General features: G+C 43.4%; 7 protein-coding genes across 12 annotated transcripts; 5 read left to right on the plus strand and 2 right to left on the minus strand.

The window, feature by feature from the left end:
- Positions 1-16,156: 16,156 nt before the first annotated feature.
- Positions 16,157-17,492, minus strand: HELT (helt bHLH transcription factor). 2 transcript variants are annotated; one of them, XM_005149038.1, is made up of 4 exons: positions 17,466-17,492; positions 17,004-17,108; positions 16,749-16,845; positions 16,157-16,650 (listed from the first exon to the last, which is right to left on the minus strand). In XM_005149038.1, exons 1-4 carry the CDS (start codon positions 17,490-17,492, stop codon positions 16,157-16,159), a joined length of 723 nt encoding a protein of 240 aa, XP_005149095.1. The 2 variants fall into 2 exon arrangements, with proteins under 2 accessions (XP_005149095.1, XP_012984527.1); XM_013129073.1 differs by having other exon boundaries at positions 16,157-16,653.
- A 50,144-nt stretch (positions 17,493-67,636) lies between these two features.
- On the plus strand, positions 67,637-109,446 carry ACSL1 (acyl-CoA synthetase long chain family member 1). The gene is made up of 21 exons (XM_034064623.1): positions 67,637-67,746; positions 76,856-77,083; positions 82,203-82,317; positions 82,752-82,816; positions 84,075-84,176; positions 87,113-87,212; positions 87,374-87,552; positions 90,307-90,339; positions 90,488-90,539; positions 91,320-91,393; positions 92,388-92,465; positions 94,720-94,854; positions 100,166-100,300; positions 101,036-101,131; positions 102,104-102,176; positions 102,845-102,933; positions 106,165-106,281; positions 106,638-106,781; positions 107,360-107,461; positions 107,538-107,609; positions 107,799-109,446. Exons 2-21 carry the CDS (start codon positions 76,889-76,891, stop codon positions 107,937-107,939), a joined length of 2,097 nt encoding a protein of 698 aa, XP_033920514.1. The 5' UTR covers positions 67,637-67,746; positions 76,856-76,888; the 3' UTR covers positions 107,940-109,446.
- A 1,590-nt stretch (positions 109,447-111,036) lies between these two features.
- Positions 111,037-124,122, plus strand: CENPU (centromere protein U). The gene is made up of 12 exons (XM_031048938.2): positions 111,037-111,274; positions 111,427-111,565; positions 112,601-112,715; positions 114,081-114,186; positions 115,007-115,097; positions 116,199-116,271; positions 117,316-117,433; positions 117,823-117,901; positions 119,364-119,411; positions 121,188-121,249; positions 122,488-122,644; positions 123,335-124,122. Exons 2-12 carry the CDS (start codon positions 111,515-111,517, stop codon positions 123,470-123,472), a joined length of 1,038 nt encoding a protein of 345 aa, XP_030904798.2. The 5' UTR covers positions 111,037-111,274; positions 111,427-111,514; the 3' UTR covers positions 123,473-124,122.
- Positions 123,469-139,324, minus strand: PRIMPOL (primase and DNA directed polymerase). Its single transcript, XM_005149035.3, has 13 exons — positions 139,276-139,324; positions 135,219-135,403; positions 134,112-134,203; positions 133,037-133,178; positions 132,180-132,327; positions 130,506-130,793; positions 128,720-128,882; positions 127,499-127,596; positions 127,013-127,099; positions 126,821-126,929; positions 125,654-125,736; positions 125,510-125,556; positions 123,469-124,469 (listed from the first exon to the last, which is right to left on the minus strand). The coding sequence occupies exons 1-13, from the start codon at positions 139,316-139,318 to the stop codon at positions 124,182-124,184; spliced, it is 1,773 nt and encodes a 590-aa protein (XP_005149092.3). The 5' UTR covers positions 139,319-139,324; the 3' UTR covers positions 123,469-124,181.
- Positions 139,325-139,357: 33 nt separating this feature from the next.
- CASP3 (caspase 3) lies at positions 139,358-152,027 on the plus strand. 3 transcript variants are annotated; one of them, XM_031049000.2, is made up of 9 exons: positions 139,394-139,429; positions 140,460-140,617; positions 142,325-142,462; positions 143,558-143,653; positions 146,281-146,405; positions 146,894-147,022; positions 148,948-149,123; positions 149,596-149,713; positions 150,598-150,948. In XM_031049000.2, exons 4-9 carry the CDS (start codon positions 143,577-143,579, stop codon positions 150,822-150,824), a joined length of 852 nt encoding a protein of 283 aa, XP_030904860.1. In that variant the 5' UTR covers positions 139,394-139,429; positions 140,460-140,617; positions 142,325-142,462; positions 143,558-143,576; the 3' UTR covers positions 150,825-150,948. The 3 variants fall into 3 exon arrangements, with proteins under 3 accessions (XP_030904859.1, XP_005149203.1, XP_030904860.1); XM_031048999.2 differs by lacking the exon at positions 140,460-140,617 and having other exon boundaries at positions 139,358-139,429; XM_005149146.3 differs by lacking the exon at positions 140,460-140,617 and having other exon boundaries at positions 139,366-139,471; positions 150,598-152,027.
- Positions 152,028-170,356: 18,329 nt separating this feature from the next.
- IRF2 (interferon regulatory factor 2) lies at positions 170,357-212,546 on the plus strand. Of its 3 annotated transcripts, none has more exons than XM_005149034.3 (10): positions 170,357-170,595; positions 188,313-188,442; positions 189,859-189,962; positions 195,293-195,392; positions 195,994-196,170; positions 197,306-197,352; positions 201,079-201,190; positions 204,696-204,860; positions 209,816-209,862; positions 211,197-212,546. In XM_005149034.3, the coding sequence occupies exons 3-10, from the start codon at positions 189,876-189,878 to the stop codon at positions 211,506-211,508; spliced, it is 1,047 nt and encodes a 348-aa protein (XP_005149091.1). In that variant the 5' UTR covers positions 170,357-170,595; positions 188,313-188,442; positions 189,859-189,875; the 3' UTR covers positions 211,509-212,546. The 3 variants fall into 3 exon arrangements, with proteins under 3 accessions (XP_005149091.1, XP_030904796.1, XP_030904795.1); XM_031048936.2 differs by having other exon boundaries at positions 204,702-204,860; XM_031048935.2 differs by lacking the exon at positions 170,357-170,595 and adding an exon at positions 172,632-172,653.
- A 38,709-nt stretch (positions 212,547-251,255) lies between these two features.
- ENPP6 (ectonucleotide pyrophosphatase/phosphodiesterase 6) lies at positions 251,256-285,207 on the plus strand. Its single transcript, XM_005149145.3, has 8 exons — positions 251,256-251,777; positions 261,588-261,767; positions 269,352-269,463; positions 274,086-274,227; positions 275,187-275,366; positions 277,700-277,837; positions 281,650-281,773; positions 282,566-285,207. The coding sequence occupies exons 1-8, from the start codon at positions 251,522-251,524 to the stop codon at positions 282,787-282,789; spliced, it is 1,356 nt and encodes a 451-aa protein (XP_005149202.1). The 5' UTR covers positions 251,256-251,521; the 3' UTR covers positions 282,790-285,207.
- The last annotated feature ends 1,417 nt before the right edge of the window (positions 285,208-286,624 follow it).

Genomic DNA, 286,624 nt, shown 5'->3' on the forward strand with positions numbered 1-286,624 from the left:
ACAGCAGATGAAACGCTATCCCATTCTGCCAGCTTCAAGTATGGGAACTCTGGTAGAAGTCCAGCACTTGCGGCAGCAGCGCTTTCCCCTGCCAAATTTCCTGACATTGACATTACCAGTGTTCAGACCTCAACTAGCTCATGACCAAGGACAACCTTAAACAAGATGACATTTCCCTGTCCATTCAGCATGTTTACATTTAACCTTAAATTTCCTGCTATTTATTCATGTGAAATTTCTTCCCCACCTTAGCTGTTCTGTCTTACAATTGGGTATATCTTAAAAAATTACTTATATATCTGGAAAGCCACTCAAGTTTGCATCTGGATAGCCCCTCTCTGCAGAGAAATCTTTAGGGGTCAAAGTACTTGTGCTGATGCATCTCTTTGCTGTACACTGCAGAGCAGAGGGAGGAGGGGCTTGGGCTCTAGTGAGCCTTGGTCTAGAGTGACCTGGTGAGGCAGGGGACTGAAAATGTAGAAGGAAGAGCTCTTCTAGCCAATGAAACTTTAAGACAGACTTAAGGCTGCTGTAGGATATTTTAAACCAAACTGTCCAATCTTAACAGGAATTTAAGGAGCAAACAGAAGGGTCCATCCTCAGCTACATGAGATGCCCAGGCAGCATGAGCTAAACTGGAAATAAGTGCACAAAAGCAATCTCATTCCAGCTTGTAGCACAGCTTCTGCTAGAGCTGTCTGGCACAGCCTCAGGAGCTGACGTCCTGCTTGAACTGTCCTGTCCCACTTGCATTCCTGAGCCATCAGACGACAGCATGTGGATGTGCAGGCAGCGGTCAGCAGCACATGCCAAGCAAGTTTCTTACAAAAATAGAAACACAATAGATCTTTCAGTTTTCCAGTGCGTCTTCCCCAGTCCTTACCCGTTTTACTTACAGTGGAATGTAGAGACACGTGAGGTGCTGTGTCCTAGTTGCACTTGATCTGTGCACATCTCAGGGTGTTCTGATCTAGTTTTAATCCAGGCAAAAGCAAGTAGTTTTGATTTGAGTCTGGCCAAAGTTTGAAGCAGTCATATTGTAAATGGAATGTTGGTTTGTGCCTTTTTCATAATGCGGCTATTCAGGTTTTGCTCCATCTTATTCTCGTATAAATCAAACTGAATAAACTTGAAGGTCTGATGCAATTACAGACCAAGGAATCTTAAAAGTGCTAGTCCATGGGAAGATATGCCTGCCATATCCCTTTACTTGGTGTACCAGCCGTCTTTCTATTGCTCTCATTGCCATTAGTGACCTGGTGCCTCAGGCACAGACAGTTGCACTTGGGTGCCTGACTCCTCTAATTTCAGCTGCTGGGGCAGCTGAAGCATGACTGCTCAAATCATTCCAGGCCAGGAGTACATAATGTACATCCCATGCATAATGCCATTGCTACCTTCAGATGGCTTCACCTACTCATACAGTTTAGAATTAGCTATTTAGGTATTGCTTCCATTTCTCTGTGACAACCAGGTTATTATAAATGGACAGTTCTTTAAAAATAATAATCAATTTCCACCACAACCTTTCATTTAAGGTGCCACAAACATAAAAATAAACAAGTTACATTCTGTTTCTGGTTTTCAGACACTAGTACATGGATTGCCAATAGACCAAGAGCGGTTAAGGCCTACAGAATATTTTTGTCATTTTTATTTCATAATTTCATGCTAGTTTTCTAACATGGCTTTGCATTACCACTGTGACTTCCTGTATTTCTGTAAAGAAGAAGAAAGAAATGTTCTCCATCCCAGGGATATATGATGCCATACTTGCTACATTTTTTTTTCTTTTGTTCTTGATTTTCTAGATGGGATGGCTCATGAAAAAAAAACAGTCAAAAGTGATAACAGTTCTAGGCAAAACTCTTGCATCATTTAGTCCATGTTTCTGAATTGGGCAATACAGCTTGCTATGTTATTTACACTTCTATGATTGTATGATTCTAAGTACTTTCAATTCTGAAGGGGGCCTTCAGGGATGCTGGTGAGGGACTCTTCATTAGGGATTGTAGTGATAGAACAAGAGGTAACAGATTGAAACTTAAACAGCAGAGGTTTAGATTAGATATAAGGAAGAAATTTTTTACTGTGAGGGTGGTGAGGTACTGGAATGGGTTGCCCAGGGAGGTAGTGAATGCTCCATCCCTGGCAGTGTTCAAGACCAGGTTGGATGAAGCCTTGGGTGATATGGTTTAGTGTGAGGTGTCCCTGCCCATGGCAGGGGGGTTGGAACTAGATGATCTTAAGGTCCTTTCCAACCCTAACTATTCTATGATTCTATGTTTGCAACAACATTATCTCAGCAGTCAGAGAGACTTTGTGAAGCTGTTCCCTTCATTTAGTAGCCTACCATAAGATCTGAAATTTGATCTATAAATTTTGCGGGTTTATTTTTCCCTGGCAGCTTCTAGTCAATATGAAATGTGAAAATGCCCTTTCTCTTAATTGATAGCGTGTTTGATTGTATATAAATTGTATTTTCATATGTTAATCCCAGATAAAAGTGTAAGAAACAACATGTATGTTGTCTCTGGAAGGGACAGAGTCTTTATAGAATGATATTACTTCAGTAGACTTTTTAAGGGGCTCTGTTCTGGTGGTATTCAGCAATATAATTTCTGCTTCCATCTGTTTTTTCCCTCTATGTCTTCCCTTTATAGTAAACCAAACCAAATTATGTAGGACCACTAAGAAATTCTTTGAGAGGAAGGCTGCAATATGCATCTGTTCCAGTCAAACAACTTTCTAATTCCCAGTTTATTTCCTGAAGACACCTAAATAGGCCTGAGCTGCTGGGTGTCTGAACTTCTTCCTGCTCTCTGTATTTTATCTGTTATCTCAAACACTGTTCAGAAGATCTATACTGTATAAAAGAGCATACAGAAATTGTGACCAACCACACAGTGAGTATATTAAAGGTTCATCCTCCCTCCTGCAAAATGTATTTAAGGTTGTTTCATATTATAATATTTGAAAAAAATAAGTCCAGAAATGTGGGTTTTTTTCCTTTTTTTCATATCTGAGCAGAGCATTCCCATTCAGGGAGCAGGTAGTTCAGAACACTCTGGTGTTTCAGACCCTCTGAGTTTTGAAGCTGGGCACTAACTCAGTAGTGCTTGCACATTTTGAGTGGGAGTGAAAGTAAAGTGTGCTTGAAAACACTTGTGTGCTAGAAACCACCACCATGGACCAGACCCCAAAGGGCAGATTTACACTGCACTTTCCACCTCTGTGTTTGTCTTGCTGAGTGTCTGATCAGCTAAGCCAAACTTCCTTTACTCTAAGGAGGGTTCTTTGGGCCATTTAATTATGTATTTATTAGCGCAAACTATCTGTTCAGCTTCAACAAGAATTTTTTCTTAACATTTTTCTTAACATTGTTCTGCTTTTGCATGTCTTTTTATGATCTGCATTTTTGTCCCCCTTTACCTTTAGTTTTTCTGCTGAAAACTGTAACAACAATAGTGATCATCTGTTTACATGGGCTTTGCTTTTTCTTAAGAATAGATCTTTGTGTTTCAGTACAATCTGTGGATCTGTTTTGAAATATCTGTTGTGAAAAAGACAACAGTTTCATTTGAGAGGTAGCATAATTTTCTGGTTTGTCTCATCACTTACTCTGACTTTTAATTGCTGTAATTTTTTTCTCCCTGCAGGAGGTGTAGACATCCATGCACTGAATAGAGAAATAGCACATGAATTTCACAGTGACTTTATACAGTGAAGGCTGTTTTTTGTAAAATGCAAGCATCCCAGAAGTCTGTAATGACTAGTTATAGCTGCTGCACCTTGAACATGGTGACAGGACTTCCCCAGAGCCTACTTGGACTGCCTCCCTCTGGCTCAGACAGAAGTTTGGTTTCCTCATGTTACTTCATAGCTGCTGAAGTACTACCTTCCTTTTCTAATTTTCCTTTTTGACATATTTCTAATATCTGTGGGTTTTTACTTACAAACAGGTATCCTCACGTATGACTTCCACTGCCTCTTTATTGAAGGCTAGCTGAGAAAATCTCTGGCACCATCCTTTGCCTTCTGCATTGTGAAAATGCAAGGGATTTCAACAGCTTGGCTGCCTGAGCTGTGGGGTGCTGAGAAGCTCTACGCAGAATGGCTCTGTGAAGACAAATCTTAAACCAACGGCAGTATTAGAATTCAGAAAATTAATAAGGGAAATTAATAATTATAAGTTGTCATACATCTTAAATACAAAGTAACAGATGCTCTGATCTCTGATTTACATACATGAAAACAGAGGCAGAAACTGTGCCTGCATGCATCCTTAAGTGCTATGGCAGAGATGTAAATAGAGCACAGCCTTAGCATTCTACGTACCTGTCCACAAAGTCTCTGAAGTTAAAGAGTTATTTTAATAACAGGACACTGAAACAAACACAAAATGTTAGAGAAGTTGTATACTGATAATAAGTATTTCTCTTGTGAGCTGACTGTATCCCTTTGAAATTATGAGCAAGAAGAAGTCTGGTCTGTGATGCTTGTTCCTGAGATGACTGAGCTGTGCTGTATAACTCTGCTTTTGGGTCCAGCCTTTTTAAAATGCATCCTTACAGCCCATGGAGTGAGACCATAGCTCTACAGGCTCCCTGGTTACTATATGCCACAGGCTGTGGAAGGTAACTCATAGCATTTTAGTGACATGCTGGCATTTGTATTGGACAAATTCATCCTCGCACATCAGTGTTCAAGGGAAAAAGGTCTTTCTGGCCCCAGGGAGGAAGCAGACTTTCAACGTGGCCTGTGTTTGTTTTTTTTGCATGGCCTGGGAAACTCACTCACTGAACTTTCAATCTGAATTAATGTTTTAAATATAGTATTACCTACCACATTTGTTCTTTAAAATGCCATCTATTTTTCACTTGAGTAGCTCTTACTCCAAAATAACATGAAGAAGGCTGGTTTTGAGAAGAAGACCTAGGATTGGCCAAGAGGAGGGAAATAGCATGTTTGAAGCAGAAGCCTGTGAGGTAGCATTCTGCATAAACTTGCCAGTCTGATTTCAAGATGTGTATCATGGGGCAGTTTTGTTATCACCAGCACAGCTACTGATGCTTGTCCTGGAGAAAGAGAATCCATTATGATCTGTCCTGGCCAAATATGTACAGTCATTTTCTGGATTTAATGAAAAATCCTCCTTACCAGCCAACCTGCAAGTGTATCTCTGCAAAAGGACCCAGCAGGACTCCCTTATCACATGGCATTAACTGACATGACACTGACATTTTAGATATGTGTGACTTCTTGCCTCCAACCCCCATGCTGAGATCTCATGTTCCTTTTTTCCACAGGGTCATGTTGTACACAGAGTCCCCACTGTGGCTTTGCTCTGCTGGGTCAAGAGAAACATGAGATAACAATTTTTACCCTTTCCTATTAATGGTTAAATTTGGAGAAGGAAAAACAAGAGGTGTTTGTGGATATCATCTTTGAGATTGATTTTATAAATCAGTGCAAAATGGAAAGATGGACCCTTTCCAGGGCCTTTGACCTCCTGTACCTTTAAGAGAGGGGTAGTGGGATGGCATCTAACAGGCTCTGTAGCTGTCCCAGATTTTAACTGTTTTCTTCTGAATAGCAAGTGTGTGATTCAAAGAGGGCCTGGCAAAAGCTTGGTGTATTTTTGCAGTATCAGCACTGGAAATATTTAATGGATATATGAGATCCAGCATCCATGTAGATTGTTGTTGTTTTCTGCAACTTTCTGTAAGTTTGGGGGAAACTTAATAAGTACTGATACTCTTTCTTTCTTTAAAAGAGACAGGGAGAGAAAGCCTGCATTTTCTGCCATTTCCCAAGAGGCTTTTTATCTGTTTAAACCAACTAGGGATTTTTCACATATTGACATAAGCATTCATTTGCTAATTTGCTGGACATTAAACTGCACAGCATTCTTGAATGAGGCTGGAATATTTGGGTACTTAGTGCTGTGCAGAGCCCACATCATTCCCAGTACACATATGGTTTTCCTCCTCTATCTCCTAGATAAAAGTCACTGTTTGATCGCCTTAAGGAAAAGAATGAGTTAAATGGACCAATATTCTAGCCTTGGCTCTAAAACTGGGCCTTTTCAGAAACTCCTCAGCACCTGCAGCAGCTAGGTCATTTGCACATACATAAATAAATAAATTAACAATGAATAAATAATTTAATCCCACCACACAATGCCACCTTGCAGATCTGATCCTTTGCTCCCAGTGAATTTGTCCATTCCTAATTCTTTTTGATAAAGTCCTCAGATACTTGCTGACTGTCAGTCTAATTTTCTTATTGTTTTCGCTTGATTAGTTCTGTATGACCTAAGGTCGCCCTTAAAATCCACATCTCTCGTGAAGACTCCGAAAGGCCTTCTTTTTTTCAAAGGGATGGAAAGTGCCTGCCATTTCTCCGGACAAAAGCCTGGAAGGTTTTCAGTTATTAGCCTCCCGAAGCAGCCCTTTCGCTCACCCAAGCGCAAAAAAAACTCATTAGGGGGCACCTTTCTTTCTGGCTTCTTTATCTGACGCATGTAGGGTTTACGTGTTTCAAGATTTGCAGGTCTTGGATGAATTTGGACAGCCTCCCTTTTAACCCTGCCGGCCCGTGGTTATGCCCACCGCAGACATTCACCGTAGCTCCATGCCCTTAACCACCTGGAGATGCTCTGTTTTCTTAAAAGCTGCTTTACACCCCACTCTGTGGTGAATATATGACACTTCAGTGTGCTGCTGCGCTTTAAAGCCACACTCCCGTGGGGTGCAGTGGAAAGGCAGGCAAGCCTGCCAGCTGCCAACAAGCTCCACATTTTGAGCTCTGTGATTAAAATACAAAATCAATGTTAGTGTCTCACTCATGCAACCCTTATTATCATCAGAGGGATTTACAAGACTAAGGCGGTACAGCCCTGAGAGCCTGCTACATTATGCCCAGGCCTGCTTATTCTTTTTCAAGCAGCAAGGTAAATAATCTCATATTGGCTGAGTTGCCTTCTTGAGACATGCCAGGTGAGCTAGAAAGAGTCCCTAAAGATATGTCCTCATACACATTATATCTGGGCATCTCACCTTTCAGAGGGAATGGGCAAAGTTGCTGTCCATTCACTTGGTCTGGCAGAGGTTATAATTCAGGACAGCATCTGATCTGCCGTACTTAAACAGTGCTGCCCAGCAATGCTATAGATATGGTTACCTTTTAAAAAGAAAAACAGCCTGAAATTTTGCCAGCAGCAAAGGGATGTTTCTCATTTACCCGGGCTCTGGTATATTTGTTAAGGAGAGACATTGTGTGATAGAAAAGAGAGGTAGGAGAAACCAATTATGTTTCTCTTTCAGAAAAGGGCTGCTTAGTCTCTTTGATGAGAAACCTCAGCTCAGGCTGCTCTCTGAGCCTAAAGAGGAGAAAGAAGCAGAGAAAGAGAAGGAAAATAAGCAGATCAGAAATGCATAGGTGGAAGATGTTCTGGGCAGGTATAGAAAAACAGGTGCCTCAATACTACTTCTTTTTGTCCTGAAGAGCAGCTTGTCTTCCACTGGAGTAGAACTGTGATCCCTCTGGATTAACATTTGGTATGAAAGCTCAGGGCTGCAGCTGAGGTCCTGCTTCCAAGCAAGCAGGTGACAGTTTTGTGGGAACTAATTTTGGTCCTGGCCATTTTCAGGGATATTGTCCTTGTTAGGTTGAAGGAATGCACCATTATGACCACTATTTTCTTTTTTCCTAACAGGGGAGTTCCTCCCCTGATACCACAACTTTACCTCAGTCTGGTTTTCCTCTTAAATCTGCTTCCTCTGAAATCTGTGTGAATCCTTATTCAGAGGATTTCCTATCTGAGCAAGCATCATTTTATCAATCTGATGGCTGTTGCCATAAAGCTGTGATCCTTAGAAAAATTTCCAAAGACAGTCATCAGTTTGCTGGTTAAAGTCCACAGTTATTTAGTTAATAATTCGAATCAATTTCTATTTTTCTTCAGAATAGTGACTATCTATTGATGTTGCTCGTTTTAGTACCATTACATTTCATCTTTGTAGTACTGAGGGAAGGTTTGACATCCAGTCCGAAATAGCCCATGAAGTCTGCAAGCCTGATAAACTTATTCTATGATTCTATGGCACACTGTGTTTTCAGGAGTTTGTGAGACATTTGGCTGCTCCTCGAGCTCTGCATGTTCTCCTATTGCCAAGCATTTTCCACCCTGAAAAGGAACTGGTATCTTAAGATTAGGAAAAAGCTCAGCTGTGATTCTGCCATCCTTCCTGGTGGTCAGGGTGTGGGCAAATCTGATTTATTTCAGTAGGAAAAAATGGTGGTTGTGAAACTGTTTATAACATGATGTACTGTTCCAAAAATGTAACAAAACTGGATGAGTAGGGGGTTCAGCACCAAAATAGCATCTAAGGATAAGCTTTCTGTTATGCACAGAGCAGATCCTTCAGCAGCAAAACTAGCTGATGATAAAGCCTTTTTAAAAAAGTATTATTTTTCTAAATAAGGGATTAAATATTGTCTATCCTGTAATGTATTGATGTGTGATGAAATGCCAGTTCTTAAGTACATTACTATTATGTAGGCATCTTGGAGCTAAGCCAGTGCCATGGAGGGGCTCAAGCTTCTGAGCTTGATATTTTGACAACCAGAGAAAGAACACTGGCTTTCTGTGGATGGCTAATGGTTTTGTCTGGAATGGTACTTGCTGGAGAGAAATAGTAAACAGCCGTTTTTCCCGCCCAGAATTCTTTCCACCTCTTCTAGCAGTACATGCAACTAATACTTTAGAAGTATCTGTCACCTGGGATAACCAGCCACTGAGCCCCTTAAACACTCACTGGCTGTTTCAGCTCAGTGGCTGGACTTCCTACACCTTCAGTCTGCATAGCAGGCACACAAAAAGTTGGATCTTCTTTTGAAATGAGCAACAGGTCTTGCAGATGAGATGGAAGAAGTTTCTATTTGGCCGAGTCAGTGGAGGCTGAACTTCTCTTAATTAGATGTGATTTTTAGGCATGGAGATGTAGAGCCCCTCTGAAGTATCTGAGCAGATAAATTCAGCTACTTTTACCACACAGCAATGAGGGTGGGATTCAGCCGCCCTGATTTTTCCTCTGCATGTATATCTGAATCTGACCTCTTGATCCTTTATCCCCTTCTGACTCAAAAGGGGAAAGATATATTTCAAGGAAAATCAATTAATTTTTAAGGGAGAAGCTAAATCAGTCTGATAAACTGTCCTCTAAGAGGTGCCTGTTTGTCGCTTTCAACAAGAAGTATTGCTTAGAATGGTTAATTCAGTCTTGGACCTCTACCTTTGAGGTATCTAATAGTTTTGAAAGTCAGATGCTCATAAATTTCAGCATGTCCTTCCTTCTATTATCACACCACTGAAAATATTTTACCTTTATGGTATGATGTTGCTTTAGTACAAAATATTTTTTCCAAATATATGAGCAAAATAAATCTCATTGGTCCCATCCCATTCTTGTATTTTTGTCCGGTAAGGAGCAAAACTTGCCAGCATCCTGCCTGTGTGTTTGTGTACCTACAGGCTCTAAAGCACACTATGTCCTCACCTTATATGACCTGGCCAGCTGCAGTGAGATTTTCATGGGGGTTTTGTGCCCTACTAAATGGTTATAATTCTCCTGAAATAACTTATCAGTTTGATTTTTTCAGTCAAAACAAATCACAGTGCCTGAGAAGACTCAGTCACAGTGCCTGCAAGACTCAGAAAGGCCTTCAGGAAGCTGGATGCTGGCAGCAGATGCTACCTCTCTATTACAGAACTCTAGTCCCAAAGTCTTCTGCTGGAAGAAGGCGAAGTTTATCATTCTCTCTCTAAATTGGATCCTAATCTGAAAAGGCAAATCGATTACAAATCTTTTTTGAAAGAAGCTCATTAAAAAAAGCTAGCCAAGTACAGCCAAAAAAATCCCCTTGGCAAACCTGCTATAAATTAACATAGAGTATTCTCATTACTAGAACAGCATTTCACTTCTCCCAGTTACCTATGCTTCTAGCTCTGTCATATACTTCTTGTAGGGATGCTTGTTTTACCTACCTGTTGCTTGCCATATTCAGTACTGAAAGTTGCTTTAAGTGGTGGTAGATGTTCCTTCTGAGAGCATAAAGCAAGCTGAATGTAGCACAGTTTCTACCTGCATGTAACATACAAAAGACCAAAAACATTAATGCTACTAAGAAGATTAATTTTCAGAAAAGGAGAGGCAAAGGTGCAGCACAGAAAATTGCAAATAGCTTTGGAGAAGATGAAATATTAAGTGAAAAACAGCATGCTATTTTGCTGCTTGGAAGCTCCTCACCATGGAAAGGAGATCCTTTGACCTCATGGAGTTGGATTAGCTCCTGTGTGTGCACACAGATGGAGTTTGGCCTTTCATTGAAGCACAGATTGTTCTGTCTAGTTGTGATTTTGTTGTTTGTGGGGTTTTGCCTTGGGGGAGTATTTTATTCACTGAGTACCAGAGGCAGTAGGATCTGTTTTGTAGCTGTTCTGCCAGTTTCATAATCAGACTAATTGTGTGTTTAGGACCAGGTTAGGTTGTTTGCTTTCCATATATCTTTATAAACATGTGGCTGCATAGCTGAATCAATAAAATGAGTGTGAGGAGCCACTGAAATATGTACTGTTTGGTAAGCTCTCTGCTGATGCAACACTATCGTGTCTCCATGTGGAAGCAACTGTAGCTTCAGACATCTCCAGGAAGCTTTGCCCACATCCATATATATATATATATATGCATATAGTTAACAAACATGTAGGAATCTCTTGTTTGCTTTGACATACTGCCTTTCCTGCAGATGGTGATTTGTAATGTGCTGTAAACAGGGTTCTTTAATAATCATTTTATCGGTTTTCATAGGTCTTTGCTATCTAACAGGTTTGGCATTATGCAGCAAAGGATATATATACTTTTGCACTTTTGCTCTTTTGCCAATTGCTTTCTCTCCTTCCCCAGACATCAGAGATAATTTACAGTACTTTCAGTAATAAAACTCCCAAACCATGTTTTTTCATCGTTAAGAGTGGAGAAAGCACTGTATGAAAAAAGTCTGTCTCATTGAAAAATTGTTGTTATTACATCCTATGATAAAAAGGGGATTTATAGTGGAATATGCAGGAGTCAGGTTATATTGATTCCCTTAGAACACTCCAGTATATAGTTGTGCTGTATGTAATCTATGTTGTCTCAGTTTCCTGAGGTTCTTGAAATCTTGTAATCTGCACGTGGTGAGTGTCATTGGTCCCTGTTACACTTTTCTAATTTTGAAACTGAAGCTGTGTGGGGTTTGTTCTATAGGTGGTGGTGTTACTGTTCCTTCTACAGATCCCAATCCTGAAAACCTAGCAGTTAGTTTGATAGTAAGGGTAAATTGTTTCCATCCTAGCACCTCTGGCAGAAAAACTCTGCACCCTAACTTTTACTCACAGCTATAGTGGCATCACATGGGGTAGCGACTAAGATTGTACAGCTGTATCAAATCCCTGTATCAAACCATGATACACAAAGCATATAGTATACAGGCCACGTATACCTCCAGAAGAAGAGGATGGAGGTGCGAAAGCTATAATCCTCACTCCTCCCTGGCATGGAGAAAGCACTGAAATGCTGTCACAGCTTCACGCCTGCCATCTAAATTGGATGTCTCCTTCAATATGATACCCCGAGATCAAACCCTCTCTGGGAAAACTACCATCTAATCTCTTCTTTCACAGGACTAACCATGGGCACAGTTTCCTTCAAAGACAATGCAAGTTGCTTTGTAGGGGCAGAATGGTTATAAGCGGGTGCTCCCAAAGAGGGACACCCAGTTTTTAGCCTCAAAGACTTCAACCTTAAGACTCCAGCTTCCTAGAAGAATGTCTGAGTCTCAGGCTAGGAACAGAAGGCTGAGAGATAGAAGCAGGTAAAACTACCTTCATAAATGTTCACCAAAAGCATAACAACTGGGTCATGAATTCCATGTCACCTTGCAGGACTCAGTTGTTCAGAGAGCCTAATTATTTACCTATACAGTCTTTACATAGACTAGGACTGCACTTGGATGTGTTCTTCCAGTAATTAAAAATTACATTGCCTTTAAGCTTTTCAGAGCACATGTGCAAAAGTTTAGATTTCTTGATAGCAAAAGCATTTTTACAGCTGAACTGTATTACTGCTGATGAAACATGATGCTCATTTCAGTTGCTGTAGCTTGAAGATGAATGTTAAACAATTAATTTCCTAAGTTGATCTGGATTTAGTATTCTGAGGTTGAATCTTCCCAACTACTCCTCTTTCCTCACATTTCATGTTCCATCCAATTATTCTCAGTATTGCTCACCTTTCTAAATTAGTTTTGTTTGGTTTAACATGTCACTCTATACCAGTAGTATGGTATGTGAGTAAGTATCAGAGCTTTAACTTCATATACGTACTAAGATTCCTTTCTTATACATCTTATCATAATTGCATCTTCTCTTAAAGAGAATCCACCATTCTTTTCTTAAAACAGCCTTTATGCAATCTGTGGGCAAGTCTGGTACAAGTAAACATGATAGTGTGAGAGGGGATGGGCTCACCCAAGGCAGGAAGCAAAATGTGGGATCAGATGCTGCATTTCAGCAAATATTAAACTGTCAGATTCTTTCTGAAGGACTGCCTTTGCAAAGGAATTGTTGGACAAGTGCACAGCTGTCCCAGGAGCCACAGACAAACAGGTCTCCACCTTATGCCTCATTACTTCATGAAGAGAAAACATCCACCTGGGCTTCTAGGCACTACTTAACTCTCTCTGAGAACATAGTAGCAGAGCAAGAAGCTGATTTGGGACAGGGTGGGCATTGTACCCTGGCACCTGAGACCATCAGCTCTCCTAAGCGTTTCTGGCATAACCCTAGTCAAGTTGTGCAGGCTGCCCTGGAGTACCTCTGAGCCTGAGAAACAGCAGCAGCATCTGACAGAGCCGTGCCACAGCCAGACTTACAAACTGGCAGGACTTTTGGTACTGTGGGAAAGGGATCGTACCCGTACCACTAGGAAGCCAGCTATCATGTGTGCCACCATCAGAATAGATCTGTGATTAAGAGCCTTCAGCAGTGCTGTTCCTCCTTCTTCCCTCAGCTGCCTCTTCCCACCGCATGGTTCAGCTCTATAGATGTACTGATGCAAGTGTTTGTGGTCCAATGCCACAGCAGGGTCACTGACCCAAAGTAAAATAAAATGCTCTTTTCTCATTAGCTAGTGACCTGATTGATAAGTTGTCCTCAGAATGACTGTGTTGGCATGAGTATGGGGACTGTGCTTTGTGCTGTGGGCTCTGTTTCCAAGGCTGGAAACTCCACAGGGTGTCACTGCCACCAAATGCCCCAGATCTTTGAATGATGCCCTCTTTGAACCATGGGAAGAAAGAAGAGTTCTGATCTGTGTTATATATTCTCAAAATTCATAAACATTTATTACTTACTTAAATAACAAGAGTGGCACAGTAACACCTCCTTCCAGGGTTCACCTGTTGCCTGTCTGAAGTGTAAATGTTTAATGTGGAGGGTTTGTGCACAGGCTACTTCTGCCTCTTTGATCTAATCAATGATGTTGTACTTCCCTGAGAGTGCAGATAAATCCATATGATAAATTAGGGAGTTGGAGATGTTTTCAGTAAGGCAACATTAAAAAGATCGACATAAACTTACTTCCTGAGTAAATGACAAGTGAGATACTGTATCAGATTCAGAACTGTAAACTCCCATTCTGCTGTTCTTTGATCCCAAAATGATTCATTGCCTTCAACATAAAGAAATTACTAAGATGTGACTATGCTGTACAATAGTTTTCTGAGTTGAGAAGAATTGCAGTATATATAGGGCTTGGAAAGCTTGAGGAAAAGAGAGGCGTTCAGATAACAGGGAGAAGAAAAGGTGGGAAATAGGACTTGAAAAGCACAGGAAAGGAGGGCAAGGCAAAATGAGGCAGATTTGAAGGCTAAGGAGAAAGCTGCTAGCTGAACGAAAGGAATAGGAAAGGATACAGCAAGTCATTCATCATCAAGATTTTTAGCCAAGCAGGTGCGTAACAGAGAAGCTACTATTTGGGGTGCTTTAGGAGTTGAAGTAGTTTATTTTCAGGAACAAAACCCCTCTGTTTTTTCCCATGCTAGCTGCTGCCAGGCACCAGTAAATGGCATTGCTGTGTTGGAAGATGAGCATCGCCAGTGCAGTCACCCCACCTGGGATCAGCTATGGCTTTTAACTGGCCCAGCATAGGTGATGTCCGGATCCTGCGGGCTCCCACCAGGCATGGCATCAGCTCATGGCAGAGCTAAAACAAGCCCGTAGGGGGGGAACCTAAAAACATCTGTCCTGCAGGCACAGAAATGTAAAATGAAATAAACCCAAGTGAGCTGGACCTCTGTGAAAACACAGAGAATGCCTGTCCTGGGTAAACTCCACTGCCCCAAGGATCTACCCCATGCTGCTCAGCCCCCATCCCTCTGTACCACTGGCTTTACCGGGTGCCAAAATAATTTTGAGAGCAAAACCCAGGGTCTCTGGAGCTGGGGGGATGAGCTCAGAGCCCTTCATGGGCAGAGGGGGGAGACTTTTATCCTAAAGTCATTGTAAAGCCAAAGAGGGGTTTATCCTCCACAGCTAAATAAGAAAGAAAAGGGCAAAGAAAAACAATCCAGAATAGCAACATTGGGGATACAAAGACTGTCATGGACCAGTGCGAGTTTGCAGAATTATATGTAAATGACCCCATTTTTGACCGTGGTGGCCCTCTGCTAATCCCAGAGAGAAAATCTACTTAGCAAGGGAAAGTTTTGTTTAATTTGGTTAACAGGGACCGAAATGCTGAACACATTAATAACTTCTATTTACAAGAACAAGCCGTATCTTTAATGCCTCGGTGCCAAAGGGGGTTCACAAGAGCTTAGTGCTTACAAAATAAAAATTGTATAGCAGTTTCTCCACATCCTGCACCCAGTGCTGGTGAGTGCAGGATTTGTGTTTGCGTAACAGGCATCAGCCATTCTGCTGCTGCTGAATGCTTTTGGCTGATCCCATCTTGCACTATGTCCACGGAGCAGGAAAGAGATTCCCGATGGATTCACCATCCTGAAGGTGTCCTGAGGAAATGAGGGTTTTTTCTCCCCTCTGTATGACCCATTTCGTTACCCCGCTTGTGACCTCTTCCCCACTAATCTGAAATAGCAGCTTTTCCTGTATTTACAGGTTAAATGGAAGATACACATTCAACTTTCTACTCATTGTAATGAAGATCTTTTTGTCTGTCTCCGCATAAAGGGCCGGGCTGGTTTACAAATTGCGGGTCAGCCCATTCCGTGGCTAGGCAAACAACCCGGGTCAAACCTCCTCAAAGTCTCTCCACCCAACTGGAATAAGTTAATTTACCCCTGGGCGGCTCCGGCCCCGCCGGGCTGTCCCGGGGGCGGATGGGGTGCCCCTGCCCTCCTGCCAAGGGTGCGGGAACACCGGGGACGCCCGGTGCGAGTGGCACCGAAATGGCCCCGGTAGGCACGGCAGGCGAGTCTCGAAGGACTCGCTCTCAAGAGCTTTCATTTGCTTTACTCTCGGTGCTCTGCACCTCCGTCCCCGCCGCCCGCCCTCCCAGCCCCGTTTTGCGCCTTCCCCGTTGTTCCTCCTCTGCGCCGCCGAGAAATTCGCTGGCAAAACCCACGGGAGAACCCGGGGCCTCTCGGACGCCTGTGTCTGGGAGCATCCCCCCACAGGAAGACAGCACCAGTGGGGGTTCTGAGGGTGTCCCCATGCCGTGGGCATCCCCGGCACTACGTCCCTCCGGCGGCTCTCCCAGCCCGCACGTTTCGCTTGTAGGTTTTTACCGCTGGGGGTGTGCGTGAGGGAGACTCCCTCGGCCCCCGAGGGGGGCCCTCCAGGAAACAAGAAGGGGTGGCGGGTATAAACATTTATTCCAAGGCATCGCTTGTACAGGCACCGCACCCGGAGGTGGGAAGGAGAGCGGGAAAGGCCGGTGCAGACCCCAGGGAGGGAGGGAGGGAGGCCGGGAGCTCCCAGCCCTCCGCGATCCCCGCGCATCTCCGTGGCCCCGGCAGCCTCCCTGTGCGCCCGGGCGTAACTCTCAGTGTCCGTGGTCATAAATACGGTTTTCGGGGGGGGGTCGAGTCTCTATAGCACGGAGGGGTGCTGACCAGGGGGCAGCCCGAAGGCGTTGGGATGGGAATGGCCGAGGAGGTTGAGGTAGTGACGGTCCAGCCCTTGCACGGAGGAGAGGAAGGTGCTGCGCTGCTGGCCGGGGCCGGCGAGGGGCACTGCGGCGCTGGGGAGGTGGTAGGGCAGGGGTGGGCTGCGGGCTGCGCCGTGCCACGGGAAGGGACCCCCCGAGGGTGGTTGGAGCCCGGCCTCGCCAGGGCTGTGGCCGTGCCCGGGGCACTCTGGCCCTGGGTGCAGCTGGTAGGAAAAGTCCGTCTCTGGGAGGGAACCCAGGGAGGCGAAGAAGGGTTCTGTGACGAAGTGCGCTTTGGACTGGAGGAAGGCCAGGATGCGGGCGTATTTGGTGTCTTTGGTCTCCATCCTCTCCACCGTCGTTAGGTAGTGGACCAGGTTCTTCATGCACTCGTGGTAGCCGTAGTGGAAATAGTTGGCGAACTCGGAGAGCAGCTCTGCTGGAAAAGAAAGCGCAGCGGAGCCGAGCTCCTCAGGGTCCGGCCGGGAGTGGGGGGTTAGAGGGTGTGTGTCCCGGTATCCCCTGCCTACCTACCCTTCTCCCGGCCGCGGGGGAAGTCCGCCGAGTGCAGAGCCCGCAGGTACTGCACCGTCATCTCCAGGATCTCCGCTTTCTCCAGCTTTCCCGAGCTCTGCAGCGGGCGGGGAGAGGGGGATCACATCTCCCCTGCGGCAGCGCTCCCCCGAGCCACGGCCCCAAAACCCCCGCATCGGGGTGGGGAGTGGTGGTGGTGTTGCTCCACACCGGGCAGAAGGGCCTGGGTGCTGACACCCCCTACCCCCCTCCTACCTGCTTGGCCAGAGCCATGGGCACCGTCTTTCCCAGCTCGGTGAGGCAGCGATTGATGCGGTCCCTCCTCCTCTTCTCTATCACTTTGTGGGAAACCGGCGTCCTCTGCAAAACAGACGGAGCGCTTTAGAGAGGGGAGAAAGCGGCCGGATCCGGCCTCGTCGGGGTAGCCGGCCCCGGTCCCGACCCGTCCAGGGCATCCCGTCTCGACCCCACGCCAAGCAGAGGCATTGGGAGCGACGCGGCCCCGGGAAGGATGCTCCGGCGGCCGGTCCTCTCCGCGCTGTCCGGAAGCGCCCCATCTGCACGGGCGGCCCCGGCAGGGCAGCCTTATTCTGGGGACGGGTGGGTTGGGGTTTTTTTGGGGGGACGTGCTTTATGAAGGAAAAGAGGTGAGGGGGCAATGCTGCATTCTCCCGGCGGCTCCGCAGAGCAGTGCGCGCAAGGCGGGTTGCGGCTCACCCTCCGCTCCTTGAGCTTGGAGGCCATGGTTGGGCACTGCATCCCCGCTCCCTCCGAGCCCCTTTATAAAGCCATCACTTCTTGGGGGGGACCCCGGGGGGGGCCTCCACGGGCCCGCTGATCCCATAGGATTAGGGGCGAGCGGCGACGGGGGAATGTATGCATTAAAGATCAGGGTGGAAGGGGGCGAGAGAGGGATGAGGGGTGGGTTGGTTTTCTTCTCTCTTCTTCTTCTTTCCCCCCCCCCCTCCCCTTCCATGCAGTCGGGGGCAGCCCAGCTGTGTGACCCCACGTGGACCCCGCGGACACACGTGATGGTCCCACAATAGGGGCAGGGACGGGGATGCGGCGAGCGGGGCGCAGGGCGCGATCGCGCCCTGCGCCCCGCTCGCCGCATCCCTGTCCCCGCCGCCTGCCTGCAAATCCCTGTGCCCCCCCAATCCCCCTCCCCTTATCCTCGGCGCTGACTGCATTTTAAAGCCTGTCCAGAGTCATTAAAGTAATTAAGTAAGCCCTTAATAGGCTGTTCCGCCCAGTTCAAGGGAGAACCCTTGGAGACGGAGTGGCCCCGTTTGTTCTCAGGCTTTTCTCACACGACTTGGTGACACGTCCATCTTTATGAGAGATGGCAGCGAGGCTTTTTTTGTTTACACCGCTTTATGCGCCGGGGACACCCCGGCAGGTGTGGGACCGGGGGGCTGGCACACGATATTCCCCCCCCCCCTTAAGCCCCCCTCTTTCTTTCCCGCCGGCCCAGGGAGGCTCTCGCCAGCCTTTGGCACACGACGCTCCTTTTTTGTGTGGTGTGCGCGTCTGTGCGTTGTTGTTTTACCCCCCCTGCTTCCCCCCCTCTCCTTTGGAGAGGCTCAATTTGTAGCCTATTATCCTATAGGAAAATGTCCCATTGAAAAGTATGAATAGTTTCATTGGGCCTAAATTTTAATAATGCGGGTCAAAGAAAAGAGGGGCAAATAAAAAGGGGATCGCAGCTGGCCCGAGAGTGCATTATTCGGTGTCACCTGCGAGCGGGATCGCCGACAGACCCCCTATTCATTTGCCTAATTTTGGTCAATTTAACAAACTTCAGGAGAAATTATTGTGGCATTGTTAAGGAGGGTAAAGCTTTCTGATCGAATTAACAGCATGTTTTGATCCGGTAAATGTCATTAAAAAGAAAGAAACAATCGCGTTTAAAGGGGGGCTCCGAGTTAAACGCGCCAAGTGGAGACGCTGGAGCGCAAAGCTCACAAAGGGAGCAAGTAACTGCCACAGGGGAACTTTTGTACGCTCACATTGCTGAGGTTTTTTACACAAAAAGGCATTATTTCATACTTGAATACGTTTAATCCAACAATTGTCTATTTTCTGCAAACATATTTTCACAGCATTGTTAGCTTTCCTCTCCGCGGCCCTCCGCCCGGGCAGCCGCGCTCCGAGCCCGCCGAGCGCGCCGAGCCCCCGGCCCGCCCCGCACCGCCCCGCACCGCCCCGGCCCGCCCCGCCGGGGCCGCCCCGCCGCGCCGCTCCCCCCGGGGGGGCCCCCCGCCGCCGCCGCCTCTCTCCCCCCCTCCAGCGCGGCGGCGGGCGAGGCCCCCCCAGGCCCTCTCCACGGCGGCCGGTGCGCCAACGGGGCCCGCACCGGGCCGACCGCCCGCCGCCCCCCCCGGGCCCGGCTCTGCCGCCCCCGGCCCCGGGGCTGCCGCAGGAGCGCCGCGACCCCGGGGGAGGGAGGGGTCGGAGGGAAACCCCGAGGGCGGCGGAAGGGCTGCCCGGTGACGGATCCTGTCCGCCCCGGCGCGCCGCCTTGCCCCGGGCAGCGCCGTGCAAACGGCGTTTGATCCAGCAGCGTTAGCTCGGGGGGGCTTTTTCTCGGACGTCTCCGCGTCTCCTCCCGTGCCCCCCATTTTCCCACCCCTTTCCCCCCTGTGATTTACACGGGGAGCACCACACACCCCAAACCCTTCCCCCGATGTGCACAGCGGGCGGAACCGCCGCTCCTGCCCGGGCACCTCACCAGAAGCGGCCGGGATATGGGTATGGTGCCGGCCCTCACCCCGCCGCCCCGGTCGCACCCGCAGCCACACCGTGAGGGCCAAGAGCGCTAAGTGGCCCCGCGGGAGGCGGCCGCCCCGGGACGCGTCTTCCCCGGCAGGCGGGGTGGGCCGGGCCGGCTACCCGCCCGGGCGCCCCTGGTGCGGTGCTGTGGGCCGCATTATTCTGCCAAGACCCTTGTAGGTTTCGGTATATTCATTCTCGTACAATGGGATTAAACACTAACCGTTATCATCCAAATTAACTAAACTCTGAATAGCAAATGCAGGGGCTTTTATTTCCCGCACCCTCCTCTTTTGCTCCACTGCCGGAGATGGAGTTGATCCTCTTACTGTCTGTGTTAACCGCCAGCTGCAGGCACCTGCAAGGCAACTTTTTACACCAGGAAAGTTGTTTATCTTCCCTCTGGCAGGTCTCGCGTTGTGTCCCCCCGGGCCGGGCCGCCCGGGGCAGCAGTGGGGGCGCGGGACACCCTCGCTGTTCCGCTGGGCTCGCCGCGGAGCACTCGACACCACCCTACACTGCCACGGTGGGGCCTTCACCCTGTGCGGAAGCCGGGCAAAGGCTTTTAACATGGTTTTTAGCTTTCAAGCCCCCGTGGGCTCCTCGGGGTCGCCCGGCGGGGACGCGTGCACGGCTCTGTGGCAACCCAAGGAGGACACCCGCTGCCCCGTCTCCCAGCACGGCGGTTCTGCTCCGGCTCAGCTCCCCCGACGGCTGCAGCCCTCTCCCCGACCGCCGCTCGCCCTCTCCAGGGGTCCCTTCCTGGTGGGGCTGCGCCCCGAGGAGCTTCCCGGCCCGGCCCCGCGGTGCGCGGCCGGTGCGCGGCTGCGGCTGGAGCAGTGGCTGCGGCTGGGCAGCTGCTGGTGGCATTTACCCCTTGGCCCGTTGGCACTGGAACCGCTGTCCTCTGCTCAGGCACAGGCTCTGCCGGGGTTCCTATGGGAGGTGTCAGGCGGCTTCAAAGCGGCATCTGGTTTTGTCTTTACTTGAAAACAGATCGTCTTCGTGCCTTTTCTTACCTCCCCTTCGTTTTTGACTCTCATATAATCATGGGCTTATATGTAATTATTCACCTAAAGCAGTGGATACTAGGCTTGCAAGGCACTGGCGTTATCTGTGGCACAAGAAGCCAGCTATTGAATTTCCCGTGGAAAGTATTATCCATGTGGCTGATGGATCCAGTGCAGAAGGTCAATCATGTACCACAGCATGGCAGGGGCAGCAGCTGGCCTGTTGCCTGCCGGTCTGGATCGGAGATTCTGCTGCATAACGGGGCAAGGCTGCCACACTCCTGGCTGATCTCATGGCTGGTAGGGAATGGCAGAATGCAGAAAGTGCAACGGGTCCTGCTTGTAGGAGGAGGCAGCTTTATCAGTGGCAATCCTGACTCTGCAGTGGTCTGGCCCATGAGAGAAGGCATTTCATGCAGTAGTTTAACCCTCAGCTGTACATACAGCAGTTCCTGCCACTCTTGCATCTTTTGCTCTGAGTTTGTTTACTCATGCACTCTCAGTGAGGTGAGGCTGACCTAGCAAGTTTGGAATTTTCCAGTCTTTTCATAGCTTCTAATGGTCTCTGCCTCCAGGTCTGGGGCTGCTTGGTTGCCATCTTGCTCCCCAGCTGCAGAGGCACCTCTGATCTCAGAGCTCCTGCTGCTCTCAGCTACAGTCTTCCTCTATGTCTTCCCCCTCTGTCCCAGAGGAAGGATCTCAGTCCTCTGTTTTGCTCACTTGCCACAAATAGTGGCATCATCAGGGGCCAGGTGATGCCATGATTGGACTTGGGCATCCCAAGGTGGTCCTTCCTAGAAGAAGCCTTGCTTGTCACCATGACTCTGGTTATAGTTGGGTTGATAACAGAGCACTCTTCTCAAAACCCCAGAGTGCTCTAGGCGGTGCTGTTCGTACTTCAGTAGATAATGTTCTTCTCATGCTCTGAGATACAGCAATGTGCATAAGCTAAATGTTGATCCTAAAAACTCTAGAAGTTTGATCCTTATTTTAGGAAGTTGTCAAGTATCTCTTGGTGCTTTTGGTGGCAGAAAGGCCTTCCAGGGCAGCAGTGCTGTTATGTGCTTGTTGTATTTCACCTCTGAGGAGGCACGTCTCACTGTGAGCGTGTTTTGTAGTGTAGTTTCAATGTAACACACTTTGTCCTTCAGGATTAAAAGCCTTTCATAAACGTAAAATCTGATCTGTTTGTTTTGCTTTTGGAGTGCCCTGGTTTGTATGAATGCCAGTTAGAAGGTTGTTGTATTCATAAAGGCTTGCTTTCCCTAATTTTACACCTTTTTGGCCTGACTGATTGGAGCACATGCTGCAATCTGCAGTGCATATGTCAGCCTCAACATCATTACACTGTGGATGACTGTAAAAGACCCCACTTTATTTAAGGACTTGATAGAAGTTTTAGGGGATGCACAGAATACCTCAAAATGCATAAACCCACCTTCTCAGCATCCTGGCTTTGTCATCCCCAAAATGATCCATCCCTAGGATCACACAGATCCCACTGCCTTGCCTCCAGGCTCATTCTTTTGCTGATGAATGGGCTATGAACTTTGTTAACCATCTTTTTGGAGCAGTCTTGCTTGTCAGGTAGTGACAGGACAAGGGGGAATGGCTTTAAACTGACAGAGGGGAGATTTAGATTAGACACAAGGAAGAAATTCTTCACTATGAGGGTGGTGAGGCACTGGCACAGGTTGCCCAGAGAAGCTGTGGCTGCCCCATCCCTGGCAGTGTTCAAGGCCAGGTTGGATGGGGCTTGGAGCAACCTGGTCTAATGGAAGGTGTCCCTGCCTGTGGCAGGGGGGGTGGAACTGGGTGATCTTTAAAGTTCCTTCCAACTCAAACCATGCTATGTTCTATGATGATCCTATGAAATGTTTGAATATATGAGGCTATGTGCTGTGTGTTTGTGCAAGGCGAGTCACCCCGTGTGGTGGGCGGTGTTGGAAATTTTCCTGATGACAGCTGTCTTCTCAGGCACACCACTGTTGAGACAGGTTGCATTGCTCTTTAACTGACAGCCTGTCAGAATCACAGCTGAGTGCTAGAATTGATTTCAGTGGGATTTAACTTGTCTGGAAGCTTTGGTTAGGTGTACCTCAGATTGCTTGTGACTGAGGCGGTCTCAAGAGCTAAATAGCTAAACATAGTGGCCCCCTCATGTGAATAAAGGCTGAAAGATTTTGTTCAGAAGATACCAGGGCTCTTTCTGCAATGATGTGTAATGACAATATGTTCTTTCCCTCCTCTCCAGCCTTAGCAAAAACTGAAACAGTAAAATCTTTCAGCATGGCTTCACAGAGGGCTTTACTGTAGGGATGCTGGGGAGGGACTGTTCATTAGGGACTGCAGTGACAGGACAAGGGGTAATGGGTTGAAACTTAAACAGGGGAAGTTTAGGTTGGATATAAGGAAGAAATTCTTTACTGTTAGGGTGGTGAGGTACTGGAATGGGTTGCCCAGGGAGGCTGTGAATGCTCCATCCCTGGCAGTGTTCAAGACCAGGTTGGACAGAGCCTTGGGTGATAGGGTTTAGTGTGAGGTGTCCCTGCCCATGGCAGGGGGATTGGACTAGATGATCGTAAGGTCCTTTCCAACCCTAACTATTCTATGAGTCTATGGTCCTATAAGTTGTGCTTGGTCTGCCTGATAACCACCTGCAGGGAGGTGACTGGCTTGGTGGATAAGGGAAGAGGAGTGGGTGTTGTCTGCCTGGGTTTTGACATTGCCTCCTGTACCATTCTTGTAGAGAAGCTGATGGATGAGCAATCAGTGAGGTGGATTGAAAACTGCTCAATTGCTGAGTGCAGAGGGATGATCATGATACATCACATCTAGCATCCAGTAACTGGCAGTATATCCTGAGGGTCAATACTGGGTCTAGTCTTGTTCAACATCTTCTTTAATGAGTCCTGTTCAGCATCTTTATTGACGTGGATATGGGCACAGTGTACCCTCAGCACATTCACAGGTGATGCAGAACTGTGAGGAGCAGCAGATGCACCGAGGGTCATGCTGCCATCTAGAGTGATCCCAGCAGGCTGGAGAAGTGGGCTGTCAGGAACATCGTGAAGTTCAGCAAAGGGAAGTGCCAAGTTTCACGCCTGGGGAGGAATAACCCTGGATGTTCCTGGTGGACCCTAAGTTGAAGATTAGCCTTGCAGCAAAGAAGGCTAATGGGATTCTGGGCTGCACTAGGAGTCTTATCAGCAGGTAGAGGGAGGTGATCCTTCCCCTAATGGGTCCAGTTCTGGGCTCCCCAGTGTAAGACAGAGATGGACATACTGAAGAGAGTCCAGCAGAGGGACATGAGAATGATTAAGGGGCAGGAGTGCCTCATGTATGAGGAGAAGCTGAGAGAGCTGTGGCTTTTCAGCCTTGAGAAGAGAAGGCTCAGGGGGAAGCTTATCAATGTGCACAAACACCTGAAGAAAGTGTGTAAAGAGGACACAGCCAGGCTCTTTTCAGTGGTGCCCAGTGACAGGACCAGAGCCAATGGTTATGAACTGAAACACAAGAGTTTCTGGCTAAACAAGGAAAAAACCTTTTCTGCTGTCAGGGTGGCCAGTCAGTGGAACAAGTTGCCCAGCAGTTGTGGAGTCTCCATCCTTGGAGGTATTCAAAAGCTCTCTGGACATTGTCCTGGGCAACCAGTGCATGGTGACCCTGCTTGAGGAGGGGTGTTGATCCAGATGACCTCCAGAGGTGCCTGCCAACCTCAGCCCTTCTGTGAATCTGTAATACTGTGAGCTGTCTGTGTGAACATATGGTTCTTATGTGATTCAGTCCCAGTTTGGCTTGGTATGAAAATAAATGTGTTTTGATTTTCTATTTTTGTTTAAGTTACAGAGCAGATTCTGCTCTTTTACTCTGTTCTCAGTAGGATGATTAATTTAGATTCAGGGCTTCTACACCTGTGCAAAGTAGAATAAAGAGGAGGGAGGCACAGCCTTTTTGTTTATTGTACTTGACCACGTGTTGCATTGTAACTCGACTCATTAGAGACTCATTAACATCCATTATACTTATGACTGCTTTGTAAACAATGCTAATGCAATAAGACTTCAGAGCCTAATTCCCTCTAGAGCCCTTTGTAACTCCTAGCTGCAACTTTCTCTCTAGCTGAAGTGGAAGAGAGTACCCCTGTGAGAGATTTGTGGGCTCTGCAAAGCCGACCGATTTAGTAATGCCATAGTTCAAGCATCCTGTTATTATGAACCCTCAGGAAAGCAATATCCTTTGGGTCAGTCCAGCTTTGTTCTGGCTTCCTAGAGATGAAATGGACCAAGCATTGCTCCCTGTTACATTGGCTTCCAGAGAACTATTTCTGAAGTGCGCCCTTGTTGCTAATTCTGTGTGATTTAAGATGTTGGGACTGCATCATGGACAGGCTGTGCCCAGCTTTGTAAGCTTAAGAACTGGGCTTGTAACAATCATGGCACAAACGCAGAAAAAGAGTCTAGGTGATGGGAACCATCCTTCCATTTCCCTTCCTCTACAGAAACAGTGAGGTGGTAATGGTGATCTTGCACATTGCACCAATGGTTGCCTTTTGTGAGGTTTCAGTTTATGGCAAGCAGAATAAATGCAGGATGACCAAATTTTTTAAGGCAGCCAGTGTAAAGTGACACTGTGAAAGAAAAAAACAGACAGGGACTGATGCCTCAGGGTTCCTGCAAAGTCTGGTGTGTCTCCCAGGCTAAGGCTGCAGCCCTATCCAGTTGCCTTTTGCATATTCGTTATTGTTGGTTGGGTGGATGGCTTTCCTGCTGGCTCTTTTTCTTGGATGCTGAGTGGCTCTTGTCACTGGTGGATGAATTATCACTTGTTTTTTTTTTAATCCTATAGTAGCTTTGAGTAATCTAGTGTCTTGCACATCTCATTTACTCTAAGAGAGGAGATTGATACAATCTGAAGGGGAAGTCTGGGACATGAAACTGGGAGGCATTGTTCTGTTTGATGCTGGGAAAAGATGCGTTGCAGGAGTTAGAGGCTTTCCATTGCTACCTGGGCTTTTTGTCCTGTGAAAGTCTTGCCTTTTCTGGCTGAGCACTGGCAAACATCCTGCTTCTGGAAAGTTTAGGTTGTCCTTCTTCAAGTAAAGGATGCTGCAAAGAAACATCTCCTGTTTGTGAACTCATGGCCCTAAGGCAATGCCAGAGGCTGTGATTACATGTCAACATGCCAGATTTCTCAAAATCAAGTGTGAAATGAGACTGCATGTCCTGATAGTGAAGCAATCACTTCTTGCACATACTTTTCTGCAAAAGGGTCAAAAACGTGACTGTTAAATGCAAAAACCTCCTTTAAAAGCTGACAAAGTATTTTGGGTAAGCATCACTCTCTGCTCACCCTTTTGTTTGCTTATTCCCTAGTGCACCACTATCTAATGTCAGAGAGAGGATAACAGAGACCTGGTCCAACCTCATAGGGCGGTTCTGCTAGAAGCGGGTAGATCTGACACATAGATATCAGTTGGTGACCAAGTATTTCTCTCATGAGTCCTCCTTTATGGGTAAAGTTAAGAGTGTGTTGAAACCCCAGCATTCATAATTCCTCATTCATACCCCAGCATTCATAATTCAAGCCCCCAGACTGTTAAAGTAAGTGAAAAGTCAGGAGCTTTAAATTGTCAGTGATAATAATAAGCCATCAGAAGGTGGGTTATTTCTGTGGTTTTCTAGTTTTGGTGTTTTCATTCTCTAGCCTTTATGGCTCATGTTTTTGAGCATTTCTCGTAACTGTTAGAGTAGAAATGTAATTTCTGATGAAATCCATGGATTCTGAAGCAGAGTTGTAACCCACCAAACAGCATTAGAACTGCTAAGTGAAAACAGTGTGGTTTTAGGAGCACTAGAAAGGGTGTCGAGGAGTGTTCACACTTGTAGCAAACAGGAAGGTTTCTTCATCTTGCACACGTAAGCATCTTCACTGGGGTGAGAGCTCACCCTTTCCTCCTGTGTGAACCTTCAGATTTTGTGTGGCACTGTGGGGAGATTAGGGGTTGGCTACTGCCCTCTAGTGATCTTCACCATGACCTGAGGGCTCTAACGCGCGTTTTCTCTATTCAAGTTGCTAAAAATCAGCTTTGTGTGTGATCGGATGCATGAAATCCTGTATTATGATGCAGTGCCTGACTCAGAAGACCTGAGGACTTACACCAGGTGACACTATGGACTGTCCCTAGAGCAGGCACTAGCTGATACAGCGCTAAAAATATAGTGAACGCAGTCCAAGCATGCTATGTTAGACATTTATATTATCGCCTAAGTTAGTTCTTTACCAAGTCTTTGCAAATTGATATACCTTGCTTTGAATAGATTTTTTTTCCTTTAATAAAAATCTTGCTGCATTTTAAATGCCACTTTTTAATAATAAGCAAGTCACTCTACTTTCAAAATTATAATAATTATTATAATAACAATTCTTGGGAAATGCTGTAGCACAAAATCACTGAAAACTACAGTATTTGGTTCAAAATAATGGTTTAATTGAGAATTCTGTGCTAGAATGAGCAATTGCCTGATGGTTAAGTAGTTGGATATGTGTTTTTTTGCTCAAGTTATGGATGCTAGGTTCCCTGTCTATGTCCTCATCAAGTTTTATACCCAATGCAAGTGTTGTCTGAGCAGCGTTCTGCTGTTGGCATTAGAGGGCAGTCTTGAGGGTTTATTTGATTTTTGCCTATTAGTCTGGCTAGGAACTGATTTAAAGCAGGCTGGCATGTGGCTATTTTGCTCTACTACGCAGGCTAAATGCAGTACCAACAATAAAGGAAAACTGTCTCATTAAGCCAAGGGCCTACCTATGTTGCTCATCAACATGCTTATTGTGGTGAACATCAACAACCACGGCTAGGAACAGTGAGTAGTTCTGCAGGTAGAGTGACTGCAATTACGAGATCCTTAGCTCGACCAGCATGTTGATCTAATTGGCCTATATAATAATCCCACAAGGAGAAAGAGCCACCTTTACTTTTATCCTGGAAAACTAATTGAGTGTCTAACAGCTTTGACTTGTTTTCAGCAACACAACCTAATGAAATGAATGTGCTTAAATTCCCTCCAGTTACACAGACCACTCCAGGTTTTGATTCAGGGACACAAGACCATCACACGTATGAACAGCGTGATGAACAGTGTGATGAACAGAGCTTGTTTGCTCTGTCACACCTTTTGTGCTCTTGCTTCTAGGCCAATGAACATTGCTTGCCATCATCTTCAGGTACAACGTCTTCATATTTCATCACTTTTCCTCTGGAATTATGTAGGGCAAAGGTTACTAAAGTTCTTGGCATCTGCTGTATGATGTAGGAGGAAGTAAGCAGCAGCAGAGTCGCTCATGCAATCTACTGATATTTTTGGACATACGTTTGGGTAATGAAATGTTCACTTTATCTGCTGCTCAGGCTGCTTCCTAGAGAGTGAAAATAGCCTGTTAAAAAAAAAATAAAGAAGTCTTTGAGGCAACTTTATAAAATCAAACCTTACAAAGGTATGAGGATAGTCTGCAAAGCCCCGATTTGTATGACTTATAAGGAAATGTTCTGGAGCAAATAGAAAGCAAATGATTTTTCATGAGCATGAGATTGTCAGAGGATAGTGATTCGTTGTTCAGCTGAAGGAAGAGAAAGGGTAAAAAAAATATGGGTGGAAAAAATGGTGAGCTAAGGGGAGTGTGTTTCAGATCCTGAATCACTTCTGTGTAAGCCATGCTGACAGCTACTCTGTTTTTTTGAGGATTGTTCCAAATTCATCATCACTTGTCTTGAAATGAACTTGAATGGTCCCAAAAATAGCTTGGTACTGGAGATGCCCGTCTTTCCAGTAATTTCCCTAAGATGTCATAAAGATTACTGGCTATGCAAAGCAATCCTCTACCCTCATCTCCATGGGAAGAACTGCATCCTCTCAGTTTCTATGATTTCCAGTCTGTTCTAGCTATCTTTGAAGATAACCCCATTTATGACTGACAGCTGCAGAGGTAGGAAGGTCTCCTGTCCTCTAACCTAATAGGTGAGCCATTCAAAAAGATGAACAGGGATCTCGCCAAGTGCTGTGTCAACAGAGCAGATTTTTCCAGGTGATAGGGTAAGGCAGCAACTTGAGGATCCCTATAACCTGGCTAAATCTCAGAAAGGTCTCCTGACAGCATCTTTCTCCTGCTGCCTATAGATCTGTGCAGAAGGAGCCTGATAAGAGTTTTCCCCGCTCTGATAAGAGTCACACTGATTCTGGCAAAAGCCAGGAATCTGGAGAAACCCAATTTCCACTAAAATCAGCCCACAGTAATGCATTTCATAGTAGATAAAGAGGAATTTCTTAGGTATTTTCATGAGTGCAGCATCTGAAATGCGAAAATCCTGGTCACCTTGGACGAATACGTGCTCCAGGTGCATCAGTCAGCCTGCAGTATGTGTAACAGTTCTGAGGACAACCAGAAGTCCATAGGAGAATTGTTCCAAACCCTTGGAAACCTAATAAATGGCAGCTTAATGAAGCAATAGACTCTGCTAATGCCTGAGCACATCCCACATTGTTGTTTATGTGGAGGCACTTGCAGATGTTTGGCATAGAAGTTGAACATACAAAGAAAACATATTGCACTTCAGCAGAGTGTGTGCTGTCACCTAAAAACACACAGTGGAAGGAGAGAAAGAGTTTATCCCAGGAACAATGTTTTAGCAGGCTTTCTCTAGCGTTATCATGGTTTGCAGAGCTCCATGTTTCTTCATGCTGTCTTCAGACAGTCTTCCTTCTGCCCTGCTCCTGGCTGCCGGTGTGCACTGCCTGGGAAGAGAGAACCTTCACTAATAACAATTAACTGAAAAAAATGAAATTAAATTTTCAAAATAGATAAAAATAAAACTTAACTTATCTGACTTTAATCCTTGCACCTGAATCGCTGCATTATCCTTTCTGCCTCATTTGGCAGCTGGCAATCCCAGGTGAAGAAACCAGTTGAGGAAGGAGTCTTGTTGCGGCAGATGTGATTTACAGGGCTGGGCTGGGTTGCACAAGCTCCTGCTCCACTGGGGAGGCCAATGGGGACACCAGCAGCTTACCCCACTGCTCCAGGAGCAGGCTCTCTTGCTTGAATAATTGAATAACAAGGGAGAAGGGCAATGAGAGATAAAAATTAAAGCTGGGGGAGTAACTGGTGCTTAAACAGTGAAAGTTTTTCTCTTGTGCCTGCTCTGCACAGGGCTGTGTAACAGCTGCTTGTGTGTAGGTGGTGAGCTTGCAGGTCTAGCACCTTGGTAGGTGCCTGCTGCTAGCTCAGTTCTCTTAGCACAGAGCCCCAGTGTGAGGAGACACTGCACATCAGCAGAGAGGAACACTGCATTTTAGGAACAAGGCATCCAGGGAAATTTTGACAACCATTTTATGCTGATGGAGTAAATCATGGTTAGCACCATTAACAGATATGTAGGATACCCCGTGGCAGTTGTAAGTAGTAGGGAAGGGAATATCATCAAGTTCCTCCAAGAAAACTGTTTCCCCAGCATTTTTTTTTTCGTTTTCCATTCCCTTTCTGTCCTCTCTTTTGGAATCCCTCCCTCCACTTCTTCATTCTCCCACATGGAGCCAGGATGTACACAAGCAGTCTTTTGCAGATTGCTGTTCTTTCTGGTTAGTGTTTTTATGGAGGTGGAAGTCACAGCTTCCCCTGTTTGTGTTGGACCTGTGACCAAAAACCCATAACAAACTTGTATTTGCTTGACAATTAGGAAACCAGGCTGTCTAAAGATGGTATTGGTCCTGGGTAGTCTCTTCCAGAGCAAAACTAATTCTATTACACAATCACTGTGCCTTTTGACCCCAAAACAGTCCATCTGAATCTATTGGAGTAATTTAATTAGCACCAGAGGGCATTAAATTATGTCTCTGATGGCGCTGAAAGCCTCTGTTTTCACATGGTGGCAGTTTCAGCCAGTTCAGTGCTTTTATTTAGACCTGCATGTTAGTCTGCTTGATTTTCTAAGCACAGAGTTAAAACACCAAAGTGTCAGTAAAACCTTCTTAATGGCTGTAGTGATTTTTTGCATTGAATGAATATTGATTTCCAGGAAAAAGGCAACTTTATTTTTTAAGGCAGCTACTGTCTGCAGAGGACTGTGGTTTTTCAGACGTGTGGAATCAAAAGGTTAAATTCAGCTCTACTGTATTGCTTCTGAACTTACTGAACTTACATTAGGGATAATTTCGAGCAAAGGTTTTTGGACAGCTGTCAATCTGCTCTGCTCTTTAACCTCGGTGTTACAAAAGCTCTAAGCTAGGTCTTGGGGATCAGTTTGATAACTGAGAGAGATTTCTTCTTTGATCACAGCTACTGAGTACATAAAAGGCTACATGAGCTGCACAAACATCTTCTAATGCTGATGTTCAAGCACGAGCTATTGCCAGACAGGTGTCAGAAGGATCTGTAAGTGATCCAAAAGCCAGGGAATGTGTACCATGCAGTAGGACATGGGGCAGGGAGCCCACAACTAGCACCAGCTGAGATGTACCCTTGGCTGTGCTGTATGGAGGTGCCAGTTGCTGTCTGGGGAGTAGCAGAGCCTGTTAGCCAGGTTGGGCATCTTGGTATCATGCTATATGGCATATCTGGGACATACCTGGGAACATTAATGTGCTACTGCTCAGGAGACCGCGAAAGATCAGCTCGTGATCGTATTACAATATTTGTTACATAATACTCAACTTCTTTTTTGGGTTTTTGTTTTTTGCAAAGCTATGGGATTCCAGAAAAGAAAAAGAAACAGCTTTCATTCATGAGTTTTATACAGACATTCTTCACTGGAAGAAGTTTGTTTACTGCATCATGAAGATACCTTCTCTTTCATTCAAAGCACTTTTTTTATGTGCTGCTGTTGTGTTATGTGCAGCCTGTTGGAGAGGAAGGAAAAATACAGCCTCAGGCAGAAGAGGCAAAGGGAGAAGGAGGGAGACATTAAAAGAAAATTTAGGAAGAAAACCAGACTGAGTTTCTTGATTTGATCTATTATTCTAAGGCATAATTGTTCAAAGAAGCTGCATTAAGAGAGTCACCTTTAAACACCCTGGGCAGAAAGCTCAAGGGAGCACTGTAGGAAATTGTCCAACCCTGGTAAAAGGGAGAAGTACATTGCTTATTGAGCAATTTGCCATTTGTAATCCTTGTTAAATTTCACTCTGATCACTGAGCACTGATTGGATGCGATAGCCAAAGTCCTGCATTTTTCAAGTCAGACAGCTCTCCCTCTTCTTCTGAGAACTATATTTTCCAGTATTATTTTGAGGCTTCAGGTGCCTTTATTTAGCAGTGTATATTTCAGTCTCTGGACACACAGAAGTGTATTTTGTAACATGCTTGCTGAAGGCAAGTTGCCAGTATTCAGTATCCATTAAGATGTATGGTCAGAAAGTTCAGGGTTTTTAGAAGTTTGAACCAGATGAGCTCAGGTACTTGTTTAAATATTTTGCTAAATAAGGCTGCATCAAAGACTGTTTCTTCTCCAGTGGAATTTGTACTCTTAAATCAGTGCGAGATGTTTCTCAGTGAGGTGCTTAACTTCATAAGCAAATAGCCAAACAGCTAAATAAGCTATTCCTGAAGGTTCTTTGTTTTCCTGTGGTTCTCGGAAAACAGCATGCATGGAAGGTGATACAATCTGACCTCTAAATGCTGTCAGGATTGGTAAACAATCCAGGGTATCTCCCACAGAATAGGAAAGCTCTTCCAACAGATACAGGCTTGTTGCAGCAATACTAGGTTTAGAATAAATAGTGGATTTGAGTTTTTCCAGTATCTGACCACTTTTTACTGTTCTTTTGCTAGAAAATCATGTTTTCTCTGTCTGACCTTTTCACTATTTGTGGGTTGTATTTGAAAAGGAGCTTTGAGCCTCAGCCCAGGTGTCCCACTGGAGAAGCAGGGTCCTGACCCTTCACTTAATCACAAGGATGCCTTGCGCAATGCTAGAGGTAATTTACATCCCTCAAAACAGGATCCAAGGTTGAGCCACTTTTGTGCTGCAGCTGGGTTGTTACTCTTGCCAAACACAGAGGAGACAGTGGCTGCCTTTCTTCTTGTCACCAATGCACTGGTGCCTGCATTCCTTTGAGTGGCTTTTCCTACATGGTTTTTCCTTGTTTCTTGATTGGGTACTTTGACTTCTACAGATCCATTTCAGCTTTTCAAGTCCTGTACAGTTGCTGTTCATCCTTTCTAATGCATCATGCTAGGAATTAGGATCCTGGTCCCTCCTGATGAAACCTGTGCTAATCCTGAGCATTCTTCAGATGCATAATAAGGCACTCAGAAATGCTGGATAGATTATGCCGTGCTAGCAGATTTGATGTTTTAATGTGGCGTTTGGTCCAGACTAGCTCATCTGACAGCAGCAGCTCACAGTTCATAAGAGTCCAAACAGCATGTGTTTGACTTGGATTGCAATGTCAGCCAGGTCTGGACTCTGCTCTTCACTGGCCTTTCATTCTGTGTGCTGTACAGGTTTGTAGTCTAAATCACTAATAATCTATTTGAGGATTTATAAGTCAACATTTTCCAAGGGAGCATAGGGAGAGGGAGGCCCTTTCACCAAGAGCTCGGAGTACTAAGAGTACAACAATGCTGACACATGAAATACAGAAGACTTTGGCACTGGCTATCTTTCCAGTGCATTCTCTGATTTCCTGTGGACTTTGGCACTGCTTTCCTTCAAGTCTCTGTGACTGACATCTGCTTTCATCTGCTGCTTCAGATTCTCCTGTGTAAAGTTGTTCTGTGTCAGTGTGATGTGGGTGCGCTTCTTTGGCTGGGAAATTTTCTTTGTCCTAAGTTCATTCTGAATCTCTCTGTAGCATCTTGCTAAATGTTGTCTTGTCTGATATCTGAGTCATGTCTCCTTTTAGAGGTCCACCGAGCTTCTCAAAGGTAGCTCTTCTTGCACTTAAAAGCATACCGCTTACAGGTCTCAATTTTATGAGGCACCTTACTCATAATTCTTTTGTATAACATTGCACAGTTGGCTTCAGCTGCCTTGGTTAACTGGAAGCTCCTTCAAATACTTTTTGAGCTGCCTGCTAGCAGAAATCAGACTAATTTTTGACTGCCATAATTTCTGCTGGACTCAGGGCTTGTAGGTAGAACAGAGGTGACATCCTCTCCAAGGCAATTCTTCTGGTTTCTTTTCTTGGTTCAGTAAACATTAGGAGTCAGGTCTCTGACAGAGATCTGTGTCTTTTGGTGTCTGGGCTCTCCCTGTGCAGCACTAGGACCTATTTTACAGCAGCCTAGTAAAGATCTGTTTCCCTACGAGAGTGTCTTGCTTTTGCCCTCTCACTCAGTACATGGATGTGACAGGCAGTCCAGTGAGGACTGGAGAAAAAAAAGATGGTGTGGTGGCTCAGAAGTGATTGAGCTGTGAAGAAGATGAGGCAGGACGGATGTATTTTGTTTGGTAACAAGGTGAGATGGCCGGTCCCTGGAAGACACTGATGGACAGGTAGATGTTTTTAGTGGGGTGGTGTGTTTTATTAAGGAGGACTTCAAGCAGCAAACCTGGTTTATTTTGACATTTCAGCACTGAAAGATAATATTGATACACCTACAACCATACCTCCTTATTCTGTTTCTCTGGTGCTTTAGGTATTTGTTTTCCCTTTTGAGGTGTAAAAAAGAAGACGAATGCTAACCCAAAATGTAGTGTAAATTTGTAATGTCTTAGGAATTACTTCTTAAGATAATACCTGGTGGGATGCTTGGAAGTATTGCCATTTCTTTTGATCTATGCCTTGCAACTAGAGACTGTCATGGTTAAGAGGTGTGGTGATATTTAGACCAGTTTGTTTACATCATTTGAAAGTAGCCTTTAAGCTAGGGACTTAGCATTTTGCTGTTACTGAAGACAGTGTCATTGAAATCAGGAGTTGTACCTGAATACATATTACCCTGTTTGAGTCAGGCTGCACTTGGCATTTTAGATAAAATAGAAACATTGTAATCTGAAATTTTCACTAAAAGGTCTCTAAATGTAATAAGGGATTTTAAGAACACGTGGGTGTATTTAGACCTTAAATGTGTTTAAGAAAAACATTGTTTAAAAATGCCATCATGTTATGGGGCTACACCAGATTTGGGGCACCACTGCCTGCATTTGTGTGAATCTCTGTTTTATATGGAATTGCAGCGTTGTTTACAGATGTTTTACAACTAATGTGATACAAATAAGCTTTACAAGCAGTAGACATATATGATCTGTTTCAAAAGGATAATAGAGTTAAAACTGTATAAACTGGTGTGACGTGCATGGTTTTCCTCAGCAACACATTGAGAACATTTTGTGGCTTGGGATAAAGACTGTTAGAAGGATTTCAGTGGGACCACGAAGGCGCCTTAACTGCCAGACAGCTGTGCAGGGACTCCTCCAGTCTTTGACTGCGTTGTGTAAACCTAGGCTGATCTGGTTAGCCTTTAGATATATGGGCCCACCTATAAATTACAGTACTAGTAATTATATTTATGTGGGCCCTCAGCCAACAGTGAGAAGCATGGGTGAGTTAGCATGTTGAAATGTGCAGATGTGAACATTAATATGCAAGAATGTTTATGTTTCTGTGTGTTTTCCATCAAAATCTGTGCTTGTCTTACTCCTGGGAGACCTGAGGTTTTTGGTTTGTTAGGCTTTTTTTGAATGCAGAATCAGTTAATGGGCAGCCTATGCAGGTTGTACCATTATTGTGAAAACGAGAGCCAGTTTTTGTAACCTCCTCCCTTCTTTATTAGGTTCTCTCTTGCCTCAGTGATCCTGTCATTATCTGTACCAATGGGAGCAGAGCAATCCTATTTTGTCCCCTCAGGGCACCTCAGCATTTGTGAATGGTTAACTCTGATCTCAGATAACTGGTTGCTTTCTTGCAGAAAGCCCAAACCAATGCCATTATTTTAACCTTTTACCTATATAAATTTCCCCATAACAACTATGGTTCCCTCTGCTCTGTCTCCCTTGCATGCCGAGTAAAAGATTTGCCATGTAATCCCAGCAAATATGTAACATCTGTTATATGCAAAGGACATACACTCACTCCCTGCAAAATACTCTTCTCCCTGACACATTATTCTGGAGTTGTTGCTGCTTAAGAAATGCAGAGATTACCCTTTTAAGCAGTTTTGCAGTTTATGGATGGGTGTCTGTTGCTCCAACATGTAATGTCACAACGAGATTGGCAAAGACAGCCTGAAAGAGAGCATGGGCCTGAATTGCTACAAAAGTCTGATGAAATGCTGTGGAAAAAGCAGTGTTGCAAGGCAGGCAGAGGTGAGCCACAGGCACAGCACTGGGACTGCAGAGAGGACAAGTCCAGGACACAGGAAACTCAATCAGAACGTGTAAAAGTCAGAAAGTCTGACTCAAATGTGAGAAGCTGTGCTGCACCCCTCTTGCTGGTGACCCTGAGAAAGGAGCCCAGCTAAGCCTAGCTGTACAGATCTAATGTGATCTGCAAGGTCAGGATGCATCTTAGATGTCTTTTGTTGATCAGTGTGTTTAAAATATGGCTTGCATCCACAGCAAGCTTCATGGACCTGACCTCATCTGCTCAAAGGAACTTTATAGAGGCTGATGGAATTTTATGGGAAGGGCACCTGGACTGTCTTGGCTGCTCACATAGGGATGTGGCCACAGAGTTTGCAGGGACATGACAGGCTGAGCTTTTATACTGAAAATGTCAAAAGGGAAAAAGAAAATGTCATGGTGAGTAAACAGTGAGGTGGAGAGCTGAAACTGTTAAAACTGATGCAAATTTATGATTAGTTTTACTGAGCTGCAGGAGAAAACACAATGACCTGCAGATCACGGGTTTGAAATTTCTGCCTGCCGAGCCAGGAATTAAAACAGTAATTGTTTAGATACAATTATTTTCAGCATGAAGGCTGTTGCTTTCAAGGAACACTGCTATTCTGCTTATCCATCTTAAGATTCCCGCACAATCTTCTCCCTTCCTCCCACTTAGCTTGAGGGCCAGTAAGACAGTTGAGCAAACCAAATACTTAAAATAGGAAGGAATTATGTTCTTATGTAAAGCAGCCAAGCTGTGAAATGTTCTGCCATAAGTGACTGAAATGTTGTTGTTAATTACTGTAGTGCCGGGAACATTGCTCTTGGACCAGGTGCTAATAGGTTCTGAGCAAATATTCCAACCCCAAGGAGCTCAGTCTGGGACAAAGACTAAAGGCCTTTTGGCAGGGTAGAAGGAAACCGAGAAGCTGTAGTCCAGCTTGATAGGTGGTAGTCCTAGCACACCTTTATTAAAGGCTTTTCTGAAGACCTTCTTAATGCAGTGCATTAAGAAAGCATTGACATGGGAAGAAGTAGGAAAATACAGGAACATCTCAGGAAGGCTGTAAGTAAGCATGGCTGTCAGTATTTGGGAAAGAGTTTTAGGATTGCAGTGGGAGGGGAAAATGGCTAGTTTAGGACCTGGGCAAGGGGAGGTGATGGGAGAAGTTGTGAGCTACATCCATCATCTACATAGGACTCACAAGCGCAAGTGAGGAGTTAGAGGAAAGAGCAGTGCATCAGGGAGCAAAGGCTTTTAAGCATGTAGGGGAGCAGCTGGTCCTGTACAAAGCAGTGAGTCTGGGAGCATGATACCCAGCTGATGTACTGGGCCCCAGCAGAAAAGGAGCAGCTGGGGTTTAAAGCTCCTTTTGGGACTGCTTGCTTGCCCAAGGAAGAGCCCTGTAGAATAGCTGCACTTGTAGCTAGTGGTTCCCCTCTGGATTATTTTGAGGGAAGCACTGATGCTTGCTCTAAAAGTATGCTGAGATATTTTGTCCAGGGATTTGAATACTCTTTTTCCTCTCTTGTTTATGGAATAAGCTCTGGCTGACAGATTTTGTTTGTTTACTTTGTTTTGGGGGTGGTGCTGAGATTGTTGTGATTTTTCTGTTTTGTTCTGTTGTAGTAGTGGTGGCATTTGTTATCCTAGGCTGGAAGCAAGATCTGGCCCTGTGAAGATGAAAAAATTCTGATCTGGAGGATAAACGGAGAGTTGTGGAGAAATTGATATGGTTAAATTTTCTTGGATTAAATCAGCAACATTTTGTGCTAAAAGAACTTGTGGAGAGGCATAGTATTAGAGGAGATGGTGTCTCTTGAAGAGGAAGGAACACTGTTGTGATGAGGAGGACTACCCTTGCTACAGGATTTCTCTCAGAGATGGTCTGTAGCATCAATGCAGGCAACAGGTGTTAGGCGGAAAGAAGTGTACTGGGTTAGGTGGAAAGAAGTTGAAATAGGAGGGAAGGGGAATGGAGTCAAAAGTATAAGAGGACACAGAATGGTGAGAAAGAGCACTATGATAATCGATAAGAGAAGGTGAAGCCAAAAAAGAAGAGCCAATGTGTACTCATTTCTTGCAAATCAGATCTTACAGGATGAAGGAGTGTCTCAGGAAAAGGCTTAGGGAGTTGGTGGCCAAAGAGCATGCATACATTGGATGAGGAATTGGAGACAAACTGTTTGCAAAGGACATCTTAGTTCAACACCCTTCTTTGGAATGGTATATAAAAGGGCTGTGAATTAACTTGTGATAATGGTAAGAAGGATGGGGTGGTTGCTCGAGCAGAAAATGGGACTGCTGTGGATGATTGTGACAAATTGAGAAGACAGAGGAAGAAGAGTTTTGAATCAGAAGGCTGGTGGGAGAGAGTTACATGAAGTTTAGATAACTGCATGGCAGAGAAGAGAATGTACGGGTCTACATGAGGATGATGGAGATAGTGGGGATTGCAAGCAAGAGCAATAGAGCAAAGACTACCTGCCTTCTTAAGTCTGTTCTCCTCCCTTTCTTGGGTTTGATCCAAGCTAAGAAGTGTGAGAAAAACTAGATGCTGTACTGGATTTTCAGGTCAGGTTATATTTGTCTTTGTAAGTTTAGCGGCAGTGCTTGAAGGCAGAAGCCTTGAGTGTGATTAAGCATCCCTTTCTTGACTCATTTTCAAACAGAGTGATCCTCTTTCAGACAAATGGGTTGGGTTTTGGCATCATTTGGGATTAATTTAACTGCAAACAAAACAATGTCTGGTTTCCGTTTTGACCTCATGGTTTTATTCACTCTGAAGTTTTTCCTACTCGCTTGTGATTCCTAAACAGAGCAGGTATTTTCCCTTTGTCTCTCTGAAACCATTTTCTTATGACTGTTTGTGGAGTAAACTAAATGTGTAGATGCCAGATGTGAGATAAAATATACCTGTGATGACATGTAAGAGAGCCCTACAGTTGAGAGCACATACACTGATATGTTTCACTCAGCTTTCTTTAGAACCAAACTAAACAGATAGGACTAAGCAGTGAATTAGAATTAGTTTTGCAAGAATACCCATATAACAATTCCATAAACCAACTTAACAATACAAAAAGATGCAGAGAATGATACTAGCCTAGCACTCCCTTCCCCTTCTCTTTCCCAACCTGTCTTGAGATGAAATCTGATTTAATAAAATGGTATCTGCTAATATATAACAGCTCACAACAGCTGAATTCCTTTGCGTGAATACTCTGCTATTGGTTTATGATGTGATGCCAGCCTATTCTGAAACACTTCTAGTAACAGCCACACAGGAGAGATTTACGGATTTATCAAATGAAACCAATTTGAAAGCTATTTTAGTCTAATAATTTTGATTTCTTTGTGCAGATAAATTTTGAGGTTTCATGCAGTGACATGTCTGCTTGCACCACACTATGTCAAAACGTTGGAGAGTAGTAGGTACAAACACGTGTAAGCATAAAATTAATGTCACACCCAATCCACCACAAAGCCAATAAACGAATCAGGAGAGGTGATCCCTTTTGAAGGCCATAGTAAATACAGGGCATTTCTGTGCACTCTGATAACAGTTTATTGGAGTACCTCATCACTGTTAGGTAGCACCTGCACAGTGGTCTGCAAAGGAGGACTTGGTTGTTACCCAGTTTTAGAAAAGGGGAAGACAGGTACTGTCTTGGTCAGGAGTTCTGAGGTAACTTCAGGTCTCACGCTCATACCCGAATTCTGTTGCTTTATAGTGTGTTAAACTAGTTGCTAGTGTGGCATTAGATGCAAGCAAAGTTGACAGTTTCCCAAGGGTAGACAGGCATGGGCAAAAAGAATGGAAAAACTCCTGAAGAAGGAGTTAGGGAGACACAACACACCAAGCTGTTTTCTCTCCTCTTTTCTCCCCAGGTCAGCAGCACCATGCAAGTGATGAGAAGGGAAACAAGAATAGACTGAATACTGTGGGCACTCATGCATGCAAGGAGCTGAACTAGATCTCTAGCTGTTCCTGGGATCAGGAAACACACTTAGCTTTATTACTGCCAGTCTCTCTGAGGCAGCAGAGAGACTTCTGCCCCGCTGCTCTGTTGAATTTTGACCTCTCCAAAGGGGAGAGCAAAACATGCCATTGTGCTTCATCCTCAGAGCAAGCACAGCTCAGCTGTGCCTAGACTGCTGAGACCGACTGCTCGGGACCAACCCACGTGTGATTGGTACAACAGGGCCTTGCCAGAGCAAGGTCAAATCTCTGGCTGTATGTAAGAAGAGAAACCATTGGACTTGCAACAGTGAACTTCAGCACTGTACTTAGGGGTAATAGTTTGACTACAGACTTAAGCCGGCAGAAAATCTATGACCAAGGCAACCTTGGTTAGTGGAGCTCAGAGGACATAAATCATGCTCTGAAGCATTGCCTTTGGGAATGTTTGTAATGGCTTATTCTGCACCTTTCAGAAGACAGGCAAGGCACTTAAATGGAGTATTTGTTTTCTGAGGATATTCAGGATCAAAAAGAAGTCATGAAGCAATAAAATAACTTAATGAAAAAAGTATAATATAAAAGCATATCACCCTGTGTGACGTAATGTGAAAGTTGTCAATAACTGGTCAGCCTCACAAATTCGCAAAAGAAGGAATCCCTCTCAACACAAATATTTTCAGGACAATGTAGACATGTTTCAGGAGTGCAGTATGTCAGGAATAGACAATTTTCCCTACTACTCTGAGGATGTTATAACAACATCCCAAAAATGCAAAAGTTCACAGCCTTGGAAGTGGTCCATGCCTTATTTTATCTACCATTAGTTGATAAATGTCATCCTTTGATAAATATGTGTCACCCTAATGCAGAACAGATCAGGAGAACCAGATATGCCATGCTAGCTGAGCTCTACTAAACTACAGTGGTGTGGCCACCCCACCATTTTCACTCACTGTTCTGGAGCTGATGGCAGAAGGATTTGGTGACCTCTATGAAGTATAGTATAGGACGTATATGTGTAAAGTCTACAGATTCTGATGATTCCGTAGCAAGAGAGAGTGGCTTATAGATTAAATACATAGCCAAATGAGAAGTGTGCTGGAAGGGTTCCATCAAGAAGTCTGCTCAAAGCCTGTAAGATGTTTTCCACAAGATGAGAGCTGGCTGTAGGTGAGAGTGCCCTGCCTGGGCAGCAGGGGGGGGAGTGCCAAGGGCTTTCAGGTCATGGAGGTGTAGATTGTTTCTTGTTCAACATAAGCCTCTTTCAGAGCTACAGGAGCTGTCTTGTCCTTTCTACAGACTCTCTTCCTCCTGACAGCTGAAAGGGCAGTGTGAGATCAAGCACCTGATGGCTTGCTGTGAGCCAAGGTAGGTAGACTTTGCCTCCCATAGCTTGCCAGGGAGATGCTCAGTGGCTGTGAATCAACTACATGTGGGGTTGTAATTAACCCTTTTCAGTCCTCAAAGCCATGAGGGGCTGTGTGACTGCTTCAGTATTTCTGCAGTAGCTGCAAGCTGGGTAAAACTGTAATGATGAAATTGCTTGTAGGTTTCTAAGTGTAGATGTAGCACAGACAAAAGGCTTTAAAGCAATGCCTAAATGTCTCTCAGTCATGCTGGGCGCTGAGTGAATAAAAACCTTGCCACATCCCTTGCCATATGTACATATGACATTTAGCATGCTCTCCCAAGCTTGGAACAAAAATAACTTGGTGACAAATGGTCTTTATGTGATAATTTGTTGGTCTAAAAGCTGTATTTCAGTGATATAAATTACATCCAGAAATCTCTTAATGAAGTGAATTTTCTAGAACACGTGACTATTCCAACACTTGCGGGGAGGTGGTGAAAGAGTGGCTTACTTGAAATTCAGGGTTAAGATCCAGTTTAAGTTATTGGTGGTTCTGTAGAAGGGAGAAAGGGCAAGACTAAGTGTGAGACAGGCGGGATCACATTTGGATCACAAATCATACAGCAGTTTTGGAGTGCTGGTGGCAGTGCCTGGTGTCAGTGACCACGGCTTTCCATGGTGATATTGGGAAGGCATGTGCACCAGTTCAGCGTGGCTCAGGCACACTAATGCCACCGTGCCAGTAATAGCAGTGCACGGATCAGCTGAGAACATGCAGCTGCGTTTCCATCCAATGCACTAGAGCAGCTGACACAGAGTTTGTGGCATCTAGGCACTCTGATGTCAGTGTGAAAGAGGAGAGGACAGTACCTGAGCTAGCCCAAAGCCTACCACTGCAGTGTTAGCTTGTCACAGCTTCACACAGAAATTTGACCTAGCAAACCTTAGGCTGCCATGGCCTGATGCAAGGTAATTTTTGGTTCGATATCAGGAGTTGTGAAACTAGATTTATTGTTGGGAAACCACAACAATATCCATATCATCTAATATCTAGGGTGGTGACAAGCTGGTGTTATGAAAACCTTTTGAACACTTTGTATAGAAACAAAGATGGAATCAGTGCAGAGCAAGTGTTCATGAAACTGCTGGGGCAGCTTCTTCACTGCACCTAGTCTTTGCTGGGTGCAAGGGTGGATGCCCAGGTACATGCAGGCCTGGGTAGGGATAGAGGGCACTCCTTAGGAGAAGCAAAACTGGCCACTCTGCTTCAGGGAGCATTTCTCAGCTGTGCAGGTTATGCTTTTCAACTGCCTGTGACTGGAACCCTGGACTGTGTTCTAGCTGACTTCAGCGTGAGGGCATGACTACGATAATTCACCGGCAGCAGCAACCTGGAGAGCTCCCTGTATTGCAGTCACAAGAGCAGTACAGTCCTATACATCATCTGCATTTTGAATATGCATCTGTGCTGTACTGACTGCAGAGAAACCAAGGTGTCAGATAAGAGTATGTGATGACTGAAATGCAACTGCAGATCAAGGTTGCAGTGCAGGCAGACAGACAAAAAACAGGTAGAGCCTCTTTGTAATACAAGAACTTACTTTGTCCTTAGGAGCCAGGAGATTTGAATTACATCTATATTATGTGAATGAAGCATAGCTCACTCAAATGGCAAACCAGCAATGTTATTTTGAATTAAATATAGAGCAATTTTGTGGAAAATAAAGTCCAAAAGCATTCAAGAGGCACAGAGCATGTATGGGGTGTGGGGTGTGCTTGTATGCATGGGCATGACTGTGCTGAGGATGGAGAAGGGAGCAAGGAGCAAGGAGGGGCAGAGTTGATTGAATGTGAATAATGGGCTTGATTTCCAAGCTTTTCACCATGAAGCCTCTTCCAGACTGAAAACTTTCCTGTTCTTCCTGTCTAAAAGCAGATTTCATGGCAAAACAATTCCAAGACTTTGGCTGTCATCCAAACATACTTGGAGCTGTAGTATTTTAGCTGATCAGCAGGCTCCTTTAATTTTTCTGTCATGCAGCCAAGATCTTGCTGTATAAAGATAATCCCCGATTCAGCTTTACCATCTGAAATTACTTTTCCTTAGGAAACAGTGCTGTAGAAAAATAGTGTTTGGTCTTAGTGACTTTCTGCAGACTGCTAACTGATAAATCAGTGTGATTTCTATATATATCAGCTATATCTTGTCTCTTGATAGGAGTTTAACAAACTGATACTAAGTTTTGTGTAAAAATAGCAGGTGACAGATATTTATATGAATTTCTGTAGGCAGTAGAGAGGGAGATTCTTCATTGTAAATAGTTAAATAACTTTCAAAAACTCTCACTTATTAAACTGTCTGTTATTATGCATCTTTATTGTAACCAATAATAATGTGGGCTTGTGGGAATACGAAGTTGCAGACGGTACTGTTGCTACTTCACTTTTTGGTCTAGTCTGCATGTGTCTTGAATAATTTTCTGTTTAAGGGCAGGATCCAGACACCCTGATTCATAAAAGTAACCTGACTGCAGGCAACAGGGCTGATCCCTGTTAAACCATTTTGTCTGCAAGGGCAGGATCCACACACCCTGAAATTAACAGCAGTTAAGTTTGATGGTAATTAGAAAGTATTTATTCTGCTCTGTTTGATTTCTTTTTGGATTCATTGAGCTCAGCTTTCTTGTCCTGCATCACTAAAATCTGGGGAGGTGGCTGTGGTGAGCAGAGCCTTGCAGGGCTGAGTACTGGGGGCTGGATCTCTACACACTGTATGAGCTTAGACCAGAAGAGTTGCTTCTGGTGCAACACCCTCATGGTGCTGGGCAGGTGCTCCATGCCTGCGGTGAAAACAGAAGATTTCCAGTCTTTTTATTTTCTTTCTTTGGATGGGTGGTGGCAGGAGGGGAGCTCATGTCACTAAAATGAACAATAGTATAGAAAGGTTTAAGTCACTTTATGCATGACTGTTTGTGGATGTGGATTTTACCCCTTCCTCTGAGGCAATAAACTACATTGCTCAGAATCACAGCCTTTTGTGTCTGTTTTGCTTACTGATTATTCTGCAAGGCCTTGGTCTTTGATTGTCAATGCATGTTGTTTCCAGAAAGCAATAATAATTGAACAGTTGCAGTGGTCTGGATTACAGGCATCTACATTAGCTTGTGTTGACAACTACTTTATTGTGTAAGGTCCTATATAGTGTCTGTCCTTTTCAAGGACTGGCTGCGGGGAGACTGCTTTGCCTTCAATGGGGTGGCATTATTTTCTGCAAAGCAGTGAAGTTGAAATGTGCCTGTGTCCAAAATTCCTTTGGGCTATCATTTTTAGTATGCTTGCACTAATGTCTCCTGATCGATTGTACTAAAATGGCCTTATCAATGACATTCAGGAGATACAGCTTATCATTTTTTCTCTTTCTTTGTTTTCTTTTTCCATCTGGCCATAACTGTGTCACATTCAAAAAAGGATTGCTGGCTTTCCAATGACAACAAGGTTCCCACTGCGCACACTTTACTGGGTGAAATTTCTGTGCTTACTTTTAACCAGCATTGTTACTTCAGATTCTTGTAAACCGTGCATGTTAAGCATGTGAGGAACTGCCAGCAGTTGCATTGTAATAACCTGGAGGGGTTTTACCATGTCCTGAAGGATACAGATTTTCAGTTCATTATCTTCTCTATATTCACGAAGTAGTTTGTGTGGTTTTAGAAAAGTAGTATCTCTGTGCACACTTGAACATGACTGCTATTCTGCTTGTGAGAAAAGCAGCTCCGGAAGCAGCACTGTGTGTATAAACTATGCTTACATTTACTTACTTTTACTTCACATCCTGTGGAGCTGCATTTGGCTTCCTTCTCACTTTCCTGCCTACCCTCCCCCCATACTTACCAGGTAAATCTCAAATCTGACACGTTTTTTTCCCAGAATGCTGTTGTTCCTGTGGTAATCACTGATGTTCTTCCTGTGAGCAGCCTAGAAACTCCTCAAGCCTGTTCCAGCAGTGGGACCACTGTCCAGGGAATGCCATCTAAAAGTCCGGAGGACCTCTCATCATGCAAGTGATGCGCAAGTTTTCACCCAAACCTTGCATCTAGGAGTCCTTTTACTGCTGTTTTCACCTGGGCTTTATATAGTCTCTACTACATCTTCTTGCAGCACTGTCATTTTTAGCGGGTCATTAAAGGAAAGTGATACTGCTTATTTAACGCTGCCTCCTTCTATAATTTACTCCTCCTGAAAGGCCTTAATGCTGACAAAGAGGTTTGTCCATAGTGGATGAGTGTAGGATGGAGGCTTTACCCTGGAAAGAGTCTAATTTGAACACGTTTTCAACATATCTCAGGGTCTTTAAATGAGCTTAAATTCACTTTAAAGAATAAAAATAAAAAATCCAGCATCAGTGACCCCCCCACCCCAAATTCAACAGAAAAAGTAATTTATGAAAGAACAAAAAGTAAATGTCCCCACTGGAACTCCACGTTTCTACTCATCAGTTTAAAGGGAGAGTAATTGCTGGAGCTCAGTGCTGTTATTCTAGGGTTTTGTGGTCACAAGGGGAAATCTGAGTCTGAACTTCAAAATTTGCATCTCATCACTCGATTATCATTAGCTCCAGAGAGCTAATGTGCCAGTGTGTCTGACAGATTCCAACACTAGTTCTTATTTTTACAACTTGAAGGAGCCCCTGATCTTTTCTTCTGCAGTGTGCAAACAGAAAGCAGAAAATGGAGTCCCTCTCCTCCTCAGATAAACTCTGACCCAATTCAGGCTAATCCTGGGAAGGGTAAGTGCCATCAAAATCTGCCGGGGAGCTTTGAGAGGAAGAGGGCACAGAAGAGCTTTGTGTAACATACCGACGTATGTCAAAGCTTAGTCACGTATTAGCTCAGCATAGATGACGTCAGCCACTCTACATCCAGCCTTATCTTCATTCTTTCAGATATTTTAGTGTTATGGAGTTTTTTTTTTGGTTTTTTTTTTTTTTATGGAGAAAGATAAAAGATAAAAAGCCAGCTTCAACACATGATTCTGCTTAAAGTAACCAAAACTCCTCTCCCACCAGTAGCTTTTGCCTAAGCATGGATGTTGTAGACCTTTTTCTTGACAGTTAGAAGAGAGAATCTTTGCTTCCTTTTGTGATGATCACTGTACAGAGGTGAATGAACACGTTTTGTGCTCTGGCTGCAATTACACTGCGGGAATCCTGAAAGACTGTGAAGGGCACAAAGGTCTGAGTATTATTTTAGAAATGAGAGGCCTCAGTGCTGATATATTAGTAGGGAAAGCCCAAGGGTTAAGTTCATGACTTTGCCATGTGTTTGAACGTGAGACTCACTGGCTTTGATTCTGAGTTGACAACGTGATTCAAGTTGGGGTGTGCCTACGTAATTTCTAAGAATGTCTGCAAGAAAAGAAATTCAGGAGTTTGTCAAGCTGTGGGCAACAAGAGAGGGAAAAAAAGTCAGTGCTCCTGTTGCAAAAGGAAGACTTGTTTTTGTTGACCTCCATTGCAATAATCTTAGATATAAAATATATTTTATGAAATTAAAAAAAGTCAATGCTGACAGTTACAAAGTAAACAGGGTACTGGCATTATTCTGCTTTGAAGATTGTTTTGTCACTCTTAGTGGTTATTAAGACAAATACTTCATATTGGGAAAGGTGTAAAAGGGAATGTACAGAGAATGGGTAGGATTGTGGGGTTTTGTATTTTGTGGGGTTTTTTGTTTGTTTGGGGTTTGGGGTTTTTTTTGTAGGCAGTACTCAAGAAGTGACTTTAGCACTAAATGGAATTACAAAAATACCAGCTGCAGCAGTCCATCCTGAGTGAAGAGGCACAGCCAAGGCACAGCTGGGGAAGGAGTGTTTTGCCAGGGCACTTACAAACCACCATGGACATGGCAAGACTCCTTTTATTTCTGGGAAAAATAAACCATGCCAGCTCTTTCGAGTGTCATTGTGTTGACATCAAGGACCCTTGCCAAACTCTGTTGATATGAGATTGTATCTTTTGCCACCTTTCCCTGAGTTACACCAGGGGAGTTTTGCAACACAGATCTGATCTGTTTAAGTTAAAATAGAAGTAAAGATTCTTTTTCAAGCTTATTCTCTAATATTTAGGCACTAGTGTAACAGAGAACAAATACATACTTTTGTCTTGCCACTTTTCATTGGAATCGTAGTAGTAGGCATGCAGGCAGAAACACTCTGGGGTTTTGCTCTGTTCTTGTTACTTATTTTGCTGTGTGGCCAAATCAGTGCACTTCTCTTTGCCCTTCTTTCTCAATCTGTGAAATGGAGATAATGCAGCTCTGAGATTTGGGATGGCCGGGTAGTGCCATTGCAGGCTAAATCCCAGGGCAGTTTCAGAAACCTGAAGGAGTCAGCATCACTGTGGCTTAGTTGGGAACAGTCCTGGTTTGGTCCGGGTATGTGTCAGCAGAAAAATTGACCTCAGGAGGGTATGTCTGAAACTGTGACTTTTCTACTAGTGATTATAATGCCGTGAAATACGAGGAAAGATACACGTTGTTAATGGAGAAGTATTTTTGATGCAATCAGAGATGTGTCTTGTGGCTGGTTCTGTGGTAGCTGTAGATCTGGAAGGAAATTAGGAAATGTGGTTGTGAAAGAAAAAAAGATGTTGATCAGCTCACTAGGAGACAAGTACTCTCTTTTCCATAGGAAACCAGGAATTGACTGCTTTCTTTAGTAATTGAAAATAAGATATATTCAACTTCAAAGGGAGTTCTTGAAAGGCTGGCTCAGTTACAACAGTCTTTCCTCAGTCACATTCCAGCTTGCCCTCTGGGGAGTCCTGTAAAGTCGTCCATGGTTTGTTTATAGCCCTACCACCTCCTGACTAAGACTTCAAAGGACATTCTGGAAAGATAGCTGTACCTGCAGGCAGCACCTGCACTGTGGGAAATTGTCTTTCTGTCAGAGCAGAGGCTCTTAAGCTCCCATATTATTGCTCTCATTCCTCTCTGCTTTGAAGGGAACAGAGTGTATGTGAATGACTCTTTAGGTTTATATGTGGCTTATAGGTATTGTTTTACAAGAAAATGGCAGCAGCAAGAGATCAGACAAAATCTGTGCAGAAGAGATTTAACATACTTGTAAGGCTTTGGTCTAATGTGACATGTTACCTGAAAAGTAAAATCTCAGAGAGCATTTATTGGAGTGACAGGAGGCTGATGTCCTCATAAGTACTTGTTTCTAGCTCTCCATTCCCCTTGTAGGCCCTGCAAGGATTCCATGCCAGAGCTTTGGCTGCATAGCTGATAGCCAGTGTAGCTGATATTCTCTCAGTTTCTTACTGAATGGTGCTTGGGGTAGGAAGGGGTCATCAGAGAACTGGGGCATACAAGGAATAAAATTACAGCTGAAAATTGTCTCTTTTCAGTTTTAAGCCATTAGGATTTGCAGGCTCCCACTGACCACAGCTAGCTCGCTGCACAACCCCCAGGAAGTTTCTTAATATACCAGAGCCTTGTGCTGACGGAGAATGGGTCAGGGCTTCCTCTTCTCTTACTGCATGACACACGTAAGAGGCTGATGATACATTGCACCACACAGTGGAAGCAGGTGGCTTCTTCTGGCAGCTGCTGCCTCAGATCTGTTTCCAGAAGTTAGTCCCAGAGTTACTACCTGGTTGTACCTCTCTGCACGTGAGAACTTGACTTCACGCAGGGCAGTGTGGGCTAGAGCCTATCCTTGTCTCTCTCTCAATAGGGGGTCAGGAGATGCAGCCTCATGGAATGTAGCACAAAGGAGAACTGGGCTGAGCACCATGCTAGTGCTCCCGCTGTGGCTTCTCCCCATGGTGTCCTCAGGGCTCTGCGCTGTGCTTAGCCCCTGAAAAGCGGAGGCCAGAGCTGCTGACAAAGAAGTGCATCACCACCCCTGCTCCCAGAAGCTTGTTGTTCAGATTCTGATCTGGAGTGGGAGTGGAATTCAGTGTCTTTTCTTGGGTGGTTATTCTGCCTGCTGTATGTGCAGATCGCTTCTTAGGACAGGGGAAAAACAGGGTAATGGCAAGTTTGTGGGTTGGCTTCTTGAAGCTGTGCTGATACTGTGCTTGGGAAGAGAGTTGGACATGGGAAGAGAGGGTAGGCTGTGTGCTGGGGTTAGATGACTGGTGTTCCAGGGGGAGACCAAGCAGGAAAACTACTGCCAGGAGAGAGGAATGGGAATAAAGGACAAGGAAGAGGGAATACTTGGCAAGAGAACGAGACTGGAGCAGGGAGTCCTTGGTGTAGAATCAGAATTCGGGACCACTGATCCATTGTAGCACCTGGGAGTAAGGGAGCAAAAAACTGTGCTGACAGAGAGCCTGTTTGGAAAGATGCCTGCAGGCTCAACAGCCGGGAGGTTTGTGCTCACAGGCATGGTGGGGCTGAGGGAAAAGCCGCTCTCTGCTGCTATCTGACCATTGGCCAAACTACATACTTAAACCAAATAACAACTTAGGTCAGTGACCAAGTTTTATAGCCTAGGTTTGTGCAAGGGTCAGGTACTGCTGTGTCTCCTAGATTCCTGCCTGCTTCAGAGGGTATCATTTTTGTTCCTGTTTCAGAACTGTCATCAAGAAGATACAGAGTCAGTGCACTTGGTTTTTAGGTGTGTCCAAACTTTCTGACCTAATTGCAGTGCATAGGTGACTTTTGCTTCCTCCTGTTTGTCCTTCCCTGACAGCATTGAAAGCTTTCTCCCTTCCTCCTGCACTTATGTGAATTAGCTGAGTTTATCTGAGTGCTTGAAGCCTAGTTGTGGCAGTTTGGCCTCAGGATTGCTGTAGCACAACTTAACCTAGTCAGACCTCAGACCCTGGGCTTGCACTACAGGAGCTCCCTGAAGTTAAAAGGAGTTACTCTTTAAAGGCAGCTGCAGTATTAAGATACCTTTGTACTGGAGAGGGCAGCTCAGGACTCCTTGTTTCTGTGACGTGTCCTTGAACAAACATGCCAGTGCGTGGATAAACCTGAACAAATACTAGTTTTGTTGGACTTCCACAGGGAGCACGGGTGAACATATGGCTCAAGCCCTTGCTCTGTCAGACTGCTCTGGCATGAGGTGCTTCCCAGCAGCATGGCTGGAAAGTAGAAAGCTATGAGTGATGGTGAATGCAAAACTCAGCTGCTCTAAGGAGGTGTCAGCTCTGTAAACCAGCCTTTAAGTGCTAAATTTGCTCTCTCCAGTCAGAAAAGGGAGGGAATAGCTCATTTGCAAACAGTTTAATGCTAAACACTTCTCCTCTTCCCAGTTCATTAAAGTACAACATACTTGAACTGACCCCAGAGTAGAGTTTTTGCCCAGAAGAGAGGGCAGGTGCCAGAGGGTCACTGGACTTTTACCACTGTTGCTGAATTTATGCAGAAGATGGTCTGGTTTTGATGGCTGTGATCAGTAGTGCAGAAACATGAGAGAGAGCTGCCTTTGGATGTGGTGGGTTTAGAGCTGGGGGCTAAATCTCTGATGTAGTTCTTACCACTATGTGCAAATGTGTTAAGGACAGAGGAAGCAAAAGGTATGTAATTACCGGACAGGTACAGTGAAAGATGGAAAATAATTTCCAACTCATAACCTTTAAATCACTTTGTAAGCCTTGCAGGTTTCCAACTCTGCTGACTGCAGACACCACACCAGTGTGGTGTGAATGTGAGTGGGTAACCATGCAAATGAAGCATTAGCAATCCACACTAATAAGCTGATATTAGAAACTGGATTGGCTGATAAGGCTAATCCAGAGGAGTAGGAGCTTCTTGAATACCTTCTTTCAGCATGTTACTGCAGCTACCATTTTGTTTGTGTGGTCAGTTTTTCCTCCTAGCTGGGCTAGTCAGGAGGTAAGAGACAGGCAGCTGTCCAGAGCCATGTAAGAGGGTAGGTCAGAGTTGCGGTTGCTACCTATGAAGACTCAGGGCTTGCTTGGAGATGTTGTTACAATTGTCTGGACCGTAGTGCTCACCTCTCTTGTTGTGCTTTGACCAGTTGTGTGAGATGGACCACGTCAGACCTCTTACAGCATTGCTCCCTGTCTCCTTGTGGATATTCCCTTGGGTTTTATGGTTTTGCAGTGCTGTCTCCCTCAAGGGATACTGATCAAATGCCCTGCCACTATTGAAATTAACTGAACATTGTCCTTGCTTTTTATCTTGTCTCACCCAAGCCCCAAGTGCTCTTCTTCCTGTGTGCTTGAGATCTTTGTTTTGCTTAAAGTGAGAAAGCCTTCATAATAAAATCCAGGCTTGCATTTTAACTTGTGAGGGCCTGCCATATAAATGAGGTCCTAAATAGCTGTTAAGATCATTGAGAGTTTGCTTAAAACTGTCAGAACAGCCTTTCCTATCAGTCAGAAGGTATCTTGGGCCATCTGATTCAGGTTCAGCCTAAGCACTCTATTACTCATTCCTGTCTCACTGAGGGTTTATTACTGATGCTTGTAAAGTGTTTTGGTGGTAAAAGATGCAGATGTTTGAGATGCAGATCTCAGTATTATACTTGGAGTTTATCACCTATATGTAGATGATTTGTACTTGATGAAAATGGAAGTGCATTTCCTGGAAAATGGTATAACTAGCAGGGAAGTAGAAAAAGAGTAAGGAAGCGTGCCAATGAAGCCAATGAGTCTTGGGGTTGTCAAGCTTCCCATTGTACAGTGGAAGCTGATGCTGGTTTTGCATGTGTAACCAAACATGACCCTCCACAGAAAGATGTGAAGACCATAAGGCAGCACAATATTAATATTCAGATAAGCTAATACTATAACATTTCCATCAAAACCAACATACAGGTGATGCATGCAAGCAGCACAGCATGCTTGTGCATGTAGGAGGTTTCAAAATTTAAGTGGCTGTTTAAGCTAAGCTGGGTAGGGGGTTAGGGAAGAGTAGCCTGTTATGGCAAAGGATCAGTATGATTTCATACGGTTTTGGAGGCCTGGGGATGCTTGAACTTCACTTTGGTCTCAAATCATTATGTGGAAGAGAGGATTGCTGGAAAGACCGATTATTGATCCTAATTTCTCCCAGAAAGTAGAGGTTAAAGAAGTTTTGTCTGTCTTCACACAAATGAAGCTTGCAAGCTTTTTGAGAAGAAAACTGCATGGTTTCTTGAAGGAACTGGGGAGGAGTCCAGTGCACTGACCTACAGGATTTGGCATGTGACTAGGCCTGAAGGCATTTCAAGGTGTGGGATGCTGCAAAGGGTAGACAATGTTGGGAGAATAACCTGGAGATGGAGACATCTGCTTTTTTTTCTCCTGCAGGACAGTAGGAATAGCACTAACTTACTTCCTGTCTTCTAATGGTCACAAACCATAATGAACAGCCCTCCGCAGTTGCACAGTGGCACTGGCTTGGAACTCAAAGTGAAGGCAAGTCTTTGGTTGTTGCTTATTTGCAGCTGTTCCCTTGCAGATGAACCACACTGAGTTCTGCAGAGCCTGCTGTGAGGAGTCTTGGATCCACTCTGTTGCAGAGAAATAACGCTGAAGCACAGTCTGGGGTACAGGGACTGTCTGAAGAGCTGTACTATGCCGTGTTCTGCTGTGACAAGGAGATAAATGGCCATCAGAGGCTGAGTCTCCTAGTGACTGCAGAGAGGGAGCTGTGCTCGTTGTATTTCTCAGGTCATGCTTGATCTATAATCAGCTATTCAAAGCCATCTACGCTCATTTGTCCATTTAAGTGGAGTGTCAGCTCTGGGCTAATCTTGCCAGTTATCTGACTGTCTTGTACCACCCAGAGCACTAGCACGGATGTCTCTGTAGCATTTATTAATTTGTGTGGTTTTTATTCTGTTTATACCTATGCTTTATTTTGCTGCACCCAGTGAGGATGCATGTGAGCTGCCTGCAGGGCCTGGTTGAGCTGAATCAGAAGGCTTTGAAGGCTTCACCAGGTCAGGGTTTTGCACCCAAGGGCAGGGTGGATGCTTTGTCACAAGAATGATGATTTTATTCCTAGCCTGTGGAAAGGTGCTTGATCATCTTTCCTTATAACCTTGCTTAACCCAGCAGCTGATCTTGAAGGTTTTCATTTTTATTTATCCTAGCTCAAAGCCATGGTCTTGAGAGCCAAACTGGGAGTGATTCCCCGTCCAGATGAGATACTAGCTCTCAGGGGTACCTGTTGCTCTGGAGAGAGAAGCAAAGCCTATGGATGGTTTTAAGTGACCCAGTGATGTCAGTCTCGGAAGTTTTCACTGGCTTGCTCTTTTTATTCCATCTGGGATTTGGATTACCCAGCAGTGCATGTGTCAGCTCAACCCTGTTACCTACAGGGTAACCAAGGTTCCCTACAGCAGCCTCAGATAAATGTTGTTTTAAACACTGGATCTTTCAACTTGGTTCACAGTTTACCAATGTGATATGCAACTTGTGTAAGACTTATAATTTTTAATGCTATAGAATAAAGGTTGATGCCAAGACTGGCCTGATGTCCTGGTGTGAGAGATGTGGAATAAATGTGCTGGGGTAGCAGTGTAGCAGAGGAAAGGGATCCTCCTGGAAAATGCTGCCATGGTGTGACAGCAGCATCCACGCTGTTAATGCACTGGAACAAAAAACAAGTTAGACAGTAATGATTAAGATATTAAAACAAATTTTAATCAAGTTACTCTGTGTTTCTCCTGACAAGATCTTCTTCCTACCCAGAATTCAAAAACTTTGCTGTTGCTATTAACTTTACCGGGAAAACACTCTGGATATTATCAGGGCAAGCAGCCTATTGAAATTTAGGAAGGATATACCATTAGATGCTTTAGTTATGATGCTAACATACTGATAAGGTGTGTAGTCACTACATCCTGTACCACTTATTTGCAAGCCCATTCAGTCAGGGTAAGATCCTGGTTGCATGCTTCTCAGCTGTGCAGAGATCTTTTGGTTAAACATGTCTCCATAATCTTCATGAATTTAATTCACACTGTGTACTTTCAGGTGCTGTACATGTAAATTAGAATATTCCCCATTTTGTCAGTCACACGATGAACCTGGATATTGGTTGAACACTTTCTTTTCTTTCCACTCAACCCAAGTGTTCTTGTTGCTTATGAAATTCATAGCAAGTCTAATATTCTTAAATACATGTAGTTTTCTGGATAAGTCTACTTAAAATGGATGCACACAAACTGGGTATGAATTAGATAAAGGAAACCGGAAGTCTACAAGATAGCATCATGTTGAAAATGGATGTTTCATAACCACCCTGAAATACAGCATATGAGGTCTAGACTTATTTCTAATACTTGGAAACAGGAAAGAGAATTACTAATCCTGACTGACTAACTTATCCCAAGTAAGTGCTTTTCTATGACCCAAAGGACTGAAATAAAATCCATTAGTTTGCTTGGTTTGGAAAAGAATCAATTTTTCTGCTCGGAAGGAAGCAGGATAGGAAAGGGCTTCTGGGGAAAAAAAGGGGAATTTAACAGGGCTGCAAATCCCCCATGACTCTCCCTGCTGAGCACATCTTCTCACTCTTGGCCTTCTTCCCACTTTGCAAGGAAAGAAGGATCCTCATACAAGGTTTCATTAAAACCCCCACACTTTCCCCTGAGAAGCTGGAACGCTTTTGTGCCAGAGAGTTACTGAAAGAAGGAGAAAGTAAACATTTTACTGAGCAAGGGTGCCTGAGGAGGAACAAACTCTCTTTGGTTTTTGTTGTTTGGGCTTTGTTTTTTTAATTTATTAAGGAATTAGGTCTGGATTTGGAGTTTCTGGTTAAAGAGGAAACATTAGGCAAAGTGGAGATAACCTTTTAACCAGACCTTACCATGTGAAAAGCTGGGGGAATCTTGTCCTGAATTTCAGTAGAAGTAGGGCTGAGTCAGACTAACCTGAGTCCCTCAGCACCAGAAGTTGCTGGGAGTCAGTTGTAAGAGTTACGATGATCAAAAATAATTACATAAATCTTAAAATTGTAATGTTATCTGAAAGATACAAATAGCTTCCTATGAGTTTGAAACAATGTGTTTGACCTTGCACTTTGAATTTGTTTCATGTTTTTAGTTCTTAATGGTAATTAACAAATTACTTTTACAGCTGTGGTCTCAAATAAGTAAAACCAAAGACCCTCCCTCAAAAAATATATATATATTTATAGAGTTCTGCTTCCCAAGATTTAGGCTGTTCTTTCTCTAACCAGAGGTGCTTTGCAAGTCCAATTTGGTGAGGAAGGCCTTTTCCATTGGTATTTTTGTACTGTGTTTTGTATTACTCTATCAGTGTAAAAGCTTGGTAATGGTTCTTTCTTGAGAAATATTTTTGATATCATGATGAATTTGTATTCTTGAAGTTTTAAAATTGTCAGAGATACTTTGGTCAAACCCCTTTGCTTTGGTACTGTAAAAGTCTGTGGGAATCACTTATGGATGCTGAAGGGAATTTTTTACTTGCTGGAGAACTTTCCTTTTAAGATATGCTCATTCTAAAGTTCTATGTGCGTTTAAAATCTGATTGTAGCAAGGTTAGATACAAATGTGGCAAACCAATGCCATCCTACTGTAGATAAAGACTCACTAAGCAGCAATAGATCTTCTAGGCAGTACGCTGTACCTGCTGTGAATTATTAATATCCTGATCCATATTCTGTTGAAGCCAAGGGGAAGTTTTTCATCAACTCCAGAAGAAGCTGAAGGAGGCTATTAGCTGGCCTCAGTGTTTGCATGTGCCCTTTGTGCATATGTATTCACACTAAAGTACTGCTAAAAATGGAGTGCTGGCTTATTAGTTACTATAGTGATAAGGAGGAGATTATTGCTGTATATTGCCTGTTTGGGTTGGTTGAAAACACTGAAGAGGATCTCTGCATTCCTGCTCCCCCTGCTTTGTATTTCCATTTCACTGTTCTTATCAAATTAACCCGTCAGAAATGTCCTCGTGGTTTGCACCCTAGGTTACAGTAGGTGATAACAAATTTCAGGAAACAGCTGTTGCCGTGCTTTGGTTGGGTAGATTTTCCTGCAGTTTAGGATGATGTAGCTTTTACTTTGTGTTCTGAATGGCTGTGTGATGCTGCTGGATGCTGATGCATTTCTGTGGCATTCTAGGCGAGCTCGACCTCCTTCTCATGACAGGGAAATCTCCTTCTGCACAGGGCAAAGCCATGCCCTCCACTGCTTTCTGGGAATGTGATAAAGGTCCTTTCATCACTGTGAAAGCCAGATCTCTGATAACTCAGTACAGTTTGTAACTGGCTGCTCCAGGGTTTATGGCCTGGGCTTTGAAAAGGCTTTTTTTTCCTGTGCTTAGTGGGGTAGATAACGGTCAAGAGGAAGCTGCATTTGACAAGACTTTGAAGGCAAAAAGAGAATACTGAGTGTACTGAAGGAAAATGAATGAACTTGTAGTTTTACAAAGCTTCAGCGCTTACCACCAACTGTTCAAGATGAGTCTGTGCTTAGTAAGAGGGATGTGCTACACGATGCACCTGGTGGAACATTGCTTTCTGTCCAAAGAGGGTGCAGGACATGGGGGTCATGCATGCTTATCCCCAGAGTGCCCTGCAGCCCCAGCTGAGGAGAACATAGCCCAGCTGAAGGCAGAGCAGAGCCCTGCCATTATAGAGGGAGGATAAAGCAATTTCCAATGAGGGGAAAAGTATTATCACACTTTCTGTAAAGGTTACTAGCTTTTGGATTATTTTCCTCCCTTATTTTTTGTTAACAGCTAATTTTAAATTTCTTGTTCCCAGCTAATCTCTAAACTGTTACCTAAAGATTACCTGTGCTTTACATTGTCTGTTAAGGTGTGTTAGTTAAAGAGAGCAGAGGGAAGTTTGCATTTGTGCTCGTCATGTGAAAGGGCCTACGCAAGCTGCACATTTATAACTTTTTAATATCAAACTCTGAAGGGAATGTCATGGTTTAAACCACAGCTGTATAGGATGCTGAACGTTTTACCACATTTGAGGTTTGCTAAGCAGTTGTGAAGTTTTTTGTTTCACTCTTAAAACACCATGCGGTTAGTGAAAAGCGCAGCATCTGCATTTAACCCTGTAGATGGGCAGTTAATAATCTAAACACAAAAACAAGTAAGCAAAACCTTATTTGTCTGGGTTTATGAGATAATTTTCAGCTTGTCATTACTCAGTCAAGCCAAACTGGTATGTTGCGTTCCTCAATGATTTGTGCCAAATCGCATGTTTCAACCGTTAGTAATTTTAGCAAGAAGTCTATTTTAATTTTGCTTTCTTTTAAAGAAATGGACTCAGTGTTCCACACTAATCCCATTGCATCCTCCTCCTTCATGGTCACTTCAGAAAAAACCTGCCCTAAATGTGTGGGGTCTTGAAGCTCTGTCAGCAAGCCCTTGAGTAATGGAAACTGCACGTGTAGCTATCGCAGTACCTGCCCCCACGCAGGTGAGATGGGAAAGTGAGTGCAGTTTTGCTCCCTGGCCAAGGTCTCCTTCATGACTTTGGGGTGAGCATTGCCAGCCATTGCCCTTTTTACACAGAAGCAGCCCCTCCAGGGGAAGCCAGCCCAGCCCAGGAAGACAGGGAAGCACCCTGGCAGAGCAATCTGGTTTAGAGTACACAACATCCCTGTGTCCGACACCAGAGCTTCACACATTGTCACCAATGCTGAGAGCCCCTGTCTGCTGGCCTTGCAAGAGTCTCCACCACGACCAGATATCCCAGGCAGTGCTGTCTGCTATTGCAGGGAGAATAGCTTAAAGTTGCCCTTTTAAATGGATTGGTTGATTTCTCTTTAAATGTCTTTGTAATATTGATTGACTTCAAAATACAAATAATGAATGGGGGGTCAAATAGGAAAAGAGACTGTAAAATGTTTATATCTCTTGTAGTAAAATAATTGCTTTTAGTTTAGCTAGTCTAAACTGAAATTTGTCTTAATCCTGGCCAAAATCAGCACATCAATTTAAATAATTTTTTTTAACCTTAAACTTCAAGTCTAAACTTAAAAAGCATTGCTCTTTTTAGTAGTTGTATCAACCTATTGATTTCTTAGCTCCTAACTCTGCTTCTCTCTACAGGTAGGGAGAATATACATATGCTGCTGTCATGGTTTAACCCCAGCTGGCAACTAAGTACCATGCAACTACTCATTCCCTCCCCACTAGTGAGATGGGGAAAAGAATCAAAAAAAAAGGTAAAACCCATGGGTTGAGATAAGAACAGTTCAATAATTTAAATAAATAATACTAACGCTAATGAAATGGAGAGGGAGATAACAAGAATAGAGAGAAGTATAAAACCCAAGACAGAAGAGTGATGCATAATACAATTGCTCACCACTCGCTGACCAATATCCACCCTGACCCGAGCAGTGATCGGTCCCTTCCAGGTAACTCCCCCCAGTCTATGTACTGGGCATGATATGCTGTGGTATGGAATACCCCTTTGGATAGTTTGGGTCAGGTGTCCGGTCTCTGTTTCTTCCCAGCTTCTTCTGCCCCTCCTCACTGGCAGAACATGAGAGACTGAAAAGTCTTTGATGAGAGTAAGCGCTGCTCAGCAACAGCTAAAACATCGGTGCGTTATCAGCACTGTTCCTAGGCTGAAGCTGAAACACAGCACTGCCCCAGCTACTAGGAAGAAAATCAACTCTATCTCAGCTGAAACCAGGACAGCTGCCATGCTTTTTGCCCTGTGGGAAAAAAAGGAATTATGTAAATAGTGACCCAACCACTGGGGTGTTTTGCCTGTATATCAAAATTCAGGCTGCTCACTTGTTTTTGAAAGTACTATATGCTTTTGTTGAGAACAGGTCCTAGCCACTGAGAAGCAATGATTGTGCTGGGTTGTTTAGTGGCATATGGGACTCACTAGCCCATTCTGGAGGCTCTAGTTCTGTTTCCTAAGTTGATATCTTCAGTTTGAAAGAGGCAAAGTCCATCATCCTTATTGATGCTTACAACAAAATTGGGTATTATAAAGGCAATGAAAAACATACTACGGTGAGAGCCTGGTTAGGATTTTGAGTTACAAGCTCACGTGTTGCTCAGGTCAGAACTGGCTGGTGTTTGTCTGCCTGGTCTGCTGGCAGACTGCACAGCACTTGCAGCTAGTGGAAACCTGTCTCTGTATTCTGTAACATGCTGTAGGAGCCATCATAATTCATGTACTTTATGGATTCCACATTTATGGTAGTGATTAAGAGACTCAGATCTCTTAATCTGGTAGAGATTGAAGCCTCAGAAGTACGTAAGAGATGTAGTTATATGAAGTTTTATTATCACACAGAGGTTAAACAACCTTGGAATAAGATCTGCCACTGTTCCACTATTTCATAGAAGAAAATATAAGGAAGGAACTTAATACAGTTATTTTTGAGATACAGAAAATTAGAGGGTTTTGGGTCTAGTAAAAGTTTGTTGCTGATGATAGATATTTCTAGACAGAGATTTTGGGAAATCAGTTTTCTAAAGTACCAACATGTGAGTGTCTGTGAATTTTACATAAAAATAAAGCCAAGCACTTCAAATAATAATGTTTAAAATTATCAAGCAGTTTGTTACATGAGGTAGTACTCAAATATTCCTCCAGGCCCATCCCTATATTAGAAATTGGAATTTCATTACCAGGGTGCATAGTAAAAGATATCTTTCCAAAGATAAATGCCTACCCATCACTTTAAAAAGTGTTGGATGTAGCTGACTCTAGGAGGTTTGCATCTTTAAATAAAAGAAAAGAAAGTAGAGAATAAACTTGGACCATTATCCCTAGGCATGTTCATGAGCCACTCCCACAAGACAAGAAGTTGCACATCATCTTTTTGTTGAGTCACTCCTCAGTAGTGACCGCTGATGTGCTACCTCCTGTCTTGTGCAGGGCAGGAGAAAGGAAGCAACCTCAAGCAATGTCTGCATGTGCCCCTGGGCAACAGCTTGAACACTGGCTAGCGGAGAGCAGCCTGCAAAGACGAATATGCTCCTGTATGGGGCAAAGGGTCCTGCATCCCGTGCCAGGGGGATCCCTCTGCTCCAGCTGAGCTGCGCTGCTGGGTGAGGCAATGCAGGGTGGCACTGATGGCAGGCCATGGCTGGGGCCAGGAAAGATTTAGGGTGTGATAAATGAGGCCTCCATGGTGGGTGGTAGGGATGGTCGGTGTTATGAGTATGGCAGTTGGACAGATTGGGCAAGCACCAGGTCAGAAGCGGTGGCTTGACCAGCTTGTGCTGTTCAGGAATGGGATAGGGAAACTCCATTTCCAAGAACTACTCAGTGTCCCAACTCTAAAGCTTGCTTGGGTCTATGCACGATGGCAGGGTGCATGTTGGCCAGTGCTTGCAGGCAGGGAAATGCTGCCAATACCTTGTAGCTATTTTGTGTAGACAACTGGATATATGCTCAACATGTAATTTGATCAGTGGCAGTTCCTGATAAAACAGGGCCAGGCGATGCCCATTTTCTTATCGACTCATTGACACTGTTTTATTAAGGAGAGGCATATTCAGCCTTTTTTTCACATTTATTTCCTATAAACGCAAGTTTGCATAGGAAAGTTCGTTATTCACAAGCCAGACCTATTCGTTTTCCTGTGCAGCAACATCTTGGTGAATCACCGCATCCGTAGCAGTGTGGAGGGTGGAATTGTTTCCACCCATTTTCAGAGACAATACAGATGATTTATGATGAAGGGCCTTGACAAGTCGTTCTTTTAATCCGTGGATTGGCTTTTATCCCAAATGAAGATGTAGTTTTCTGACGTACCTTGTTGTGGAATACTTTAATGGGGTGTATGCTAGCCATGCTGATCTTATCCACGTCCTACAAGCCTTTTATTAAAAATATTCCCAGGGCTCATCTTCCCAATAACATTAACCTGTGTGTTGGCTCTAGCTCTTGCCCTGTCTAAACACAGCCTTGCACCAAAGCATGAAGAAGTGTGCAACCTCAGTTTTGTAGCCAAGAAGGAGAGTTAACTAAGGCCTGAGCTACTCCTAGCTCAGCTGCCAGCCTGAGCTCCCTGCACTTAGTCCCCCTTTCCCACAGGAGCCAAGCACTGGAACAGGGCTTGCCATGCACTGGAATCATAAGGTTTGACTCTGCTTCAGCATCTTTGGGTGCTTGGTGACTTACATGGGTGGCTCCTGTGGATCTTCTCCCTCTGTTGAAGCTAGGTAGCCGATAACCTCCAAGGCCTGCTCACACATCATCCTGGACTGGCATCTGCAGGCTCAACCTTGTTTGGTATGTGATAGGCTACAGCAGTAGAGATGTGGGGCCACCCTTTCAAAAGCAGAGCTCTGTTTACACACATGGTTTAAGTGTTGCGACATTGATGTTATATGAAAATGCAAATGACAGACTTGATGTACATGTTCCAGTATGCAGACGTGTTTCATAAGAAATAAGGTTTGTTGAGGCTTTTTTAAACTAGGCACTAATTTAAAATCAGGGTATTAAGATCACTATGTATAATCTCTTTGCCTTTTGGAAAGGCCTCGGTTCTCATGAATTCTTTCTGTGTTCCCTTCTTGACCCCTGTAGGTACTAACACTGAGATGAACGAGCCTGAATGAATCCTTGCAGTGGTGGAGCATGGTTTTTAGCTGCAGGTTTGGGGAGGTGAGCCCTTAAATGCAAATGTTCCTTGTCATGGCATCTGGCCTGGTCCAGGGGCTGAAATTGTGCTTGTGCACCAGTACTTCTTCGAAATAGTTGCAAGGAGGTGTGGGTATGTGAAGATGTGAAAACATGCTGTGCATTTGGAGGTCACTGCTGGTGAGGGACATTCAGTATAATGCAGTCTGGCACTACTTGGTGCTCTGCTGTTTGGTTTTGTGTTAAAGATGTGCTAGTAAGCTGTAAACTCCACCAAATACAACCACTTACTCCTTTTGTCAGCCAGAAAAGACCGTGTTCCAGCAGAATGCTCCAGCAGAAGGGATGGTATGTTATTTTTTTTGAAACAGGTACTTTGGATTTTAGTTGGAGTTTAAACATAATAAATATTTAACTTCTGAGCTTTCTTGCTTTAATGATTTCTGTGTAATATTTTACTTAGTATTCAATGAAGCAGATAGAACATTATTGTCTGTTTATGTGTTTCTGTAGTAAGCTTTAGACATTGCAGCTTCTGTCTTAAGTAGATGTCAGAAGCAGAGCATGTAAACTTTGTCTTTTCTGTGTAATGCCTTTGACCCTCAGACAGATAAACACACAGAGGAACAGTGACTGGGAAAATGTTTTACAAGAGGAAAAGTGAAGTTGCTGTGTTTGTATTCCTCTGGCAGAAACAACCAGTAGAATATCCTTCTTATGTCTGTGGTTCTGCTGAAATAGCTCTCAAATTTGAAACACTTCATGTTGATTGTTTGGATGAAGCAAGTAGTAAACTTGCTAGTAAACATGTATAGCTTGGAGGAGAGAGCGGGGGAATTGCAGCCTGTGAACCCAAGTCCAGAGAAAGAAAAATGACTTAAACACTAATCTGTTGTTAGTTTATGCTGGCTTTTCCAGTCCTGTGTCATTATATAGGTACCTTGTCATTTGAGGAAATGACACTTTTGTAAGCCTGGCATAAACAATCTGAATCAGTTACAGCCAGGTTGTTTTCATTTTACTGGACAGAATACTATTTCCATGGGACTTCTCTGTCTCCTTCCTATCTTCAGGGGTTCAAAATCACACCCCAGTGCTGTGGGAAGGGCAGTTCCTATGTGCTAAGCGTAAAATAATGGGGACTTTGTCAGTTCATACAGCTGCTGGCCAGAAAATCACAAACAATAAACTGCATATTTATCCTCAAGGGGCTGGGGAGCAGGAGAAGGAGAAATATTTGCTAAAGAGACAGTGACAGAAAGTGGAAGGAATAGCAGGAACAGCTGAAAAATCCTTCCTGTGTTTAAAAACACCCACAAAATCTTCAAAACCCAACAAAATCATTATGTTTAGAAACATGTAGTTGTTTTTTAAGTTGGCTTTGTAGTTTTATTTCTATTTTTTTCTGAAAAATGTCTCTCTAAATTTGTGTACCCATGTGTGTATGGGTATCTATCGTGTGTCTTTTCCAGTATGCAATAGAAGTTTGGCAATTTTTTCTTTCCTGTGTTTTCAAACAGATGATTTTGTAAACATTTTATTTTGCTGGTTAGGTATCTCTTGTATTTCATGGAACTTTTGTATATTCATGACTTCCTTATTTCTGTCTTTCTAAGTTGGAGAACTATTTAAGTGTGACCATAATAAGTGTGACCAAGCCATGGTTTAGGCTGGCCCTGAGCAGACCTTTATTCAGAGCCCTGCCAATACAGGTCATTCATGACATCATTGTGTTTGAGTTTGTGTTATTTGTGTGTAAGGACGACAGATGACTGTGGTCTTCAGAAATCCTTCCAAATATATTTTTCTCTCTGACCTGGGATAGGGTTTCTTCTTTCTACACAGCTCTTATTTTGGGGGACATTGTGCCCAGTATGATGTGTTGTTTCTTAGATGAAAATGCACCTGTATAATGACATAGACCTGGAAAAAAATGGCATAAAAATGACCAGATTCAGTTCTCCTCAACAATGAGTTCATCTGTTGCAAGCCTAAGGTATCTTATTCTAGTCTCTTCTTCACATACTACCATTTTGTTCCAGCTCTAGCTGTCATATGAGCTCAAAGAAACTGAAGTCCCCAAGTCACTGTCTTTCAGTGTGTGGCAGGAATATGTGTACTCACAGCCAGAAAGCCAACTGTATCCTGGGCTGCATCAAAAGAAGTGTGACAAGGGGTAATGGTTTTAAACTAAAAGAGGGAAGTTTTAGACTAAATACAAGGAAGCAGGTGTTTACAATGAGGCTGGTGAAACACTGGCAGGGGTTGCCCAGAGAGGTGGTAAATGTCCAATCCCTGGAAACATACAATGCCAGGCTGGATGGGGCTCTGAGAAACTTGATCTAGTTGAAGATGCCCCTGCCCATGACAAGGGGGGTGGACTAGATGACCTTTAAAGGTACCTTCCAACCCAAACTACTTTATGATTTTATGAATACCCCAGGTGACATGCAGCCAGACATGTGCCATATATTTATGTGAGATTGGGGCACATTGGTGTTGCTGCCAGGGCCCTGGGGACACCTGTAGACTTTAATGGCCCTGAGCAGCTTTGAGTGGGACCCTCACCCATGCCCCTGCCCAGTGTTCAGGGGATCCACTTAAGCTATGCCATACCCAGCCCTGCCCCTCCTCTCCCAGATTCCTCTTTTGTTTTTCCTGGATGGAACCTGGAGGGACATTCAGCCCTGTCTCCTGGATGGGCCCTAGACAAGTGTCCCAGCCTTCTCTCCAGTCCTGGTGCTGGCTCCTGCTGTTGCTCACTGGGTCTCCATATGGGTCCCAGCCCTGAGCTATCACCTCAGCTTGTCTAGGGCTGTTGGTAAAAGCACTTGGTGTCACCTGGCACACTGCGGGGAGAGCATTGCCTTTGCTGGAGTTGCCCTCAGCTGCCTGCTCACTCCTTGCTATGGAGTCTTCCTGCTCCCTGGCATTTCCTATCAGGACTTACATTCCCTTTCTCAAGTGTGTGAAACAGTTACAAATGTAAAACAAGCATTATTTCATTTCCCACGAGGAAGGAGGTTGACAAGACATAAGTAACTATGCCTGCTCCATGGACCCAGTAGCTCATGTTTTTTAATTGCAATGTATGCTAGACATTTTGAAGTGCTTATTTACATAACATTTCTTTGTTTTTTTTTTCTCTTGAGATTCCACACAAGTGTTAGCAGATGCAGATACAGTATGGTAGAAGGCTGGGCAATCTGTTTTGTATAAAAATGATACACTTGGGATAACCCAATTCAGTAGAGTGATGTGCATGCCCTGTAGATCAAAACAAAAAGAACATAGCTGAGATATTTTTTTCTAGCAGATGCTTAATTTATTTTGTCAATGACAGCAAATGCAGTTATATAAGAATAGTACTTGGATATCAATAATATTGGGAAATGCAAATACAGTGCTAAAAAGGCTATAATATCCATACACTGCTGAAATGGAAGTCCTCTGTTTTGGGTAATCTGTTTAGAGGATACTTAGTCTGTTGAGGCTACGGCCTTGGAGAGAAGAGGGGTCCAAGAAAACTGGTTGATGTTTTGAGGATCACGCTATCCAAGCTCAGTAATGGTCCAAACTCATGTGCAGACAGTCAAGCAAAGATGATCCTTTCCCTTTCCTCAGCTCCGGGAAGGCCACACCTGGAGTGCTACATCCAATCTGGGCTCCCCAGTACAAAAGAGACATGGACATACTGTAGAGAGGTCAGTGAAGGGCCACAAACATGGTAAACAGACTGGAGCTCTTGTCATACAAGGCAAAGCTGAGCAAGATGGGATTGTTCAGCCTCAAGAAAGGAAAGCTTTGGGGCCGGGGGAGTCTTGACGTGTATAAACATCCATTTTGAGGGGGGAAAGAAGACAGGGGCAGACCCTTCTTGATGATGCCCAGGACAAAGAGGCAAGGAGCACAGACTGGAATACAGGGAATTCTTTTCAAACAGGAAAGGCAGAATCTCCTTTTGGATGCTTTTATTTAGTTTATTTATCTGATATACTTCATGAGAGCAGATTTCCCTGACGAAATGGGTTTAGAGCCTGTATGCCCTGTCTGCTGATAGAGAGTTGGTGAGATCTCAGATATAATTAATGTGTGTGTAGTTGCTAAAGGGTCCTAGCCCCCAGTGATCCACAGGAGCCCCAGCTTCTTTAGCTCCCGGTCTAAGACAGTCCAATACTGTCATTGTAGGTTTTGTTTACATTCCGATCCTACTAGGAAGTAGGATGTTGCCTATGTATGTTTTTCTACATTGGTTGGTTGAGACAAGGTCCCTCTCTTTTCTGATCAGCTGGGAAAAAAGCCAGTTTCAGAGAGTAATGTAGTCCGTGGATGTATAATCTTGTGAGTGTCAAGCAGGAGTAGAGAGGTGATCCCTGGCATTAGTGAGATGCCTATTTAAATATTGCATCACTGGAACTTTCACAGTCTCATGTTGATGACAGGATTCATGAAAAGGTAAGTACAAGTGACAGACTTTAGAAACCCTCTTTCCAGTGAGAAAAGAGAAAATCAGTTCACCACAGTTTCCCTGAGAGACGGCTAAAACATGTGGCCTATGTCTTCAGAAACCCAGATGTGGAGAAAGATGTGATAATGAAGGAATAATTAGCATAGTAGATAAAATCATAATAGATTTTGCTGTTTGGCAGATGGAACCTAGATGCATTTGGCACAAAACCTGAAGTCACCAGTGCCTGAGACAGTGTATTTCTACATCACTCGATTCCTTCAAAACCACTTGGCAGAGACTGGCTGTGTTTACATAAGCATGAAGTGTGGTGCAATAGGAACAAAGCAGCAGAGCCTGACCATGGCAGAGCAGCTAAAATCTGTGCTGACAGTGCTCTGGGGCTTTACCTGGACATAGGTGCCATGGACTCCTGTTAGCAGCTCCAGCCAGTCAGATGCACTCCTGGATTCTCCGCTTCCACTTCCTTTCCCAAGAGAGGATTTTATTTTGCATTTCAGAGCCACTCCACAGTGTGAATCCAAGTTCAGTTAAGTGGGGACTATCAGCAGCTTCACACGTGCTCTCCCTCTTTGTGCTATAAAGCAAAATAACTTGTTCTTTTGTCAAAAACTCTACTTTGCAGGAAGCTGTATGCCTGGTATACTCCAGTATAAACTGAAGCATCAGGGAATGGTGGTTCTCTTCATGTAAAATAACAGCACCTCCAGTAATTTACAAATTTATATATTTATATATACATAATTTATAATTTATATATAGATATATCTGAATGTGTATGGCTGCCTCCTCCCCACACACTTAAATACATGCAAAGAATACCCACGAAAAACAGGAACACTATGGCAATGCAGAGTGTGCAACACAGTGGAACTTTGAGATGTGGTTGATGATTTACAGGTCGAAGGGACTTACAGAAGCACCAGGCCAAACTAAAACCAGCTACCCATCAGAGGCAGCTGACAAAGCCCCCACTGTCTCTGCTTTACCAGGGAGCACCTCAAACCTGCAGCCCCCTCATGAACAAGCTGAAGAAGTGACCTCCCTGAGATTCAACAAGGTCACTGCCCCCTTCCAACGCTTTTATACTGAAGCATAGGTCCCTGTGGCCTAGGTACAGGGGATGCAGATGTCTTCCGCGAAGCCGTTAGAACAGCTTCCCCTGCCAGGGGTCAGCTCGGATCCGTACGGTGTGAAGCGGCGCTCCCAGCAGAGCACATGCTCTCACTCCCCTACGCTTCCCCCAGCGTTGGTGCCCGCACGTACGCTGTTTCCACCTCCCCCCACACGTTCTGTGTGTGTTACCGGGACACGCACAGTCCCACAGGCCGCAGCGGTGCCGCGGCCGGCACAATACCGACCGCGAGCCCCCAGCAGGCCAGCGGCCCTCCCGCCGGGCACGGAGAAGAGGCAGGGCAAGGGGCGGGAGGCGGGGCGGGGCAGGCCCGGACCCTAGAGCCCGCCGGGCGGCGCGAGCGGAGGAGGCGGGCTCGGCACAGGGACACGCCGCTCCCGCCGTGCTCGGCTTAAATAGGGCGGCGCCGGTGGAGCAGCGTACAGACGTGGTCGTTGTTGTTGCTGCCGGCGGTGGGAGGTGAGTGGGGCTCGGGGGTGCCGCAGCCGCCGGTGAACGGGAGTGTAGGGTGAGGATGAGGCCGAGAGGGGTTGGCGCAGGGCCGGGGGCTGTCACGGCCGCGTTCGCCGCAACCTGCTCTGCCGCCGCTGAAGTGGGCTGGCTCCGCCGGGGCCTGCCGCAGCCACCGCCACTACCCGGCCCTTCACCGCGGGGCTGGGGCGGCCTGCGCTGGTGCTGTCACCTGCGGGGCCGAGCGAGGGGTGGTGAGTGCAGGTGGGGCGGTGTTGGTGCCGACCCCCTCAGGCTGCTGCTGTGGGCATTTCCCTTCCACCCCCACGTTGGGGTCAGTTTCCCGAGGAGCAGCCTTGGCTTCCCCTTGCCCAAAATCTTCCAGAGGAGCGCAGCCGGCCGCCCCCGGCCCCCCGCCGGCGCTGCGGCAGCTCCGGCTGGCAGGGCATTGTTCGGCGCCAGCGCTGCGCTCCCCACGGCACGGGCTCGGGCCGCAGGGTGGTCTCTCCGGCCAGGCCCCGCTCCCGGAAAAGCAGCCCCCGCGCTGCCCGCCGCCCAGACCCGCAGGGGGGAGCGGGCTGGGGAGCGCCGTGCTGCCCCTCAGCCCCAGCGGGTTATGTGTGGTTGCAGGACCTCGCCTTCGGCTAGGTCGCTGTTACTGGCAGGAGTGCAGCGTGTACTTGAAGCAGCTTTTTTGGCTGTTTGGGGTTTGGTTTTTAATTTTTTTTTTCCTGTCTGAGCAGCTGAGAGCATGTATGGAAATGTAGCATGGGGCACACTGGCCTAAAATGGAAGGTTCAGTGAGTTTGACTTTGCAGGCCTCCTCTACTGTTAGGTAGGACTTGCAGTGCTACAGTGCAGGGATTTAGCCTGATTGCATGGTGCTTTTGTTCTAGGGTGCATACATTTCTCGTTCTTGCTGAACAGGAATTGCAACACTTGAAGCCTTCTGAGTTTCTAAAGGGCACGTCTGTGAAATTGTTTGGGGTATTATAGACACCCTCTTGGACCAAATCTATGTAAGCATATGCCTCCCTTGGGTTAGTGACTGCAGTATGGTGGACATATCCTGTGATAGGAAAGAGTGACATCTGAAGAAACTGCTATCAAAATCCTGCGGTTATATGCCTGTACCTGGACCACAGAGCTATTTCATGTGGTGTTAACAGACTTTTTCTTTCATCCATGCTGCTTTATAGGGAGCCATGCAGTCTCCTGAGCCTGTTTAGGAGTGTTTGTATTTGCCTCTCTGCTTTGGAACATGCTGTCAAACTCAGAAGCTGAGATTTCTCAGCTCAAGAGATTTGGATGTGACTTCTTGGATTAAGAAATTCTGAGTGTATGAAAGCATTGAGTTAGCTGAAAAATACCCGTCTCTTCTTGCAACAATAGTAGTTTTAGTAACGCAAAACCTGAAATATATAATTCCTCATGAAACCATTCAGTGACTGCCTGTGTCTTTATAAAGTCCAAGGATATCTAGCTTGCTTGTGTTGGAATAAGTCTGAGGATGTCTCATGAGGAAAACCTAAAGCCTGCAGTTGCAAGTAGCTGTTGTGTGTAATGTAATCGAGGTCTTGGGCCAATAGTTTTAGCCTATTCTAAGGACTGCATGATTATAATGAATTTAAAAGGCACCTTCTAAATTTGGTGGATGCTGTTTTACGTCTACAGATTGGCCAAGATGAGGTTTGAAGTAAGTGCTTTAGAAGCAAACCCCCAGGTAGCTTTTTGCTTCAAGGGCAAGTACAAGGTTGGTATCAGTGGAAAAGCAAAGCCAGTAGTTCAAAATGAAAGGAAGGACAACTTGGAAATGGTTATCCCGGTGACTCCCTTGTTGAACAAAGTCTCTGTAGCTGATTGCTACCTCATTGCTCCACTAAAAATAAATACCTCATAGGATTTTCTGAAGGAGATAGAGGTGGGTTACACTTTCTCTGTCCTCAGTGTATCAATCCCCAGTGGGGAACAGTCAAATGGCTTCTTCTCTTTCTCTCTTTCCCTCCAAGAAAACCACCCTGTGACTATTGTAAACTATAGCAGATAGAAGTTGTCTTTTGTTTTGTTTTTCTAAATCTTGGTAATACAGTTAAATGAAATGGGTGGACTCAGAAAGGCTAATGACAAGATTTATCAAATGTACAGCAGAGAGAGAGAGGGATATTCTGGCTTGAGGGAATATGTTGCCTGATAAATTAGGTTTCTGGTAGTCCAATGAATGGATTGCCTCCTATATCCTACTTCCCTGCTGTGCTAAATTACAAGTTCTGATATGTTAAATCTTGTAATATGTTAAATGTAACCAGTGATAACTCTCTGGAAATCCTCATAAAAAGGAGGGGAGATTGTTCATTGCATGCAGGCTTGCAGTACATGTGGCTGAGGGGTGCAGTGCTGTACAGCACTGACCTTTACAGGCAGTAGGCTGAACCCTGGCTGCAGATGGGGGGCTTGCATTTCTGCAGATCCTGCTTGACTCCTGAAACAAGGACACTTGATAACACAAGGCTTCTGCTCTTCCTTGCTGCCTTTCATGTTGGGAGCTATTAATCTACAGAGTAAAATATGATAGTAAAGTATTCCCTTGGGGTTAGGATTTGAATCTTGGTAGTACTGGAAGTTTGCCCAAAACCAACTGAAAAGAGCTTGCATGGTTTTATAGAGATTTAGAGGAAAACTGGGTTTTGTTTTTGTAGTTGGACTCCTTAAGGTTTAGAGCAGAAGTGCATGATGTCCCACTTTTAGAAAAGGACTTCTGTCGTCTTTGTATGAATTACTGTCTTAAACCCAAAACTCTTAAGCTTTTTAGTTTGATACTGCATGTGCCTTGTTTTGAAAACTTGGCCTCTGCATTTGGGCTGCATTAATAGGCTGGTGAGGATGGATTAGTTTCCTAGGAAAGCTAGATGAAAATGCTTACTATCCACTCAGAGGAAATACAAAGGATACCTTAATACCCGAGGTCAAGAGGTTGCTGGGTTTGTCATACTTGTTCTTGTGATGCTGGTGTTAGGAGGTCACTCGGTGAGCCAGTTGCTTCTCTTAAGTACTTACTGATTTGGCCAGCCTCAGTGTTAAGGGTTATGCTTTCTTAAAACATTCTTTTGAGTGTAAACACTGTCTGGTGTGACACAGTGTGGCTTACTGTGCCTGATGCAGGTTGCCTTCTGTTAGACTTGAGGTGACCGAAGGGTGAGCAAGAAACTCATTCTTGCTGAGTCTTGGGTGAGTACTTGGAGCATGTGTTAAGCTGATGTAGCATACTGAGCTACCTGAAAAGGAGCCTTTTCCTGGGAGGGGTAGAATGAATATTTTTGCAGGATCTATTCCAGCTGTTAATGCCACAAGAAAGCTGCTGGTTTGTAGAAATTTGCTTCTGTAGGATGATTTTCATCTACACTGTATTTGGATTGAGGTTAAATTAGAGTAATGCCATGATGTACTTGCAAATAGGAGATCTAGGGATGGAATTCTAGTGGAAAGTAATTTTAGCTGCAAGATAGATGTTTGTAAGTATATTCTGTGGTCTCTGAAGGTGGGAAGCTGGTAAGACTGACTTGTCAATGTGTGCATAGGCATGGATCAAAGGAAGCTTAAATCAATCACTGTCTTAAAGGTTTTACTGGGAACTATTGGTTTTCATTAATTTACAGGGTTACCAAGTGCTGTTTGACAGCTATAGTTGCACAAAAGGCATTGAGCAGCTCCTTGTCATGTGGTTCAGCTCCTGAACTTGAATAAACTCCAGTGACCTCACTGGTGTGCGCTCAGATTACTTGTTGGACATCATTAAGAGGCAAGGATCCAGGTGTTGTTCCATAGGACTGCAGCCAAATGTCTGAGGACAGGGCTGTGACTTTTTTTGTTGCTGGGCACAGAGCCTTGACACATCAGTATCACATGTAGTGCTTCTTAAAGGCTGCAGCAAGAGTCTTGCCTTCAGCTGCAGCTTATGAAGTAAATCACCATGGCCCAGTTGATGGGGCTGAATCCAGCTTCTAGGCTACTTCCTGCTAGTCCTGCCTTGTCCCAAATGCAGGAACAGCAACTGAACCAGCAGAGGCGAGCTGAACCATTGTGTGATGCCCTGTGGTTACCCAAAGCCAGACTGGGGAGCCTATGTGGGGTTGGATGTGGGGAGGGCAGTGAATATTAAGGACCTGCTTGTCCCAGGTGCACAGGATACATTCCTTACTAATAGCTTTTTAGCTCCTCCCTCTTTACTGTTGCTGGAAAGTGTATTTGTCAGCTACTGTTTTAAAAGGAGGGTTTATATCTCCAAAGCCTGGCTGGGTGATCTAAGTGATTCTAGGTAAGATATTTAGGTATTTTAAGGGGAGGAGGAGGGAAGGGAGCAGTGGAGAAGTAGAAGGAGGTTGAAAGGTGGCTGGAGGAGGAGGGTGATGGTGGCAGCAGAAGAGTAGTGGATTAGGCACTTCAATGTTGGTAGGTTTGTTCAGGAAAGTCCTTTGTGGCTAAAAAGAGACTGTCACAGTGTATATGACATGACAGGCTGCACCACAGGAGACATCTTGCTGTTGCATTAATGTTATATAAGCCTTAAATTGAGGATTCTCCTTGGCTGTACCTTGAGGTTGGTTGCGGTTTCCCTCCTTCCCTTCTGTGGTTACAGTTTGGTTCTGTTTCAGGCGGTTGCAAGACCTCAGTCAAGTTACTGCCTTGACTGTAGGACAAGGGGGAAATCCTGGGAGGACTTGCATGTGGTGTTTGGAGTTGCATGTTTAAGGTGTAGTATTACAACAGTCCATCTCTTTCCGGAGCTGTGCTGTTTTGTTTCCTTCTGGGAGCTAATGGTTACTTGGTTGTCTAGGCAAAAGTTAACCTAGCTGAAAACTAGCATCAGAACTAACCCAGGAAAGTGGTGTTTGCCAGATAACTTCCCCAGTGTGAGTGCACTACCAGATGAGTGCCTGGCCAGCACAAAGAGGGTTATGGGAGCATGTATCTGGAACAGGTTGGACTGATTCGAATTTAGGATGATTATCTATGTACTCTCAGATTAGGATTATGTATTTTATTTGGACAAAAGGATTTCTCTTGTTAATAGCCAAAGCTGTTTGTTTCACTGTTTCATGCCCAATAAAGAAGCTAGAATATGATTTTCTACTTCCTCTTTCAAAAAAATGAGTGATGAAAGACTTAAGTAAAAAGGATCCATGAGAGCTCTGCAGCATAACCTGTAGCAGTAAGAAAACAATCTGCAATGGCAAATAGCTCTGAGAATAGCTCAAAGATATATGGGTCAACTTGTCTTGTAGCTTTCTCCTGCCTTCAAGAAGCTGTGAAAATAACACAGCCACATCTTTTATGCCATGTGGTGGACCTTCCTTTATAGCAGTCCACTGCTGCACTGGTGTGCTGTTCATCTAAATATTGTGATGGAGAGGAAGAAAAGCCATTGGTTCTTGGGGTTGTTTTTTCTCTGCAATGCAAAGGATGACGGCTGCTCTCCCGTTCTCTTCTGTTGCGCTTGAATGATGTCTGGTTATGGATAGACAATAGGCAGGCTGCTGCCTGCTGTAAATAGCCCATTGTGTGCTGAGAGTAGGAGCAGCAAAGAACAGCAGAGTCCTGCCAACTTCGGTCATTGCCTTGAGATACTGGCTCTGCTGTAAGGAACGAGTCTTGGGTGCTGTGGGGTGTGGGTGCATGTGTGTGAGCAAAGAGCTGGCTTTGCATGAAATGTACAGAGCTCTTTAGCCAAACTGATGAGATGAGTTCAGATGGATGCTTTCATGGGCTGGTTTTCGGAAACTACTTCTGTGGTGGTGGCCAGGACAGGTAGCTATCTCTGAAGTAGTTTCCCCCTGTTATTAAATCCACTTTTGCATATCCTTTTATGTGTTTTTTTCTGAACTTGAAGACAAACCAAGGTCTACTGGTTGCGTCCAGGAAAGTGTTTTTGACCTCCAACATTGTCTCTTCTGCTGTAAGTTTTTTTTGCTACATGTATCAATGTAAGTATCACAGGCTGGTACTTCTGGTAATTGGGGACCTTCTTCCTTAGGTTCTCCAGCTGTAACTTTCAGCCACTTGCTATGTCCTTTCTCTTGCTGGGGCTGAGTTTGAGTGTCTGTTACTTGTGGTTGAGATCCTGTTTGGATGAGAAGCAATTGCAGGACCTGAGTTTGTGAAGTGACCATAGCTTTTCTGCTGAGAGAGCAGGCTTTGCTGGACCTTTTCTTGGGGAGAAGGACTGTAAGCCAGATCCTTGATTCAGTGGGAAGATCTTTATATTTCAGTCTAAAGGCTCTAAACTGCTCTTCTTGGTCTCAGCAAAGATCCTGGATGTCTTGTGCAATTAGAGTATGAGCCGAGTAACCATTGAGATGGATCAAAGAAGACTCGGAAGCATCAAAGCCCCCTTCTTTGATGGGGCACATTTGGATCCATATGTTAAGAATGCAGATAAATTCATGCTGTTGCATCTGGCTTTATCTTAAATACAGAAAACAAGAGCTGATACGACTTATCAGATAGTGTTAAAGCCAGAAATTGCTTAGTCTTGCAGAAAACTGTCCTAATCTTGGGGGTTTATTTGTGCTGATGAGGCAGAAAGTGTAATAAAGTCATCCCTTAATATAAACCTAAGCAGTAAAATATATCATTATGTAACTGATAACTTGCAGTGTACCTGCTCAAGAAAGGTTTGTGATACAGGCTGCTCTACAAACAAGTTGTCAAGGAAATGAAAAGTAGTGGTGTGCAGCTGAAATTGTAGCAGCTCCTTGACTACAGTGGGACTGTTCTGTGAAGGAAATGGTCATGTTTATTTCAGTTCTTGTTAGCTGTGATAGCACCACAGCCTTTTGAAAGAGTAACTCTCTAATTACATTGCATTCCTAAATCAATAGTCGGTGTGCAGGACAAGTCACGACTAATGCAGAGAAGAAAGCAAGTATCTGTTTTTTTAAAAGTCAAAGGTGCTTACTGTGGGGCTTGAGGAAGACTGATCTTAACCCTTACATATGTTTATAGCCCCCTTTTATTCTAGTTTCATAACATGGTGTCTATGATGTATGCAGAATTAACCTGTAAACCAAGAGTTCCCTTTTGGAATTACTCTTTATACTTATAGTTCATTGGTGTATATTAAGAGGTAGCTTTTGTACCTGCAATGCTAATAAGCATAATTTGATGCTTAAAAAGCAATAGCATGGTAATACTAAAGTAACTGATTTATTTCTTATGCTGGGGGAAGACAAAGGTGTTCCTAGTTAATATTTCAGTTCTTCTCTACCTTCCATTACTACAGCCTGATGTGTTGTGGATTTTGAGTATAGGCTGCTGTGTATCACAGTGCAAATAACCAAAGGGCATTTCTATAGCGGCCCTGCACTATATATCTAGGTGATACAGATCTGCAGCCTAAGGCTATGCTGTAAAAGAAAAGGGAGCAGGGAGAAAGAGGACAGTGCCTGAAGGCTGGGAAGCCTCTGATGGGCCTGGGACCATTCCAGAGGTGGAACTTGATTCCATCCTGAGGCTGCCCCCATCCATGACCTTACTTCAGCCTGTCCTTCTGCTAACATTGTGAAACCATGGGCCCTTTGAACGAATTTTATGCCCCTTTTTTTCCCCCCCTGTCTGTAGAAAATCCTTGTCCAAATACTGGTTAGACATTTTATGAACAAGACAACTCTTCTGCTGCCTGGTTGGATAACTGATTGCAGCAGTAAAGATTTCAAGGGTGGACTGTACACTAGAGATTTTCCTTTAGCAATCTGAAATCTTAGCCTCGTATGGTTGGTTTTAAAACGAATAAGCGTAGAAGTCTGCCTGTTTGGATTGCAGCGTCTCCTATGCTGCCATCCTGCCGTAGTGTATGGTTATATGATATGTTCTAGCTATTTAAACACCTATTTTGATGTTCTGTAGGACCTTTGTTTAATTTTAATGCCCGTAGGACATGGCTGGACCTAAATCATCTAAGCAAAGAACTCTTGCTCTTCAATCAAGCAGGAAAGGGTTGCTTCCCCCCACCCCACCCTGACAGCAGCCTTTGTCAGCTGTTCCTACGTGGCTGGAGGCTGGGCTGGTGACAGCGGCTGTGAGCAGTGCTGCCAGCCGGGAGGGCAGGCGGGTGCCCTTCAGCAGGCGGTGGGGTGCCTGGGTGCGGGTTGCCATTGGCCTGGAGCAGGCTGGCTGCCTGCTGCTTACCTCTCACCTACTGGGCAGGAGCTGGTGTGTTTGACATGTGATGAACGTCCTGGGAGACCTTGGCTGTAGAGGAGTGCACCAGCTGAGCTGATGGCAGTCTTCTTTCTCTTTTTTTCTCCCCCCCCCCCCCCCCCATGACTGGTTTTTGCTCTGGAATATCCGTGTCAGAAAGCACTGGCAGGGAGCAGCCTCTGTCAACTCTTCCTTCTTTGTGAACAGGGCAAATCAAATGTGCTTCCTGTGCTTGATTATATTGCTGTGTGCTGCTGCTTTGGGCCTCCTTAGATGCTGCTTTAGCATGCCTCATGACCACAGATAATATGCTGGCATCGTGCTGGGGGAAATAAGAAGCTTGCTAGCACAAGAGGAGTTATGGGAGGATGTTGGCTTTGAACGCAGCTTGCTGTAGTGAGCGTTCTGTACATGACTGAAGGGAGAGTAAAGAGTTTATTTTACTGGATTTAACAGATGAAAAATCCTGCTCCTGCTATGCTACTGTAGGATTAGGATGCTCTCTGTTATGTTAACAAGTTAACATTCTACAGCCCTACCTCTCCCTCCCAGACTTCCGTGTCTGACACTGTTTAAACAGTCTCCCAGTACAGCTATTCTACAAATAACTAGTTTACATTTGTGAAATGCTGTCCTTTAACAAAACAATTGCCTCCTATTTTGAAATGCTGTGTCTGTTAAAAGCAGTATTAAAACCCTAAAGAAATTGCTTCCTGTCAGCCCTGCCTGTTTTTCTGGAGTATGAACCACTAATCACTTGTTTATTTAATTGCAGTACAGCAGTCTAAAGGTATTGCCTGCCAAGTCGCAGATAATTTTGATAGTGGGAAGCCAGTAGGACAATGCCTACATCACTCTCCCACAATAACAGTTAACTGAAAGGGGTTTTCAAATCTTTTTGTATAACTTTCTTTCATATCACCAGATTCCAGCATCACGACAACTGCACTGAATTGCAATGCAAGCACATGAGTTGTTTAGACATCTACGAATGCCAGAACTTGGGGACGTCAGGCAGTATGTGCGTACCCTTCCAACCAACACGCTTATGGGCTTTGGTGCTTTTGCAGCTCTCACAACCTACTGGTATGCAACAAGACCGAAAGCACTAAAACCACCATGTGATTTAGCAATGCAATCTGTGGAAGTAGAGGTAAGTGACACTTGGTGGATGCTGTTGTTCACTATTGTTCACTGAATGCTGTTCATTTTGAAGCCTAAAGATGGCATTGAGAGAGACCAAACACTGATTTGTAGATGAATGTTTCTAAACCTGTAGTGTGTGGGGAATATATTTCAGGGCATGTTTGGTTTGGGGGTTTGTTATTTAAAATATGGCCTGAACTCAGTTTTTTGGCTTTCTGAATTTGCAAACTAGTTTGGGGGTTGTTGAGGTCATGGTGGTAGTAACTAACATGGGAGAAGAAGATTCTGTGCTGCAAAAATGGAGCTTCTGATCTGACTGGTGGCAGGAAACTTGTGCATGTTAAAATCAGTACAGTGTAGTTTTCAGCTCCTGGCCCTGTGTTTAGGTGATGAACTATTAAATTAGGCTTTAGGGTCAGAGTATACTGATTAGGCTAATACTTTTCTGTTATATTTATAATAACTGTCAGATGAGACTTTATATAGGGTTACAAGCATGAAGAGGGTACTGATTGTCCTCACATGATCTGTAGAAATGTATTAGTCTTGCAAATTGATCCCAGCTATAGAGTGAGTTGAAATTAAAGCAACCAACCACCTGCTAAATTCTGGATGTGCTAGCTTAGCTTTTGTCTTATGCTTTTTGGAGGCAGGCAGAGTTATTGTTAGGTGGTGGGTTTTTTTAATAGTGAAACAAAATGTGGGAACAGTCTGACTAGGAGGAACTGCTGCTTAGAAGCAAATATAGACAACTGATTACATAGATGGGGCTCCCCAAGCAGCAGTTATATCAATTCCCCTATTAACTATAGAGTCAAGATTTTACCACTTATTCTTTTAAGAGTGCCTCTGTATTTCTTCAGGGTAGACAAGGTGTTTTCTCCTTTTCAAGGAAGGAGACAGCTTTGAAAAGCTGTGATCTTCAAGGGAGATAATTATGAAACATAGGATTGTAAGGCTGAGTTTCTTGCGTTACTCTCGATAGTCAGATACAATGGTTACCATTATAGATTTTCTTAACATTTGCAACTGAACTCTTCTTTTATAGCATATTCTTCTGTGTGGATAGAGTGTACCTAGTTGTCCTATATCAAATGCAATTAACGTGACTTTGTCCTTAAGAGTAGATGTGACTACAAACTCATGTAAACATATATGGCAAAGCAGTCTGGAATTTGGAGTAGGTAAACTTTAATGAACTTCAGCAAATCAAATGCCTGTCATAGTCTCGAATTGGGCATTTTCTTTGCAATGTTTTGTGATAATTGAGGTTGAAGAATGTAGCATTAGTTGGCCTCTCCATTCAAAATCGTAGTACCATTTATTTCCTATTCTTCCCTGTTTGGCATGCAGTAAGCTTACTATAACATATTATGTTACTATATAGCAAGTAATGGTCTGATATTAGAAGTACACAAAGGGGAAAGTAAAACATGCTCTGGTAATGTGATAATTACCCAGAATGCCCGTTTTCAAAAGGTATTTTATATACATGTGTATAGTAAGGATTCAGAAGTTAGCTCTTGCTTCTTTTGGTGAGCTTTCCCAATCCCATCAGCAGCCACTTAGTGGGTGCAATAGTCCTGTAGAACAGCATGTTTTGGTGGCTGGAATAAACTAGCAGTGAAAGTTTTTTTCTGGCAGTGGGGGGCCTCACTAGTCAATCTGGCCTTCAACAGATTTGAGGGAGGTGTGTTGCATTGGAAGATGGTAAAACTGTCTCTTAACTGGCCATAAACCCAATGACAGATGTTTATTTGCTTGAGAATTTTGGCAGCCTTCTCAGTTCAGTGCCTTTACTTCTTCAGCACTGCTGGATTCTGTAATTGAAATAATTGTTTAGTAGTGTGAGACTTCACTGAACTGCTTAACACATCATTGATCCATATTGTGCTAATTAACATCAGCTCTCTGATCAGAGCACAATAGGTACAACAGCATTATTTTTCATTTTCTCTTTAGAAAATACATTTTAATAGGAAGACTGAACAGTAGTTAAACTTAAATGAGCACCAGATGAGTGTGTTAGCATGTCTTGGTGATAAAGAGCTCACGCTTTGAGAACAGGTTGAAATGAGCAAGATCAATCCAGTTTTGCCTATTGACAGTCCAGATACAGCCTTTAATGTTGCAGACTGCACCAAACTAATCAAATGAGAATGTATGTTTTGAAGAAAGCTTCAAGTGTCGGTTAGAATTAGTACTGCTATAACAGTAACAAGGATGTAGTACAGTGCTTGCTATTCAGTTTCTCATTACATTTGCTTAGAATTTCATTTAGCTTACTCCATTCTCTTATACATGTGGTAAGATGGATTCTCTTCTATTGAAGAAAACCACCAAATACTGCTCTCAAGTTCTGTCTTAACATTGTTTTTTCTGGCTAAGTAATACAATATTGAAATGCCTAAGGAGTAAGCAGTGTGGTCCAGAAAAAAAGATATGGCAGGAGGCAATTCATTTTCTCTACTTTTTTAATATCTAATCTGTTTGTTCATTAATGGTAGCAATTTGAACTATAAATAGGCTTATGCTTAATTCTTACTTGTGGTCTGTTTCCTCAGCCCAGCAAAGTTTAAATGAAATCAGTGACTGGATAAGGTTTCTAAGTGTTCTGATAATAGATCTTAATAACTTTCTGTGGGAAGAAAATGATCATATTTACTACTGTTCCAGGTCACTTCCCGTCTCTGTAAAGTTTAAATTTAGTAGGCTGGCACCCAGTGACCCATTTTAACAATCACTGAATGAGCATGAAGGCTGCACACTTGGTTGAATATTGATACACTTTTCTAGATAGATACACCTTTCTAGAGTAGATGGCACTGTTAATGGAGTACAGTCTTTAAAGTATGCATACTACGGTTACATTTCACTGAAAGAAACCCTCTTGTGTTCAAAGTTCCCAATCTAATCTCTCTTCAGTGGAACTTCTCCTCAAAAGTATAGGTGAAAATCTTTTCATTTGAATCCCTTCCATGTAGGAAGGGAGACAAAATTAATGAAGAGTTATTCTAAATAAAGTCTGACTAGTGCAAGGCTGCATTGCTGAGACTCATGCTGTACTCGGTCATGCACTATATTAAGAATTTCAGTGCTACAGTGATGGTAGAAATAGGGCATTTGTCTTGCATTTTGCAAGCTTATGCACCCTTGATGTCTGTAGTTGTAGGCGTATCTGGATCTGTCTGCTTGTGGATTGCTCTTTCCTCTGGTGACTGGTAGCTGCACAGCTTTGGCTGTTAATTTGAGTGCCTGTGTATGGCTGTCAAATATTAAATATTGCTTTAAAGCCCCAGATACTTCTGTTTGGCTCAATTTCAGCTAAGGCATGAAGGAAGGAATATAAATAAACACTAGGATGTCAGTATTTTCTAATAGTAAGAGTTTGCATTTGTGACTCACTTTTTTTTCCTAACTTTAGCACGGAAGCCATGGAGAGAAGTATTCAACTCATGAAAATTTTTAAACCTAATTATATTTTCCTCATACATTACCAGAACTGTAGTTTTCTTTGCTTTTCAGGAATCACTTGATTAGACATGTGCTTGTCTCCATTTGAAGTGATCAGCCTTAGCTGTTGCATGCTTATCTAGGGATTGGCATGCTTTAAATTATAATGGCTGGCTTGAAGACACTAGTTTATACTTCTTGCTGCTCAGAATATGCATGTTGGTGACCTAAGCACCACTTGCTAATATACTTTCTGAGGAAAGTGAAAATTTGGTCTCTTGCCTTTCAGGCATGGTGGAGCCAGCAGTATGTTTTGACATGACTGCTAATTCTAAGCAGCCCATGTCAACAAGAAGCAAACCCTTGGCTTGAGCAAAGGAGTGGCAAGCATTGCATTATGCATAGTGTTTTGTGAAAACAAGTTAGGCTTGTTTTAGTGTTGTTTTTTCTCTTCTCTGTGCCTTTAATGTACTAGCTCCTTTCTGTGGACACAGGCAATATGACATCTTCTGCAGATGAACCTGTGTTTATCTAGTTTCTATAGGAACAGATGCATTCTGGTCTTCTAGGGTACTTTGAAAACAGGAAAATACACTAATGGCCATGATAAGCCTATTGCATGTGAACAGGTTTTTGAGGTTGTGCATGAGGAACAACTCGGGCACAGATTTAGTTAGTTCATAATTTGACTTTTGTAGAAGAGCCAGGAGTAGACAGCAGCCACTGATAGAGAATCTTATTAAATGTTAACCCAAGACCCTCTGTTTAACCAGCTAGGTTCTTCCTGCTAAGAACTCTTTTGCAGATGCCTGTCATCATAGCAGGACTAATAAATATGGCCCAATAGTACTTGCATAACTGCAGTTTGTGAAACATGGTTGGTATAAAATGAGATGGTTTAATCACTCTAGAAAAGGCTGGTTTTGTATTGACTTCAAATTGTCACTCTAGACAAGGCTGGTTTTGTATTGACTTGCAATTGTAGCCTGTGTTAAATGCTCATCTGCTGAAAGATGGTGATATTAATCCTTAAGGTAATATTGGCTTGCCTGCCTCTGACAAGATCAGGAGGAAGCATTTTTTGTAAGATAGAACTTTAAACTGGATTAAAGGGCTCAGTGTTTATCTGGTATAGAGTATTTCACTTATGAGAACACTTGTTCAGGGTGGTCTTGTCCACCCTTAAAATCATTTAGGCTCTGAAACCACTGTTTGAAGTGTGATTATATTTTGTAATCTTAATCAGAAAAGTAGATTAGGATCTCAGCATTAATACTGTACCTACAGAGTTGAAGCTGGAATGATTTAGAAAGCTTGATGGGATTAATTGTGATATATACTGCAATAATAAAGCTTTTCTTAAGAAAAGCCCTGTAAGGACTGTCAAAGGGCATTTTGTCACTTATTTGTTCTGTGCTGTTACAGATCTCTGAGGAGGAATAAGATTTTGCCTGACAGGTTTTTACTAATGCAGGGAGCAATCTGACTCTTTAAACAAAATCCTCGGAAATCTTGCCAGTGTCTTCACTGACCTAAAAGAACTGAAGTTCTCTGAAGCTGAATTTGCCAAGGCTCATAATGATTTAATGGATGAGGTTTTTTTTTATTTCTTCAGGAAATTCCTGTTCATTTATAATAAACAAGTGTCTAACCTTCCTAATTGGTTTCCTTAGGGTGGTGAACATGCTCGAAGGTCCTCTCTTCTTAGCAGTAATGAACCGTTGGTTTACTACTATGACGATGTGAGAACAATTTATGATATCTTCCAAAGGGGTGTACAAGTATCAAGTAAGTCTTAAGCTAAAGATACTTTTTTTTTCTTTTTAACAATATGTCAAGAACTAAAGGTCTAGGCTCATTTGAAATGCATAGAGGACAGGGATAGGGGATGTCTATCTACCAATATGATAAATGTATTGGATGTAAGTTTTCTTGTAGGCAAATATAACTGACCTCTTGTGAAGCAGAGTTGTGTGAATAAAGTCAGTGCTGTGTTCCTTTAGCCTAAACCAACCTTGTCTGTGTGTCCCTCCTCAGCTTCTCTCCCTGACACCCCCCACCCCAACATTCCACTCCCCCTAAAAAAGATCCAGACAACTGGGTTTGTCTCTGAAGGCCTCTGCAGAGAATCTAGAGACTTACCACCATGAATGTAGTTAGTGTGATGTCAGGACAGAGGAGTCGGGTTAAGTTTTGAGTAACTTCTGATTATCTTTGTTTAGATAATGGTCCATGTCTAGGTGTTAGAAAACCAAACCAGCCGTATGAGTGGATCTCCTATAAAGAGGTAAGTCTCTAATCCAGTGCTAGACCTGCTTTTGTTTGTGGAGACCATTGATACAACATCCAGTAATGTGATATAACAAATCTTAATTATTTATAGATGTTTTAAAGCTGTAGCAGAATATTGCAGAAAGGTTTTAGTTTCAACGACAGTGTCTTGAATAGCATCAGATACGTGCAAGGGAGAAGAGTATCTCCTGCACTTACTTGGTTTAAGTTTTTCAGAATTTGTTACCTTGGCAGGTTTTAGCATTTCATTGCTGAATTGTTTAGGACTTGGGCACTGCCTCTAAAAGGCTGCAGCTTTGAAGTAGTATTCTGGGACTCAGACTGCTACTACTCTACGTGCTTGCTTCTGAAACCTTCATTTTACACTAGGAAAGGTCCTATCTACAGATGCTCCTTGTGCTTCTTGACAACTTGTCTCCATAGTGCTGAATGATGTTTGTATAGGGTGCTAAAAGATACACTTCTAACTACTAGCATGCTCCTTAATGATAGCTAAAAATACCTTTATGCAAATCTTTGTTCACAGCTGTGCACTTCTAGGTTGTTCCTGATTTAATCTGTTATTCAAATTTGCATAAACCTTGTCTATTACATACTGTTAGGGTCATTAGTACCTTTTGTATGTAGCAGACCTCACTTTTTCCAAGGTGATTTTTGCTAGGTGCAACCTATCTGTATTTGCTGTTTGAATCATGTGACTAACATGGATTCAGGTCATATGCTATGTGGAAAGAATTTAGAAAATTGCTTTCCCAGGCTTCCTTTATCGACCTAGCTGTGTTTTGCTTCCTTGTTCCCTTCCTTTTAGAAGGGGAAAATGCTATTCCCACAAGCGCTGAATGAAACAGAAAGATGGCATATGTAGTGCCTTAGACTGAGCAGAAATATAATCTTGAATCATTCCATGGTCACTTGTGCAGTTCCATACAGATACAACAAAACAGCCTTTTCTGTATATGTGAGCCTAACTTTTAAACCTACACTTAATACTTTTAAGTCCAACTGGATTAAGTGCTTTTTCTGCTGCATATAGAGTTCAAGTGTCGTATCTACAGTCAGTGAAGTGTAATGACACTGCGATGTTTCAGTTATCAAAGTCACAGAGGACATGCAGAATAGACTAAAAAACTTATGTCTGCTTCACACCGGTTATTTGCCTTCTTTTTGTAAGACCTAAGGTAAAATAATGTTGATGGGTATAAACTGATGAGCTTGCTCTCATTTTTTTTTTTTTTCTTTTTTCCCCTCTACAGGCTTCAGACAGAGCTGAGTATGTGGGCTCTGCGTTACTCCACCGAGGCTTCAAACCATCTCACGTTCAATACATAGGAATCTTTTCACAAAACAGACCTGAGGTAATTTGACAGTGTGTGTATTGGTAGTATAGTTGTTATTGAGTGTGCCATTCCTCTATCTGTTGCTTTTTGGCAGTGTGCTGAGCTTCCCTAATAGGAGTCCACGTGGTGTTGGACAAGGCTATAAAGGCTGACACTGTAGAACAACAAGCCATAAACTTTGATACATTTTGATGACACAATTATTAGAGTCCTGGTGTTCTGCTCCCAAAGCTGAATGCAGAAGGTTGGATAGCAGGAAGAGAATCAGGGAATCCAGAAGAACTGAACTCATTCTCCTCTTTCCAGTTTACAGAGGAAATCTGTTTAATGGGAAGCTAATGTGGTACTTAGAGAATGTAATCACCATTTGCTTTCTCTTAAAAAGTGGCACTGGAGTGCAAGGTAATTGAAAGTGGTTGGAAGCAATAAGGTTGTGTTAAAACATTTCAAATCACTTAGTGATTAAATATTTGGACAAATAGGAGATGGTCAGAGACCCTGGACACAAAGATTCTGGGAGACAGAACTGCTTAGGAAGGCAAAATTGGAAGTTAATCGCAGTTTAATAAAGGGGCATAAAGACTAAAGAGAGACATAATCAAAGAAGACCTGATAAAGCAAAATGGTGTTACAAACCTGAGACAACTTTGGGATATTTAGATTGATTAGCTGGTGCCTATCCATTATAACTCAGAAGTGGTTCTGGATTACTTTTTCTAAAAATATTATGGAATATTCAGTAAATATTTGTTCTCTGGAGTTGTTTATTAAACATAGGTTAGAAAAACTCAGTCCTATTAGATAATTTATGTGCTTAGTGGTCTGAGCTGGTACTTGCTGCATTAAGCTAATACAAACCTGTATTGAGAGGGGACCGTTTAAGTTTTGTTAGAACTATTCTGTCACTCTTGATTAAATGCTCTCAGCTGGATGCCATTATATAGAGCCATCTACAGTGTTGACAGCATTAGGAGTTGTATCTGTCTTGGTCGTGCTGGACAACAGCTTGCTGTTAGGTCTCTTCTGATTTCAAGTTTGCCATTGAGCCTTCCCTCCTGTCATTAAAATGCAAGTTATGTGATAAGTGACCTTGATCCCCTTCCTCCTCTTCTAACCTACAACACAAACTCCCCTAACTCTAGCCTTGTATGGATGAAGTAAACACAGTTTCAAGACTCTTAAATTTGCAGTTTGGTGCTTGGCTTTTCCTGCTGGAATTCTGTTCTAGAAAGCTGTTAAATGACATGGTGTGACTGATTTTTCAGTCTCCTGTGTTTATAGCATTATGAACTGGAAATGAAAAAGGGAGCTGTGGGAGTGTTGTACTAGTTTGAACTGTTTCTCTATAGACATTTGGGTGAAAAGTCTTTGGCTGCTAGGCCAGTGGATTCTCTGAAAGAGCATGGTAGTGTGGTCTGCTCTTGGATCACAGAGACAAAAGGTGCTTGAGTTGCATTGCTCCAGCAGGCTTTGAGTTGGGTCAGGAATGAGCTGGAAAGACTTGTTTAAAGCAGCAATTTTAAATCTGGGGTTTTCCCTGCTGAAAACCACTGAATGGGTGTTGTAACATCCCAAATATAATTGCTAATCCAGACATGAGATTGAGATTTTTTTTTTGTGTGTGTGTGAAATGATTCATGTTTGTCAGTTCATGAACAACTGCTGGGAAAACCCCCTAATGGGGAAAATCCTAGTATGTTACTTGCTTAAATGTTCACAAAAAAACCAAACTTGGATTTATAAATAAAAATATGACTTTCTCTGAGTAACTGGAGAACAGATGATTTTAACAGGAAGTTGTGTTTTGGATTGAGAGAACAGGACAGGGAAATAGTACAAGGATCCTTTAACAGAAGGTCAGAACCATGTCAGAAAACAAATTGAAACTTCCAGGCTGTTGGCTGTATTCAATACTGGATGTTTGCCTGGGCTTTGAGAGAGACCTCAGATGTTAAGGTTTTATATTTGTATTGACCTACTCTTAAATTTAGAAGGGAAAATGAAAGAAAAATATATCGGTAGTCCAGAAAATTAAGATGCTGGTTGTTGTATTGAGAGTGATGATGTGCAAAAGTTGAAGGCTGCAACAAGGAGCTTTTATCACTGTGCAGCTTCTGAGGTTGAACAAAGTAGACTCCCACCTTATTAAGATACCTATTTCAGGCTGCTGAACAGCAATACAGCTGCCCCCTTGTTACATGTACAGGTGGGGTATTCAGTGGACCCTTTTATGGCTAGCATAGATGTGCCTGCTTAGACTTGCTAGTATTCCTAGTATCTACATTGAAGTCTAGTTACTTGCTAGCTGGCCTTGAAGTAGTCTTATTAAGAAGTCTTTTTGGACAAGAGGTGTACAACTTGCCTATCATACAAATGTTTTCAGAAAAACTCCCTGCATTTAAGGTGGTCTTAATCAGTAGAGAGCTTACTTCAGGAAACTTGACCCTAATAGTTTGTGAAAGTGGCATTTAGCAATTTTGTTAACATAGCTGCTGTATTAGATATTACATGGAAGAACCAGCTGAGTGATATTTAAAGTTTTATCATAGGGGAGTGAGCTACTATCAGAAAAAAATAATTGCTTGACTATCTTGCTTTGACAGTACTCCGGGTGAAATCAGTCTTGCTGAAAAGCATTGTCAGCTTGCAACACACCATAAGGCTGCAGTATCCATTACATTTATTGAGCATTGCACTTGTTAGCAGGCAGATAGATCTCTTGGGGCAGAGTTGAATTTTATTGAACTGTATTCTTTCCCATAGCTCATTTATTTTTAACTCCACAGATAAAAAAAATTTAGTAGGTCTTCAAAGTAGACAAATTATATAAACTGCCACTTATCCAAATGAGCTCTGTCCTGCTGGCTTTCTTGATAGAATCCAAATGACTCTTTCTTGGAGGTCTGTTATGATAACCAAGCACATAATGATTTGCATCTCCTCTTTTTGTGCAGTGGGTTATCATTGAACAGGGATGCTATGCATACTCCATGGTGGTGGTGCCACTCTATGATACACTGGGAACTGAAGCTATAACGTACATTGTGAACAAAGGTAGGACATTTTTAGTACTTCAGCGACTGAATGTTGGGTTGCAGAACTGACTGAGGGCAGAACCATAGCCTTCTTCAGAGAAGTCTTCCATTACATGTTCTGAAGTATGTATGGGTCTAGCCTAAAATTGTCATACTGACAATGGCATTCTTTTTCATCAGCTGACTTGTCATTGGTTTTCTGTGACAAACCTGACAAGGCCAAACTTCTGCTAACCAGTGTGGAAAAGGGCGAAGCTCCAATACTCAACACTATTGTTATTATGGACTCTTTTGGCATGGATCTTGTGGAACGTGGCAAAAAGTGTGGGGTGGAAGTCTTCAGCATGAGAGAAATAGAGGTAAGCATGCCTAACCTACATTACTGCTTTCAGCCTATTTACTTGTGGAGGAAGATGACTGTTGAACAGATTTTTAGGACTGTGAACAGAATGTGGTGGATTAGTTTCAAAATACTCAACTCTCCCTTGAAGCTTAGACAAAAATATACAAAAGAAAGCTGCTTGCTAATAGTATTTGCTAATGCTCAAAATGTGAAAGTGTATATCAAGATTGCAGAGTGAAAGCTTGTTAACATAGTCCAGACTGAGCATTTGATCTGAGTGTTAAGGCTTGCTCATGGTACGTGTTAATTATATACTGTGACTGATACTTCAGAAATACTATTTCAAAAAAGAGCCTGTGTAGGTTTTGGTCTTGTGAAAAATGGTAGTTTCCCCTATACAGTGATTCTTCAAAATGTTTTATGGGGAGGAAGAAAATGGCAGTGAACTGTTCCCAGGGAAGTTTACGGTAACAAAGGGGTATGAGACTGCCAGGTTTGGCAAGTAGAAACTGTTTTGCTTAGCCACCTAATATTTAAGTCTTGGTTTTGCTGTAGTTAGCTTGTCTGCATTAACATCTTATGCAAATTTATTTCATAACTTCACTTGTTATTTGGAGAGCTCTGTCCCATGATCAACATGCATAAAGTACATCTTTACTTTGAAACTGTGAAACAGGGCTAAACCTAGTTCTAGCTAGGACTTCTTGTGAAGGCTTAGTTCACCAGAACTTGAGTATCTCCAAGTAAGTGAGCTTGTCTTGTGCAGGTGTCAGTAACTGGTGTGAAATACCTCATTTCACTGAACTTGTTGCCACAGCAAGTCTTAACTGCTGTGTTAACAGGGCCACCTTCTGGTAAAGATAAAAAATACTAGCATGTCTTTGAAAGAGGTAACTATATCATAGCTAGCTAGCCCCAGCAAAATTGGGTTGAAATGGGGCTAAAAACATGTGGAGTAAGTGACTTAATAGCTCACTGGCAAAAGGGTTGGGTTAAGCTTGGAAAAAAATTGGCCCAACTGCAAGTTGGTACATGAAAATTGGCTTCTTTCCTTGATTTAACTTGAGGTTTTTGCAGAGGAAGGTGCTTTTCACTTCATCTTCCAATTATGGAAAAATAAAACCGGGGATGAATGTTACTTGAAGTTAGAAATTTAGATGCTTAAGCAGTGATTACCAGTAGGACTTCGTAGCTCTTACTTTACAAAAATGCTTGATGTTTGGATTAATGCAGTAATAGATGCTCCAAGGGCCTCTTGTCTGAATCTTGTCTAAAGTTAGGCAAACTTAAACATTTCTAATAGTGTTTCTGTGAGCAGGAGTAAGATTTCTCATGCTTTTTCTTTTTTCCTCTTTTTAAGGGGTAGAGGCTTTTAGTGTCTCCCAGAAGACAACCATGAACTGTTTAGAAGCTTAGATTAGAATAGAATGACTATTTCTAGCTTTAAGTACTTATTTTCTGGATCTCTGGATTAAGCTTATTGTTCAGCTGTGCTTTATAGGTTATGTGACCTGTTCCTCTGATATCTCCCAGATGCCATAAGCTTGGTTTCTGATGCATAATATCTGTATGTATGCTGTGGTTACTTAGAGCCGAGATGCTGTGAACAAATGGCTTCTCAATAGGAAAAGATCTTGGAGTTCTTATCAGGAGATCAAAAGAAGTGTGTGGAGATTTTAGTTGTATATTCAGTAAATACCAGTTCTTACTCAAAACAGGCTGTAGGGAAGTATTAAGAGTGGTGTTACTTGAAATGCGGATGCTGTTTTGAGCATCATCATAGTAGCAAACTTTTCTATAAAGGTACTGTTTCAAAAGTGCAAATTTACAGGTATGGCAATGTTAACTTTTCCTGGATATAGCTTATTTCTTAAGGTTACCCAAGTAGGGTACATCATATTAAAAGAAATCTAGGGCTAGTAAAGGAAGACATAGTGCTATTGTGTACTTAAAATGTAAAAGCAATGGTGAAGTTGATATGTCTGCCCTCAAAGGGTGCTTCCAAAGCTATACTTTAAACAAGTCCATTTTAATTTGCCTAAATCCTTAAGGTAGTATTGTTTCTATTCTTAAGTAAGCATGACAGTAATAATTTTTGACTTAAAACTTTAAAGGTCATAGATACTGTAATATCAGCATTCAAATCTTCCCTCTTAATCCTTTTAACCTTGATAAAAGGATCTCTATTGTATCAATTCCCTTCTGCTTAAAGAACTATGACATTACTAAGTCAGACCTGAATAAGGAGGGAAGAGGGAAGTAGATTATCTGGGGGGAGAGAATCTTGTGTTGTCTTATGTATAAAAGGAGTACAAACCACTTATGGTAATCATGGGGAAAGCCAGTCTTTCTTCTCACAAGCAGTGATGCTTGTGTGAGGTGCTTATTGAAATTAATCTTGCTTCATCTATTTAGCAGTCGTTAGTGGTGCATGTATTCTGCATGATGTATAGGATTGATTGCCTGTTGTACCTTGTCACAACACTGCTTAACCTTGAGCTTCTGTAGTGAGTTAAACTTCTGGTTTAGTAGTTGGAAAAAAAACCCTGAGGAATTTGAGATTAGTTATCACTTTTGTATTTGTAGAACATGATAGTTATTCTATATATCTTTAAAATGTCCTTAAAGCCTTTGCTACTCTTTGGAAGTAAAAATGCCTTAATAGACAGTCTAGGTAACAGAATATTATGGTGTTTGGTAATGTTAGTCTGGTAAATTTAAAGCAAAATTACATGCTTATGTCTAACCTGTCTGTTCCCCCTTTCTGTAGGAGCTGGGAAGAGCACACAGGCAAAAACCTATAGTAAGTATGAAATAAGTGTGACAATCTGAAAGCTGGACAGCTAGCATATCTCCCATCGCTTATAAGTAACACTAGTATTTCAGTATTCTGTCCAAGAAAATCTTTCCTTGCCATCTTAACCATAGTAATACTTTCTTAACTCTCACAGCCTCCAAAGCCAGAAGATCTAGCAATCATCTGTTTCACCAGTGGAACAACAGGTACACCTCATTACATTATGCAGCATTTATTATCCTGTATGTGCAAAATTAATTCAGAAGCCCTCCTACTTTTTTCAAGACTCCCCTACTGCTGCGTCTTTTGGGCAAGTAGTAGCTGGGGAAGCTTTATGGTAAGGCTCCCTTTGATTTTTCCTGTTGATCAGTACAGAGTTTTACAATATTGGGGGTGGAGATGTTAAATTTTGGGGCTTGGAAACAAGAACTGAATGTGTATTTCCATTGTAAGTGCTCTCCTTCATACTTCAGATCTTCTGTCGTCTTTTCTTTTTGTACTGTATGAGCAGAATTTGTTCCTTAGCTATAAGCAACCTTGCTGGAAGACCAAAACAGACTGTCTAGATGTCTGTCCTGGCTGAAACCAGGGTAATGTCACACACTTGACATTTATGAGTTAAGACCAAAGACAGGCAGGGAGCAAAAGGGAAGAAGAGCTACATTTTTATAGCAGATGTGAGACTAGAAATTGGTCTGGGTTTGATAGCTATATCTTCACAGAAGTGTTGGATTTTGAATGAGAGAAGCACAACAATTTAAGGATTTTATTTCCTTATGAAATTTGAGGTGCTTGGTGCAAATGTAACTGTTACTAGCTATTCTTGAAAGTATTAGGAAGTTCTTTGCCTTTGTTAAATCAATATAGAAGGAATCTTAATATTAAAGAAGGGACTGATTCACACACTCTTAATTTTACCTTTGCTTGGTAACCTAATAAAGGATCAAAAAATTTGACTGTTGCGTCCTGATGTGCTTCTTCCTTAGGAAACCCCAAAGGAGCTATGATCACTCATCAAAACATAGTCAGCAATGCTTCAGCTTTTCTGAAAACTACAGAGGTAAACTGCACAGGTTAACACTGTGGATTTGCAGGAGGGAAGAATCTCATGAGTAAAATCAACATTGAAACCTCATTAACTTTGGTCTTTTTAGTAAAATTCAAGTGGAAATGTATCTTGACAGCACTCTGACCATGCTAGGTCAGAAGTTTCATGTTTACTGGTGTCTTCTGTCAGCATCAAGAACTTAACAAATTTACAATTTGCTCTGACCCAAGCAAAATATTACAAAGATCCTGATGTGGATCTATACTATAAGCCATGTGCTTATACTGTCTGTAAATAGTGAAAGCTCTGTATCAGAGGGTTTGTGTAGGGACTAACCTTTTCCACTAAGAATGGGAGAAGTTATAATGTATTTTACCCTAAAATGCTTAAAGCCCTTGCACAAATGAGCAAGCAACATAGCTCTATTTTTACTTGATAGAGTGTTAACTTCTAGTTTAGAGTAGATTACTAAAGTTCATTTGCAGGGTGGCTAAGATGGTTCTAATGCATACAGATGTAATTAAAAATACAATTGCACTTATTTAAAATACAATACGTATAGAATTGTCTTTAAGCAACTGGTCTCACAATTAGATCATGTAAGGTACTTTTGATGTCAGCCCTATGGTAAACTGGATTAGCAAGGTGATATAAGATGGCAGTGTGTATTTTTTACTACTTTAATCTTTCTGTCCCCATCTCCCCTCACAATGTGTATAACTTCCTGTAGTTTCTATCAGAATTTGTATCTAGTTATAATATGAATGGTAAATCATAGTAATTTGGTTACTGTATTCACCTCTAAAAGATTACTGTTTCTGCAGTGCTTACTCATGCTACAAGTTATTGTTGTTGTATTTTTGATGAAAGAAAAACAATGCAGCTTTATTACAAACAAAACTTGAAGCAAGGGCTGCCCTTTAGACACTAGGTTTCACTGTTGTGTTTAACCTGAGCAAAATAGAGAATCAATGAGAATTAAATTTAATTTTACTAACACTTCCAGAAAACATTTTTACCTTCGCCTGATGACATTCTGATATCATTCCTGCCCTTGGCTCATATGTTTGAGAGAATTGTTGAGGTAAGCATTGGTTTGTCATTCTGAACTATTGAAAAGCTGACTTTACTTACAGAATGCATATATCTTGAAACAGTGTTACATGCTATTCCTTTTTGACTCCTGCTCATGTGTATGAAAGCTTGAGGTAAGGTTCAGGAAAACAACAATACTGAAAGCAATACCCAGTAAGTACCAGACGTTTACATTTCAGCATGAAAACTAACTATCAGCCTTAGCTAGGGTTAATCAACTGGCTTACTAGAACATGAGACAATCTCAAAAAAAATCCCTCTGGTGTAATCAGTGCACTATTAAAAATCCATGTGTTTTAGTCTACAGCCACTACAAATTTATTTATAATATGGCCTCCTGGTTGCTTACACAGAACTAATTTTATATTGGTTAAATTTGCCATTGCTTTCAAGAAACCTCAATAAAGAGGAAGGGATTTTGTTTCAGTGGAGTTCTCTTCTAGGAAATTAAAATTACTTTTAATGCTATTTAATGAGACTTTGAAATTCTTTTGGATAGCTTGTTTTACCATATAGCAAAACCTGGGGCTTAATTTCTGAGGATGAAGGAGCTTAGGTTGTTTTAATACTGTCAGTCTTAAGCATCTCTGAGCCCATAGTTAGGTGGCATGCATTAGTGAAAGGATGCAATTTCCTTCTGATATACAGTAGAGGCACAGGTATTCAATTACTGTACCTGCTGAAGTTGAATTAACACCTCTCCCTTAAGTGAGACTGCAAGTATGTATGTTGAAGGTAGTTGTGCCCCAGTTTATGTAGTAAAATAAACAGCCTCTGTGCAAGAGTGAAAAGGTACATGGACCCAGAAATTGTCCTGTGATTTCAGTTAGGAAACCTGAGCTTTCTATTGAGTGTGTACGTATGCACATGTAAAAGTGTTTTAAGTTACTAAGATTGGGAATAGAGTGTAACTGAGGAGTACAGGTGCCCTTAGGCTTTTGGCCTCTTTCTGCTGGTAACTTCTATACCAGTTATGCTTCAGTGTTTGTTTTACTGATGCCTGCCTTGCACCAGAATGTACAAGCTGTAGGTAACAGCTCTGCTCATGCAGTAGAAATAGGATGTGAACCTGTGTTCTAAATGATAAAATGAGAAGAAAGTGTTTAGATCTCAGTATTCCTCTGCTGCTTGAGGTCTTTACAAAGCAGGCGATTGTGTGTATATTTACATAAGAAGATCAAGCAAGAACACTTCTGGTAGAAAGGAGAAAAGATTTGTTACTGTTTGGAGTAGGTATGAACACAGGCTCTGTGAGAAGCAATTTTAGAGTTCTACCCCAGTCATAAACCTGATGTTAGCAGATTTTTGGCTTCCTTAGAAAGCTAGGAAGCCTTGATAGGACAAATGCAGTTGCTTCTCAGTCCGTCTGGACTGATGCAGTTGCTGTTTTTTAGCAGATGGTGGCAACGTGTGGGTGAAGGCGAAAATTGATACTCTGGCTTGTGCAGAAAAGATGAGAATGAATGGCAGGGAATGAAGGATGCATAAGAAATAAAAACAGATATAGATGAACACAAGAGGAATAGAGGTTTTGTTTAAAAGAATAAATGAAACCCAAACAAAATGGAGATGGGGTGCATAGGTGTTAGGGGGTGGAGCTTCTAGATTTGTAACAGACTATAGAACACAACAGGACTAAGTCTGCCTTTCTTCATGTAGGCCTGAAGTGATGTAGAAATAAGCAGCGGTCTGCTAGACTCTTCTAAATAGCATCTTGATCTCCTAACATCAAATCCTCTGCTTGCGTCAGTTCTATGAAATGGGAAGGAAAACCAGAGTGCAAGAGAGTGGAAATAAAGTAGCATAAGGCAAAAATCCCTGCTGGATCAGTAAACAGCATGTGCTGACTTCAAGTGCAGAAATGCAGTTTCCTAGTACATAGCAGGGAACAAATAGAGGTCTAGAGTTTAACAAGCTTATTTAAAAATATTTAAAGAGGACTTCTGCTTTTTGATCTTCTGCTACCTCTGAGTCACTGGCATTGCCTTATTTGGCCAACTGCCCCTTTTAGATAGGGGAATTTGTGCTGTATATTATTCTGTTAAAGTCTTTAGCCTGTATACACCAAGCATGTACGTCTTGGTATTTCAAGTCACATCCTGTAATGTCAGAATGCTGTAGAACTAGTCCAGAAGCTGAGAGGACTTAAGGTAGATCCCACACAGTCTGCTCTGCATAGGTGTTGTATAATGTGTTCCAGCTGCATATATCTTGTGTTTTCAGAGTTTACTTTTTTCTAACAGTGTGTGATTCTGTGCCATGGAGCTCGGATAGGATTCTTTCAAGGGGATATCAGACTGCTTATGGATGACCTGAAAACACTGCAGCCAACTGTATTTCCTGTAGTACCAAGGCTGTTGAACAGAATGTTTGATAAGGTAAGTCTATAGGCATGAGTCTAGACCTGTGCAGGGCTTTAAGAGACTTCATGAAGTCTGTGCTGCCAGGCTAGGAGTAACTGCTCTGGAATGTTAAACTGGTATGCTAACCAATTTGTGTATCAGCCTCTAAAAGAGGGCTGAAAGTACAGGGAGTACGGTAATACCTGTTGTATTAAAATATTTCTGTGCAGTAAATACTAGCATTGGAGAGTCTGATGAGGGGACCTGGTTCCCTGTAGTTTGATTAATGATGTACTGTTTTGCTCAGAGCAAGTTATTTAAGTCTAGTACATGAACATGAGGCTTAGCATCTACATGCCATGCTTTTAGCATCTGACTCATGGAGTGGAATTTGCACACCAAGATCAGGTGTTTGCCTCTTCACATAAATGCATACAAGTTTCCTGCACAGCAACCACTGTGCTCTAGCAGGGAGAGCTATAAACCAGCCAGTCAGTAGTGCTGGGGACAGAGTGTGTCAGCAGCTCTGCTCTCCCTGGTGGTTGCTGTTTGGCTGCCCAGGGTCACCTGAGGTGGGAATTCAGAAGCAAATTTTTTCCTGGACTCCATTTTTTAAAATCATCCTTTTGTATATGGGTGACTGACTATTCTTAGGATACAGTCAGCGCAGCTGAAGGATATAACAAGAAGCCCAGTGACTGCTAAAGAAATTGCAGAGCTTGTCTATGCTGTCTTAGCCAGGAAAGTATTTAAATCCTGAGACTGGAGGAAAAGCAAGTATTTGCTTGTATTAGGTTATGTTTGGCCACAGGAACAAATAGTGCAATTCTGATCCATTTGGAGGGGAGGAAATCCTGAGACCAATCTGTAGTGCTTAAAATATAACCATTCTGCTCACACATTCTTGTACTGGAATTTTAGAAGCAGAGCCAAAGCTTCAACGCTCTTCTTTCATGATGTCCTCTTGCTTATTAACTCTGGTGCCCTCAGGCTTTCACACTTCTATGGCACTGTTTAAACTTCACCCAGCCTTGCAGTAACATAGCAGGTGAAGTCAACAAGTGGGAAACTGGCACAATGGGAGGTGCCATAATGCTGAAGAGCTGCTGGGTCTTTCTCTTTCCAAGTAAATATACTAATCTGTGGCCTGTTGAATCTGCTTTTTGACTTCCTGAGAACAACTAGAAAGAGCCTTTGAAAAGTGATCTAGAAAATGGGTTTGTATGTGCAAGACAGACCTCTCTGGTATCTCTGAAGGGACCTGTATTTCCTCAGACACCCTTGTTACTTCAAGCGTTATGGTGGTGTGCTTTTTAGAATATGCTGAGGATTATAATAAATTTGAATTTTAATCATAGTGGAATAAAAAAGGAAAATATAGAATCATAGAATAGTTAGGATTGGAAAGGACCTGATGATCATCTAGTTCCAACCCCCCTGCCATGGGCAGGGACACCTCACACTAAACCATATCACCCAAGGCTTCATCCAACCTGGTCTTGAACACTGCCAGGGATGGAGCATTCACAACCTCCATGGGCAACCCATTCCAGTACCTCACCACCCTAACAGTAAAGAATTTCTTCCTTATATCAAGTCTAAACCTCTGCTGTTTATGTTTCAACCCATTACCCCTTGACCTATCACTACAGTCCCTAATGAAGAGTCCCTCACCAGCATCCCTGTAGGCCCCCTTCAGATACTGGAAGGCTGCTATGAGGTCTCCACGCAGCCTTCTCTTCTCCAGGCTGAACAGCCCCAACTTTCTCAGCCTGTCTTCATATGAGAGGTGCTCCAGTCCCCTGATCATCCTCGTGGCCCTCCTCTGGACTTGTTCTAACAGTTCCATGTCCTTTTTATGTTGAGGACACCAGAACTGTACACAATACTCCAAGTGAGGTCTCACGAGAGCAGAGTAGAGGGGCAGGATCACCTCCTTTGACCTGCTGGTCACCCTCCTTTTGATGCAGCCCAGGATATGGTTGGCTTTCTGGGCTGAGTGCACACTGCTGGCTCATGTTCATTTTCTCATTGACCAACACCCCCAAGTCCTTCTCCGCAGGACTGCTCTGAATTTCCTTTTTGCCCAACCCGTAGCTGTGCCTGGGATTGCTCTGACCCAGGTGTAGGACCTTGCACTTGGTTAAACTTCATGAGGCTGGCATCAGCCCACCTCACAAGTGTGCCAAGGTCCCTCTGGATGGCATTCCTTCCCTCCAGCGTATCAACCGAACCACACAGCTTGGTGTCATCGGCAAACTTGCTGAGGGCTCACTCAATTCCATTGTCCATGTCAACGACAAAGATATTAAACAAGACCAGTCCCAACACTGATCCCTGAGGGGACACCACTTGTTACTGGTCTCCAGCCAGACATTGAACCGTTGACCACAACTCTTTGAGTGCGACCATCCAGCCAGTTCTTTATCCACCGAGTGGTCCACCTACCAAACTGATGACACTCCAATTTAGAGACAAGGATGTCATGTGGGACAGTGTCGAACGCTTTGCACAAGTCCAGGTAGATGACGTCAACTGCTCCACCCCTGTCCATCACTTTTGTAGCCCCATCATAGAAGGCCACCAACTTGGTCAGGCAGGATTTTCCCCTAGTAAAGCCATGCTGGCTGTCACCAAGCACATTTCTCTTTATCATGTGCCCTAGCATGCCTTCCAAAAGAATCTGCTCCCAGATTTTGCCAGGCACAGAGGTGAGACTGACTGGTCTGTAATTCCCTAGGTCATCCATTTTCCCCTTCTTGAAAATGGGGGTTATATTTCCCTTTTTCCAGTCATCAGGAACTTCACCTGACTGCCATGATTTTTCAAATATGATGGCCAGTGGCTTTGCAACTTCATTCGCCAGCTCCTTCAGGACCCGCGGATGGATTTCATCAGGTCCCATGGACTTGTGTACATTCAGGTTCTTAAGATGGTCTCGAACCAGATCCTCTCGTACAGTGGACCCAAGGTCTAGGTTTTCACAGTCTCTGTGTCTGCCTTTCAAGACTCGGGTGCTGTGGTCAGAGCCTTTGCCAGTGAAGACCGAGGCAAAGAAGCCATTCAGAACCTCAGCCTTCTCCAAGTCCTGTGTAGCCAGTTCCCCTGAAAGTTTCCGTAGGGGGCCTACATTGTCCTTAGTCTGTTTTTTAGCCACTACATACCTATAAAATCCCTTCCTATTATCTTTAACATCCCTTGCCAAGTTTAGCTCCAATAGGGCCTTAGCTTTCCTAACTTGGTCCCTAACTACCCGGACAACATCCTTGTATTCATCCCAGGCCACCTGTCCTTGTTTCCACCTTTTATAAGCCTCTTTTTTCTTGTGAATTTTTCTCAGCAGCTCCTTATCCATCCAAGGAGGTCTCCTGTCCCTCCTGCTGCACTTCCTTCTAGTCAGGATGCAACACTCCTGAGCTTGTAGCAGGTGATCCTTGAATATTAGCAGTCTTGGGCCTCCTTGCCCTCTGTGGCTGTATCCCATGGAACCTTGCTAAGCAGGTTCCTGAAGAGGCCAAAGTCTGCTCCCTTGCAGTCCAGGGCAGTGAGCTTACTGCACACTCTTCTCACTGTCTTGAGGACCTTAAATTTTTCCATCTCATGATCACTGCATCCAAGACTTCCCTGGAGAGTCACATTTCCAACGAGCCCTTCCCAGTTGGTGAGCACGAGGTCAAGCAGGGCACCTCTCCTTGTCGGCTCCTTTATTGCTTGCAGAAGGAAGTTGTCTTCCACACAATCGAGAAACCTCCTGGATTGCTTGTGCTGGGCCGTACCGTTGCCCCAGCAGATGTCAGGGTGGTTGAAGTCCCCCATGAGAACAAGGGCCTGCGAGTGTGAGGCTTTTCCTATTTGTCTGTAGAGTTCTTCATCCACAGGTTCCTCTTGATCAGGCAGTCTGTAACATATCCCCACAGTAATGTGTCCCATCACCGATTTCCCCTTAACCCTGACCCACAAACTTTCTGTTAACTGATCACCTGTCCCCAGACAGTGTTCCATGCTCTCCAGCCTATCCTTAACATAAAGGGCAACTCCCCCTCCCCTCCTACTGGGCCTGTCTTTTCTAAAAAGCCTATAACCCTCCATTCCAACACTCCAGTCAAAGGAGCCATCCCACCATGTTTTGGTGATGCCTTTTATATCATAGGCCTGTAGATGTGCCCACATCTCTAATTCCTCTTGTTTATTCCCCATGTTACAGGCATTTGTATAGAGGCATCTGATCCGAGCTCCAAGTGAAGCCGGCTCAGTGGCTGGAGCGGCTAGAATATTACTACATTGCTCAGAGTATTTATTATAGGTGCTGGCAACTGACTGGGTGTGTTGGGATGGAATGATGCTCCCCTCCCCCAACACAACTAGTTTAAAGCATCCTTGACAAGTCTGGCAAGCCTCCCAGCAAAGCCACTCTTCCCTTTCTTTATCAGAGCAGTTCCACCAGCCACCAGTAGGCCTGGCCTACAAATGTGGGCCCCATGTTCAAGACACCCAAACCCTTGACTATGACTCCACCCTTTTAACCATTTATTAACCTGTCCAATCCTCCTTGCCTTTGGAAGGTCCTCCCCTGTGTCTTGGAGAATTGTCCAAAAGACTATCTGAGCTCCAGAACCCCTGACCACCTCTCCCAGGGCTCTGTAGTGCTTCTTTATACTCCTCAGGCTACTACTATCTATATCCCTAGCACCCACATGTATCACTAGAAGCAGGTAATAGTCCATGGGACTTACTAGAGCAGGCAGCCTCTCCGCAACATCCCTGATCCATGCCCCAGGTAGGCAACACACCTCCCTTGCGACCAGGTCAGGCCGACAGATGAGCGCTTCTGTCCTTTTCAAGGCAGAGTCCCCTACTACTACAACCTGCTGCTTTTTCCTGGTGGCACCAGTAGAGATCTTCTGTACCAGTGCATCAGCCGGCTGTTTCTGATGCAAGTGCATTTCCTCATCAGCTCCCTGCAGGATAGCAAAGTGGTTCTGGGTGGGTACAGCAGATTTAGGAGGAAGCCCCTTGCTTTTAATTGCTCTCTTCCTCCTTTGGTTGCTTTTTTTTGTTACTAACTCCCAGCATCTGTTTCATTCATTTAAATGAAGAAACTATATATGGAAACAGCATCACAGTGGGGCACAAGAATTGGTTATGTACTAACTGGTGAGCATCCCTGAACTGAGGCAGGGGCAAAGATAAAGATCCACGAGTATTTCTTACTGGAATTAAGACACCTCCAATAAAGGTTGTTTCATTTACTTAGTTTTCATTGTTAAGAGTCTCCAAGCATGCTTCTGTAAGAAAAAGGGAATGCTAGTTTGTGAGGCTTCTAACCACAGGTCATCTTTCTTTATAGATTTTTGGACAGGCAGATACTACAATAAAGAGGTGGATGCTGGATTTTGCTTCCAAGAGGAAAGAAGCAGAACTCAAAAGTGGTATAGTTAGAAACAACAGTTTCTGGGACAAAGTCATCTTCCGCAAAATACAGGTACACTTGAAAGCCTCTGAATTTAAGTTTGTAGCTGTTTAGTTTCATGTGAATAGTTACAATCCAGTGTGACTTTCATCACTAACTGGCTACTCCAAATAACAAGCAAAGCTGGTTTGCTTGTTTTATTTCCAGCTTTGCTTTTTCAACCCCCTTAGTTCTAATAGTATCAGCTAATTGTATTAGGTGAGATATTCCAAAATAGTCTGGTGCTTCTCTCTGTTAACACTTTGAAAGCGATTGCTGTCCTTCTGAAGGAGGAATGCTAAATGTGACAGGGCCACCTGTAGCCCCTACTGCCTCCTCACTGTTGGTCACTAGTAAGTTACACCTGCTATTATATCTGGCACTCACTTGCTATGGCCTTAACTCTGGTTGTACAACATGCCCTGTGGCTGCTTTTTATAGCATTTAGGATGTACAGAAGCTGATACAAGGCAGTTAAAAATAAAGTTGTTGATGTAAGGCCACAGCTTAAGCTCCTCAGACTTTTGACAGCCTGCACTACAGTGATACCATATAAGCATAGTCTTTGTAGGTACTATATGTTTGAGATGCCACTTATGCAGTCAAAAACACTGCAAGAAAGACGGCTTGCAATAGGGAACTAAACTTTAATCTGTTAACACTTGTGGGTGGCACTGTAGGTGAATAGTGGCTGAGGGTGGGAAGGAAAAAGACTCTGGAAATCTCTAAAATGCTTTTGGTGTCCACAGTATCTTGTATCTGTTGTAGGCAAGTTTGGGAGGAAGAGTAAAGTTGATGATTACAGGAGCAGCACCTGTATCTGCAAGTGTATTGACCTTCCTGAGAACAGCTCTTGGCTGTCAGGTGAGTTTCCTGGCCATAATCTTAAACCATAAGTATTTTAATACCTAATTCCAGCTATGATAGAACACTTCAAGTAGTCTGATCATATGGATAACTCTTTTTGGCATTCTTGTTGGAGACTATGCAAGTGTGTCCTCCTTTCCAGAGTTTCTCTGTCCCCTGAGACTTATGCATTCATCCTGAAGTCTTTATTACAGTTTAGCTGAAGTAACCAACTAAACTGTATTAAGGGGAAGACTGGGGGAGAGGGGAAGGCTGCTATAAGCAATAATTAATTTTCTTGGATTGAATTCCTGTGGTTTACCTCACAGAAGCATTCATAACTACTGTAGAGAATCGAACCAGTGTGATGATACTGTATTCTTCTTGCTTTGAAGATGAGACTGGAGAGAATCAGACTGTACACATTGTATTTGTCTTCAGAGCCTCTTCAAAGTATATGCTTTTTGAGTTAAAATCTACTTAACAGTGGCGCAGGATGGAAAAATATGTTGAAACAAATTTAAAGAACTGAAAGCACTCTAAAATGTGAGGCTTCTGTGGCTTGAAATTAATCAGTAGTGTGCAGGTGTAGCAATGCATTCTGTACAGAAAAGGGAAGCCTGTCTTCTGTTTAATTGCAGAGCTGTGATGGGCATAGGGATTCTGTTCCTGGCTGTCTTGGACAAACTGGTTGTTAAATGATGTGAATGAAGTCATTGCTAGTATTGTTAGTCTTTGGTTTTTCCTCTTGCTCCCTCTGTTTTCATCTCTACAGGTGTCATATTGCATGTGAAACTTTGAGTAACTATTGGAACTGAATTGGAATGTTAGCATTTAAATTCTGTATTGTGATAAAACTAATAGGTATTTCTTTCTAGAAAATGTTGGGGGGTTTGAACTCAAAGTTAAATTCGGGAAAAAGCAAAATATTTCACTTTAATAAACTGCATGTTGAAAAGTAAATCTTCATGTTTTGGTTTCACATCCTAGTTCTATGAAGGTTATGGACAGACTGAATGCACAGCTGGATGCTCACTGTCACTGCCTGGTGACTGGACAGCAGGTATGGTGTTCAACAGTCTGCCTGTCTGTTAAATTTCAGGACGCAATTAAAGGTCCCTGATGGCATTAGTCTTCAGCATAAAGCTCTCATAAAACATAATATTCTGTTTTTCTTCAAGTGAAATAAAATAGTTTTGATGGGATCCCTTGAAGTTTCCACCTCTAAATGGCTAGGAAGGTTCAGTAATCCAGACTTTTAGTAGGCTTTGTCCTTTTAAGTTGAAGTGGATTTAGGAGATGGGAGGTCATAGTATCAACCCTTGTCATTTTTACAGAACAGAAATCTGCTGTGTATAAACACACTGCTGGAAATTTAAATGGCATTTTTGGCGTTGGAACAAACAGTCTGTATTTGTCAGCTGCTACATTTCTAGCTCCCTAACTGAAATAAGTCCGATAACTGAAACTATAGTGAGCCTTACACTACTGATGTTCATAGAGTGAGGATCCTGACTATAGGAAGAAGAAATCCTGAGTACATGGTGCAACTTGTAACATTCTAGGGATATCTGAGAATCTAACTTTTCAGTTCCAGCAAAATTAAGCTATTACTGTACTGGTATCAGTGCAGTATATTATCAGAAATCAATCTTTTTTACTTCAGCATGTAACCCGCTTCTTGTTTTGAGAACCTGCCTTGAAAAGCAGTTGTGTTACTTTGTCTGATAGGTCATGTTGGAGCGCCTATGCCATGCAGCATCATCAAGCTTGTTGATGTACAAGAAATGAACTACTTGGCTGCCAGAGGAGAGGGTGAGGTAAGCAATTTCAGAAGGTCAATATGAGCCTCTTACAAAACCTTGGAAAATGTTTTTTCTTCATGAAATAACAGCTCACTGTCTGAGTCTAGTACAAGTGCTAAACAAGGCCTGCTACCTAAAATCAAAAATGCCTGCACGCGATGTCACAGAAGCAAAATGGGAATTGTGTATTGCCAGAAAAAGCTGCTTACTGTGGGATAACAGATTACTATGTACTTATGACTGTATGGCTAAAATGCCATCTTCCAGCTGAGGGATAGCTGTGAAGCTGCCTATCTCATACTACATTTATCCTCCAGTAAAATGCTAGGGATCCTTCTCCTCTTCCCCCCATCCCAGCCAAGCGCTAAAGAACATGCTGATGTATGTAGCTTGTTACCCAGCGTGGGATGTGTCAGATGAGTAAATCTAAAGTGGCTGGAACACCATTAGGAGAAACAGAGCTGAAGCGTCATGAAGGCTGCTAATGATTTGTGACAACTGCTTGCACATTCTTAACTTTTTTCTGCAGCTTGCACAAATTGAACATGTATGTTTTCAAATTGCACTCTGAGGGCTCAGCTTCTGTGTGTAATGCTATATGCTGTCTCTTTCTGTATTTTTTCCCAAGTAAAATATATACAGCTTGAACTTTGTGTGTATACTTTGAACAGATGTCCATGCAGTAATTTATTTTCCCCATGCCCTGAAAGCAAATTAACTGTGGTGTCTTTTATATGCTTTTGAGAGGTCTTGGGGGCAGCTGAGGAGTGAGAAAAAAGGAATAAATAAAAAGTAGCTTAAGCAAGTGACTAATTTGTGACTGCAAACAATCTATAATCTTAATTCTGGTTGTGGTTTACATGAGACGAGAGGCAAGTAATTAGGCTTTAACTCCCAGAAATGCTTAAGTAGCTGGGCTTGGTGGTGCAAAAATGCTGGGAAGTGGAGAGCAATGTCAGGATTCTTTCCTGTATTGCATATGATCCCATGTTTACTATTCTATGATCCTATGTTTAGTCATCTTCTGCTTCACTTTAAGTATGCTTCTAAAGCTTGGTCTGCTAGAGGAACTGAGTATAAATTCTTATAATGAGAAAGTTATGTGTTTTTTTTTAAAAGACCCAAAACCTTCTAAATATGTTTTGTTTTGCACTTCCCTTGCAAGTTGGCTGTGTTAGGAGTTACTCTGGACTTGAATAAATATGGTAGTCCCTTAATATATCAGGTACTATCTTAGTCTTTCAGTCCTAACTTCCTCAGTGTGAGCTATTCTCTATTTAACAACTTAAGTGTAACTTGTTTCACAGAACTGAAGCTCATAGTTATAGAATTGACTCCCATTATCTTTGGCCAAAGTACATCTTCCTCCTCACTGTCTGTCCTTCAGCTGGATTAAGCACTCCTAGTCCTCCTTTCTGAGAGTAAACTTTCAATGTTCTCCATTCTATCAGCCTTGCTTTTCACTTTTACCAGTTATCCATGTTCAAGAAGGATAAATCTGTGAACAGAATTGTATCTACTCACATGCAGATGAGGTCTTAGTGCCAGTTAGCAGCAGACATATAAATGGCTTGCTGTCTCTACTGGGAAAAGCTGTCATCTACTGCCATCCTGTGATTGTAGGAGCCATGGAAATGGAAACATTTGATCAGTCAGCCTTTGGCTTGACTGGGACACAAAGATCTCCTCTACTCATATCATTCCAGTCAAGCTCTGTTTTATAGCAGAAATTACTTGATTTGTAAAACATGACCTTGGTTTGGTCACATGTTTGCTGTTTTGACCAGGTCATCAGAACCCTCACTAACATTCAGATTGCCCTCTTACTGACAACACCTCTGTTGTATTGTCGCTCACAAGTGTGACTGTTTTATGTTGAGGTAAGCACTGAAAATAGTTGGGATGAGTTTTATTAAGGATTGGTCTATTTCTTCTATGAACTGTGTAATTTCTTCTTCTGGTCTGAGGATTTATATTAGTGTCTGAAGATTCTTTAGCCACTTCCTTGCTGTTTTATAATTTTACTAATCCCCTAGACTAATAGTTGGCCTATATGTTATCCACCCCTATTGATATTTATTATCCAGTTAATTTAAAACTGGATTTTCTGTCCCATTCTTCTAGATTTGTTCTAGAGACCTGATATTATGGCTCAGACCAGACCCTTCTCACTGTCTTCCAGCATCCACACATACCAAGCTGGTGTGATGGTTTGAATCCTGTGTTGCTTCTGAGGACTGCTCTGTAAAGCTTTTGGGGATTTTGGACTCATGATTCCCAAACAGTTGCTGCAGCAGGCATCTTAAACAAGACTGAAGCAAAACTTGTATATCTCTGTCCCTATTTCTAAGGAGGTATTCTTATAGTCCTGCAGATCCTTACGTAACAAGGGCTCTGTCCTGTGTCCTACTCTCCACTGAAAAAAGCTTACACAACCTTGTCTGTTACAGTCAGAAAATACTTAAATCTGGCATTATCTCTGGATGTTTCAGGCTGTACTCAATGTTCCTGATTGGTTGCTTTACTTATATGTTCTCTTACTTACAAATGCTCCACTAATTGTTTTAATTTAGCTTGGAAGGGCTAACTTGATTCCTTGATAACCTCTTCAGTTACAAACCTTTAATTTTGTTGGTCTCTTTCATACCTTGTAAGCATACTTCCTGATCCTTATAATGCCCATGCCTCTGGAGAAGTTGTTCTTGGTTTTCTATTTGGTATGCAAACTCAGGCAATCTTCAAGCCACAGAAATTGCAGGTTCCCATTGTAGACAAGTCTTGAGTGCTCTAAGTCCTAAAGTATTAACTGCTTTACTTTGGGACAGCAAGCATGTAATTTGTTTGATATGCAGTTTTTTATCACTAGTTTTAGCACAATACCACTGCTGCTTACCAAAGCTGAAACACGCATGCTGCCAGGCTGAGGGGTAATATTTCTGGATTCAGCAGAATTCCTTCAGATAAATAAAAATTGCTTTTGATAAATTCAGATTATTCAGATAGCAGCTAGGAATACTGCTGCTAGACTGGAAGAGGACGGATGCTTCCAATTGCTTATTATACTTTATGCCAATGGGAAATGCTAGGTCTCCAAAAGCCATGAGCAGAAATTTCTGTACTAATGCATAACCTTCACTTCCTGTTTTCAGCAGGGGTTATTTAGAACCACTGGAGAAAGCATTCATTGCAAGTACTGTTTGCTAATCTCCCTTCATAGTATGTACACTAATAAATGGTTGTTTTCAGGTGTGTGTAAAAGGGCCAAATGTGTTTCGTGGCTATTTGAAAGATCCAGAAAAAACAGCAGAAGCTCTGGACAAAGATGGCTGGCTTCATACAGGAGATATCGGGAAATGGTTACCAGTAAGTTAACTTGTATAGCTAAAATGTACTTCTGCAGCCATGAGCAGTAATTTGACTGAAAATACCTGGTATTGAACACAATGAATTAGGTGAAAGATAGATAATGTTAGGAGGAGGATAATTACTGTTCTAGATATATTTGTGTGCCTGGAGGTTAAAGTGTTAGCAGTGCCAATCCTAAGGCTTTCCCTAATTAAGGTTAGCTGATGGAGACCCTGTTTACTTTTAACATCAGTCTGACAGGGCTTCCTGGCTCTAGCACTCTCTTACTGTACTAGTGTGGCATGCTTAAGCTGTGTAAACTGGTGTTTTCACTTGAAGTGCCTCTTCTGATTGGAAGTTATTTCTGCCAACAGAATGGTACATTGAAGATCATTGACCGGAAAAAACACATATTTAAACTAGCCCAGGGAGAGTACATAGCACCAGAGAAAATAGAAACTGTGTATCTGAGATGTGAAGCACTTGCTCAGGTGTTTGTCCATGGAGAGAGCTTGCAGGTAAGTATTATTTAGGTAACTAAAAATAAATGCAAGAAGAGACTGCAGAAGAGTCATCTTTTCCTCATTCCTCCACCCCAAACTTTAGGACTGAAACTGTAAATTTTTGACATTACACAATTTGGTTCTTTTGACATATGGATCCAGCAGTTATATAACATGTGTCTGGATTTAGTTACAGACAGTAGTGAAGCTGGATTAATTTGGGTATTAAAGACTGTATGTAAGTTGCTAACAGTGTGCAGGGGAAGGAGGAAAAAACCCAACAAAACCCCGCAACACAAAAAACATGAGGGTGGGGGCGAACACCCCCATCACCACCAAAAAAACCCATCTTAATCCAAGATGTCCACATTGTTACAACTATAAACTGAACTGTGGCTCTTAATGAGAGTAATTCTCTTAAATACAAATTCTGAACTGCACTCCCATGTTCAAGTAGCCATAAGCTGCTGACTTTATAGCAGGATGAGAAATGCTGTCCAAAACCAAAACCTAATGCTGAGTAGTATGAAAGGACTAGGAACTAAGGTGTTGACTTTAAAAGAAGAAAAGCTTGACAAAAATTCTTTTTTTAGGCCTTCTTAGTAGCCATTGTAGTACCTGATCCTGAGACTTTGCGCAACTGGGCCAAGAAAAAGGGATTTGAAGGCTCATATGAAGAGCTATGCAAAAACAAGGTGAGTCATATCTAGCTACAGTTAACTGTCCTACACCAACTTCTTTAAGCTATACAATGTATTCCTGTATCCACAGGAGCTTAAAAACTATGTTTTGGAAGACATGGTGAGGATTGGGAAAGAATCTGGTTTGAAGTCATTCGAACAGGTAAGATGCTTGTGAGCATGGTTCTGTGAATCAAACACTGAATTCTTTAAGCTTGTCAACACCAATATAATCTGGCTCTCCAGAAACTGGTTTTAATTTGCATCTGGGCTTTATGATGTCTGGGTAATTCTTTAATAGCCTTGTCTATTCCAAGGAATCCAGCTTGGCCAATAACTGTTTACTTTCCAGGTCAAAGATATTGCCATGCACAATGAAATGTTTTCTATTGAAAACGGCCTGCTGACACCAACACTGAAGGCGAAGAGACCAGAACTGCGAAAATATTTCCAGTCACAGATAAATGAACTCTATGCCAATGCCAAAATGTAACTGACAATGGAATGAGGGAAGTGGCACATGTCTGATGTCTACTGTTGGCCTTCGTATCTGTAATTTGACTACAGCAAACATAGGGAAGGAAACTGTGCAATCATTAACTTGTACAAAAATAGGTACTTGCCATATGAACACTGAAGAAATGGAACACTGCCTTACTGTCAAGTTGTGTTGCATACTGTTTTTATGGTGACCTACAATTTCCAAAAAGAGCCTTAACTATAAATGGTAACTATATCTAAGTTATTTAAGACTTTCTTGGCCAAAAATGGGACTCTCCTTCACCACGGAGCTAAGATTTTCTTCTTGCCAGCATGTTTGCTGTCTGCAGTGTATTTTGCAGTTATCAGTTCCACAAAGGATTTGGCAGGTTTGAAAATGCCTCTAAGTATCTTGCATCCTCAAAAGGATTACTTAATCTGTTCAAAAAGAAAAAGACAAAACCCCCAACCACCAAAACCCCAAACCTTTACAGTTGTATAGTTGGTATCACATCTTGCATTAGTCCTAATGTTAACTGGGGAAAAACATCTGAGTGGGTTTTTCCCTCCCTTCTGTATCTGCAGCCAGTTCTGAGATCTATTTTTATAAGGTAAAAGTCAGAACTTCACACAAAGGAGATCGATGAGTGCAAGTTCCTCAGAGTAAGTCTGCATATGATGGCTCTGCACTGAAAGTGTGGATGCAGTTAATTCAGCAAGTGTGGTCTTTGCTGCATGAACACAAATTCCAGAATGGTGCCAGCCTGGTAAATGGACAGATCCTAACTCTGGCAAGAACACTATAGACTTAAAAGCAAAACCATTCAGGAGGCTGGCTATGCTAACAGTCAGGTAAACTGCACCTATACTAGCCACTCATTTCCCTGTAATGAGCGTGTATTTAAAATGCATTTTAAAAATGTGCCAGGTCCTCTGTAAGCAGAAGAGCTTCTGACATAACCTCTGTTTTCTGTGCTTTATGTATGAGCCACTGAGTATTCTTCACTGAATAGCAAAATAGATCAGGTAGAATGTTTTTGCCTGATGCTTTGCAGCGATTGGAAGTATTTATGTATGCCAACAGAACTGTATGTTGGCACAGGATAGGTACTTTTTCAGGGATAAAAACCTAATTCCCAGATAAACTACAAAATAACTAGTTTTTGTTTGAGAAATCAGCAGAAATAAGCCTTATTAAAGCAGAAGTCTTTTACTATCCTTAACAGTTGGTTTTGCATTAGCATTCATTGCTGTTTTAAAAAAAACATGGATATATGTAAAATACAAGCACAATAAGGTTTGCACTAAGATTTGTGTGTGATTGTAATGCACTACTCTGTAGCATAATTTCATACATGTGTGCAATTAAGGTACACAAATCAAAGTCAACTGTTAGAGCAGTAGTTTGTTACATTGGAATTCAAATGTTTGCTTAGTGTTGGCTATTTCTATGTTTTATAAAACCAAAACAATTTTCAAAACCAATGAAGGAAACCAAAATAAATATTTCTGCATTTCAACTTGGTCAAGCATTTGTTTATCAAGGCATGATGCTGCTGACTAACAAGCCTGGGTTCACTGGGTAACTGACAAGCTGTAGAACTCCACTGCTCCAAATATACTAAAAGGAGGAACAAACACTGGTTGTTGACACTTTACTTCTGGAAAGTAACTTTCTGCTTTGGTCTGTAGGCTTTTGGCCAGTGTCTGTAAGCAAGGGATTCTGTTGTATGCAACTTGCTCCATCAGGATTCCTAAGCACCAACAGACCTTTGTCTTCAGTATGGTTTCTGATGGTTAAGTAGTGTTCTTATTATCAAAACCAGCTTCTGAGTGAAATCTGGAGTTTTCTGAAACTCTCAGGTTGTGTTGTCATCATTCTTCCCTTTCCCCTTTCTGTTGTGTTTCTAGCTTTAATCATGAGTATGCTATGAAAGATTTCATGGGCAGATTTATCAGACCAGGGTACATGAAGCATCACCACCAAAGCAAGGTGTAGAGCACACTGTGAACACAGATGTTACTGTGAAACAATAAGAACACTTCTGTTCCAGGCTGTGGTAGACTTTCTCCTTTTGAGTCATTTATCTGTTTCTTCCATACTGAAGGAAATATAAACCCAGCTTTTGTCACTTGGCAAGACTGTGACATGTCCCCACCCCCCTCCTCAGGGACATGGCTAAGTGATACTGGGAGCTGGATCAAGTTTTATTCTTGACATATCCTACCACAGACTGTTTTCTGGAGGAGCCATTTACCACCCCACAACCCAGGCTCAGCTGCATGCAAGGTTTGTTACCTTAAGTAGATAGGCCACTAAATGCCACTGGGTGCTGTAGTCATCAAATTAGAGGCTTAAAGAGAACTTGCAACCTGTCCATCCTGTGTTTTAGCTTATTTGGTGCTGTGATGAAGAGTTGGGCATGAAAAGGGCCTTTGAAACTACTGAGACTTGTCAAATTGGTAAAGGGGCTGCAAGAATTTTAATTGCTGAGTAACTAAGTGCCCGAAGTAGGGAGTTGGGCACATTATTACAACACGTACTATCTTTTGGGTTGGAACAGTTTCTTAACTGCTGCAAGGTTTTGACCTTGTTTTCTGCGGGCAGGTATGAAGTTAGAGACAGCCAGTGCATTGGCCTGACTGTGTGATGCCACCTATGCACAGAAGGAAGCAGGGGTTGGGGGCGGCGGGGTTCAGACACGTTACAGGGTGGGTTAGGTGAATTCACGTGAACACTGCCTCCCCACGGTGCTGCTAGATGACTTAAAAATAAAACCTTGGTATCTGGAATGAGGAAACAGTAAGCTACACTACCTGTGAGGGCACGCTCTGGAGTGAGCCGTGACCAGAGCGCACACACACGCGTTACCAGCAGGACAAGCTTGCTCTGCTCCCTCCTGGCACCTCTGCCCCCGCTGCGGAGGGACCCCCGACGCCTTCACCTCCCGTCAACCCGCAGCGAGGCCCCGCGGCCGCTTTCCCCTCGCCCCGGGGCAGAACGTCCCTGCCCCAGCGGCCGCGCTGCCGGCGCTCCTGCCCCGTTCCCCTTCCGGTGCGGGCCCCGCTCATGGCACCGCCCCTTCCCTCCAGAGGCGTGCCCGGTTCGAATCGCGGCGGGAAGCGGCGGTGCCGGAGCCGGTGGATCCCGTGAGGGGGTCGGGCCGAGGGGCGCCCGTGTCCGCGGAGCCTCGCGGCGGGCGGCGGCGGTTGTGCGGGGCCGAGCTCACCGAGTGCTGTTGCTGAGGCGGCGGGCCCGGCCGGGCGGGCTCTGAGCTGCAGGCACTCGGGGACGGGGCCTGATGTGCTCTGCGTGAGCGGATCGGCCCTAGGGAAGCAGAAGCGAAGGTATAAACGGCGTTATGTGTTCATTGAACACGTCTTGTTGCTCACTGAGACGTGCGATGCCGGGTGTCGGGCTGGCCTAAGGAAGGGGGCTCTACTTGTGAAGTGAGTTATGCATAATGCAGTGCGTTGACAGATTTCTCGTTCTCTCTCAGGTACTGAGACAGCAGATTTGTATCGGGGACAGTTTTTCAGTAGCTCTATCCTCAGGTGTATATTTAGCAGCATATACTGAATAGTGAAATGTCCTCAAGAAAGAAAATGAAGAGCAGTCATTCCAGCAATAAGTTAAAGGTAAGTTTTCCTAGCTTGAGCAGAACTGAGACAGTATTTTGGTTTACTGTGCTCTTAGAGCATTGGCTCTTGCGGTGGATGCACGGGTATTGATACAGGGCTCTGCGTGGATGCTGGGAGCTGTGCACTGCAGTCCTTGCTCATGCAGGTTTGGGGTGGGAGGGATTTCTTTGTTTTTCCTTTTTTTTCTTTTTGTTTTCCTTTTTATTCCCTTTTTTCCTTTTTTTTTTTTCCTTTAGGACTAATACATTATTAGGCAAAATAGGCTGTTGACTTAAACGGCTGAAAGTTTGAAAACAGTCTTCTAAAATTAAAGAGAACAGCTTATAGAGGAAGTAGTTGCTAGGTCTGTGTTTGGTACCATAACTAAACTTGTGAGGCACTGCTAAGTGCTGGTAAAACAAATAGCTCAGGAAGTCAGTGTTTTCTGGTTATAATTCCCCGTGCTTGCACACTCCCGTTAGTGATGAAATTCACTCACACACTTTGGGTGCTAATGACACATTTACAACTATTTCATAAACCAGTGCCTGTCTCTACCCTCTGCTTTACTGAACTGCCTGTGCAATCCCTGATTTATAAATGCCACTTTCTATAGGAAGTTACACCACTGCTTTTCAGGCTTTTAAAGTGAAAATAATTAAATTGGGAATTTATGTAATACAGAGATGAAAAAAAGAAATATTTTAATGCCTGAAAAGTGAAAAGGCTGCAGATCATAGAAATTAGATGTTAGACTCTTACAAGATTTCTAAGCTTATACACTTAGCTTTCTAAAATAAAGTGCACACTACAGTATAGTATCAAATAGTAGAATACGTCAGTTTTATACCATCACTTTTCCTGGAGGAAAAGAAACCCTATAGTCTGAGGAAGAAACACATACTTCAAATACTTTGTATCATGGCTCAGTAGTCCATGTGGTCCTGGTTAAATGTATTTCTAGTCAAACATTCTTGAAATTCATTGTCATATTTAATCTGTTTTACACTCAAAAAGCTGAATGAACTAGCTATTAATTTCCTACCCATCCAGGAACACAAACCCAGCTCCCATCCTCGGAAATTACTTTCACTTGAGGAACCAGATGTCTCGGTGATACAGAAGGTATCACAAGTAAATCAGCTTGAGGAGCTTGATGATTCATTTGGTCAGTATTAACTTGAATGTCATTTAATGTACAGTTTTCATGAACCAACCAGATGGGTAAAATATTTTAATGCTTACCTAGGTAAAAGTATTGTTTCTTTGGCAGAGCAAGTTATGGGCAGGAGGGACAGAGGGTTTTTTTGAAAGTGGTGTTCTTTTCTGTCATTTAGGAAGTAACAAGAATAATATTGTAATATGTGCAAGCAAAGTCTATGGAAAAATACTCCATTCAAGTTTAATAATCTGAACGTTAGAATTTCCACAATGTAACATTGCAATTGTATAAGAATTATATTTAAGAATGAGAGATCAATATCTTAACTTATTTACCCCTGTGTGAAGTCCTCAGTTATTAAATATAGGTAGCTTTTACATTACAAGACCAATAATAAAAATATTTGAAAAACTGTGTAATTGGAAGTTGCAGAGAAAATGCTGAGAGCTTTCTCAGCTGTAATGGTTGTTACTTAAAGGAACCTCTGGATAATATACATGCAGCTACTAGAAACAGCACTGAAAATTAGCTACAAAAACCAGTATAGCAGAAGTGTTGTCATGAGAAAAGGGCTGGAAAATTAAATGCTCTTCTTTTTCTCACTACGAAAGAAAACTAGAGAAAGTAGAACTATGAAAGGAATGCCCACTAGCGCTAATAATAGAATCATAGAATGGTTTGGTTTGGAAGAGACCTTAAAGATCATCTAGTTCCAACCCCCCACCATGTGCAGGAACACTTTCCAGGAGGACAGGTTGCTCCGTGTAAGCTAACACTAAATTTCTGTGGCAGCATGCTTGAAAAAAGACATTGTACTGTGGAAGACATAACGAAAACTTAAAGTGTTTAAACTTACACAACATTAGAACTTAAAAGAGGTTCTGACATGTTTTGGTATCTACCTTCAAGATTTCTACACTTAACAAACCTTCTGTAGCAGCTATAACTGCTGCCTTACAACATCAATAAAGCAGCTAAAAAGATCCGTATTAAAAACAAAAGGTAAAATTTAAAAAGGAGCTGTTTACGTGTGTAGAAGGTTGATGTGTGCCATAACAAAGACTTTAAACAAACTGTGCAAAATACTTTGCTTGCTATATGCCACGCATACCTACTGAGCTTTCCTGCACCTTTGTTTTTGGGTTGTAAACAAATAGAAGCTGGGTGAGTGTAGAAACTGAAGCTTTTTGCAATATATATATATATTTCCTTATCCTCAAATAATGCTTTTAACAAGAGTTCCTTTGTATTACAATCATACCATAAATATTCTAACTAAATGCTTAATGGCAGGCAGCACTAGCATGTCTGTGCTCTTTGCCTGGACAGATGGGAACAGTCTTCACACAGCTCATTTTCTGTTCTTTATAGATCACCCTTTGCACAGTACTGCTCTGGATGCTTATGGAGAGGAACATTCACAAAGCGAGTCACTTGGCCAGGTTTCAGAACCACAAAGGAAAAATACAGAAAGAAGGTCCGGTGAAAAAATCATTGCCAGCATTTAATTTAATCTTTAGGTTTTCAGATTAAATGGGGAAAATGTTATGTTTGTCAGGTACTTAAAATTCCCCAGATGAGAAACAAAACAGTAAGTAATGTTGGGGAATGCAGAAAAGAAATGTGAGAATAAACTAGTCTGCCTTCTGTAAGCAGTACATTGACCTAAGTACTTTCTGTATTTGTTTTTTTTGGTATGAAAGGATTTTCAAATACCTGTGTGAGGCATTGATTGTTTCTCTAAATGATGCTGTCTAAAGTTAAAAGGTAGAAAACATTAAAAATAAATAGAAGCAGGTTAAATTCTGTGAAACAAAGAAAATTATTTTTGAATGTTTTAATGCAAACTTTAGTGTATTTCACACTTGTTAAATCAAATTTTGTTTAAATCTGAAATAGTTCTGATTTGAATAAAATAGAAAGACAATAACAGTGTTTGTATGGCAGGGGGCTGTGTATTTTTCTTTATTACCAACTCTGTCCCCCACCAAGGAACCCTTCTCCATTCCTGCTAAAATATCTTCACTAATAATTCTGCCTCTGTTTTGAAGTTCCTGTTTAATACAACATGGCTATCCCAGTGCTCAGTTAGCAATGGATTTCTAAGCTATTGCGAGGGTTGCTGTTGAGGGGTAGAGTTGCCGTTTGCAACTTCTTGTGTAGTCTAGGGTACACGAACTAAATGACATAGTGCTACAAAATATTCTGAAGAACACAGGCTTTGTTGTGTAAGTGGTTGAAGATTGTTCTTTCTCAATGTATAGTGGGTTTACGTGTGGATGTTTTTCTTTTCTTAGTAAAAAACCACCTTGCTCAAAAATGTCTGATGGAGATGTTCGGAAATGCAGTGCAGCTGATTCTGAGGATGAATCCCTTACAGACAATGTGGTACAGAAAAAGTTGCATGAGTATTGGCAGTCAATTTAATTTTAGCTTGCTTCATGCCATGCCTGCATTGGAGGGCTGGGGGAAGAGGATGACACATTCATTTCTTAGTACTGCCTTAGTACTTAATGATATCTGAAATAATTTATTCTTCAAGGTATTCCTGTGAGATGACCAAGTGAAATGCTTAAAGCTACAGTGATCATGTCAACAGGGAATATAATAGCCTGGTGTTCCTCGATCCAGTAGCATGTTCTATTGCTCATTTAGGAGTATGTTATTTTAAATAACTTAAATAAATTTGCATCTGGAATAGATGTTCTTAAGGAATGGTGTACAAATGGACTGTAAATCCTTTGTACTTGTTCAGTATTGAAGTGAAACATATCTATGAGAGAATTGAATAGTGATAAAACTAATTTTGAATATATAGTAGAATGAAACAAAATCCACTTGGGTTTTGTGTTTTTCCACACTCAGACCACAGCTTGTGTAAAATATTTTTAGCCCACTTAGTTTTCAGGCACACAGAGGAAATTAACTGTCTGCAGGCTTGAGAAAGTAGGCCTATGACAAAAAAAGTTACGCAGTAGTTTGCTTAAAAGTTCTTTATGTATTGAAATTTCTTGGAATTGTTGAAAAGTGTGTTATAAAGTTCATTACAAGGTGTTAGTCTTTCATCAGTAAAGTGCACCTAAGCAAGACTCTGTAGAAGTGCTGTTGGTATCACAAAATAGTCAAAGTACAGAAAGGATTTGGACAGAATGTGGGTGAAAAGGAAAATGAGCAGGTGCTATTGGTCAGAGAACTGTTAATACTGGATGATGACTGCTGAACCAAGGGTCCCTATGCTCCTTAAGATGTTTCTAGTCCTGCTGCACAGGCAATGGCTTACACGTCAGCTGGCCAGTGTGATCAGGCAGCTGCTGTCCTTCAGCACGATGGTCACTGTGCTCTGATTATGGTGAAATAGGCCTAGGTAAATGTTACTGACCTTTCAGTGAGGAAATGCTTTCCTGTGTTCTGCCTAACTGCCATCTCTCAGAATTTTAAGTGAGTAAACCTATGGGATTTTTGGAAATTAGTCTGCTTTTTCTATCGCAGAAGTCTCAGAATACTACTCAATTCCAGGCAAAAAAGAAGTGGCCTTCAGAGGAGAACACATCAGATCCTTCTGGTAAAGTAGACTTCAGAACACCTTTGCTTTTTCAGAACACCTAAGCTTTTTCTTATTCAAGATGAATGCTTTTCCATAACACAATGGTTATAGTTTCTGGCATGTAGCAACACACTGCTTCTAGAAATGGGAGGGTTTAGTTTCAGTTTTGGAACACACTCATTAGCAATGGTTAAATTGAGGGTCTGGAGTGCCACACAGATTCACATGGTTTGCATCTCTGCAATTGCCTGGACTTACTCTCTTAGGGGTAAATTATAGGTGTACATCATCCCTCATATGCAGCTTGGCTCCCTTTGGAGTGAAGTCTGGCCTGTAGATGTGTAACTGTAAGACACTTCAGTACATCCCTTCGTCTGGAAGCCTGTATCACCAGCAGTGGGGCAGAACCTGGAGTGCCCCTCACTTTGTGTGTTGGCACAGCTGTTGGTATAAAGACCTTTGAGGCAGGGAACATCAAGAATGGCATTTTTCAGCAGAGAGAAACTTTCTCAGGTGTCATCTTGCTTCCTTTGAACAGTATCCCGTCACATTCAATTACTAGATTTACATCTGGGAGTGTGTGAAGAAACACAGTTTAGCTTTTTGTGGAATTAGTTAATAACACTTGCAATGGTTAAAAAAAACAATTGTATATAGGTTTTTTTTTGAAGCATACATGGTATTAATACAAAATGTATACAAATGTAACAACTCACAATTCTTTTGAGTAACACAGGTTGATCAAACTCAGGCTAGTAATTTTTACAGCACAAACAGCTGTATCTATCTACCTGTGTAGTTTATCAGTTGGTTTAATAATGTGCTCCTGGACTTGCTTGAAATGATGAAGAATAGAAAGTTCTTTATGATTGATCATCCAAATCTGAAGTATTCACAGATAACTGTATCATAGCTGTTCAGCCAAAGACAGATATAGTCCTCTTATATTAAAATATTCCTAACTTTTAGAAGGTTATTTTAATAGTGAGCACAATCACTTTTCCATTATATTATAATGTGTTCCTGAATAGTGCAATATTTGTCTTTATTCTGTGGTTTCAGTGGATAGTCCACGTTCTGTAGAGGTTTGGTGTCCCAAAGAGATGAAGAGATCTCCTAGAGATATTACAGAACTGGATGTTGTTCTGACTGAATTTGAGAAGACAACAGCAAATTACAGGTAAATATTCTGCTTTCCTATGGCTGAATACTCAGTGCTAAAAACAAATTACCTGTGTTTTGCTAATGGGCTGTCCTTCAGGGGATGCACTATTGCATGGTTACATACTGATGGTATTTTAATGATTATTAGGTTTCTGTGATACAGATATTCTTTGTATGTGATCTTGAGGTGGTCTCTAGGGATTCGATATTTTTCCAAACATAAGAACAACACATTTTAGCTGATGTTTCTCAATGTAGAAAATAAACCTATTGCTAGTACATGGAAGATCTACAGTTGCCTGTGCTACTAGCTGCTTAACTCTGTGTTTTATTCATTACTCCAAGGATGAGATTTCTCCTTTACTAAACCAAATGGTTTGTGTTTTGTCTCTCTGACTTCTCCAGACAAAGCACAGAATCAGACATATGCAGAAAAGCTATCAATAGCTTCTGTACTGCCTTCAAGGATGAAATCACTGATCTTGTAAGTGCATCATAAATAAAATCAATTTTGTGGTAGTGATTATAGAGATATATATTACACTGGAGTCAAAATGCTTATGGTTTTATATTGTCCTTTACATATTTATTTTATGATACTTTAAATGTTGTAATCTCTTATCAGGATAAATACTGTGAATACAGTTTGTTGTGTGCAGGTTGTGATTTGCTGCCTCTGTGCTGGCCTCTATGAGAATTGCCTTTAAGCACAGCACTGCTCTTACTGATTCAATAGAATGGTTTGTCTTGGAAGGGGCCTTAAAGATCATCCAGTTCCAACTCCCTTGCTATGGGCAGGGACACCTTCCACTAGACCAGCTTGCTCAAAGCCCCATCCAGCACTGCCTGTAAGTACATTGCAAAGTTGTCAGCTTTTGAGAATAGGGAATCATCTAATAATCCAGTTTGACATGTATAAAGCATTATGTAGTAAAACTGGATTGCTGCATAACTGCTAAACACTGGGCTCACAGATTAGTTTTAAAAGGTTGATGATTTAATGGCTATGTTGTGTCTCAGTGACTCTTGTGTAGAGGCCTGACTAAGGCCTCTAACAGGAAAAATTGCCCTTTTTTAATTAACACTTTGAACATAACTGTAAAAAGATTATTAGCTTGGAGGGCTAACACTTCTTCTCACTAATAAACATGAATAAATAAACTCAGAACTTTGTAGGAGTTATGAGAAGTACTAAAACTATCAAGTGATTCATTAAAATGAGAAAGAATCCCAGAATCCCAAGGGTAGGAAGGGACCTCGAAAGATCATCTAGTCCAACCCCCCTGCAAGAGCAGGGTAACCTAGAGTACATCACACAAGAACTTGTCCAGGTGGGCCTTGAATATGTCCAACGTAGGAGACTCCACAACCCCCCCTGGGCAACCTGTTCCAGTGCTCTGTCATTCTTACAGTAAAGAATTTCTTCCTGATGTTAACGTGGAACCTTCTATGCTCCAGTTTACACCCATTGTCCCTTGTCCTATCACTGGATATCACTGAAAAAAGCCTAGCTCCATCATCCTGACACCCACCCTTTACATATTTGTAAACACTGATGAGGTCACCCCTCATTCTCCTCTTCTCCAAGCTAAAGAGACCCAGCTCCCTCAGCCTCTCCTCATAAGGGAGATGTTCCACTCCCTTAATCATCACATTATATAAACAGTTATAGAAAAATTAAGCTAGGTAGTACTCCACTAATTGGTACAAGGAGTATTACTTTCACTGACTGGTGCAAGATGATTTATTTTGTGCATGAGTCTTCCTCTGGGATGAGGAAAGAATTGATACACAACTGACATTTATAATCTCATTTGGAAACAGTGCTGGGGTTTTTTAACTACCTTTTTATGTAATTTCAAAGTAGTTCTTGCAACTGTGTTTTTGGGAGGATAAAGATGAAGTAAAGATCCATAGTCAGTCTGTAATTCTTTTTTCCTCTGTAGATAATGGAAGTCCATGAATTAGAGAATATGAAGAAAAAAAATGCCAAGGTAAATACATATCTATCACTAGATTGTACAGCATACAGAGATGGGCACTGAAATTTTGAGAAGTTGACCAGAAGGAATAAAATAATTCACCAAAGCAGTGTACTGTACTACAGAATCAATTGCACAAATAGATGATATGGAACCTATCCTGGTTTCATCTGGGACAGAGTTGATTTTCTTCCTAGTAGCTGGTGCAGTGCTGTGTTTTGGCTTTAGTCTGAGAACCACGCTGATAACGCATCAGTGTTTTAGTTGCTCAATAGCACTTGCTCTGATCAAGGACTTCTCAGTCTCATGCTCTGCCAGGGAGGAGGGGCAAAAGAAGCCAGGAGGAAGCAGAGACAGGACACCTGACTCAAACTAGCCAAAGGGGTATTCCATACCACAGTACGTCATGCCCAGTGTATAAACTGGGGGTGGTTACCTGGAGGGCCCAGATCACTGTTTGGGTCAGGCTGGGTATTGGTTGGTGGGTAGTGAGCAGTTGTGTTGTACATCACTTGGTTGTTTGTTGGGTTGTTTTTTTTTTTTGGGGGGGGGGGTGGTGGGGTTATTCCTTCTCTCTATTTCCTATTATATTTGTTATTAATAACAAATTATTGAACTGTCCTTGCTCAACCCATGTATTTTACCTTTTTTCCAATTCTCCTCCCCATCCCTCTGGGGCAGAGGGTGGAGTGAGCAAGTGGGTCAGGTGTGGTACTTCCTGCTGGGCTTAAACCATGACAGAACCACCAGAGGCTTTTTGAAAAAGATCTGAGTAAACACAATGGATTGGAAACTCCATACGTATACTGCTATACTGGTGTAAAAAGAGGTGTCTATGATTGTGAGTTATTCTTTTTCATGAATAATTAATGAAATTAATGATGGTGAAGCCTCTGGAGAGCCAATTAAATATTGAGAGCTAACCTCCAAGAAATATAGATGTTCAAAGGAAGGCAGTTCCTCTGTTCATTCAGAGCGAGTAGGAACTGACTGAACATGTAATGGGGGAACAACGACATGTGGAGGAACTAGTGTCAGAGCAGAGAAAGGTTGCAGTGGTTTCATCAGGAGAGAGGTGACTGCCTTACCACAGCAGATTGAACACTCTGTTGGAGGCTTTCTGCCCAGATTAACATCTTGTGCCAACTTTTCAATGACAAAATAGTTTCTAACAAGTAAAGTCAACAAAAAGCTTATTCTGGGAGGTAGCAATTAATGTGCTAAAGTCTAGCTAGTTGGAGGTGATATGGTAAGCTACTGGGCATATAAAATGAAAACCTTAATATACATCTGTCATTCACAGCCACTCAGAGTTAATCTTATTTTGCCTCTTGTACATCTCTTTAAAATCAGATTTTTAGTTGCTAAAATTGCATTTATGAGTTGTTTTGGTTTAAGTTGGATGTTGTATTAATGAAAGCTTACTATGTTTAGTTCCTTAGTTATGGCAGCCATACATTCGTATTAGTCTGCATTTTTAAGACAGAAACAAACAAAACCTTGGTAGAGTTGGTCATCTTTGGGTTCAAAGTGTCACAAACTCCTTTTGTATGCTTGTAGATCCAGTGTTCCTTAAGAGGAATTTTGGATGCAGATGTTTTAAAGAGCTTGGAAGTGTTTAAAATACAAATGTAAAGTATGGCAGTTTATAAGGTTTTGTACCTGGGAATCTTCTGCACCCAGAATCAGAAGCATAAAACTTCAAAGGAAAAAAGTCAATGAAATTGGAGTTATTTGCCTTTGAAGTTACAACACCATTTCAAAGATTTTTCTCACTGTTTGCTTCAGGTATTAAGAGACATGAGAAAGAAAAGGCAGCAACTGATTCAACTTGGACAAGAGCGATCTGGGTATGTTTCTGAGGCCAGGAATAGCCTGAAGAACTTAAAAAGGCTGCTATTTTGTAACCCAGAAGTGAAAGTAACAGTTTTTTTGTTCTTCCATATTATGTCTATGAAACTCTACTCTTGGATTGCTTTGTTTTTGCAAAAGCTCAGGATAACCTGGTACAACTCAGGATAGTCAATCCTACAAGTTCCCTTCGGTAACTGGTTACTGGGGTGGTATTTCAGACCCCTATATTCATAAGAAAAACACAAACATTACAATTTGAATCATAAATTTACAAAGGTAATACCGAGGGCTCTTTTTTGGTTTTGAGCTGGGAGAATGTGTTTCACCTCTGCAATTTGGCAGGGATGTCTCTCAGCACATGGTTTGTTTCCATCTCACGCAGCCACACAATTCCACTTCTCCAACTCAGCATTAATCTTAAGTATCATCCAGATGTGCAACACAGAAGTTCTTTGGAAGAAACACTGGACTGCCACATAACCTGTTTGTTAGTTGTGGCAAGGTTTATACCAAAGCTGTCTGTAACACGCACGCTGTAAGTCAACTCTGTGTGGAACCACGGCCTTGGATCCACAAAGGCAGATTAAAACCCCTTTCTCTATGGCCATGAGAGTCTGTCATTGTTTTCTTTGGCGTACTATGGAGAAACTTCACTTGAAGAACACATTGAAAGCATCCTTCAGGCTTTGAACCCCCTCACAGGCTGACACTGTCTTCACATCTTTTATTTGTTGCCTCTTAATCCTTTAATCATTTGAAGAAAGCTTTTTTGCTGCAACACTGTTAAATGACTGCTGCTGTTGCTTGTGGAGTGCAGTTTTAATGGATTGAGCCTTCCCCTTTCCTTAGGCAGAGGTGTATGTACTTGGAGGCTCCTAAGTATGCTTCAGCATAAGCACCCAAAACACCTCAGCCTGCAAGCAGGTGTGTGTGTGGAACACCCGTTACTTAAAAACTTCACTTGAAAAAACCTCAAGTGCTTCAGAGAGAGTGGCTATATTGTCAGACTCAAAAATGAGATGGGGGAAAAAGTTTTGTGTCTTGTGTGCATTTGGACTTCTGCTCTCATTTAAAGACTGTGCTGGTTGTTCTGGTTAAACAGTGTGTTAAACTAACCTATGTTTTGTATTTTGAGCAAACTTTCCCTGAAATCTTCTTCAGAGGAAATACATTCATAAATTACTAATGAAAATAAATACACAGATGTAATAATCAAAGCCTTGATCTTTTTCAGAGCTGAGCAACAACTGGTACGCCTACAGACAGAATATGCTGAGGTACAGGAAAGGCAGTCTGCCTTGAGGCAAGCAACTGAATTACTTACTGATTTAAAGGAGCTACAGGAAGACTGTTTGTATTATAGAGAAGAAAATCCAACAGAAGAGGTGGTCGTAAGTATATATTTTGAGTGTGATCCTGAGCCATTCTGGATCAGCCCTCCTGCTCTTTTTTCTTTCCTAGACTGATGGGCATTTCTATTAATGTTTAGCTTACATTAAATAGCAGTATTTTGTTAATTGTCTTTGTGGGAGCAACTGGAGGATTACTGCTGCAACTGTACTGTGGTATCTCACTCAGGTTTTTTGGCCCCATGTTGGAAACTAAAGTATTTCGGAGGATTCTGCTACCTTGTTGTCTGTGTCCAGGAATTCAAAGGACACAGAAGCATAGCAGCCGTCCTCAGGTTTTAACATGTTTTATAGAAATCAAAGAATGATTAACAGTGAGAAGCAAGTAATCAGTTCCTTTTGTTGTTGCTGATCAAAGGTGGGGAATGCTCTGGTACTTACAGAACACATGCGTAAAGTGTTTAATTATAAAGAGAGTAACTTCTCGTGTAGTCTTGGCACTCCTGTCACCATGGCTCATGACTTGGTGTGGTGTTTTCTGTTGACAGCGCTCAATGCCTGCCTGTGTAAGGGAGATCCTCCCGTTTCAGAAGCCTCTCTAATGTTGGCTGTTTTACGCTTTCAAAAATCACCTTGCACCATTTCAGATAGAGGAATAATAAATACAGATCTGTAAGTGATTTTTCCAAGAGTTAAAAAGATTGCCTTGTAATTTTATTTCCTTATCGACAGTATGGAACTTCCAGCCTCCCTGCTCTTCTGGTGGAGTCACGGAGAATTCTAGGAGCAGAAAAACACTTTCAGAATATTAATGTAAAACTGGAAGAGGCTCTGGCTGTACAAAGAGAGAAGTTATCAGAGAAACATTAAGGGTTTTTTAATAGACTTTTTGACACTTGCACATAACAGTTATTACAATGGTCAGTGCTTAAAGCTTGTTTAATCATTGCTGCTCACTGTTGCTTCAGTGTTTAAAAGAAATCAGTGACTTAACCAGAGGTTTTATCTTTCTATAGTTAAATAGTCTCTGTGGAAACATACTCAGGATGGCAGTGAAATTAGTGAAACAGGTATTCCAGTTAAAGTAGTAAAATTCTTCTGTGCTCTGTGAACAATGTTGGGTTTTAATCTTGGGCTATTAAAGTAATGTGATCTTGAAAGCAATATGTACTTTTTAAAGAGAAGATATAGATACAAATTTAATAAAAAGACTTTTTATTTGAAATAAGTAATTTCAATTTCTGAAAGTAAAGACATCTGCCTTGGTTTGTCAGTAGAACTTGGACGTACAACTAAAAAATAGAAACCACACAGCAGAGAGTGTTAAAAGTGCTAAACTTGGAGCAGTATTCATCACAAGTTTTCAGTCCAGTACTCTTCAACCTTCATATAGTCTTCCATGATCTCCTCATGCCTGTTGAAGACCATCCAGTTGAGAGGGCGCTTGGTTGTTGGCAATTACTCAGTTCTTAGTCTTCTAGCTGTGCAAGAGCGCTTTTGAACTATATCACAGTATCTGTCACAGAAGGCATGCAAGAGGCAAACTTCCATGCTAGCAGTCGGCTAGCCAAGTTGGTGGTTAGTTGCTGTCCTTATTGCAGGTGTCCTGTTTCCTTAAAGCTTCCAAAAGAATTTCATCAGGGATTTCTTCCATGGCATAATTCAGACTGTCATTTGCAGCTTCAGCTAGTTCCACATCTTCGGTAGCTTCCAGGAAACAGGCATCATCGCTTGCATTGTCCCACTTGCTGTCTGACAACAGGAAGCCTTGAGACAAGCGTTTTTCTACAGATACTGAGGTATTTGACAAGTCTGACACATCAGAATGGGGCTTTACTTCTATGTTCCTGCTTTCACACTCTTCTTCCTTTTAGAAACAAGAATCCTACTTACTACATATGAAAATGGTCTTCATATCTTTAACTGCTCTGACCTGAAAGTTTGAAACTTGTACTGTCAGATCTAATGGATACTACAGAAAGCTGGCCAACAAGACAGATGTTCCAGTACATCGATTTATAATAACATTAACTGGTAGAAGCCTATTTTAATAGGAATAGAAATATGCTGTTTTTCTAGCAAACTACAAGTAGTCTGATTAATACAACTTCTTAAAATAATACAAGGTTAAAACCAATTTCAGTGTCTATTTAAAGATTCTGTTGGGACCTGAAAATGCATTGAAATTATACGCTTTCTGTGAAATAACACAAATAGCTATTGATGATCTGCTTCAGTAGAGCCTGATGTGGCATTCTGCAGTATGAAATTTAAGTGTGTGAAATTTAAAAGTTGCAGAGATACCAACTCTTACTGCCTCCTCAGTGGAAAAATGACTATGTTCAGGGTTTAGAATCCAGGTGCAGTATTCAGTTGGTTTAAATATTCTGCCTGTGTGGGTAAACATAACTGCTTTAATACACTAAAATGGAGTTAAGTGGACTTCAAATTTGAGAGTCACTGACTTAAATTTGACTCTTGACTCAAGTGGTCCAGGAGCACTTTTTTATTTTAGCTGGCCCAGCATGAAGTCAAAAGTGGACAGCAGAGCTTAATGCAGGCAGTTTCTCCATTCTGCACCTGGAGTGCTCTTGTGGTTTATATAATGGGAACTACTGCTCAGACCAAAACAAATAAGTCCCAGGAGAAACTAGGCTATTGCAGTAACTCAGTATATAAAGCTAATGCAGCTTTATCTGTACAGATTTTGTACTAGATTTCCTCTTGGAGAACTTAAAAATGAATATATGGAGCTACCCCACCAGCACAGCTGCTCTGGGGAGCTATTCTGTACCAGTGTAACTCCTGTAAGGAGCTCAACAGGCTCTGCTATCAGGGATTTCCAGTGAGTTCCAGAGGCAGCTTTAGTCACAAGAACTGTAGCATATTGACAGGACAAAAACATACCTGTTTGAAAAGAAATGGGAGACAGATCCTAGGTGGTAATGGAAAACCTAAATCAAATACATGGCATGAATTAAAGTTAGCATTCCAAAAAGTATTAAGTATAATTGCTTGAAATCACAGAATTTGTGATTTGAAATCATATACTTTGTGATTTGAAGTTTTTTTCTCTGCAGACTGGATCATGACACTTCTGATACCAGACTTCCTTCTTCAGATCTACCAGAATCCTAAAAATGAAACAATTTATTTTTTAGTAACACTACTTAAATTAAGTGAATGCAGAGAGAAGGAAGCTAACACTAAATAAACAGGTTTCGTTTGTCCCCATCTATGGATATTGCTTTTCATTCTCTGACATGCTTACTGCATACTTGTTTTGTACAGGTCCTAATTTTCTAGAATAAACTTCAGGTTTCTTAAGTTAAAAATATAATTATTTTAAGAGTAGCAGTGAAATTTATTCAACTTCATTACATAAATCTTGGAAGGAAAAATCGTTACAGTAAGATTAGTATATGGTACCTATGTGTAAGGTAAGGTTTTGTTGCTGCTGCTGTTAGAGTTAATTTCATTATAAAAGATAAAAGCACTAATTCCTGTCAACTGATTAGACACTCCGGCTTTTTCAGCTGTACTTTAGAAACACCAAGCTCATCTAGCATAGTGTCTATGGACGGATTTTTTTTTATACCCTTGTTTTTCCAAAACACACTCCTTGCAGTTATTTTAAAGGTTATATAAAATTATTTTCAAGTTAAAATATTTCCACTGATGATATATTGAAATTCTAATGTCATCTGAAAAACCTGACTTCGCAAGATTTCTTTTGTTAATCTGTAAGAAGTCTGAGTCCTTGTAGAGTGACAAGCAAAGCTCACCCTGACTGACATGGGGGCAGGAGTTGCCCTTGTCCTTTTAATAACGTTAAGATGCGATGTAATGAATTTTAAAGTGTTCTGTTTTCTTTATCTTACTTGGGACTAATCAGCTTCCTTGCTAAGCAGCATCAAAGCACAGTACCACTTAATAGCTTTAATATACTCTGCCTTGTATGTGAGCCTCTTCAGGCACATATTTTACATAGCATGAAGATTACTTCATAGAAATACTAGAAATACAAATTCAGTTATCACAAAGTACACTGAGGGATTTGTTTGGTTGGTTTTTAAAAGCATAGTATCCTCACAAAGAAACAGCACAGAAATTGTAACAGTTGCCAATTCTATCCATAATGTTTTTTCAGCATTATTATAGAATAACAGTTGAGCAGGACAATAAAGCTGTTTTGCAGTGAGTAGTTACAGAACATACATTATGTTGTTACTTTTGTGAGCTCTTCCAATATTTGCACACCACCGGTAACCAGAAATATCATACACAAGTATTTCATCTGGAGAGAAATAATTCCATCGCCGTATTCCTGGGGGGAAATTAAAAAGGGATTTAATTACTGAAAAATACTGCTGCAGAATACTCATTTGTAAATAGCAAAATGGTCTTTACCTCCTCGTACCCCATCTTTATTAACCAAAGAACGAACAAAAGAATCAATTTCTGGATATGGTGAATCTTGACAACCATCCATGGAATCTGTTAAAACAAAGGCCACATATAAGCCCAGTTACTGGTTTTGGCATTGCCATATGCAACTAATACTGCTACACACTGTATAGATCATAGACAGAAAATGTACATGAATCACACCAAATCCTTAAACAAAACCAGGATAAATCCACTGTTATTTTCCTGTAGATCTTTAAACTGGTACTGCCACCTCCAAGGAGCTGGAGGAAAGGGGACAAAGCATGGGCCACCATGGAAGCTCATTGAGGGGAGGTTCAGCGGCTGGCAGTCACATGCTGCACAGCATTCGTCAGTGCAGCTGCACGCTGTCTCCTGCAGAAAGCTTGCTGAAGAAAAGCCCTCCTCGAGGTTATCAGGTGTGTCAGTCACAGTATATCCAGTGAAAGTAGAAAAGGCTTGGAGTACCTTTACTGCTTCTGGTATTTTGACTGTTCAAAACCACAGACACGCTTCCCTCCTCCTCTGAAAGGCCAGATGACAGAACTTTTGTGTCATCCCTCACTCTGAAGAAAAGAGAATACAAAGGAAAATCTCTGATTCTTAGAGCACAGCATGGTATGGTGTAACATACTGTAATGTACCACAGTATGCCATGACATAACACAGTCCAAGGCTACCGGCTCTGAGCATCCCTGCAGGAGCAGGTGGCTGGACCAACTGACCTCCAGAGGTCCCTGACAGCCTCAGCCAGCCTATCCCTGTGGCACTTCTTTCATTTAAAGACTGCTGGTCCACCCTCATGCAGCAGTATTTGCTCTAGACATAATATATAAATATATATACACACACACTTTGAAAGATCTCAGATGTTTTTTTCTCCTTACAATGAACTACTTTTCCTTGTCATACTACTAGCTGGAAGGCAGATGATCAGACAAGACTAAATTCAACACAGGAGAAGTTCCCATACATATTTATGACAGACTCAGCTGATGCCTGTGATCTGAACACATGACACCATTTATGCTACCGGGCTATGGGCTAGCAAACATTTCAGGATATGAAAACTTCAGTCACAACAAATACCTGTTTTTAATAAAAATATTATACACAACACCATACAGCTGTATGTAGTACTTTAACTTTCTGCTTTCTGCTGCAGTAATGACTAGGATCATCTTAATGTACCGTCAATACAGGGTAAGATATATCAGAGGTTTAGATACAGAAAACTTGATTATTGTATGTATCAGTGTCCAGCCTAAGGAGGTATCTGTACCAAAAGGGCAATCTGGTATGGAAATAAACATGTACAAAAATCCTTTTTATTTTTTTAATCAGACTTAAGACAATATTTACTGTTTATATTTAATTGAGTAGAAATCAACTTTTTCCTCTCAGAACTATACAGAATCCAACCAAAATTAACAGTAGTTAACATTTCAGCATGTGTGTATAGAGAGATAAGGCACAACTCAGAAGCTAAATCACGCATTCTGTAGTGTTCTTCAAACACTTAAAGAGTCTCGAGAAAAAGGAATTCGACTGGAAACTTCTAAATTACCCTGTAACAATGTCCATGGAATAATTGCCCATTGATATTAATTATTCACAACTGCCACAGGAGAAAAATTACTAAAATATGTGTTTAAAAATACTTAAATTCCACCAGAATGAAACAATTACCTAACGTTGCAGACCAAGGAGGAAAGAAAATAGGCTTCTTCCATGGAGACATTTTGTTCACACTTAGGGACAAATTTATTTTCCTCTGCTATCTTCAGAATCACGTTTTTTCCTGCTTTTGACGATTTATACATCCGGAAATTTCTATTCTTTGTGTAAACTCCTACAGGAAACCAGATATTTCTTAACATAAGAATGCTGGCTAGGGTTTAAGATACTGAGCACTTGCAAATGAAATCCTTTCCCTGAGACTCTGCTAAGGGTCTAAGGAATGGACAAAAACTATTACTAACTTCAGCTCACATCCCATAGAAGAAAAGCAACACAGTGAGATCACACACACAGGTACATCTTTTATGTTACAGAAGAATTAAAACACTCAAGACCTCTACATAGGCATTTTAATCATTCTGACATTCTCATTCCTAAAAGCTTCCCTTCAGTATAAGAAATTAATGCTCTCATGCTAACTTTGTGAAATGCCATTGAGAATAAAAAGCTGCACAATTATTTTAATCAGAAAGGACATCATCTAATTTTTTTTTCTGTGGATCAGACACCACTTATCTGAAGTATTTACCAGGAAAAATTGATCCTAATCTCAAACCACAAAAAAAACGAACACCTATCTTAAACACTGCCTGATCTGTCTATGATTTATAGATTTCTTTGTGGGTTGCATTTAATTTTCATGAAGATAAAAGAGCTTAAAGAACTCGTTCAACAAGAACGTCACATACCTTTCTATCACTGCAGCTCATTCAATTTTCACTTTCCAGTTTTGAGGTAATGTGTGTAACAAATGCTGAGGATGGTTAATTTGGGAAGACTAACACCAAATTCTTAAAAGATGATGCACTGAATTATTTGGTTTTCTGTAATTTCCGTTCACTAATATGCTTGGAGGAATCCTTAACAGTAGGTACAAAGTAATCCTTCTGACTCAGTAATGGAAAAGCCTACCATATGGCTAACTTTGTAATTATGTTTCAACAAATCAAAGGTACTGAAGAGGCCAGCAATAAAAGTGATCCTGAATTCCGTGAGAAGAATTTGAAGGAAAGAGGGTTTTTCAGAGAAATCTGAGAAAAAATGCAAAGTGAAGTCCTCAAGTACATAACATATTGCTGTGTAAACGCATGCTAACCTCTTTCCATTTCTTTAAGCCAAGGCAAACAGCAGAGACACCAGACACAGGGATGGAAAAGGGTGCAACTTTCAAACTTTAGTTTGACTGTGGGCGTTGTGCTCCTGGAGATTAACATTTTAATACCATGAACAGGTGAAACCCAGCAGGGCCATGAAGTGCCCAACCCCACATTTCTATTCTGTCTTTAAAATCTAACTGCCATTCCAAAGAGGGGAGGAAGGCTCAATGCATATATGAAGAACAATACAGAAGGCCACGCCTTCCATAATGAAGCAGCTTCTAATTTAACTGAAATGACAAAAATGCAATATAGATGCTATCCTCTTCTTATCCAACTAAGAGCACCAAGTCCTTAGGAACAAAACTAGAGTCTTGGGTGGCAAGAGTTGCTTCAAACTTCAGAACAAAAGAGTTAAATATAATAATTGAAGAAGTTCCATGGACCAGAATTTAAGAGTAAGTACAGCATTTATGATCACAATTTCAGCATATATTGTATTTGGCTTAAATTCTGACTGAAGGGACAACAATATAAACACTGCTGTTCCTACTGTCTGTAATCAAAGACTAAGGAACATCTGTTTTTGCAACTTCTGTAACATCCCAAAGAGGTTTAAGAGCACTTCTTATACCTACCTAGATCTACAAGAAGTTGCTTGTTGCCAGCTTTATCATTTACTATTAGAAAGGAAAATTCCAAATTCTGTCCCTGGCATGATGTTTCTGTATCTTTTGTTTTGTGAGCAATGGCTGGCCAGTCTTCAGAGGTATCTCCAACAGCTGTGAGGTTTGTAAGAGAGCCATCTGATCCAACTCCTTCTGTAGAACACTGGAAAACATGTCCTGCTCCTTCTGGAATCACAGCAGCAGCATTGCTCTCTATAAACCTTATGGCAGGCTGCAGAATCCTCCTCACAAAGTTACCTTAAAAACAAACAGGAAAACCTCAACGCAAGTAACATCACTTAATAGTCGAGAAAGAACAACAGTTCCCATGCAAACATTCTGCAGAACAGCCAAGCTGGAAGTGGCTGGAGTCTGGGGTCTCTTTTCCCACCTTCTTGATTTAAAAGGAAAATATTACATCTTTGACCAGCCCAGAGTACAGAACAGCTCTGGTTCATGACTGACAAACCCATGTTTGGCAAGAAATTTACTAAACTTTGTTAAATGTAAGAAAATAAACAATTGTGGATATCATACAAATACAATCTTCCCCTTTGCACTTTTACTACTGAGAATGGAGAGACCTAAGAAGTGAGGTGTCTGACACTTTCTACCACTGACAGTATTTTGTTTTTTTATATGTAAATTCATTGATCTCTACAGTATCTCTTATACTTTCTCACATGAGCTATGAACTCAGTCCCTGTATTTTAACTCTAACTAGTAACTAATTCCAATTATATACTAAATGGTTTTAATCATATTTAATATTAAGCCTATGCACTTTGTGCATGTCTCCTGACATTAAATGCTTATGAAACAATATAATCCAAGATGTGGTAGACAATATCCTAGTTTATCCCACATAAATACCACTAACTGATCTTAAATATTTATTAGAACACATTGATTAATTTAAAAAAAGATAACTCTTCAATGTGTCTAAAAAATATATTATCCCTTTTAAGTCTAATATTAGACAAAATCTTTCAGATTTTGTATATTTTCCTATAGATTCTGGGAAATTACTTTATAAAGTTATCTGCCTTTTCAGGTTTTTACTACAGCAAAGGCAAAGGCAGAACGTGAACACACAATCTCTGTATTTTAAGGCTGACAGTAAACATGACAAAGCCACATCACAGTGGAGGCACATAACACTTAACTAATGGGCCAGAATAAACAGTTCAAGCATTTACTGAAAGAACAGACTAATACGGTTTACTTAACAAGATCGCAGGTTAAAATTGCTGTCATACCAAATTATTTATTAACCATGTATTATTGAAGAGTTTTATAGTGGCAGAGGAGTTTAGGACTATACTTTTGAACTAAAAATTACAGTAATCCCATTTAATCTTTGGGGTTTGTAGCTGTTACCACAGTGTCACATAGGAAATAACTGCTCTGTGTCAACTTGGGACTGGCAGCCAATATTATAAGCAACCACAAATGCTAATTGTAGAAACACTAAGTAGAAGATGAGTTGAGAAATAATGAAATAGAAATCATTAGTAATTTCTGCTGGGAATAGGTATTTGTTTCCACATATAATTCCATTAAATATTCAAATGTGAGAAGGCACTGTACAAAGTCAAAACTTCACTTGTTACTTCTAGGTGTAAGAGAAAAGAACACACTTACCAACATGAATATTATCCTTAAATACAGCTTTTTGGGGTAGGAATATTAAGTGTCGACTAAATTTTTCATCAGTACTCGAATCTAAATTCAAGACATCTTCCTCTGAACAATTTACACCATAAAGTTCTTTTAATTTTTCACTGACAAGCTGAAATTACAAACATTAATTATGCTATTTTCTCTAGCATTTTTAACAGTAGCATCTACAAAACCTAACACAAATGCAAACTCTACATCTTTTTTCCCCACTTTATTTTTCTCATTTTGAGCACACAATTAATTCAAACTAGCTCATAACTCATAGCAAATTTTAATCAAATTTGACATAGATTGTATTTACTGAAATAAACAAGTCATTAAATATACTAACAGTGATAAGCTGAGCAGATTTTCAGTTTTTCAGGTCAAAGTCTAATTTAGTGGCTTATATATATGACTGAATATGATATATGACTGTATCAGCTGGCCAAATAAATGAGCAGAGGAGTATATGAATGAAACGTTTATCAATGCTACTCTGAAAAATACTTAACATTCCTTCAGTTTTACAGCTTTGAAGTGGCGTAGCACGTAAAACAATCTGCAAAAGTAAGCTTATATCAGTAAACCTGCACAGCACTGTACAGTGAATACAATTATTCCAAAAAATATCATTCTCTATTTTTCACTTTCACTTAAAGAGAGCTTTTGCTTTCATTAAAACAGTACTTTTTACTTAATTAAAGATAACCACTAGGTCTACAATGCCTTTTCTTTTTGCTAAAGAATAACGAAGATAAAGTGGTGAATACTTTGGTTTCATATTAAATCAGTAATGAATTCACAATAATCTACAACATGACTTTGTTCCAATTTACCTCAATTAACTTTGTGACCATACTCTTGCCATCTGCATCAGGATTTGCTGATTTGTAGAACTCCAAATCAAAATAAAGTTTGCAAGGATCTTTTTCAGGAATTACTTCATAGCAGTGCATAAGACTTGTTTTATAACCTTTGCTAAGGAAAAACAAAAGCAAATCACAACCTCGCAAGATAAGCATTACACATACTTATCAGCTGCAAATAAGGATCCCACAACATTCTTTCATTTTTCAGTCTATCACCTATATTAAAAAAGAACCAACATAGCAACCGTATAATCCTTTGAAAAAAAACTGTAACTAACTTCAGCATCAAGTTTCAACAAAGACATTTGTCTGGCCTAGAATTTAATTTGTATTTTCCTCCCCACAACCCAAGCCTTATCATACATACTGTCAAAAGAAATGCTGTTGAGACCTTAAGGAATGACAGAAAGAAAATGCTTAAAATTCAGAATTAAAACTTAGTAAGTTATCACTGAGATTACAGACTTTTTCCACCTAAATTAAAAATGTAATTTTAAATAAAGAAAAAAAAGCTTATTTTTTCATATAAAAATTGACTCTTAGATTTCTTTTACTTCAGAACCAAATGTTTTATTGTAAAACAAATAAAAGGAAAAGATAGTTTAGTATGTAAAGGAATTGCCAATACTTGAAACTACTGAACACAAACACAAATCCACAAACCGGTAACTACCATTTATATTAACACCCATTTAAATGAAAATATGACTAATCATAGAAATATGTTTGTGTCACTTGTTGGCATGATTCTCTGAGGAAACCTGACAGCAAAAGCAAATCTACTGCTATTAGATTTAAGTTCATTAGACATAGTCCTTAATTCACAGGGAGTAATTGCAGTCTGCATCTTGAAAGTTCAAAGCCAGTAGAGAATAGATTGGTTTGTCCTTCGGAATTTTTCTCCATGTCCAAGATGAAACCTCTGGTACCCATTACAGCTCTGTCAGAGCAGCAGATGGCTACTGAGGATAGCTATCCAGTAAGAGCTATTACTACACTGCTATCTTATAGTAACATCTAGGATACCTTTTCAAATACTCACCTGTAATAAAACCAAAGCTCTTCATATGACGTCACAAGGTAAAACCTCGGTCCACTTTGTGTGCTCTTTTCCAAGGCAAATACATGAACATGCTTTTAAAGTAAAAATATCAAAGTTTTTTTTAATTTAAAGAATCAGTTATAGTTTTCACAAGTTCCTATTAATTTCTTTGGTCAAAGGTTAGCAGATAGTAGGAAACTGTAAGTAGATTATCCTTTTTTCAAGCCAAGTAGCATCTCGTTTTAATCAAGAATATAATTCTGGTTTCAGTTACATAAGCAAAAATGTGAAGCTTTTCTTTGCTCTGTTTTCTCTATAAAATCTTCTTTCTTTCTGATCAGTGGCAAGTGCATTGAACAGAAGGAAGAACAATGTCCTGAAAGGCACAGCTTGCGGACATGATGGCAGCATATGGCTTTATAACAAATATTCTTTAGACTGTATTATTTAAATACAGAAATGGAAAACACAAAAAAAATATTGCCAAGCCAGTGAGAGTGCCTTTTGGAAAGCAGACAGTCAGGATAACTTAAACACCTGAAAAAGTATGAAGAAAAAAACAGTATTTTCTTTAAAAGCAGCAACCAATTTGAAAAGCATTAAATTGAAAACAGAAGATGTGTTTTGCTTAATGTTCATTTGGCTCATTACTTCTTATCACTGAACTTGCTACTCTGATGCCACTGCAGAGCTGTACATTTTTGCTGTCTCTGCTTCCTGATTATCTCTTTTTCTTTCTCAGTTTTTAACTCTTCTTTCTGCTTACTCAATTCTCACTACTTTCCCATTCTCCTGCCAACCCTGATAGCTTGTTCATCTTCAGAAGGAACAAATCACTACAATGGTACCAAAAGCACTTCTACTGCTAGAGGTTAACATCACATACCAATCTGTATGTTAGAAGAGTACTTCTCAGAGGTATCTCCAGTGTAGTATGATCTCTTACAAAGACAATAAAACTACTTGCTGTTTCAGGATTGGGAAGAAGGGGAAAAAAAAAAAGATCTTGCAATCTTATAAAGACCTTATTGCCAAACAGGCTTTTAAGTGAAGCTCAACCTAGAAAGTATCTAAAGAATAGAGACATTTACCAAACAAATAATATACCTCTTTGCAGGTTTTTACATAATTGAAAGCGTCAGCCTGACGACAAAATATTTTCCAAACAGGGGATGGCAAAAAGGGTTTGGAGAGTCTTGGCTTATAAACTGGAGGAAGAGGGTTACTTTCATAGTAAGACGCTAGTTCTTCTATTTTCTTCAGTTTTTCTTCCCAGCTTCTCTTCATTTGTCCTGAGGCAATAACAAATAGTCAAATATCTACCAATTTCTGTTTGCAACTCAATTTTAATATATCCTGTAGTTATCACAGCTTTGAATTCTAGTTTTGTTTAACGTTATTTATTTATTGAGAGTAGCCAATATTCCAAATCAACACCTAATCTTCCTTGATATTTATTTTAACATTAAATCTTTCCACACAGTTTTAGAAGTAAGAGAGCTCCATATTAATACTATCAAAGATAAACAACAGAGTAGACACAATAAGGGAAGGTGTAGGAAGCTTCTTTTTTGTTTACATAATAGTATTACATTCCTTCTCAAAAAAATACACAAACCATGTTAACCAGCTACACAGCATCAGTAAGGAGTGAAAAAATACTATTATTTCTGATCAATGGTTGGAAAGACAAATGAGATAATTAATTTGTATAAGTAGCACAGCACTTGAGATTCTGAGAAAAATTAAGGTATTTGACTGTAGCTCTGAGTGCTGTATCTCAAAGTAAAAGATGTGAAATCCAAAATGAGGGCTCCATTCTCCACTGCCAACCTTTGCTACTCATCAGTAATACTGCTTAAAATCTCATGTACTTTCTTGCAAATTTAAGGTAGCAATCTTATCTCTTCTCAAGAAATAGCACCTGATGCAGTAGTGCTTGCTATCTTGCAAACTTTCAACTTCTAGTTCCACAAGTAATCCAAATGTTACGAAGTAATGTAGGAAAGCATAAACACAAGATTAGAATATATATAATTATTTGCAAGTTTAATTGACTTGATTTTTTTTTCTGGAAAATTCATTGCCCCTCTGAACACTTGCAAAGGGTAAAGAGCATTGTTAAGAAACTGTGAAACAGAGAAAGAGAGGCAAGAAGTAACAAAGATGAAGGGGTATCTTTTAGTTTTGCCCTGCAATAACTACTTGGTTCTTGTAACAACTTCACACTTGCAATGAAAGATAAAAACGAGACAAACATGACACTGACCCTGCTCAAAAGTATTCAAATGTTTAACAAGCTGAATACACAAGGTGAGTTTGAGTATTTAAATATTCTTGTGGGCCCTGAAGCTCAAATTTTACATCCTCTGAATGCCCCTTCAAGTTTTCCACAATAAAGGTTCCTACATTTCTGACCACTGCACATCTAAGCTTGTCTGTCTTTTGATATTTTAGTGCCTATGTCAAGTCTAAGTAACACAATGCTTTTTTTCTAACTGGGCTCAAACATATTATCTCTGCAGACCTTGCCAGTCTCCTGCCCCATGAATTTCCTCCACTTCCTTTTCATGCAATTAGTTTCTTCTTTGGGAATGAAAAATGAAATTATAGACATTAATCAGCAATTCTCATAAGTGCTAGCAGAACCCTCAGATTCATTTTTGTGCTGTTGGTTCTGCTGTAAATTAATTGGGTGCAAAAGATTTTCCCACACGGTGGCCATTAAAAAGAAGGAAAACAAAGGAGAATTTCCATAATTCTCCATTAATTTTAAACTTCCTAGTTAAATCAGGACATACTTTTGCAGACACATTTCTGAGTGGATATCTGAACCTGGGAGAAGGCTGGTAACCCCTACCTTAAACTGAGATCTATCACTGGGCTTGCAGTCCAAACATTCTCAGATTCTCAGCAGTCCAATATATCTTTCCAAGGTAATTTCATCTATACCTAATACATGTATTTAGAGCATGTGCAATTTACCCTTACAGACTAAGTGGAACACAAAGTAGCCTTCTGAGTTTACTGGGAAATTCCTACTTCATCCTCCTCTCTTCTGTCCCACCAGAAGTAAGGGGAGTGCTTATTTTCACTCTGCTTGCCAGAAAGAAATGCCATCACTGACACATTTGGACTTCAGTGTTTCTGACTCAGCAGGATATTTGCATAAAGTCCCTGGGAAAATGTGTCTCCTGGGAGATGACTTAAAGAACTTGTTATTTCATTTTCCTTTTTTGAGGGAAGAAGTGATGGTGTCAGCAGACATCTTGTGTTTTGATACCTTAGATGACAGGGGAGTTTTTTGGTTGTTTGGGTTTTTTTGGACAGATGGACTTTCCATTTCAGAAATCATTATCTGCTCCCTCATGCTATGGGAGAAAGACAAATGCACTTTGTATGTGTCCCTGCATTGTAGTAATAAAAACAACACCACAGAAAACACATACACACACCCCCAAAAACCCAAACAACCTATGCTAAAAAATCTGTAATGATTATGACAAAACACACTATCCACAGCTGCTGAGAAATGAAGCTTAAATACTCTAGTCAACTGCTACTCAAAATAACATGATTACATGGGTGTCTTGGCCAGTATGTATGATGCAACATCAGCTACAGATTTCAGCCTTAGAATAATATACTAAATAACTCTCCTCAGTGCTAAATTTCTTAATGTTACTGGAAGTTAGTTCAGTTATGGTGAGCTAAACTGTGGCATACTGAAATGTACTACTCATTTTTCCTACACAGTAACAAGGAGCATCAAATTTTCACCTTGAGCTTCTAATAGAAGTAGCTTCTACAATTCAGATTTGAGGAATTTTGTGCAAAATGCAGGCTATTACATCTTGTGATAAGACCTCAAAAAGTAGCCTAATGCCTGCTCAGAGAAGCTGGAGAACTTAAGTTTCTCATGTTAAACGTACTCTGATCCTGCAATCAAAGGTCAATGTACAAATACGAAACTAACTGACCTGAAAGCTGATAAGAAAGCGGTTGTGTAAGGTTGAATGGCAGGGCAGTGGGATGCTACCAGGCAGGTATACTCAGACTACATCTGTCAATGGGTTCTGTGATTTCCAAGCTTCCACCATGAGGTGGTGGGAGAAAAACCCTACAGTAAGTGGGAAGTGCTGCTCTGATACTGTCCAGTACATCCATGCTTTTCCAGCTCACTGAAATCTGATAGCTCATTTGTTAATCATCCCCATGAACTACTCAAGATGGAGATTATCTTTCTAAACGCACATTCCGTCAGAAAAGCAGATGTTTTTCAGCACATAGAAGTACAACAATAGACCTAAAGTAACAGGGTTTGGGTTACACAAAGTCAAATGTTACAGCATTAAGTGCAGCTGTAACAAACAGGCTCAGCATTTGCACTCATGGGAGCCTCGCATGGGTACTCCTGGGTGTGTGGTGTAGGGGGAGTCTGGGTGGGATGGCAGCTGAAGGGATAATCATAAGCTGAAGGTTCATCATAAATTATCACAGAATGGTCCTTAAAGATCATCCAGTTCCAACCCCACTGCCACAGGAATACGTTCCATCAGACCAAAGCTCCATTCAACCTTGTCTTGCACACTGCAAAGGATGGAGCATTTACCACTTATCTGGGCAACTGGTCTAGTGCCTCACCACCCTCACAGTAAAGAACTTCTTATATGTAACCTGAACTTCCCCTGTTTAGGTTTAAACCCATTACCCCTTATCCTATCACCGCAGTCCCTGATGAAGAGTCACTCTCTGGCATCCTTGTAGGCCCCCTTCAGATACTGGAAGGCTGCTACGAGGTCTCTATGCAGCCTTCTCTTCTCCGAGCTGTTAATCCAAATCTACCCAATCCACATCTAACGCCATTCCCCTTCTTCTAACCTCACATGCCCTTTCCCGTTATGTTTCCCCGCTATGATCGGGCACACCGATGGGCCCGGCCAGGCGCTGGGGCGGCGGGAGTCCCAGCCCGGCAAGCCGAGGCGGGAGAGGAGGCGGAAGCCCGCGCGCCTCTTCAGCCATGGCGCTCGGCTCGGCCGCAAACCACTTGCTCTCTTCAGAGCCGGAGCCACCCCACACGGAAGGGGCAGCCCCGGGAGAAGAAAGGGAGATACGTGAGAAAGGGGAGATACAGTGAAGGCAATCCCTGCAAACACCGACTCACCATCACGACCCGCACGCCCCCGCCACCAGCCCCCAGCCGACATGACAGCCCTCTGGGGCAGGCCCCCGCCCCGCGCGGGGAGGAGCCACACGGGCAGAGGGGCAGCCACTGCCAACGGCAGCCCTCGCGCCTCATCGCATTCTGCGGAAACCAGGTGAGAGCGCAGTGCCGGTGGAGCAGGTTGGCAGCAGCTGAGGTGGGTGGCGGCGGGGACGGTGGCTGGGTCGAAAAGAGGTGCTGTAGGGTCGGGGAGGGCTAGCGCCCGTGAGTGGCGTGTCTGTGGCTCTCCAGTCCGAGGGGCCTCGGTCTGGCGGAGCCCCCCTTGCTTCGGCCGCAGGGAGCGGGCTGAGGGGAGCCGGCGCCTCTTCACCAGCCGGGCCGGAGAAGAGCTGTGGCTCGCCCGAGGTGGGGCTGGCCCGGCTGGGAGCGCCGCCTGCCCGCTCCCCGCGGGCTCCCGCCACGGTGGCCCGGCAGGCCGGTGCCCGTTGCGGGCGGATGTTGTCCTTCCGCCTGAGGTAGCGCCCTGCCTACGGCCGCGACGGGGGACACCGGCTGCGGTGCCGCGCCAGCACACTGCGCTTTGCGGCCTCCCCCTCCGCGGCCGGGGACTCAGCTGCTGCTTTTCCAGAAGCTTAAGACGGGCAGTTTGCTCATTTAAGCTTGTTTTTGTGGAGAAGCTGCCTAAACAAAGGGGAAGGGGGGCGGGGAGAGGAGCTTTAATTTTAAACTGGTTTCCGGTGGCCTTGCGTTACACTGTTAACTAACTGGAAACACAGGGTCCAAACGTGCAGTTGGATCCACCAAGTTAAAGCTTTGGAGATAAGCGGTTAAAACTCATCTAGACAACAGCTCTGTCTGACAAAGAGTGAGTGTGCGGCAGCTGGGAGAGTGAGGGTCATAGGGGCGGTGGAGTGGAGAGGGCCGTGTCCGAGGTCTGTTGTGTCCTGTCCCCTGCTTGGGTAAAGGATAGCTGTGATCTTTTACCTTTCAACACATAATTCTCTCCTTTAATTATCTACCAGTCATTATTTGGCAGATTTGAAAATAACACACCGTGTCGTTAGCACTAAAGAGCCTGGCAAGGCTATATCTGTTGTGGTGCTGTGTTTAATAGGTATGGGTGAATTAATAAGCAAAGCACCCATCTATTCTCAGAGTGATTTTAGGTCCTGCTGATTTTGCAGATAAGTGCTGACTGGTTTTGGAAAATCAGATTACTGGCCCGGTCTCAGTGCCTCCCGACAGCCACAGCCAGACCAGAAATACTGTGAAGGCATACATACTGTCAGTGCTTCATCTGTGACAGCAGTATTTAACAGGGGAATAACGCCACACAGAAAACGTAATGGTGTATTTGAAATTTTCTTAGTTGTTGGGGGGTTTTATGTCAGCTTCTATGTTTTCCTTCCATTATTAGTTAGATAATTATTTGTTACCATTATACATCATAGAATGGAAAATTCTTAAACTGCCTGTCTGCTTTAGTATCCTAATGTGCCATGTATGTATTTATGTACATAAAATACTTTATTTGAATGCATAGCATTTTCTCTTACAGTCATGTGAGGTGGAAAACTGCCCATTTCTAATCTTTAAGGACATGATTACAATGCTGCTTTCTGTTTTGGACATGTATTTTAATACTGCTGCAATCGTTGCTTTGTAGCAGCTGGCATATACTGAACATGTGTTGTCTTGAGTCCTGTGGTTTGCATATTTCAAGATACAGTGGGTAACTAGAGCAAATTCAGTTATTTGCTTCCTTCCCTGTCTGAGAATCTTTGGTATTATTTTTATCACTGTATCATTATTTTTCTTGTGTCTTCGTAAAGAAACCTGATGGTTCTTATGGTGGTGGTGAGACATGATGATGTTAATTTATTTTCATTAGGTCCAGGTAAATCCAGGCTGACATGTAATAAAAACATTTTTTTATTAAGCTAAACTTTAAGATAAAATCATAACAAAGAGTAGAATAACAATTTAACATTACATTTTTAATTGCTTTGTCCCAGTCTTCAGCCCCATCCCTAACGGCATGAGATCATCCTCTATAGGGAAATGTGTATTCTGCTTGACAGAACATGACATCACTGCATTACCTAAACCAAGATGAGGCAATTCTTAGTAGTCTGTTAGAATCAGCACCATGCTCCAGAGAGCATTGCTGTTACTCTGACTAGTGCTTTAGAGCAGAAAACATAACTGCTAGTTAAAACATACATTTGAGTGCCTAGCAACAAAACGGATCTCTCTTTGTGGATGTCTTTTTTTCTTTAAAAAAGTGTAGGTGAACTGGTGCTCAGAAATCGATGGATATTAAAGATGAGTTACAGATTCTGTTCTGAAGATAAAGCGTGCGTATTTAAAATACCTAATGTATTATACTCAATTTTTTTCACTATCTCTCTAGTTTTTGTAAAGACTCTTAGACAAGCTGTGTTTTACATTGTTCAGAAACAAAGTGCTGTAGTTCATTGTGGGGTTTGCTAGCTACTTCAAATTTCATTTTTCTTTGGGATTGGATGAAGGACAACAGTTCTAGAGGTTTAAGTTTTAAGGTTACAAAAGGTTTGAGGAGATAAGTCTCAATTTAGGTCACTTAATATTGAAGATCTTTCTTATTGTTTGCAGCATGCAACATTTGTGTTACAGAAGCATTCATGTCCCATTTTATTAGGTTTCCATTTTGCCTACTTAAGCCTGCTGCTGTTCAGCAGTGTGATTCCCACTTCTTACTGAAACAAGTCCCTAATGGAATGCAACAGTTTGGTTGGATCTTCAACTGATGTGAACCAAAGGCAGCCTAATGATCCACTTACCTCCCTGAGAATTCCAGGGTCTTACCTGTTGGATAGAATTGTTAGCTTTCCCTGTACTTCACCTTAGATACTTTCTCTAAGTAGTCATTGGTAGCCCAGTTGGCAAGTGACTGCATAGTACTTTGTTGCTGGTGGGGGTTAAAAGCCATGAAAAATGTAACGCAATAAGCTCTTCTAGAAATTTAATTTCTTAAATATCAAGCTTATTTAATACTTTTGTCATTTAGTTTTCAGGGAATTTTCCTGTGTGCTGCTAATTTATGTGATAACAGTTCTTAAGTCTGGAATAATTTTGTGAGCAAGAAGATATCTTATTTACATCAGTGCTCCAAGATACAAGGACGTAGCATTCAGAGTAACTAGATGTAAGTAAATGCCTTATTGTAAGAACCAAAGAAAGATGGGTATACATACCATTAATATATCTGCTAAGTGAATATCTTTTAAGTTATTGCATTGTAGTACCTTGCTTGTTTCTTCAGGTCTGACCATGTATTTCACTTCCAGGTATTTATTACTTTCTCCTCTCTGGCTATTTAACTTTATGATGCTTAATCCTTTTATGAGTCCTGAGTTAAAGGTTACTTGTGGTAATGTGTTCCATGGGTGCACATAGAGTAATTGAGAGGGAGGTTTATTGCATTTAAATTGATTTCTGGCTTGGTATCAATGATCATTTCTTGTCCTGTGTTCTGATTAATAGTAAATAGCAGCCCACAGCACAGAGTTGATTTCATCAGCTATTTAAAGTTGTGTTGTTGTGGGTTTGCTATTTGTGTTGCAGTTGCCTTCACATGGGTTTATGTTATTTATGTTGCAGTTGCCTTTACATACACCAATTAGGATTGGATCTAGTGATGTTTCAGTTGAAACTGAATGCAGAGAAATTATTTATTTCTCAAGATACTATGACCCGAAATCCAGTCTTCTATGTTAGTCTTTGTATGCTTCCAATAAATTTCATTGATTGGCTTTGGATCTCAATTTCTGTCTTATTGATGTGGAACAATCTATAAATGACATAACAGTCACAATACTAAAATGATACTGATGCATGTAGGGACATTACAATATTCTAAAGATTTTTTTTTTTCAATTTGTCTCTTATCCTGCTTTTCTTAGGCATTTTTAATGATTTGGTTACAGGGATCTGCAGGCTGTTTCTCCCAGACTTACTGTAGAATGCAGTAATTTAGAACAATATTTCATGTTCTTATTTCAAGTATAAGATATGTGGGGATACTCAGAAATGCTGGGGTTTTTTTTTGCCTGCCAATACTAATACTCCTAGGCTAAAGTTATTCTGTGTGTATATCCCCTTTTAACATTAGTGTGTTCCCCAATTCTAAAGAGTTGCTTTCTGATTGTGTAAGGCTTTAAAGAAACCAAACAAAAATCTAAAGGTAGCATTTCATATGAGTATTAGCTATCATATATTTCTATTTTCTTGTGTTTTCAAGCTGAAAATTGAGAGCCATTATGGCAGACACAGGAAGTGGCCCACAGTCAGGGGAGGATCTGGCAGATGCAAAATCTATTCCTAGAGGTTCCAAAGGGTAAGTGAGCTACTTCTGGTTTAAGTCTTCACTTTAATTCTTGAGGAATCAGGTGCTGTAACAGAAGGCAAGAGCCATAGAAGTAGTGCTAAAAGGAAAAGTTTCAATTATGGTAAATGATAATAATCATAAATAACTATTAGAAGAGTTTTACTACTTTTGAAAATTACACAGTCTCTAACAGGCCACATGTACGTGCAAGGAACTAAAAAGCAACACCTGAGGTGCAGTTAGACTTAGCTTAACAGTATTGTCAAGTGGTTATCTGCTCTGAAAAACAGACTTCTCTATCTCACCCTGAGCTAAATGTTCACCTCTTTCCTTGAACTGCTTCTAGAGCTTACCGGAGCCAGTGGCAGACAGTTCAGCTGCTTGAACTGACCTGCTGGAGGGTTTTATGTGCAGAAGCACAAGTGCAAGAGGAACTTACAGGGGTGGAAGGAAGGAAAGGCAGGCCTGTTCTTCCTGGTTGTTACGCTGGTATCAGATTGCACTCTCTAGGAACTTAGTATTTTAGTGAAAAATAGATTTAAGAGCATTACAGACTTCTTATTTGTAGGATACCCATATGCTTAAATGAGAAAATCCTTACTGACCTCAGCATATATGGACTGAGTAAAATTAACAAACGTTGAAGTCATGAGTGGTGGTATAGTTGGTGTGCTCATTAACGTAGAATTACAACTGCATATAGAGTCTTGGTCTTTCTAGGTTTTGAATATTTACTTGTGAAAATTAAATGAGGAAATGACCTTTGGTTAGAATTCAGAATAGATTTACAATCTCAGAGCTCATCTTGCTCCTAGTACAGAGCTTTCAAAAGATAGTAGTAAAAAAAAAACACACTGATTTCTTGTTGGTATAGTAGTTGGTTTCCTTAAACTGATTTTTCATGCTCTGCTATGTAGAGGCATTATCATTTTAGACATAGTTCTTCCTTGAGTCTTTAAAGTTTAAACTTGTAACAAGTTTCACAGAAGATTAATACAACTACAAATGTCTCTTCTCCTCTCCTCCACACCCACAATTATTTGTGTATGTTCATTTTCCTGAACTTGAAACAAAAGGTTTATTTGGGAACATAACAAGCAGTTTTATTTATTTTAATCTCTGGGCAAGTACAGTCTTCACTAGTCTTAAATCGGATCTAACAACTTATTTCACAGACATAGCTTAGAATCATAGAATCACAGAATGGTTTGGGTTGGAAGGGAGTTTAAAGATCATCCAGTTCCAACCCCCCTGCCACAAGCCTGGACATCTTCCACTAGATCAGGTGGCTTAAAGCCCTGTCCAGTCTGGCCTTGAACACTGCTGGGGATGGGGCATCCAACTTCTCTGGGTGACTTGTTCCAGTGTCTCACCACCCTCACAGTAAAGAATTTCTTCTCTATATCTAGAATCATAGAATAGTTAGGGTTATAAAGGACCTTAAGATCATCTAATTCCAATCTCTCTGCCACAAGCAGGGACACTTTCTGCTAGACCAGGTTGCTCAAAGCCCTGTCCAGCTTGACCTTCCAACTTCAGGGGATGTGGCACCCACAGCTTCTCTGGGCAGCCTGTTCCAGTGTCTCTGGTGTAAGGAAAATTTTCATCCTTACATCTAGAATCATAGAATGACAGTATGGTTAAGGTTGGAAAGGACCTTAAGATCACCTAGTTCCAACCCCCCTGCCATGGGCAGGAACACCTCACACCAGACCATGTCACCCAAGGCTCTGTCCAGTCTGGCCTTGAACACTGCCAGGGATGGAGCATTTACCACTTCTTTTGGGCAACTGTTCCAGTGTCTCACCACCCTCACAGTAAAGGGTTTCTTCCTAATACCTAATCAAAGTCTATCCTCTTTTATCTTAACCCATTTCACCTGTCCTATCCCTCCATGTCCTATTAAAAAGTCCCTCTCAAGCCTACTTGTAGCCCCCTGTAGATACTGGAAGGCTGATCTAAATCTCTCCAGAGCCTTTTCTTCTCTAGGCTGAACAAGCTCAACTCTTTCAGCATGTCCTCATATGAGGAGTGCTCCAGCACACTGAGCATCTTCATGGCCTTTCTCTGGACCTGCATGAACAGATCCTTGTCTTTCTTATGCTGAGTGCCCTGTAGCTGGATGCAGTACTCCAGGTAGAGTCTCACTAGAGTGGAGTAGAGGGGAAGAATCACCTCCTTCAGCCTGCTGGTCATGCTTATTTTGATGTAGCCCAGGATGCCATTGGCTTTCTGGGTTTTCTGGGCTTTCTAGCACATGTTGCCAGCTCATGTTCAGTTTTTCATCTGCTAATAGCTCCAAGTCCTTCTCAGGGCTGCTCTGAACCCACTCATCACCCAGCCTGTATACATGTTTGAGATTGCCCTAGTGCAGATGCAGGACCTTAACACTTTGCCTTGTTGAAATTCATGAGGTTTGCATGGGCCCATCTCTCTAGCCTGTCAAGGTTCCTCTGGGTTCCTTTGCCTCTAGAGTAAACACACCACTCAGCTTGGTGTCATTGGCAAACTTGCTGTGGGAACTCCTAGGGAACAAGGATCAAATCTTACCAATTTCATTGGTTTTGGTTATTATTTTGAAACTAGAGAAGGAAGATCAGAAATTAACACCTAAAGTTTGTCTGATTTCTATACAGAAAGAACCTCTCTGCTAGCAAGTCCATGGACTCTGGAATTGTGCCGGACCACAGTTACAGAATGGATTATCCAGAGATGGGGGAATGTGTAATAATAAACAATAAGAACTTCCACAGAAAGACTGGTACTATTTTCAAATTTTAAAGTTTTTTTCCTTAATTTAGATCGATTAGTGGCATGTATTATTCTTCAAAATTAAATATACAGACCAATTTGGATTGCAACCTCAAATTGTTGTGTGAACGGGTGTGATTCATTCTCCCAAAGGTGCATAGAGGGAACACATTAGGGTATAGCAGTAATGGGGGGAATTTGGTAGGAAAGACAAGTCTATCTTACCTTTTAGTCATGATTTCTGTTTTGCAAATAAAATCCTTTTATGTCTTTATTAGTAGATACAAAAAGTAAGGAGTAGATAAATCTACAATAAACATACAGGGAGAGGGAGATAGTGTGCATGTGTAACAGTGCAGTATTTTTTCTGTTAAGAGTGGAGCTGGAATTATGGAATAATGTTCCAGTCTGATACAGGTAGAAGTGAGAAGAATTTGGCTCAATATGACCATGCCATCTATATCATATAAAAAAATAATGCATTCCTCTTATGTGTAGGGATGTCAGCCCGTTCGGGTACAGATGCGGATGCTGCAAGTGTCAGAGAAATTTTTATGAAGTTGGGGTATAAAATAAAGATCAACAATGATCTTTCATGTGTGGAGATTTCTGAACTATTGAAACGTGGTAAGTAGAAATATGTTCGGTATGTGTATTAAATCAACCACTGTTTCCAGCTACATCTGTAGCCCTTGCATCTCTTCTTCCGTGGTTCTTTTAGATAATACTTCACACCTACTGATGATTTATTGCTAAGGATGGAATGTGCATCACAGTTTCTATGTTTGTTCACCTTTGCTGCCTCTTCATCTTTTGTATCATGACTGTTGTCTCCATATCCTTTCTCATCTTCAAAGAAGGCTGGAAAAAAGGCTGAAACTTAAATGCAGACTGATGCATACTCTGGCCCTGGGATCACTGAAGCTCTGTGAGTTGGAAAGCAGCCTGCTTAATTGGGTAGAGGGATTCTGTGCTATATGCTCAGTGGTGTGGCCCAAGATGTGTTCTCATCCGGGGGCTTCTAGTGGAGGGACCAGAACTGCAAATGTGTGGACTGAATTACTCTTAGAGAAACAATTTGTGTTTTGTTTGACTTGTGAAACAGAACACCCTTTTGTCAACTGAGAGCTTCATACTAGTGTTAGTGTTAGTCCTGCTTTGTTTGGACTTGGCTACATCTAGACTAGTAAATTAAACAATGCCTGGAGATATCTGTAGCCCTGGAACCCAGTGTATTTAGTTAACTGTTGCAAGGTTCTCTGGCATGACTGTGGCTGATGCCTACCAGTGCTCTCCCAGACTGTTCCAGGTCACAGTTCAACAGTAAAAATGTTCTAGGGATTATTCGCAACATGCAGTTAGCCTACAACAATTATGTTTGGGTTTGGCTTTTTTTGTTGTTAATGTATTTGCTAACATAGATGTCAGTTCTTTCATGCCAGTTAATGTTTATGTCAGAGAATGCTCCCAGGCATGATTTATTTATTAGTATAGTTGTAGCCAGTCTGTTGACAGTAGCTGAGGGTTCCAAGGCCTCTGTCTTACCTTGGTATAAGGCCTCCAAATAGACAGTGTAAACCACAGACTGCAGCCTAACTAGAGATTCCAAAAAAACAGCCTTTCCTGACTCTTCCAGATGCAGTGCTTGTAGAAATGCCCTAGTGTGCATTGCTTGAGAAAAAACGAAATACTTCATTTTTTTTCCAGAATAGAAATTCAGTGTTTTCGCAAGAAGCTTTTGGGACTATAACCCTTTCCATCTACTCTTGCATCTTCTTGAGTTTCCTGCTCAGAATTCCTTTTGGATCCTTTCTTTTAAAGCATGTTTGTATTTTTTCATACATTTAAAAGAATTGTCTTGATCCTTAAGTACAATCCCCACAATGTCAGGCAACAAAAGACATAAGAGATTATCTGTTCTGTGCTCTTTGTGTACCACAAGATGGGGAAAAAAAATCTATCAGCACTTTATATCAGTCTTAAATGTCTGTAAGTACAAAAATCAGAAGCTTGAAAAATCTTTCTAGACCTTGTTACAGGGCCAAAGTGAAAGAGTGAAGTACTAGTACCTAAGTCTCTGCAGCAGCAACAACTTTCATGGCACATTAATTACCCATGTAATATGAGTAGTTGAAGCATCTCTGATTGGAAGGAGAGATGAGACTTCCCCATCCTTTCCCAAAACTCAGAACTTCCTATCAGTCTGATCCCAGATCATGAGACTGACCATTTCTGCATGAGTGAGGTGTGCCATTCAGACTTTGATACACTGTGGGAACACCGTCTTTGTCTCCTCATGGTGTTTTTGGCCTAATTCTGAGGCCATGTCTTAGAATGTATAGGGTTGGCCTTTAATTTGGGGTTTTCTCTCTCCGGTCTTCTGAATTAAAGTAGGCTGGCTCCTTTTGTTCAAGTAGTGAAAACTGGTTGGAGGTTTCTAAATACAGGAGTTGGTTCTTAAAGGCTTCTGTTGCACAGGAAGCATCAAATGTTCAAAGCTTTTAGGGAATGCAAGAACCTATAACAGTTATCTTTCCTTTTTTTCCTTCAAGTTTCTCAAGAAGATCACAGCAACCGAAGCAGTTTTGTTTGTGTGTTGCTAAGCCATGGTGATGAAGGAGTCATCTATGGTACAGATGGCCCTCTTGAATTGAAAGTACTAACAAGCCTTTTCAGAGGTGACAAGTGCAGAAGTTTAGCAGGAAAACCCAAGCTCTTCTTCATTCAGGTGATGTACAGCTGAACAGTCATCATCAAAACAGCTGAATACTTTAAGAAAAATACTGTTCCCATTAATTATTAGTGCAGATAAATTAATTCTGAAATGGATTTAAATGGAATTACTTTCAGAATAAGATTCTCTTCAGGTTTAGAAGTGGCATTATCTGCCCTATTAGGTAGACAGTACTTGTTATAGCTGAGATTGCATTATCTTAATTCTTTGGATTATGTAAAATCTTTGTAAACACTAGCCCATCTTGTAGTGAGTTTCTGAATACACTATAGAATTAATACCTATCTTAAGCAATCTGTGTAGTTGATTAAATAAATGCTAGTTAGTTTTCTTCTCAGTCTGTCTAATAGAAATGTGACATACAAATTCTTGTTATTTTTGTTTTAATTGGGATATTATCCTTAACATGGCTGTCTTTATTTCTTTGGTTTTTATTTTATTTCCCATTCTTCTTTCCACCAAATAGGCTTGTAGAGGAACAGAATTAGATTCTGGTATTGAGACAGACAGTGGGTCAGAAGAAACAATGTGTCAGAAAATACCTGTAGAAGCAGATTTCCTGTATGCGTATTCCACAGCTCCAGGTGAGAGACTTGCAAATAAATGTTTGTTCCTCAAATATATATGTACAGTCTGTATTGATGTTGTAAATGAGAATTTGCAGTTATATCCAGTCAAGTGGGTGACCACTTGTTCTCTTTCATGTATTTTTCTTCACTCAATCATCCTTTTCTCCCTGATCTGATTTCTTTTTGAAGTAGTTGCTATTCTCAGTTCCTACGAAACAAACCAACCCTGAATGTGCATCTTTCTCACTAGCAAACCTTCAAATGTTCATCTGCTATGAGTTCAGTTAACCCAAGTTGTGAATGTATTTTACAGCAGGAAGTAAAAGGTGCATTGATTCTGAGAGAACAAAACAATCGATCTGTAGATGCATATACAGAAGTAGGTGATAAACATCTACTGCCTATCAACTCTTAATTTTCACTGCAGCTGTAAGCAAAATCAGTAGCGACAGAGCCAGTAGTATGGCCCTTAGTTACCAGCTAGCAGAAACAGGTCTTAGTCTTTAATTCATGCGTGTAGTCCTGAAGGAAGTAACCCTGAAATCCATTTTGCATCTTGGCTCCATCTGTCCTGTCACCTCTCCCTCATACACATGTACTCTATGAAGAAGTAGTAAGTGATTCATAGCTGAGACTGTTGCAGTGGAAGATAGTTTTCACGCCTTTTGATTTTCTACCTACCTTAAGTTTTCTTAGATGGAAAAAAGATGAGAGGATTAGAAAAATCTTTAGAGCTGCAATTCGGGGAGCTCATAAAATCTAAATTTTGATTACTGTTTTTGAGTTTTTATTTTAAAACATGTATTGCTATTGGAAACAGTGCTTTGTTTCCCTAATCATGATCCTGTCCTGTATCAGAAGCTGCTACATCTGATCAGTTTGACATCTCTTTTCCACAGGCTATTACTCCTGGAGGAATGCAGCTGAGGGCTCCTGGTTCATTCAGTCACTTTGTAAAATGCTGAGGGAACATGCAAGGAAACTGGAACTCATGCAGATTTTAACTCGTGTAAATCGCAAAGTAGCAGAGTATGAGTCCTTCTCAACTCAGCGGGATTTTAATGCAAAGAAACAGATTCCATGCATTGTCTCTATGCTTACCAAAGAATTTTACTTCCCTTCATAAAAAAAATCACCTTGTAATTTTTCAGGGCATGTTTTTATCTGTAATTTATATGCAATGTTAGTATGGAATACTGCTTTTAAACCTGAATTACTGTTGACTAGTGTGTGTGTGGCATAATGAACTGTATCAAAGTTAGGTATGTCCGTTATTAGAAGGAAAGCAAGGTATGGCTGTGTTAGGAATGCAAACTTGAGTAGGCAAATTTGGAAGTAGTGCTCTGAGTATCTAAAAAAGTCAGGAAGAGGAGCCTGAAGGAAGATCACTTATCATATGTATTTGGTGCTATATTTCACTTTCCTGAAGGCACAGAGAAAAGAAATAGTTCTTGAAAATAGTTCGGTTTCATATCTTCGCCAAAAGGAAGAAGATTCAGAATATATGTTTACTAATGATGGTAATATGATAGTAGTGTCTTTGTACATTTCTTCTGAACTCAATTCTTAAAGTTTAGGTTATAAACTAACCTAAACTGGTTTTATAACTTAGGCATAAACTATGAAAAGTGGCAGTTTCATTTTTTACATACAGTTAGGAAGCCTGTTCAGAATACAGTCGATTTTTTTGCTGATCATTTTCTATCTCTTTGTACGGAGTATTAGGTAAAGCAATTGTATCAACACAGTAGCTATTTCAAAATAAGTTTTATATTCTGACCTTGAAGCTGAGTGACTAAGGTACCAGTCTTCCAACATTTCCTTTTCTGCAGCTCCCTAAAGGGGGAGCTGTTGGGGCATATTTGGGCCTGTAAGTGTTGGTGCAAAAGGAAGCCTGCATTCTGAACAGGCTGCTTTCCACTTTCTGGTCATAAATAGGAGTGAGTTTGCTTCATGCTGTGTGCCTACCACATTTAACCTGTGTGGAAACCCAGATTTGTGGTAATGGAGAAACTTCACTTCTTAACTCTAGTATCAGATTGAGTAAATGACAAGACAAATAGTAAATTTGTATATCTTGACTCTGAATTTTGTGGAACTGGCTTTTACAAAATTGTAAAACATTTTTATTGATGTTTCAGCTTGCCTCAGTCTTTAAGATAAGAGGAAGACAATGGTAAATGACTCTATGGTGCTTGCGAAAAAGACTTAAAACTAGCATAAATGTTATGTTATTGTTAGCAAATGTTAGCAAATTTGTGCTCAATTCCAGAGGCATTTGGGGTTTTGGGGTTTTTTACTTAAATTAAATACTGTTTCCTAAATTGTATCATGCTTTTCTATGTGTATTATTCGTTTAGGATCTGATGGCTTTTGCAAATTAGTTTTAACTTTAATTATGTCCTTTTTTTCTCAAAATACAACTTCCCTGTTTCTTCTCCATCTGCCTGACCACCTGGAGTTGAAAAGAAGCTGCTTTAAAGCATTGTGTACTCTATAGCAGGTAACAAGAGCTGTGATTGAGACATGTAGGTTCAAAAATTATGCAAAGAGGAAATTTTAAACATCGATGAGTTCTCTGCTGACTGCCTGCTGAATAGGAGGAATCTTTACTCTCTTGTAGAAGTCTTTTCATTAGAAAGTGTTAGCCTATTTTAACTGACTGAAACCTCAGTTGCAGGCAGATTTTATTACCCACACTTCTGTTGAAAAACTAAATAGGGCCCTGTTAAACATACCTAAAAATAACACAAAAAACTATATGTAGGTTTCTTCATGTAGGTTGTGAATTACAGAGAGCAGCTGCACATTTATATGTTGTATATGACTGACAGGACTTCAGTTAATCTATGCCAAAGTAATTGGGAATAGGCATGTTCCTTGAATTCTTAGTTATTTTACAGTGAAAAAGTCTTGTCACAGAGTTTGCTCTTCCCTCAGATTTAATCCTTCTTGATCCTTCTTGGTGCTTTAAAGGATAAATGATTCTACAGCTTCTCCAATAGTATTTAATATACAGGAAACCAAAGCTAAGCTGCAAGTAACCAGTCATTTAGGGGGACATAGAGGTAGGGCTTAGGGGAAAAGGTAGTATGCCTGACGATCTCTTCCTCTCAGGACAAGACCTGCCAGTAAATTCCTTCACAGTGACAAGAGGGCTGCAGGTTCAGTCAGTGGGACCTGTTGGTGGATGGAGACAGAGTGTGTTGGAGAAGGGAAAGCAACATTGTCTTTGTATGCTCACTCCTTTTGGAAAGGAGGTCTGACTTGAGCTGGCAAGCCTAGTTCATGGTAGTTGGGAAAATGGGTTCTAGTCTAAAAGTTGAATTCAGGAAAGAGGCAGTGGGGTGGGAGATTGTAATAGGGTAATCATTTAGGAAAGACATGAGGAAAATAGGACAATTTAAACGGTTACCTATACCTATAGGGTGATGTGTGGTGTGTGAGCACCACACAGAAATGGGTGAAGGCCACAGTATAGAGGCACAATTGCCAGTTGATCACTGCAGTAGGTTTTGGCTGAATAAATCACAGAAAATTGGAACATTAAGCTGGAGGAGTGGAAGCAAAGTGAAAGAAGGAATTGTAAAATGTAATGAGAAAGAGGAAGCTGCCTTTGAGAGAAGCAACAGGTGATTCATGCTAAAAACCCAGCAGAAAACACATGTCAGAGGGGAGCAGGATGAGGCTGTTGATGCTGTGTTTGTGTGAGCACTCTTGAGAGTCTGTTTTAAGTATGTGTGATTACACACATGGTAACATGTCTATACATGCTGTATACATGCTCTCTGTGTGTGCCTACTGGGAACACATCAGCCTAGCCTACTGGTTTGACCTGGGGACGTGGAGTTGCAGGAACCTTACCTGAGGCTGGTATATATGGCTTGATATGTTTTTTCCCTGTTGTATCTTCTGAAAAAAAAAACCCAAAGCAAAAAACTAAACCAACAAACAAAACCCCAAGCAAATCTTTGGAACAACACTGTCCAACACACTTCTGAAATGTGAGGGAGACTACTTTTTAGCTTTTCCAGAAAGGGAAGGACAGTACCACTTTTCCTATGGTGAAAGGCTGAGGGAGCTGGGCTTGTTCAGCCTGGAGAAGAGAAGGCTCTGGGGAGACCTTAGAGCAGTCCAGTACTTAAAGGGGGACTGCAAGAAATCTGAAAGAGGGACTTTTCATGAGGGCATGTAGTGACAGGACAAGGGGGAATAAATTTAAGCTGGAAGATTTAGTTTAGACATTAGGAAGAAATCATTCACTATGAGGATGGTGAGGCACTGCCACAGGTTGCCCAGGGAAGTTGTGGATGCCCCATCGCTGGAAATGTTCAAGGCCAGGTTGGTGGGACCTTCCACTAGACCAGGAGCAACCTGGTGGCAACAGGGGTAGGGGAGTTGGGTCTAGGTGACATTTAATGTCCCTTCCAAGCCAGTCTATGATGCTATGAATAAACATTAAATATGGAGACCTTCACAGAGACTAAGGATGAAAAGCTGAGTAAAAACACTTGCATGAAAGTGTTACACAGTTGAATATACTAACTGATGGGAACAGTTCATGGCTTCCCTGGCGAAGGCTTTCACACCAATTTTCCAAGTTGCAGTTTCCAAGATGAGCTGGGAAACACACACCTGTGTTTTTCATGCGAACTTGCACAGCTAACTGGATCATCAGTTAAATCAAAAGACTTCTAAAAAGCCTGAGTTTATGCAAAAAGCATGAGACCCACAAACCTTTCCTAAATCAATGATAAATTAACAAAGATGGCATATGATGCACTTAATGATTTTTACTGTTTGCTCTTCTAGCAAAACTTTTCAGAAATATCAATTTTATTTATCTCTAATGCATTTGATTATAAGAAATGGGAGGATGAAGAAAATGAAGACCAAGGCTAAAACTTGGGAGGCAATTCATGCTGCCTGGTTTATAGCAGGTCAAATGCTCCCTTCTGGCTATGCAAATCCTTATGCTGAATGCAGTCTCTTCCAACCCAAACCATTCTATGATGTGTTAGCTAGTTAATTAGGTCCTTTTATATATATAATGCATTCCTCTTGGAAGTACATATGGTTTCTCCTTCGTTTTAAACTAGATTACTATGCATTTATATGCAATTTATATTTTTCACTATAATCTCGCATTTATTTATTTTCTGCTGAAGCCTGGCAGTATGCATATGAAATCACTTTTAGAGATATTAGCAGTATGAGTAATAATGGGTAAATTATAACAGTAGTGGGAAAATACATTCCTATAAGGAATGCTACTCATTACCAGGGAGAAGTACCTTTCAGCTGTGGGCGACGGTATGGCCTGGCATAAGCAATCCAGGAGGTTTCTCGATTGTGTGGAAGACAACTTCCTTCTGCAAGCAATAGAGGAGCCAACGAGGAGAGGTGCCCTGCTTGACCTCGTGCTCACCAACAGGGAAGGGCTCGTTGGAAATGTGACTCTCCAGAGAAGTCTTGGATGCAGTAATCATGAGATGGTCGAATTCGAGGTCCTCAAGACAGTGAGAAGAGTGTGCAGTAAGCTCACTGTCCTGGACTGCAAGGGAGCAGACTTTGGCCTCTTCGGGAACCTGCTTAGCAAGGTTCCATGGGATACAGCCATAGAGGGCAGGGGGGCCCAAGACTCTTGGTTAATACTCAAGGATCACCTGCTACAAGCTCAGGAGTGTTGCATCCTGACTAGAAGGAAGTGCAGCAGGAGGGACAGGAGACCTCCTTGGATGGATAAGGAGCTGCTGAGAAAAATTCACAGGAAAAAAGAGGCTTATAAAAGGTGGAAACAAGGACAGGTGGCCTGGGATGAATACAAGGATGTTGTCCGGGTAGTTAGGGACCAAGTTAGGAAAGCTAAGGCCCAATTGGAGCTAAACTTGGCAAGGGTTGTTAAAGATAACAGGAAGGGATTTTATAGGTATGTAGTGGCTAAAAAACAGACTAAGGACAATGTAGGCCCCCTCTGGGAGTTTTTGGGAGAACTGGCTACACAGGACTTGGAGAAGGCTGAGGTTCTGAATGCCTTCTTTGCCGCAGTCTTCACTGGCAAAGGCTCTGACCGCAGCACCCAAGTCTTGAAAGGCAGACACAGAGACTGTGAAAACCTAGACCTTGGGTCCACTGTACGAGAGGATCTGGTTCGAGACCATCTTAAGAACCTGAATGTACACAAGTCCATGGGACCTGATGAAATCCATCCGCGGGTCCTGAAGGAGCTGGCGAATGAAGTTGCAAAGCCACTGGCCACCATATTTGAAAAGTCATGGCAGTCAGGTGAAGTTCCTGATGACTGGAAAAAGGGAAATATAACCCCCATTTTCAAGAAGGGGAAAATGGTTGAGCCGGGGAATTACAGACCAGTCAGTCTCACCTCTGTGCCTGGCAAAATCTGGGAGCAGATTCTTTTGGAAGGCATGCTAGGGCACATGAAAAACAACAGGGTGTTTGGTGACAGCCAGCATGGCTTTACTTAGGGGAAATCCTGCCTGACCAATTTGGTGGCCTTCTATGATGGGGCTATGGAAATGATGGACGGGGTAGAACAGCTTATGTCATCTACCTGGACTTGTGCAAAGCATTCGACACTGTCCCACATGACATCCTTGTCTCTAAATTGGAGTGTCATCAATTTGATTGGTGGACCACTTGGTGGATAAAGAACTGGCTGGATGGTCGCACTCAAAGAGTTGTGGTCAACGGTTCAATGTCCAGCTGGAGATCAGTAACGAGTGGTGTCCCTCAGGGATCAGTGTTGGGACCAGTCTTGTTTAATATCTTTGTCACTGACATGGACAATGGAATTGAGTGCACCCTCAGCAAGTTTGCCAATGACACCAAGCTGTGTGGTTCGTTTGATATGCTGGAGGGAAGGAATGCCATTCAGAGGGACCTTGACACACTTGTGAGGTGGGCTGATGGCAACATCATGAAGTTTAACCATGCCAAGTGCAAGGTCCTACACCTGGGTCAGAGCAATCCCAGGCACAGCTACGGGTTGGGCAAAAAGGAAATTCAGAGCAGTCCTGCGGAGAAAGACTTGGGGGTGTTGGTCAATGAGAAAATGAACATGAGCCAGCAGTGTGCACTCAGCCCAGAAAGCCAACCATATTCTGGGCTGCATCAAAAGGAGCGTGACCAGCAGGTCGAAGGTGATCCTGCCCCTCTACTCTGCTCTTGTGAGACCTCACTTGGAGTACTGTGTGCAGTTCTGGTGTCCTCAACATAAAAAGGACATGGAACTGTTGGAACAAGTCCAGAGGAGGGCCATGAGGATGATCAGGGGACTGGAGCACCTCTCATATGAAGACAGGCTGAGAAAGTTGGGGCTGTTCAGCCTGGAGAAGAGAAGGCTGTGTGGAGACCTCATAGCAGCCTTCCAGTATCTGAAGGGGGCCTACAGGGATGCTGGTGAGGGACTCTTCATTAGGGACTGTAGTGATAGGACAAGGGGTGACGGGATGAAACTTAAACAGCAGAGGTTTAGACTGGATATAAGTAAGAAATTCTTTACTGTTAGGGTAGTAAGGCACTGGAATGGGTTGCCCAGGGAGGTAGTGAATGCTCCATCCCTGGCAGTGTTCAAGACCAGGTTGGATGAAGCCTTGGGTGATATGGTTTAGTGTGAGGTGTCCCTGCCCATGGCAGGGGGGTTGGAACTAGATGATCTTCAGGTCCTTTCCAATCCTAACTATTCTATGATTCTATGATTTTCTCCTGCTACTGGCTGCAGGACAGTCACAGCAGCATTTCAGTGTTTCCTACAGGTAACAGGGCCGGAGATCAAGTACTGCTTCATCACCACAGGGTGTCACTGCAGATAGCACAATAGTGGCGAAGTTCACATTAATGAACCAGCGAAAAGCAAAACCAGAGCCCTCCTGAATGAAGCAACCGTGTCACAGCTGAGAGCTGTGATTGGTTGCTATCTGTCAGCTTGAGAGTTTATTACATCCTGGGACTTGCATCCTGAAGTACATGAGAACATCGTGTTGCTGACTCCCTATCTCAGTGCATATCAGAGGAAACCAGGATCAGTTTGTTTTGAGGCAAAAAGCATTGTCTCTGCTGTCCTAGACGTACCTAGAGAACACTTCCAACCATGCAGCATTCTTCCCTGCAGTTCCCTGCCATACCACTGATAGTCCTGTGATGTGTAGTGAAAAAAAAACCCACAGCACCCCCACAAAACTTCTGCCATATCTGTGATGACTGTCTTTAAGCAGAAGGATGGATGGTGCAATAGCTTGCTTTGCTGCATTGTGAAAGGAGATTACTGGAAGCAAAAGAACTCGACTCTTAAATTTTATTTTTATATTTTAAAGATCAAATTCTGAAGTTAGGATTTTCCTGGATAATCACAAAAAAAAAAGACCTGACTTTTCCAGCCAAATGAAACATGATTTATTCTTGCTGGAGACCAAGACGTTCTGTCATGGAAAGGTCACATAATTAAAGCGCCTCGAAAGGAAACAAGGTGCACAGCTGTTGTTTTCCAGCATGGTTTTGTTTAGTGTTTGCAGGCAAGATTTGGCCTCAGATTCAATAGTTCAAGGCTGCTGACCCTGGTGGTGCTCTGCCTCTTCCAGCTGTGCACAAGACTACAATGTTTCTGCCTGGCTGAACATAGTGAGCGTCACAGGGACTTACCTAGTGAAATTCAATAGCATGGGGTGTGTAGAAGACCGACCTACATGGTTTAATTGGTCCTCCTGGCTTCAAATTATATACAGAAAGGGCCACACAAAGATGTCTCACTACTTCTAAAGGAGGACCAGGAACAGGTTTTCCTGCATATGCATAAAGCCATAGTGTTACTATCTGAATGGTTTGAGAGTATCTGATACAAAGATGTATCTATGGATGAAGAGCACTTCTGTGGGTGAAGAATGGTACCATAGTGCTCCATGACCATTAAGAAAATACTGGTTCCATTTATTTAACCACAAGGCATTTAAAAAGAGCAGTGGAAGCAACCAGAACTGTGCAATTTACACTCTTCTGTACAAAACCATGATTAATGCTAAACAATGACTTACAGGGGGATTTAAATTTATAGGATCCTTCTTAAGAGAAACAAACATTTCCTCTTTCGCTCTCTGTCTACTTCTGGTACTAAACCCAGAACATTTTGGGTTCCCTTTTATTCCATTCAGCTAAAAGCAGCTTCTCCAAACAGAGCCCTCAACTCTGCATGATGCAATGCAAAAGGCTGGCTAAAGGCAGACGTAACGCCTGTGTATAGAACGGTTCTCTTGCAGAGCCCCTTCACCCTTCTTTGCCTCCTCATCCTTAGGTGGTGGTTCTCTCTGCTCTGCTCTCCCACTTTGCCTCTGCTGAGGCTGTGAGATTTCTGGGTAAGGTCTGACCTTCAGGGGATAGGGATGCTGCTGCTGGTGCTACCGCTGCTGCAGGAGGTCCTGACCCCAGATGTGCACTTGGGGACCATGGCTTCCTCACCTGATATCTGGTCCCATTGTCCAGACTGCTGGTAGACCAGTAACCCCATGTGTGTGTCTTTCTCCATTCAGCCTGCCTATTATTAAGACCTCAGGAAGGCAATAAATAACCCCAAGTGAGCTGTGGTCTCTCTGCCCTTCGGGCTTGACATTGAAAGCAGACACAGGTCCACCCAAGAGTCCATAATTCTTGGTTAACTTTTTCTTGCTCAGGGTAGGGTCTATATAAGATTACAAGATTATATATATGATAAAAATGTCTTCTGAGATCTATGGAAGATGGGGAAAGCATCAGAAGCAGGAAACAGCGTTACTGAGCCTCCAATAGCACACTAGGAGGTGGTACCACTTCTCTTGTGTTATGCTTAGTAGTTGGTGCTTGTACTGAGCAAAAGTACCTAGGAGTGAAATGAAAACCAGACTCTTCCCCATATTTCATGTCTGTAATCCTCCTAGGGGTTATATGTGATGTATAAACCTCACTGGCCAGCACGCTGCTGTAGCGAGGAATCATGGCTGCCCTGTAGCTCCAAGGGCCACTGTTGCACAGCAGTTAGTGGTCTGCAGGACTCCAGGTTCCTGTAGGTGAGCCGAAGAGGTGGCACTGTCTTCCCCTTGTAAGTGATGGAAGAAGGAGTGGCGGTTGGTTGTGCTGAAACCAGTTAAAAAATGACAGGTGGTTTAGCTGCCCAGAGTGTCAGGGTCTGTGATGACAGCAGGACAACAGCCACCTACTGCTGAAACCCCCAGCAGTAGGGAGCGACAGGAGCCCTCGGAGCATCGCCTATGCCCATGGTCCCAAGCTGGGTACTAGGGCTGTATGCCCTGGGGCCAGATGCAGGCTGGGTGAGCTGGGGAGAGGCCCTGCTGTGGTCTATGGCGAGCAGGGCTTCTTTTGATCAAATGCAGGCACTTTTTGATCAATATTTCCCAAGAACACCTCTGTGGGAGGGAGCAGGGAGGGCAGGGGATGCGAGAGGGGCAGCAGCGAGGTGGGAGATGTAAAAGGGAGGTGGGACCTTTGACTGCAGCCTGGAAACCTCTGGAGCAGAAGAGGCTTTGTAGCAGTGTATCAGCTACTCTCTTTTAACTTGGGAGTTGACCTTAGGAATGTAATCAGAGAGCTGATTATAAATAGTTTGCACAGTTGTTGATGAGATTAAAATGTGCTGTGGCAGGCGGTTCAAAGCAGAGGGTTACTCCAGTGTGTGCCTGGGATGCTGCACCCTTGTCATCTATGGCTGCACAGCAGGCCTGAAAAAGGGGAAGTGGCTCAACAAATGGTCCCAGGGAGGGGGGAAAAGAGGAAGCAGCCTGGCTTACAAAACTGGGGTGAGGGACAAGGGGAAACAGGACAGGGAGCAGAGAAAATTAAGGAGGAGGGAGGACAGTCATGGTGAGGGAACCAGCAAAACCCTAAAACTCAGTGGGATGCCCTGAATGGCAGAACTAAAAAGCGTCAGCTGAACCATTGATGCTAATCATGTTCAGATGGCAGCGTGTGATGGAGCTTGGGAGAAAGAGAAGGGAAAGGAGGTGGGGGAAGAAGTGCAAGAGGTGGGTGACCCAGGAGATAAGGGCACCTGCTCTAGCCAAGAGCTGTGGCAGCACTGTGAGATGGGCACAGAATGTCTCTGGGAATGGCTGTGGTTGTATCCTGTGGTACAGTGGTTGCATCAGCCACAAGTTTGGGCAGGAGCTGCTACCAGACCTGTGCTGCCTCGGGGAGTGGAGGAAAGCCACTGCCTCCTGGAAAGCCCCAAACTTCACAACCTCAAAGACTTCACAAGTGAAGGACAAGGAAGGAACGTGCAAGCAGGTCAAGTAGGGCAGGAAAAGGAGGCAAGGAGATGGTGCTGGGCAGTGTAAAAGGCAGCAATATCAACCTCCTGTGGGGCTTTCTGCAGTTGCTGTGAAGAGTTTGAAGGATAAAATGGAGAGGTGTCAGAAGCTGAGCAGGATGCTGCTTTAGAGTGTTATCCAAATGGGAGGGCAGCTGGAAAGGAAGTAGAGGAGTGCTTGTTGGACAGGAGGGCAAGGATGGCATTGGCGGGCAGTGGAGGACCAGGAACGGCCTTGAAAGCAAAGATAAGCAGGGTATGCCAGAAATCCGTATTTGGAAGATAATGGTGAAGCAACAGAAGATGCAAGAGGAGAAGGGCGATGACCAGTGGAGGGCTGGGAAAGCCACCAGTACAGTCACCTCCGGGAAGCTGCTGTCCATGCGGAAAACCACCTGTGTAAGGCCCCAGGAGAGTGCTGGTGGTGGCCAAAATGTGGAGCTCTTTAGCAAGAATTGTAGCTGTGTATCCGCGTATCCAGCCCTGGAAAGGCCAGGCCATGGGATACTTTGCAGGCGGATGTGTAGGTAAGGTGAGCTCTGCCAGCATCCCCTGTTGCAGAGGTGCTGAGGTCCCTGTATGCTGGTCCCCAACAGCTCATGGTGCAGGCAGATCTACAGGCAGGTATTACTGAGAACAGATAGACCTGGAAGCTGCAGGTTTCTCTCTGTCCTGCCTCTGAGGGCCACATGGATTTTAGTGTGACAGGAGAACAGTGTTAGAACAGGGAGTGGATCCATCAGTCAGCAGCGCAGGGAATGGAGTTGAGTTTGTGTCTGTGGATTAAGTAATCCCCAAGAAGTGTATCAAAACGAGAGGAAGAGAGCAGTGTGAAGCATCCCTCATTCACTGCTGAAAGCTGGAGGATTTGGAAGAAAAACTGCTCATCTGTGTAATTAATAGATGGCAGAATTTTTATGACAGAAGAATCAAAAACCATGTTCTGAAGGATTCAGAGGAGTGCTTTCAGAGATGCTACAAAGCACATTATTTTCTTCCCCTTACTTTAAACAAAGTAGTAATTATCAGCCTTTTCCTGGTGACTGAAACACATAGAGCATGTGAGAGATGTCTTATTGCTGACACTTGAATTCATGCACAACATAACAGCAGCAACTTTCACATATGCCAAGCTCTATAAACCAATTTAAATCAACACAATATTCTCATTGATCCAGTCTTCCCAAGTTCTGGCTGGTGCTGTGCCCCTATGGCTGGACTTCAGCATCCCTTGCTGAGAATTTTTAAGGCTCAGCATTACCAGGTTGTAAAAGCAATCAATAACCTGAAGGAGCCATATTTTTCCTTCCCAAGGTCTGAGCAGAGTGCGAAAACGAATGCCATTTACTGACATAAAGCAAGGCAATAGAGCTAGTAAAAATAATGCTTCTATGAACAGTGAAACGTCAGTCATTTAATTTCCTGTGGCTTTATGCTTCCTGTTTATGTTCCTTTCATGCCATGTGTACAAAGGGTAAGCTCTCTTCAGGGCTTTCTGGGTGCTTTGTATAGTCCTGGCCTCCCAGCACTGCAGCTCCTTTGCACCTCTTCTCCAGGCAGCAGAGGTGAGGGCCAGGGAGAAGGGGCATTGACAAAATGCAGCCTCTTTTCTTTAGGAAAGCTGGGTGAAAAACAGCAACAAAAGCAAAATCAAAACCCTCATCAGAACAATTGACTCCTGTGCACATGTTACTTCTCTGGGGAAGAGGGACAGTGACAGCTGCAACGGGTGATTTGTTCTTGCACTGATTATCAAGTGGGGCTCCGGCACCCAGAGATTGGTGCGATGTTGGAACCTGGGCACAGTGAAGCAGAGTGAAAGCAGTGCAAAGAGAGCATGATCTTCTAGGAGTCATTCGTTTTATTGCCAGAGGTGATTGGAAAATAAAACCCACTCTACATTTCACAAGGTTGATAATAGCCCCAGTAAACCAACCACCTTTCTTTTGCTATCTACCACATTACAAGCATGAAGCATTGGGGAGCTTCCTGGGCAGCCAATTCGCCCAGCAGCTTTACCCAAGGCTAAAAAAGCTATATTGCTTATAATCAGATGTGCAGATGAATCATGATAATAGGGGAACAAAAGCACAGTAGTATCAAGCTTAAGCTGAGAAACAGGATTGCAGCATAGCCGTAGATGCAGATGCTGGCACTGAGTGAGGAGGCAGTCCTGTGCAAGGGCCCTGCAGAAGATCCAAGCAAAACGCCACAAACCTCTGGAACACAAAGGTATGAGTTGAAAGTGTGAAAATAGAGAGGCAAGCCTCGCCTCCCTAAGGTGTTCTGGTTGTGTCCTGATCTCTGTATAAATGCAGGAGATAAGGTGTCTGCAGTGAGTTCACCGTTCACCTCCTCTCTAGAACAGAGGATCATTTGTTTTGCCATCTTGCAAAATGTTGCAAAATAGCCAGAGCACTGATTGCAGGTGCAAGTCAACAGCACTGCAGGTGCTGCCCATTTCCAGGCTATTGGAGCCGTCCAACAGACTGTAGCACGGCCACAACAAAACTCAACCCACTGAGATCCTGCAGGGAATTTTGCTGGGAACTGGAAAAACTGAAACTCCGATCTAATGAGACTGAAGTGAGACAAAGGGGCCAAAAAAAAAAAAAATCAAGGAAAATTTATCCCTGGATTTTCAGTGTTGTTTTAAGGCACAGGCAACCCTGCTAACCTCACCAGCATTGTGATGGGCAGTGAGGTCTCACCTGCATGCCCCACTTTAGCTGGAGTTCCTGGAAATGCATTGGGGCTTGCAGCATTCTGGGGGTTTAATTTCCAGGCAGGATTAGCTGGCTTTGGCCTGCCAAAATTAAGACAGCCATCACCTCTCCTGTTCCCAGTTTACTGTAAACACGGAATAACAGAGACGGCCTGTGGACAGGAGCTGTGTGATGATGAACACCTCATGAACCCTCCAAGCCCCGTGCCTTTTGTCATACAGGCATTTCCTTAGGTTAGCAAAATAGCCATCAGCTTTGCGTGCAAGCAACAGCATCTGATTTCTGGTGGGAGGTGGGAGATGAGATGAGGAGCAACGTCGCAGGGCTGGGCTTTTAGAGAGAGGCCATGTCTTTCACCAGCACCACTAACAAAGTGGGAGAAAGGGGCATTTTGAGCAATCTGTTTTCTTTTGCCTTTCTCAGTGCCCTCAGCTCATCAGGAATACCGCAACCCAGAGCCTGTGACTTCAGGAGAAAAACAGTAGTGCATCCTGATCTTTTTTTTCACTGATATTCTGGTTTAGACTTGCTGTCAGGTCAAGGGACAGAAGAGGAACAGTGAAGTTGAAGTACTTGACATGAGTGATCAGATGGGACAATAGTCTCATCTTCTCAGAGCTGCCTTCAGTGTTTGTTCCCTTTTGCACATGAAACCATGTAATGCAGCAGTATTTAGCTTTGGCCAAAAGGGAGAAGCTGTTCAGCGAGACAGGCTGTGACTTCCTGCTTGGAGAAGTGAGAGAGATGTTGCTGACGAGAGAGGCAGGGGCTAAGTATCACACCCCTCTGGACAACGGGTCATGGACCAGCACCTGCAAGCCAAGCAAGTATTGGCAGATGGGCTGCAATGTCCTCAAGGAACAAGATTCCCCTGACTGGGAGAAGAAGGGAGATAATGTGATGCAAACTTTAAATACACAGCCAGAAGAAAGAGGGAAGCCTGTGCATACACCACCAGCAGAGCTGTTAACAGCTTTTGTGTATATGTTCTCTGCAAATGTTCCACATATTATTTACAACTGGTTTATGTGCATTAAGCATTGGCTTGCCAAACAGTGAAAGGTTACCCTTTATTTGAAGTTGAATGGGAACTTGTTAATAACACCTGCTTATCAGGCTTTTACATATCTAGCCCAAGGTGTAATTTTATAAGGCTTTCCCACACAGAGAACTCTTGACTTTTCAGCCAGATCCACTCCACAAGTGAAATGGTGGTGCGGGAGGAAAAGAAATACAGCGAAATTACATATAATTGCTTTGTCTCCACCTCTATTATACAGTGAGCAGGTGAGTCAGCATTCCCATAGAACTGCTTTACTGGGAAAGGAGGAGATCTGCCTCGGCCTGGCAGCTGTCTGCCCTTGCCTCTGCTTTTAGTATCTGCGTACTCGAACTTCCCTGCAGGGCTGCTTGCTGCTTATCAGCGCCATAACATGCATACCTGTGGAGTACTCCTTTCTGCTTTCATTAGAAGGAGATATTTCATCTCATGATTTCATCTCATCCCACATGTAATTGTTTAAAGCAAGGTGCAAATGGGCAAATAGTAACCACAGGCATCCGAGCTGTGTTTTTCAAAACAGTCCCACCAATTTAATGTACAACTGAGTCCAGCTGGGTTCATGAGTCTAGGTGTCTTGCCATGTCTTACAGAGCTGAGGAAGCAAGCCTTATCCCAGCTTTAAGTTGCCTAAATAACTGCTTCTGGTTGTTGTTTATTTCCTTGAGATACAGAAAACACAAATACAAATAAACTGAGCTACTGGAGAACTGCTGTAAGGAGCACTATTATTTCTTCTAGCACTGAATAAAACCACGGCTCCTGAGAAATAGAGACATGTTTGTGCCAGACACTGTGAAAGACTGAGTAAGAAGAGACAGATGTTATCTCAGGGAGATTGTTGTCCACAGAGACATAAAACACACAGTCTGAGAGAATAAGAGTAGTGGGGAGACCTCATGGAGGGCAGGTGAGGCCAGGAAGGTAACTTGCATTTCCTGAGCCTGAGCTGCACTGACTCCACCAGCCTACATCCAGAGACCATCCCTCTGAAGATCAACGTTGATTAATTTCCCAATTGTTTTCTGATTTGGGCGTTTTAGCTTGGTCCTGCATGGCAATGGTTTTTTATCTGTCTGCCTCTCTCTGATCTGTGCCTGGGAAGTCAGAAAGTAGAATGCATTGCGAGCCCTGCCTCTGCACTGCATGGCACTAATTAAAGAAGCCATTCAAAATAAAGCTCCTCCTCATATTCTCTATTAATAGCCAACAGCTTTACTCCTCCCTCCCCTCCTACACCTCTTTCTTTTAAAGCAACCCTGTCCAGGGGTTTGAGATCCCTTGCACTCAAATACCAACTCACCACCTTTGCAGTGGCATTCCCCAAAGGCAGCTTCCTGTGAAACATTCCCCTGGCAACCCCATCAAGACCTTAGTAGCAATAGCAAATTGTGGGAACTGATGACTTAAAAGTGATGTTGGCTTTTACTACAACATGACAGGTTTCTTGTTCAGCCCCGATGCTGCCTCTGAAAGAGCCTCTCCTTGGTTACATGGGCTTAGCAAACCTGAGAGCAGAGCAACGGCCAGAGTGACAGAGATGACTTGTCAAGAGAGAAGTGCAGTGGGATGGGTTGCAGGAGACATGAATCATGGGTGAGCTGCATTCCAGAAACAGCTCAGCAGGGCCAGCTGCTGCCTTTCAGAGCATGAACTTGCTGGACTCGATGGGCTAGCACCAAAGGGCCAACAGAGCAGCTCAGCTTCACTTAGTTCAGTGTATTCAGAAGAAGCTGCATCTGCTCCTGCTTTGGAAGGATGATCGGTTGGGTGTGCAGAGGCTATGGAGAAGCTCCCTACGGATCAATGCTGCCAGCCTGAACGTAGGCAGGCAGTCAGCAAATGGGACTCGTCATCCAAAAACTACCTTTCTGCTAATATTTGAAAACCAAAATGATGGTATAGTCAGCTCCACAAAAAGACAGGATGAAGCCCCACAACAAGAGAAAAATTCATAAACACTGTTAAACTTTTCAAAAACATTATTAAACCTTAAAAATAAGCTTGCATGGCTTATTTACCTTCTGGAAGTTAAAGGATCCCCAGTTTCAAGTTTTTCTCCCAGAAATTCAGGCCAGGCCAGAATAGTGACTCTTTTGTGAAGGAAAGGCAGGATGCTAATGGAAACAACCGATTCCAGTAGCTGGATCCCAAAAGAAGGCGATTTTTTAAAGTTGCAAACTTTGGCAATTCTGCAGAGAAAAAACTGTGAATATTTGATGCTTATGGGTTAAATTTTCTGATGTTAAAGCTGCCAGGTCTTACTGAAACGGCAAAGCCACTCGAGGTAAAAGTCTCATTTTGGAGGGAATGAGTCACCTCTGAAAGTTAAGTTTAGAAAACTAAAGCTGCCCATTCCCTTTACCTTTCAACATCAAAAAAAGAGAATCACAACAGAAGATTTAACTTCTGGTATATATATCCTGTGAACTTGTAATGCTAGAAGGCCTGGAAGGAAATGCCTTTGTTAATGCCTTGAATATGCCCCACAGAGATCTTTGAACGTGCCTGTTGAGATTTGCTGGAGGCAACGGGAAGAAATGGCAAGAGCAAGTTGCAGATGATATGGCTAGTCTTTCTCAAGGAAGCCAACTGTGTTTTATTTGACCAAAACCAATTAATGTCATTCACGGTATAGCCACTTTGTGAATAACCAGTCCTCCGAGCATGATATTAAATTATTAATACGGCTGTAAGCATTTCCCCCCCCACAATATTTGCTGATACATAAACTACAGTCTTTTTCACAGCTGGCTTATTCTGTAAACAAACTAAAAGCACATACTAGAAATGACAACAGCATTGTAAAAGCCAGCCCCAGCTGCTCTTCCCGTTGCTCAGAAGGAGGTTTTGGAGCAGCACCGAGCACCTCCCCTGCTCCTGAGCAATTCGCAGGCATTCCCAGTCAGGCGTTTTTCCAGGCTTAGGACAAGAGCATCATCTGAACAGCTTCTATCCCCTAGAAATGTGTGGCTTAGGGGGCTGCTTGAGGCAGAGTTGATGTCTTTAATTTTAACTGTCATGGGTTTTTTTCTTCTGTGAATCTGTATGGGTGCTTTTTATGGATCCCCTGTGAACTTTTGGCACCTCAAAGCAGGGTGTCCTACTGTTTAACTATCTGCTAAATGAAAATCCACCTCCTGTTTGCTTTAAGCCTGCCATCTGCTAGTTTCACTTGATGCTTTCTAGTTCTTATATTAGAAAAGAAAAAAAAATAATTCAACCCTACTCTTCTCTACTTCATGATTGTATATTCCCTCCTGTCTGACCATTTTCTGTTGGTTATCCCTGCTCCATCCTAAATAATCCCGATCACTTGAATCCTTGAAGCACTCTAAACTAACATCAAGGTCTCTCCATATTTTTAATTATCTCTGTTGCCCTTCTCTGGATCTTTTTCAGTTCTGTCGCATTTGGGACAGAGCTGCTGGAGGCAGGCACTCTGCAGCCTTCCCATGTTCTCCACTGCACTCCATCCTGGCATGGCCCACCAGCTTTGTGACAGTACATGAGCACCAAACTAATCCTTCCATGGAGTTATTATAACTGCAAGGTATTATTTCTGAATGAGAGCAAGCTGGTTATATATTTCTCACTTTCAATCACTTTACTGCTCTCTAATCACACCTGGCATAGTAACTGACTCCACCCTGGTCAGAGGCTCATTGATACCATCTTAATACTTACTGTTTTCCTAGTTAGACTGAGGTGTATAAAAATTTGGTTAGTTGCTGGAGTTAGCTGATCCAACTTCTGGCATGGAGTCTATGGCCCCCTTCCCTCCAGCCGCAGCCTAGTCCGACCCTCCTGTACAAGCCATGTTCTGTCACTACCATGTCCTGCTGATTATCTCCTCTCACAACACATCTATTTAGTCAATGTGCCAGTCCAGAGCCAGGCGTCCCAGGTCCCTCATCCTCATTCCACTGTGGGTTCATGGAAATCAGTCATTCTTCTCTACTATTCTGGACGTATCTGGGAGTATCTGCCATGTGAACATGACCCTTCCTTGCTGCTCCTTCACAGCTGCTCTGGGGACCTGTGTTCCCCTCCACTGGTGTGGACCTCTCCATCCTACTGTGAGTGTTTCTGGAGAAGTTTTGGAGATGTTTGATTTTACTGTCCTGTCTAGCAACCTAAATCTTGCTTCCAAAACCTTTGCTCTTTATTACTTAACTGGTGCACATAGGGACCATAGATACCTGCTAGGCCCCAGCATTTTTTGGAAGGTGGTGGGTTCCTGACATCCATGACTGCCTTTCATTATAAATCATTCTGTGATTGTGCTCTCCTCAGTGCAAGAAGAGCACTCTCTGCAACAGGAGGACTTATCACCCACAGGGGTGGACTCCCCACCCCATCACTGGCTTGGTGTCCTCTGCATGTTCAGGGCTGCCACCTCAGAGGGTCCTCAGCACCCAGCACCTGCAGAACAGCTCCCTCTCCATTTGCCATCCCACTGGAGAGCAGACCACTCTGCCTGCACAGCCCCCTGTCTGCCAGCATTCCTCCTGCTGCTGATGCCTGTGCTTCATGTATCCACAAATGTACCTGGTACTGCTTCTTTATCTGAATAGATGTATGTACATACTTATAGCACATATATAGCATGTGAGAGAAGTGTACACCTCTCTCTCTCCCCCCTGCTACATACTATCTTCTTTAATGACATTTCATCTCTCTCTCAACCCCCCAGTGCCTGGGACCTTTCTTTCATCAGCTATGGTGAGGTTAGACATGATGTATTGCAGCCTCTCCTCAGTTGACTTTATATGCTGCTATTTGCAGAATACTCTTGGTCTCTACATAGACTCCATGACCAACAGCAGTTTGAAAAATCTGTTGAAATCCAAGAGGTATCTCTTGAAAGAATCCAGCTGCTTGAGACTCACAGAATTCAAAGGACCTGATTGTCCTCGTTGCAGGACTGTCACATAGTCCTTTTCTAAAAGCAACGGCAGTCCCAGCACACGTATGTGCCAGTCTGAGACCACGGCTCCCACCTCAGCAGGTGGGGGAAGAGACTCAAGGAGCGATGCGGTTAGTGCCTGGGGAGCTGAGCTGCAGGGATTCCCCGAGGTCTCCGGGAAAGCCTGCTATGGACCATGGGCTTGTGCATCCCAGGATAAATCCTGCTCACTCCCCTCTGCCCGGAGCCATCCCAGTCTGAATGGGACGTGGGGCTTGGGCTGACATCCCTCCTCACCACCCGCCCGCAGCCCCGGGCTTGTTTAGAGCGGGCCATGGGAGTTATTTCAGTCACAAGTCAGGCTATGAATAGAATCCAAGATTTCCACACACAAGCCAGACCTTGGATTAAAAATATTAAAGATGCTGTAGGAGCCGACACAGCAGCCGAGAACCTTTAGCACCGAAATCACCACCGCCGAAACGGGGCTGCCGGGGACAGAGGGGACGCGGGGAGGAAGGGGATAGCAGGGATAACCAGCTGGGGTGGGAGCGCTGCTCCTGGCCGTGCTGTGCCGTATCGTGCCGTACCGTGCCGCGGTGGTGACGGGAGCAGCGCGCTTCCGCGCCCGCCGCCGCAGCCCTGCCCCCGCCGCCTGCGCGGCCGGCCCGGCCCGGCGGAGAGGCGGGGGGATTTCCAAGCGCCGGCGGCCTCGGCGCTTCCTCTCCTTGTTTTGCTTTCGGTCTGCACCGCTCTCCGCCCGGGCGGAGGCAGTTAACTTTTAGTTTTGCTCCCGCGATTGCTCAGCGCCTGTTTTCATTTCCATTTCGCGTCCCCTGGCAACGGCGGTAACCTTGAGGAATTCTGTGAGGGCCGCGAAAACGGGCTGGCAAGGTAATTTTCAATTGGTTTATGTTTTTCTTTTTATGTGTGTGTTTGATTTTTCATCTCGCCCCTGTTCTTGTTCCGGTTCGCATCGCCGCTGTTTTCGCGTGCGGGGCTCACGGGCAGATGCGCATCGGTTTAAAAACAAAAGGTCGGGCTGCAGCGGCTGCGGCCGAGTCGGGTTCCGCCGCTGCCTGTGGGAAGGGGCGGCGGGGAGCAGGTAGCGGGGAGCGGGAGGGCGGCGGGTTTCGGCGCAGATAGAGCGGGGACCCCGCCACCCCCGGGTCGGGAGCTCCGGCCGCAGACAAAGGCGGGGGAGCTGAGTCTGGAGGGCCAGGGCGCGGCGCGGGCCGTGCCGGGGGCGCCGGCACTTGTTGCAGGCGCGGTGACTGCCGGTGTCCCCGGTAAGGAGCAGGGGGAGCAGCGGCTGCTCCGCGGGGCTGCGGGCGGGGGTCGGGCTGTGAGGGGGGGCCGCTGCCCCCGCGGGTGCTCGGGGCCGCTGGGGGGGCGGTACCTCGACCAGCCCTTCCCCGCCCCTGGACGGCCCGTTACACAAGAGGCGGGCGGGGCCTCCGCTTCACCCCGGCTAGTCTCTGGCGGGTTAGGGCCTTTGATGGCGGCTGAGGTGCCCCAGGCGAGGGGGGGGGGTGCTGCCCCTGTGAGGGGACGGCAGCGGAGGGAGGTTGGCACAAGATGGAACGGGGCCTGAGGAGTGGTCTGGCCGCCGCGGGTGGGCTGTGTGGGAGCGGCGGAAGGAGGAAGTCCTGCGGAGCGCTGCACAGGGCAGGCTGATGGGCGGTGGTGCTCCTGTGCAGCAGGCCTTTCCGCCTCTGCGGCTGCATCGCAAAGTAAACACGCCTCTAGAAAGCGGACGTCTGTGTCCCCCGCCCCGTGCGGTCCCACTGACTCCAGCCTTCGCAAGTGCCTCGTTCACAGCCTTAAGCCACGCTCTTCTCTCTGCTTTTTGAAGGAATAGCCTCTTTTTCTGGTGGGTTCAGGCTCCTTGCGTGGCTGTCCTGCTCCACGCCAGCAAGCGGAGGGCCCAGCCCTGGACGTCTTCCCTCGGAGGACGTTCATGAACAGGGGTTTCGTTGTGTGTACTACGGAGGGTCAAATTCCAGGCGTCTCACAACGCATCTCACAATGTCTGAGGGGGAAAGCTGGAAGTGCTTGAGGGATTTGATCCCTCGGCTTGGGTTCCCAGAGATATTTGGGTCTTTAATTCTGATTTAGATTAGTGTGAGCACCTAAACTGCAGTGTTTGAAGCTTGTTATTTAGACACAGAGCTCAGATAAAGTAATTTCAGAGTGCAGAACTTTGCTCCCGGTTAGTATATGGTTATAATTTATAGCCCAGCTCACCATGCTAAGATCTTAAAGACGGCTGAACGTAGGAGCAGTTGTAAACTACAGCCTCTGTTTCTGGAGATGAAATACAGCATGTTTAAGTTGATAGTTATTGAAGTCTGAATGGTTTGCAGATAGTAACTTTTGCAGAATGCCTGAGCACCATAAAAAGAGAATTGAGTGGAGCAGCAACTTTTAAATTCACCTTAATACGGAAACAAAAATGACAAAATTATAGAAGCAGCAGAACTGATTTGCAAGGCAGATGGCTTCTGTTTGAATCTCAATCTTTCCATGCCACCACCCCCTTTGGCAACGTTAGTGTCCTTCTCTGGCCCCTGTTGATAATGTCCCATAGGGGACTTCCTACACCTGCTCCTTGTGTGCTGCAGCTCGTTTTCACTCGTAAATGGTGGTGGGAGGTCTGAGTAACTCCTTTGACATGGTATCACTTTGTTGTGGTTATACGCCACACTGCAGTTCTTTAGCTGGGTGCAGGCATGTGAGGTGTAAGTCTGCTGACCCTGCAACCCAGGTTGAGGGTCCCAGCTGGTCAGCAGAGGTGGGGAGAGGTTAGCCTTTAGATTTGACACATATCTTTGCAGTGCCACCTGGTTACTTGCTCGCTACAAAGTGACAGATTTCAGAAGACCTCGTGTCAGCCTCTCAAGAAGAGCTGTTCATCACAGGCCACGTTACATGGAAAAGGGTAGCCAAGAGGTATGAGAGATAACATACATGCTGTTGGGAAGGGGGGTTAAAGACTGTAGTCTCCGATGAGTGGAGGCCTTTGATATATGGGACCAGGTAGAGTTAGAAAGGGACAGAGTCTTAATGCACAGTTGAGAAAATGTTGCAGAAAAAAAGGAGCTAAGATTCAAGAGGAGAAGGAAATAGTTTTGGAATAGGAAGAGGGAAGAGTACACATTAGATAGCTTTACATAAATCCTTTTTTTTTTCTTTTTTAATTAGCATTAAAGCACCACATAGCCAGGCTATGTAAACCTTAAATTAAAACATATATTTATATATACTATATATATATTATTACAAGTTTGAAAACCAAATGGTAGGGAAAAGCTGACAGGTGAAGAACGTAAAGTTTGCCGTGACACATCCTCTCTGAATAGATGGTATTAAAACTTGTGTTAAACATCACCATGATGTAATACATGGAGTATTAGAAACTTTGCGGAAGCTCAGATATTGTAGAAACAGATTACAGATGGCAGAGAGAGGACAGAGTGGCTTGCATGTGCATGGAGTGAGATACTTTTTGTTAAAGAGGAAATAACTGTTTAGGGAAGTAGCACAGGGTCTCATGAATTAATGTTCTAGGCCTGTATAGGAAGAGTAGAGATTAGGGCCTATAGGACTGTTTGCCCAACCAGGATGCTGACAGCTATTGTCATACATTAAGGGAGAGCAGAGAAACTAGAAAAGTGGGAAATATGATAATGGAAGGCTTCCCATAGTAGGTGCCCCTACCTAGATTATGTCATGCTGCAACATGGAATTTCCCAAGGTACTAACTTTTTAGATGCCAGAAAAACTTAGTTCCTAGGTGTAGTTTGTAAGTGTACTTTGTGGGTAGCAACTGTGGACAAGGTCCTGGCCAGCAAGAATTAAGTTCAGAATTTTACATTAGAAATGCCAGACAGCTATGGTGTGACAGTGATCATAATGTGCTTAGACACAGTGTTGCTTTGGGGGCAGTAATGGCAAGGGTGGTTGTGGCAGCATTTAATTTTCTGAAGTAAATGTTCATAAAGTGAACTAAAAAAAAGAAATAAAATGGGGAGAGGCAGCCAAAAGTGTAAAGTACGTGCAGGTGGCATGTAATTCTTCAAAACTGTAGTAAAACCTCAGAGCAATTGCATGGCATCTGTCAGAAATACCAAAAAAGCTGAGCAGGCTGACAAGCAAAATAAAGGAGCTCAGTAGAAGTAAAAAGACATCTTTAAAAAGTTTAAGCTCCAAATGGGAAAGGTGGAAAAGAACATAAAATGTGTGTTAGACACAATGAGGTAGGCCAAAAAGAGTCTTGAACAACTTGCAAAAGGCATGAAAACAATTAGTAAATCCTCTTTGAAATGCACCAAAAGCAGGAAGCCTGCTGATCCATGTGTACATGGAGTGCCCAAGGAAGATAAAGTCATAGCAGAAGAGAGAAACAAATTTTTGGCCATTGCTTCACTAAGGAAGAGTTAAAGGAGATTCCTTTGCCAGAGGCTTTTTCCTGTTTTAAGGGGTGAGCCTTTGGAACATTTCTCCCAGACTGAACTGTCTGTAAGAGAGGGCATCAGAATGAACCGTTGAGAAGGATGAAGTAGATGCCAGGTGATACTTGCTGAACAGTTTTGAAGGAACTTAAAATACAAAACTGATGATATGTTTTCTGTTGTGTGTAAGTTGTTGTTGGTGCTCTGGGAATAGAAGGTGACAAATGAGCTGTCAGGCTTTCAAGGTTCCCAGAGAGGCTGAGAACTCCAGGGTGGTCATTTTTGTTTACTGGTTTGTTTGCTAGTGAATGGGATTAGTGAATACAGGTATAAACATAATGTTTTGTAGACTGATTGTAGACTGATTTTGTAGATTTTATAATGATTGTAGACTGGACCTGACTTTTGTTGAGTGTGTTGAGAGTCTTCTGGAGTTCTCTAAAAGGCATTGCTGAACTGTTGTTGGGGTCTGTTTGATACAGTCCTTCTTAGAGCAGGGCCAGTTTCAAAGTGGGATCAGATTGCTCTGGGTGGTATGGTCATGGTCAGTTTGCTCAATGCCAGTTGTCCCTTCAAAGTCTGCTCAGGGTCTGTGCCTTCAATGGATAAAGGGATAGGTGGTGATGTGACACATTTGTGGGTTGTATTAACAACTCGTTAGGAGAATAAAAATCCTGAAAGCTGAACTACAAAGACTGTGGAAGGATCTCATATTGAAAGTCCAGATGTGAGTTTGCAGGTGAAATTCAGCCCATGTCAATGTAAATGTAACACATATGGAAGGGAATGCAAAGCTTCACTTTCTTTACATAAGGGCTTTTTACTCAGGAAGAGCTCATACTACACAGATAATCCACAGATAAGGTCTGTGCTCAGGAGTGGCTAAGAAGGGAGAGGGCAGACTAGGAGTTATTAGGAAGGAGTGAAAAAAACAAATAGAAAACACTGTCATGCCACTATAAATCCATATTGCTCCCCTCTCTTGAATAGAGTTGACAATATTTGTTGCCCATCGCAAAAAGTTTGTAGTGAAATTTGATGAGCTACAGAGAAGGACATCAAAGATGATCAAAAGTAAGGAAGAGCTTTTGTAAAAGAGTAAGTAGCTTGGAAAAGAAGTGACTGAAGAGAATGTGGGGGTATTCCTTAAAATCACTGGTATCATGAAGGAAGTGAATAGGTTGTAAAGCAGATAAGATAAACACGGCCCAAGTAAAACAATTGGGAGGCAGCTTCAAAACAACAGGAGGTGTTTGTCCTGCAATATATAAATTGTAGTGCTCATGGCCACTGCCTTTGTGTTTGAATTTGTGTGGGTTCATGAATGATTAGGTGGTGTGTGGGGGAAAACGTTGCTGTGCAGCTTAGCAGTCAGAACAGTTCAGTATCAAGTTTTGGGCACTGACTGCTCACAAAGAATTACTGCAGATGCTGATTAAGAATTATTGCTGAAAACTGCAAACAAACCTCCACTGAGAAGCAAAAGCTATGGTCCGTTTGCAGATAACATTGAGAAATCAGACTGGGAATTGCCCTTTGTTATGTGAATCTTGTGGCATAAGATCTTACGAAACTTGCAGCAAAAAAACCGTTTCTGTGACGATCCTGTTTAATCTGTGCTTGTTATCCTTGGATTTATTAACCTGACACAATTTACAGTCAGGTTAAGTGTATCCTGTATTCATGGGAGTGCATGGGAGTGGTACCCCAGCATGATTTCTCTGATATTTGCAGGATTAGAACCTCTATTTATGTTTTGTGGATCTTACATTGAAAGTCACGGTCCATTTGTAGGTAAAGAAGTAAAGCTAATCACGTGTTACTCTTACTTATCTCTGCGACTAGTTTGTAAAGATTGCCCTTTTGAAATTCTATTCTTCAAAGGCCTACCATGACTGTGATATTGAGGGCATAAAGCATAAGGTAGTGTTTACAGAAATTTTATTGTAGCTTATGGTGCTATAAACTGTGATTAGTGTAAAACATTTTCTGGTTTGTCCTTTCAAATCACAAGTGCAAAAGCAAAACAAGAAATAAGCAAGCCAAATGGTACAGTGAATGAGAGGAAGAGATTTATTAAGTTGCATATTCCTCATGTATGAATAACATGATGGAAAAAATCATTCAGTGTAATTAAATAATTCCCCCCCTTTTTTTTAGAAGTTTTGTTGGAACTGTGTGAAGGCTCTTCCTTGTATTGACTATGTGTGAACTCTTGTGTTAAGATTGAAATAGATTAGTCAGCAAGAAAAACTGGAATTGGCAATTAATGGTTATTAACAGTGAAAGGGAATGCATGTTAACAGTTAAGAATTTACTGTCTGCATGTATGTGTATATATATGCACAAATGCATAGGTACATACAAAAATCAGGTGTGTATAGCATAAATAAAATATAGTATGGTACACATTTATTGTTGACAGAGTGTAAAAGAGTTTTAAAACTTGCTCTTCCAGTTAGGACTGTATAGATTTTCAATTTCTTGGGCATTGATGAAAAGATTACTGCTTTTTGAATAAGCTAAGGAGGAAAGAAAGAAGTGGTAAGCAGTAAAATAATGTTTGGTTTCTCAGTGTGTAATATACTGCAAGTCTGGCTGTGTGTATATCCGAAATCTTCTAACCCCTTTGTTTACTTGGGGGCAGATTGCAAAAAATGCACAGGAGTTTTTAGGACAAGGCAGACATTTTCTCTTGTTGCAGCTTGGACACAGGCGTCCAGGAGCAAATCCAGTGCACGTGGCATGTTTCACCCAAGGTGCAGAACTAAATCCTAACTTCAGATTATTTTAACATTCAGTTGTTGCTGTTGCTGTTAGCTTTCGAGATGAGCTTGGAAGTAATAATTTCCATATTCTGTGCCCTTAAAGAGTAGAGCAGGTTATGGTTTGGTAGTTTTTCAGCTAAGCTTTACAAGCTTTGTTTGTAGCTCCCAACAGATCTGATGTTAGGAATGGAGTTAAGGTGTAACAAAACTAGAAGTGTCAGTTTTAGACAGTGCATGTTGTCTAACCATTTTCCCTTTTGCTGTAAAATTATTTTAAGTACTTTTAAAGGCTTACATGCTTAACATTAGTATAGTACAGAAGGAAGGAAGGATTGCATATAGGTTTTGTTTCAAAAAGTGTGAAGTGTGGTTGAGTTCTGCTTTTTGATGTGACTTGAAGAGCTTGGTGAGTGTACAGTGTGCTGTAATACTCCTATTGATACTAAATGTTGCTTTACACAATTAATGGGCAGCATTACAGGCAACCCTGTATTCAAGAATTAAGGCAGCAGTAAGTTTAGGTCTTGATGTGCATTTAATGCATATATATAACATGCATTTGGTGCATGAAGTGTGCTTTTGTGCGTTTGATGCACTGACTACTCTTCTAAGGTGTTTTATTGAATCATGTAAATATACTTCATATGCAACTGAGAGTTGAATCCAGTGGAAAATACTGAACTACTGATTTTAATTGCATGTGTCATATAAATTTGTAAAATCAAAATCAAGCATTCCCCACACCAAATGCATTCCAGAATTGTGACAGCATCTTAAAAAGCTTACCTAAAATACAAATAATTGCACAGTAAGAAAAAAGGCAGGATAGGAGAGTAATTTTTTTAAACTACTCAAAGCTTTCCTGCAGGATCTGAAATCCCAATAGTGTTACATAAAAAAGATGAAAGCAAAACTTGATAAAATTGAAACCAAATATAAACAAAAGTGAAACCAACTCCATTGGTTTTCATTTCCCAGTTGGCAAAAAAGAAAGAATAAACACAGAGCAAAGACATATGAGATCTGTACTTGAAAAATAATTTCAGTTTTATTATTTATTTCATCTGTCAGTAAATTTGATTTCAGCATGACAACATTTCCTTTAGCAGACTACACAGGAGGAGCAGGGGTTGCTCTCTCCCTGGTTTATCTGGGTACCACTTTTCCCACCTAGTGGTCTGGGTGATGGCCCCACAGTATGGGAAGCGGCGTTTTCTTCAGTCATGGATGTAACCTTTTGAAATGCTGTGGCAGTCATGTACAGAAAGTACAATGGAGCTGATGACATCCAATATGATGAAAGGGAGTCATTCAGCTGGTAGATGTGCTTGAATTTTATTCTTGTTGAGATTCGAGTTGTTAAATAGGATCAGGTTTAAAATAGGTGGTGGGTTTTTTCTTGATCCTCACCTTTAGGATCTGAGTCAGCCACAGTAACTAAAAGATACTATTTGTTATCAGTTTTGCTGGTGACATGAAATGACTGTGATTTCGCTCCATTTCCACAGATTTGTTGCCAGTTAGAAGGCTTTTTTTGACCTTGAGAACTAGCAGATGAAATAGTAAGATGGCCAAACATTGGGTTGCTGTGGACTCTTGAATAAAAATCTTGGCTAAATTGGTGAAAAGGTTGGGTGTTGAAGGGAGCCTTGGACAGTCACTGCTGTGCTGGAGCTGTACTAGGGTGAAACAAAAGACTTCAGCTCAAAAGGGTTAATTCTCACACATTTACACGCATTGTATTTGAGCATATGAAAACTAAAGTCTCTGGATGCCGAAACTGTTCTGGAGATTTGAGATTGATGAGGAAAGCTGATGAAGACTAGCTTTGTTTAGTTTAATAATATTTATCCAGCCTAGATGAGAAATGAAGATGAGTTCAGTGGTTGCACTCTAGCTCAGTAGTATTTTAGGAAACTTCCAAGATAGAAATAGCTGCTGCACATCAGAAATTGAGGTTGTCTCGCTGCTGCTGGTCTGTGGTCAACACAGGATCTTAAAATGAAGAGCACATTCTGTAACTGATCCTATTAACTATTCATATCTCCGTATGAAAATGAGTTAAGACCCGTGTATGTCATGTGGCAGCGGACAGAGTAGCATTTTTATAAAAAAGGAGAATTACATCATACCATTTCAACAAATGTCAGTATTAAGCATTTAATTCTTGGTTCTCTTTAAGTGCAAGCCTTTCAAGTGTATGTACAAAAGGAAGACATTTTTCTCTTAAATTCTAGAGTGTAAAACAATATCTCTGAAATAACTAATTCAATTTAAATTTTGTGCTCAACACATCTGCCTCTTTCATGGTGCTATTTTTGTAACTGTAAATAAGTGCATGTGCCAGACATGTTTCCAGCTCGCAGTGTGGATGATTCAGAGGATCCCAGCTCCCAAGTCTGTCCCTGCTGTGGTCTGTAAAGAAAGCACCTAAGTAAGCAGGAGAGTGTTTTTTACAAAATTGAAGTAACATATACTTTTCTTTACTATCTTCTCCTGGAAGTAAAGGAGAAATTGCTTTCTTGAAGGAGCTGGTTTTGGTGCTCATTGTGAGGTTAAGTGGAGGTAGTTTGTGTGTCTTGCTCTTGGCTCTGGGTGCTGTATGAGTGATTAGAAATTCTGGTAGCAAAAGTGTAGGTGTGGGTTAGCTATTAACTTCAGTGGTAGAAACTGCCCTTGCCCAGACAATAAAATGAAAGCTTTAAGCAAATATTAAATTGCGCTTTAGTGTAGTGTGCAAATAGTTTTTGCTGTGTGTTGCAGAACAGTATGTTATACAAACAAAGGTAGCTGTGAGAAACAAGACCAATCCAAGCAAGGTGGATTACATCAGGTGCAGGTCATGGCTGGGGAATGTGAAAACTCTTCCTTGAACACATTTCTCAGTGTTAGCTATCTGGAATAATTCTTCTGCCTCTCTGAGTGCCTCTGAAATGTCTTTGTCTTTTCTGCTATCCTGCCGTAGCCTCGCAGGCCACCACTGTGGGAACATTTTGCTTAAGGACTTCTGTTTTACAGTGGCTGCTTTTCTTATACATAGCACCCTATAAAGCATTGACCCTCTCCTTAGGCAGAGGAATGCAAAACCAGACACGGAGATAAAGTCTGCCCAGATCTTGCAGGTACTTGCATATGTGATTTTCCACTGCTTTAGGAGGGACCCATGTAGGAAACATGTTGAGATTGTTAAAAGTTTTAGGGATGTCTCCTGTAAACCTAGACGCAGAGCTTGTAAGAGTGTGTTAGTCAGAGATGTGGAGAGACTTAGAAAATGCTTCAAGTTGCATCAGTGTGATAAGTGATTCTTGCTAATTGTTTGAACCTTAATAACCTTCTGGTTTTCACCAGGCTGGAAAATTCTATATGAATCAGGTGTCAAATGCTCAGTTCTCCTGACAGCTTTCAAGAACGCACAGGGTTTGGCTTCTGTGGATGCTGACTGACACAGCTAAGTAGCAGCAGCTCTTATGTGTGGGGTATTCAGGAGTGGATTCATGTGTGAGCACTTAATTCCAGAAAAAAATTGATTTATTGGAGGATAACTGCTCCCCAATGCAAGGAATTTGTTCTTCTCTGACAACCATGCCAGCAATTTGCTTGTTGTAAACAAGCCCTTCCCAGAGTTGTCTCCAGTAAAATACAGCTCTGCTACTGAAAAGTCAACGCCTCTTTTCTAGGCAGCATTTTGGGAAAAAATAGTTAGACATGCCAGATAATGAAGACAAATAATGATCACTCATCAGATGTAACACATATCTTGAGAAGTAAGTAAATCAGGTATCGGACTGGTTGTTAATAATCAAGTTATGGCTGTTTTTGAGACTCTTGGAGGAGGTGTCCAGGGGAGAGTTTTCTGTAACCACATGCTGTTGATTCTCACTTGCATAGACCCATTGTCATCCCAATGCTATCAGAATCTGGCATCTTCATCTTCACTCCAGGCAAGACTTGGGAAACAAACAAAGGAAACCCCCTGGAAACAAAGTATTCCTTTAAAGCTGAAGGTAAAAGCAATCATTCTGTTGTATTGTCAGCAGACTTCCACTGGTGTGTGTGCAGATGATGGCACAGAATACTGCAGAGATGATTTTTAACAATTATTTGTTAGAAGTCTGGGCCAAGTTCCCAGCTGATGTAAGTCACTGTAATGCCAAAGAAGTGAATGGGCTCAGCCACAGACATTGTGTTGTTCAAGTGGCATGATAATGTTCAACATAGGAGCCAGTGGAAGGGAAATTTTATTGTAGATACTGAGAGGTTGAGGCATTGTCTTATTATGACTAAACCCAGAGCCAAAACCCAGCTTTCTAGTTCTGTTGTATTAAAATAAAATGGCTTTTCTTCAGTACAGTTTTAGTTTGCAAATCCAGGGGCTACCTTTAATGATGCCTGAGATCACTGCAAAATAACAATTCATGTCTTTGCTGCTGAGGGAGAATAAGCTTTGCATGGAAACTAAAGGAAAGAGTCTGTTTTGATGTGTAATGCCTGAATCCCAGCCAGGGCATGTTAACACCCTTTGGGTGGAACAGAAATGCTATAGGGCTGATGAAACAGATTCTATATAAAGTATGAGTTCCCATTGTACGTCTTCCTGGTCATGTTTATCATGCAGTCTGTAATGCCTCAAATAATAACCATTTGAGGTATTTGCTGCCTTTGTTTCTGTGTTTTTAATTCTGCAGGCAATGTTGGGTTGATTGATGGCTTTTGCCCTCTGTCCCTGAAAGGGCTTTTCTTCCCTCTACCTTTGTGTATCTTTCTTGGGTACAGCAGCATGAGAGGAGGGCATGCTGAGTGCCTGCCTCCTCATCCATCTGCGTTGTGCTTCCCTACAGCCTGAGGTGGGCACAGCAAAGCGGGGACTTGGGAAGTTAAGTAGCTGTTGCTAACTTGAATGCATGGCGCAGCAGTGTGGGTTCCCAGGTGTTTCACGTCCCCACAGAACTGTCCCCTTACCAGCCATGCTCCTGTTGTAGCCCTGCCATGTGTGGTTTGGGAGCCTGGGGAAGCAGGTGGAGTGTTGATTGCTTGTTGGTTGCCTGTGCAGGTTCTTCCCAATGGTCAGGCTGTGCCTTACACTGGTCTGCTCAGGACCTGTGACCACCCTCCCTGCCTGCTCTCCAATACTTGGCTTTCCATTCTGTCTTGATGGAGTTTCCTCTTTCCTGCAGGCACCTGAGCAAATAAGATACCACCTTTCCTGCCCACAGTGAGTTATTTTTCTTGGTGATCGAGAGGAAGGATATAGCATGCACATGGCATCTTTGCAGCTGCCACCAGAGTGTTAGGAAAGAGCAGAAAAAATACTTCCATTGCGACAGTGTGGATCAAGCATTATAGCCAGTTCAGGAACTGGGTCTGTGGAACAGTCAGTCATGGGGTACACTCTAAGGGAGCACAAAGCAAGAGGTGATTAGTGATAAGCAAATCTGCCAGCCGAATGGTGATGTTTCCCCCACTCGTCCTTGTTCAACAGGGCATCACAGACAGAATATTCTTGTGGAACAAAAGAAGCACCATTGCATGCAATTAAAAGGCCAGGGTAGGTTTTACTGTCTGACTGTCCATGAATCCAGAAAGTGTCTTACACGGTTTTGTGTGTTTTTGTGCTTCCTATCTGTTTTCCAAGCCAAGAGCCTCAGGATTTTATTTTGAACCCTTAACCCCTGCACCTCTGAGAACAGTGGTACCTACTTGTCCTTAATTACATGGTTTGCTGTTGGTTCCAAAAAAGATCTGGATATTTGCATAGTTTGGGGTTATCAGAAACAAGGCATGTTAATTCTGCTTTCATAGCATCCGTGGTGAGATTCTCCTTCTTGTGGCAGAAGGGAGGTGCAGTGGGCAGAGGTCTGCCTCCCCATGGACTGCAGGAGGGGGATTCCAGATATCCTGAGTAAAGAGCAGTTCAATTGTCTGTGTTTCAGTGTCAACCTCGCATTTCTGAAGTACCTGTGAGAGGTGAGGCTAACAGATTTTCTTATGCATGAAAAGTCTCTATCCCTCTGATGAGTTTGACTTCCAAGCAGGGCTTTACCCATAGTGCATATACAATTAAACCTTTGAAAGGGGCATCCACAGTGGCATAGCTGAAAAAAGTGATCCTGCATGCAAGATCCTGTATGAAGGCAGAATCTGAGCTGTGACCAAGGGGTGGAATTTTGCTGCAAGTACTGTTCCTTAAAAAAAGATCATATTTCCTTGTATCCTGGAACAGTCTTGGCACAGGGACAAACACAGAAGTCAGTTCTCTGAATCCTAAAATTAGCGTATGGTCTCATTTCAGCATATCTGTTTGGTCACACAGGGTGATTGATGCTTTTCTGAACTGCAGCAGTGTTAGCAAACAAAGGGAGTACTTAAAAGTTTATCAGCAAAGCACAAGTACAAGATAACTTTAAAAAAATTATGATTGTCAGTTCTGTATTTGCAGAGAAAAGAGAAATACCATGCAGTATTTTGCACATGCCCTCTGGGGAACAGATGTTTTTTCACAGCTCTGGGATAAGGCTTCCCCTGAAGTATCTTAAGTATCTTGCCCACCTTACCTTCTCACAACCATTTAGAATATTTCCATGTACTGACAAATCTTTTCACTGGGTACTCTGCAATGAGGAAAGAATTGTTTCTTCAGATTATTATTTTTTTTTTGACTTTCATGTATTTTTTGAACTATCCATAGGCACAGAGTAGCTGTGTTTTCAGGATAACATTTGTGCCTTTTCAGTTATCCCTGTCAGAGGGAGTGAAACTGAAGGGAAGAGAACATCTCGTACTGTTCAGATTTAATGCCCTTGCTTTCACTTTCTCTCTGCAGCTGCTGTAATGCTATTGAAGAGCTCTTCATTCTCAGAGGTTACACTTTCTGTATGGCACTAAAGTTACCTCTGTCAGGGAGAAAAACAAGTCAGACTTACTAGAATGTTTTGCCAGAGAGCAGGGAGGACTACAAGCTCTTTATTGAACATTATGGGGTAGAAATATTTATATGTATGTATAGATGCAACCATTACTTCTGTCTTTTTCTAATGTCTCTTTAAAAGATTAATAGCTCTTGAAAATAACCAATATTTTTCTAATATCTCTAAAAATAAATGAGTGGTGCGAGTTTTATTTTGAAGAGTCACATAAAGAACCTTAGAAAAATACATCTTCCAAAGAAGTATAGGGCTGAAATTGAGTACGGTTTATTGAATCAAGGATGCTGTGGTGACAGCTACCTGCTCAATACCCTTTGTGTGACTACTAAAAATATTGCTATATCTCTGTTCCCTCTTTTACACTGTTACGAGACTTCTTTCACCTATGTCTGTGGAAGCTGGCTTCACCCATGACTGCCAGTGTGATTTCCTTGTAGAAAGCTCATTTTCAAGTGCAGTGTGCAGTAGCAGGAGCAGTGTTATTGACTGGGCTCCTCCCAGTCTGTGTGTTCCTAACTGGATTGTGCTGCCCATGGCTTTAGCAGATCCTGTGCCGTCTGCCCTCGGCAGCACTTCGTCTGAGTCATGTCTGCAGGGTTAGGGCAGTTTATAGCTTGTCTGGGGGTAGCCTCCACTGTGTTTTTGTGGTATCTAGTTGCAAACAAAAAAGGCTGAACTGATGGCAGGACTAGCACAAATAGTGCAGTAAATAAAACTTTAAAGGAGGTCAAAATAAGCCCCCTCCATAAACTGTGGCATCAGCTCATTGGCCACATTTCTTGTGTGGGGCTTAGCTCCTCGCAGGCTCCTGGTGGCCTCCTCTTCCTGGCAAATGCTGTTGGGGTTTGTGTCTCACATGCTTGGCACCTGTTTGGGAATTATTTTATTGATGTGTTAATGTCTGTTGGTATATTAAGCTCCTACTACTGAAAAGGCAACCGCCCCTGCCTACAGCCCCCTTTAAGAAGGAGGCAGGTGATAAAAATGGAGCTAGAAGAGGGAAGTGATATTTGTGAAGCTACCAGCCACTGTAGGAGGCATGGTTAAAAATTGTGGTTCTTAGAATCATAGAATAGTTAGGGTTGGAAAGGACCTTAAGATCATCTAGTTCCAACCCCCTTGCCATGGGCAGGGACACCTCACACTAAACCATATCACCCAAGGCTTCATCCAGCCTGGTCTTGAACACTGCCAGGGATGGAGCATTCTTAAAGATTGGCTGTCTTCTTAAAAAGATCTTCATAAAATGAATTCCCGGCACGTAGCCCTGCTTCTGTCTCTAAATGAGCTCCTGTTTTCTTGTAGGGCAGAAATATGCTTTCTTAGGTCACATCTTCATTAGCAGTTGACTGTGTTTCTTGGTGATTATTCTTCTCTTCCCCCACCATGGGACAGTGATAAAAAACAAGAAAAAACAGATTATTTTCAAGTAATGCAGAAAGTTTGACTCCAGTGTGGGTCTCTGGGAGTGTCAAGCATTGTCCTATGTTCTCCCAAAGAGATGCTAGGGGTTAGTGTTGTCCAAATTTCAAGCTGTGGACTAAAAGCACAGGAGCTTCATTAGTGGTTTTGGTTTAAGGAGTTCCTCTCTGTCCTACCCAGCTGCTCCTTCCCACTTCCCTGCAGGAGTGCTCTCCTCTCTCAGTTGCGATGTCACACCTGTCTTTGAGTAGAATGAGAGCCATCGTTTGGGTTCAAACAGACAGAAAAGGCTTTATGGGAAGAGGTGTTACTTGTAAGCCTACTGAACTCCTGGTCTTGTTCACAAACCTGCATGTGCAAATAGTAGCATTAGCATGCAACAAGATTTAGATGGGATTGAAGGGTGAAGGGGATGGAGTGGGAGATGCTCCTTTGCCACTGGTGGAGCTGGAGCTGTGCTTTCCCCCTGGAGCCCCAGCTGGCTCTGCTCTTCTTCCCTGGTCATCTCCATTGATGGCCTTTCCAAGGTGGAGGAATATGGTGCCAAATGACCCACAGCAGGCATTGAGCAATTTTTTCCCAGTTGACCCGAGTGTGAAGGCTCAGGCTGTCAAAGGTAGCCAAGCTTCTGGGCAGATTTGCTTAGGCCAGCAGATGGATACCCATTGCTCAGGAGCTCCCAGTGGTGGTGTACCCAGGTGGGATCTGGATGCCTTGGCAGTTTAGAAGATGCTGGTAGAAGTCTACCTGTCCTGATACAAAAAATACAGACAACCTTATGTAGCTGTTTCTATGTGTAAACGTGCAGGAGAAATGCAGTGTTAACATTGACCAGGAATGGGAGATAGGTGCATAGGTGCTCCCGGTTTTACAGTCTCCTTCAGAGTATAACTGTTGATAGTTCATTCTCCTTAAAAGGACTGACTGTTTCTGCTTTCCTTTCTGCTGGGTAAACACTAGAGAGAGGCTGGAGCAGGAACTTGGCATGTCTGCTGTTTTGTATGGCTCACCTTAGTTTCTAGCTTTGTAGATTTGTTTTAGAATTAAGGTATTCTGATGGAGGATGAAACTGGCTTGATGTTACGTGAAACATCCAGCTTAAAACTTTACATGTCTTTGCTGCCTGCTTTGGAGAATTTCAAAGATCTTTACAAACTTGAATGACTTAATGGCAGAAGGTGCTCCTACTCAATGATGGATGGACTAAGGGTTCTTCCACCTGCAGACATCAAAATAAGACTCCCAGTCGCACCCATTAACCCTGTTTAAGGACAGACAGAGGCTACTTTTAAGGCACTGCAGAAATTGGTACTTCTTTTTGTACAGTTAAATCATGCATTTGACACAGCTCTGGAGGAAGGGAAGATGTGGCACTTTCATTTCCCATAGGCAGTTAGTTGAGTTGACTTGGTATTTTCATCACAAGGATACTGTTGGTGTGCAACTGCTAAGAAACCCCCTATGTTTTAGCACTGTTGTGGTCAGTGCTGTCCTGATGCAGACAGATCTGGGGGTGTCTTCTGAAGACATCAGGTATTATTTCCAGCAGCATGTGCTCACAGAGGAACACAGGGTGTGTTTTGATGAGAGGTATGCTGTGCTTGCCCCTCTATGAAAGACATTCCCCAGAGGATGCCCAACTGCAAGTTATTTTTAGCTGCATTTGCTTTTACTTTCAGATAAACAGATCTTGGGAGCCACTCCTCCTTTCTCACAAGCCAGACCTCTTTTCTGGCTACCTTGGATTAATCTGCCTTGGTGTGTGTGATGGATGTGAAGGTGTGTGCTGACAGCCGCAGGTGCTACTCTCAGAGGAGTCCCAGCGTGCCGAAAGGAGATGAGCACTGCAGCATCTGTGGGCAAGCAGCAGGGAAGCCCCTGGGGACATGGGAGGGAATAGATGACAGGCTCAACGGTACAGTTTTGGGCAAGACCATCTTCCTTGTAGTAGCAATGTTGGCAGCTGTTTTGTCTCCTGAAATGCATTGCTTTTGCACAAAGGCAGCTTCTGTTTCTTCTGTGTTGCCTGTCCCAAGAGGAATTTGTTGCTGCTTTCATGACAACTTTTCTGCCTTCCATCGAATTTGTTCATTCACATGGGCTCAAAATTTGTCTTAGGGGGCTCATAATCCAGAAGACAACTCCCACTGCTAAATGGTAACACTCATCTATTGAATGCAGAAGGTGATGCACAGTGCTTCCAGGAATGGTGTCAAAGTCCATGCATACTTAAAGATATCTTACAAAGAAGCACATCTAAAATAATAATTGCATCTACTTGTTTCTTCTTTGAGAGATGAATAACAATTTGCTCACATTTTCAGTACATTGCCATTTGCGTTCTGCAGCTCTGACCCAACATGTTGTAGGGGAAGATGGTACAGATCTCCCATACTCACTCTGCTGCCTAGAGGAGGATCATTGGTGCCAAGTGGAAGGGGCTGCAGTGATGTGGTGGCTGCTTGCCACAATCCTGGGGGCTGAAAAAGCCATACCTGCATCACCCTCACCCAGAAGCAGCCTCACTCTTGTACAGAGAGGGGATTTGCACAGGGCTCAGCTGCTGTTGGGTCTTGGGGCTGGCTGTTTTTTGTGTCTGACATGAACCCGAAAGGGAGCTGAGCAGTTGCAGCTATTTTCTGAGCTATTTTAGAAACTCATAGTTACTGGACAGGGCTGCGGCTGGAGCGAGAGTGACCAGCTCCACACAGCAGTAAATAAAATGCCAGTATGTTTGCTAAGAGATTAGTGTGAGCACGGCTGCTGGTAAATTCTGTGAACACATCAAAGAGCCGTATTGTTGCACTCAGGTTTTAATTCCTTATTAGTTTCAGGAAATACATGTCCTCGGAGCAATGAGAGGAAACTTTGAACGTTTTTCTTCCTCTTGTGCTGGGTGTGGGCTTGGTACTGCCTAATTGTTAGTCTGTCTGATGCCTGTACTCCCATAGGAAGCAAGAACCCATTTACATTTGTGTCATTGCTGTGTGCTTTCAAATACATGACCTGTTCTTTTTTTTTTCTCTTATTTTTTACGTTTTAAGATCAAAGGTGACAAGAATAGCAGAGCAGAGAAGTTAAGAATGATGCAGAGAACACAGATGTGAAGAACAAAGGAGAGAGGAAGGAGCTGAGCCCGGTGCGGAGGGGGAAAGGAGAAGAAGAAGCCTAAATGCAAGTACTTGAACATAGATATGATGGGTTGCAGGCTGCTTAACAGGAGTTTAATGCGGTGTTTTAACCTGCATCTAGTGCCAGTTGGTGCTTCCAGAGCGGTGCCTGAGATAGGTTAATGTTTTGAAAATTTTCTGCCTCAGGTTCAAGACTTTGGACTCTTGTGTCAATAATTTACAGCTCTGAACAGGGAAGTGGCAGCAGGGTCACGTGTGTGTGTAAGAGAGAGGGGAAAAAAGCCAGTTTGAGTCTCAACTGAATCACATAATGTGGCATGGTGCAGCTGAAGGGGATGTGAAGCGCTCACTTCCTATTTAAGCAGTATCAAAATGTAAAGTAGCAGCTAAAAATCAGTGACTGGGTTCATGAGAGAAAGCTGGATGGAAGGGTTTGAACCACTCAGCCAGAACCACAAACTGAGTTCAGCTCTGGGGTGCCCAACACAGGAGGGGTGTGGACCTGTGGGAGTGAGTCCAGAGGAGGCCACAAAGATGTTCAGAGGGCTGAAGCACCTCTGCTCTGGAGACAGGCTGAGAGAGTTGGGCTTGTTCAGCCTGGAGAAGGCTCTGGGTAGACCTTAGAGCAGCCTTCGAATGCCAAAATGGGGCCTACAAGAAATCTGGAGAGGGGCTTTTTACAAGGGCATGTAAAGAATAGGACAAGGGAGAATGGTTTTAAACTGAAAGAGGGGAGATTTAGGTTAGATATTAAGAAATTTTTTACTGTGAGGGTGGCGAGACACAGGCGCAGGTTGCCCAGAGAGGCTGTGGCTGCCCCATCGCTGAAAGTGTTCAAGGCCAGGCTGGATGGGGCTTTGAGCAACCTGGTCTAGTGGAAGGTGTCCCTGCCCATGGCACTGGGCTTGGAACTAGATTTTCAACCCAAACCATTCTGTGAATTGCTGTGATGTAAAATGTATTTTTCATAGTTTTAGTTAAGTTTATGGGACAGAATCAGCCATTTAAAAACACTCTCATTAGCAGGTGCATCATTTTAGCTAGCACAGTGATGCCTCCTGTATGTGATTTTTTTTGGTTACAGTTTTTTCTTGTCAGAAAAAGGTCTTGTGCAAATGCAGGTACATGGTCCAAAGAGGTCTCTACAGGAGTGTAATTGTTTTTCTGTGTGGCCTCTGATGTCCTGCCTGTATCAGCAGACAAGAAGCTTTTGCCACTATGATGGGTCTTCTTCAGGTGAAGGCTTTCCTAATCCTGGCATAGCAGAAGAGTGCTTTCTGCCATAGAGAAAGCTTTATCATCTCAGTTGCTCTTTGGGGAGGCTCCAGCACAGATACAGAGCCACTGTTATATTTATAATTTTATTATGCCTGCAAAGCTGTGATAAGTCTGTACTGTGCAGAGATGGGGGAGCTGCCTGAGAGTTCTGCCTGGAAAACTTGTCCCTTGTTCACTGCAGCTCCTTCCCAGGTGACAATGCCTGTCGAAAGGATGCGGATGCGCCCCTGGCTGGAAGAGCAAATCAACTCTAACAGAATACCGGGGCTGAAATGGCTAAATAAGGTAAGGGGGGTACATGCATGTGTTTGTGTGCTGAAGAGGGACTTTATAGCAGTGCCTGAGGTTTGGATGGTTAAACCAGCTCATTCCTGGTTTTCAAAGGGGTGACACAGGGAGGAAAGGCAAAGCTGAATGCTTCCTGTTGAACCTGTTCCTCCGGCCTTGCCTGCCAGATCTGAGGCACCCTGTTTTGGCTTGATGGATCTGTGGCTCCTTTGAAAGCATTTTCCAGCTCTTTATTGTTGGAGCAAGCATTTCTAGAGACTCCACTAGGTTATTTTTTTAAGCTGGAAACAGATTGCTCACCAAGTAGTGTCAGAGGGATGTGAACAAAATGCTCTTCTGAGGTGGAAGGCTATGTTCTGTGTTAGACTGTGGGTTGAAGCAATGATCTTGTGTTTTGGACTTGTGTGACTTCTCTGATATTCCTCAGCCTGTGAGAAAATGGGGTGACTTTTCCCTTGCCAGACCCAAACCTAATATTTCTGGTCCTAAGCTCTTGCTGTGAGCTCTAAACACTTGGAGATCACTGTTGTGGACTCCAGAATGTCAGTGCTCAATTTGATTTTTCAGTTGGCTCAATAAAACCAGGGAGTGTATTTGAGACTTTAAACGGTAATAAACCCTGGAAGTACTGCACGTGTTATGTGGTGTGCAGGACAGCAATTTGCCACACTGAAAAGCATGAAACAGTTTTGGCTAGAGAGGCTACTTTATTATCAAAATGGGTGGAAGTGCACACAATCAGGTGCAGAAACAGGAGGTGCCACTCTGGTTAAGACATTGACCCAGTCATTCTGGTATCCTCCCTGTAGTAGTATTTGTGGTGCTCAGGTGTTAATTTTTAGAGCTGAAAAATGGCAATTAAGATTACTGCTTTCAAAGCTAGAAATATTTGTGACTATAAAATTCTCAGGAGCCCTTTAAATTTCAGCTACAAAATTTGTTTCTCAGGAACTTCCTGCATCAGCGATTCTCACATGCTGTGGCTGGGTAAATAAATATTGCTTTATCCATTCCCTAGTTAGCTGCCCTGTGAGTTTGAGTAGGTCCTTGTTCTTGCATAATGGGGTCACAGATGAAGAGGAAGAGACCAGTTTTTGCTGTTGTCTTTTTGAGTCCCACATTTCAGGTCCCTATGGATTCTTGTCCTCGAGTATCTCTACTTTGGTGTCAGGTCTCTCCTGCTGACAGTCCATCTCTGCTGTCCTTTGTTGAGCATTCCTGCCCAATCCTGAAGTATTTCTCTGTACTTAATAGGGCACAGTATTTCAGATTTGAGCATACTGCTCTTAAATCTTATACCATCTGTAGGTTATGTTCATGTAACCTCTTTTAGTATACCCCAGGAACATACTTGCCTCTTTTGCTCCACAGCGTGAAAACACTGCCACCGTGCTAAGGGCTTCATTTTGACAAGTTCAGCCCACCAGTCCATGAAGGCATTTTGCAAGGCACATCATATTGCTTAATGTTTGCAGGTCTCTGATCTTGTTACAGGGGTTTCTGCTTTGTACTTCTGGCATAAACTGTTAGCATGCAAGAGTCAGTAGAAGATTTTGTTTTTAGCATAGTCTATACTGACCAAGGCTTTTCTCACAAATAAAGTATTTTTAATTATTATTTTGTCTAAAACAAAGCCCTGGCTCCTACCAGGAAGAGAATACCAGGCTAAGTGGCCTGCCTTGATGTTTAGTAAAGTTGGATTCCCTGCTTGTACCCTCTGCTTTGGAGTCATTCTGGGTTGCCTTTGTTGTGCTCAGCAAGCTAATTGCACTTCTGAGTATTTCTCTTTAAAAATGTTTAAACATTCATTCCAACTATGAATCATTAAACCAAAAATATTTCTATTTTTACTGTAAATCCTGACCATAAACAAAGCCATTCATGGAATCAGTGATACAGTGTCATGTGTATCACAGCCTGTTCTGTATCCACAGAATAAACTCTGGAGGCTGTAGGATTTTGGGATTTGTGTGTTTTAAACAGAATTTGGCAAAGGACAGCTCACAATACAGAAAAGGTGGGTCAGATTAGAAAGAGAATGGCACCTGTGTGTGTACAGCTTTTAAGGAAGTAAGATTCAGATACTACAGAAACAATCACCTTTCTGGGTGTGTCACCGGCTGTCTCAGGAGAATTTTTCCAGACTGAGAAAAGAATTAAACCTCTCTTGGTTAAAAATGACAAAGCGGGTACAGGTGATTCACCTAATTCCTTCCCTGACTGTCAGCTGATCACATTATACCTCCTTTGTGCCCCCTCCAGAACAGACCCGTCTCTGTAGGGTTTAAAAGGTAAATATTTGTGCACCTCACTGATGAAAATGTTATCCTGCTGGATGACATGAGGGAAGAAGGGAATTTCTTTACTGTCCCAGAGAGAGAGAACTGGGAGGTGTGAAGGAAATTACATGGTTCAGTAGAGGGCAGAGGTGGTTTGAGGAGGGGGATAATAAGTCAGTGTCCCTCATGGAGCTGGAAAAGGAAAATAGGGTGGAAACGTTCAGAGTAGCTGTAACAAGAGTTGAGAGGCAGCCTGCTGCTTTGATGGATGCTTGAAGTACTGCCCTCCAGACAGATGCTGCTATTTGAAATTTGTCCTATGACTTTGTAGCTAGTATATGATCTCATGCTCACTCACCTGCTCAAAGCATTTTGCAAGTGTTTGATACTATTTTCCACTTCCTGGCTATTCCTAAGAATTTGACACCTTTTCCATATTGATGTCCCCATTGGAGATTGGTAGCAATTCCTGTTACACTGTGAAAGCTTTGTGGGTTGTGCTTTTGGCTTCAGGTGTGGCTAATTTTTTAATGGAATTACAAGACTGCTACATAGATGTCCAGTGATGGAGTTCTCTACCAGACAGCACATGGTTTTCCAAGGCTTAAGAGAAAACACTGATGAGCCTTTTCCTGATAAGGAAGCACTAACTGAAGAATGAGATGGGTAAATGTATCTTTGATAATGTGTGAAATCAAAATTAGTATTTGAATAGAAAGCATCTAGGTGAACTAAAGCAGAACACACAGCCACGTGGTATTGCTGCAGTCAGCAGTCTTGCAGGGTTTCAGAGAAGATTAGATGTTTGATAGTTGATAAGAAAATCTGTAATGTCTGTATAGATATGTAAAATTGTATTATAAAATTATGATACACGTGGATTCTCTTACTTTGTTATTTATATTTTTTATATTATAATTAGTTAAATGTCCATGCGCTTCAAGACATCTGGGATTGGGAGTAACTTTCTATAATAACCAGAAGCACTGTAATGAACACTTAGAATGCCATTGAGAGTGTCTTGGCACCTTGCTTTGAAGCAGTCAGTACAGTTGCTGATTGCAGGATGCTATGTCTGGAGTTTTGTTCAGTCTGCTAGTTCCTATAGAATTTTTTCGATTATCATATGGAACATGAAACCCATGATAAAACTTTCATAGCATTTTGTAGCATTGTTCAATCCTCTCCTGTCACCAAGAATGAGAAGACTTTTTAAGCTGGTCAGTTCTTAAAGTTCTTATTGATAGAAATAGTTTTCTTTGGAAATACGATTTTTTTCCTTGTTCATTATACTCTGTGGGAGAGCAAAGGCAACGAAGTTATTGTAGCTCTGATGAATACAATAGTGCTGTGGACCACAGAGTAGTGGGGTTGAGGCTTTCTTTAGACTGATTCTGCTTGGGGAAAGAGAAGAACATCTCTGTAGGATGATTTAATTGTGCAACGGGGGAAGAGGAAGGAGGCAAAAGGCACATGAAAAAAGTTATGGGAATAGATTAAGAAGAGAAAGGAGAGTGTGAGGGCTTGAAAGGTAATGAGGAATGTGTTAAGTCTGTGCTTTCAGCAAATTAAAGAAAAGATGAAGCCGAGCAAGAAGGGAAAAATGCAATCCCAAACAAGTGAACATAAATGAGAGAAAGGATTGAAGACAAGTATTGAAGGGCAACACAAAACACAGGTTCAAAAAAGGAGAGATCACATGGAAAGGAAATAAACCTAACCTTGACATTAGTGAAATATTAACCAGGCAGACAAGGAAGAAAAGCGGTTGTTGGAGGAAGGGGAAAGGTCAAAGGATTCATCTCACCCAACTACTGACATCTGCAATGCAGTTGTTTAAGTGAGAGCTGCCTGTCTAGAGTTGTTTGCTGTCATTGGAGAGAAATAAGCTTGGTTAGGGTGCAGTTCACTTGGCATGGCTTAAGTGGCCGCCTCAGGAGGAGGCTACATTTTGCCCTGGAAGTGCTTTTCATAAACTGAGAAGTGGATCTAAATCTGTAGTTGCAGTGTTTACAGCGCAAGATGCCTGCATATGATGCCAGATAATGTATTCCCCTTCATAGGGGAGAAAAACAAGTGTGGAACAAACTTCTACATGGCTTTGCAGAAATGAGCATGAAGAGTTCTGAATCAGTCTTGTAGATCAGCACACAGTAATTTGTTCTGGTGTTGTATGACGTGCAAGCACATCTGACGCAGCATCCATCTGGCCCAGTATTCTATATGCTAAGTGCTGGTGGGAGGAGCATCGGAAACATGCTGTTCAGGCTGTGAAAGCCGTTGGTCTTCCAGAGCTGGAGCTGCATCCCAAAACTATCATCGTTAAGTCACCAGTGTACTATCTTCCATGAGTTTTTCTGATCCCATTGGGAATCAGCTTATACCTCCACTACATAAGGCATGTCCTGGTTTAACTGCATGCTGTGTATAAAAAAATAATTTTAGAAAAAGCCTTCCTTTGGATTCCTTTTAAAGCACGTCTCTTTGGCCTAAAGTTTCTAAAGTAAAATACGTTCAACTGTCTTCAGTGCCACCCCTTCACATGCGTGTCTGATGGCTTTTATCCCCCTGGAGAAGAGTGCACAGTTGATAGATTCATATATCCATTTGCTTGGCGTATAACTTCAAGGGATCCCTTTCCTTTACCATCCTGTTTTAATGACTAAATGCTAAATCTCTTGAATTTTCTGTGTTGTTTATTTTCAGATGTGATTTTTCTAATCTTAAAGAGTGTGCTGCCAAAGCTAGCCTTTGTTTGAATGTTTAGAAATGTGCAGCACTGCGTGTTTTATCCATGTGTCAGCTTGGAAAGCTGCCAAGCTCATCATTTGTGAAGGGGCTTCTGAGTATTTTGTATAGTTAGGGCTGTATTCTGTGTTCTGTGACGCTAGTGGATATTTTCCTATTGACTTCAGTGACAGCAGCACTGGGTTAGAAGGAAGCAAAACGCAGATGCTGAAACTGTGCTTTTAAGTAAGTGACTTAAAGTCATCAGAAGATCCCTCAAGTCAGTCAGTGTTGGCATTTCCTGTTTGTTCTCCCTTCCAGGAGAAGAAGATTTTTCAGATTCCCTGGATGCATGCTGCAAGACATGGGTGGGACGTTGAAAAAGATGCTCCCTTATTTAGAAACTGGGCAATTCACACAGGTATTGGAACCCTCTTTCTGAGTGGCAGATTTTCATGTTGCTTTCCCTTTAAAGTTACATTTTCATTCTTTCTTGTCTTTTCTTGTACCCACACAAAAGTGAATCTAGGTTTCTAGATCTGTGGGAGGCTAAGTGCTGTTTTTCAAGGTCTGTAATACTCTCCAGCTTTATTGAAGTGCCATAACTCATTTGCATTGAGGAACACAGTAAAACTTAACATTTAAATCAATGTTAACAAAATTGTCAGTCAGTGAGCACACTCAGCACTTTTTAGACTTGGGCCCTTGAGCTTTATATGCCTTTTTATGGATTTGAGCCAGGCATAATAAAGGTAAATGCTGTGCAAGCTTTTCCATATCGTTGTGCAGTCACATCTGAGCTGCAGTGTCCTGGGTCTTTCTTGAGCAGAAACTGTTCATCATGTGGTCTAGAAATGAGCATGGGGATAAGATCATAACATTGTCTTGCATCCTCAGCTATTGTGTAAATGTTTGTCTTGGGAACCAAAGGCTGACAACTTGACGTTAACCTACACTGTTATTAATTTTCCTTAGGTTTTCAGTTGCAAGTCGTGTGTGCCTAACTTTCTTTTCTTGCCTAGGAAAATACCAGTCAGGAGTAGATAAACCTGATCCAAAGACATGGAAGGCAAACTTCCGTTGTGCTATGAATTCTCTGCCTGACATAGAAGAAGTAAAGGACAAAAGTATAAAGAAAGGAAACAATGCCTTCAGGGTATACCGGATGCTGCCGTTATCTGAAAGACCTTCCAAAAAAGGTAGAGGGGAGAGTTTGTCAACATGAAAATGGTGGTGGGGATGTTGTTATTACTGTAGGGCCTGCAAAATGTGCCAGTTGTACTTCTGTGTGAAGCTGAACATTTTTATCCTAATGTGCCCCAGAACTTCCTAACAGCTGTATGAAAAATGGGCTACGTTCAGTTAGTTTCCCTGAACCGTAAACTGTCCCACTGTAGTAAGATTCCTCTCATAGTTCTGAGAACTAGAAAAGTTCATCATGAAACCTGAGATTCTGTAGATGGGGGCTATAGCAGGAAAGGGTTCTGTAGCAAGTCCAGTTATTATAAAACTCTTGACATATTTTGGGCCCTGTATATATTCTCACATGCCCTTTCTGTGTGGCTAAATTTATGTGTGAGTGAGAGCAAAAGAATTTGGCTGCAAACATTTCTAATTCTCAGTGCTATCTTGTAGTAGAGATGGGAAAAATTCTTGGGGCATGTCTGTACAAACTGGGGTAGAGCTGAGCTTGCAGTAGCAAGTCTGAGCTTCTACATCAGGGTCTTGTCAGGTCAGGGCAGGGGCAGCAACACAAGGGTCTGCCAAGGCACACGACATTGTGTGAAGGTTGTAAGCTCTGTGATTCTCAATTCACCATGATTGCATAAAACACTTACGCATGAATTATAATACACCCCCCCTTCAGATGCCAACTATTTACAAAAATATTTGTTGAAGTTTATTGTGATCTCTTTTCACATTAAATCAATGAACAATTTCCTGTTTTTATATAGCTAAAGTGAGAGTGTCACAAGTGTGATGAGACATACATTTAGCTTTTTCCCCTTTTAAATATTCCCCCCTTCTGTTTTTTAACAGGACTTAGTGCTTAGTTTGTCATTCTTCTATGTTTTTCACCTTGATTTCCTCAGTCCCATCATAGCTCTTTTTTGTAGCCCTTTAAAAAGCAAACCACAAAGCCAGAATGTTCAAGGTGCATTTTTGACTGCTGAGGCCTCAGGGGAATTAAAATCAAGCAAAGTGTGTTATCACTTTCCTAGGAGGTGCTGCCATTTTGAGGCACCTTTTGGGGCTATTTGTTGGTGAATATAGAAAGTGTGAAGGATAACCATAGTACATAGGACTTTAAGAAATCTTCCTCTGTCATTGCAGGAAAAAAACCGAAGCCTGAGAAGGATGACAAATTCAAACAAATTAAGGTAAGAAGTGGCTGTTTAATAGTGCAGAGCTTGTGAAAACAATCTGTTGCAAATTTCTTTAATAGCCCCAATAGTTTATTGTGGTGGATATTTGCAAATCTCTCATGCTTGTGGTTTGGTTAAGTAGCTACAGTTACATGGGATGTTTGGGTTCTTTTTAAAACGTGAAGACTGTTAAAGCCATGACTGACGTCATCAGTTGACACAGCCCTTGTGTTACAGTGCCTGGAGGTTGGAAAACTGGCAGCCGCAGCAATACATTTGCCATTTGTTTGTCTGTGTAAGTAGAAATACAGTAATTATGGAAGGAATGCTTCTGAACAATGGAGCTACCTTTTGGAGCAATTAATTGCTGTGTGTAAGGCATTGGAAATGCATTTTCTTTTAGGCAAAGGGGAGTTCTTCCAGAGCTGCTCCTTCTGTTCCTGTTCTGTCAGTTAGAAGACCTCAGGTGTAAAGCTCCTCAGTCACTGTTGGAGATTCTTCTTGTTCAGAGCTTGGACCCAGACTGACATTACCTTTCCCTACAAAGCATGGTGTTTTCTAGCTTTCTTACTTCTGACGAGCGCCTCTGCTAGGTGTTCAGTATTACATACAGGCAAGACTTCGTCTGCCATATATTTTTGCAAAGGTTTGCTTTCAGCCTTCAGTAAAGTTGCTGTCTTTGGGTTGCACCTAGTAGCTGTGTTTGCTGCAGAAGGGCACGCCAGAATACTGCAATTTTTAAATTGCCTTGAAGGAACCACTTTTTAAGCATCCTACCTGGGTCATGCAGCCACATGTGCTTGTTATAACATGACTGATGGTAGCCTGTGTTCAGCAGGAGCCAGTAAACTCCTTTGGTCAGGGCAGAGCAGTGTGTGATGCCTGCTAAAGCTGGCAGTAGCAGTTTGCCAATTTCCGTCCTTCATAGTCTTTCTTTCAATTGAAATACAATATTAAATGCATTAAAAGCTGTAGAGGTGCTTGAATGATTTTGTCCTCTTCATTAAGATTAATCTCACAAATAGTCATTGCTGATGAAGTCCCAGTGATGCCTGGCAGATTAGTACATGTGGCATTACACCTGGGAGTAGGTGCTGGCGGGGTGATGCTCACAGCTTTTGGGAGCACTTTCCTCCTGCTTGGTTGCCGTGAGCTGCACAGAAGCATTAGCCAGGTGATGCAGGAGCAGTGAGCTGAGCTGGCCATGCCTCCAGCACATACAGTTACTAGTGATACCTATTACAAGCATACAGCTCACCAGCCAGTGACTGTGGTATGGCCACTTGGCTCCTGTGGACTTTGAGCTGGGGCCAGGTAGTGTTCCTGTCTGTTTCCCCTTATTCTGACAAAGGTGTGCATGGGCTGGCCTCCAGATATGCCTGGATTTTAAAGGAGGGGCTCCTTCCATGCTCAGCTACAGTTAGACTGACTATTGAATGTTGAAAGCTTTAATAGTGGAGAAGGGTGGTGGATAAACTAATGCAAATGCACATTTCTGATCATTAAAAGCTGCTTATAGTTGCTTTGCTTGGTGATATGAATTCCTGAGATCCGAGTTGTGTGTTTTGCATTGAATGTCTTGCAGTTACTGCAAAAACCTTTCATTAGTGGAGCTGAGTGGTATTCTGCTTCATGATTGCCTGGTAACTGCCGTGGGGCAATATCAGCAGAGGGAGAAGATGAGGATCTGAGTACAGATCTGCGAAGGGACTTGAGCATAGCAAGAGTCTCACGTTGAGCTCCCCCCTGTTGCCATTGGTGCACCCTGTGCGCACCCACAGCAACAGTGGTGAGGGTGAGGAGCCCTGCCAGACCTTGCTAAGCTTGAGCAGCATGCTTGGAGCGCTCGCTTCCTGCTTGTCCCAGTGGATGTGAGGGACCTGGGTCTTACCAAATCCTTGCTCTGCATTAGGCAGTGGAGGCTGCAAGCAGGTTTCCTGCCTCACAAATGTCTCTTTACCACTGGGCTTCTGGGCAAATGGTGTCTCTCCATTGAAAGAATGAGTACTTGACAATGGGAAGAAGCCATAAGTGTCTAAATAGCCCAGATAAAAATAAGCTCTTACCTTTGAAACATTTCAAAGGACTGAGCGGCCTGCCTTATCCTAGATGTATTCTTTTGACTATGCATGTAGGTCCCTATTGAGACATTTTTCAACTCTGACACCCTTCCTCATGTATTTAGCTTAGGCTAGGCGTCTGGACACTGAAAATCTAGGTAATTTAACACCAACTGTGCCAGTGTCCAAGTCCCTTTGTGGATCTGGCATCATCACCCGAGTTCCAGGATGCATATTTGTTTCTGCAGCTCGAAAGGGGCTACTAAATAAACTTCACAGAAACCAAGCCTCAGCAAAGCTGAGTGTAATTCTGCGTGTGCAGCATTCTCACAGGGCAGCTGTATTTGCTGGGGCATTGCACAACACCAGAGGCTCAGGGCTGCAGCATACAGCCCTAGCTGTCTTTTCAGTTGTGATCCTCAGTGGATCAATAGCATCTAATTCTACCTTTTCCAGCTCTCCAGGTCTTTGACCTGTGAGTCGACACAACCAGTGCGGCTCCTCAAATACCTAGTTGCCATTAATACTAACTTTGCACATTTGTGATTTGAAGAGGGGCCTTGGGACTGGGCATGTGTTCGCCTCACTTGATGGCTGGGAAGGTGCAAACTTGGGTCGAAGTGACAGCTCATTTGAAGTGGATCACAGTCACAGCATGTGGCATCCAGAAAGGCCTATCATGCTGTCCCCAGTGTTTTTTTAACCTGTGATAACAGTTCATATGGTTAGTACTGTGAAGGGCTGGCACCACAAGTCCTGGGGCTTATGTTTGCCCTGCTCTTGCTGAAATGCTTTAAAGCAGTGAAAATGGACATGGTGTGGCATCACATTCAACTGGCAGGCATGCACCTTTCTGCAGGGGTCAGCAGCAAGGTAGAACTTGCCTTGCAGGGCTGGCATAGCCAGACTGGGGTAAGAGAAGACTTTAGACTTTGTAACTGATAACCCTGTAAGGGAGCCAGTACGAGGGAGAAAGTTGGACCTGGAGATAATTCTTCAGATGTGGGTACAGCTTTTTAAAGAAAACCTGAGTTTATGAAATTAAACATTTTGGTGTCTATTCCAGAGGGATTTTTTTAGATTCCCACTCGAGAGTACCAGACCTACAGAGATGTATCTTGTAGACAGCTCAGTCTATGTAGAACAGGTGGTGTTTTCCCAACGCTATTGCCCTGTGGTAATGTTTATGATGCAATCTGAAAGGCTGTGTTTAGTGTAAACACTTTGGTTTGCTTTCAGGCTTGCTACAGAGAAAAATTAATGTTAGGATTTAGTAATTGCTGTACAGAAGCTTTCAGTAAGAGATACAGCATGTTTGGAAGGGAATGAGAATGAATATTAAACAGAGCATCATTTTAAAGCAGTGTTTCTTCCTTGTTTGTTGCAAATGTTAATCTCTTGTAGTAAATAGCACATTGATTTTTTGCTCTCTGGAGGCTCACTCTAAATCTGAACATTAAAAATAGCTTTCATCTCAAAGCAGAAGGTTTGGAAATTAGTAGACTGGCTTCTTCTCAAGGAACCAAAATAGTCATTCTAAGACTGTGTCTAGCAGAGAGCAGGGGGTATTATGGCAGGCAGAAGCAATATGATTTATTACTGGCACAGAACAAAGAGATGAACTGAGTCTAGGCTCCTAAAATAAATCAAACCTGACCTAACTGTACTGTTTTCATTCTAGCAAGAGCCAGTTGAATCATCTTTTGGGATTAATGGGTTAAATGACGTCACTTCTGACTATTTGCTGTCCTCCAGTATAAAAAATGAGGTTGACAGTACAGTGAACTTTGTAGGTAAGTACTTCTATGGTTTTCTTACATGCTAAACATACAGGTGACTTCAGAACTCTTTTGACTCTGCCAGACTCAGCTGCCATCAACATTTTGCACTTTGGAGAAGGTTGTGGTTGCAGTCAAGTTGACCCATTTTTCACTAGCCTGAGCCACACGAGGTCCTGGTTGCAGGTCAGCCCCACCATCTTGCAGAGACAGAGAGCAGCACTGTAGTGGTGTGGTGGCTTTTCCTGACATGAACCTAGTCCATAGGGTAGTCCTCAGCTATGAGAAGACTGTAGCCAATGTCATGTGGGAGTTAAGCTGTAGTGAGCTTGTGGTTTCCCATTGCTCAGAGTGAAGGTTTGTATAGGGTACTGTTTCATTTGGGAGATTAAACCTGCAGACAAGATTGAGGGATTTGATTTTTTTTTTTTAACTGGTACCTCTGTAGCAGAGTTAATTTTTAATGTCACTGAGCTAACAACAAGGATCAGTGAAGACTGCAGTTAGAAACTGGTACATTAGGAATTAGCTGTCATCACAGCATATGAATAAATGATTCTCGGTAGAATTAATTGGGCTGGTTTTTGACAGCTCTTTTTTGGTTGAGGTTGTCAGAGCAGTGAGGGCTCATAAAAATGCGACCCATATACCATTTTTACTAGAATTACATTTTTATATATGACAAACAAGTGTTTGAAAGATATGTTAGTCTTCTGCTTGTAGAGATGGCAGAAATTATGTGCAGTGACTATTTTTGATCCCCATTTCATAGGTTGCAAGGCTTTGCATAGTCATTCCCCTCAAGTACTTCTGTGGCTGAAGAGTTTGTGAGTAGTCTTCCTCTCTTTATGGCAGTTCATTTAATCATCTGTTGCTTTGTAAGAGTGTTAGAACACAATTGTCACTTCGGCTGTCACAGAGTTTTGTAACTTGAAGGGATAGCACTGTAGTGCTATTAGTGCTTCCTATTTACTGACTGACTCATTAAGAAATCTGAAACACCCTCAAGGCCACTGTGCAGTCCCAGGGAAGAAGTTTCGAACACTTTTGCTTTATTTTACAGTCTTAAAGTCAAACAGAGATCGTTTAAAAGTAGTCTTTGGAAAATACCTGGTGTTCCCCAAAACCCACTAACATCATACAGTCATTATGCTGCAGACACCTCGGTTTTCTACAGTACAGTGAATCCCAAACTCCTGTATGATTTTATGATGAGATGAATGGATGTTGCACCTTAGAAGATCACAGCAACAGTTTACAGGGCAGGACTCATAGTAGCAACTTCAACATCTAAGAGGTCTGTTGTGGAAACCAAGCAAGAGATTCAGAATAGCGGAACTGAATTTGCATCTTGAGGGCATTGTTTTTTCTCTGGACTCAGAGAGTCCAGTTTCAGTTGCAGGATAGCAAGGCTTGAGTGGGTAACTGGCATCCACTGTTGTTTAATGGCTTATGAAGTGTGCTGCTTATGCAGGCTGGAGAGAGAAGTCCTTATTTAGGATTGCAATTGGGATTTTAATGTAAATAGGGGGAAAAAGGTAAAATAGATCTGTTCTGCAGAAAGGAGGGAAGACAGCTGGATGGGAGGAGAGGCAAACGGCACCTGTAGTGTTTCTGACATATGTGCAGCTTATGGGAAGTTGCGGCATATTGCCCAAGTGAGCAGTAATTTTCGCTGTGCAAGTTATCTCTTGGGGTGGGTAAGAATTCGTCAGGTATTGAGGAGAAAGATAAAGCAGTGCAGATGGCTTGGTCATACCCTGATAGAGTTGCACAATATTGGTTTCACCCAGATAAAAATTCACTCTATGTGTGCATGCTCTTGCCCCTGCACCCCACTCAGTAAAAGACTGATTGTTTCAGAACTAGGAAAGGTGAAATGGCTTTGAAATAAAACAAGTGGAACAAAATAGCAGTAACTGCAGTGATTCAACTTTAAAAAAAAGCAACCAACCAACAACTCTCCAGTATTTATGTGATTTTCTTTATGCTGGAATTGTACCATAAAATACATACCTAGGTTTGGGGGATTTTCTGGTGGTTACCTGGCAGTTCACAAAGTAAAATGATAGGCAGCTTTTCTCTGGGAGAAAAACCTGTCACTTTTGAAAAGTTGTGTTCTAGCCTTGTCAAAAGCTAGAAGGCAGGAACGATTGTGTGTATATACACGTGCATTCATGTATATGTAGCTTAGTTCATCCAGGAGCACATGCTACCTTTTGACTTTTTAAAAATTAATAATTAAAGTACTTGGATTACTTAACAGAAGAATTTCAAGATGCACTGGGTTTCATTGCCTACGTTTTTTCCAGTCATGGGTTTAGAGAAAAATATACTGTCTGAATTTTGAACAACACACCAGGTTTATACAGATTTTGTCTGTATGAAGATTGCTCTTTTTGAAGCTTTATGCTGCAGTGAAAAAATACCTATAGTTCTTCCCTTTCTCTTGGACAACTGTGCATTCAGGTTCGCCATCCTCTGAGATGGCTCCATCACCATGCGCTCTTCTGACCTAATAGCGACTTTCTGCTCTGTGCTGGGTTAATGCAGTTGTCATGTGTTCATATTGCTGGGGCTAACAGGGGAGTTGTACAAGACAGAGGAAATAGTCTAAAGCAGCTCCAGAGAAGTGAGATTCTGGATTTCGCTACTCTTTTACTCAGTAGCTTCTTGGTACCTTGGATTATTCCCGTTTTGGAAAGGTGTTGTGTACCACAATTAATGTCTGCAAAGCACTTCAGGGCACTTCCAAAGCATCCATGGTGCCTTCACTTTGTAGAAATTACTTATGTTCCTTTGGTATTAAATAGCAGGTACCTGGGGGAATAAGAAAACCCTCTCTTAATAACTAACCAGACTAGCTTTCTGTCACAGACCATGGGGATTGCAGACTACAGGTACAACTGTCTTTCCACATACTATCAGTGGTAGTGCAAGGATGAGTGAAAATAATCTAATTGGAGGAGAAAATTTTCAGAGATCCATGTCATGTATAAATCAGAGTCATGTTTTAGATGACCACAAGGCCAGCTTTTGCATGCCAGTTCTGGTCTTGTGGTGCCTAATTTACATGAAAGCAGCATCCAGAGGCCATGGGATGTTGGCAGCTTGCTTGTTGAGGATGCTTTCCTGGATCAGGAGAGATTGCTGTGGTCCATATGTTGTGGTGAGACCACATTTACGGGTGGAGGAGGAGTGTGGCTGTGGTCTTCCTTGCAAAAGCTTTTGGATAGCTGGCATGCAAAGGAGGGCTCAAGGGTGTTATGTGTGAGAGCCATGGGGAGCTGGACATTTTCAGTCATCACAAGTCAGGAAACAGAGGTCTCTGAAGGTGATAGAAACTAAGTCAGTCACATGAGTTTTCTTTAAAAGTGCCATTGAAAGCAGGTGATGGGCATGGAAGAGAGTGCTGAGGCAAAATTGAACTCACATACCAAGTGTTCTCCAAGGACAGACTCTTAGAGATCCAGCAGGATTGAGGTCTGATGAGTAATCAATTTTTATTTCTAACCCTGAGTTGTAGGACAGCCGCACCTTGATGGCAGCAGTGAGGAGCAGGTGATAGTTGCCAATCCTCCTGATGTCTGCCAGGTAGTAGAAGTGACAACAGAAAGTGATGAACAGCCCCTCAGCATGAGCCAGCTGTACCCCCTACAGATCTCCCCTGTCTCCTCCTATGCAGGTAAGCATCCTATCATTTCTTTACACTCTTTTTTTGTCTGGAAGACGCTGAGTGAAAGGAGGCTCTGCCAGGGTAGAAATATCTATTCATCTAGCTTCTGCATTTTTAATGCAACCCAGAAACTCAACAGTCCTCATTCCACCTGGGGAAACAGCTCTGAACATCTGAGGTGGGAAATGTAAGCTGCAGATTTTAGCCTGTGACTAATGGAAAAAGAACCTTTTTAGATGTAATGCAAAGAGTTCTTGTCTTTTATTAGAGGGAAGTTTTAAGTGGTACAAATTATGTGTCTCAGATACAGTGTGTTTCCTTTGCCCCTGACTTACTAAGGGTTAAAGGTCTTCTCTGCCTTTCCTCTGCCTGTTTGTTTCCTCTGTGCCTAGCATAGTGGACACAGAGTGCTGAGGGCTGCACTAATGATGTATAATGAAGCCGTGGAGCTGTGGGCCCTGGGGGAGTAGATCTGTCTTGTTACAAGTAGTCTGCAGGCTAGAACAGCCATGTAGTGGCTGATAACAAGTGGTCCTGTGAGCAGCAGAGCTGTGGACATCTGGCTTCCAACGTCTGCCTCGCTTCTGGGTTCACTGATATATAAAAAGGAGTGAGATAACAAGCTTTCCCCTTGCATTGCTCCCAGTCACGAGGTGCTAATGGTTTCTCTTTTTTGTCCAGGGCCCCTTATTTTCACTAAACTGGTAGGAAGTTCAGAGTCTTTGCACTCATTTATCCCTTATCCAAGTCCGACAGTATGTTCAGAAGTTGTTAGGGCAGAACACACATAAATGCACATGTGGGCGTGCTATATAGAGTCCCTGCAATCATATAAGCCTTATTTCTGTAGGAAGCAGGACAAAGCCACATTTGAAAGTACACGTTGTTTCAGATCCAACTTGTCCTTCCTTTAACGTGTTGCTAACTTGCAAGCCTCAGGAGACAGGGTAGAAATACAAACGTCATATTTTTAGGCAAACTTAAGTATTAATTGTTCCCCGAGCAATTTACTATTTTACACATGGTTTTACCTTTGACTCATTAGGCTGAAATTACTTCCAGATACATTTTATAAATTACATATTTGGTAATTTTTTCTTTGGGTCCGGGTGAATAATATTATGTTCTTTTGAATAGCCTCCAATGTTAGTCTCACACATGTTAATAAACCATTATGCTTCCCAATGTGTTTAGTCTGTAATGGCCAAAGCATTTAGAAGAGTTTTGCAAAGTGTAAGGCAGGGAATGAGGGTGCTTTAACTTATTAGCAGCTGGGAGAGAGGGTCTTGTGGAAGCCATGGTGTTTGTGTGGGCTGGGATGATAGAGAAGTGTGGTCTGGTGACAGGAGAACCACCCTGAAATGAGCAGGTGATGAGCTACCTCTCCTAAAGTAAATGCAGCAAGCCTGCATAAGGAAAATGAGACATGGCTGGAGTACTTCTGCTATCCTCTTATGTTGTTTTAGTATCCTGGTGAACTTCAGCTAGTCTAACTTATACCAGGACCTGCTAGCCCGTAACTCAGCTAACACTGAGATGATTTCAAGCCACTGACATGCTTCTGAATGCATCTCAAGGCAGTTCTTGTTGATCCTGGTTACTCTAGCTAGAGGCCAGTAAGAAGTGGAGTACTGCAAGGGTCAGTCCTTGGGCAAGTCCTGTTTCATGTATCAATGAGCAGAAGAGGTATTGGTGTACACACTTGTGAAGGTTACAGGTGATACCAAAGAGGGGACAACAGTCAATATGCTTGAGGGCAGGGCCACCATCAGAGACCTGGAGAAACTGCAGGAACAGGCCAGCAGAAACCTTACCAAATTCAGCAAGAACAGGTGCCAAGTCCTGTGCCTGGGAGAGAAGAGACGCTTGCAGCAGTAGAGGCTGCGGCTGATGGGATGGAGAGCAGGTCTGCACAAGGTGGATGGGAAGTGGGCTGAATGTGAGACAGCAGAGCACCATAGCCACAGGGAAGGCTACCAACTTTCAGGAGCATAGCCAGGAAAGTGATTAGCCCCCTCTGTTCAGCAGTAGTTACGTTACTTTTGGGTTGGGTCCAGTCTTGAACCTCCCAGTCCAAGAAAGATACAAACAAAGGGGAGCAAGTGCAGAGAAGGGCTACCAGATGATAAAGGGCTGGAACACTCTGTGAGGAGATACTGAGGGACTGAGGCTTGTTCAGCCTGGAGAAGAGATGGTTTTGAAGACCTCATAGCAGCCTGCCCCTACTTTCAGGGATGTTATCAAGAAGGTAGAGTCAGGCTCTTCACAGTGGTGTGTGGTAGGACGATGAGGAATAGCAGGAATAAACAAGCAAAAGAACTTGGTCCAGCTGGATACAAGAAAAAAATGTCACTTTTTTCAGCACAAGGACTGACAGGCAGTGGAGCAGGATGCCCAGGGAGGCTGTGCTGCTTCCACCCTTAGCGGTTTTGAAGACCTGATTGGATGAGGTTACAAATAACCCAATCCTGTCCTATAGCTGGCCCTGTTTTGAGCAACAGGTTGAGCTATAGACTTCCTGAGCTCCCTTCCAGCCCAAATCATTATATGAGCCTTTATTTGTGAAGCATGCATTTGTCCTTGAAGCATGAAAGAGGACAGGGGTCTATGGTTTCTTAGAACCCTGAAACTTAGAGGACATTGTGTGACTATTTCTGGCTTTGTCTTGTTCCACACAAACCCTTGTGATTACAACAGGAGGCTCATGGTTTTGCTGGGTTGAGCTGCCTGCTCTGTCAGGTGCTACCACTGAATGGCAGGAAAGAGTATGACCATAGCAGCTGTGCAGGAACAGTTAGTTTAGCTCTTCTGAAATGACAATAACAAAAAGTAGTCTGAGGTTTCAGCTGTCCTACATAAATCTGTTTTATTTCAAAACCACTTCTAGCTCCTCTCTGAGGTTACTCAGGCAAATGATGTGAAGTGGCCCTTGTAGGTTTTCTCATATTTCCACTGACGTCTATGAAGGCCATTTTTTTAGTACCAAGGCTGTTGTCAGCCTCCTCTTGTGTTTGACACTGATTCAAATAATCTTCGTGATTGAAATAACCTAACTTTCCATGCCTGGGTGATTAGCTTCCCTGGCTTTGCTAACTGTAGTGCTATCTCTTGCTCAGCATTTTGTTATGTATAAACACCAAGCATAGATTCCTTTTCAGCTGCATCACTCCTTTTTTGTTGCCACATGTTTCTTCTTGTCAAGGAATATCTTTTTTTTGTCTCTAAGTGGATTCCTCCTATTGATTCTGTCTCCAAGGCAATTTTTTCTTTACATGGATTCATTTCTGCCTCTCCTCTCCCCAGTATAGCTTACTTAGCCAGATTAATCACATTGGCATATCTTTCTTTACCTGAGCCAGTGAGTGAGAAGCCCTGTAGAGTGTTAACTTCACAGGACTTCACAGTTAGATTCAACATTTCAGACTGCTCTGCATGCTGTGGCGAAGACTCTGGCATAGGGGAGATACTGGCTTTGGAAGTCATAGTCTGGAGCAGCTGAGCTGCTTGCTTCCTCACCTCGGAAGGACTGGGTGCAGTTTAGACCCTGAGATCTGACTATTGGTTTACAGTCCTCTGTATAAACCTAATGCTTAGCCTGAGCGAAGGGCAAGCACTGCCACTATCTCTGAAGATGTGCAGGGACACAATCCATGAGACACAGTCTGTGCACCCCTAGCACTTCTGTCCAGTGCAGAGCATCAGGATGCTCTTTGAAAGGGCAGGATCATGGTTTATGGTCACAGGGGTGCAGGGGCTGTGCAAAGCAGTCTGCATGGGCTAAAATGTGTAATGCAGAATGGAAAGTGGAAAATGGGACTTGAGAGCTTCATTGCCTGCTACAGTTACTCATCACATCATTCCATCAACCTTGTAAGTTCTGTGTTCCTTTTGGCTTAAGGTATGGGTGAGCCCTCTCTGTTCAGCCCTGGTGTGGCTTTTTCAGATGCTCTTGATAGCCTGATACACACCTAGGAAACAGGACACATGGGTTCAGAACCCCACAAGCTGAAGGGGACCTGTGGTCCAAGCCTTCACTTTCCTGAGTGAGGGTCTGGGCACTGAGCAGCTGTGCTGAAGGCAGCAGCCATTGCTGCAAACTGGTTCTGAAAAGAGGGGTTTGTGCCCTGTCTCAGGAACCTGACCCTCAGGCACTGGGAGACCTGTGTTCAGACACACATGGGCTTGAAAATACAGTCAGGATTCCTGGATTTCAGGCTCTTCTGCAAGTGGGGGATACAGCAGCAGGAGAATGGCTATCCTGCTGGAGCTGTGCTCCTGTGTTTGTGCTCTGGTTGAAGTGAGGACAGTGAAGGAGGCCTTGTACAGCGAAGGGAGGTGATGGGGCTGGAGAAAGCAGCATTCCTTCTTGCTTGAGTGGTCGGTGAAGGGTTGAGAAATAAGCTGGGGGGGTACGGGGGGAACGACAGGAGTGGGTGACAGAAGCGAAATGAGAGCAAAGTATAACAGTAATGAAACACCAGAAGTCATAACAAGCTCTTGAGGCAACAGGCTGAGATAACAGTTCATGAAACAAAAACATACTTATCTCCTCTGGGGTGGAGTTGTTGCTGGTTTTGCAGGGAGATAAAATAAGGATTTGGACAGAACTTTGCTCTTTGCCAGGCCTGAAGCTGCCAAGAGAGGAAGAGGGGGCATCCCTGCTTGCCAGAGAATGCACAAATCTACTTCATCCCTCTCCATTGCTGTCTTGTCCAGGGTATAGCCATGCTAACTGTGATAAAACCATGTAAATTTACCCCAGTTGTTCAATGCAGCTGTGCTGTCTAGCCCTTGCATCACTATTACTGCAGCAGGGTGTCCATGCTTCTCTGTTTTTTTCTGGTTGGTTGACTTGACCCTGCTTGCTTCTACTTGCTGGAAATAGATCAGATATCTTGAGCTGGGTTTTGCTACTGTAGATAGAATAGTGCAAGTTTCATTTTTGGTTTTATTTTGTTTGATAGAAAGCGAAACGACGGACAGCGTTCCAAGTGATGAAGAAAGTGCAGAGGTAAGAATTTTCTGGGATTTTAGCGTCTTGGAGCAAGGTCTCAAGAACAGTGTCCTGAGATGTTCTTCCCCCTCGTAATACCTGGGGAAGAAAAACAAGCCAGGAAGGTTCAAGAGAGACAGACATTTTGATGATTGTCACAGAATGAATCTATACAAGTTTTTTCCTCCTCATCTGTCCAAACTACAAGGAGATTAATTTGTATCATAAGATGTTCTGGCAAGCCATCCACAGTCCCAGCTAGTTTGTTAATATGATGCCCTGACATTGCTGGGTAATGAGTATTTCGTCTTGGTTGAAACCATGCTCACGTTGTTTTCCTTAAGTGGCTCTGGACTCTTAACAGTTGGAGGAAATGCTTACACATATAATAGAAATGCAACTTGAATGTTTGAGGTATGTGAGGCAAAAAACATTCCTGAACACTCATTTGGGTATTGCTGGGTGAAAGGAATCAGTGGGACAAGATCCTTTGCAACACCAGAACTTGCCTTTTTCTTCTGGGGCTGCCATCCAAGTGACCAGGCCTGGTGATTTCCATGAGTACTTAGGTGCCACGAGCTCCCTGAGGGCACTTAGAAGCCCTGTGCTGCAATGCATTTTTTGCAGGACTCTTGCAGATCTCTCTCTGCTGTGCCCCCAGAAAGCCCCTGAATTCTTGGAGAAGTGCAGGTTGTGTGCAGCTGTCTAACAGTGCAGCTAGCCTTCTTGCTTTGTCTCTTGTGCCTTGGTTAGGGTAAAGACCATATGTAGACTGCCAGTAATGACTCCCCAAACCTCATTTGGCAGAACATGCCATTGTGGCATATGTGATGGGGAAAGGACTGAATGTACATCTTTCCTCGGTGGCCCTCACCCTGTGATAGGGGAGACACCATCAAGTGACAGTGATTTTCCTGGCAGTTTCACCAAACTGTGTTGACAGTTTGGGTGGTGCTGCTTGAGAGGTCTTGGTTTTCTGTTGCCTGCCTATTGGCAAGGGCATGCTGCCTCTGGTAATGAAGGAGACACTTTTGTTTGGAGTGTTTGGTCATCCGTGTCTATTTTTGTGTCCAGCATACTGGGAGTAAGGCCTTTATTTTCCATTAGAAGAGTGGGCAGAACCTCTTGAGTGGTGGTGAGCCACCAGGGTTTAAGCACACTTCAGAAGGGGAAGTGGCTGAGAGCAAAGACATTGAAAGCCAGTGGCCAGAGGCCCTTTTAGGACTTATGCTTTTAGAGATGGGGTAATTCCTGTGCAATTTGTGTTTCTGTCTTCATCTTGTTACTCAGAGCACTTCTAAAAGTTGCATTTGCTCATACAGTCTTCCCTCCTATTTCCCCCACTTTTCTAGGGACGACTTCATTGGCAGAAGAGAAACATTGAAGGCAAACAGTATCTCAGCAATCTGGGAATGAGGAACACTTCTCATATGCTTCCTAGCATGGCAACTTTTGTAGCCAACAAGCCAGACCTCCAAGTCACCATCAAAGAAGAAAGCTGCCCACTGCCTTACAACAGCTCCTGGCCCCCTTTCCCAGACATCCCTCTGCAACAAGTAGTGTCCCCAGCCTCCACGAGCAGCAGCCGGCCAGACCATGAGACACGGGCCAGCGTCATCAAGAAAACATCAGACATCACCCAGTCGAGAGTCAAGAGCTGCTAAGCCTTTGACAGTGTGATTTTATAGCTTTCTTTTGTTTGGTTTTGTATTTTACATTTCTCTAGGAGAGGTTCATCCCTTGACACACACAAGACAAATCTAAGGTAAAGCCTTGGCAATATAAAACATTGCTGTGTCCGACTCCGCTTGCCGGAGTGTTTTTAACTCAGGACTCCAGCCGTCAGTATGTACACCTGAACCCAGGTGGATTTCCAAGGTTGCTACGTAGGAAAACAACCCCAGAACTTTGGCCCACTCGCAGGTTCCAGTGTTTCATAAGAGGACCAACCAACCACAAGGGAAGTGGTGCTGCTGCGCTTCTTGCTGTCAAGGCTGTGATGGAACTGAAAGCCTCGGAATGGAAGAGAAAATGTGAACTAGCTGGAATATTTTTAAATAAAGAAAAATCTATTGTGAATATTGTACATAGTGCAGTACTAGCAACGTTGCAGTCTGCTTCTGCACCTTATTAAGAAAGCACTTACAAAAGGCCTTTTATTACCTTGCTCTACTTAATGGCACATTGAAGGTCCCTTCCCACCTGTATTCTTTTCCAAGGCTATTCTTGCTAAAGCGTCTTTAAAGAATAGAGGAAAGGAAAGGAAGTTAAAACTTCCCATGTGGATTTCATATGTTTTAAGACTGCTTTTACCATGTTTGTTTCTAATCTGCTATGCTTGAATGCTGCGTGGTACAATAGGAAAAAAAAAAAGAAACCTATTACAGAGATATTATGCAAATTCCCAGATTTAAAAAAAGAAGAAAAATAATTCTAACCAGAGCAAGCTTTTTTATTTTTTATACAGGGGAATATTTTATTCAAAGTAAAATTCTAAAGTGAATATAATTTTTTTTAATCTTTTCTACAGCAAATTTATAATTTTCAGATTCAATCCTTGGTTATCAGCAGTTATTACATCCTTGTGGCACATTTTTTTTTGTTTTTAATTTTGTAAAGGTGAAATAGCTTTTATGAGCTCATGTAGCAATCAGATTATCCTGTGGATTGATAATAAATATGGTATATAGTTAAATTTTTAATAATCCTCTTGTTGGTCTCTTTTAATCTTTCAGCAGCCCCAGATGGCATGGGGTTGACAGGGACGTGAGACCCTGTTGGAGTGAGCAATAGTGTGAGCTGCCTTTACAACTTCTGGAGTACCCATCTAACAGGGTGGGAAGTGCTGTGCTCCAGGCAGCTCAAGGCAGAAAGAGGAACTAGAGGTTAAAGGTGGTGTACTCAAGTTTGGCTTCATGTGCAGAGGCTGGGAGTTAGGGTGCCTCTTCTGCTGTTATTCCATGGTTGGGCTTTGAGCATGTCACCTCATGGAAGCAATCTTGTGAAAGTCCATCACCCACCCAACACAGAGGCTCAGCTGTGCTTGCCCCATTCCTCATAGATCTCTGTTTAGGTTGCTTACAGTTTCCTTGTCCAGAAAAATATCTTTTTGCAGAGTTTCAAACAGTAACTCCTTATTAGTGGAATGAATCAGAAGTCAGATAAACATTCCCTAAGGCTTTTCACATCTACAGTGTGATGACAGATTCTGATTCCTCTGGGTCATTGGGGGAAACTGTTGAGTATTTAATTGAGTGTGCAGTGGCTTGCAGGGTTGATGGTGGAGGTGGTCAGGCTGTGCCATGGACTCTGAAGTGCTGTACACTTCGGGATATCCCTGGCACAGCTGGCTATTGAAAATGGAAAAAAAAAACAGATTTTGCTGTGTTCTTAACCTGGTGCCAGGATTCTAAATTTCATCACAAGTCTGTGTGAAACTTGCAGTTTAGTCTTGCCAGCCCACAGCAGCCTGGTGATAGGCTTTGGTTAGGGCTGGGAGAAAGAGGAAGCCACAAGCAGTGTTCGAACTGAGGCTGAAAAGCAGTACTGGTTGCAGCCATGGTATGTAAACTTTCTGGTCTCTGTCCCTTTCATTTGGTTGTGTGCTTACCCTTCCAGTGGCCACAGGGTTTGGTCTTCCTCTAGGAGCTCGTGCCTGTGTGTATGTGCAGGGTTATTGCAGTGAGTCTCCAGCATCCCTAGTCCTTCACCAGCAGGGTCATGAGGCTCATGGCCAGCTGCTGTGTCTTGTTTTGGGGGCTCACTTGGGTTGATTTTTGTATTTTCTGGATATGGTTTGCTTTGGGTTTGGAAGTTTTTCCATACAACCCCAATAAGATCAGCATCTCTTATTCCCTTGTAAGATGACTGGCCCTTGTTTGTTAGGGTGGGACCTCACAGGGTCACAGGCAAGCCAGGGGAGGAAGGAACACCTTGGGGCATGTTGAGTCCAACCTTCTGTTGAAATCAGAATCTTGGACTAGATTGTTCAAACCAAGTCTTGTATATTTCAAGCAAGGCTTCATGAATCCCTTTAATCCAGCCTTACCTCGTGTAGTGAGTTCTCTGCCCTGCAGCTGGCCGTCGGGGTACTGCTGTGGTTAGGGCTGGGAGCTGCAGGTGGAGTATGGATGGAATGGGGCTGTCTGGAGAGACCTGGGGCCTGCAGAAGAGTCATCTGATGAACTTTTGTTGGGAGAAAGGCAGGCTTGGGGTAGGTAGAAGGGAGAGCCCAGAGCTGCGGTTGTGCAGGGGCAGCCAAATTCAACAGAGGGCTGATGCTGAAACCCTCCTCTTGGGTTTGTTTTTGGAAAGGAAAAGCTGCAGCCTGGGTCTGATCATAGGTTGGGTGTCAGGGCTGAGGGAAAGAGAAGGCTCAGTCACGTGGGGCTGGAAAGCATCATGCAATGTAAACCAAGCACTGACACATCTTCTCTGAATATTTAGTCTGTGGACAGAGGGAGACTTCTGCCTCTGGCACAGCCTGGATTTAGTGCTGAGAGTTATGGCCAAGACAAAGCTCAGAGGTAGGGTTGTGTGGGGCCTGGAAAGCATCTTCCCAAATAAACAGAGCTGACTCAAGCTTTTGCTTTGCTGTGAGGAAGGCTGATGTTTACATCTGCAATGGCCTGCTCTCTCCTCACTGTTCAAATTGGTGGTGTTAAATGTTGGCACAACTCCTCCCTGACCTCAGTACTGTCTGTCCATCTGAGAGAGGGAGCTTATTTGCCCTTTATGGTGAAACACTTCGACTTTCTGAGTTCCACAGGCTCGCTTTGGTGCCTACATGGAGCTTGGCCTCCTACAGGGCTGCCAAAGAGGAGTGAGGTCTGAGCTGCCTTTTCTGTGTGTTCTGTGTAACTTTGGGTGCCTTCAGACAGCCCAGCTGGTTACTGGGGTAAGGAGACGATTGCCCAAAGGCTGCCAAATGATTCTAGGTATATAAATGCATGTCTGCAATGTCAACTGTCACTTGCCAGGAGAAGGATTTGCCATTCTTAGCATCAGCCATCTGAAACTTAGAAGTAGTCATCAGGGAGAGGCAGGCATTTTCTGTTTAACCCATGCATTAACCTTTACATAGTTAAAGTGAGTTCTGTGGTACTGGTGGCTGGGTAACTTGGCTTGCCCTCCCCTTAGTCACAATAACCCCCACCCTGCACAACAAGACACACACAGACATACCTCTGGGAATGGCATGCAGACTTGGTAAATTCCCCTCTTCCCAAGGCGTATGTGTTTGAAGCTCTTCCAAGAAGTACGCAAGCACAGGAGTTACAGAGAAGAGTATCTACCACACAAAGCTGGTGACACTGCTGCAACTTGCTCAGATCAAAAGCAGTTGGTGAGCCACAGGGTGATGTAAATGCAAAGCAGGATTTCTTCAGGCTGGGATGTCAGACGTTCATTCTGAAATGCAATGTTTGATTACATTTACTTGCAAAACTATGCAGTCATAAAATTCAGTCTTGGCCCAACTGCCGATGTGGTTCTGGAATGCTGCAAACCGGGTGCCTGTCCAGGAGCACTATGAGTACTCTCATAGTCAATCTTGCTGCGTATCTCTGTGATGTGGTCAGCAGGTGAGCCTGCAGAAGTTCCCTGGGCAAGGTAATGCTCTCCTCAGCATACACAGGGCTTGTGGCCAGGGTGCTGGCCGTGGTCTGACAGCTCAAGCAGGCCCCTTCGGGGGAGCTTGGCTAGCAAGGTACCATGATACTGAGGTCTCTGGTAAAATCTGATCCACTCAAAAGACCTGTCTGAAGGGCACAGGTGGGATAAAAGTCATCTGCAGTGCAGCAGAAATGGGGAAGATGGATTTGCTTGGGATCTGGGCTGTGTTCAGAGGTGTTTCCTGCAGTGGGGGATATTGTTGCAGCCACCCTGTTGGTTAGGACACTCACAGCCTTCCTCTTTCCAACCACCTCGTCTCGTTATGAACGTCCTATTGAAGGGTTAACCTACACAGCAGCCTCTCCTCATTGAGGGCCTGGTGAGAGCCGCCTTTTCTATCCAGGCACATGTTTTCTCAGACCTTGAGGAACTTTTCACCAGTAGGACACATCCTGCTGCAGAGCTGTTGAACATTAGGGTCAGCGGGACCTCTGGGGGTCACCTGGTCCAACCCCTGCTCCGCGGCTTCAAAGGGAGGTCAGGCTGCCTGGAGCCTTGCTTGGTCAGGTTTGCAGAATCCCCACAGATGGAGACTGCTGCCTCTCTGGGCCCATGCTTGGTGGTTTCACAGTGTGAGTGGGGTGGGGAGCATGGGCTGATGGGGTTCCACATGAGAGCGTGTGTCTCAGATCCCTGGGAAATCAGAGGTTTGGTGGTCCAATCAGAGGAGGGCCACGAGGATGATCAGGGACTGGAGCACCTCCCATATGAAGACAGGCTGAGAAAGTTGGGGCTGTTCAGCCTGGAGAAGAGAAGGCTGTGTGGAGACCTCATAGCAGCCTTCCAGTATCTGAAGGGGGCCTACAGGGATGCTGGGGAGGGACTGTTCATTAGGGACTGTAGTGATAGGACAAGGGGTAATGGGTTGAAACTTAAACAGCAGAGGTTTAGATTGGATATAAGGAAGAAATTCTTTACTGTGAGGGTGGTGAGGTACTGGAATGGGTTGCCCAGGGAGGCTGTGAGTGCTCCATCCCTGGCAGTGTTCAAGACCAGGTTGGATGAAGCCTTGGGTGATATGGTTTAGTGTGAGGTGTCCCTGCCCATGGCAGGGGGGTTGGAACTAGATGATATTGAGGTCCTTTCCAATCCTAACTATTCTATGATTCTATGATTCCATGGTCCATGCAGCTCCAGGTCCCCATGGTATCAGGTGGGGACCTGGCTGCATGACATACTGCAGCCACAGAGAGAGCTGCTTTGAGGTCAGAAGTGAGGAGTGGTGGTATGCAGCGAAAAGGGGATGATGGAGCACAGACTCCTCCTGTATATTCACATTTACCACAAGGGGAATCACCCCCCTTTTATCATGGGTGCCTTTGCCCTCAGCTGTTGCTGACATCCATTGCCTGGGCTCGTGTTCCTTGTGGTTTTCAAAGCTGACTGGAGGCAGCCTACCCTTGCTTGGAGAAGAAGTGAGAACTAAGAAGAATATTTCTGCAGCACCTGAGGGGAAAAAAGAGGTCAGGTACAGGGTCTTGGGGATTCAAAAGGTGCAAGTCTGACATGCCATGCCATGCTCTTCTGCTCCTATCCCACACAGGAGTCTACTGAATGGATGATGTCTCAAGATGGATGGTGTTTCCATAGTGGGAATATGTACGTCTGCATGTAGGAGATGAATTTACAAGCAAAGCAGTGGAGGGAAGATGGGTTAGAGGGGCTGTTTGGAGGGGCTCTGTTCCATTGCCCAGGGAAGCTAAGCCCAGGCATATCTGCAGGAGAGTTTAAAAATGGCACATAAACAATTTTTTCCTGTGTTTGGAAGCTGCTGGAGGAGTCCTGCGAAGGCAGGATCATCCCTCTGTAACACAACTGGAATAACGGAAAAAGTGAGGGAGAACAGGAGAAAAAAAAAAAGAAATAATGGCTGCAAGCATAAATGTATCCAGGTGTGCTTATGAGTCACATAGTGTTACATCCCAGCTTCCTGCTGGTGTCTGGGGCTGCTACTCCTGATGTCCTCCTGGAGCACAGCAAGATCCTCACACACAAAGACACTCAAATCCCATTCAGAATTATGATGGGTGACAATAGTTTCCCTAGGCCCAGGCCCTTACTTTTTTCCCTTCCCAGCTAGTATGAGTGGTCTCATCTCCTGCTTGTGTGTAACCATCCAGCCGTCCTCCTCCCTCCCTCTCCTCCATGCATCAACACTGGTACAGGCACTGAGGCTTGGTTGACATCCTGATGCACTTGCACTTTTGTTGGAAGTACCTGGGAGACAGTACTTGTATGACACCTGCGTGTCTTTTTGATACAGGACTGCTAAATACATTTCACTTTGCACTTGGGTAAATAGGAGAAGGATGCATCTGTAGGAAGTGTGAAATGCCTGTCCACATTTCGGGTTTCCTCAAGGATTCTTGGAGGTTTGCTGTAGGGCTCCTGCCTGGACCAACAGAAACCAGCTTTGCCTTTAAATCATGTCCCTGTCACCCAAGATATGCCTCTTTTCTATCTCTCCCACCCTACTTGCAGCTGGGGCTTTCCCAAAGAGGTTGAACAGGCATTACCACATGCCCTTGCTCCAGCCTCTCCCTCCACGTCACTTAGCATGGAAACTATGAGGTGGCCACACATGGGCTGTGCAGTGGTGGCCTTGGAAGAGTGAGCATGAGGGTTAGGGGCTGGGACCCCTGGCTCGCATCCTCAGATGCCTGGAGAAAGCACTCCCTGCCCCCTTCCAGCAGCATCCCAGCTGGTGATGCAGGTGCCAGGCTGGGTTAGCTCCATCCCTGCTGCCTCATGCTAGTTGGTTTTGTGTCAGTCTGCTAACTGCTGTTGCTGATTGGGTTTCACAAGGAGGAGCCAGAGCAGGGGCCGATGCTGCAGCAGAAGAACCAGCCCAGTGACTTTTTCTGTGGGCAGTGGGAGGAGGGTTTCCTCCTCTGTGCTCAGAGCAGCAGGTGCAGGGGTTTTCTGTCAACAATGCTGAAAACGCTGCTGGGGAGGAAGGAAACCATGGGGGCCAATGGGGACTGCTGCCATAGACAGCACTTTGTCCAGGATCCCAGGCTTCCTGAAGTGGTGAAGTTGCAGTCAGGCTTGGGATGCATGAAATTTATTAACTGGACATCACAGCTCCTTGGATGAGGTTTTCGCTGTGTGTGGCTGCTCTTAATGCATCACCCTATCCGAGTTCAGCATGTTATTTTTGATCAGTAGCTGATGATAGGTGGCTCCTTCAGGCCAGTTCTGCTCTCAGTTACATGCCTGTAGACTAAATAATTCACCAGCAGCTGAAAGGTGTGCTGCCGAGCTTCCTGCCGCTGCAGCCCCAGCACTGCCTGGCCTCCTCAGAGCATCTATGTTCAGAGCTGGCTTTGTACCGACATCAGGAGGTGAAACATCACTGGAAATGGGTTCTTATTTTCTACAGACTAAAGCTGGTAGGGAGATGGTGGAGAGATACCAGAGTTACTGTTTTAATTTTGTAAGGAAAATAACTAGCAGCATTGCCTTCATTCCCTTTACTCATTTGATACAAGATTTCCCAGCTGATCAGTACAACTCATCCTACCATTTAAACTCAGCACCTTTGCATATGTTTTTCCAGATTGTTCCTTAGGAGAACTTTTAGGGTGCCCGAACGCAGGCAGCAGGCTGGGGGCTTGGGGTGCTGTGTTATTAACCCCTCACAGCTCCTGCCCTGAGATGTGGGGGAGCAGCAGGAAACAGGGTGGGTGCTGAGGACGTTTGCAGTAGCAGTTGCTTTTGCATGTGCCTGTTCAAAGATGCTATCTCTCCCAGCCAGTGCTGTCAGGTTTCAGTTTTCAGTTGTATTTTTACTCTCAGGCAAATTTGTTTTTAATTTTTTCCTTTTTTTTTTTCAAAGAACAGAACCCCCTGAGTGCTGCCTGACTCACTGTGACATTTTAAAGGCAATTTTTTGTTCATATTACATGTGACAAGGCGCAGGTCTGATGGGTGCAGCAGCCAGGATACTTTTCTGAATGCAGTTCTCTTGAGAGCAAGAAAATATGGACATGTAAATAGGGGTGCAGGTTTGTTATGGGTTTTAATATCCATGCAGCTGATGTATACTGAAACCTGTTCTATGCCTGTGGTGGTGGGGTCAGTCTCATAGCCCGGGCAGGCTGTGCTGAGCTCACAGGTGGTAGCCACATTCAGTTTTGGCTTCCTGGGTGTTATGGAGCTGCTGCACCCTGGCCCTGGCTCCTCCTGCTTTGTTTTTGTGTTCTATTTCTTGCTTTCTGTGGCTGGGTTTTAACTGTTTCACAAGGTGCACAGTGTGAATCCAGCAGCTGAAGCCCACTTCATACCCCTTTAGGTCTGGTCCTTCTCTATCCCTCCTCACTAGTCGGCTTCCCTTGCATGCTCCTCCATTAGTTTGCATTGCCCCACCAACCTCTGCCACCCCAGCTCCCAGTTTTCTCCATCCAGTAAATGAAAGAGGAGTTTTATGGCTTGGTGCTTTCACCTTCTCATAAGTAGTCTCCAGCAGCACTCTGGGCATCTATAGGAAGCACACCGATGCTGTCCTGTCCCTGGGGCAGAGACCCGTCGCACTGCCCAAGCCTTTTATCTCCAGTGGACTACCACACAATGGAAGAGGGTAAACTAATTCACATGGATTGTATAAAACACAGCACGGAGCAACCTCCAGTTGGTTTCTCCACTGCCCAAAACACTGCCTGCTCCTCCTGACCTGATGTGGGGGACACAGCTTGGGCAGCCCTGTACTGGCGGGGTATGCATGCATCCATGGACCCACACAGCCCAGCTGCCTTCATGGGAAGATGCTGCTCCTTCCTGCGGGGTGCTGTGGTACCCACACAGCCACATCACCGCTGGCATGAGGTTCTCTGCCCTCAAGCCAGTGCTGTTCAAGATGCCTTTCCCTAAAACCTGTTTCCCTGAAGGTTTCCGCTGCCCCGGCACACACAGCATGACTCATCCTTGTATTTGCACTTTTGACACTTCCTTTTACGTTTGCCATACTTTGCTGGAGAAAATGAGATGATTCCTGTTTTGCTGGAAGGCCTTACAGTGCCATGGCATGGCGTTTTGGAAGGATATCGCTATGTCTCCAGCAAGTGCTGTTTAGAGACATAGGATTCTTGGTACTCCAAAGAAACTATGAGCATTTTTTGTGCTGGTGGTGGAGGAAAACTTACAGAAAAAATGTAAATTATGAGTGTGAGGAAAGCTCATACAAGATCTCTTCATAAGTGTTTCAAAGGGCTCTTCCAAAATGAACCAATGTCAGTGCAAACCAACTGCCAGATCAGTTTAGGATCAGTTACCTAGAGATCAGTGACCCACTCTACCGTGCCTGGCCCCCTCTGCTCTCCTGAGGAGGCTGCCTAGGAAACCTGTGCCTGAGTGTATCCCCCCCTGGGGACTCCCAAATGGCTCCTGCCACACCCCAACCAGTTTCTGCCAGAGCTGGAGAGTGGGATGTTCCCTGCTGGCACAGAAACCAGGTAATGTGAGCTGGGCACTGTAACAGCAAGTGTTCTTCCACACAGCTGAGCGAGTGGTCACTGCTGCTGAAGTTATCCTCAGCAGAACCTGTTCATTTTACAGTTTTACACAGTTTTGGGCTCCAGATGGGATGTAGGAGAATTGAAACCAGAGCAGCATGATAGACAGCAAGGAATTACATTTGCAGCAAGTCTACATTTATTCACAGAAATCTGGTTAGCTGAGTTCTGAATAGTTTTGCTTAAATCACTTAAGTTCCTGTCTGAATAAGGTCTTTAAAAGCAGACAGATAATACTCAATCAAGTTCACTGTGGGCTCAGCTGCAGGAGCAAGTTACCCCATCCCACTGATCCACTCTGGCTGTCTGTAGGAAATGTTAATTTGATGAAAGGAACAAGAAAGGAATTAGTTAAAGGAACATCCACCCAAGTGGGTCAGGGTGATGGTGTTTTTATTTAGCTGCTTTAATTAACCAAACACGATCTCCTTGTGTAAGCTGCTTCTTGCTGTTCCAGGGTACGGAGACATTCAAGCGCAGGACAGCCGTGTGCGTGCAGCTGCCTTAGGATCATTACCCTCTGCACATGTCAGCACTGCAGACCCGCCAAGCTATAACAGCATCCCAGCTGGGTCACTTCAGGTAAAGCCAACAGGATGTGCAGTGACTTCCCTTCCCTCGGCAGCAGCAGCACAAACAGCCCCAGTGCCATGCAGGAGCTGGTACCGTGGCCAGATGTGTGTTGTCCATCAGAGGCCATGGCTAGCACCCTCTACACAAGGGTCTCTTTTTGACCCCTGTACTAAATGGTGTGTGATGCCAGGCTGCCTGATTGCCTTACAAAGGAAAGCCAGGGCTTGGCAGGGATGCAGCTGCCTGGTTTATTTTTGTCATCCTTTGGATGTTTCTTCATGTGCTGACTTGAAGGGAGTTTTTATGAAGGTAGGCTTCAGTTTTAAAGAGCAGTGTGAGGAAAAGCAAGCTTCTTGCCTCAAGCCAGTTGCCCCAGTGGATAGGGGAAAGGCTGCCAGGGATGGTATTGTGCTCTGAAGCCCAGAAATGGACCTGAACACTGCTGGAGACCAGTGATGGAAGAAAGTGGGGTTTAGGGTTTCTAGAGCAGTGCTGGTATATGGGGTCTGTGGAGGGACCCCTTCCTGGATGCTATGTCTTGGTTTAAAAAGAGCCAGGACCCTTTTTCTTGGAAGGGTAAATCATGCTCTCCAGTTAAAAACTGTGCCCAGTTTACACCCTGATTTTTACCTTCGTGATAGAACTTATCTGTGTTGACTGAGGCATATTCTTCTGGACTTTGACAGAGACATGCTGGTGAGGACCTTACTTTTACAAACATCCTCTGGGCTTCAGCTTGGTCTGGAGATTTTTTACATGCCTCTTACTGTAGCAGCAGCACCTTTCATGCAGTTAAGAGTCAGTCAGCCTTGTCCTTTGGCCGACAATCTGCACACCTCCTTACACATCATAAGATAGCAGTAGCTGGTTTTGCCATAGCACTGCCCTGGAAACTCACACTTGATACTTTCTCCACTGGGAACCCCACAGCACACATCATTGCTGCTTTCTGAGATCAGGGCAGAGCCCTGTTGCCGAGCTGCCAACCATGGTGTTTACAAATACATCAGTATAAATAATTCATAAACTTTATTTTTTTAATTAAAGATCATTCCTCTGTGACCTCATTTCTATTTAAAATCCTGCTAAACTGAGTGTCTCCTGCAAATATGGGTGCGTCTACTATCAGATGAGAGCACTGCCCCAGAGCACTGGGCTCAGCTCCATTTTCATTATGAAGGGACAGCAGTTTTGGGGAAGTCTGACCATATCTTCCATAGGGCCTGCACTCTCACTCTGCTTTTGTATACCTCTGATAGGTGTTTCTGCTGTTTGGAGCAAAACTCCTTTTCTCATTGCTTCCACTGACTGAGTAAATATGTGCTCAGTGCTGTGGCATTGTTCTTCTGGTTTGGGCTGTTTCCAGCTGATTAATTCTTACAGACACATGGTAGTTTTTACAACAGTAGGATAGGGATGTGCGTCAGCTCACTGGCCCAAATGGACCAGTATCCTGTCTCCAGGATTTTGGACAATTATTTTGGACAAGATTATTGGAGCCAGGGCTAGATTAGGGTGTTTTTTTAACTTGGTAAATCCGTCCAGCATTTACTAATCAGCATTTTGTTGAGTTAATGGGCTGGAGGTTACATATGAATGACTGTAGTTAATGGGCATGGTGGACACACCTTGCACAAGTGTGTCTGATTCCTTTTTGACCCTGTTCATGCCTTTAGGCACTCTGATATCCCCTGGCAATGAGTTTTTCCATACAGCTACATGTTGTGTACTGCTCTTCAGCTGCTTCAGAGCGATGGCCTGATAGTTTAACCATAAAACAAGCATTCTGATTTTGTCAGATATGCAGGCTGGGAAAGTGAAGACATGCCTCATGTGCTCAGATTTCCAAATCATGTGTGCATGCTTTGGGCACACATTGAACCTCGGTTACCTGGACAAACATATGAGCAAGTGGGAGCCTTCAGTGACACTTCTGGGCACATGTAACTGGTTCCACCTCTGCAGGATCCCAGCCAAGACCTACAAAAACCAAGTTTACCAGGTCAGTGGGGTGCCAGGGCAGTGGCAGCAGTGGTGATACCCAGGGTGCCCAACTGAGCCAGAGCCAGCCTTTGCTTAAGTGTCCCGTGGCATGGACTGGAGCCGTATAACCATACCTAGGGATTAAAAATAGCAGCTAGCTATTCAGTGCTAAGTGCGTGGGGGGGTGTAGGAAAGGTGGGTTGAAAGGAGCGCGGCTGACAAGGGGAAACCTGTTGGTGTGTGTGGTGCTTTCAAGCACCAGCAGCTGAGCATAATAATGGCAAGTGCATCTCTGGTCCCTACTGCTATTGAAAGTGCTCCAGGGCTGCCTGCTGTGGTGCTACCTGCCTGACCATGGGGGCATGGCACATGCTGAAGAGGCAGCACATGCAAATGCCTTGCACAAATGTACTTCCACCCATGCAAATTAAAAAGCCCATTGTGTGCAGTGAACAAACCTGGTTTTGAAGGGTTTTTAAAGCCCTTCCTTCACACTGCTGTTTGGTTTTCACTGAAGAGAGTTTATTTCTTTCGAAGAGGAAGCAGATGCTTAGAAAGTATTTGTGTTTGCAGCAGGGGAAACTGCAGAACTGTGGCCTTGGCTCAGCCCTACTTTGCCTGGGTCAAAGCCCCCTTTCAGTGAAGCATCCTCCCAAAGCCCAGCCGGTGGGGTGGGGGCTGCTGCTGTACTTACCTTGCTGGGACAACTAGGGTGCACACAGGTGCATGCTGTCCATCCCTGCAGTGTGAAGGGCAGCAAGCTGGTATTACCTTTTCTGATTAAAAGCAAAGATAAAAGGCAAGTTTCTAGGGTGACAAAACAGCAGAAAACAAAACAGTATCGCTGTCAGTCAGGGACCATATACCTTCGGGAGCCTTGCAGACTTTCACTACAAAGCCTAGATGTGAAAGGCAAGCAAGGGAAGAGGAGCGAAAGACAATACCAAGTGTTTCTCTGTCCTGCTCTGTGCCTGTAGATCTCTTCTATCATTTCTTTCCAGCTTGGTTGAAAGTGGCCACCAGGTTGAGAAGTTTGTGAGCTGGATTTACCCTTAAGCTGGAGAAGCAGTTGGCATGGCTGTTTCCACAGAAAACAAGCTGAAGACAAGATTTTTTTCTCATTAATTCACAGATTTTTCAAAGAAATAAACACAGGCAATTAGTTCTAACCAGAGATGTGTTTTATCTCATTGCTTCACCAGCATTTTGACCACTTCATAGCAGCTGTGGATGAAACGCTGTTTTGTTGTGCAGGTCTTACAAATCTGGGGAGAGTTCCTGCTAGCCACCCTCACTTACCTTTTCTGACAGCGAATTGCACATGTACCAACCTGGGTTGGCTTTCCTGCATTTGGCTGTGCTGTTCATGCTCAGGTGCTCCGTGTGGCCTTGGGGACCAGCACGAGAGAAAGATGGATTGATTTCCAGGCCTGTTCCCTGCATAAAGTTGAGCTGGGGAGAACTGAGCTCTGTGTTGTGCTGAGGATGGGGTTTCCATACCCTGAACTAGTCCTGTATTTCTGCTTTGCCATGCCATGACTCCAGCTTTCATGAGCGTATGCTGAGACTTGAGTTATTCATCTTCTAATAGCAGCACGAGGCAATTCCCAAATGCAACAGGATATATGATGCATACATCAGATGTCACCCCACTTGACCAGCACAATGTTGAGGCAGGAGTCTGACGCACAGCAGTCTCTGATCCACACTAAGCATGCAGTCACAGAATCACAGAATTGTTAGTGTTGAAAGGGACCTCTAGACATCATCTAGTCCAATCCCTACCTGTTTTAAGTCTGGTTTACTTTATCTGAGCAAGAAGCATGCATTTTCTTTGTGCTTCAGGAGTGTGTTTACCCCCCATGGGGGTTTATAATTTCCCTTACGACCTGTGAAATGATGAGTTGTGCAAGTTCTTGAGCATCATGGTTGTTCATGCTGGTACAGCTTGTTCAGTTCATGGGCAGGAGATGCTCCAGCACACTGAAATAAGCATCTATTTTGGTCTGAAAAGCCTGTGCATTATCTGTGCTTTCAGAGGAAAGCAATCACCCTGCAGTATTTTGGTGTGTAATCCATGAAGACTTTTCTCTTTAAAATCGCCACCATATTGTGTTAGCGGTTTGAGGCAGCTGCTTCCATTCCCCCCCCAGATGTTTGGTATTGCTCAACGCAGGGCTGCCTGGGCATGAGCATGGGATGGGAATGATGTGCCTGGTCCTCCCCCTTCAGCTGTGCTTTGCTTGGGCCCCACTAAATGGAAAGGAAAAAATAAAAGAAATGAGAACTTCTCTTTGGAATTGTATCATCCCAGAACTGAGAGAAGAAGAGAAATTTAAATGAAAGGGACTGGTTTTAGTAAAGCATAGTGAACTTGCTAACCTTGTAATGAGCAGTTCCCATGCTGTGGTTTGTGGAGGAATGGCTGGATTCAATACCTGTATGAAGCATCAACTAGCATCACATGAAATATTCCCTTGGTATCTTCCAATGGGCAGGGAAATCTCAGGCTACCTCTGGGGTGAAAATTAGCCAAAGAAAACTGCTTAAGTCTCAGTTTCTGAGTTATTAGTAAAGCATTACAGAAAAAGAAGGTGCAGCTTTGTACAGCTGCTGTGGTTAGTATGACATATCACATCCTTATCTTAGCCTGAAATTACATGGCACTTTGACTGTTTTTCTGCATCTGCATTAGAGCTCAGAAAAGAAAACAATACCAAAAGAGAAAGAGAGGAACAAGAGTAAATGCCAAACGCAGGGCTGTGAAATCACACCTCGCAACTGAAATTTCCCTCAGAAACATCTGACACAGTAGAAACGTGGGTCTGGTTTTCAGTTGAATAGCTCATACAATTTCACTTACAGAGGCCGATAGCAGCACAGTGGGAACTCACACCCCCCAGGACTTTCAGAAGTAGGTGGTGGTAAGACCGAATGGCAAGTCAGGAATGTATGAGCCTCAACTGTAATGCAAACCTGGCCTGAAATCCTTATTGAGATCTAGGAGAAGAACCCTCTAGCAGGGACCTGTGGCCTTGCAGGTATTGCTGGGCATTTGCAAACTCTGATCACTGGGAAAAGAGCCCTGAGATTTCTTCTGGTTTCTTCATTGCATCTCCCAGGTATGGTCAAAACCAGTTTTGATCAAAAGGGGAAACCCTGTTTGCGGATTACAAATGGGAAAAAATGGGATAAACCCAAGAGCTGTTCTGTAGTGTGTATGACTAACCCATAAAAGGATGTCATATAATTTATAACTGAGTTACAAATTCCTTAGGAAAATCAATGAAACTGTGACATGCTCTCCCACAGCTTCCATAAGGTACAGCATCAGTGTGATCCAGAGGTCAGAAAGCAGTGTCTTCTCCCAGAGAAACACAGGACAAAACTTTCTTTAAAATATTAGTGAAACGTGCTGGCCATTTGATAAGCTTCTCATCCTCAGGATGCTATTTGCATCTATTGCTCTGGGAATAAAGGAACATTTCATATTCCTTAAACAAAAGTAGGCTAAGATGGTATTACAGCTGGGAGCAGATTAATAAACTCCAAGTAAAACGTATTACAGGACTGCAGCAATAATCTATCAAAACCACGCATACAAGAACTGTAGAAGAATCAGACTTGCAGGTAAATTTAAATGGAAGTATAAACACTTGAGCACAGGGACACATGGGCAACCAAGCATGGCAGGGACGATGGTGCCTCTGTGAGCATGATGGCAGTCCAGCCACACCAGAGGCAGCACCTCATGGGATATCTTCTCCTTCCTCTGCTCTGTGTTCAGGTGATGGCCTTAGGGCCTTGTTCTTCCTCAGTTTCCCCCATTTAAATGAAAGTATATGTGAAAAATGGCGCTTATTTTCATCTGGACTAGATATTATTCTGGAGCTCTTCCATCTCAGGTAGTGTAGATATTAGAGTATGTCCATCCAAAATCTCTATTTTATGACTAGATCTATATCAAGCAAGGTCAACTAGAGCATCTTCTAACAGGAACTAAACCCACTTAAATCTTCTCTTCATTTATGTTGCCCAATCAAAAAAAAAGAAATTGAAAAACAGAGCAAAGCTTTAAAATTAGCTGCCTGTAAGAGGTACATCACCAGGGAGCCATTGCCATGAGGATAACTCCAGAAGGACACCTCCGTGAGGACACTCTCCACCGATGACTACTACAGACCCTGGGGGACACTCTCCATGAGACATGGCCATGAGGGCAACTCCATGAGACACACTCCATGGGGTACCTTCAAGGGGACTCAAGAAGGATGCCTCCATGGGGACATCCACCTCCAACAGGCTCTTGGAGGACTCTCTGCTCTGATACTATGAGAGACCCTCTGCTCTGATGCTATGAGACTATGAACCCTGAAGAACTCCCACCACCAATGACATTGACAATCGATCCCTGGGACACCGCTGGATCCACGGTGGTGACTGTCTCTCTCTCTTTCTCTCTGCACCCTGAATTCTTACTTCATTTTCTACCTTTTTTCCAACCTGTCGTATTGCTATCTCCTTTATTACAATAATTTCCCTTTTTTTATAGTAACTTTTTGTAATCTGTAATAAACAAATTGTCCAATTATGGTGCTTGACCACGTTTGTGTCTTAATTTCACTTTTGGGATCACGAACTGAAACAGGGTCCGGTACTGGGGGCTTTCTCCAATCAGATCCTAACACCACGCACTACCAAAAGAGGTATCAATATGCAATTGCCAAGGTACCTGTTAAAAAAGTGGATCTATTAAACTAAAGCCTTCCACCAAACTTCATCTCAAGCTGTAAAATCACTTCAGTACATCCCCAGACTGATGGAAATTCTCATGTGTTGAGCATTAAATCCATACCTTTTGTGCTTAGTAGGACACTGGCTCATCAGAAACAGCACCACTATGGTAAATGGGCAGATGTTGATGGCATTGGTGTTAATGAGCAAGCACCACACGACTCGGAGGCTGCTGGTTCAGATGAGGACATCAGATACTGTTCTTTCCCAGAGACAGTTCCATTCCCTACCAGACATTCTGTTTTATCATACATTGTTAAAGTTGCTGTGCAACTTGTTCTGAAAGCCCTGAGCATGTACTATGCACTGAAATAATGCCTGGAATCACAAAATCATGGAAGGGTTGAGGTTGGAAGGAACCAACGGAGGTCATCTAGTCTAACCTTCCTGCTCAAGCAGGGTCACCTAGAGCATCCAAGTCATACTAAACCAACTCATTAGCTGCATTTTCATTATACTGAGTATGTAGCAAATGGGGGGGGGAAATACAGGATTTTCTACATAGTACAGCTCTGGAAATGTCACACCAGGAGCACTAATTGACCTTGTTGAAGATAAGCTTATTGCCAGAACCCTAACTGGAAATGCACTTGCTCATATTTGGCTGTTTCCATCCAATTGGACAAGTGGTCCATTTGCAGTTCAAACTTGGTTTGCATGGCCAATGACACTGGCACAGGGTGGTCACAATACACTGCAGTCTGGGCCACAGCCGCCTCGGAGGGGAACTGCACAGAGGTGCCCTGAGGACTGCCGGGGGGTGCAGGCACTGCTGCACAGGGAGGCTTTACCATATGTAACTATCTCGCAGAGCAAGATGCAATCTTGCAAGATGCAATCATAGCTGACTTTTAAATGAGTTATCTGATTATTTCTTTAAATTTGACAAGGATGGAGACCCCGTGTCCTGCTGCATTTCAGAGCATGGTAGCACCTGCTGATGAGTTGCCAAACTTTCTGTAATGAAAGTGTCAGAGGTAAGGAAACATTGTGCAGAAGGGGGAAATTTAACTGGAGGCTACTGTTATGGATGAGTACAACTGCTTGCATTTGGGTGGTGAGTTTTACCAAAAGCAGTTAAAAAGCCCAAATAAGGTTTATTGTGGCACTCCAGCCTCCATTGTAAATTTCTTCTTCCTGTGGAAATAATCTGTGATGCTTTGAATTGGAGTAATGCTTCAGCTTTCAGAGGGTGAGGCTGATACCCCTTGGAGAGTGTGCCTTGCCAAATTGATCAGCTAGCTGCAGGTAGCTGTGTCTCAGTAAGTGTCATCAAGGTGCCATGGCACAGCAAGACACACGGCAGAAGTGAAAATAAAGTACTTCATCCAGCTATAGAAGTAACAATCTTTCTTTCGTCTGTTTCTGGTGAGGAACAGCTTCCTTTCCCATGCAGTTCTACCTCCTATCACCTCACCTGCTTAAAGAGAAACCAAAACAAAAAAAGAAACCCAAGCAAATCCTAAATATAAGCAGAAAAGTGAGATGAAAATGATACAACACAGCTGAAAGACACTGGTTTTGCCTCTGTTGCTAGATCACTCAGGAAAGCTTGCTGGCTGAGATACATCTCTGTGTGTTGTTAATCTTCACCTCATGACGTCAGGCCACAGAGATGTCAAGGCTCTTCTGCCTCATGCAGCTGAAGCCACCTTGGAAAGAAAACGGCTTCTGGTGGAAATGTGCTCCAGAAAGCCACTAAGGGCACTAAGTTAAACCTTTCACTCCCAACACCAACTTCCTAGGCAAAGGCCAGGGCAGAGAAGAGGGCTGCTGCTGGCAGTGGTTATCTGTCACCCACATCCTCCTGTGTCTTTCCAGTGGTCTCCACACTCGTTGTAAGCCTGGATAAGACCTTGCCTGACCCTTCCACCTCCCTTTCCAAGCATGCTGCCACTTTGTCTTTTTAAAAATTGATAAAGCTTCATATTAATAGCTGTTATATCAACTCTTCATATTAAAAGCAGTTATATCCATCTGGCATTCATGGGAAGATGGGCCCCAAATCTCTTGTGTTTTATGTTTTCTGGTGCTCAGACCCAGCTTACGGTGGATTAGCTGACATGCCTTGTTCTTTGACATAAATGGCTTCCTCACTCAATTATTTACTCTTTCCTGCAGTTACCAACAGCAATGCCACATACTTCATATCTAAGGAGCCAGGACCACCATCCATCTCCCTGGCTGCCTGCTGACTGAGAGATAACTTCTACCCCCTTCCACAAGGATTTCTTTAGACTGAAGCCTATAAATAAACCTATTTTGAGGCTGGAGTTTCATGTAATTTTTAAGTCAGACTGAAAATTGCTTCTAGTAGAGATAATGAAACCAACCCATCCTCCTTTAATTTCAGCTGAAGTTTTAAAAGTTTTCTTGTAAAAAGCAACTTTTTACCTGCCCTCCTGAGTGGTTTCATGGGGTTTTTACATCTCCTCCTGACCTGCAGGGATTTTATCCCCCATATCTATGTATGCCTTGTCCCAGGAGCAGGTAAGCAGCATCTCTGCCTGGCTGTCAGGCTTCTCTTCAGCTCACTTCTTAGAAAACACAAACTGCACCAAAAAGCTTGCTGGAAAATCACTGCATGTCTTAGAAAACAAAAAAGTCCTGCTCCTGGGCAGGCCCTGAGAGTCTGGGGGTTAGCACTGTGCTGTGAAAGCTGGGAGGCAAGGGAGCTGCCCCGCTGCTCTGGGCAGACAGCAGGTAAACAGCGGGGTATCAAGGCACCCCAATCCCACCCCTCTAGCCTCCTGTGGCTTCACTGTAAGCAATCAGTAAGTAGCCACCATTACCATTCGCAACTTAACTTTATGTTATGTTATGCTCTCTGTCCCCCTGCCACTTGCAATGGGCTGCACAAGGCAACGTGTCTGAGTCAAGCTGCGATGGGCACGCAGCAAAGAGCATTGCCCAGTTCAGCAGAATGTGAACTGAGCAACTATGTCTAACTAGTTGCTGCAGGTATTCTGGAGGATGCCAGTGAAGGCGCTGCTGTGTGCTGGTTTCACCTGTATTTGGGAACTGAAAGTTATCTCTGACAAAAGGGTACAAACAAGAAGAAACACTGGGACCTGCACTGTTGCAAGCTCCTTGGCAAAGAGGATTTGGATGTAAAGCAGGTGTGTTGGTCTGGACCAGAGGATGCAGAAATGGGTTGTGTGACAGTGATGAGCAGACAGCTCCAGCAGCCCCTGCCCCTCCAGCAGTCCTCAGATGAGATGTAAGGAAGAAACAGGTATGGCTGTTGTATGGTGAGGGCATTCCCATCCCCAGACACAACCGTGTTTTAACCAGTTCTAAGATTTCAGACTGTGATGGTTGGCCATTGCAGAAAACTGACTTACTGGTCTGCAGTCCGATGACTTGTTACTGTAACCTGCAAGGATGTGCTTTTAACAGGCAACCAGAGAACATTAACATCACTCTTATAATGCGTGTCCTCAAGGAAACTAATTGTCAAGCACTTTTTTTTTGCCATATGAATGTGAGTTGATCCCATGACCCCTTGACATACACCAAAACCAGTACATAGTTGGAAAAACTGCAGCTTGCAGTAGACATTGGCTTGCATCAGATGGTTTAATGAGCACAACCCACAGACACAGCTTGTTCTTGGTACCTTCCATATTCACCCGCACAGGAAGGTTTGCAGATGGCTTATGAGATCTTACCATCAGCTCCCTGACAGCTGCAAAATGTTCTGGTTGTTCATAGAGTCTAGAACAGAACAAGTTCAGCCCCAGCCTCCTCCCCACCTACATGAGAACCTGTATCTGAAACAAAGTGTCTAATGTTTGCACTGAACCTCATCAACTTCACTTCCACTTGTAGAGTTAAACAGGAGGGGACAAAAGCAGCCGACTGTAGGACCTCCACGCAGTGCAGGTGTTCACCTGAGGATTCTTCTGGTGCCTCACCATGCAGTATACCTTTAATCTTTTCATTGTTATTCTAATCAGTATTTCTTTTTATATGATCTTACTAGGGAGAAAAGGTGCTTCAAGAGGAGATCTACAGCTGTGCATCTGGAACAGATGTGCTCAAGTATCTGTAATCTCAACATGACAGGAAAATCCTTTGCCCTGCCAATGTATCCCACCAGCCCTTCTTGGGCTTGTCATCACTAGGCAATTTTTGGTGTTCAGACATGCTGCTGACAGCACTGTGTGAGCTGCTTAAACAGGAGAATCTGTGCTCTGGATAATGCCAGCGAACCATGACGAAACTTTTCTGGGAAAAGGTTTTCACCTACATTAGCCAACAACAGAGCTGTAAAGTGACCTACCTCAGAGAAAAATGCCACATGCAAAGCACCAAACGGAGAGAAGTCTTGGCTAAGTGAGGGAAAAGCTTAAGAATCAACATCACCTTCTGAGAACAGTGATAGCAGTCATGTTGGCTTTCATTTGCTGTCAAATAAGTTATACATAACAGTGAATAGCATTTGCAGAGACTTCTGCCTAGCTCTGCAATAGCTGTGAAACTCAGTACTACCAGAAGAGCAAAACCTGGAGCTTCTGCTTGCTGTGTGTTGGGACTCCTCAAAGGTGCTGTCTCTGATGGGTCAGCCTTGCTCATCTGCTTCATCTACAGCTAAGGAGGTTACCTAGCTGACTGAGGTAAGCACAGTGACGTCTGAAGGCTTGTGTTCCATCCTCACAGAAAAGGCGCTTCAGGGATCAGGAACCTGATAACAGTCTGTGTTGCTCCAGGTGTGAAGAAGTATATTTGATGCGCAATGGGAGATGTGACTGTGCAGAGAGCCTGGGGAGAATTATCTTTCTGGGATTAAAGGAAAACATCCCATTTTCCCAGTTTCCGGGAATGAATGGTGAATAGTAAGATCAGCTGGCTTGATTTTTGTGAATATTATATTATTAACATCTGGGAAGAGTAAAACTTGATTGAAGACTCATCAAAAGAGCAGCTTGCTCAGGATTTCATAAGGGTCACAGCTTCCTTGGGACTCTGAAAACAAAATAAAGATCAGATTTCACAAACCAGGGCCCCAGCTGAGTTCAGAATAACTGAAATGTCCACCTGGATGTTTTGAACCACAGAAGTCAAAGATCAATTTCCTGGGCATTTCTTGGCCGATGCCAAGATAACTGTTAAAATCAAGAGACTGCAGAGCACAATATCAGTACCCAAATAAGTGATCAAGCTGCAGAGATCAGAAACAGCATAAAAGGCAATGAGCTAAAGTCTAAAGTTTTGCCTTAGTGGCTTGTTAACTGAAAACAAATGCAAGCCCTGGATTCTGGGAAGTGGAGGAGAGGAGAGGAGAAAATGTCTAAAAGCTTATCCACAGAAATCCTATACACTTGTTCTAAGTTAAAGCATACAAAGAAAGGTGCGATCACTAGAGTCACAAAGATCAATGCATTAAACTTGATGGTATTTGACTGGGGAGGCTCTAAACTTCAGATACAGAAGGCTCCTGTTTCTGTCATAGTGGATACTGCTATGAACCATGAACATTTTGTTCACTTTGGCATTGAACAGATGGGAAGAAACTGGCAGGGATTCAAACAACAGCAGACATGATTCAAGAGACACTGGAAGAACTGGCTTGAGAAACAAGCAGGCAAATGTAAAACTAGGGATGGGAAATGTGCTAGAGCTATTTAGAGAGTGTCAAGCCACCAAGAGAGGGGAACTATTTAGTTTTACAGAACAGAATAGAATATAAACAAAATTAGGGTACCACAAGTAACCAAGGGCTCTTGAAAATAAATACTACCTGTTCTTGCTGCACTAAGTTACCAGTGCCTTTTCTTGCACCTCCACTATTACCGAGGCAGCAGCATGGCAGGCAGGGCAGCCTCCCCTCCACTGCATGGCAGATTTAAATCCCCGGTCTTTCCAGGCTAAAGGTGTGGCTCACCAAACATGAGCTTGGGTGACTGGTGCAGGTCTGCTACCAGTGCTCCTGCCTCAATATCAGGGACAAGAAAGAAAGAGTGGGTGGCAATTTCCATAGCTACCCGGAAAGAACTCTTATGGTCCTGAGCAACCCCCAGCTGCATCCTCTCTGCTGGGACCTCAGTAAGTCCATGCAGCTGTGAGGTAATAGGAACAAACACCTTGCTTGGGTGATGTCCCACACCAGAACCTCTTTTCAGTACAGCTGGCTCCAGTACGTACTGTACATGACTTCAATTGCTCCAGGCTGGCAGCTGCTGGTCATTGCTTCCCTCTTTGGCTGTTACCTGCAGTGTGCTGACAGACCATGTGGGCCCCATGGGCCCCCCCCCATGTGGGCAGCATGCCAAACATTCTTGCAGCCCCACTCCCTCCCTTTCTAACTAACACTCACCCCCATTTCCAGAGCTGACATAAAGGTGCAGATGCCCACATGGAGACTATGCAAAATATTGTACTGTGTTCACAACAGAGCTTTTCTGTGATGCACGACTTGCTCGTGGCTGGTGGCAGTTTGTGGGATGCTCATACCTCAAGTGAGAAGAGAGATGCTGGGATCCTGGTGGGATGCCTGCTCCTGCACCCATGCACCCATGTACTCCTGCACCCATGCACTCATACAGAGTGCACTCATGTCCCTGCATATCTGTGCACCCATGCATCTGTGTACTCATGTCCCCATATACCCATGCCCCTGTGCACCCGGGAAGCCGTAGCAGCTCTTACCAGCACTGCAGCAGGCCTGTTTGCTGCCGCCCTTTTAGTGGCCATGGCAACTGTTGTTTGTGTGATGAAGTGGCTGCCAGGATCCTGGCCAGGAGCAGAGCTTCGTAAAGGAAAGAAGAAATAAGTCAACCCAGGGAAAGGCATGATGTCAAGCCATTGAAATCCAGGAACCCCTCCTGCCCAGCACTACACACACTTTCCAACACTGTCCCCCTGCAATCCAGCCTTGTTGCAGCTGACCCTGATCCCAGCAGCTGAAAAGTCACTGCTCAGAGCAGTGAGTGTGCTTGTTTGTGCTGCTGTTTTCTTTCTTCCCCGTGGTAAACAAGAACAAACTGTATCCACTGCTCCTCTAGTTGCTCTTTAAGGAAGTGGCTTGGACAATGAAACATATATCATTAAGCAGCTAAGCCAACAGAACAGGCCATGTATTGCAGGACACCATACTGGAGCAGCTTAAATGCTTGTTATTTTGGCCTAGAATTACTTGCACTTGCTCTGCTGGAAATCCCTTCACTGAAAGACAGAGATATAAAAAATGACAGACCTTGAAAGTCTTGCTAGGTTTGTCTCCACAACAGATAATTCACTAAACAGGAGAGCTGGATGCAGGGATGCTGGAGCTCTTTCTGTGCCAGACAGCTCAGAGCCAGGTGCCATGTCCCTACCATGGTGAGGCCAGGGGTGTCCAGGCAAGAGTGCTAGAAATACATTGTGCCATGCAGAGCTGCTGCTTGACTGGGTTTTGGCTGAATGATCCCTGATCGTCTCTCGCTGCACAGCAAGGCACAGGGAAAGACAGAGACTGAACATGGAAGCTAATACATCTGTATTTTAAAAATCAGGAAGTGGGAATGCAGGAACAGAGGTGTAGGAGCAGGAATTTGCTGCCAGCCTTTAATTTTTAATCACCAGGTTTCACATGGGTATCTTGCCTCTGCAGCCTGCAGCCTCCCACGGCTAGAGTTTGGGAGAATGACGGGGAAATGGGGAAGGAAGGCTGTTTTCTAAACAAGGGAAGGGGAAATTGCCTCTGTCCCCAGTCAGGGTGGAAATAAGAGGAAATGCTATTTTACCCCTGGGCAATTTCTGTTGTCTTTGCAGGGCTTTCAGTCAACACAAGCCTTAGTAACTGGTGTCTGTGAGCTGAACTCTGGGACAACACTGCTGCAAGGAGAGAACACACTAACAGCTTTTAACCCTAGTTGCAGAAAGTCCCCTGTTGAGCCTTGTTTCCCTGCCATCAGTTTCACCTCACTGTAAAACCGAAGGTGCCTGCTCTGCCTGTTACTGAGCTCAGGACAGTCTGCAACTCGTAGCTTCTTTGAGGTCGTGGTCAGAGCTGCTTTCTTTGTTAACAGCAATAAAATCTCTGCAGTTGATACTGTTCCCTGACAGGGTCTGCCCCGACAGCCTCAGCCTGCTCAAAACTGTTGTGTACAGGGAGCAGGGACACTGCTGCTCCTGGTCCCCATGAGACATCAATCCCCTTCCAGCACTTCGGGGGCAAGAACTTCAGGTGGGAGTTTTTACCCCATAAAAAGCATCTCCTTTCAGCTTGTGTAAATACATGCTCATTATAAAAGGGACTTTGCACAAAGGTGCGAGAGCCTACCCTGCCTTTTACCCCCTGCCGCCGCAATGCAACTCCCTTCAGGGGTGAAGATTGCCAGCGCAGCTGACGGCTGGCCTGAAGGAGGCAGCTCCTCCGTGGGTTTGCATGAAGCTGTTTGCAGTTCAGAGCAGCAGCACTCGCGTGTTTGAGCTGACATCTAGTGTCGGCGTGGACGAGGACGAAAATGCTGCTGAGCCTCCCAGCGTGTCGACCTGCAAGGAAGAAAGATGACATTTCTTTGGCTTAGTGCTTCTAATTTGCATAAAGACCTGACCCATAAGCCCATGAGTATCTTTGTTTCATTGACTACTGAAGAAAATCATAATAGAACACTCAAAAATATAAGTAAAATTGTAGGTTTAGGCCTGGAAATCACAAAAACAGCTGATTGCTTAAATCTGGAGCATCACAAAGACTAGCCACTGTCTTGAGCAGTAGAGGTTGTTTGTAGGGAGGAAGACATATTCTTGAACAGTTGGATGTGATATAAAGGGACTTATCCCATCAAAAGCATTTGGTATGATGAGCTTCAGGAAACCACATTGCTGCTTCCTTGATATGTCATTATCTGCTTGCCAACCACATCTCATGTGGGCTCATTCTTTTCATCCTCCCCTACCAGCTACAAGGTCTTCCCACCAGTGCACAAGTTCAAGTCAGTTCACCATCACACTGTCTCACTCCTGACGCACTGTTTTTGGAGACCTTCAGTGCCAGTCAGAAGCCATTTGTTGTCTCAGCCTCTCCATGGACATGTTGAATGTGACAGGGACAGGCATTGCTCATCTGATGCAAGAAGGGAGGACACGCATACATACACACACACAATAGCTCTCAAAATCATGCATCCAGGGGTGAACTGGGAAAAGTGTGCAGCTCAGCTGTGAAAGTGTTTCCTGTAAGTTGCTTTGAGTGCTCAAGTTCACCCAAAAGCTCAAGTCCACAGTGACTGAACAAGTTCAAGGAAGAGACATCAACCAAGGATAATCAAGTACAGAAAGGGGCTCAGATAATGCCTGAATTGTTGCCAGCTGGGAAAGTATCTGGAAGAAGTACCATCAAGTGCTTGCTCTGTTTTGATACTGCCCTGCAGGCATCTGGCTTTGACCTCTCTCTGAGGGAGGTGCTGGCCCATAGATGACCCTTTGGTTGAGCCCAGAAGGGCTGCATGGTTATCACCCTGTATCATCATTTGCCAGTGTTTTTTTTTTAACTTAGATCTGCTCTAACCCTTCTCCACTGCCCAGGTAGAAAAAAGTACTTTTGCAAAACGAAAGAAGTTTGAGCTTTCTCCAAAAAATACCCTTTCCCATGTTCCCACCTGGAAAGCCAGACAGGGTCTTTGGAACTGCAGAAATCAGAGAAAGGGGATAAAAGGGAGAAAGTAGAAGAATGTTGGACAATCCTGCTTTGAGTGCACTTGCAAAGTTTGCTTTTAGTTTTGCCTAGATGCTAGTAGCAGGAATGTCAGTATTTCACACAGAAGGTCACGTCTGCCCCCTTGCCCTGAGCACCAGCAGAAGACCTGGCTTCAGTTTTGCCCAACTTCCAGTGTGCCTTTTGGGGGACCCTCATGCCTGTGCACCCCATTTCTCAGTGACGGTCCCGGAAGTGCACCTTTACTGCCCCCCTTATCTCTCTTGCAGCTTTCCTTGCAGTTACAGACCCTGCCTGGCACGGCAGGGTCCAGATCCCAGTGGCAGTTCCAGAGAAATGATAGCCACTTCCCACCTAGAGCGCCCTAGAACACCATCTGCTCCTCATCCCCCTTTTCCCTGAGCAGGTTTTCTTCCAGTCATAACAGGCATTTTATCCAAAACTGCAGAAACAGGTTTCAGGCTTACGGATACGTGAGGAAAAATGTGTTTGTGCTCTGCTTTCCCCATGTAACTGGAAGGGAGTCTTGTGCAAGAGGGCTCCCTAAGTGCTGTTGGTCAAAGCCGGTGGTGTTTACACAGCTTTGCAGAAAGGGCCAGATGGAGTGAGGGAGCTGATCTTATCGTCTTGACAGAGCAGGCACCCTGCCATTGAAGTTTCAGCTCAGGAAATTCTCTGATACTACTTAACCATTAAATACCTGGTCTTTCTTTTCAGATTCCCTATCAAGTACGTGTTTTGGACAATCAGAGAATTCATGCTTAAGCTCAGATGGTGCAGGACACCTTGTGTTATCAGAAGTTATTTGCTCTGTACACACACTTGAACTCCAGGAAGTACATGGAGATACTTTTTACAACTTTGAGCCATCTAACAACAAAGTATTCCCTCATATTGTTTTAGTTGTAGTACATTTTACTTCACACATTGTTCACATATACACATATCTGCATTTATGGCCACTTTATATTTGATACAGTCCCTGTCTTTTTCTTCATAACCACATTAATGGTATTATTCTTCACTGCCATCATGTCACACCAACCTCCTTCTCCAGCATAAAATCAAACTCTCAGAGAGTTGATCTTGGCATGTAGAAACATCCACTGCAAAGAAAACTCTCCTGCAGAAAACAGAAGAAGGGACTGTTCTGAGAACACACCTCAGCTATAAAATCCAATGTGTTGGCTAAAAAGAAGAAGACAAAACCCACTTGTCTGTCCCAGTGTATGCTTTCACGGTTCATAGAATCATAAAATAGTTAATGTTGGAAAGGACCTTAAGACCATCTAGTTCCAACCCCCCTGCCATGGGCAGGGACACCTCACACTAAAACCATATCACCCAAGGCTTCATCCAACCTGGCCTTGAGGCTGAGTTTAGTATCAGCTTCTTTACTCCTGCACTGTGCATTCTCATCAACGCTGCTGCATGGAGGGGTGGATTAGGGAAAGCATCTGCTGTTCTATCAGATCTTCCTAGAGGATATTTAGCATAAAGTCAGTTCACGTTTATTTCTATAACACACTAGTAGTTTCATATTTTGTAATATACCATACACCACTTTTGCTTTGAGGAAAGGGATACTAACAGCTGCATAAGTGCCACAAAACACAATAGCTTTGACTGAGTAATCATGAGTTTCTGCCTATGGACTATACAGAAGGAAACTTGGTTCAGAAACTGCTGCTTCCCTTCTCCAGAAAGCTTTCCCAAGCTCTTCTGATCAGCATCTGTTGTGGTTTAAGCCCAGCATTTTGGCTGCTGGGAGATGCTGACTTGCTCTCAGGGTACTTTGACTCTTGCCTGTTGGCTGGTGGCAGTGATGCTGTTGTGTATCCCCATGTAAATATTTTCTAAGGAAACTGTCCCACACTGGGGTATGAGCAGCCTTTCCCCTCCAGTTTCCCATCTTTGTCTTCAAAAGTTCTCAAAGTGCTGTCACTAGGAAAATGTTTAATGGCTCTTGCAATGTATCTTTAATTACTATTCAGCCAGTGTTTCCTTGACAGATGCTCATGTCATCATATGTTTTAAAATAACACACTTGTAACTCATCTTTAGGAAATACTGGTCCAATTTTCCACTTGCAGGTTACTCCTGTGGTGCATTCTTCCCTGGAAGCAGGGCTATGACTGGTGAGGACTGAGTAAGCAGAGAACGGTGCCCAACCACACAACACTCCCAAAGGATGTACCCTGTGCAAAACTAATTCCCAAATGAGTACAGAAACTAGAAATCACCTTCCCAGTCTGACATGGAGGCAGAGCTGTGAAGGATGCTAAAGATGCTGGACATTAGATACCTAAGGAATGGTGCAGTGACAAGCAAGAAGCAGCAGGAGCTGCCAGCATGTCAGATGAGATGAGAGTGCATCAGGAAGCCCCAAGCTGGTGTTGCCACAGTGACACTGACCCTTTTCCGCAGGGAAGGAGCAATCACTCCAGCGCTGTGCAGAGAGCATGGAAAGCAACAGGGCACAGCCGTGCTTCTACAGCAGAGCACCATCTCCTGGGTTTTGGCTTTGCACCCAGGTGTGGGGACTATGGTACATCTCCAGTCCAGCCAGTGAGGAAGTCAATAACATGTGGATGCAGCTTGGGGTGCCCCATTAAAGTACATTGTAAATCCTTGCCTGCAGTACTTGGAATACTGCTGTTTGCCCTGAGACTTTGTGCAATCATTTCCAGTATGTGGAGGAAACTGCAGCTGTGCAGGAGTATAACAAAATAAACCAAACTCCAAACAAACAGAGCAAAAAAGCCTTAACCTTAATTCTTGGGGAAAAAAAAAAAAAAAGAAATAATTTCCAAATGTTTCTTGCACCTGCTAAATGCATTAGCAGCAGTGTTGGATCTCAAACGGGCAGTTGCAATGAAAGAAAAACAGCTTCTTTGTGGTGATCTGGTGTGCCTGTGACAGCCATTCAGGAGATGATTTACTGCTCTGTGCTGGAAGCTGGACAGCCACGCTCAGTACTCACATGGCATGAGGTTGCTCTCCATCATTTCCAAGCTTCCTTGAAAGAGCTAAGTACTTTGCCACCTATTTTCTCTTTTAAAAAGCTAGCAGAACAGGGGTTTGCACATGTTGGCCATGCCAAGGAAAACAAGACCTTTTACTGGGAACTAGAGGCAGTGGGCCATCAGCTCGAGAGGTTATGACAGGGTGTCCAGTTCCAGCAGCTGACAGCACCATAGGAAATTTCAGAGGTTTTTTTGCTACCATGCAGTGGATTAGCACATTAGCCTAATGCCAGGAGGGAAAACATAGAAAATATGACCTGTATGCTACTAAAACAGATTAAGCAGAGAGCTTTGCTGGTGTTGGGCTGTCCCCCAGGACTGGTGGTGCAGGAAGAGCCTATGCATTCCATGTCAGGGCCATCAGCTGCTTCTGCTCAGCCTATGTGGCCTTGGCCATGCTATTTCACTCCACTTCGTGGTAGGTAGGCAGGGATAAGATGAATGGGCTACAGTCTGGAGCCTGGTACTGCGGCCCTGGCCCAAGGCAAACAAGAAGCCATATTTTCAAATAGGTTTTGACCAGAAAAGATGTTGAGGAGTAAAGCTACTTCTGATATGGTATCATTAGAACAGGCAGTGGTGGCCTCCAGCACTCCCAGGCACAGCCTGTGCTTCCCTGAAAATGAATCTGGGGAAGCACAAACTTCTCCTCAGAGTGAAGCTCAGCTGTAAGGCATGGAATCAGACCTTGGTTTTGGTCAGTTAGGCAGAAGAGGTTCTGTATTCAGTGCAGTATCACCACAACTTTGCCATGCCCTTCCATGGTGGTTGCTGAGAGTGAATGGAATGTCATTTTGTCAAGATACATGTGCTGTTTTCATATGCTATTTGTTTTGGTGCTACAAGAGGAATGAAGAAAGAGGAAAGTTTTACTGCTTATCCTGAGCTTTGGAAATGGCACGTTTCCAACTACCTCTCTCTGTTGGTGGTCAGCGTGGTGATTTCCAGCCCACAACCATTCTTCTCTGCCTTGTGTCAGCCTCAGGTTCCCTTGTAGCTACAATGGGCATTATGGGAAAACAAGCTCCTGAACTGATTTGGGTTCACTCATTACAAACTTCCCTGCCCCCTGAAAGGGTGTTTGGTCATGCAGCTGGGGTTGGAGGAGTCACAGACCAAAAACACCTCCTGAGGGAAGGGTCCTTAAGCCAGAAAGAAAGAAAAGCACTGTGGGTTCTGTACTCACTGGGAAGATGGTTGCCCAAGAAGGAGCAAACCTTCCTACTGTTTATTCCTCTTCATTTCTGGTGATCAGAGCTTTGTTTAGCTTCTTCACAAAGAAAACCAGAAAGCTGCCCAAAACTGCCTACATCCTTTACTCCTCTGGGTCATTCCAGCTAGATGGAACAGATCAAGGCAGCTCACTGAAGTGGCTGGCCACTCAGGCTAGAGGGACAAGATCATACAAGTATAGCTGTGCTTTACACGTGCTCTCCCTTTGCTTGTTTGCCATCGTACGGATGTGCTAGGTAGGCTAGAGGGAAAGCTGTGCTGCCAGAAGATGTGCAAACAGCAGCACAAGCAGGATCCCCACCATGGGAGACAGTTGGGCCTCTCCACAAGCAGGAGATGGCCCAAGCAGCTCAGAGCCATTCACAGAGCAAAGGGAAAAGGAGAGAGCAGGCTCTCCAGGTTTCCAGCTTCTCCAATCAGCACGAAGGGAAAGGGGGAGTTTTAAGTGGGGTTGGCTGCAAACATTGAATTGAGGATGTTCATACAAAGAGAAGAGCATTTTTATGTGAGCTAAAGCTGGAGCATTAAAGAGGGACCTCCCTACTGGGGAAAGATTTCAGGGAAAACAAAGGTGTGATTTCACTCACGTGTATGATTAGCTGTCTGAACAGAGAGGAGAAGGATGTCAAACAATGGATGTCTTCACTACTGGAATCAAAAGATTTGATGATAAATCTCAGGACTGTGGCAAAAGAGCAGTGATCTAAAGCCACTAAGTCAAGGCAACTCAGAAAAAGATGTGGTTTGAGCACTAGCAGTGATTTTTTCTCCTTCTTGGTAGCTGGTGCAGTGCTGTGTTTTGACTTTCGGGCTGAGAACAGTTGCTGATAGCAAGTATGTTTTGAGTTACTGCTCAAATGTTTGGTTTGTCCAAGGCCTTTTCTGAGCTCATGCTCTGCCAGAGAGGAGGGGAAGCCGGGAGGAAGGAGAGACAGGACACCTGACCCAGGCTAGCCAAAGAGGTGTTCCATACCATAGCACGTCATACCCAGGATGTAACTGGGAGAGACCCGGAAGAGCTGGAGCTCTGGGGGGATGGAGGAGGTATCGGTTGGTGCTCAGTCAGGCAGGGTGGGGTGAGTTATGGGTCGGTGGCTGGTGAGGTGTTGTATTCTCTTCACTTGTTATTTCCTTTATCATTATTATTTGTAGTAGTAGTAGCAGTAGTGATTTGTGTTATGCCTTAGTTATTAAACTGTTCTTATCTCAACCCACGGGGGCTACATCCTTTGGATTCTCCTTCCTAACTCTCCGGGAGTAGGGGGAGCAAGAGGGGGAAGTGAGTGAATGAGCTGTGAGGACTTGTTTTAAACCACGACATGTAGTGAATTCAGAGCAGACTAAAGTCACTATATCACATTCACATCCCACTGAAGTCCTGCTGAACTCTGCTTTGAGTTGCACTGTCAGAGTTAAAAAGGACAGGAATCAAGGCAATTTACCTCAGACAGAAACCTGTGAAGTGCCCAAATAGAAAAATCAGTTGAGGTCCCCCCGAGGCTGAGGGCTATCCTAGCTCCTGTCCTCAGATAAAAGATTCCTTCAGTCACTGAGACTGCCTCAAGCCATAAGCAATATGTTAGTATTTCCTAACATGAGTATTCGGCTAGGGAGAAAGTAATGCTGACCCTGATAGAGAGATATGACCTTGCCCTTCTACAGGGAAGGATATCACCAATGGTACCTGGACAGGGATGGGACCTCACATGTAAGAAGATCTGACACAGATCCAGCTCTGCTTGAGAAGTTGTAGCTTGCTGATGGAGAAACACCCAAACCTGGGAAACAGATATCCTGTGAATATTGCTCTATCCAGAGCACGGGTTAGGCTGTGAAAGCAAATTTCTCTGTGGGAGCAAATTCTTCAGAGGTGACTCAGCAGTCAGTGAGATGAGAACCAGACACTCATCATTTCTGCATGATGGGCAAAGCCAAGACTTTAATGGGTGTCCTTCAGGTGAGGGCTTCAACTGCCAGCATAGCCTTACTGATGAATGAGATACAGTAACCAAAAGCCATGACTGATGCCATCAAAAATGTGAAAGCCAAAACGAACAAAGTGCAATGACACTTGTAGGAGGCAACTTGGAAACTCTGCCACACAGATCATGCCTGTTGCAGGCAGCCCAGCAGAGACTAATCAGCCTTTAGAGCCTGATTATAAATATTCTTAGGTTAGCTTAAATAACTGCTGTCAGAATAAAGGCCTTTTTCCTCGTTAGGTCATGCTGTGAGCCCAGCTCCCACCGTCCTTAAGCACTGACGTCAGAAGTTAAAGCTGAACTCTGTATAACCTTTAGGCTATAAAGGACGCCAAATACAAAATATTAGGGAGCTTTAAAATGACATTTCATGCTAGTCCTGGATAGTTTACTTTGTACCTATACTAAGTTCAAGCCGATGTTGTAAGTCTTTTCTGTGCTCTGTGTAAAAGTGCAGCAGAGAGATCAAACATAGCATATTATTTTATTCTTGGAAAGCAGGCACATGGGCACTGATTCACTAGGTACTGGGCTTCTCAAATTACCCCTCATTTCAGTGGAAAATCTGAAATCCAAACACTTTGCTTAAATAGGTCTACATGCGGTTTGCACTAGATGATGGCAAGATTGTGCAAGATTGTTAGATTTTTAAGTTTATACTTTCGTTTTTCAAGGCTGTTGCTCCAGCAAGGTAATAAACTGTCAGAAACTGCTGTGCAAGGCACTGGCGGACGTGCAGAATTTCCCTTTGTTCTCTTGCAGGAGCCACTGGCATGCAAATGGATGTGTTGAGTTCAATGTCCTGAAGCACATGTTAGTGTCACAGCAGAATTAGTAGCATCTACTTTATTTTACTGATTATGGGTTTATTTTTGTTCTAAATATATTAACTAATCTCAATCAATTTGCTTAGCTTGCCAAGTTTCTATCCCTACCCCCACCATTGCACCTTGACCCCTCTTTCTAGAATAGCAGCAAAATCCTTCACTGCAGTCCCCCACCACATAGGGAAATGACCAGACAGAAGAGATGAAGCAGAAAATGCAGTATCCAGTTACCTCAGACCATCTGGTTTTGCCATTTAGCAAACCTGACCAGGTGATTTTGACAGAGAAATGCATTGCACAAGGTTTCCTCAATGAGATAAAAACTCCTGCATTACAGGACACCAATGTTCAGGCAAGCACAGTCTTGGGCTAATTAAGCAATAACATTGCAGGAACAACAGTTAGAAATGTTGGGGAGGTACTGGAGGTGGAGATGGGTTGATATCCAATCAAAACTCCAATCTTTTGGAAGGAGTGAAGATTGGTTTCAATCCAAGGCATTGATGCTGTCTCCTTGAGCAGACAGTCTCGTGCTCAGGCCGACACACCATGGGGTGAGAAAAGAGGTGGTCTTCTGTCACATGCAGCCATCAGATGCCATGATCTGATGCAGGCTTCCCAGGCTCACCTTTCCTGAGCTCCTACATACCTTCCAATGGCAGAGGCTGACTGCATTGTGAGTTTAAGCCCACTGGTGAGCAGCTTATTTTTCTTAATCGCCTTCACAACCACTAAGAAGTATTTCATAAACTTCCTTGGCTCTTCAGAGTACAGGTAAAAAATGTTATTCCAGTCCACACTAGCTGTATAAAATATGTTTTTCCTTAAGGACATCTTTTGGGGGTTAGTCAACGTGATGTTTGCAGCCTCCTTTCCACCTCAGCCCTGCAGACATGCAGCCTCTCCTGCTGGGCGACAGCAGCCAGCAGATATGAGACATTGCTGACTGTATTCCATTCCATTGGAGACATGTCATTGCCTGCTGCCATTCCCTCAACCCTGCTCTTCTGTTCTTTACTATGAATGTCTGCTCCACTAGTTCAGATAATTCATGTGTTTTTGAAGGGAGGAGAATCAGCTGAAATTACTGCCCAAGAAAAGTCATTAAGAGAAGAAGGTGCTGGTCCTATAAGGGCTGGAACAAGAACAGTACTAAGCAAAACACTGAAAAGGTTGTCCCATTGAATAAATACTCTCATTCTTCACTCTCCATAAGAACATAAAGTGCTAAGACAGCTGAAGCCAGTGCTCTTTGTGTTTCCCTGGCCTGGGTGCACATTTTTTTTCCTCTGTATTTGTCCCACATCCACTTTTAACAGTCATGGTCTTCAGGGACAAGGCACTGCACACCCAATGGTGTTTTGGTATGAAGAGTCACCTCTTTTGTTCTGAACCTGACTTCGTTTCATCAAATGGAAGCACAGCCTGTTCCCTGGTGGGAACATTCACAGGAAAGGGCAGTGCTGTTGATGTTGCACCAAGCCCATGCTTGCAAGGAAACTGGGAGCCACAGAAGGAACTCCACTAGTTCATTAAGTTTCTGCGTCTCCACTAGATTTGCCTCAAATAGGAAAGTTAATATGGCTTGTGACTGTAGCACTGCAGGATGGAGTAACAGATCTGGAGAGCTGCTCCCCAAACATCAGAATCACCCTGACTGAGGCATTTGAAAGAACATTTAACTAGCCTCTGCCTATCCATCAGGGCCACCTCTGTCCCATTTTGATGTGTCCATTATCCAGCATGTGGATGCTTCCAGTAAGGCAAGTATCATACCAGCCAGGTAGGTTACAGAAAAACTGTGTCTCAAGAAACTAAGAAAGATCACTGCTTTTCTCCAGGAAAGCTGGAGTTCCTAGCTTTGAAATGTTCTGTAGCTAACAAGTGTGTGACTATCAAATACATCTATACAAGACTGATGGCAAGAGCAACCCATTCACTATGGCTTGAATTTCTCATGACTGAACTACTTCACACCAAAAGATCACAGAAATAACTGACTTTATGCTAAATATCCTCTAGGAAGATCTGATAGAGCAGCAGATGCCTTCCCTAATCCACCCCTCCATGCAGGAGCATTGATGAGAATGCACAGTGCAGGAGTAAAGAAGCTGATACAAAACTTTTGCAGCCAATGATGTCTACCAATATAAGACCTTCTGCCAGCTCAGAAGTCAGGTACACATATTGCCAGAGGTTTTGTGTTGAAGTCAGCACAGGGATTGGTACCACATGTGAGGTTTTCAGCATGGGTTTAGTGGGGAGAAGAGGAAGACGGACCTTAATACAGCAGAGTTCTGACCTTAAAATTTCAGACTGGCACAAATCCCCTTCCTCTTCTTCAAAAGTAAGCAATTTATAATTGCTCTCAGGGCTTTCATGTCTGGAGGTGACCAGGTTCTAATGAGAAGAAACAACCAAACAAGTAAATCAGGCAGTGTTGGTCAAAATGGTCGACTACTTCTGTGTGTGAAGGGAGAACTGGAACTGAAGGGGAATTACAAGGCAACCAGGAGTTATGTTATGCCTTCTTGGTTTTGCTATAGAAGAGAAAGAAGGATGGGTTTCCCTTTTGGATTCTCTATGTCACTGAGGAAATGGGAAACCACAATTTACTAATAGCAGGTTTTGTTCTTGCGTGTACTCCGGGACCTAACAGCACAGGTAGAGCTGAGCCACAGGGGAAGCTGGAACACCTGACAAGCCCGGCTGAACCATCAGTGTGAGCCTGGAGAATTATCTTGCATTTCTATTTTTGTGTTTGTGATCTGTGCAAGACCAAAGGAAAAAAAGATTCAAGGACACTGAAGCAGTTTTCCAAAACTGGAAACCTGCTTTTTGCCAAGAGGATTTCCTGAGCAACCTAAGTGGCTGTGGATCTTGTCTCAAAGTTTGGATCAGTGGAGTATCTCCCCATGAACAAACTGGGATGAAGGATTTTCTTTCCTGTATGCACGCTTCTTCCTAAACTTGATCTTAGAGCTAACCAGTGAGGACTGCTGTCTCTGGACACAGCTCAGGCTCTGATAGCTTTTGTAAGAGCATTTGTATCAAAATATTGTTGTGCTGGAGTCTCTGAGGCCATCTGGGGCTTTGTGCAGACAGGGTGCTTACAAATGAATGTGAACCAAAGCAAATCAGCATTGCTTGGCAGGGATGAAATGTATTGCTAGGGTCTGTCTCTGCCAAGCTAGACTGTTTGGCTCCAGTCCCACTCTTCAGGGGGATTGTCTGTCAAAACACAATTTGGTATTGTACAGAGTCATGGTTACATGGCTCACTACTCCTTTAACCCCTCTGAGGCCTTACACTCTTGTTATTTATTGAGTGGAGACCTGTGAATCTCCAGCTCTAAAAGCAGACCTTGAGCTCTGGTACCTTCTACCAACTGTCCCCCTTGTTGCTGTTTTGGTTGAAGTAGAGCTTTCCCTTAGGACCTGTTACCTAGTAGATGGCAACCTTCTTGAAAGAAAGGTGTTATTTCTTAAAGCTGTGAAATGATAAGAAGACATATCTTTGTACCATCTCATGATGGAAGCCTGGTTTCTTGTCCTAACCACTTAAAAAACCTGATCATCCTTTCAAGGTGGATGTCCTGCTTGAACACTTGCTTGACAATCTCCTCGACTGCCTCATCCCCTCATGAGCAGCAGCTGCTGCTTCTGCTGAGCCCTTCTGGCAAGGCCAGAGGCCACCTATTCAAGGACAAGCCAAGACATCAGAGTGAATGTCCTCATGGGTTTGCCAAGCGGTGTACAATCATATTACCCTGAGTTTCTGAGTTAATTCAACATACGTATGTACACAGTCAATTAACACCGGGGCTTGGCCACAACACAACGCTACAGGCAGCTCCAAGAACATTACACAGTCTGCTACAGGGAAAATCCTCAGTAAGCACTGGTAGAAGTGCTGTCTTTGAGCACAGGTTCTGCAGGGCCACCTCCCATACTGGAGGGATAAGCAAGAGGAGGATGCACATATTCCCTTCGGGAAGCAGGTGAAGAGGCAGATCTCTGTGGATGCTAAAGATGGACAGAGGAGCAGTGTCTGTCCCCACGGAGGCCTGCCCTGCAGCACGTGCTGCCCCGCATGCTGCCCAGCCGGTCACGTCCCCGCCAGCCCTGTGTGCAGCTGCAGCCCCGTCCCCGCAGGCAGGGCAGCGGCAGCCTTGCACAGCCTGGGACGCTGCCCACTGCCCGGGTCACACAGCACCGTGGCTTCCCCCGAGCAGCAGGGCTCGCGTGTTCTCCTTCAGAGTTCAGGCTCCAGCACGCTGACACTGCCCGGGTGCCATGGGTGATATCTGCTCCAGGGGCTTGGCTGTGACTCTGGGACCTGTTATTGTCCCAGAAGCCTGGGGACCACAGTCCATCTGTCCTCCTGGGCATGGGACTGCACAGATGCCCCTGGGCTCAGCTGTCTGTGACCTGGTGTGCAGCACAGCTGTGTGACCCTGGCTTGGTTTGCTGAGAAAACTCCTGTTGCACTGTGAGAAAGTACATGAACTAAAGCCAGCAAGGTAAGAAAAATGAAAACATAGAATTAAAGTTGCCAAGATGAGGAAAACTGGCAGTGCAAGGCTTCAGAAGTAAATGCTATGTGAAAAGGGATAAACCCCTGAAGGGCTCATGGCTCGGTCACTGTCTGGCTCTAAAGATCCCTGGGCTGGAGCTTAGAAATGCTCTGAGTCCTTGTCTCAGGTGTAATTCTGCTGTGAGAGTATATTTCAAGTGCTGTGCCCTGGGATAGCAGATGGAAAAGCAAATATGAGAAAAAAAAAAGGAGGAAAAGAGTGGCTGGGCAAACTGTAGAGAGGAATAGATTTTGTCCACTGGCAGGGAGGAAGTACTGAGGAGCTTGACTGAGAAGCATAGCCAACCAAAGATCCTGAGCAGCCCTGCTTGACTGCAGGCTCCCCCTCCATCCTCTTCCACTTGCCTGAAATTACTTCCTCCTACAGAAAATCCCAGCACCCCTTTCCCTGGCATAGCATCTTCTTCCTTGAGCTGGAAGCCCCATGGGAAAAGGGCAATACAGCACCAGTCCAGCCATATCCCAGGAGTGGTGACCTGCAGACACCTGCTCTGGCTCACAGGCACCTGCAGCCAGCATGAAGCTGTGCTAAATGCACAGGATGCAATGTGATGTGATGCGAGTTTGCTAAATGCACAGGGATGCAACAGGGTTTTGCACAGGGGTACGTAAGTATCTGAGGCAAGGGAGGCTGAAAACCACCTTGCTGAGTTTGCATCAGCCTGATGTTTGCCAAGAAGCAACTAGACACACTTAATGTGCAATTGGGAGCCTTGTAAAGAGCAGAAGTTCAGATTCAACACTGGGGTAGCGGCCAGCTATTGCAACCTCTCCAGGTGTAAACACCTGAGAAGGGCTGTTCCCCTGATGAGTGAGACAGTGCCGTGAACTTCTTTTATTTGGGAAAACCAAGCACAATTCAAGTAAAGTGATTTAATATGTAATTATAGTGTACAGCAGCCACTGGCATTGCATTAGAGGTATAGTTAAGCTCTTGTGACTGGCAAGAGAAGAACCTGGTGGTGACCTGTGACTAAAATACAAACAGTTTTTAATTTTTAATATGAAAGATGGCACTGACCAGCTCTTTAATATTTCAATAACATCAACATCTAGAAAATAAATGTACCATTTGCTCTGTCTAATGCCAGATTCTTCTACTAGTGCACTGGGAGCAGGATTAGTCCCATGGCAGCACAGAGCAAGTGGGGAAGACAGGGTGCTTTGCAGGGACTCAGGTCCGTGTAGATGTGAGCTTGCTCAGCCAGTGCTCTGTGGTACAGCTGTGCCATCGAAATGCTGGACCCCAGCTCATACCCTCCACCTCCTGAACTTTGTTTTGCCTTCATCTCAGTCTCTCTGTCACAAGCCATTGGCAGAAAGACATGATGTGCACTGCATGCCTGGAGATGCAACACTCGGTGTAAAGTGAGCAGCTTCACCAGGTAGGAGCTCTGCCAGGCACAGCCCTGATGCGGGGCCCAGCTGCACGGCCACGGGGCTCAGATCCCACCACGCGTGGGACCATCAGCACTGCTCACTCCCTCTGTCCCTCCCTCCTCTCCATTTCTCCCTCCCATCTTTGCTCACCCTCCCACCCTTTTACTCTCCATTCTCTCCATTCTCTCTCTTTTACCCTCCCTCCCTGAGAGGCTCCACTTATTTTTGTGCCGTGTTTCCCCATCGCTGTGAAGCGTTTTCTCTGCAGCCGGGAAGCATCCAATTCTTCCCTCCGCTCGAAGTTAATCATCTGCTTGTCATTAACCTGTGCCCTCCCACTCAACGCTGTAGCTTTAACACGGGCTGTGGCAAGCGGGAAGGAGAGCAAGCAGTGCCAGGCTCGGCCCCGGAGTCGTTGTGGAGCTCTCTCTGCCGTCCAGTCCTGGTCCCGTCGGAGATGGGGAGCTGCCGCCTCCCCGCAGCCCTCCTGGCTGCTGCCCTCGCCTCCCTCTTGCTGCCCCACGCTGCGCCTTCGGCCCCCCACAAGCTCCTGTTGTTCCTGCTCGATGGCTTTCGCTTCGACTACATCGACGACAGTGAGCTGGAGGGGCTGCCGGGCTTTCGGGACATCGTGAACATGGGGGTGAAGGTGGATTACATGACGCCAGACTTCCCCAGCCTCTCCTACCCAAATTACTACACGCTGATGACGGGTGAGTACTTGCATTTCTGTGCTGTGATGCTTCTCAGAGCTCCCAGCTCTCTGTGACTTCTTCCTCCAAAGACAATGTAAGAATATCACAAGCTGTGCTTTTAGCTGGGAGTTTAAAAGCACTGTGGCATTGATTACAGCTCAGTAGTGCTTGTCTGAAACCTGCTCTGAACTTGGAAATGTCACTTGGAGCTGATTGCTGGAGTTTGCCTTTGCTTTCCCACAGTGCTGCTGTGTCCCTATCAGCTGCCACCACCAACAGTAAGGCCATCCAGGGTTCCCTGGTGGGACCACTGATGGGGTTTACTGCACATGGAACATAAAAAGAAGAGGTAAAGGCATGGAAAAGTAATACAGAGCCTGCTCAGAGCCTTTCCAGTTAATAAAAAGGCATCTAAACTGAGGGTGGCCAAGCAAAGAACTTACATTCAGTCAGCGGGTCTGGTTTGGCAAGTTCAGTGTTAAATTTCTTCTTAAACTACACAGACGTTCTGCTTTCACAGGTCCCTGTCTTAGCTTTGTCCTAAGAAATTGTACCTGTAATAATCTGAAATAGCCGAATAGGAAAACATTGAAGATTTTTGCTTTTCCTCCCTTACAGTATTTTTCAATGCCCAGGAGAGGCTTTCAGAAACTGGAGAGGGTAGTCATGGGTTTCCTGGTGCTGACTTGCTTTTAGTCTAAGTGGAGTGACATGGTTATAGCGACACTAGGGAGGTGCACAGAGTATGGCTTTGCCATTTTCATCAGAGGCACTCTGGAAACAAGTTAAATAAAAACAAACAGAAAAGTTTTCCTGGACTTTCCAATTGGATTTTTATCTGGATAATACTATACCCAGAATTATTTAACAAGCACGACCTTCCACCTAATGTGGAGGAGTGAGAAAATCCATCCTCTCCCAAGATACGTGGCATCTTTGCTGTCCTTGGAACAATACAATGCGCAGCAGTCCATATACCGCTTGCTGGGAAAGCAAATAGATGCCATTGTAAGACAAAAATCTGACATCAGTTGTGCCCAGCTTGTTTTGAAACTGCTTAACCCCTTCCTCCCTCCCTCCCTCTCAAGAGAAATGCTTTTTACTTGCTCATCTCTGACCAGAATCAAGTACAAAATCACCATGGGGATTTTTCATGACTTGGTGCAAATCCATGAATGCAGAGCAAATGTCATGATTGAAAACAAAGATGTCATTTCACCCCAGACCATGTTCTTCACGTGTACTTAAGCAGACAGGTTTAGCACTCCATGTGTGTAAAAAAGCCTTTTGAAGAAGTTGTTAAAGAGAAGAGGGAAAGTGACTGCTTTCACTCATTACCACATTTAACCATCACTCCTAGTAAGCATGTATGCATAGAATGAAGTCTGTACTCAGCCTTTCAAGGAGTTTTGAAAGCATCCTGTTTTGTACTCGCAAAGGAGTTTTGGTTTAGATAATGAAACACCACTGATGGACTTCTCACATTTTTAGAGTATCAGAGTTTCTACACCCCAGCTTGAGGCAATGAGACAATCTATGAGATCAAACTCAACTCCTCTTGCAGGTCTCCTGGCCTTCAAGATGAGGATGTCAATGCAAATACAACTTCACTGCAAATAACTATTCACCTTCCTAACACATGAATCACAGCAGTGTTAAACAGGTCAGGAGCCAACTGAGGACCAAGTTACATGATGACCCTGTCCAAAGGAAGATACAAGGCTGCACTTGAGCCCTTGGAGTGTTAGTGAACCTTGTGACGCTGTCCTGGCATGAAAGCATAGAAGATCCCATGGGGGCACTGTTCGTACCCCCAGTGCTGTGGTGCAGTCACCACAGAAAGGAGGTGTCATGTTTTAGGTGATGGTGGGGTTAGGAGTGTGGGGCACACAGTAGACATAGCATTAGCTGTGTTCAGCCTGTGCATGTTTGATTTGCAAAGCTGGGACAGCTTTTGGAGGAAACACAGCATGGCAGCATGACATGAGCATCATGCCGTGGTGACCTGCTTAGGGACTGGCAAGTTACCAGCTCCCTATTGCTGCCGTACAGGCGTGGGAAAGCTTAACATCACATCTCAGCAGTCATGCATCTCTTCTGTGGGACACATACATGCATGACTATAACTGCTTTTGCTTCCATTTGCAACTGGGATGTGTGGGACTTAAATGCTGCTAGTTTCTTGTGGGAAATTGGTGACTACAAGCTATTCTTCATGTCTTGTCCTACACTGCTGCTTAAAGAGCTGTTAAGAAACTCAAGTTTTAACCTCCAAATTGAAGTATTCTAGCATTTGTGAATTCAGTTTCACAGTATATTGGCTTTTTCTTCAGCTAAATAAGCTTAACAAATATCTGGCCCCTATCTCATTCATTATATCACACTGCTTTCTCAGATAAACACTTCCATCCCTCCTTTTTCTGCTCATTCACAAGGTATTGTGGCCCCAAATTCATATAGGAGTGAGCATGGCTGCTCACAGAGGACAGAGGACTCTGCTAGGACAGAGGACTCTGCTAGGACAGAGGACTCTGCTCCTCAGGCATGGCTGCATCCACTAGGACAGATGGTGCCAAACTGTTTTCATCAGTCCTGCCAGAAGGTAGCTTTCTTTTGCAAGGGGTAGCTAGCAAGCAGTAGCGTGTAGTACAGCTGCCCAGTTATTTGCCAGACCTTCTAGTCATTCCATTTTACTTTACTGGTGGTTTAAAAGAGAGCTGAATTTAATATTCATGAGAAATAGCAAGTTTACCAAGATTTTCAAAGCTGTAACCAAATAGATGCAACCATAACTGATGACCAAGAGCCATGTATCTAAAAACAACTCACTTACGTATGCTAATGTGAAGCATACCCTGTTTTGCGGAGACTAGAAGCTAGGTGACACTCAGGCACAGTGGGAGGAATAGGCCCCAGCCTAGGTAAACAAACTGGATAAATTTTGGAGGGGAAGTGAAGGGAGGGAGGTGACTTGCCTGTAGTCATGCAGTGCTGCAGGGCCATGGAACAGCTCTCCATAGGTCACCATCCTACCTAACCTTGCCACTGCTGTCAACCAATGAGAAGATGTTTGCCAGAGCTTCCCTGACTGATGCAAAAAGCCTAAGTCCAAAACCTGGCGCCTGCCCTTGGGCTTTCATCTACATCTACAGCAATTATAAGAACTAAACATAAAAACAAGACAAATGCTAATGGTTTAGCTTCTTCATTTAAAGTCACCAGTGATTCAGAGCTTAAGGAGAAGCTCCAGTCTCCCTGCAAGCCAGGGCATGTATCATGACCTGCTGTTAGAAGCACCAAACAAGAATCAAGTCACTGCTGGAGCAAAGGGATCTTGCTGATGTACAACTGGATCATTTGTTTTGTTACAGAGATCTGGTGGTGTGCAAGGTAGCCCAGGGATGTACTGGCTTAAAATCCACCCCCTTGAAAAGCAGTCTTCTCTAACAACTTCATTCATACCATGTTTCACAGTTTTGGCTTCCACAGGGGTGTAAGGACTGGTTCTTGGGTGGCTGGGTTGTTTTCTGAGCTGCTAGACTGAATCCTACCTGCTGTCCTAGCTTTCTGTGCTCCAGTTATGATATTGCAGTTGTTGACCTGAAAGGTATGATATAAAATGGTGAATTAGGTAAAAGGAGTTGTTGCTGCTGACACATATTTGAGAGAACTTTGTGGGGCTTGACATGAGCTTGGCACGGGAGAGAAGCAGGAGTACGTGTATCCCAAAAGGCTCATTTAATCACACCATGTGCTGTTTGTTTTGTGTAGAAAGGAATTAAGACCACAAGCCACCTCGGGCTGTTGTCTTGTGGGGAGCTTTTAATTCTTCCCTTTTCCTGCCATGGCCTGGCTCTGCAGGGAGCTCTCATACCAAGCTCAATGGCAAGTCTGAGGTCCCCCTATAACTGCCACAAGCATGAGTTATTGCTCCAGAGCCCTTCATGCCATATCTCTCAAGAAAATCTGCTCACGCTGAGGGGTTTGGTCTTCCTTGCCTGCCACCCATGGGTACTGGGGGAGTGCTGGGGCACCCCCTGCATCCCAGCTCCCCTGAAGTCCCTCCAGCTCAGGGTACACAGGGGCCTCTCACATTTCCAGCCCCAGCCAGCATAAACATGAGCGGACGGCATCACATCTGAGCTGGAAACCCAGGAGGGTTTATTTTCCAAGATCATAACAACAGATGAAGTCTTCTCTGGCAGGTCCTCCATACAAGGACATGCCAGCCACCTGATCAGCTGTGTTTCTCTTGGCCTCCATGGGAAGCAGAGTGAGTCCCTGCTCACAGCAGTGAGTGGGGAGCTGCTCAGAGAGGAGCCAGCAAGGGGCCTCCGTGTCCCTTTTTGGACAGGAGCTGATTTTAAATGCTTGGCAGAGAGGCTGTGAGGTCCCATGAAGCTTGCAGGATGAAGGCGGAATCTGAACCAAGGATGTTTCGGTCTCCTGCAACCAAGGTGTGGACTCAGCCCTGCATGTACCATCACCTTCTCTGCACAGCAGGAGGGAGAGGGGCAACATGGCACAGGTCCCAGGGATGGGTCATGGTCAAGGTCTACTCTGCCAGACTGAAGGTTTTACCCATATTCTGTGTTTCTGCCATCCTTCCTGCACTCCTCACTCTCAGTGTTGCCATGCTTGACTGCCGAGGGGCTTTGGTGTATGATGTTGTGGTCTGATAAATAGCCAGAGTGCTTCTGCTTACCCTTGAGCACAGCATATCTCTATGTATGCCTCATCCCATTTATTCCATGTTTTCTGGGAGCAAATGTTCTTTGGGCTTCCATCCCTGGAGTCCTCTGGGCTCTGGCTGATGTGCACTAGTACATTTACTGTTTGCTGTGAGGGCTCTCCTGTCTCAGCACAGCATCTCCACTCTGTCCACTTGGTACCCACAGGAAGCCCAGCCTGGTGATGGCTCTATTGGATGCCTGTTTTCAGCTGCCAAGTTAACAGTATCCAGACTACAGCCTGGTCCAGGAAAGGTTGCTGATAGTTTTTGTTTAGCAGTTAAGCAAGTTTTTAATTACATAAATAAGTGCATTTGTCTGAGATATGAAAAAACGGAGGGATAGGAGTACAACAGGGAAATTCACTGTCTGTACACATGAGCTGAAACTACCTCAACTTCACTGCCCAAGCTGAGAAAAAAGCCAGAAGGAGGCAGAGAACATTATGAGGGAATAAGATATTTTCTTTTTGCTCCAGTTTTAACCACCACAGATGCCAGCAGCAGCAAAGCTTTAAAAGATTCTGTTTGTGACATACAGTTTTAAAATCAGTAGTCTCTTCTTGGATTCAGCAGCTTTTCATTTCTGAAATGAAAAGAACATGAAGAACAGGAAGCAAAAGAGCATGAAGAAGTCTGTGGTACTACTGGCAGGGAAGGGGTATTGTCCTACCAAGGACAGGCTGGAGAAGAGAGTGGGAACTGGGAGGGTGTTTCATTTTCACATACTTCATCCCACTTTGTTTACTTGCTGCCTGCAGAAAGGCTGCAATGCCAAGTGCCAAGATTTTCCTCTTTCACACATACACAAAATGCTGTAAAAATCTGTGTTTGCTTTCTACCAGTGAAAAAATGGAAACACTTTCAAAGTGGAGAACAGAAAGTTTTCTCTAACACAAGTTCATCTGCTACAAATTGAAGCAGTGTTTTTTTCCTTCTTACTAGCTACAGCCTCACAGCTCACAACTAGCATACCTGCTACCAGATGTTAGGGGAAATTGATTGATTGATGGCTTGGCTTCAAGAGTGAAGATTTTGGGAAGGGCTTTAACCACACTCACTTTAAGCATGATGACCAAGGGTGAGTGGGATGTGCAAATCTGATTTGAAAAGGGTGCTTAGGCAATCAGTAGTTAGGGGCAATAAGTGGATATTCACATAGCAAGGTATTTCTCTGCCCAGAGCTGAAGTCACAGCTGATGAACAGAAAACTGCCAGAGGTTCTCACCCTCTCTAATGATGCAGAGAGCAGCTGTGCCCGTTGTTTTGTTCAGACCTTCTGTAGTGCTTGGAGCTGCACTGCCCTTGAGCTGTACCCAGCTGTGAGCAGTCTGGGGTCCCAGCACGGTCCCTCTGCCCACCATTGCCACTTGGTTCGGCAGGCCCACTATCAGCCCAGAGCACCTGCTCTCCAGGGACATAAAACCTGCTTTCCTGCACAAGCAAGCATCTGCAAAGCCTAACCTGTACGTTTGGCAAACAATTTTTGGTCACCTCAGCCCCAGCCCCAGTGTGAAAGCACTGAATTTGTTTCATGCTCTTGTTAAATGAATCTCCCTCAGGAAAAAAAAAAAAATAAAGTAATGCTGCGTATAGTAGAGATTTTTTCTGTGCCTTTTGGTGTGATCCTACTTGGATGCAGTGGCTTGCCTGACATACTTAGGCGAATGTGTTTCTGCTTTGGATCTGTGTGTTATTGGAGGTCATTAAAAATTGTAAAGACTTTGCAAGCAACCTCTTCTGGGAACATAAATGTCCATGCACATCTTGCAAGTACTGTTTTGTTTGGGGGGCTGCAGAGTGCAGGGCCACTTTGCCCAGACCAGGACTCCCCATTGAATTCTCATGAGCCCTGGTCTTCTCCAGACCACTTAAGGATGAGCACATGGGGTTTGTTTTTGTTTTTTTTTCCTGTGGTCTTCCTTTTCCAAGCAGGGCACATGAGACCCAGCAGGGTAAGAGCAGAGCAGGGCACATACCAAAGCAGGCAGAGCTGGGCCCTTCAGGATGCTCTGCTCACAGCAGGCTGGGCTCAGTCCTTGGGGGTGGCAGTACCACCATACCTGCTCTGGAATGGGAATACAGTGCTGATGACTTTAAAATCCTACTCTCTTTCTCCTCATGGCAGGCAGCAGGAGCAGAGCATTTCCCAGGGCAAGTTATCTAGCAGGTCTCGAGAGGGTTTAGAAGTGGGGTGAGGAGCAAATAAATGAGCCAGTCTAGGTCAGCATTTAGGTGGTGCTTCAAGGGAATAGCAGAGGAAAGATGTTGTAGGGAGGGGAAGAAGGGGAGAAAGGGAGCTGCATGTCTCACTTGGGCTGTTAAAACCTACCTACCTTAGTGCATGCAGCGGTTTTTGTAGAGGAACTTAACCCTTCCACAGCCCATATGTTTATCAGCAGATGGATACCACCACATGGGTACCTTTTCTGTGTTGGCTAATATGCACACTGTGAGTTCTCTGGTAAATCTGATGTGCTCAGTGCAGAGATGATTTACCTCTGTTTTGTTGCCTGAGGCACCAGGTGTAGTACTGAGCATCTGTCACACACATCCTCACTTTTTAAGAAAAGATTATTAGAAGAGCATTTTCTCTTGTAGGTTTAGGCATGGGCGGTCCCTATATAATATATCATGCTTGCTAATGATCCTACACGCTGTCCCTGCAGTCAGTGAAAGACCACCAAAGAAAGGTCATTCGCATAGCAAATGCTCCCAGGAGCACTCGCTCTGGTTTCCAGATCTCACATATGATCAATGTAGGGTTCATAGCATTCAGTGTTACTATTGTGGGTGGCCAAGCAGTTGCATGGTTTTGGGGTTTTTTGGGTTTTTTTTTTTGCTGGTTTGGGTTTTTTTCTTATTTCATCTTGGACTTACATAGATTGATTTGAATGCTGACAAAAGCGCACGGAGACATGGGAGTGTGCTCTGGACAAAGCCAATGTTGTAAGAAATGTAGTGTCCAAGTAAGCTGTAGCATGCAGACTTGCAAATGCTTTTGCTGGCTCTCTGCCAGAAGGATACAGCAGTTATCATATTCCTGGGAACTATACCCTCCTTGTTTTCCTCAGGTGCTTGAGGAAGGGGAGCTTTTTTACTACAATTGCAGAGAGTTTAAATGATGACATCTGTATGCTGAAATTGCTTTTTTGCCCTGTTTCTACTTTTGAGACTCTTGGTGTTTGATTACAGAAGAAAGCTGCAGTAATGGAAGCAATAATAAATTCAACATGTTACGGTGACTAACATCATGTTGCTATTTTGATAGTCATTAAAAAGAAGATCACCAAAGGTCATTTTCTTAGGCTGAAGAAAATAAGTTACAACAGGGGAGGCAAAGAACTGGAGTTGTACAGGTGACCCAAAAGAAATTTGCTAAGCGACCTTAATTTTGTGTCTGAATATCTCCGGGGGGCAGAAATACCAGTTATTGCAGGGCTTTCTAATCTAGTGAGCAAGGTATAGAGTAGCTGTAGTTGAAGATTAACAAAGGTCAAAAACAAAATTAGAGACCAGGCATACTTTTAGTAAAGTGTTACTGATGATAAATATTGGGATGAGCAGCCCAAGGATGAGGTTGATGAGCTGTTTGTCAGTGTCTTTCAAGGAGGTCCAGGGTCTTTCTGGGACACAGGCTTCAAGGCAAGAAGACATGAATGGCTCCAGGCAGCACTAAATGGTCATGTCTTTTGGTCTGTCTGCTTATCTGAAATTCCCTTCTGGCCCCGTGAACCAATAAAAACTGATGCCTTACCATCTTCTATAAGGGAGACATTTTCTTTAGAGTAAAGAAAAGAGAGCTGGAGTCCATAGAAGAATGAACTTGTCTGATGTGAAGATTAGAAGAATTCTATCCTCTGTAATAGTGCACACAGTTCATCAAACATCCCAACAACATTGCAATCTCTGTTCCGTTCCTTAAAGAGGTGGGCAAACTGACATCAGACCTTAGATCCCATACAGCGTTCACATTGGTAGCAACTAGAGTTTGTTGTTCTGTATGAAGAGTACACTGTACATCATACAAAGACATGACCTAACAGCTTCAGCACTGACCTGCAGGTTTCCCAGGCTGGCACCAGTTGCCTGTCTGTAGTTTAGCAGGTTGATACGTGCTCAGAAATATGTGGATTTCAAGACGCTGAAGAGATGGGGTTGCCCTTTCAGTAGCAAAGCTGCATTTCTGATGAATTCTGGAGGCTTTCTTTTGAAACTAGCTCTTTTGAGACTTACAGTGAAGAAAGCACTTGGCAGGCTAAAAGAGGACAGATTACTGCCCATTCAGTCCACTGTTCCTCCTACATTAAGCTTGTTTGGTTTAATGTGGTAAGTAGTGACTGCCACAACTCAAGACTGCTTTTGTCCGCTGGGCAGGAGAAATTTTTTGCAATGTTGAAATACCTCATAGTAGTGAAGAATAGTTCAAAATCCATTTCAAGGTCACATATACACAAAGTATACAGAGTCCTCTGCTCAAAATGATGCCTTCTTAAATCAAGCATAGCAAGGTTATTTCAGGTCTGATCACCGTGCTGAGTCTCACAATAATCAAAGCCTGTTATCTGGATCCTTGCGGTATCATGACTCACCAGCTAATGATGACAGTGTCTCACACATGCATCAGTGGTTGCTTTTTAAGATATGGCAATGATGAGCTCCCCATACAACTCAATCTTCATAATTTCTTTTCCTATTTTTGTTAATTCACCTGAAGCTTAGCTCTTAAAATACAAAATCTTCTCTTCCGACAATGACAAGAGGTGGAAGACATCTCTCTGGCTATTACATACTAGTTCCTTGTAATACAAAGTTGACCAGGGCCCTCCATGATGCAGTAAGAGGGCTGAAAATGTCTAGTGAAATGTTTGCTGTCCCCACAAACAAGAGCAAAATGTGTTAATTTAAAACAAACAAGAACAACAAATATAACAATAACAAAATTATATAAAAGTTTTAGCCTAGGTTTGCTTGTTTGTGGAAAACCAGTTTTTCAGCTGATTTGCTGGTGATGCAGTGGTAGCAGTGATGGTGCTGGTAACATCCTTCTGCTGGAGAACAACAAACTGATTGTGCTGTCTTTTTCTCCACCCTCAAAGGTCGTCACTGTGAGGTCCATCAGATGATTGGAAACTACATGTGGGACCAAAAGGCAAATGTATCTTTTGACATTGGTGTGAATAAAGAAAGCCTGCTGCCTCTCTGGTGGAATGGATCAGAGCCTCTGTGGGTCACAATGATGAAAGAAAAAAAGAACGTTTACATGTACTACTGGCCAGGTTAGTATGTCAAAAATGGCTACCATCTTAACTGTGTGTGTTTACATCCACACGCTGTAGGATGGCTCTTTAATACAGTTCTGATATACAGACAAGAATTACAAGTGCTTTACTAACCACTCATAGAAATTAATTATCTTTTCTTAGGCCATGACAATTTGCATGTGCTTAGAAAGGAAAAAACTGAAGGGTCACTAGGGAAAGAGGGATACTGAGTTGCTGGAGTGAGTCCAGAGAAGGGCAACAAAGCTGGTGAAGGGTCTGGAGAATAAGTATTAAAAGGAACAGCTGAGGGAACAGGGGGGGTGGTTGTTCATTCTGGAGATGAGAAGGCTCAGGGGCGACCTTATCACTCTCTACAACTACCTGGAAGGAGGTTGCATTGAGGTGGCAGTTGGTCTATGCTCCCACATAACAAGAGGAAACGGCCTCAATCTGCTCCATTGGAGGTTTAGATGGGATATTAGGAAACATTTCTTCACTGAGAGGGTGCTCAGGCATTGGAACAGGCTGCCCAGGCCAGTGGTGGAGTCACCATCCCTGGAAGTGTTCAGAAACCATGTAGGTGAGGCCCTCAGTGATGTAGGTTAGTGGTGGCCTTGGCAGTGCTGGGGAATGGTTGGACTTGATGATCTTGAAGGTCTTTTCCAACCTAGATGATTCTATGGTTCTATGATTACCTTCAGGAGGCTGGCTTGCAGAGCATCCACTCCTCCACCACTCACCATGTAGAATGTACCCTCCTTCATCATTACTCAAATGAGGCCCCAGTTGCTGTGAGTCTGATCTATTTGTTTAGAGAGACTTGGCCTTTCCATTCCTCATTTGTTGGATGCTGGACCACTGAAATCACTAGGGAGGTATAACAAGTCTTTTTTAACAAACTGGACTATACCCTTAGGGAAATGCTACATGGAAATAAATGTGATAGCTGTTCAGCCAGACCAAACCCTTTGCAAGGTACCCAGCTTCTCAGCTTTCTGACCTTTTAACCCTGCTAGCTAAGCAGTATGCAAATATCCTCATATGTGCAACTGCAGGCTATAGGACCACATGTTGGAAGAGCTGCACTGAACACAGCCAGTGCCAGTGCGTAGGGCAGCGGCAGCTGACTCACACCATGGGCTCCTGGCCAACTCATCTCCGCATCCCAGCACACGTGTGCCGGATCATGGTCTTTCCATGCAACATAGCTAATGGCATCCCACAAAAAAGGCCACAGTTCTTAGGAAAGGGAAGAAAGAGTGTACCAAGATGAAAAAGACTGAAAAGTCATCCAGAGTGTTTCTACAGTACTGAAGAGCAAGAAAGATCTCTGTGTGACACTATTGTCTTACAGATTGAAAGTAGTCTAAAAGACTAAAGATGCAGACTAGATAGAGAACGATAAAATAATAGAATGGTTTGGTTTGGAAGGGACCTTAAAGCTCATCCAGTTCCAACTGCCTGCCACAGGCAGGGACACCTTCCACTAGACCAGGTTGTCCAATCTGGCTTTGAGCACTGCCAGGGATGGGGCAGCCACAGCTTCTCTGGGCAATCTGTGCCAGGGCCTCACCACCCTCACAGTAAAGAATTTCTTCCTAATGTCTAATCTAAATCTGCTCTTCTGTCATTTTAAAGCTGTTCTCCCTTGTCTTGTCACTGCATGCTCTTGTACAAGGTCCCTTTCCAGATTTCCTGTAGGCCTTCTTTAGGCACTGGAAGCTGCTCTAAGGTCTGCCCAGAACCTTCTCTTCTCCAGGCTGAACAAGCTCAGCTCTCTCAGCCTGTCTCTGTAGGAAAGGTGCTTCAGCCCTTTGATCATTGTCATGGCCCTCCCCTTGACTTGCTCAAGCAACTCTGCATCCCTCTTGTGCAGAAGAAGAGGTATGTGGTACTGTGGGTTATTTCCCAAAGTATGACACGTGTCAATGACAAGCACACTTCTATCTTCCAAAAATTGCTCTGCTGCTGTGCTTCTTGGCCAGTGATGCACGAAAAGTGGTCTTGTGCCATCCCCATGCTTGTGTCGCAAGCAGGGAGAGCTGGAATGTGGCAGCTGCTGATGGAGCAGCAAGGCTGGAGCCCTTCCAAGCACAGGTTGCTGTGCACAGCCAAGAACCCTCTGAGAAATGGAGCCGAGGGAAGAGCAGAGCTCGATCCCACTCCAAGGTTGCACTGGGCAATGGAGTCAGAAAGCACCAGGGCAGGAGTGGTGCCTTGGAGGTGCTAGAGTAGCAGGCAAGAACCAAACCCTTTAGGGGGAACACACAAGGGTCAGTGCTAATGCTACAAAGGACAAGCAGCAACCCCTGGGGACTACCCCGGGGTCACCCTTGAAGTCTAAAAAGCTGCCTCCCCCTCGATGCCTGCCACGACGGCCACCTGCATGGAGCAGGAGCAGCAGACCCCTGGCCACAATAGCCCAAAGGAGCCCTTGCAAAAGGCTGTGCTCCGTGTTGCAGAGGAAGGCAAAAAGAACCCAGGTACACTCGCTAGTTCACCATGGGGGAAAAAAAGCTTTCCTGCCCCCAGCTGCAAGGCACAAAGGGCCATCTCTGTGGCACCCTTTGTGGTGTATGAGCAGCAGGCGGTAACCCAGCCAGAACGGGCCAAAGGAGCCCTGACAAGTGGTCCTGTTCAATGCTGTAGAGGGGGGCAGCCCTCAGAAAAAAGCTGCCTCTTACTGGAGTTCACCCAAGTGACCTAACAGCAGTGCTAATAGCAGGATATAGAAACTATACAAGAATGTAGAAATTCTTCTAAAGATTCATAAAAATACCTGTTTCTATAGACTATTCATCTTTAACTGCTAGTGTAACTGCACTGGATAGATATAATTATGTACTGAATAGACATAACAGTCTACAAAGAGCTTCTGAAATCCAAAACGACAGTATCGCTTTCCATTAAATTCCTTTGGACTTTACCAGCTCCTTCATGTTGCCCTTTGAGCAGTGTCTCCCAGGGAGAAGACGTGTGAGGTCTACATGTGTGTATCCCTGCAGACATATATATAACCTTTCCATTTATCTGTCTACTGTTTCCAGTAGAAAATTGCAAGGGACAATAGAACCTTCCTTTTCCCAGCGCTAATATTGCCAGTACGTGCATTGACTTTCTCGTGACACGGAGGCGGATTTTTTTGCATGGATCAGGTATTTTAGCTGTGAACTGTGATGTGTACATCTGTCAATTATTTATCTGTGATAGATGACCTTTGGCTAAGTCCTCGGTGTCTCAGCTCAGCAAACACTTAAGCATATGCTTATTTTAAAGGTGTTCATGGTCTCAAAGGGCGCATTGGCCATATCACAGTTAGGCACAGGGCAGGAACCAGATTGAAATGCAGAACACCTGAATTAAGCGCAGGGCAGCTGGACTGCAGTAGGACTCCAGGTTTAGCTGGAGTAAACAGAAGTCACCCCAAATGTAATAGTCATGTTGGGAAAATGTAATAAATACTGTTTTGAGCTATATTCTAGTTCCATAGTAAGAATGTTATCCTTTCTAAAACATCTATGCCTAGTATTTTAAAGCTTTAATTCTGAACTAGGCATTTGAATAGGCAGCAATGCCAAACAAAATCAAGGAAAAAAGTAAGAGCTTAATAACCAAGGTGGGTAGGGATCCTATAGACATTTGCACTTCTTATGATCTGCTATTACTGATTAACTTTTCCAGTCTAAGGATATACTGCTGCTTAGTAATGACAAAGTAATGATCAGGAAAAGTCTGGGAAACTCTTAATAGAAACAGCAATGTACAGCCAAATTCATCACACTTTAGTCTGGAAGATGCTGTTTTCTCTTTAATCAGTGGTAAAGGCAAATGAGACGAATCAAATGTAGCAGAAATGTACTGTAAATGCCAGAGAGTTGATTCCCGAGGTTAACTTACACTACTGCCATTTCTTTCAAAGAACCAAGTTCCATGCTTTGTAAAGTCTGAAGCCAAAATCTGCTACTTCATATTCTTCCCTGTGTTGCTTGCTCACTCATAGCCAGTGCTTAAAGGAAGAAAATCCAGACCCTAGCAAACAGGGACACAGAGCAGAACTGTCAGATGCAAGCACCCATCCATCACAGCTTTTTCTGTGAGCCCAAAATAACCAGAACAAAGACAACTCATGGGCAGAATTCATCTGGGTTCTCCTGCCACTAGAAGCGCAGGAGCCAAAATATTACCACGCTAGGGGTCCCAGCCACTGCTTCTGTCAAAATATAAGCACTTGTAGGGATATTTTTTTCTTTTCTTCATGGTGTTTATTATGTACTTTCTGCTCTTCAAAGCATTCCTGGGGAAAAAGTCATGTGTCCTCTGTCTGCTTGATGGCTAAGTAAAACATGGTGAAGTAAAACAAAACTAACACCGTACATGTGGTGAAATGGCCAAGTTGCCTGTCTGAAGCACTGCCACTACAGTGGATGGAGAAGCCCCAGGGGGGTGCAAGAGTTTCCCAGCAGTACCACCAAAGTCAAAGCTTTATAGTGCTCTTCATGCTCACCCTGGTGGGTGATGACACCCAAGGCCCTCCAGCTCCCTCATTCTCCTATGCAACTGCTTCAGCTGAAGTGCAGTGACATCTTTTCTAAACACTGAAATGAAAGAAAGGGGGTGGGGAAAAAGTCTCTAAATGCAACTTTTGTCATTTAAACGTGACATTTACCAGACCATGGAGCTAGCCTGGGAAGTTTTCAAAACCCTCTGTTATGACATGAAGTGTCCGACTGTTAAATCAATGTTTAGAAATGCAATTTAAAGTTGGCAGAGGTTCATGTCTCCATGTCAGATAGATAAAGAGGAGCCTATATATCACTGTGAAAGAAGTCCTTATTCTTGCTCCAGTAGTTCAGGTTTTAAAATAAAAGTCTAGCATCATACAAAACTGTTCAGAAAGCTATCTAATGCAGCATCTTATTAAATACAGCTCGTCTATTTATAGTTTAATCAAGAAAAACTTTACAATCTCTTTGTCTAGCTCCAAGGATTTTTAAATTTCCTCTGTCATAATATTTAAATGAGAAAATTTACCACCTGTCCTGGCCTCTACCAAAAAGGAATTTAAATGCTAAAGGATCTTCATGGCCAGTATTATGGAAGTGTAGCAAGCCTTAACATCAAAAATCCAATTCCAAGTTCTAATCATTACAGAGCTTTTGGTATCTAAGAAGCCTGAATTTTCAATGCTACTGCCAATGAACTACACACTCAAAGACCAATATTTAGTAGCCAAAATGATTTCTAATTGTTGCTGTCTCTGCGGACTTCTATGTCATGCTCATCACTTTACAATCTAGAAATAGCAAAGATATCTCAGCAACTAAAATATCTCAGATCCCCAAGAGGTTAATGCTTCTAGTTAAAATTATCTTATGAGTAATTCTGAGGAAAGTTATCTGAGAAACATTATAATATGATGCAAGTATCTTAAGAGAAAAAAAGATGCAAAATCATCATATTAGTCACTGGCTATGAGCAAGCATCCACCCAAACTAAACCCCTAGGTGTTTCCAATGCATTTCCAAAAGTGTCCTTAAGTTCTTGCCTGTCTTTGGAGCTAATCTTTTCCTAGACTCAAGTGCTGGAGGAGAAATTGGCTCAGAAGTTCCAGTTCAGTCCTGAAATAATAGCAAAGCCCTTAGAGGACTACTGCATCACCTCTCGCATCTGAGGTAGCTGAAAGCCCATGTGTTCCTGCAGGTAGCACCCAGGACATCATGCAGAAGATTGAAGCTACACACACTCAGGGTTGGGGGCAAAGGCTCCTCCTCCTGGAGATTACTTCAGATGGTTCATGGAATACATTTTAACAATGATTTGGTTAGGTAGAAGCTGGGACCTGTTTCTGTTGGATAATGTAACTTCCTGAAGGTCCTGTGTATGGATGTATAGAAGATTTACTGTGGGATGGTGTGGAGAGTCAGGTCTTGTCTAGCAGTCTGCAGGCTTTTGTGGTTGAGACATAAACACTAACATACCTCCATACAGAAAGGGAAGGATTAAGTTATATTTGGGGCAACAGGGGAAGAACAAAAAGTGAGCACCATCACACACTCCCACAATTTTTATAAAAATGAATATTAGATAAAGGTTCAAAAAGATGTAAATATGTTTTTACAAGAAAGTTTACTACATTTTTTGGTTATCGTTGCAAATAATTCATTCTTACAAATGATAACAGATGCAGTCCCTTGAAACACACAAACAATGTGGAGCCCTGATTACTGTTGCCACTGACCGCTGGGTGAAGAGACTGAATCTGTCATGTGTGCTAGGGTTCTTTATCTCTTGGAAAGGGTCTGACTTACCTGGCTTTCTGCAAATAAGTGAAGATCTTTTAAGGTTTCCTAAGCTTAAACATCTAGGTACCTTTCATAGTGCTCCTGGGAAACCACAATCAGAAGGAACCCTCTTAGCCAGCTTAGCCTGCAAGCAGTGTGCTTTTCCCTGTGTCCCAGTGCTGCACCTCTGTAATGTGAAGTCATGCAGGCCAAGGTGCAAGTAAGTGTCTGAGTAAGCAAACCACTGTAAATCAGCTCTGAAGGTAGCTCTGCTTCCTCTAGTGCCTTCTCTGTACTTACACATCCTGTGCAACCTTCTTCCCCCCCCAAGCAACAAGTCAAGTTATGACTTTATGTCCTTGATGCCTATTCCTTTCATTTCAAAGGAGAAGCAGAGGGACCCAAATGCAGGCACATTCAGGCTATGGCTTAAAGTTGCCTTTTTGATCTGACTGCATGGATGTATACAGAGTCAATTTTGCAAAAGTCCTCTTTTTCTTTTTTTTCAGCTTGTGCCCCAGGAATACACCAGAAAATGCCTTAACTATGATGGGAGCTCTCCAGGGGTCTCAAAAGATAGTTTGCATGAATCTGGTGTTTCTGAAAGCACATCTCTTTTAAATATTAATGTTATTCAGCAGCATAGTAACAGGAGAGCAAAAGGGCAAAAAAGTCCCACAAAAACATGTTTCTGTGTGTTCAGAGCCATGTTTTCCTGTAGGATTTGTTGCCATAAATTTCTGGGCCACAAAACAGACTGCATTTTGCAAGGAAGGCTTTAAGTTACCAAGAGACTTAATTGGTTTATACTGTTTTAATAAGACCTCCTGGGAAACAGATTTAATAGTGGAGTGCCAGTTCCACATAATAAAATACAGTTTATAGAGGATATTACAACGTAAGATACAGTGTGTCTAACTGGAAAGTATTTGCTGAACTGTCAGGGAACAATATCTAAATCTATTACCTTGGAAGCCTGGAAATGAGGCTACGTGACCACAGTAGTTAAAAGGAAAACAAGCTAGCGATTTAGGTGGAAACTGTCTGCCCCGAGGGAGCCAAGAGTTTTTGTGTGGGAAGGTCACACAGAGACCTTCCTTTTAGAGAGGGAAATACAAGGATCCAATGTACGGTTTGCTGCAAGCACTCCTCAAACCAGCCTCTCACCCCATTTTCCCTTTCCAACCACAAGGTTTCCTGCAGGGAAGGTGTAAGGTAAGTAATGTCACAGGGAATTTACAGACCTGAACCCGGGCCCCACAGTGTGGGGTCTGTGATCAAGGTGGAACAGCAGAGCTTACCACATTTTTCATTGCAGGTTGCGAGGTCGAAATTCTGGGAGTCAGACCGAGCTATTGCCGCGAGTACTTCAGTGTCCCCACAGACAAAAACTTTGCAGATGCCATCAGCGATGCTCTTGAGTCTTTGTGGTATGTCATTAGGGTTCTGCAGAGTGGGGTTTCCTCCCCAGGTGTGAGTGTTTGGGTCTGCTATCAGCCTTGAGCTAGGGAGATGGTCAGGATTAGATCCCAGTAGAAAGATGGGAGCTGAGACTGCTTTGTAGCACTGTCATAGAAACATCACCATAACAGAAATAGGCCCTTACACTAAGATCGGAAGGTAAGATGTGCTTGTTTCCATGTGTAGGTTACAACACAGAGGAGACATCCCAACTTACTGGTTTTAATTTGCTGTTTCTAACCACTTCAAGATCGGTCTGTGAGTATCTGTTCACTGACCTGCAAGAGCAGACTTTGAAATGCTTGGATTTAGAGAGGGATTCGGGGAATTTGGAAATTCCAAAATTTAGCTCTGGTCACTTGTTTGCGAGTTCAACACTTAAGCTCCTTCCACATTTTGGAACATCTCAGTCACAGTGTGGTGGGCATTCCTGTTGTGCAAATATGAACATAGACTAGGCTAGGCTAGGATGGTATGAAATGGAATAGAACAGTTCAGTTGGAAGTGACCTATAGCATTCATCTAGCCCAACTGATGGGAATGATGGTACAGACAACTCCTAGGAAAAACATGCTCCACACCCAGCTTTCCAGTTCCACGGTATCTCATCTAAACATTAACAAGCGACAATTACACATAGGTTGCAAAATCAGGGGGAATTGTGTGGAGCAACTGCCTTACCGTAGCTATAACTAAGCACCCTCTTTAAAAACTTGTTGGTTCCATAATTTATCCAATCCCAGGATACATTTCTACTTTGCCACTTGTGTACAGCCACAGCGATTTGAATCTGAAAAGTTCTGTGTTCAGATACTGAGTGCTGATTGTCCATGAAATAAAGGCTCCAAAATTATGAGACTCCTGATGAAGATGTTGCTCTCAGTTGCACACTGGGTCCTGCTGCACAGATGCTCACAAATCAGTGTCATTCACAGGCTGGGGCTTAGAGAGAAGCTGTCTCAGAACATGAAACATTTAATCCTGAAATGGTTTAGCTTAGATTTTAAGGAATTTATCTGCATGTGACATGAGGTGGTCATCTGTGCCACAGGAGGCTTTCTGGAGCTTCTGCTACACTTTTAATTCACTGAATAAAAAAGGAAATGGAAAACTGAATACAGACACCAGCTCTGTCTGCTGGTGGAAACCCTGAATTACCATAGAAAGCTTCTGGGTCAGGTATTATTTTGGGGATGGGTCAAGATATGCTTGAAGTTTCCTGCCTGGTTTCTATGAAGCATAAGGCTGCTCAGGACACTTTGCAGCTCTGTAATTGTGAACACGATTAAAAGTGAGGCACAAACTGTTGAAAGCTCCAGCCCTCCAAGCTGCTCTTTGAATTGCTGGAGCCCATTGAAAGAGTTTCAATAGCTCATTCACCCCGAGTCACAAGGCTGCTTGCTGCTTCCTTCGATGCAAAGGAAGAAAAGGGCAGGACACAACAGTGCCAGTGAGGCAGCTCAGAAGAGGTCAAACCTGGTGATTCAAGAAAAGAGCAAATAGCTGCCACTACGATGTCTGCCTTAAACACCAGCTACAGCCTGCTGAACAGCCCAAGTCCTACAGATTGTCCTGGGCCTGTAGGAGGGCAGGTCTCTGGTTTCCATTTACACACCATTCCTCTTGAATTTCTTGAATAATCATTTGAAGGTATAAATACTTCAGGGATATACAATAAGAAAGGAGAGGAGAGAATTAACAGATTAAAGATCAGATAGGTTTTCCTTTTCCTTTCTTTCACTCATCCTCTTTGTTTAGTCCTTTAAAATTTAGCAGACTATTGTCAATGCTGCTGTGCCAGCCCATAAGAAGAAAAGCTTCTGAAAAGCCCTTATTGTAGTCATATTCATTTAGCAGGAGTTAGCATCTCTAGGTAGAAGAACCTTGAGCTGCATTTTACTGTGATTTACATGTTTTGCAAGAGCTTCTGACACTTAAAGCTGCTCAAAGGCTGGTAAATGCAGTGTGTTTCCTTTCCACACCCCAGCTAATTCAAAAAGCCCATTAGGCTGAGGCTGGCACTAGCTCTATGTGGGAAAACAGCCTGTGGCAAGGGCAGTCTGTCGCCTGGAGCAGTGCCTTGCTCATAGCAGGTGTTAGTAGTTAATGAACTGCATTTATGCTCCTGCCATGCAAACCTTACAGGGACTTCAGGGTAAAGAGACTATTTGCACCTTGATGACCTAGGAGTTAACCTGACTTTGGCTACTGGAAAGTCCTGGCCCATCTTAATTTCATCAAGGTCAAAGGGAGTTTTATCAATGCCCTCTGCAAGAGCAGGAGTACCCAACTCATCACCTGAGCTCCTCTTGCAACCAAAGGGAACCATCCTTCAGGAATATTCTCCAGTCTCTTCAAACAGATGCTTTGAGACCATTATGCAGACAAAAAATACACAAAACTAAGTCAAGCACCCATTCTAGCAATTAAAACTAAAGCCTCTCTTATCTCTTCACAACTGTAATTTAAGGGCTGTTGTAGTCTACCTATCTTTCTGGACAGGTGTTACGAAGTTTGTGTGGTACTTGCAAAGCGTGTTGATAAAATATAACACCCTTTCTAGTATTGCCATTGATGCTGTCCAGCTTTCTTCAGCAAGCTTTCCTTAGCCATTTCCGCTAAAAGTACTGATGACTGGAGAAGACAAGACTAACACACAATTACAAAAACAGTTTACTTCTCCCATGTAAGCCATGATCAGAGATACCTAATTTTCTTAGGCAAACAGTTAAAACATGGAAACAAAGTCAAACCCAACGTTACAAGCTCTGGATGTGCTGTACGCAATCCTGCAAACTCCTAAGCATGCCCCATAACTACAGCTTCTCCCACTGAAGTCGTGCAAAGTTGAACATTCAACCTTACAGTACTGAGCCCTCACTGCGAAATTTCACTGCAACCTAAATAAGACCATTTGTTTGATGCAGTAAATCTCTTTCTTAGCTTCTGTCTTGACTGAAATGGTCATTTAGTTACAGGTGAGAATACACAAAGCAGTCTAAGCAGCTAATTAATACAGGCACTGAAGCAGAAGAAAACTATTTCAATAGGTTCAATGAGTGTGCATGTGATGTAGGAATTACTGGGTTAAATCTTAGCAGTCAATTTATGCCTAATACAGATGGAAAGTAATGCTTACATGAAACTGGGGACCAGGAAGGACTGCTTCATTTGAATGATTTTAAAATCATGAAGAGTGAGATAGAGCACTGTTCTGCAGAGCCAGCAGTGGAGAAATTCCCACCACAGCAGAGACCTTCAGCTTCCTACAGGGTTGCTCCTCTGAGGCCTCCAGCAAACTTACAAATGCAAATGACAGACCCTAATTCATGCATTAAGTCCCTCACCTCTGATATTTTCTCTTCTGTCTCACTCATTACACCACATTAATCAGAGAATCTGGACCTGTCAGTACATCACACAAAGTCTTTTTGTAGGGGTCTTGATCTGGATGAAGGCATGTATTGTGGATGGCACACCCTGTCATATCTTAATAATAGTAGAATAAGACTGTGTTGAGCTTCATGAGGGTAGATTTGTGATTTTATCTCAGGGAGGCTTACAGTGAACCATAAAGTGGACATGAAAATGTAATTAAGCCCTGATGTATGCACTATCCACACTAATTAGGCTGAAGGCATTCAGTGCAGAAATGTGTGATCAGCTAAATTTGTGCAGCTCTGAGATTACCTGAGCTTCCCTTAATAATAATTAAGTTTCCCTTAATAATAAAAACCACTGAAAATTTCTCCCCAGTTCATACCACTTGGCAAGGTCATGGAAAGCTCGTCCTGAGTTGACCTTGGTGGCTTGGAAGACCTCACACAGGAGAAAGCCAGAAGTGCCAAACTTTAATTAAAGCACATTTGACTGGTTATTCCCACAATCCTTTTAATAAGGGCATTCAGCACAGAAATCAGTATTTCTTCTGGGTCCTTCTTTGTCCTTAAAGGAAAAGCTGCCTTATTCAAAGAGGCCGTAGATGGCTGCCAGGACAGCCTGTAGCTGTACATGATGGTCTGTACCTGGAAGCTCTGACGGAATGTCAGGCAAACTCAGGGGACTCTGGGCATGAATAGAATCATAGAATGGTTTGGGTTGGAAGGGACATTAAAGCTCATTCAGCTCCAACCACCTGCCATGGGCAGGGACAGCTTCCACTTGAGCAGGCTGCTCAAAGCCCCATCCAGCCTGGCCTTGAACACTGATAGGGATGGGGCAGCCACAGCTTCTCTGGGCAGCCTGTGCCAGGGCCTCACCACCCTCCCAGTAAAGAACTTCCTTATAGCTTACCTGAATCTGCCCTGTTGAAGACTGAACCCATCACCCGGTGTCCTACCATTACACTCCCTGATGAAAAGTCCCTCTGCAGCATCCCTCTAGGACCCCTTCAGATACTGGAAGGCTGTAACGAGGTCTCCTGCTATGAGGAATAATGAGCCCAGCCATGCAACAGCAGGTAGGAAAGCATAGGCTGGAAGCAGAAAATGAGGTTTTGTAGCTCTGTGTGTGGTGAGGACAAGAAGGTTGGCAGCCAGGAGCAATCCATATGTGTCAGCCTCTTACTCCTTCTCTTCCTTCCCACCTTCAGCAATGGCAGTGCAGAAATGGCCGCAGTGTACTATGAGCGTATCGACGTGGAAGGCCACCACTATGGTCCTTCATCCCAGCAGCGTAAGAATGCTTTGAAGGAGGTGGACAAAGCCTTGAGCAACATGATCACACTCATCAAGGTGAGTGGCATACAAAACCCCAGCTCCCAGCTGAGTCTGGAAAAGGCTTTTAAACCTGCTCTGTCTGGCATGGCCAAGAGCTTAGTTACTGCTTATTAGTTGGGTTTGTTGGCTGTAAACTTTTAATTCCTGAGAAAGAGAGGCTACCAAGGACACATGGATATCAAGGACCATTATTATACCGATAGCCCCAGGAAGCCATAAACCAATATAGATGTTGCTCTGTTTATAACTCGTGTTGCTGGCTGAGCTTTAATAGTAGGCAAACGAAACAAAACTGCTTGCTTCCTCAGGTTTGTGGAATCACACAATTAGTTTTTATAGCAGTTTTTATGGGCTGTTCAAAACTCTGTACTTTAAACTTTGTTTTAAAAAACATTATCTAAATGATACTGCAGTGAGAAAAGGAGGACGCCAAGCTTTTGGTCAAATGTCAGTTCTGTGAATTTTATGACAATGACTGGAGTTCTTTAGGAGTTCCAGTGAGGAGAGGAATACGTATTTTAAATTTCACTAAATTATAAAAGCTCTGATGCTAAGTGCTTGTGCTTGGGAGGAGAAGAGAGGCACACTCCAGCCACAGGCAGCACCATCATGAGGTTGCTGTTCCCCAGCTGTTTTGGCCTACATGTGAAGAACAGTTGGGTAAAATCCTGTCTAGGACCAGTTGGGACAACCAGTTTGTGGGGCTGGGATGTAGGACTTGGTTATTCAGCAGCGGCATGGATTTACTTTGGAAAACCTCTCTTTGGCACTAACGTCTCAGACTCTCTCAGGGCAGCAAGTGAGAGTCAATTTCCACCAGTGTGAGTGGTAGCAAAGCACTTTGCAGGGCATTTGCAGCCATGCTCCTTCTGGCCAACTTCCCTTAAATCAGTGGGGATTAAGATTTTCTGGTGGGCACAGACAGTGTGAAGCTCTAACCTGTCCTTAATGGCTGTCATGCGCTCACTTCACAGAGCAAGGGCCTTCAGAATGATGTCAATGTCCTCCTCTTCTCTGATCATGGGATGACAGACATCTCCTGGGTGGACAAAGTGATTGAGCTGAAAAACTATATCAATATGAGTGATACCATACAAATGAAGGACCGAGGTCCTGTTGTGAGCCTCTGGCCAGCTCCAGAGAAGCATGCGGAGGTGAGTGCAACTTATTTGGATTTACTCAGTTTTGTGTTTCCTTGATTTTTGTGACATTTGTATCTTTTGTTTGCTCACAACACCTAAGTCCTGCTCCCAGAGATATGTGTAAAAATCAACCTGAGGCTCTTATTGGGAGTCAGACATAGGTCCTGTGACACTCTTGTGATGCTGCTTTCTGAAGGGAAGGCACATGAGGCAACTTAAAAACCATGAACTTTCACCATTACTTGGTGCAGATAAATGTTTTCAAAGCCCACCACTATGTACTACTGACAAATAGCTAAAAGATTTTAGTTCAAAATCCATTTTCAGGATTTCTTAAATACATATTACTTCATTCTATGATTCTATGATTTATTGACACTCCAGCTGGAGTGTCAAACTGAATTTGTCATTTCCAAACAATCAGGAGCAGGTCTGGCATTCATATTCCAGTAAACTCCCATAGAGTTTGAGGAATCAACTCCATTAGTCTGGAATTACAAAAAAAATATTCTTTACAATATTCTCCTTTGAATAATTTTGACGAATAAGTGTGTTGGATTGAATCAACCACAAAAGCCCAAGGCCAGAACTGCAGGATTTTGAGGGACAAATTAAAACAATACAGAAAAAAATGGGAAACCACTTGAAAAGAATGAAAATGCAGCATCTGTAACTAATAGACTAGTACTTTAACCAGAAACCAGTGCTTGCGAGGTCACTGTTGCTGTCCTCAGAATATGGCTGAGTGGATGTACAAAATGGGCAGCACAAGCCCCAGGTGAGTAACTTTGTTTTCTGTATTCTGTTTTAGCCAGGTCCAGTCTCTTCTAGCTTATGCAATACTTTTTTAAAGAGAATACTTGCTATGTTTTGCTCCCAAACAGGCTCTGCAGGAATTGTGTAGCTGAGATATTCTGAACATTTCAAATTAGTGCCAGAATTGAAAGCTGACTTAGATGTCTGTGTAAGCAATTCGGTCAGTGTTCCTGTAAGGAATCACAGCATTTATATGTGCTCTCCTCAGCCTGAACTCAGAGATCCCTGTTTTTGCATGCCAGACGTTCAAGCAAGGGCAAGTACAAGTTGCAACTTCGTGCAGACATGGAGTCTCTTCTGGCAAAGCTCTTAAGTACATGTTTGTCTCTCATTAAACAGCATAATATCCCTAAGGAGAATAAAGTACAACACCATGATTTTGTTTTCTTCCTTCATTTCTTTTTAGAACTTCTTACTGGTGTGTTGCTTTTTTATAGCAAAATAAGATGATTTTATGTTTCCCAATAGCCAGATTCCTCTATTCTTAATTTACTTTAAATATACATGTTTAGGAATTAGATAGTATCATAACATAGAGGTTACCACCTTTAAGAGTCACCCCATTTTGAAGCACCTAAGGTACTGGTGAAACACCAGGACCACTCTCCAGTCCAGGTCATGGTGGGAGGGTCTGGCTGAGTCTCACCATCACACTCTGGTGCCATCCTTATGGCAACTACATATTGATGCACACATATACACACAAATGGACATAGCCAAAAAGCTAGTGAAGAACCTTTCATTCATTGCAGAATTGAGCTATTTATTCCTGAAGATTCTCTATATTTTTGAAAAAAGCAATGTACATTCAGGGACTCCAATAATGGCCTTCTTTATGGCATATGAACATCTTTAGGCATTGAAAATATTTTTCTGAATAATTTGTCCACATTTGTGTGATGGTATTCATGACAGTATGATTAATATTAATAAACCACTTGTTTGTAGGGCATTGTACAGCTTCAAAGCCGCAGGCATTGGCTAGTTAACCTCACAGCATCCTTATGAAGCAGGTAACTAAACACTATATAACTATGACAGGGATTGACTGGTTAAGTGTAAGAAACACGGGTGAGATGACATTAGTTGCTTGCTCAAAAGCACAAACAGAGAACAGGTGACAAAGCCAAAGACAACATTCCTTTTCTGCATCTGTACCCGGTCCACACAGTGCTTTTGGGCATGTTTCACCACTTAGTTTATCATCTGCTGTGATGGTTTGGTTTCTACTGGTCTATCTCTGCAGGTTATACACTCACATGCATATACACATTGAGTGCATGTATTACAAATGCATATAATACCCGAATTCATGCATTCCTATGTGTTTATGACCCAAGTTTTGAGAACCTGCTAAACCACACATACAGGTTTTGCACAGTCAACACCCTTGGATCAGAAGAGTCCCAGTTTGAATGTGCCATTAAAGGGGCTTAGTCGTTTTACAAATTTAGGTGTTTCCAGGTACCCATAGGTGTGTATATGCTCTTTACAGCCATGAGGTGTTCTAACATTTGTTTTCTTTGCAGATATATCAGAAGTTGAAAAGTGTGGAACACATGAACGTTTATAACGTACAGGATATTCCAGACCGGTTTTTCTATAAAAAAGGGAAATTTGTGTCTCCTCTGACTCTCGTGGCTGAGAAGGGATGGTTTATAGTAGAGGTAAAATAGAGAAGCAAAATACTTACACATGAATGTGGAAAGGTGCAATATATATGAAAACAATCAGAAAAACATAACAATTCCAAATGTTACATCCTTCACTTGGGCTGACTACAAAACTGATGTCAAATACTGCAGTGTGCTTAAAAGAGCCTAAAGGCACAGCAGCTATGCTGATGGTAGACAAAGTTAAATAGTCAAGGTGGTTCTTTTTTCTGCACTGTCATAAAACAGGAGGAGTTTGTTTGTTTCCCATTCCAGTTTCATTGCTTTACTTCTCTTCCCTCTGCCCACCTGCCTTCACCTTAGGCAGAAAAAGGGTGTTTCCATTTCAAGACCTTGCTGTCCCTCTCTTCAGCTGCACTTTGTGCCAACTTTTGCTTCTGCCTGTCTTCCCACTCACCAGACCCTGTCCTAAAAATACCTCATTTCTCCCATGTCCTCCAGTCTTAAAAGGGTTAGATGGGGGATTTACTCCTCAGAGATGCTCAATGCATGCACTGCAATCTGGTAGCTTGCTAAGCTCACAAGAAGAGATTTTTCATAACAATTTATGTTGTTACTATAATTATTGTCATTATTTTTTCGTCCTTGTATCACCACTGATCATCTCCACATTACAGCTATTAACAGCATCTCAGACAGCTCAGAGGTGAGGCAGCTTACATAGCTTCCAAGTGGGTAAAGTGAGAAGCAGTACTGAGTGATTTGCCCAAGGCCACACTTTAAGTCAGTAAAGTGGTGACAAAACCAAGGAGTCCTGGGTTTTTACATTGTCCCAGTGTAGTCACTGCCTTGCAGATCACTGTAGCTCAGCTGAGCATCTTCCCTTGTGACCCTCAGAGCTACTGCTCCTCAGGCTTTGCTCAAGATGACCCACACCACCACATTTCTCACTATCTAACCTGACTTCAGGATAATAATTCCTACGGCTGAATACAAATGCACCTCTAAAAAACTCCAATTGCTTTTGAGTACATTTCTGGTTAAAACCCATTTCTGGTTAAAAAGAAAATATGCGTATAAAAGCTGGAGTTCAGATTCAGGCACCTGAGGCAGGAATCTGAAACATTTTTGCCAAAACAACTTTAAAAAATTGCAACTCAAACCTTTTGTATCAAACTCAACCCAGAACATTTTTACATATTCTGTGGAAAAAAAGAAAGGCACTTTAAAAAATATCATTGAAACTCTGACAAACCTTAATAACAGTGCCGCAAACACTGCTGCTGTGGTAATTATTTCTGTCTCTCTGCCCGTTCCTTCCCATTGTTTCTGATTTTCGAGAATGTCCTCTCATTAATGCTGTCAGATTTTCCTTCTCCTCAGTACATTTTCATTATCTGTGAAAATGAAAGTTTCCTGTCATGTTTTTAAAGCAATAATTGAGCCTTCTATTATATTTTCTGCCCAAACCACTGCAGAGAGGATGTTTAGCTCTTCCTTATCATGCTCATGGGGTGTTTTACTCTCTGTTGGCTAGTGGATAGCTATAAGCTGTTTGAAAAAGGAGAATGGGGGGGGGGGGGGTAGTGGGTGGGAGGGGAGTAGGAGGAATGTGTCTGAAAGCGCCATGTTTTGTTGGGTTTTTTTCCAGCAAGGAGCATAGGAACAAAGCCATCCGCATTTTGGTTAAAGCGGGATGAGGAGGGATTTCACAAGCCTCCAGCTGTATCAAAGCTGGTCTGCTAACATTATCTCTATTGCTCCACATGAGTGACAGGTCCCCATCCATTAAGCAGAATGTTCCCCAGCTGCTCTCCTGCATGCAACAATGTCTTTAATCCTCAGGGCTGCGTGCTCACCCTGCATACATCTCAGTGTACTTCCCAAGTTTTAGGGAACAGTTGTTGTACAGCTTCTAAACTTGCACATGCAGAGGAAAATCCATTATTGACAGTCCAGGACATGCCTGCTTCATCCTTGAGGAGCAACTCTAGACCAGGCTTGGGCCGAGCCCAAAAAGTCACAGAGTCCTTGGTCCCATCGGGCTTTCCAAAGCAGGCATGTCAGAGTGCTGCCAGTGTCCTGGCCCCAGAGAAGCCCCAGGGCTTTGTGGAGTTTGCTATAAGGCTTCTAGAGCCTGATGCCCTAGAGGGGCAGCGCTGAGATGCTGGCAGAGCCCTTTCCTTCAAGCTACTGCTGCTAACGGCTCCATTTCATGAGCTCCCACTTCAGCTGCAGCTGTGAAATAAAGTGCTGTGTTTTTTCTCATCCAGCTGGCAGCAAAGTAACGGCAGCGGCTGTGACTGCACATCTAGCTATGAGCAGGTATCTCCTGGTGTCTTGGTGGGCGATAGGAAGGCACACTGCCTCCTGCACTTGAATCCCTGGAGGAGCAGCTGCACCCACGACATCTGACAGGATCATGGAGGGGTGTAGCTTCAGCAATGTCATGATACTGCCACAGAAACATCACATATTAGAGGTGACTTGGCTTGTGTGGAGCTGTTGCTAACAACAGCAGTACAGGTTGCTTGATGGTGAACAGCCCAGTGACAATCAGTCCCCATGAACCACAGTAAAGCAGAGCTGCAGCGTAAGGAGATGCTATGGTAGGAAGAGGCGAAGGAGTCTATTTTCTCCTTGGCTTGCTCTGAGTGTTGTCAGTGAAATAGATGGGGACAAGGAAAGACATTTAATTTGTCAGCTAGTACTATTTAATTATCTGGTACATCTGCTGACGGTTACATACAAAGAAATACAGAGGATACTCCAGGGGGTCCCTTGGAAAACAGTTGGAAGAGCTGCACCTCATGGCCATAATCACTGCTGTCATCAGTGCTCCTGCACTTGGGAAGAGGAGGAAAATGAAAATCAGGCAAAACAAACGTTTGCAAAAGGAAAGGGATCCTTGGTCAATCTGCTTCACTATATGCAGGGGCGGCAGCACCACTCGTACCACCCATGGATGGGAATGTGGGAGACTCTGCTAGGGCATTGTCTGTGCTTCCATGATGGAGTGTGAAGCCCAGACCTGGCTGCTTAGGGAACTGTAGCTCCTTTTCTGTAGTGACTGGAGAAGTTAATGCCAGGGGTCTAATGAACTGACAGCTGATGTTTTTGTCTAAATTCTGGGGATATTTGTAGTGTCACATCTGCTGCCAGCCCTAGGGAGCATGGGACAAGAGAAACTCACAGAGAGGGTTGGTCCAGCATTTTGAGCAACCCCTATGGACTGCTGCTCCTGAAGGGGCACTGCTGTGGGCAGTCTGGTAAGAGCTGCTAATACAAAGCAGAAGAAATTAAGGAAGGAATTTAAAAGTATGAGTTAAGTGCAATATGGGCAAGGAAGAATAAGAATTATGATGACAAATTATTTAAGCATGGATGCACTGAGCAGAGAGAGAAAACAGAGTGGTATATGCCAAGGAGAGGGGACTGAGCCTGTGTTCCCTGGAAGTAACCTCAGTGCTTTAATACTAAAACAAGCAGGAAGAAGAGATAATAATCATTAGAAAGTATATAGCAGGGGTGGTATTGTATTGTTTAGGCTGACTAGCCACACGAAGCAAAAAATGGCTCTTTTTTTCTATGTTGCCAATGTCACGTTGGGCAGAACACCACACCATCAGATCCATGCTAACATTCAGCAGGAGAGGGACAGCACCATGCTTACACATGTCACACACGGCTGTGATACTTTGTGCTCACGGCAGAACTCCAGATGAGTGAGAGGCTGCTGGCTGCGGCGGCAAAGCAGGGGGTCCTGGTGAGGTGGTACAGGAATGGGGACGCAGCATGGCACCGCGCAGCACCCCACACACAGCCCAGGAGACAGGCACTAACTGTGCTCTGCTGTTATTGCCCAGAGCAGGGACAAGCTTCCCTTCTGGGAGAACGGGACAGGGAGGAAGGAGGCCTGGCAGAACGGCTGGCACGGCTACGACAACGAGCTCATGGACATGAGAGGCTTCTTCCTTGCATATGGGCCAGGTACAGTGCCGCCATCCCCGGTGTCCTGCTCCCCCACAGCCCCATGGCTCTGGCACAGTATCCCTGCAGCTCCTGGCATGTCAGGACCCCGATGTGGCACTCTGCGATGCCCCAGGATTACAAATAGATGGCAGAATTTCCTCACTATGGCTGGGTAACAGGCAGGCTCCTAGCTCTGTGTCTGTTTTATAGCTGGAGAAACAAGGCAGAGGGGTATAAAGGGATTTGATCAGCCCCTCTCTGACATCCCAGCACAGTAACCTTGTCCCCTTGCCCTATTTGCCTAAATTTTGGCCTGCATTTTTAATTCTATTTGAAACACATTTGTCCTCCTTTTGTTGGTGGATTCACACTCACTAACACAGAGCCCTTTCTTTGGGAAGGCTGCAGCATCCCTCACCCACCTGTCTGATGGGCTGACACAAAACCCCTGGTTTCCATTTCATCAGGCCCTTTAAACACTGCTGAGCACCGGACTACAGCTGCAGACAGGAGCAACAGCAAAGCAGAACGTGCAATACAGTTATTGCAGGCTATTAAATCTACTAAGCACATGCAGTAAAGTAGCTCCTGTAGTTACTAATTTTTTAAGGTTTTAAGTTTTTAGACTAAAATTGGACTAGAAGTAAAAATAATGAGTATAAACACTCAGAAAGATTTTGCTGGGCTATGTTGTAAATTGTATAGCATGCCACATCCCAGCCTGCCCTTGTCCCACAGCACCCCACACTTCAGGAGCTGAGCCCCAAGCCGTATGATGCCAACTGCTCTCTTTTGCCTGTTTCCCTGCAGATTTCCGATCCAACTACCGAGCACCTCCCATCAGATCCGTGGATGTTTACAACATCATGTGCAGCCTGGCAGGGATACAGCCGCTGCCCAACAATGGCTCCTGGTCCAGGGTGGAATGCATGCTCCGAAACACGGCCCCCTTGGCACTGCTGGCCCCACGCAGCAGCTGTGCCCTACTGCCAGCTCTGCTGCCGCTGCTGGCCCTGCGGATCCCCTTCCTGTGACCCCCAGCAGTGCCGCAGTGTCACCAGCAGCGCCACCTCTCTCCTCTCTTCTTCATCCGAATAATAGCTTCATTAATCGAGCGCTGCCTCCCACTGCTCCACCAGCGTGAATCTGACCCGTCCTGCCTTTACAGCGGTTATAACATGAAGCCAGGTTCCGAGCTGCTCCAAACACAGCCAGGGAAGTCGGTGTTGCTACTGTAGATTTACAGCACTGGCAACAGCAGCAGAACCCACAGCGTTTCTGGTGGGTGCACGTGGGGATCTCTGAGCACCAAACACATCTTAACCCAGCAACTGGGAGGCTCACCTGGCCCCCAGTCCTGAGAAGCTCAGGGTGGAAATAGACTTCTGTGCATTTAACTGGGTTCTTTCTGATTCACTCCTTCACCTCCAGCTCCCTCACCAGCACAGCCCCAACTTCTTCTTACAATGCTAAGCCCTGCCTATACCGAGCTGTTCTTCAGAGAGCCAAGAGCTTTGCTGAGTGACCATAATGCTGAGAGAGGTGATCGGTGGGAGAGCAGCGAGAGCATCCTGCTTCTCTCAGCCTCTCTTTCTTCATTTTCCATAGTGAGGCCTGGCCCTGCACGCCTCCAGGGCCAGGCTTTCCTCATGGACCACGGCAGCAGGGAGGGCTGGGAGAGGGAAGAGTGATCAAAATCCTCCACTTCAAAACCAGTAGGATAGTGAAAAGTCACTGGGACACACAGGGGTCAGGAGAAAGAAGGATGAGGAATCCTGGCAATTAACAACCTCTCTGCCTCTCCTGGTGAAGATAATATCATCTGCTCAGGTTTGGGGGTTTTGTACCTATTGTACCTGAAGGCTTCTGAACATGTACTGCTCCCTCCACTGCTGCCTGGTGAGCAGCACATTCCCCTCTAACCTGCAGCAAGGAGAGCGGTCTGTACTGATGGATCTCCCACCCTCTCAGTTAATCCTACCTAATATTTCCATCATGGGCTATCAAGCCCAAGCAAAGTCATAACAGCAATGTTAAATAGCAGGAAAAGATAGAGCTGTTGTTGGGGGTGCCTTTGGGAGTGCTCAGCGCTTGTTCTGATATACCTCTGAACCAGGAGCTTTCCATGACAAACTGCCTTTGGAAGGATTTAGGTCCCTCCCCATGCAAAATAAACCTCTAGGACTTACTGTTTCTGTGGATCCAGAGTCAAGCATGATCCACGTGTGTGCATGTGGTACACTGCGTTTAAGGGTGAATGATTACACTGCAGAAAAAAAACCAAACACCAAATTAAACTTGACAAAAGACTCAGTAATAGCCATAAAGATTTATGTAATGTGTTTTTAAAGCTCAAGTGAGCCATCAAATCAATTGGGAGAAGAAAAAGGGAGAAATTCAGTCTTTGTTATTAGATTGTTGAGTATAAAAGGCAATTTAGTGCTTTCGAAGCATTTGCAGTAGCTGTAAAACAAGCACCTATTGTTTAGAGTTCCCTGTTGCTCTTTAATGGTCCAGGCTCGATGAGTTTGCTGGAGCGTATTTTCAAAGTAAGAAAAATATCAGTATACAAGAAAGCAAATGACTAAATCACCAAGTTTTGTTTGAAAATCAACAGGATGCAGTCAGTGCCTGCTAACCCCCCCACAGCCTGCCATTTTAACTCTATAGTGAGCACAACCTAAGGTCTTCTTACAGAAGAAAAGACCCTAAAATGATAGGGGTATATTCAGCTTCTCACGTATACCAGCAGAAATTGGAAATAACAAATAGGGTCCATCGAGTTGTTCCAGGGATGGAACATGACACATGGAACCAACACTGACCCTTGTGAGTACTTTGTGTGCAGTCATTTTTGTGACTGATCATTTTGGTCGGTGTCCACATGCAAGTACAGCAGGGTAAATCTAATTGCAGTATGATTTGTTTGACCTTAATGAAAGCATTGTGTGTACGGCAAAAGGGGGATTTGATGGCAGACCTGCAAGAAAGAAGCTCATTAGCTTCAGGAGAGCTACAGATTATTATTTTGGAGAAGTGCTTCTTTCTTCCTGGGAAGTGTTGTACCTCTGAATCAGTTCACATTCTCATTCCAAAATCACGTGTCTTGACTCTCGCCTATTTTTCTGTATACTATGCAAAGGAGGCGGGTGTATTTTAAAACCTATTTCTGAATGATGTTTTTATACAATGACTGATTGTGAATGAGTGAATAATTCTAAGAATGGTGTTGGGGAAAATGTGCATCTTTTTGTAAATGCTGTAAGGTTTTGGGGAAAAAAAAGATATTCCCATAATGCCTTGCCTTTCTGGTTTGATTGCTGCATCAAAGTGTGATAAACAGTGTTTGAAGCTTGTGCTGATTAATCATCAGAAAGATAAATGATAACATTGTTTAGAAATGGCAAAGCTGTCAGCATGTAAATTAGGGACATTAAAAACATCACACGAGATACTGTAGCTTGTATACACAGTCCTTTTTTCCAGATGCATTTCCATATTTAACCTGTTGAACATCCACCCAGGGACCTGTAATTCATGTTAGCCAATGGACACAACAAACCTTTTCTCCTTACAATAGAGGTGAGCTCAGGATGCTCTCTCCAGACCCACTTCTCCAAGCCCACCATCACACCAGCTGCTTTCACAGAAGGGTGCATTGTACCAAGGTTCAGTTGATTCAGACTTTCCAGCACCCTCATGGTAGACCCCACTTCCCAGCACAGGATGGTGCAGATGACAACAAGGCCTCAAAAACCAACACCAAGTGCCTCAAGGACAAGGGACTCTAATCCCACTTTGAGCTCCACGAACTAACAACAATGCTCATGGAGGAGACTGTTCTAATAGAAATAAGTCTCCAGATCTACCCAGTGGGATTTATCTTGTCTTCCTTACGTTGACTGACCACATGGGCAGCAAGGGGATGATGGAGGAGAAGCAGTGCAGGTATATCAATAAGACCTTTCATTCACAGCAGGACTCCCTTTGAACTGGCAACACTGCCTGTGTTTGTCCAGAGATGCTCCCCTTGTGTCCAATGAACATGGGTGACACAAGCAGGAGGGTGCTGAGGGACCATCTGCTTGGGGACAGCACAGGAATCCATCTCAGCTGCCCATAGCAGTTCCAAAACTGACAATGTCTCACCTAAATGGGATGCAAGTACCAGGACCTCACAACTAAGGGGTGAATTAGAAGATCTTGTGGTGCTGGCCACCTTCCTTATCTCCTAATTGCTCAGCAGAATTCATCAAAACTCCCCACCTCAGGGTGAAATGCAGACCACATGAGCTCTGGGAAGTGAAAGGCATTGGAAAAGCTCCATGTAACATCTCCTCTTCCTTTTCCCTGTAGACTGTGGCAGAGCAGGCAGGAGGCTGCAAATCCAACAGGATTTTGTTAAGAAAACATAGCCTAATGAAGGGAAAAGTTTGAAACCCTCTATCTGAGCATAACGAGTCTTTAATAGCTGCTTTGAAAGGCAGCTTTCATCTCCATGAGAAAATGTGTTTTGTGTAGGGACTGAAGGATTTTTATGTTAAGGAAAGGCTATTGAGGAGTGCTCAAGAATAAGAGCATTTCAGAATGGCAGTTGTCTGGACACCATAATTCTCAAGCTTTGTACAGGTGTTTACAGCTGTATAGATCTGTCTGATAAAATCTGAATTATATGGAAGTTGCTATGGACTTGCAAACCAATATAATGTTATCCCAAATCTGGCAAGCCTGTATCAACAGCACTGTTTCTGCTCTGCCAGCCCAGCTCCCTCAGGAAATCACTTCAGGCTGCCCAGCACTGCCTGGTCTCCCCCTGTTCCTGCCTAGCACCCATTTAGCGGCTTCCTTTGAAGCCACACCACCACCACC

This window comes from Melopsittacus undulatus, chromosome 7 (genome assembly GCF_012275295.1).
Source record: "Melopsittacus undulatus isolate bMelUnd1 chromosome 7, bMelUnd1.mat.Z, whole genome shotgun sequence".
NCBI lineage: Eukaryota > Metazoa > Chordata > Aves > Psittaciformes > Psittaculidae > Melopsittacus > Melopsittacus undulatus.

Coding starts and splice junctions, on each gene's coding strand:
- CENPU (XM_031048938.2), top strand. CDS start 111,515: ATGTCCTCAAGAAAGAAAATGAAGAGCAGTCATTCCAGCAATAAGTTA. Junction 112,716..114,080: donor GGAGCTTGATGATTCATTTG/GTCAGTATTAAC, acceptor TGTTCTTTATAG/ATCACCCTTTGCACAGTACT. Junction 116,272..117,315: donor GAACACATCAGATCCTTCTG/GTAAAGTAGACT, acceptor CTGTGGTTTCAG/TGGATAGTCCACGTTCTGTA.
- IRF2 (XM_005149034.3), top strand. CDS start 189,876: ATGCCTGTCGAAAGGATGCGGATGCGCCCCTGGCTGGAAGAGCAAATC. Junction 189,963..195,292: donor GGCTGAAATGGCTAAATAAG/GTAAGGGGGGTA, acceptor TCTCCCTTCCAG/GAGAAGAAGATTTTTCAGAT. Junction 197,353..201,078: donor ACAAATTCAAACAAATTAAG/GTAAGAAGTGGC, acceptor TTTTCATTCTAG/CAAGAGCCAGTTGAATCATC.
- ACSL1 (XM_034064623.1), top strand. CDS start 76,889: ATGCAAGCACATGAGTTGTTTAGACATCTACGAATGCCAGAACTTGGG. Junction 90,540..91,319: donor TTTCACCAGTGGAACAACAG/GTACACCTCATT, acceptor CTTCTTCCTTAG/GAAACCCCAAAGGAGCTATG. Junction 92,466..94,719: donor TGTTTGAGAGAATTGTTGAG/GTAAGCATTGGT, acceptor TTTTTCTAACAG/TGTGTGATTCTGTGCCATGG.
- HELT (XM_013129073.1), bottom strand. CDS start 17,492: ATGGCCTCCAAGCTCAAGGAGCGGAGG. Junction 17,109..17,465: donor CCAAGCTCAAGGAGCGGAGG/GTGAGCCGCAAC, acceptor TCTGTTTTGCAG/AGGACGCCGGTTTCCCACAA. Junction 16,654..16,748: donor CCCCCGCGGCCGGGAGAAGG/GTAGGTAGGCAG, acceptor TTTCTTTTCCAG/CAGAGCTGCTCTCCGAGTTC.
- PRIMPOL (XM_005149035.3), bottom strand. CDS start 139,318: ATGTCGGCTGGGGGCTGGTGGCGGGGGCGTGCGGGTCGTGATG. Junction 134,204..135,218: donor ATGTAAAAACCTGCAAAGAG/GTATATTATTTG, acceptor TTACTTTAAAAG/CATGTTCATGTATTTGCCTT. Junction 127,100..127,498: donor AAATACCAGAAGCAGTAAAG/GTACTCCAAGCC, acceptor TTGTTTTAACAG/ATTCCATGGATGGTTGTCAA.
- ENPP6 (XM_005149145.3), top strand. CDS start 251,522: ATGGGGAGCTGCCGCCTCCCCGCAGCCCTCCTGGCTGCTGCCCTCGCC. Junction 251,778..261,587: donor TTACTACACGCTGATGACGG/GTGAGTACTTGC, acceptor CCACCCTCAAAG/GTCGTCACTGTGAGGTCCAT. Junction 269,464..274,085: donor GATGCTCTTGAGTCTTTGTG/GTATGTCATTAG, acceptor TCCCACCTTCAG/CAATGGCAGTGCAGAAATGG.
- CASP3 (XM_031048999.2), top strand. CDS start 143,577: ATGGCAGACACAGGAAGTGGCCCACAGTCAGGGGAGGATCTGGCAGAT. Junction 149,124..149,595: donor CCAAGCTCTTCTTCATTCAG/GTGATGTACAGC, acceptor TCCACCAAATAG/GCTTGTAGAGGAACAGAATT. Junction 149,714..150,597: donor TGCGTATTCCACAGCTCCAG/GTGAGAGACTTG, acceptor TCTTTTCCACAG/GCTATTACTCCTGGAGGAAT.